Source organism: Dermacentor silvarum, chromosome 3 (assembly GCF_013339745.2).
Source record: "Dermacentor silvarum isolate Dsil-2018 chromosome 3, BIME_Dsil_1.4, whole genome shotgun sequence".
NCBI lineage: Eukaryota > Metazoa > Arthropoda > Arachnida > Ixodida > Ixodidae > Dermacentor > Dermacentor silvarum.
The window spans coordinates 230398564-230614628 of NC_051156.1; the positions used below are offsets into that span (position 1 = coordinate 230398564).

The 216065-nt window shown below is 47.0% G+C and overlaps 2 protein-coding genes across 7 annotated transcripts; both read left to right on the top strand.

The window, feature by feature from the left end:
- The first annotated feature begins 8476 nt into the window (after positions 1 to 8476).
- Positions 8477 to 195082, top strand: LOC119446851 (serine/arginine repetitive matrix protein 2). 6 transcript variants are annotated; one of them, XM_049664951.1, is made up of 16 exons: positions 8477 to 8659; positions 21469 to 21718; positions 30042 to 30152; positions 91513 to 91671; positions 96986 to 97054; positions 97115 to 97159; positions 100188 to 100280; positions 100472 to 100609; positions 122731 to 122857; positions 126441 to 126724; positions 148595 to 148708; positions 148773 to 148898; positions 157207 to 157302; positions 175905 to 175994; positions 180463 to 180570; positions 194734 to 195082. In XM_049664951.1, exons 2-16 carry the CDS (start codon positions 21480 to 21482, stop codon positions 194813 to 194815), a joined length of 1881 nt encoding a protein of 626 aa, XP_049520908.1. In that variant the 5' UTR covers positions 8477 to 8659; positions 21469 to 21479; the 3' UTR covers positions 194816 to 195082. The 6 variants fall into 6 exon arrangements, with proteins under 6 accessions (XP_049520908.1, XP_049520910.1, XP_049520909.1 ...); XM_037711418.2 differs by having other exon boundaries at positions 8478 to 8659; positions 175902 to 175994; XM_049664953.1 differs by lacking the exon at positions 180463 to 180570 and having other exon boundaries at positions 175902 to 175994.
- On the top strand, positions 37457 to 40847 carry LOC125944449 (uncharacterized). Its single transcript, XM_049664958.1, has 2 exons — positions 37457 to 38179; positions 38429 to 40847. The coding sequence occupies exons 1-2, from the start codon at positions 37483 to 37485 to the stop codon at positions 39085 to 39087; spliced, it is 1356 nt and encodes a 451-aa protein (XP_049520915.1). The 5' UTR covers positions 37457 to 37482; the 3' UTR covers positions 39088 to 40847.
- Positions 195083 to 216065: the final 20983 nt, after the last annotated feature.

Consider the following 216065-nt stretch of genomic DNA (forward strand, 5'->3'; position numbering starts at 1 on the left):
CCCAGTCAGGATTTGGTAATGCCTGCCGTTGTGAGGGCTGGGCGTGATGGCTGAGGCGTGAAGGCTGAAGCGAGAATAACAGGGTAACACTTATTTATTAGAAAACATAGTGGCACGCGCCAAAAACCGTGACCGTCCGTGGCGGCGATCGTAGCGAATGGGGAGAGCCCTGCCTCGCTTGGGCTTGGCGTTGAGTCGGCGTAACAGCACTGTAGGTGGCGCTAGTGATGAGATAGGCGGCACATGCGGGCGCTCACATCCCACCCCAGTCTGACTGACCACGTCTCGTGGTCAATTGCTTCTGCACACTGTCACACGCGCGATACCACACAATTCCCGGCATGGCGTTGCGGAACGAGGCTGGGCGCACGGGAGACTAGGCGAGTGATCGCTAAGCCTAGTTGTCGACTAGGGCTAGTCAACATTCACGGGACTCTTCATATGACGGCCGTGCTTTACACAGACGAGCGGTAAAATGGCAGGAGTATCTTCAGGCGTGAGTCTTCGGCGGCGTGAGTGCGTAAGTACAATGACGAATGCAGTTGAGAAGGCTTACTGACCGGCGTTCGACGCTGGCGTTGTTGCTGGCGTTCGACGCTGGCGTTCGAAAGGCGTTCTTGCACTGCCGTGGCTGAATGGCTTGGCTGAGGTTAGGGGTCGACTGCGCCAGATGTGAGGGCTGGGCAGTGATGGCTGAGGCGTGAAGGCTGAAGCGAGAATAACAGGGTAACACTTATTTATTAGAAAACATAGTGGCACGCGCCAAAAACCGTGACCGTCCGTGGCGGCGATCGTAGCGAATGGGGAGAGCCCTGCCTCGCTTGGGCTTGGCGTTGAGTCGGCGTAACAGCACTGTAGGTGGCGCTAGTGATGAGATAGGCGGCACATGCGGGCGCTCACACCGTATGCACTCCAACCCAATTTTATTCTTCTGTAAATTTCTTTCTCGTGATCAGGGTCCCCTGTGAGTAATTGACCTAGATAAATGTACTCCTTTACAGACTCTAGAGGCTGACTGCCGATCCTGAATTCTTGTTCCCTTGCCAGGCTATTGAACATTGTTTTTGTCTTCTGCATATTCATCTTCAACCCAATTCTTACGCTTTCTCGATTAAGGTCCTCAATCATTTGTTGTAATTCGTCTCCATTGTTGCTGAATAGGACAACGTCATCTGCAAACCGAAGGTTGCTGAGATATTCGCCATTGATCCTTACTCCTAAGCCTTCCCAGTCTAAGAGCTTGAATACTTCTTCTAAGCATGCAGTGAATAGCATTGGAGAGATTGTGTCTCCTTGCCTGACCCCTTTCTTGATAGGTAACTTTCTACTTTTCTTGTGGAGAACCAAGGTAGCTGTGGAATCTTTGTAGATGTTTGCTAAGATATTCACGTATGCCTCCTGTACTCCTTGATTACGCAATGCCTCCATGACTGCTGGTATCTCTACTGAATCAAATGCCTTTTCATAATCTATGAAAGCCATGTAGAGAGGTTGATTGTACTCCGCAGATTTCTCGATTACCTGATTTATGACATGGATATGATCCATCGTAGAATATCCCTTCCTGAAGCCAGCCTGTTCTCTTGGTTGGCTGAAGTCAAGTGTTGCCCTGATTCTATTGGAAATTATCTTGGTGAATATTTTATACAATACTGAAAGCAAGCTAATGGGTCTATAATTCTTCAGTTCTTTAACGTCTCCCTTCTTATGGATAAGTATAATGTTGGCGTTCTTCCAGCTCTCAGGTACACTTGAAGTTGTGAGGCATTGCGTATAAAGGGCCGCAAGCTTTTCAAGCATGATATCTCCTCCATCTTTGATTAAATCTACTGTTATTCCATCTTCTCCAGCAGCTTTTCCCCTGGTCATGTCTTTCAAGGCCCTTCTAACTTCAGCGCTAGTTATAGAAGGAGCCTCTGTATCCGGTTCATCACTATTTTGAATGAAAGTAGCTTGGCTGTTTTGGGCACTGTACAGGTCAGTATAGAATTCTTCCGCTGCTTTTACTATGTCATCGAAATTGCTGATGATATTACCATGCTTATCTTTCAGTGCATACATCTTGCCTTGTCCTATGCCAAGCTTTCTTCTTACTGATTTAATGCTGCGTCCATATTTTACGGCTTCCTCAATCTTTCCCACGTTATAATTTCGAATATCCCTTACTTTTTTCTTGTTGATTAGTTTTGACAGTTCAGCGAATTCTATCTGATCTCTTGAGTTGGACATTTTCATCTTCTGTCGTTTCTTTATTAGGTCCTTTGTTTCTTGGGAGAGCTTACCTACTGGTTGCCTTGGTGCCCTACCTCCCACTTCAACTGCTGCTTCTGAAATCAACCTAGTTACAGTTTCATTCATTACCTCTATGTTGTCTTTATCTTCCTTTTCTAAAGCTGCATATTTGTTTGCAAGCACCAGCCTGAATTGGTCTGCTTTTACCCTTACTGCCTCTAGGTTGGCCTGTTTCCTCTTGACTAATTTCACTCTCTCTCTCTTCAAATTGAGAGAAATCCTAGACCTCACTAACTTATGGTCACTGCACTTAACCTTACCTAACACTTCTACATCCTGCACTATGCTTGGATCGGCAGAGAGTATGAAATCTATTTCATTCCTTGTTTCTCCATTAGGGCTTTTCCATGTCCACTTCCTGTTGCTGCGCTTCCTGAAGAAGGTATTCATTATTCGGAGCGTATTCCTTTCTGCGAATTCTACTAACATCTCTCCTCTTGCATTCCTAGAATCGATGCCATAGTTGCCAATTGCTTGCTCGCCAACCTGCGTTTTCCCCACTTTTGCATTGAAGTCGCCCATGACTAAAGTATACTGAGTTTGCACCTTTCTCATTGCTAGTTCAACATCTTCATAAAACTGTTCTATTTCTTCATCATCGTGACTAGAGGTTGGGGCATAGGCTTGTACTACCTTCATTTTGTACCTCCTATTCAGCTTTATTACGACGACTGCTACCCTCTCATTAATGCTGTAGAATTCATCAATGTTGCCCGCTATGTTGTTATGCACTAGAAATCCTACCCCGGATTCTTTCTTATCTGGAAGACCTCTGTAGCAGAGGACGTGGCCGTTAGTCAGCACTGTGTAAGCCTCACCAGTTCTAACCTCACTAAGGCCAATAATATCCCAGGAAATGCCTGATAATTCTTCAAATAGTCCTGCTAAGCTAGCCTCACTCGATAGGGTACGTGTGTTGAACGTTGCCAGGTTCAGTTTCCATTGGCGGCCTGTCTTGACTCAGATATTCTTAGCACCCTCTGCCGCGTAGCAGGTCTGACCGCCGCCTTGGTCAGGTGCTCCGCAGCCACTGGGAACTGAGGGCCATGGGTTAATTGTCGGAGTCATGAGGGAGGTAGTGGCCGAATACTGCACCAGGGAGGCCAATTCCTGTTCTGGTGAGGGAGTGACTTTGATGAAGCTTAGTGGGCCTTCCTAGTTTGGTTGCACCTGAACTAGTATAGCCCTACTAGGTCTCAGCGATATATTTTTTTTCTTGCCGGTGTCAGGCACCACTCCATGCCTGAAAATGTGGTGGACTGGAGTAGGATTCGAACTTACGACCTTCAGATTTGAAGCCGGGTATTCTACCTCTGCTCCACGTGATCCTACATTATTTCCACGTGATTTCTACATTATATTAGGACAAATAAGTAGCTTTTTATATTCAACACCTTTTAAACAGTGCGCAGTAATAGTGACCACAGTATATTAGTGAAAATATAAAAACATTTGCATAATGCAGATCAATAAGTGTTGCCTCTAGGATCACTTAAAATCATGTCAAGAAGCATGGATAACTGTCACTTACTGAGTGCACATAAAAAGCACTTCCAAAAGGTGGGCTCAAATGCTCAAACTTCAGTCACAGGACGCATTCTTGGCGTTCACTAAAATATGGGCCATGACCCTGACACTGCCTACATCAGATTCAGCTTGCAGTTGTGAAGTGGCCTGGGAAGTTCACAAATAGATGTGAAATTATTTTAAACTACATACTATAGTTTGTACCTGCAGTTGTGCCTGCTCATAGCATAACTGGCGCTATCTAGCACACTTGTGATAAAAAGCAGTTCCCCAAAAGGTGCTCCTTTTTGTAAAACTTCCGTGACTGTATATCAGGTCTGATACAGGCACAGGATCACAAAAAGGGTCCACAGGATCACAAAAAGGGTCTGAGAATCCAAGACCCATTTCCTTGAGGCAAAGACCTCAAATTTAGCATAGAGCCAGAAACCAGGAACAGTCAGTCCTACTCACACATGCCTATTTTAATTTTTCTCATTTAGTTTCAGGTTAACCTAAATTATTGCCATCATGATAGCCATCAAATAATATGGTAGCATCAATGTTTGTATTAATCATTTAAGCATTGAAATCTAAAAGCTTGCAGCAGAGTGAAAGGTCAGAAGGACAAGGGAAGAGAGGGGAGGCATCATATTCTAAAATTTCATATTTTTAGTGGGTTGCAGTGTAATGGAAATTGGCAAGCACTAATTGAGCGACAAGGCCACTGGACACAGGAAAAGCAGATTTAGCTGAAACACAGCAGCCTGTAAGAAAGAAAGGCAACAATCATTCTTTGAGATGCTTGGTCTGAATCACTGTTTTACATGCCATCGGTGATCACGAACATGCTGGAGGTAAAGCATATGCTGTGGCTCATTTTGCGTCGCCTGTGCTACTAAAACCATTCTTACCATCTTACTAAAACCATTTGTGAAAAAGCATGCCAACAATAATTCAGAATTGAGCACCATGTGTGTCATGAAGCATCACATCATAGCCACAAGAACGTTGTCGTGTCGCCAGAAGTAACCTGAACAATGAGGACACATCTATAGCGGCTTAACTTTAACAAACTGAATGCCTTGGAAGGAAGATTCACTGAGCTAACACATCTATGGCAACCCAACCAGAAATCTCGAGTACCCTCTGAAGAAGACGCGAAAAGGCACTCAATGTGCACATCACAGGGTTGCAGTGCCCAATGTATCATTTATGCTATGCTGTGTTTGATACCTACAAATTGTGATTTAAACATAAGAAACACAGGAGCCTATAGTCATGTTTCTTTCTATGGTCGATCGAGTTCTCAGTTATGGATAGCTTAGCAAACTAATTACTAATTAATTACTATGTAGCGGCAAAGGCAGGCACCAACAAAGGATGTGAAAGAAGACGGTTGTTGTTGTTCGTGCTCACTCTGCTTGGCCATGGACCAAGCCCCTTTTGTGAATCTTTATTCCTAACATAAATCACGCTTAGAGCTAAATTTGCACACACATTTATTGGGCGTGCTGGTTCTATAGTTCAACCTCGAACTTTGTGTGCGGACTCTACCTGCAGTCTTGGCTATGCCTGACCACAAGGAGCAGCAAGATGCCACCTCACCCCAAGATGTCAAATGATGTGGCGTGTCAAGGCAGCAAGACTGTGTTGTATTCAGCAACACTGACAACCATATTGTGGAGGACCGGCTTTCCTCCTATGTACAACACGGCACATCAGCACAATAAGAACAAGGAAATGCCCCACACATGTGCACGGCGCTAAACTGGATGCACTACCTGCAAGAGAGAATGAGGGAGAGTGAGCTTCACGTCACTCGAGCACCTGCTTACAAATGTTTTTTTCTTTGGGCACAGTATCGAATACAAAGCACAATACAACAAAATACAAATACCAAATACAAACCAAAAGGAATTGCACGCACAACGCGTCACCAAAGCAAACACAACACCTGCTTTATATGTTGCATATGAGCTGAAACGGGTGAATCCCAAACTCTGCGAGTGTCACATAACACCTGAAAGCATTAGCTGCTACGAGAGAACCAGTGCGGTTAATCTGGCGAGCTATGCATGCATCTGTAGCCTAATGGGCAAATAATTGGGCTGCTGCACTAGGGACTCGTGTTCAATACCCACCATCAGGAGCATTACTAATTATTAATGAAGCTACCTGGGCAGGTGTACTAAGAAATTCGAAAATAGATCATGATAATCCTTTGCATTAAGAGACAACTTGCTGCCGGTTGGAGTTTAACCAACATTTTCTGCTTTGCGCTTGCGATGCTCTACCAAGTGAGCTACGTCAGCAGTTGTCCCAATGTCCATTTTCTTGGATAGTTTCACATGTGTACCAAACTTTGTCCTGGAAGTGCTAGACAGCAGAACAAACAGCCATGATGGCAGATGTGAAGTATCCTTTAAACCCCTGACATTAAATACAACATTATATTAAAAGCAGGCAACTGGCCAATGAACACTCGTGTTCTACCTTGAGGCACTAAGGCTGCCAATGTCGAGACATTTGCATTTTATGAGCTACAAAAATCTGGGGAACCACGGAGCTCAATTTCTTGTTAGTAACAAGCACAGACAACGAAGCAACAGTGGCTGCATAGAAAAATGGGCTAGAGCTCACGACAAGCATTGGCAACTCACAATAGAATTCTTTCTCTACAATTCATTGTCTCAAGACACCTCGAAGCAAATTTTGTGGATTATACTGTTAGTACGTCTTTTGCGACTGCAAATTTAAATGCGTGTAATACTTTGTGGCAACTTGGAACATTTTAATGTTTAGCATCTCCATACTTTAAATCTGTGCACGGACAAGCTTTGCCACCATTTTAGAACAATAATTATCTGGTGTCATACACAATGACTCAAACCACTATTAGTTAAAGCAACCTTTAAAGGAGCAGAAGCATGCCCTTAGCAAATAGATATACATACCAGGTTTAGACTGAGCAAACTAAGCAGTACTTGTGGCCACTTGCTTTCAACAAGGCAGAAACAGGTCAGATGTTGACAAAGACAACAAATATAAGGTGCGGCCAAAGGAAATAAGCAGAAGCTGTAAAGACAGCAGCAGCACAGTGAAACAAATTAGACAAATGTGCACACCGCAAGCATTCCTGAGGACAATACACAACGTCACTGCCGCAGTTAGAAGCAAATCCTCCTACAAGAAAAAAAAAATAATATCAAGATTGTTTTGGTGTAAACAGCAAGTGTGTGGAGTTGTTTACATTATAAAAACAGCACAGACAACAATTAAGGCGGACACAGTATTTGTGTCATCTGCCTTCCTGCTGTTTTTACAATGTCGATTACGGTTGCAAAGGTACGCACATGATCTACGAACAACGAAAGCAACGGATGAGTATAGAAAGGTGAGCTGAATTCATATACTCATATATGTTTAATTTTGAAGGTGCCCGTAAAAGCGACAGCAGCAGTAAAGCGGGTTTGGTTAACAGCTTGCTCACAACGTACACATTGCGCGATTTAACTCCACGGCTCTCAAAAGAGTTGCTAAGAAGCTGTAAGTGAAAGAAATACGCTTTCTTTATCTCACTGCAACAAATGAAAGCCTCTGACGCACCTACCGCGGTCAGCGCAAGCAGTGAGCAAGGTAATTGAATTGCATGGGTAAATAAGAGGCGCATAGCGTAGTCATCCCATAGAGATGGAGAAACAAAGACTTACGCACGAGATATATACCAAAGGACGGCATTCACCGATAGAGCTAGTTGAGTGCATGCATTTTCCGGCGCGTGAACGCTTCCGCCGTTCGTTTTACATCGGGGTAACGCGTAGGAACTGTGATAGTACTTGTTGAAGGCACGAACGAATAAATTATCCTGCGATCACTACGAGACCTGCGACAACCGTTTCGTGCTCCTTCGAATTTCGAGATCACATCGGCCACAGCTCAAATGCGCAACCGGTTGTTTTTACAAGTGTCAGCTAGAGAACGGGCAATCGCACGACACTCGCCTTTGCTCCAAATGTGTCGCGGCAGCTGAGCAACAAATGTCATCAAGCCCAACCCTGCAATGTCCGCAATTTCAGCTACTAAGCAAGTGCAAAAAACGAAACTTGAATGCTCACAATGCGCGCGCGAACGAGGCGCGAACCATAGTGTCTGAGTTCGAGAGTAGCTATTTCAAAAAGCAAAAAACAAACAATAATGTGACGTCACATCCGGCAAAGGAGAGTTGTTCTCTTTTCTCACCTTCTCTCAGCTCACGCATGCGCAGCGACATCGGAGCCCTCGGGGGCGACGTTCAGGTCCTTACGACGGCCGCCCGGTGCCTATACCGGATGGATAGATGGATGGATGGATGAGGCTGAACCCTTTAAATCGGGCGGTGGCATACGCCACCTAGCCATGGCTATTAACATAATTTGTACTTTGTGGTGGGTGGGTGAAATTTCACCCCTGCCTTAATTTTATCCACCAATCAGATAACCTCTGTTTGGTTATTTCTACCCGCTTAAAGTCTATTTTGCCTTCACTGTCCCTTCACCGAACAGGTTATAAAAGCGCCACCTGTGGCCACCGGTTGAACGAAAGTGGGCGCAAGCGGCTCCCATAGAAGCCGGATATCTGTGCAGGTCTGGAGTTCCAGTAGGTCTTGATCGAGCGCACCCCTGCCGGGTGAGAAGGTGTCTCGGCGCCCGCGCTCTCTCTGTTGTCAACAACAGGGCGCTTGCTAGGGGTGGCGGTTTGCAAAGTCGGAGGGAAACGCCGCGCTAGCCGCGCACACGCAGGCATTCGTAACCTGCGCAGCCGTATTGGTGTCGTAGCTGCTGCAGCTGTGCCCGTACTGCACGCTGCACTACACACAGCGGTAAGTACCAGCATTTCGTCCTTGCCAGGAGTACGCCTAGACCCTTTACATGGCGGGGCCCTGTGGTGTTACGCAGTACTGGCGACGTTGACAGCAGGAACGCATTTCAGTTGTGAAGCATAGCTGGCTGATCGGTGTAGCACTCAGCTGTGGCGGTGAAGGCCGTCCCATGCAGTTACCATTAGGCTAGAGTTAATGTGACGATGTGACGTTAATATCATTTCGAAACTCGCGTTCAACTTTTTCGATCGAGCGCATTTGACGCTTGTTTGTGCAGTGCTGTTAGCACAGACGGCTACGTTCACGAAGAACAGCGTGTTTTCTGAAAAATACATGCGCTGTATTGCCTCGTTACATTTTTCATTACGTACGCGATGTTTAGCTTGCAGTAACGACTATGGTCCGCGCTCCACGTTTTAAAATGTCTGCCTATGCGATTGTCTCGTTGCCTGTAGGCCGTAGATGTTGACAGGATATTTGGCGCAGTGCACTGATTACAACTTCGTGAGCATTAACTAAGATGACGACACATACATAAACATGTGGACGGGGTACAACACTGCCGTGTATTCGTACGGATGGTCTCATTTGTGCTAGTTGGCTGATCATCAGTGCAAGCAAGCCGCCGTGGTGGTGTAGTGGCTAAAATCCCGGCCGTGTTTCGATGGGGGTGAAATGCGAAAACGCCCGTGTACCGTGCATTGGTGCACGTTAAAGAACCCCATCTGGTCAAAATTAATGCGGCGTGCCTCGCAATCATATTGTGGTTTAGGCACGTAAAACCCCAGACTTTTATGTATGCAAGCTATTTGCGGCAACAGTATGCACACCCCTGCATCGAACTCGGCCGCCACCTGAAATCCACAGCGCTTGATTTGAGAAATAGAGGCTTGGTATGGAGTTAAATGTAGCTCCTGTTTTGACCCATTTACCTTGCTAAATTTGGAAAATCGTTAAAGATTAGATTAGACCAGGACTGTGTTGTGATGGTAGTGCTGTAAAGGATTTCTTCCAGTGACAACCTGTGGCCAGATGTGTCAAAGAGCCTTGGCTCATGTCATTATTTATGTATGAATATTCGAGAAAGAACTGTGTTAGGTTTTGTGATCTCTAACTGACACTTTGTTGGCTGTACACAGTGTGGTACAAAATGATGCTCTCACCCTGCAGCAGCATGGCCACTCTGTTTCAAAAATGCTGCTCATGTGAGGGAGCAGGATAAACAGGAGCGACACATCGTGGAGTTCGATGTGCTAGGAGGGGGGCAGGCAGTCTGAAAATGGCCAAGCACGGTTCCCTGCTCTATTGCTGCTAGATATGTTGTCTCAGTGCTCCAGCACCTGGTTGGAGTGTATATCTTAAGAACTTTAAAGATTCTCTTTTGTGTCACTCTTTTATCTTGGCACCTTTTGTGCAACCCTTTGCATGCAGAAATGCCATACCATGCCAGCATAATAGTGCAGTTTTTCCGCAAGAGATACTTTGGCCATAGGATAAATAGGCTGATTTCATGATGAGTTTCACTTGTTGCCGCAAGGCATGTAGTCCTTGGCGGGCTTAAGGGCAACTATCGCGACAGGCATGTGGTGTTTGTACCATGACAGCAGTTCTTGAAATCAAAAAGCAGGGGGCTGACCATAAAAAGGTTCTACCATAGGAGTTGGGTTAACCCTTTAAGGCTCTTGCAGGACCTGTTTGTTCCTGGTCGAAATGGTTCTTGCTTTTGATAAACTTGTCTCGTCGAATGTATTTTGTAGCTGTTAGCTGTGGAAAATCAGTTCTGCAGAAGCCCGCAAGGTTGAGGAAAGTACATGAAAAGTGTCGTCCACCTGAATTGTAGATACAATTCAGGTGGATGACATTTCTCCCTTTCAAACTGTTAGCCGTGCTTTTCATGAACTTAGCTTGTGGAACAGTTTTGCAGTAACTATTATATGTACGTGGTACACAAGTGGTGGAGAGCACAGGCGAACGAGTCTACTCCCTTGGCCTTGGGAATGTGGAAGCTTGGTGATGAGAGCTGCAATATGACATGAGTACAGCATGATCCCCAGACTGTGTCATAATGATAAAGTGAAAGATAGTAGCGCTGACCTTATGTGTGATTATCATCATCATGTAAACACACTGAAGCAAGCTAGCTCCTGAAAGGGAAAAGAACAGGAAGGAGAGCCCTGTGATTAAAAAGAATTGTAGTACAGCTTTGCAAGCATCTCATCGAGTTGAAGCATGGCCTTTCGGAAATAAGAAATCACTGAGGGGGGGCAGTTTGAGCTTAAATAATGGGCTGTAACTTGCTCAACAGTGCACAGTGACAACTGTTCATGAAGTGAACGTGGCAGTGAAGAAAGCGATTCTGGTGATAACAGCGAACGAGATTCATCAGACAATGTGTTGAGCTGTAATGAGTGCTGCCTAAAGAGTGGAAGGAACATCAGTAAAGAGAAAAGGGTGTGCTCTGAAAGGCCATGTGTGCAGTCCCAAGCCTCAAGCACTATCACACAAATTAAAGGTTGTGTTTGATGTGCAGCAATTTGGAGCAATATCATTCAGGAATGAATAAAGTCACAGACTGTAATTAGTTTGTGACTTGCCAATAGAAATCATGGTGTTTGTAATAGGGCCAATAAAGCTTGTTTTACTGCAGTTACAACATTCCTGGGACATTTTCTAAGCTATGGAAGGCATAGTTTGTATTGCTAGGAGCTCCAAAACTCGAGGGTCATTTTATCGCCATTTTTTGCACAGTAGCTGGGCTTATTAAAGAGATGCCTTGACCTTCCTCTTAATGTTGCCTTGAGCCTGAGTACATCAGGAAAGCAACAGCGGAGACATTCTGATTGCAGATTCATAGATGCTTGTGCACGTGCGTAGCGCAAATGAGCCTTCAGCTAATAAGCCACAAAGGTTTCCACATATTAACTTGCTGCATGACTCAGTGGTTGGGTTGGACACATTTTGATGAAGGCATGGTTGTGGTGTTACAGTGCCTCCTCTGCATGCCTTCTGTCTAAAATGAACCCAACCAAGGAGGTGAAAGACATGGCAGAGCGTGCTACGTCTAGGGTTATGACGAATGCCCATTCGTGACCAGTGTTGCTCTGTCACAGTTCTGACATGTCATGGTCCCCATCAATTTTATAGATTGCACAGTCTCATCAAGGCCATTCATTGTCACTGGTATGTTGAGGACAGTGGCGTAGCCAGAAATCTTTTTCGGGGGGGGGGGCTCACCTTGCAGCGCGGCATCCTCATAGAATTTGTCGAGGGATCAAATACATGAATCATAACTGCATTGCCATTACCAATGTCATTGTATATTAGATGCTGCAAACGAATGATTAAACGCTACGCACTGTCAAGTAAAATTTGTCTTTTTTCATAAAACAATATATTCGTATGTCCCAAAAATTGTGGCAGAAATAATTGATATCAATGCTTCCACGTTATTTTTTTGTCTATTTAATAAGTAATGAAAATATCACACGAACTTTAGAACTATATCAATTCGAAACCAGCAAAGCAGGACATGCAGCTGATATTAAATACGTAAAGGCAATGAGGACAAGTTGAGGACAATCATTTTGATGAATCTTTGTCATTCAAGAACCTTGTTTACATTTTTGGACACGTGCAACGGCCAGGAAAAAATAACCTAGATGACGCTGTCCTTCGTTGCAATCGATTGCGCAGGGGCAGCTGTTGCCCGTTGTGTATTGTAATTACACTGAGATTATTGTCGCAACAGTGAGTACATATGAAAAGCTGGAGTTTTGCAAAATATACATTACAAATGCGAAGATAGAATGGAATATACAAATGCGAAGATAAAACTTGATAAAGGTCAAAAAAGTGCCGCTGGAAACAAAGCTCACTGCTGGTATATATACCAAAAACCTCGCAACAAGATATTTAAATATACGTATAAGTCTCCAATAAATCTACGTATTTAGGCAAACGTCACTGTATATAATGTGTCAAAGAAGACAAATATACATGTTGCGCAGTCACAGACATTAAACTTTAAGCATAGAAAGACACACGATCCAGGCAAGAAGAAAGCTACGATCTCAGAAATCGTGATATGTATTTGGGCCATGCGGCGGTTGCGACAGCACCATATGGGTAGAATAATAGAGGAATAATGCAGAAATCAGTACGAAAATGTGTAATTTAACTGCGTGCAGAGCGGCAACCGATATCCTGCGCACAAAATTAAAGGAGGGTATTGCTTCGGTTCAAAAAAGAAGTAAAAGCAGGTAGTTATAAAGGAAAGAAAAGGCTAAACAAAAGCCACAGATGATGCGGCAAGTTGAACTACCCTATATGCGAGTGTGTTTGTTGGGAAACGCTGCGTGGGCCGGGCTTTCAATGAGCAAGGTCGGTCAAAATTGGTTATTGATGTCCTAGTAATTTTGATCATAATGCTAACTGTTAGAATAAACGGCGAAAATTTCTGCAGTTGTAAAAGCTAATGAACAGTCATACGTTTTCATAATTACGAGTTTATGTACCTGAAGGAGCAGAGCTTTTTACTTGCATTGATTTTTGCTGCTTCGCTATCTAAAGGACAATTACTTCACTCGGCGGGGAAGTTTAACGAAGCGGTCACTAACTTCGGACACGTTGATGCCGACGTCTCTGTTGGCGTATAGAAGCGCCAGCCTAACCATGCGTTCTTCAGACATTGTAGAGCGCAAGTAGTTTTTTAGTAATCTCATGTTAAAAAATATTCTCTCTTCGCTGGCAGTGGTCACTGGAAGGGTGACTAGAATCTGTAGCAGTTTGTAAACATTTACATAGAACCCGCCGTCGCAATGAGAGAGGGCATCTATTCCGGTGCTACTAAATACACTCCTTTGATGTCGTTGCCATCCTTGTTTAGGTACCTTGCACAAACAGTAAGCTGTTCTATTCCAGCAATATCCGTCGTTTCGTCAGCAAGTAGGGAGCAGCAGCCGGCAGCGTTTACTCTCGCATCTAGGCTTTCTTTGATAAATTCACCACAAATTTTTATAATTTGGTTTTGTACATCTGGGCTTAAATACGAGGCATTACTGGGACAACTTTCCAAATGATTCTTCAGATATGTATCTCCACAATCAGCTCGCATGCGAAGAAGCGCTTTGAAAATACCAGTATTTCCAGCCGGGGCTTTGCTTTAATCCTAAGGACCACTGTCCCTATGGCCACGGAGAGCCAGACTTTGCCGCCCGCAAAAAAGAACTGTCTTAATAATAGGCCGCAGCTTTCTTCTGTTTTCTCTTATTTTACTTTGCCTGCCCTGGTCCAGCTGATCGATCACATTGGGCGCGCTTCCTGAAAATGTTTGGAGAAATTTATCAGCTGCCAGCTGACAGTCACGGTGATATTTAGTATTTTCGTGTATGGAAGATTGTGAGCGCGTGCTTCCGTCTCTGGAACGGTGTGAATACGCAGGCTCCAGTGCGCGCTTGTTGGCCCAAGTTTATAAGAAAATAAAACCCGTAATGTTCCAGAGTTGAAAATCTGAAGCACGGCTTTCGAAATGTCATGCAGTGCACTTTTCACGTCAAAAGTTTATGAGAATTTCATACCCACAAAGTTCGGAATTGAAATATATGCGCTCCGTATATTCCACGACCGCTGCGAGATGCCGCGACGCGCCCGCTCGCTATCGAAAAGCCCTTAAAACTTTGTGCTTGGATTTGGCTCCTTGCGTTATGGGACTTCAGGTGCTTGGGCGTTGCCACGAAATCCAGCCCGAGTTGGCAATGTTCGTGCCAAAATGTATTTTCGAGTGTGAAAAATACATTGTAGATAAAATCCAGAATGATTCTCGGCGCCGGTGGTTGTTTTGGTCGACGGTGCATGCCAGCACGAAAAAATTTCGGGGGGGGGGGGGGGGCTGAAGCCCCATCAGCCCCCCCCCCCCCCCTCCCTGGCTACGCGCCTGGTTGAGGATGCTGTGTAGCTGCTGATAGCGCCACAAACAGGGTCCTGCTTTATTGCTATTCCAAACCTATATTTACAAAGCTTGCTCTCTCATGCATGCTTCAATGGACTGTGAACATTTCTAAACTGCGGTGGAAAACAACCCATAGAATGCATCCTTCACAGTTCGGGGAATGACAAAACTTTCCACAGGCAGACGTTAGCACTGCATAAAGAGTCGCTGTCAACCAGCACATGCCACGTAATGGCACGGTAGGTGGTGCCACCTAGCACATTAATCTTTGTTTTGTTTGTTTTTGAAGCTGTTATTGCGACCGAAAGCATTATGTACCAGTTTTTATGGCTTTTTGAAAAAGCTATTAACCTCGCAGAGTTTTTATGGCTTTTTGAAAAAGCTATTAACCTCGCAGAGTTTAAAATTAAAATGAAATTATGGGATTTTACGTGCCAAAACCACAATCTGATTATGAGGCACGCGTAGTGGGGGACTCCGGAATAATTTCGACCACCTGGGGAGATTATACTTTAGGAAAATGTTGAGATTGTTAGGGGCAAGAGGCAGATTTTAAAGTGTGTGGGGCAGTTATGAGTTAAATGAAAATTGATAAGCCCTTGTTTTCGGCCAGTTTAGAAGCGTTAAAAGGTTATGCCACTTTCATGGGACAACCAAAAACATCAGAGATTTTATATTTACAGGAAATGCAGGCCACTATATCTGTACTGGACATTTCAAAAGGGTTCTTATCTGGGCTTGTTCGCTTACGAACGTTATGGCGAAACAGGGGAGACGATGGGACGCGTGTGAAATACGACAGGACAATAAACTTGTCCTCTTTTTCACACGTTCCATCGTCTGCACTATTACGCCATAAGAAAGTTTCAAGTATGTAGGTTTATTAAGTGCTTTCATAATAATTACTGAATACTTGACTTGGGAAATTGTGTGCCCAATACGAGGCATATAGCTGCTTTTTCCCGTTCTTCTCGGTGAAATATGCGACGCACTGTGTTTCAGGCGCGTAGCCAGGGGGGCGGGGCTGATTGGGCTTCAGCCCCCCCCCCCCGAAATTTTTTCGTGCTGACATGCACCGCCGACCAAAACTACCACCGACGCTGGCAATCATTCTGGATTTTGTCTACAATGTCCTTTTCATGCTCGAAAAAACATTTCAGCATGAACATTGCGAACTCGGGCTGGATTTCATGTCAACGCCCTTGCACCTGGAGTCACGTAACGCAAGGAGCCCCATCCGAGCACAAACTTTCAACGGCTTTTCGATAGCGAGCGGGCGCGTTGCGGCATCTTGCAGCGGCCGCGGAATATACGGAGCGCATGGATTTCAATTACGAAACTTTATGGGTATATTCTCATAAATTTTTGACGCGAAAGGTGCGCTGACATTTCCAAAGGCATGCTTTAAAAGATTTTCAAATATGCTCTTGCCAGCCCCCTCCAAACTTACCTGGGAGACCTTACTTATAGGACTGCCGCTGATCTCAGGGAACAACTGAAAATCGTCACTTGGGCCGAGAGAGTCGCCCCCAACAGGGGCCACCCTGAGACCCCACCATGATTTTCAATAAAGATGTTGTAACCACCTCAATTCTAGAACTTTATGGGGTTAATGTTCTTATAAACTTGGACCAACATGCGTGCACTGGAACGCTCGTGTCCAAGCCGTTCTATAAATGGAAGCGCGCGCTCGCAATTTCCCACACACACGAAAATACTAAATATCACCGTGACTGTCAGCTAGCAGCTGATAATTTTCTCTAAACATTTTCAGGAAGCGTGCCCAATGTGAATGATCAGCTGGACCAGGGCAGGCAAACTAAAATATGAGAAAACAGAAGAAAGTGAATGGCCTATTAATGAGGATTTTTTTCTTCTTGCGTGCGACAAGGTCTGGCTTTCCGTGGCTACAGGGACAGGGGCCCTATGGATTTAAGCAATGCCCCTGCTGAAAATACAGGCATTTTCAGAGTGCTTCTTCGCATGCGAGCTGATTGTGGAGATACATATCTGAAGAACCATTTGGAAAGTTGCCCCAGTACTGCCTCGTATTTAAGCCCAGACGCACAAAACCAAATTATAGAAATTTGTGATGACATCAAAGAAAGCTTAGATTCAAAAGCAGGCTGCTTCTCCATACTTCCTGACGAAACGACGGACATCGCTGGAATCGAACAGCCTACTGTTTCTGCAAGGTACCTAAACAAGTATGCCAACGACATCGAGGGAGTGTTTTAGGTTTTAGCACCGGAATAGATGCCCATCTCTCACTGCGACAGCAGGTTCTATGTAAATGTGTAAATACTGCTGCAGCTTCTAGTCACCCTTCCAGTGACCACTGCCAGCGCAGAGAGAATATTTTTTTAACAAGAGTTTACTAAAAAACTACTTGCGCTCTACAATGTCTGTGGAACGCGTGGTTAGGCTGGCGCTTCTATACACCCACAGAGACGTCGGCATCAACGTGTCCGAAGTCATTGACCACTGCGCTCAACTTTCCCGCCGAGAGAAGTTTGTCGTTTAGATAGCGAAGCAGCAAAATAGAAATTTTACTTGCAGCAATGCAAGTAAAAAGCACTGTTCCTTCAGGTCCATAAGTTCTTAATTATGAAAACGTGTGACCGCTCATTAGCTTTTAAAACCGCAGAAATTTTCGCCGTTTATTTTAGCAGTTAGCATCATGATCACAATTATCACGCGAATACAAAAATTACGAGGATACCAATAAACAATTTTGACCGACCTTGCTCATTGAAAGCCCGGCCCACGCGGCGTTCGCCAAAAACACTCGGATATTGGGTAGTTCAACTTACCGCATCCTCTGTGGCCTTCGTTTGTCCTTTTCTTTCCTTTTCAGCTACCTGCTTTTATTTCTTTTTTGAAACGAAGGAATACCCTCCTTTAATTTTGGGTGCAGAATAATTGTTGGCGTTGTGCAGGCAGTTAAATTACACCTTTTCGTACTGATTTATTCATTATTCCTCTATTATTCTACCAACATGGCACTGTCGCGACCGCTTCATGGCCCAAGTTCATATCACGATTTCTGCGATCATAGTTATGTTCTTGCCAGGATCATCTGTCTTTCTGTGCGCAAAGTTTACTATCTGTTACTGGTAGTATGAACATGTTTATTTGTCGTATTTGACGCATTATATACACTGACGTTTGCTTAAATACGTAGATTTATTGGAGACTCATACGTATTTTTAAATATCTTATTGCGAGGTTTTGTGTATACAAGCAGTGAACTTTGTTTCTAGCGACTCTTTTTTCGCCCTTTAGCGAGTTGTATCTTCGCTATTGTATATTCCATTCTATCTTCGCATTTCTAATATATACTTTGCAGAACTCCCACTTTTAACACGAAAGTGTTTTATGCCGGGGTCCACCAAGACTTCACTGACGTATTTCCGTCACGGAAATACGTCAGCTTACAATGTACACGAACATAATACAAAGAAAGAAACCAGAAGAAAAAGTTCCACAAACATGCAAAATTTGGAAATCGAACCCACGACCTCTCGGTCCGCGACGATAGATCGCCGAGCGTTTAACCCATTGCGCCACAAACGCATTTGCAGAGAGCTACACAGACGCGCCTTATATATCTAACACTCCTCCGTGTACCCGCGCTCTTGCTCGGGGCGGTGCCGCCGCCTACGAGCAGAAAAGAGAAGTACTGCATTATGACACTAACGCGCACCGACAGTGAACGCTTCGGTGGTCTCAGCACTACGACGCCTCGATGCCAGCATTCGAAGGGACGCTGGCATCAAGAAGCACTACCAACGCCACCTAGGTGGCGTTCACCGTACTCAGCACAGCGGAGCGTGGCCTCCGCAATTAGCTCTGAAAATGTTTCTGAAGTTGATCGCGAAGGCTGCAATTACGACGCGCTGTACGCGCTGATTTGACTCCGTGACGATTCAGTTACGTGCTTTGTCTTGCGCGTTGTATTAGTGTGTCAGTTACGTGCTTCGTCTTTCGCGTTGTGCTAGCGTGTGCAGCGTAGTGTACCTTCCATATGCACGACGGCTGCTCATGGTCATCGACGTTGGTAGTCGTGATGGAGGAGACGTGCCACCAGGCGTCAGCGTGGGTGCATCAACGCCTAAGGGCGCTTTAGCCACAAAACACCAATAGACATTATATATCAATGTGCAATAAACATTACACTACTTCTGTGAAGACACGTTTCACTTTCGTGTTCTATACCGATTCCTATATAAGAGGGATCAACCACATTTTTTTTATTTGTACTCACTGCTGCGAGTATTATCTCGGTGTAATTACAATACACGACGAATTACAGCTGCTCCTGCGCAATCGATTGCAACGAGGGATAGCGTCATTGAGGTTTCTTCCTGGCCGTTGCATATGTAGAAAAATGTAAACAAGGTTCTTGAATGACAAAGATTCATCAAAATATTTGTCCTCAACTTATTCATTTCATGGCCTTTACGTTTTTCATATAAGCTGCATGCACTGCTTTGCTGGTTTCGAACTGATATTGACCCTTTTCGCGGCAATCCCGTGGGCGCTGCCATATTTGATCACGTGGTGACGCGTCCATTGCTTGCCTCAACTGCCTCCGTTGCCTCCTTGTTTACAATGGAAGTGTATGACGCCGGTGCGGCTTAGAAAACCTCTGTTTTCGGAGATATCGCAGACGGTGACTAGGTGGACGACACGAAGCTTTGATCACAGATTCAGATAACATGCAAAAGCGCTTTTGGAGCTGATTAAGCTTTGTCCAAACGGCACAAGCAGCATATATGGTGCTTGTTCTAAAAGCGGGGCTAAATATATATTCCAAGCAATCCAAGCTTTTCGATTATGAATTCAGTCAGGATTAGTGTGTTTTGCTCTTTGTTCTTTATTCGGCAAATATTTTGAAGCAGTGGCTTGTCAGTTTCTGACTCAGTGAAGTTCCTCGGTGTGGCCACTATCCGATTATTTTCTGCCTAATCGCTCGCGGGTGTGCTCAGTTCCGAATCCGATAGATTTGTTCTTGCTGCGCACAAGGCTTGAAACGTAGCTGTTTTGTACATTGTAATACCTTGTAGCAAATATATATTACAGCTAGTAACTTGCTTACTCTTGTGGACCGTCACGAAACATTCAGCTTCGACCATTGGTGCGCCATAGGTGTAGTCCGTCATTTATTGTGTGTATACAGTGCGCATATATTCAAGTGTGCATCGATTCACTTATTCTTGATATGTCGGCGATAGAGTGGGCGTACGTTTTCCTGCCATTTGGACAGATGTGTATAGATAACGTGCGTGAAACTTACTATGACAGGAAGCGGCGCTACTCCCTTTGTCATTGTTTAACGAGTGGTACTCACTGTTGCCGACGTTCTGGGGATGAAGCCTTTTCTTTGAAGGCTAGCGATACAAGGCTGGCGGATGAGCAAATTTCTGTATCCTCGAGGAAAGCCGCACATCACGAAGTGCCGGTAACACGTTCGGACAGTTTCAGCAGCGGTCTGCGAACTTGGCCATACAGATTCATTCTATTCCTTAACATGTCACTCACTATTTTTGCAGCCACCTACTGCACACGTCTTCAATCCACATGATTCAATCTAGCATGATTGGAGCACAGTGTGTTGGCGAAAACTCAGTTGTATTTCCGACAGCTGATCGCACAGAAGCATGGTAGAATCGGTAATGGTTTCGTATTCGTGCGCGGTCGCTGAGGAGAGGTATGGCGCGCCGCCGTGAGCGCCATCTCGTTTCTCTAAAACAAACTGCTCCGCGAAAAGGGTCAATAGTTCTAACGTTCATGTGATGTTTTCTTTACTTATTAATTAGACAAAAAAAAAACACGGAAGCATTGATATCAGTTATTTCTGCCACAATTTTGGGGACATACGGATATATTCTGTTATGAAAACATACATATTTTAATGGACATTGCATAGCGTTCAATAATTCGTTTGCAGCATCTAATATACAATGAAATTGGCAATGCAGTTATTATTCATGCATTTGATCCCTCGACAAATTCTATAAGGAGGAGGCCGCGCTGCAACCTGAGCCCCCCCCCCGAACAAAATTTCTGGCTACGCCACTGCTGTGTCGTAGTAGGAAGCGTGTTGTGAGTGACGAAAGATACATGTCTAATCTGTGTAGGTTAGTTACAGCCTTTGTAGAGGGTTACTTATTCCAGTGCTCTATCACTAATAAACATGACGTCATTCTGTGAGTTATATGGTCTTTATGTTGTTGTTATCCATGCAACTACCGTTAGAATTGAGGCACTGTTAGCATCACACTTTATCGCCAATGTGGGAATTCTTACACATGCGCATGTTGAAGCAAGCTGTTGTACAATTGGCTCGTGTGAAGGGAGTCGGAAATGGGGAGGATGGTCACCGTTTAATCAGAGCTTGCATGTTGCTGTCTTTTGCTCCTGAAGGACTGCAACACTTTTAGTACACGGTGAGAAAATGCTCTCGATCTGTAGGCTTCACCAGATATTACCCATGCCAGCTCGCTCTCTCGTGCAGCTGTTGAGATGCTCTCTGTTGTGCCCAGCTTGTGACTGCGCATGGACACAAGTCGTTCTTCATAACCATGAGTTACTCCCGAGCGGCTCCATTCTTGTAACAATTGTCAGGCACTTTAGTCAGACGCCAACGTTGAACCATAAGTGCCCCGTGGAAGCAAGTGAGAAAGAAACAGCAGCAACATTGCACTCATTATGTCTCTGTCGTCATTAGGTGTGGGGATGTTTTCATTGAAAGGAACTCCAGTGTATTTCTAAGGAAAGCTGTGGCAGGGCCCCCTTAACCTGTGTGCAGACAGTGTTGTCCAGCTCGTATAACTTGTTTCTGGGAAATGCCTTGCAGGAAGAGTCGGCATGTACAACGGCATTGGGTTGCAGACTGCCCGCGGCAGTGGCACCAACGGCTATGTCCAGCGCAATCTCTCCCTCGTCCAGCGCTCACGGGAGAAGGTCAACTACAAGACGGAAGAGGACATTCAGCGCTTGGATGCACAGCTCATCCGCAAGGCCAACTCAGAGATTCTTGATCATGAGCGCAAGCGCAAGCTCGAGATCAAGTGCCTGGAACTCCAGGAAACCATGGAGGAGCAAGGGTAAGGTGCCTTCTCACATTTAAAGCAATGTCTTTTAGAGCATATCTTTGTGGCTGCTCAAGACTCTAACAACTGTGAAAAAAAAATGAAAAAAAAGTTATACACTGTTGGGGGGGGGGGGGGGGGGATTTTCACACAAATCATAAAACACTCTCTCCACTCTTCCTTTTTGGGCATATTTTATGATATGCGTAAAGGTCCTAGTAGCACAGCAGCTCATTCGTGATTTTTTGCCAACCGACAATAATTACGAAGGCTGCTTCTCACACTGGCTGCCATCGGATCTGGAAAGGGCAGCAGCTGGGCCAGTCAGCATATGTCATTGATCTCCTTGTTGTCATTTTTAATCATGTGTCTTTGAATGCTCGCTTGTCAAGCGCTGTGTAATAACCCTTTGAGGGTCACGTTTTTTTGGGGGGAAGTGCGACCCCCCAGGTTCACATTTTTTATTGCAGATTTAAATTCTTGAGAATGACTTATTTCGAGAAAAAATAACTAGTAAATAAATTTTTACGTTACAATGAAGCAAAAAAATTTTTTTTAATATGGTGCAGATTTATACATGGTTTGTTAAATGGATGGATAAACTAGCTAAATAATTTTTGTACAAATATAATAAAATCTACACAGCCTCGTTTTAGGAGTTTGCTGTTGGGCTAGTTGGTACATGATTCTAAAAACAAAACAGCACAAGGAACTGGGAAAATAATGCACTCTTCCTTGCCCTGTTTTTGTGTTTAGAACCTATTTTTATTGCGATAGTAATTATATGCACACTGCAGGCAAACTTTCGCCATCAGCGTCACTGTTAGATTTTGTATGTACATAGTCCAGTTGTGATAAGACGCATGCTGTGGGTGCGAGGAGGGTCAGCATGGTGCACACCCAATGTCACATGGTACACACGAATGTAGTCGAGCTTGCGTGAATAATCACTGCCTGGTGGGTCTGTGCCCGCCTGCACATTGTGGGTTATATTCAGCGGGGGCAAAGATTGTGCGAGCCAAGATAGCTGGTGGCAGCATGTCTTCGCACACACCTATTGCAGGAGGTCGCATAATCTAAAGTTTCAGAGACACGTTGGAGGGGAGGCAGCATAGCATTCGTGTCGCTATGTTCACCGTGCCACTGTTGCGCCGCATGTGTGCCAGCATGTGTTCGTGGTCATTGTGTGCGAACTGGTCATGCTTCCCTGTGTGCGTGTGACACCATGCTTGCTAGCTTAATTCGTAAGTGAATGTTTTCTGCAACTAAAACTATGCACGTTACTTAGTGTAGTTGTGTAATTCTTTGCCAACGCTATCAGTGCTTCAATTTTCGGGCAGCAAAGACTGGTGGCCTCTGAGCCACGGCCAGACCAATGACCAGGGGTCAAGAGAATGAAAAAAGAAGTGGATCACTGGGGGGGGGGGAGAGAACCTGGGGGGGGGGAGAGAAATAGCAAGGCATGCTATGTGAGCACCCGCAAGTAAATTTAGTGTTGCACACCCGTCATAATAAGCGAGTGAGCAATAGTTTGATGTCTAGACTAGATTTATATCAGTTCTCGCGTGCCTTGCAATAAGATGTGCGGCACTAAAGCCCCAACCACAGGCATGCTTCGCCACGCCCCGGCACGCGCCAATGCGTCAAAAGCGTCAGTCGTGAACGGGGTGACGCGTGCCAACACGCGGAGATTTTGCCAGCTGCCGATGCTAGAAAACCAGCGGCGCGAGCCGACGCGACGCCGGCGTCCACCAATCAGAGACCGCGAAGCCTCTGGCTGCTACGCCTGATGATGGCCGCCGATGCGAAGGCGCCAGCACCAACGATCGTCCGAGTGCTTCGGACGCACGACGCGTGCGACAGTATTTCTTAGACAGTGTTGTGATAGTAGGTCGACACGACCCACGACCGTGGGTGGTGAAAGTGCGACGAGAGTTCATGCCGCGTTCGAACGCCGCTGCCGAACTCAACCTGCCGGCCCGCTGGATTCCGCCGATCTCAGTGCGATCCCGTCTGCTAAAACATCCAACCGAATCACAATTGCAGACGATTGCGGCAACGCTTGTGGTTGTCGTATGTATATTTTCTTGTGCTCGAAACGAATGGAAACTTGCTTTTGATGGGCGAAGTCTGGATGATCAGCACTCGTCTACCGCCGATGTTGTTTACATTACGCGTAGGCCTAGCGCGTTCGTCGAGTTCGACCGGTGGTGAACGAGCCCAGCTGAGAAACTCTGCCGAAGGAAATGAAATTTCAGTTACGTTTTGCGCTGCTGTGATTTGAAATATGGCTCTCCTGACTTCGTGCTGTGTGTGGTGTGGTGTAAATGAACCGTGTGGAACTTCAGGTGGTCTTGGGACTCGAGTTTAACGGGCGAGTTCTGCGCTGTTTGCAGCAGCAAAGATAACTTGCGAAAGCGAAAGACACTAGTAGCCGAACAATGGGAAATACGCGTACATCTTCAGCCATACCATCCGTTTAGTTGAAAGTGCACTCTTCGATTCGGCCTGTGAAATCTAGATCAGTACAAGTTCACAGTACTCCTTCACTCACTTCTTTCAAGTGCAGGCGCCTTATGGGCTAGTTGGGGATAAATCGCTCGTGCAGCGCTCAAGACCGCTGACACACTGAAGGAAACGTGATGCAGCACTGTCATGTTTGAGTCTTTGTGTTCTTGTAGTTGAGCACTTGGGAAAAAAAACAAATTTGTTTGCACTATGTGCACCGTGTGCAATGCATAGGAGGACCTGCGTCATACAAGACTTATGCATGCTGCTGCGTATACCAGGATTGCTTCGATGCCTGCTTGACAAGCAGCACGTACTGAGTCAGTGAAACTGTAATTGGCTTTTGATATATATTTTTTTTTGTTTATGGAAAGAGCAGATGGTGTGAGTGCATGCATTGCAGGGAAGGGGTAAAGGTGTCATCAGTGCTTTGCGCAGTCGGTATGCTTAAGCTGCCCAAATTTCTTCAGCTTGCACTAAAATGCATCTTGCTGTGATACTAAAAACTGTAGTCAGGAAAAAGATTAACTCAAAACCAAGTTCCTAATGCATCTTCGCAGAATGTGTTTACATAACTAGTTAACACTTGCACTGCAACATTATACCAATACACAGCGCAGCATATGCGCTTGAAATAAATACATTTTGTAAAGGTGGACGACTGGGCCTGCAATAACAAACTTTGTGTTAGCACTGAAATAAGTGCTGCCATGCATATGAGCCACACCACAACCTCTGTGCACCCAACCTACTTCCTCGGTGGCACCCCCATGAAGACCGTTCGGGCCCTTCCCACCCTGGGTGTAATATTCAGCCCTTCTCTCGACTTTTCCGCACAAGTCACTAGGCTCGTCGCATTCTGGGATTTGTGACCTGTCTCTCCCTTCCCTGTGGACCTGAGGTTTTCAGAGCACTCTATACTTCTCTCGTACCACCACAGCTTGAGTACTGCTAATCAGTTTAGTCCCCTTACCAAACTCATCTCGCTGACAAACTTGAGCTTGTTCAGCGGCGGGGAAAGCGCGCCCTCTACTCTGTGGGGATCGAGGTGCCTTCCCGCGCCTCGTTCCCCAGCTCGCGCGTGGCGCATAGCTCGATCCCCGGGAACCGCCGCCGTAACGGCAACATGGCGGACACGGCTAGCGCGCCGGACTTACTTTCCCGCGCACTTTCCCGCGCAAACCGTGCTTCTCCTCCACCGGGATTGGACTTGCCCCGCGAGAACACGTCACCGGGACGCGCCCTGATTGGCCTCCCGCGAGCTCTCATGCACCCTCTCCACCCGAGCTCTCGTACGCTGAGCGCTTCCTCGCCGCGGCAGAGGCTCACAGGCTCGCAACGAGGTGGTTACATAAGACCTTTGTTCTCGCGACTCCTCGTTATCGCGCTTGGCGGACCGCTACGGCGCTACCCGGTTGCGTATTTACAATTGCTAGTAGGTACAGCGTTTGACCGCTGAACGGAACCACCTAGAAATGCGGTACGTGCGAGCGGCGCAGCGTGGCGCCAGCGGTCAAACGCTGTACCTGCTAGCAAATGTAGTGTTGCTACCCGGTTAGCCCTAGCGCAGCGGGCGCGCGTACTCGATCGGTCTTGCGGTGAGCCTTGGCCCGTAAGCGCCGTGACTGTAGCACTATGCTGTATCTTGGGTGAATAAACCCGTGTTTGTTGGCGATCTGACTCCGGAGCCTTCTCTGCGCCGTGTCGGAGAGTTGACGAACCCAGTCGTAGCGCCTTTGTGCGTTGCGGAGTGGAGGAGCGTCGTGCCCTTTCCTGACCGTCGCTCGTAGGGTAAGCCTTGTGCAAACCCATCTCCACAACTCCCATCTTTTCGATCGTCGCAAGCTCATGCCAGCCTACAAGGATCACCTCAAAGCCCTTAAGTGGCACACCCTGCAATACCAGCGCAACATTGCACTTGTCCGTCTATTCTGCAGGGCGCTGTGTGGCTCTCTGGAAACACTTATATTTCTTCTTCTGTCCGTCTGAACATCAGGACAGCCTGAGCCCCATCACACCTGTATGGTCCAACACCGTAACTCCATGTTTATACAGAGCTTTCTCACATTAGGGCTCCCCTTCCATGCGACCGTAGTGAACCGGCACTCTCGACTTCCCAGTTGTTGCCCTGTATGTGCTTGTGACGTGTTGTGTGTGTGAGCAAGCGAGCGCGTCATCTAGAGCAAATTCCTGCTCTAGATGGCTGACTATCAGACGCTCTAGCGTACAGGCATGAGCCTTATTTTTTTAGCCTTGCGAGCTGTCTAGAGTGCCATGATGCTACTAAGATTATTATTATTATTATTATTATTATTATTATTATTATTATTATTATTATTATTATTATTGTTATTATTACTATAATGATAATGATCCCTGCAACCACATTGATGGCGTTGAAGCCAGCATGAGGCATAATTCAAAATATTTCTGGTGCTTCGTGCGCTGTCATTCTTCTAAAGAGAGCTCCAAAGAGGTGTCTTCTTGATGAAAATGGTGATGATGTCTTGAACACTGTTGATACCTTTGCAGAACATTTCTGTTGTGTCTGTGGTGTAAAGGATGCTTCAAGTAACCTTCCTTCTCAGCCTGGCACTGTGCTTATGCTATCAGTCAATGAAGACCTTGTTTTCAAGTGTATGAAGTGCCTCAAACCTTCCCTTTCTTGTGGTGTTGATGGTATTCCTCCCCCACTGCTTAAGACGTATAGAAGCGTCCCTGTTGTCCCAAGCATCTTCCATAGTTCTCTAAAGTCTAGCGTATTTTCTAGCACTTGGAAGGTAGCATAGATATTGCCCGTGCACAAATCGGGTGCTACGAGTACAGTTACTAACTACCGGCCTACATCTATCTGCTGCATTGAGTCAAAAGTGTTTGAATCGGTATTGCATTCCCTGCTTTCTGTTAGTGCTAAGAACATTTTAATAGATGGACAGCATGGCTTTGTATGCAGACGACTTAAGGATATTTAAGACTGTCAACAGTGTTCACGACTGCACTGACCTCCAAAAAGACATTTTCTCACTCTCAAGCTGGTGCAGAAACAATAATGGTACGTACTCTTAAATGCTTCCAAAACTATGGTATTAAGTTACATGCGCAAAACACACCATGTACAATTTCCATATGCCCTTCGGGATGCTCCACTGCCCAGGGTCGATGAAATCAAAGATCTTGGTGTGTGCTTTGACAAAACACTAAGCTTCTGTTCACATATTAAATATGCACAACGTGCCCTTCACTCTCTTGGAATTGTACGTCGTATATTGCATGATGACCACTCACCTGGTCTGTTTCTTAAATCGTATGCTGCTGTGTGCCTTCTACTACTAGAGTATGTCTCTGTAGATTGAGGCGCAACCTGCAAATCTAATTCTGACCTCTCTGAATGCGTCCAGAATAAATTGATATGTCTTCAAGCACCACTTTTGCCATTCTGGCGACCATAGTCCAGCACTCTCATATGTACCTCAACTCACACCTCTAGACTCTCTTAAACCTCACCCCTCTGATTAATAAAGTTGTTAGTCACTCATTCAAGACTTTTTAAATCAGACCTTTTTCGTTCCTGTATAAGGTGGTCCATGGCATTATACTTTCCCAAAGCTACGCAATTTTTCATGCTGCAACAGTATACCAGGTAGCATTCTGCATTCGCTGCCTGGCCTTGTTCCATTAAAGACTGTCCTATATATGGCTCGACTGCACAAAACGTAATAAGGATTGTGTCTGCATTGACATATTTCAGAGTTCATTTCCTATGTATTGTATTTATGTAGATAATCATGTTATATGATTAACTGCAGTTTACGCTTCCTTGTTTTTCTTTCCTTATATGTTTCTCGATCTCGCATTGTTTTGTCTTCCACATTTGTGTTCTCTGTACATTTTGTCTCGCATATTGCTTTTTAAGTGCACCAGTCAGAGGCCCTCTAGCTGTTTCTGGGCCCTATAATAAACATTTGATTGATTGGTTATTGTTACTGTAATATGAAATTGATATTTAAATATGTACTAGTATATTAGTTTAGTTTAGTAGCTTTTTTGCAATATTATTATAGTGTGACAGTTTTTTGAAAGCATCTATTTGGTGTAATAAAACACTGTTTGCTTGATCATATGCATTGTGCCATTAATTTCTACTGGGGTTTAATAATTGTTGGATGCCATGGTCCAGTGTTGTGCAATAAAATAATGTGGCACAGCAATTGTTACATGCCTCACAGAACAAATTGAATGTCTTTCTCAATCAAAACATCATTGTAGGCTGAAAACAATAAACAAACTGGTATTTCTTTCTTTTTTTTTTTTTGTGGCAACTTGAAGTGTATAAATTTTAAAAATAACCTGTTTTTTCATATTATGCAAATTAGCTGCCCCATACATTTGAATAAGTGCTTCAAGAGTACAAATAAGTGCTTCAAGGCCTCCCGATGCGGTGTTGATGCTTCAAAACAACCTAGAAAAATTAAATGTTCCATGGGAAAGATTAGACAGAAACAAGAATCAGGAGACAAGCTACGAAACTGGTAAATTTTGGCTGTTCTAAATGTCTCGCGAGTCCCGCGGTTGGCGCATGCCTGCGCATCAACCGCGGTGCGGTACAAGCTCGAGGAAACAATAGACGACAACCACGTGTACACCCGGAAAGCATTTATTACGACTGCAACTAACACTTCGAGCAGGCCAGCTAGCTATAGTTGACATCACTGAGGGTTCCCTCGAAGAGAATAATACACTAGGTAAAGAAGGGCTTCCGACTTACCAACTGGAGAATACGGGGATGGCCGCGGCATTTGCCGCGGCAAGAACGCGGTTGACTAACCACGTGCGGGAATACGGGAGGCCGCGGCGGAGACTTCCGCCATAGCCGCTTGCTGGGGACCAAAGAGGCCCGGGCGATATCAGCGGGATCTCGCGTGACCCACCCGGTGGCGCTGATAGCGCTTGCGATTCCCGCGTGCCGCCCGCGGAAGGAAAGTTCCCCCTCTCCCAACTCTCCCTGGCACGCATGCGCTTGACGCGACGTTCGCTGCCCGTGCGGCGATTATGGGACCCGAGGGTTCCCACAATATATGTTTACAAATCAAATAATAATCCTTTTCCGAACGCTAAGCCAAAGAGCGGTGCCTAGCGCTCGCGTGTGGTCATACTGAGCCGAGCTGCACTTATCGGAGGCCCAAGCCGACTGAGATTGCCCGAGCTCTTGCGAGTGGGTTCATTGGTTATCGCGAGAGCAAGCACAAAGCCGCGAGGACTTTTCCTAGTGGCATGTCCCGGGGAGCCATCCTCCCACAGCGACATGTTTACAAAAGTGTGAGAGGAGCGAGTGTTAGATTTGTAATCTTTGCCCGCCACCCCCTTGATGCTTTTGTTTATCATCAGAAGCTTAGCGAAGTGCTTTTAAAATGATCGCATAAATGAACAGCAACCTCTACCAGCGCCTGTTTCGCTTCTCATATGACGCTGCTGCCGTCGTTATGTCTTGTGCTCGCTGTTTCGTCGGCACTTCTCTGGGTTTCAACCCATTCTCTTCATCGACCCATTCAGCTGCTCCAAGCACAGGCATTTACTGCATTTGGCTTCGAGTCACTGAGTAAACATCGGCTCTCATGGCGATCACAGCACATCCGCCCCTCGGGGCCCGGGGCCCCCCTCCAGCGACACCACTGTGCATGTGGGCTGTGACTGGTTCTGGCAAATAATGGGCTGTTTTCTCAGCGCACTGCATTTGAAATACTTAATTTTGGTAGTGTAGTTGCAGTATTTTTGACATCCATACTTGTGGCTGAAAAAATGGTCAAGTCTAACGGCCATTTGCATCTCGCAGCTATGAAGTGGACGAGATAGCGGCAAAGGTGGATGAGCTGCGTGAACTGCTGCAGCAGCAGGGCCACCTCCTTGACTTCCCGGCTCCCAAAGACGAGGCGGGGCGCTCCATGTAAGCCTTGCTTGGTACTACCACTGCAAATGTCCTAGTAATTATTTCGAGTTTACCGCCAGCTTCTAGCCTTAGGCGAGAGCGGTTACAAAAAAGACAGCAGACTTGCGCGACCTTGCAGCATCACAGCCCAATTTCCAGCAACGCTGTTGTTTCCAAGCAGTTGCATGTAGTTAAACGACACACTCTAAAACGTTGCCTGTGTGTGCCTAACCTGTTCGAAATGTTTGTCGCGTAGATGGCACCACCTTAACGTAACAAAAATTGGGCTGCATAAATAGGTAATCCAGTTTCAGATAATGTTGATGTAGAGCAGCCTCTGTGCAAAATGTTACGTTTCAAGTCTGAGTGGATGTGTCACAAAAAGCTTGCAAATGATACATTTCTAATGCAGAGATGAAAGCAATAAAATGCCATTGCATTACCAGAATGCGCAACTACTTGGCATGACCTCGGGGACTTCACGGTGCCGTCTGAGGCAACAGGCTGGGATTTACACCACTGATCACTAGGGGCATGTGTCGTCTTCTTGGTTGCTATTTAGAGGTGGCTAATATGTAAATTTTTAGCTGTGCAGCTTTGCCAAGATTGGTTCAATACAGTCAAACCTCGATATAACGAAGTTGTACTTGCAGGGGAGAACTTCGTTATATTGAAGTTTCATTTATTCAATGGAACTAAGATGGGGGGAAATAAAAATAGTTTGTTACATCGCGAATTTCGTTAAATCAAGGTTCGTTATATCGAAGTTTGACTGTTTTTTATTTCTTCTAACACAACTGTGCAACCTGAAATTGTAATAACGCATGCCACTTGTCAAAGATAGGTAGTGCCACTTGATTTAAGCCTTTATGCCAAGGCTGCTAAGAAGAAAAAAAAATTTAGCGGCACCTCTAGTCCTTAAACCAGGATGGGAGCGCTGTGCCGATTGTGACAACATGCACAAAAACACTAATGTCGAATGAAGTCGCTAAATTTCGAGGAGTGTGCGTGTTGTGTGGCAACCACACAGCCGTGTGTTGGCTAGCGTTTAGCCCTGAAATCCAAGCCTAAGCAGTGTGTTTCATCATTGAGGTCTTTGGAATGTTGATGTGTTTGGTGGAGCATTGTAACTTCGCCGCAGGAAAATAAAAATAGTTTTGTGCTATACAGTGCGTTACGAATGTTCATGAAAGGAAAAAAAAAAACTTGGAGGACGCTTAAGCTTCGCCTTTAACACTTTCCCTACCGCGCCCATTGGGGACCGTTAACCCGCTATTGATGGTTTGAAACGCCGCTTTCGATATCTTCTACGCCGCTCGTGGACACATTGTGCCATTGAATGTGAAGGAGGAGAACTATATTTTAATTGTCTAAGCAGTTCACTTTTTTCCCGCCAGGTGTTAATTTTTGAACGCGCTCCAAAGTTTCACGATCATCAAAGTAGAAAGCAGAAATGGCTGCCTCCGAGATCGGCGCGCTTTGAAAAATGGCAGATCTCGTTATTCTGTTGCATCTGCGGCTGATTTTATCGATGGATCGAGCAGCAGCGACTCTGAGAATGCTGCCTTTTCGTCGGGCTTTGACTCTGAGAGCGACGATGACGCGAACCAGCCCGGAACATCGGCAGCTGCAGCCTGGCCCGCCCAACTGTACTGCTTGTAGTTAAATTTTTGCAGTGGAATACCTGTTCAACGAAAAATTTAGATATTTTTCTGAGATAGTGCCTATTAGACAGCAATACTTTTTGTGTATCTCACAATTCTTGTCACATTTCTTTTAGGGGTGTGTGAATATTCAAAAAGTTTGGAAATTATTGAATATTACATTTTTAATACAGTAGAACCCCGCTGATACGTTTTTCACGGGACCGTAAAAAAAAAATGTAAGAGCCGGGAAACAGGAAAAATTGAGAAATGGGAGTAGTGTTGAACTGCACACAATTCTTACGGGTGAAAAAAAGTTGTTTCGAAGACAGCCGAAGTATCGATTGCGATAGCAAATTAGTAGACAGCTATAAAAAGTAAGAATAGTAGTTTTATCTTCCGTATAAACTTGTAAACATTCGCTTATTAACTATATTAACAACATGGTGTCAGCGCCCGTAGGCAAACATGAACAAATAACGCTCGATGAGTGCGGACACGCACTGTCAAACGCTAGCGTGAGGAATTTAAGCACCGCTGCAGAAGCGAGCGAGCGAAGTGACCTTCGTGCTGTTGTCTATCGCTTCAACGCAAACTGAGCGCCAAGAACACACAGCACGCACAAAGCAACGAGCCGCCAACGCACGTACACTGCTAGACTCTGACCCCAACGCAGATCGCTTTCAAGATACGGCCCGCGCACCGCCGCGCAGTACGTAGCTGATGCCAGAGCGCAACGCTGCCCGCTATCCCTCCCCTCATCACTCCCTCGTTGGTGCCTCGAGCACTACGAAAGATGGCACGCTTCCTTCCTGCTTTTCTTTCTTTCTTTCCGAGATTTAGACGCGGTCGTCAGCTCCCCTCGCACACATGCACATACGGGGCGTGGCGATGGTGTTTTTGCCCTTCGACTTTATACGCAACATCTATGAGCCAAAACCAATTTTAGGGCCGCAACGCGTAATAGACACCATCTTTACATATAAAATACGGATCTCAAGGGCCATACTTTTGCTGGCGGAAGCTGAAAATTCGTCATCAGTGTTGCCCCCAGCACTTTGGGCGGCCAATGCCATCGTCAAGCAACCAAGCCAAGCGACATGAAAAGTCAAAATGGCCGCTCGGTCCGGCGCGGGGTGCCAGTTCGCAACGTATGATGCAGGGAACGGTCCCACAGTTGCGACGTAGCAGCAGGGTTACCAATACATTGGGTTCTATGGGAGCTGTGCTGGGACCGGCCGTAAACGGCGTAACAGCCGGGAAAATGCAGCACCCGGGAACGTAACAGCGGGGTTCTACTGTATTCGTATTCTGTTCGAAAAAAAATAGATATTCGAAAAGGGGGGGGGGGGGGGGGTTGGAATATTCGGTTGGATACGAATATTTGAATCAAATTGAATATATTGCTGGCCATGTGGGGAGCAAACACGGTTCTTAGCATTTCTTTCTATGTAATCTAAGAATATTGCAGTAATGTTGTGCTGAATTGTGTAATTTCGTGCTGCTCGCAAATTTTTGCCTGTAAAGCATACTTAGCCACTAAACTTTGCGGGAAAGCCAGCCTCTAGTAGCAAGAAGCACAGCGAGGGTACACTTTTACAGCGAAGCTGTTAAGGGCTCACCTTTACATCGTCGCGTCCGGCAATAGAAAAAAACTCTCATTGACCGTATGCTGTATGTGCGCGTGAAAGAGTGCGAGGGCAAGGGACGCGCACTTTCACGGGGAGCGAACGCACGGCGGAGAGAAAATGCGACTTCCCAGTAGAAGGGGAGTGGTGGGCGAGGAGGGCATCGAGGCACCCTAGACTGTGCGTGCCCGCTCTCCCACTGCGGCGCATGCGCGCAGCCCTGCCGGCCTTTGCCGCCAGCTCTCTCAGGGCTCTCGCCCGCCTCTCCTCTAACAGTGTCGACAACAGCGTTTAGCCGTTCGTAACGTAGCCAGCATTTTGACAGCGGTTGCGTGCGGTCACACAAACAACACACACAACTGTTGTCAACGGCGGCAGCGTTGGTGACGTGTTTATGGAGAACGTGCCAACCTTTCCGGTACACCCTATGGTGGTGTACCGTAGCGACCATAAGGCCATGGTCCCTGTGGTCACTAAATAAATAAAAACCACTGGATAATATATATGTCTCATTCTTTAATAGTTCGAATAACCAATTACACCATCACATCTTAATAGTAGTCACAATTGGAAATACATAATTCTCACCATAGTACAGCTTCGCTGGTCTTCCATCTCCACCCCAGTGGAAGGGCTGACAGATTTTTTTTTTTTTTCTTTTTTTCCACCGCCATCCTCAATTCTGAGCTTAATGCTTGACAGCAAGTTCAATGAGTGACGGCTGGCATAGGGTTAGATATCTGCCTTCGAGTTTACGGGCATTTGATGTGTTTTTCTGGTGTATAAACACAACAGGAATCAATGTACACTACGGTCAGTATATCTGTTGTCTGTGTTTTCGAATTTCTGTACAATAATGCTTGTCGTTCTTGCCATCTGCCTTGTAAGGGTTTCCCGGCTTTGTCAAGCTGCTAATCGCAGCTTTTAGCCAGCAAACCTCTCCAGAAATCTGTACAACTTGTGAAAACAGTGGGGGATTTAAAATGCAGGAGTGTTGATGAACCATTTTGTGCGGAGAATAATGCGCTCACATTTACATCTGGTTAAACAGCACTGGAGCACTCCTATGGAACAGCTTGCCATCAGAAGTTGCCATCAGCTTGCCATCAGCTTGTTTTTCTCGAAAAACAAGCCAGAATTTTTTCATTGTCATTGAAATGCCATTATCATTCACTATTGTTATCTCTTTAGTCAGTTGCAGTGTATAGTTCTTAAGTCCAAATTCCTTTTTGTAGGTTTCTCGTAGCTAATGGTAGAAACACCCTGCCTTTTGTTTATAAATGCACATTTATGTACATATTATTTATTTACACTTCACCGTATTGCCGTTGTGATTGTGAATACTAACTAGCATGGATCCTAACTAGCCTTGAGCTAGGGATCCAGATGTTTTGTACAATATTTCATGTGTACTTTTCCTATTTGAATAAACTTGAACTTTGAACTAGTGGGCTCAGTGATAGATCGGCTATCAGCGGCTATCAAAGTTGAGACGTACTGAAGGCAGTCGATAAAGTGTCAACTTCAGGAGAGAATGCATTTCGCGCCGCTGTTACAGCATTTCTTGTACATTGCGGCCGACGCCTAAAACCCAACGCATGTGCCGGGCCAATCGCGAAACACTCATTTTGCGGCACATGGACCGTCGTAATGAAGCGATTTGAATTATCACAATTTCACTGCATATTTATGACAGTCGGCAAGCTTGGCAAGGTTGCGCTTACCGGAAGTTTTATTTTCCAGCGTTTACTGGAAAAGTCGATCAGCCTGGATTTCTTTCCCTTCACGGCAAGCAAAGGCGTTACGCGAGTTTCAGAATCCGTTAAAAGAGCCATCACAATTGTCGTGGGTTCTGATAACTTTTCTGATGAGGCAAAAATGATTCATTACTTTCAAAGCAGTCGCCGGAGTCGGTGTGTCTAGCGGATAGTCATTTTCCCCAGACGACAAGACGTTAGCATCTTTTGAACAACAGCGGCTGCGGCGCGGCCGCTATCTTGAAAGCAATTTGTGACGTGCACAAAGCGAGTGCCCGCGTGGGCCTCATCTTCAAAGCGATCTGCGATGGGGGCAAAGTAGTGCCGGTAGAGTCGTGTGCTTTCGACGTTTAGTTCGCGTTGAAGCGAGAGACGACACGGAGGTCAATTCGTTTGCTGCTATTGTCGCGTCTCACTCCAGCGTGTTGACACGGAGTTTCCGCGGTCATCGAGCGAGATCTGTTCATGTTTATCTGTGCGCGTGTAACACCGTGCCCATTAATTTAGTTAGCGAATGTTTACAAGTTTATACGGCCAATAAAACTACTATCTTTAGTTCATATAGCTGTCTACTAATCTGCTCTCGCAACCGATGCTTTGCCTTGCGGGCGAAACTGCGAGATTTTTCCTTCTGCTTTCTGCCTCGGCGATCGTATGTGCCTTCTCCTTGAGAGAGAGAGAAATTTACGCTTCTTGGTTGGCGTAGCCATTTCGACCGGACACACAACACAGAAAACGGCAGTGATTGCGATGATCCCCTGCAGTGTCGCACAGGCGCGTGGTGATCACGCATGGCTATGGATTGCAGTGGCTTAAACCGGTATTTTGAATTTGATTTCATTCGCGAAAACCTCATTTAAGCGGACATACGATCGTTACAGCTTTGGAAGGGCCTTCCAATTTGACTACTCGGCAGTTTCAATTTCAATTCAGTCCCAGTTTTGTTCTCGTAAAGTTCGTTGAAATACCGAATAAAACGCCTTCATTATGAAGGGACTTTTTTTGTATTACTTTCTATGGGCAGCTAACGGGGAATCGGAAAATCTTGGTTGTGGCGGAAATTTGGTTGTAGCGGCATTCGTTGTAGGGGGATTCGACTGTAAAGCTATTCCCACAGGTGTTCCTCAGGGTAGCATATTAGGGCCACTGCTATTTAACTTAAATATTAATGATATTGTTAACATTAGTGATAAACCTACTTTCGTTATATATGCAGTCGATACGAGCCTATTTTTTAGATGACCATGCGTGTCGGACATTCGAAACCAGGCTGATGATTGTTCATGCTTATTACACGAGTGGTCCCTATGTAATTCGCTCCCCATCAATACTAATAAAACAAAAGCTCTATTGTTTAGACCTCGGAACAAGGTTATTGAATCTCATGCTACTGTTCTTAAAATAGGATCTGACGTTATAAAAACTGTACCTCGTGTAAAGAGCTTCTCTTTGAGGAACACCTACAGCGGAATGATCATGTTGCACTAAATCTTTCAAGAACGGTAGGGACCCTTTCGAAATTCAGAAATTTATTTCCTCAGTGTATCAAAAAGCTATTATGTTATGTTTATTATTATTATGTTATGTTATGTTTATTATTATTATGTTATGTTATGTTTTACTCTGTCATTAACTATTTGTTTTCTGGTATGGGTCACTACTTCTCTTTCCAACAAACTATACACAATCCAAAAACGGGCTGTACGCAACATTGCCAGTGCTGCGTTCGATTCCCCCTCGAAGCCTATTTTTGAAGCACTTAACATAATACCCATAACAGAATTGTACAATAATGTGCTGCTTAAAAGATATAAATTTAGCATTAAGCAAAATGCCTTTCTTGTTAAGCTATCCAATTTAAAACATAAAACATACACATACGAGTGCCGAGCCACTAGTGATTGGTTTATACCAAAAACACGTACGAAATATGGTCGACAAATGATTCCTTATCAGCTACCCTCTCTACTAAATTCATGAAATGCCCTATAGAAGAGTGATTTTTGTTTGCTTTCGCGTGTAAATCAACCTTAGAGAGCAAGTTGTAAGATGCTTTTCTTTCTTTTTTTAGTTCTTTGTTGTTGCTGTATAAAAGGCCACTTTATAGTTATCTATGCTCGTATAAGCCAAGTTTTTTGTAGGGGGCGTAGACCCTTGTCAAGCCTGTGAAATGTTTTTTGTCTAAGTCCCCATCATCATCTTAATGATGTAAATAAAGTTTCTGTCTGTCTGGTCCTACTTGCGAATTTTTTTTTTCAAGAAATAGATTAATTTACAGCATATTGTGGGCATTTCTTAGTGACTTCTTCATTGGCTGCACATGTTCATCATCTCATCGGCTTCGTCGTCTTCATCGCTTGTGGGGACTCATCTTGAGACTGATCTGTGCCTCGAGTGTGATCGGTCCACCGCATCTTCGGGGCGTATTAAAGGCCGTGTTAACGTTACGTCACAAGTGGTGGAAGCCGCTCCTCGGTCCCCCGTCCTCTGCTCGCCCGCTCTACCTCCTGGAGCTTCGCTCAGGTCGCCGTTTGTGCCAGCTGTCCGCCAACATGCCGCAGGACGAGCCATTTGGCACTTTACAATCTCGGCTCCACCTGCCACGGCCTCTCCGTCTTGGATTGTCAGTGGGCCCCAGCGCGACCCCCATCTGTTCGCTGGCTTTCGTGGCGAAGATGTGGAGAATTGGCTTGACAACTACGACCGGGTGAGTTCTGCTAACCACTGGGACGAGGTCATGAAGCTATGCTACGTCTCCTTCTATCTCACGGGCGTAGCGAAGACTTGGTTTTTCAACCACGAGATTGACCTCACCGACTGGAGTAGTTTCAAACAGCAGCTCCGACAAGTTTTTGGTACTCCGGCTGTTCGTTCCGCCATCGCGAAGAAGATACTCGACACTCGCAAACAACAGCTCGGCGAGTCATATACCTCGTATATAGAGGATGTCCTCGCTCTCTGTCGACGCGTCAATGCTTATATGGCCGAATCAGACAGAGTACGCCACATATTCGAAGGTGTAGGAATAAACGTGACGGCGACGAACGAGCCGTGCCGTCGTTCCTACTAAGAAGGCGGCGAGCCGAGCGGAGGATGCGACGACCAGCTTCTCAAGCTCCTGGAACAACACTGCGCGTGCCGAGCTTGCGCTTCGAGCACGCGCTGCGATTCTTTATTGTTTTCTTCCTTGAGAGTCGGCGCCAAGGCACCGGTTGGGAGCGCCGACCAAAGCGCCCCGCGTAGCAGCGTCGGTGGGCGCTACAAAGGCATTGGGCCTCTCTCCTTCAATGTGTTGGCCATCAAGGACCCGGCTACCGTCGCCGATATTGTAGCTACGTGCCAGCGCCTCGACGAACTCGAATCCGTCCGATTACCGCCCCCTGACACCCCTGACAACAACCCTACCACCGATCCCTCGTTGCGCGCAATGGTCCGAGCAATCGTACGAGAAGATCTGCAGTCTCTTGGCTTCTCGGCAGGTCCCATTCCTGCCCACGCCCCCAGTACCACTTTGCGTGACATTGTCAAGGAGGAGTTGGCGTCTATGGCGGGTACTGTGTATATGGACCCTCTAGTCCCTAGGCCCCCACCAGCGTACACGCAGGTAGCCACAGTTGTCCCAGCCCTCGTGCCATCGATGCCTCCGAAACCAACGCAGACGCACTTGGCTTCGATGTCTACCAGCACATCTAACCAACCTTACTTTCCGCCATGGCGTCCAACCCGACCTATAGACCTTTTCACAAACCGACGTTTGAGCAGCGCCATTTGCCGACACGGGCGACGTCTAGCGTCAGAACATGTTATGCCGCCATTTTGGTCTGTGCGCCTTGCGAGAGCAGGCCGGCCGCACATCGGTTTTGTGATCTCCGCCCTGCATTATTTCGATTGTTTTCTTCCGCTTCGCTTGTCTTGTGCCGCTTGACTTGTTACATGTTTCACGTGCTCGCGTGAACGCTCAGTGTAGTGTGCCATGGCCACAGCAAGCCCAGCCAGTGGATGTGGTGTTTTGTCGTCGGTAGCGGCGGCATCCGCGTCTGCTTCGTCAAGACCTAATCAGCGGTATATTTCATTGTTATTGCTGGGCACATAAGACCGTATCGTCAATTGAATCTGATCACCATTATACGTTTCGCGGTTGAGGGTGGCCTGAATTAGCGATAGCAGGCGCATACGTAGCTGTTGGGCAATGCTTAGAACCAGGCGCCGGCAGCCCGACGACGCGTGTCAGTGGTTGATTGATATGCGGTGGTTACTCCATACGCTTCCGACGCAATTGAATAGCTCAATCATGCAAAATTTATTGGATCTGGTGCGGTGCAGGGTGCTTATAACCAAATGTCAAAGCATAAGCGTGGCGATCGAGTAGCGCGGTACCTGCCAGCGCAACTGATACAGCCCATCTTGCGACACCACGGACCCGAGCACACGAGGGTTGGACCCTCCCGCGTCTAACCGTGCGCGGCTTAGCCGTGTCCAGGGAAAGGGGGTTCCTGGGGGTTGAGCCGATGCCGGGTGTTTGGACCTTTATGGCCCCTCGGCGGAGGCAACACACCTCATTGGCCTCTGCTTCACGTAAATGGCACCCCCGGACTGACCCACCCGGGGGAAATCGGTAGTTGCCTTTTCCTGTCCCCCTCTCAAATCTTCGTATTTCTCTCTCGCTTTAAATCTTTCCTGTCTTCTTTTCACTTCCTTTTTCTTCTAATTTCCCAGGCAGCAAGGGTTAACCTGGTGTGTTATAACCTTGGTTATAACATATGTGGTTATAGTAACAATGTACAGTTGGCATGGCAGGGCTTGCTTCACAACAATCTCTGCCATGTCCCCTCGTTGGGCTCGGTGGTGGGTGACTGGCATTGATACCGAAGAAACAACACATTCCATGGGACCCTCGAAACCCTTCTCACCTGATCGTCTCCCGAAAAGGGGGCGCACCAATGCAACCTTTGAATTCTTTCTGAAGAAACCGGACACATTCCCTAAGTATCATGTGATTCACTGTGAAAACGCCGACAAAAAAGCGACAAACATTTCACCTTTCTTGGTATCAAAATGTCTCACGGAGGTCATTGGAATTGGCTACAAAGTCTCCAAGATGGCAAGTGGGGACCTTCTGATTGAAGTAAGAGACAAAATGCAGTACGAGAAACTAACAAACCTAGTGGCATTTGGCGATAAAACCATATCTGTTAGCGCACGTCGAACAATGAACACCGTCAAGGGTGTGGTTTCAGACGACGACCTCATGGATTTTACTGATTAAGAACTCCTGAATGGATGGAAAGAAGAAAACGTTATAAACATACAACGCATAAAAATCAGGCGTGACAACAAAGAACTACCAACCAAACACATAGTACTTACTTTTGACCCTAGCACACTCCCAGATGCAATAGAAACAGGCTACCTCAAACTGCGTGTAAGACCTTACATTCCAAATCCACGATGCTGCTACAAGTGTCAGAGGTTTGGCCATGCCTCTCAAAGCTGCCGAGGACGACTAACTTGTGTGAAATGCACTACAAAAGATCACTCTGCTGACGAATGTACTGCTGAGGCCCATTGTGCGAACTGCGATGGCAGCCACCCTGCATATTCCAGATCTTGCGCAGGCTGGAAAAAAGAAAAAGAGATAATTACTATCAAAGTCAAAGAGAATATCAGTTTCCGGGAAGCACGACAGCGTCTCTCACCTTCATTTTCAATAAAAACTTCTTTGGCCGAAGTGGTGCAACAGGGGGCAGCACCTCGATGGACCCCGGTGGTCGCCCAAGGCACGTGCAGTGTACTGAGGCGACTGCCACCCGCCCCCATGGTGGGAGCAGCTCAGGTTGCCCTGCCCTCCTCAAAATCGACCACACCAGAGGCCTCCACTAGCGCTAGCAGCAGCCATCGCAGCTCAGAGGCTAAGGAGGCTTCATCGGCCTCCGGGCTGGTGAGGCCACAGCCTTCGTCCCTCAAGACGAAGGCTACACGACGTACACATCGCTTGTTAGAGCGAGTGTCCAGCGCTTCACAAGAGACTATGGACACTACTCCAAGCAAGGTGGTGCAGCCAGCACCTAAAGAGCGGCCAAATTCTTTAGACCGCTCTAGAAAAGACAAAACCAAAAATACAGGGCCGCAAACGGCCCTGTAGCCTAAAACACGTTCTTTTTCGTATACACAGCACCAATTTAACTTCATTATGGACACGCAAATTATGCAGTGGAACGTCAGAGGCCTTCTTAGGAATCTCGACGATATCCAAGAACTTCTTTACCAACACAATCCAAAAGTGCTGTGTGTACAGGAAACACACTTAAAATCAAAACATACAAACTTTCTTCATCATGTTATCTTCCATAAAGATCGTGATGATGCCATCGCATCATCTGGTTGTGTAGCCATTATACTCCATAAAGGTATAGCGTGTCAACATCTACAACTTCAAGCGCCCCTAGAGGCAGTGGCCGTTCGAGCTGTGCTTCTAAACAAGCTTATTACCATCTGCTCTTTGTACATACCCCCGCACTATCGGCTCCGTAAACAAGAATTCCAAACATTAATAGATCAGCTACCTGAACCGTATCTTGTGCTTGGAGATTTAAATGCACACAGCAACCTATGGGGCGACTCACGCTGCGATGAGAGAGGTCGCTTGATTGAACAGTTCCTTTTTTCTTCAGGTGCATGTCTTTTGAATGGGAAAGAGCCCACGTATTATAATCTGGCAAACAAAACATACTCCTCAATAGACCTTAGTATTGCATGTCCTACTCTTCTACCCTACTTTAAATGGAAAGTTATTAAAAACCCTTATGGGAGTGACCATTTCCCGGTAGTTCTATGCGCACCAATGTCTAATGAATGTCTTCCAGAATTCCCTCGCTGGAAACCTGACTCAGCTGACTGGGAAAAGTTGAAAAATCTTGCCTCTTTATCGTGGGACGACATGTATGATTTAAGCATAGACGCTGCGGTTAAATATTTTATGGTTTTTCTCCTTGACACCTCTTCCAAATGTATCCCTGTAACAAGTGGATTGTCCACAAAACGCCGTGTTCCGTGGTGGAACAATGAGTGTCGAATAGCGCGTAAGAAGCAGAACAAGGCATGGGGTTTACTTCGGGATTCTCCGACAGCAGAAAATCTAGTTAATTTCAAGCAGGTCAAATCCCAGGGTCGGAGAACGCGGCGACAAGCTAGGAGAGAGAGTTGCAGAAAGTATATATCGGGCATTACACTGATGTAACGAAGGTCTGGAATAGGGTGAAGAGTATAAAGGGTCGACACTCGCTGCCTTTGGTGCAGGGCGACAGCATGGAAGATACTTTCTTGGCGCACACTTCGAACAGATGTCCAGCTTGTCGCACTACTCTCAAACATTCCAAAGGTACAAAAGGGAAATAGAAGGACAACCATTAGAACGGAAAGGCACAAGGTACGAGGCATACAATAGACCTTTTTGCATGGCAGAGCTTCAGGCAGCACTAAACAGCTGCAACAGATCTGCCCCAGGTTCTGACCGCATCCTATATGAAAACACTTGCCGTCTGAAACGCAAAAAACCCTTCTTTGCCTCTACAATTCTATATGGTCTTCCGGCGACATTCCCTCTGCTTGGAAAGCGGCCATTGTAATTCCCATTTTGAAACAGGGTAAGGACCCTTCTTTGGCAAATAGTTATAGGCCTATAACGTTGACAAGCTGCTTATGCAAACTTTTTGAGAAGATGGTAAACAGGCGCCTGGTCCACTATCTAGAAATAAACAAGAAATTAGACCCATATCAATGTGGTATCAGAGAGGGCAGATCGACGACACATTAGCTTGTGCGCATGGAAATGTACATCAGGGATGCCTTTGTCCACAAACAGCTTGTACTATTAGTCTTTCTTGACATGGAGGAGGTGTATGATACTACGTGGCGCTTCGGGATTCTTCGGGATCTTTCTGCAATGGGCAATTCGCGGCAACTTGCTGAGACTAATTGAAAGTCATCTCTCTGACAGGACATTTCGTGTTAGAGTTGGCAACGTGCAGTCTCGACCATTCATACAGGAGACAGGTGTACCGCAGGGCGGAGTACTGAGCTGCACGCTATTTATTTTTAAAATGAACTCCCTACATACTATATTACCTCGCACACTCTTTTACTCCATGTATGTGGACGATGTACAGATAGGGTTCAGGTCGTGCAACCTTAGCATTTGTGAGAGGCAGCTACAGCTTGGTTTGAATAGATTCTCAAAGTGGGCGGGCGAGAATGGTATTAGATTGAGCCCTCAAAAAAGCACATGTGTCCTGTTCTCAAACAAGAGAGGTGTAGTACCAGAACCACATATTAACCTTAATGGAGAAAGACTGTCAGCCTTGAACACAAATTTTTAGGTGTTATCCTGGACACAAAACTTAACTTCATTCCCCACTTAAAATATATTAAAGAAAAGTGCCTGAAGACCATGAACCTCCTCAAGCTGCTCTCTCGAACAACCTGGGGCAGTGACAGAAAGTGTTTGCTTAGCCTGTATAAGAGTCTCGTACAATCACGCCTCGACTACGGAGCCGTGGTGTACCATTCCGCAACTGCGCTAAAGATGCTCGACCCAGTCCACAATCCTCGGTATAAGACTGGCAACAGGTGCCTTTACAATGAGCCCTGTTGAAAGTCTGACTACGGAGCCGTGGTGTACCATTCCGCAACTGCGCTAAAGATGCTTGACCCAGTCCACAACCTCGGTATAAGACTGGCAACAGGTGCCTTTAGAACGAGCCCTGTTGAAAGTCTGTACGTCAAGTCCAACGAATGGTCCTTACATCTACATAGAACATTCTTAAGTTTTTCATACTACACTAAGGTAAAATCAGACACCGAGCATCCATGTCATTCCATCGTTAGCGACCTGTCCGCTGCCAGACTTTATCATAACCGCTCACTTAATAGAACTCCTTTGAGCCTGCGCTTGGAAGCAATGGCAGAAGAAACAGACATCCACCTCCCAGAAAATATTCTAATGCCTCCCACTTGCCTACCACCGCCTTGGGAATGGCAGACCATGGAGTGCGATATCTCTTTTGTCAAAATAACGAAACATGCACCTGAGGCACACATACGATCACATTTCCTCGAACTCCAGGCGAAGTATTGCTGTGCCGAGTTTTATACAGATGCTTCCAAATCATCTGCTGGTGTCGCGTATGCAGCTCTTGGGCCATCTTTATCCACCGCCGGTGCTCTAAATCCTAACACAAGTATTTTCACGGCTGAAGCGTACGCGATACTTTCAGCTCTAAAGCGCATCACACAAAGAAATCTCAACAAGGCCATCATCTTCACAGATTCATTAAGCGTTGCAAGGGCCTTAATGAGTTTTCAAAAACTTAAGAACCCTGTTTTTAATGAACTATACACAGAACTATGCTTAGCCTTAATGTACAACCAAAATATCGTTTATGTTGGGTACCTGGTCATAGGGGCATAGAAGGTATTGTAGCTGCTGACGAAAATGCAACGCTTTTAATGAAACGGATATGAATAAACCCATACCAGCAACAGATCTTAAGCCCTTCTTACGCCATAAACTGAGGAAGTACTGGCAGGACCAATGGGATAATGCAGTAGTGAATAAGCTACACATTATCAAACCAAAATTAGGGAACTGGATATATGAAAAAACAGCAAGACATAAGGAAGTGCTTCTTTGTAGATTAAGAATAGGACATACTTACGCCACTCACTCCTACCTCTTGACAGGAAGCGAACCTCCGACATGTACCAAATGTGGCAACCGGATTCATGTCCTTATCCAATGCACTGAAATAGAGACAGAAAGGAAAAAGTACTTCCCCTCCGCTTATCTCCAACACATACCGTTACACCCAGCATTCTTTCTAAGCAATGAACCGCTTTTTACTTTTCAAACAGTACTAAACTTTTTAACTGAAACTGACACCTTAACTGTAATTTGGCCAGGCTACTTGTAGCACAGCCTCCACCTGGAGGTCGTAGCTGCAATGAGACCATTTTCTAGAGCACGTGCCTCCCAGCCCTTGCCTTCAAGGCCTTTGCTGAGGCACTAGTGCTAGTCACTACATATTTTACTGATCATCCCTATCTCGTGAAACATTGTCATCGTAGACACGATCAATCACTGTCATTTTAATATGTATATACTTGTATTTTACGCACTTTAGAGCGAGTAAATTTGAGGCCTTTTTACAGCCACATTGCACCACATCTATATCTTAAACTTTTCAGCGAATGTTTTTAGGCCTCTATACAGCCGTGTTTTATATACTCCTCGCATTTAACTCGTATATCATTGAGAAACACGGATCATCGACTTGGCGCTCTTTGGCCGGCCCTTGCACCAATAAACCCTACAAATCAATCAACTGATACAGCCCAGGTGCTAGATTTTTATTTTTAGTATTTAGTATTTATTTATACATACTGTCCATCCCAATAGGGATTATAGCAGGACTTGTTATAAAGATATATTTGTTTACATATTTTTTACGTTTGTTTACCTGGGATGGCTTTTCTTTCGAATGTCTGAATTCGGAACAAGCTTCGCTCACGGTGAACCTTAACGTAGATCGTGCGCGAAGTTTGTATTGAAGGTATCGCGTACGGCAAGAATTGTTCATGTGCGCTATCTCTGAAGCGAAATAAGCCAATAATATTGCTGCGTTAGGGCCATCTCTGCTCTTTCTCTTGTTTCCCTTACACCGTCTCACTGTGCTATGTTCATAATAAAGTAATGTCGAGTCTTAACAATTGTCGAATAAATACATATGCATATGACTGTAAACCACTACTGACCATGAGTGAAAAGCGCTTAGTGGTCAGCGAAGCGGTCACTGCACGCACGTAAGTATTTCACTTGATCGACTGTGCGAATAATTTATTTTTCTCGTTACTGTTATTCTTGCAAGCATGATGCTATTGTTCGCGTACCCATGCGAATACCGTTTTTTGCGTTCTTACTTGTGTGGGCTCATTTAGCGCGTTTCTACGCCACGTGCTGGCCTGTAGCCTTTTGATGAGTATATATGCCATTATATACGAGCGTAAGTAATTCGTGACAAAAATAAACGGAAACATCGAAGGAAAGCTACCACTCTGCAATGCAAGCGCAAGGCAAGCCCACAGTCCAGACCGAACAGGCAACACTGACACATATTCTCCACGCCAGACCGTCGGAAGTGCCCTCGTGGAAAGGTCTATATGTTACTACTGTGGATATCGTGGCCACATCGCACGTCACAAGCGGCAGCAAGACGAGCGGCGTGGATTTGGCACTTGCGAACGGGACGACTTTTCTGCTGGGACCTCTTTCCAACGCCGTCCTTATGCTCCGCATTCCGACCGCTCTTCATCGCCACCTGCAACCTGCGCAACGGCTCCTAGCTACCGTCCTGCCAGACGCCACTCGCCGCCACCCCTTCGTCGCTCTACGTCGCCACTTCGACCAGCCTCTCCATTCGCCGACCATCGCTAAATTATGCAGCTTTTGGAGGAAAAGCTGCATTGCTCGACAGGACAGAATTTCTCCAGCGCGTCGCATAATATGCTATCTATTTTCGTAGAAGGAGTACACGTGGGAGCCTTAATAGACACTGGGGCTAGTAGTAGTAGTAAACACTTTATTTAGGTCCTGAGAAGCTAGGCAGGGGGGCCTGCTAGCCGTTGGTTAGTCCCATGTTGGAACAGAGAGGCCGTGCCTTTCCGCTCGTTCACGGGCCCTCTGGACAGCCAGGAGTTGGACGTCTTGTCTGGGATCTGTGATGGCCTTCGTCCAGTCTTCTTCTTGGTTAAAATCCTGTAACACAGGGCACTGCCAGAGCATGTGATTTAATTAGCAAAATTCAGTGCCACAATCTGGGCAGAATGGATCGATGTTGGGGTGAAGTTTGTTCAGAAAGCCCCTAGAGGGGTAGGACCCCGTCTGGAGCATGCAGAGCGTGCTAGGTTGTGATCTGTTGAGCTTACGATGGGGGGAGAGAAAACTCTGCCTATCCCCTCTGTAATGTGATGTGATTTCGTGAAAAGTAACTAGAGGATCACTGTGGAAGAGCTCTCCCGAACTCACCCGAGACACCGTCCCGTCGTGGCATATGAAACCTTGCGCACGGTCGTGGGCTATCTCATTGGGGTTCAGGTGACCCTGTAATACGTCTGATCCCATGTGTGCTGGGAACCAGACTATGTGATGAATAGTGTCTGAGGGGGGTCTGCCGTTGAGAATCCTGGCTGCCTGTTTGGCTATCAATCCCGATGCGAACGCTCTAATTGCCGCTCGGGAGTCCGTGTAAACTGTAGTGCATGTTGTATCAAGTAATGCGAGAGCTATAGCAGCCTGCTCCGCCACGTCGACCAATGAGGTCTTTAGCGAAGCTGCCGAGAGGAGATCTCCCTTGTCATTGACTATAGCTACGAAAAACTTGTCGGAGCTCGTGTGTCGCGCCGTGTCAACAAAGGTCTCCGTTCTGGATAAGTTCTTTAGGAAAGCTCTAGCCCTTGCCAATCTTCGACCTTTATTGTGTTGTGGGTGGACGTTTCTTGGAAAAGGGTCTACAATAAAGGAATTCATTGTTTGATTATCAAGTTGCGTGGTTTCTCCCCGATTAAAACTAGGACGGAGGCCTGCCGCATCCAACAGTCTTCTGCCTGCTTTGGAGTTCAATAATCTAATAATTTGTGCTGATCTTTGCGCTTCAATTAACTGCAAAGTGGTGTTGTGTACTCCCAACTTCATGAGTTTCTCTATGCTAGCCGTGATTGGAACACCAAGCACCTTTTTGACACTTTTGCGCATGAGCGTATCTAATTTATCTTTCTCTGTTTTTGTCCAGTTGAGGGCCGCGACTATGTAAATGACATGGCTCATGAGGAAAGCATGGTGAGCCCTAAGGACTATATCCTCACCTATGCTGCCTTTCTTGTTGGACACTCTCATAATTAATCTGAGAATGTTCTCTGTTTTCGTGGTGAGATGAGCTATACTTTGCGTTGCAGCCCTTCGAGTCTAATAAATGCCCTAGAATTTTGATAGAGTCTACTCTAGGGATGGTATACCCATCCCTGGTACGAACACTAATGGGCACCTGATCGAGTGGGGTGAGTCCCCTAGCACCTCGTCTAGCCTGTCTGTACAGCAGGAGTTCCGACTTTCCAGGCGAGATTGCAAGTCCCATACCGTCCAGGAAAGACTGTAACGTCTAGAGCCTCCTGTAGAGCTTGTTCGACCGTCGCCTCCGATCCTCCGGGACACCAGATTGTAATGTCAGCATATAATGCATGACCAACATTAGGAATTGTTGCTAATGTAAATCTATCGGGCTACCGTTCGGTTAGCCAAAAGGGAGAAAATGGCAGAGGTATCGCCACGTTTGTCAAGAAAGACATCTCTTTTCAAGAGCACGAAGTCAAAATTTGTAACTCGGATAAGAGATCCGGTCTCGAGGCACAATTAATTGAAATCATCCCCAATGGCAAAATCCGGCGTAACATTTTCATTCTCAACTTGTACAGCTCTCCTTCGGCTTATAAGCATAACCTCCGCTCACTCCTAAATAGAGTCGTAACCACCGCGAGATCGCACCCCTTAATAGTGGCTGGAGATTTCAATGCTCCCCACCCGGCTTGGGGTTATGTAGCACGAACAAAGAAAGGGGCCAATCTACGTATTTACTCGAATCTAGGCCGACTCCGATTCTAAGCCGACCCCCCAAAAGTTCGAAGTCCGAAAAAAAAAAAAAAACTTACCTCGAATGTAGGCGAACGAAAAAGCGAGGACAGCATTCGCAAAATGAAACAGCATTTATTAAAGACCGACTCTATACGCACGACGTCGTGGGTCCTTGGCGGAAGCGTGTATACGCACAACGCGACTGACGCGCCACGACACGCCACGCGGCAATTTCAGAAAACGGAAAGCCCTCGCGTACCTCGCTACTGTATCGCTACTCTCGCTGCTCAGGTCACGTGCGTTTTCATGTTTTCATCGAGCGGCCGTGCACAGACGCCTCGCTTTGACGTTCAAGTGGCTGTAGCGTGGTTAACGGCATGCGATTCGAAGTTGGGGCACGATTTAGTTGTTTTAGCGATTTTGATGGCGCCTTTAGACAATTAGCGTTGTTAAAGTCCTCCAGTTCCACTGCAAGCTGGTTTCTCCCAACGAGGACACCTTTTCTTGGCAATGAAGGGAAAGCTACGGGGGCGGAGCTATTGCACATGTACAGCCGCCCAAATCTTTTAACTTTCGTGCGCGAGCGCCGACTTTTTTGTGCGTCAGCGCCGTACGACGGAGCCAAGTTGCAAACAGGGCGAGCATGCCCACGAAGCGCGCTCAGCTGGGCCCATGGTCTGCTTAGCTGTTCCTTCGTGAGAACGTCACCCTGCATTAACTGACTTCAGACCAACAGGCAGCGCGTCGTGCTCGTATCTTATATTCCGGAGATCAGCAAGCAACCGAGAAAATGAAATCCGCAGATACGTCACACGCCCCCGCGCATGAGATGAGCTGATAAATGTGGATCGTTCATTTGTTACCTGGCGACGCAAACGCATTTCTTTTTTTTTTTTTAACTCTTTAGCCTTCGCTTCATTGCCAAGAAAAGTTGGTCCACCCCATTGAAAACTGCTGCTCTTTTGCATGCGAAATTACGTGCAGAGCGATGAGGTGAACAAGGTGCAGCACACGCTCTCGTTTGCATTAAAACATCGTACAGCTGTAAGGCCCGTTACTTTGACGCATGGAGGAAGGAAAAAAACTATTTTTTTTAAATATTTTTTACCTCCATTTTTATTTTTTACCTCTATTGTAATAGGACATACATATTTTATTTTTTACCTCTATTTAAAAAAAAAAGTATTTTTTACCTCCATGCTTGACGACATTACACTCTAGACCTAATCCACTAAACAGTTGTCACACACGCGCGGCGACCGAACAGACACGCGCAGACCACTCAGTAGTCCGATCCGGATGTTTTCAGCAACTGCCGCGTGGCGCGTCAGTCGCGTCGTGCGTATAGAGTCGGTCGTTATTAAATTTGAACATGCCGAGCTCATTCTATGTCACCATCGCTGCTAGCCTCGTCGCTATCTTCCTTACTGCTCACATCTTCAAACAGTGCGCTATATTCAGTACCATACAGCGCATTAGAGATGCTGCATTTTTGGAAGGAGCGCACGTTGCGGCGCACGCAAAAACCATCTCCCGTGGCCCCCTCCAACGACAGACCGATGCCGAAGTTCCGCCCGGTTTGAACGTTTGACGATGCTTCTACGGCTAGCACAACTACCGTATTTACTCGATTCTCACGCTTCCTCGATTGTAACGCGCACCCGTTTTCCGTGAGGAAAAATTTGGAAAAATAGATTTCCTCCCGATGCACTGATGTTGCGATGAATAAAAACAGTCGCAGTTTCGCCCGAAAGACGATGCATCGAATGCGGTAGAAAATTAGTAGACCGCTATTAACAAGCACGGTGTCACGCGCGCTCAAGCAAACATGAACACACCTCGCTCGTTGACCGCGGAAACGAACTGTCAAAACGCTGGAGACGAAGCGCGCCTTCGTGCTAGCATGCCTCTCGCTTCAACGCGGCGAAAACACGGCGCGCGGCGGACTTTACCAGTCGCAGATTGCTTTCAAGATAGGGCCAAGCCTGATCGTATCGCCGGAGTGGATCGTCGCAGATGACGTCCTGCTTCGGTCCACTGAAACCGTTCCGCATTGCTTTGCTGGTGAAAATCCTCTCCTTCTGTTTGCGCCAGTCCCGCTCGCAAGTTTCGGATTCTCCGAACGCCCGTGATGCGGCCCGATTTCCGTCCGTCTCCGCACAGATGATCACTTTCCTTTTAAATGCGGCATCATTATGAACTCGGTACTTCATGCTGATAGATAGAGCAGACGCTGAGAACGTGAAGACAGACGGTAGACTATTGCCTAAGCACGTGTACTGCAGCACACGGAGGAAGCTTCCGCATGCTACGGTAGCTAGGCACGACGCGCGTGCGAGGCGGCCATTTTGAAATGCCGACGCAGATTTAGGGTCGTATTGAAAGCGCGCGTTAGATTCGAGTAAATACAGTATTCGTTTAGAAAGCGGCACTATAGTGGCATCGCCCATTTGGTGCCATTACGATAACGCCACACCGCGCGCCGATGCTGCACCATACCGATACTATTCTAGCCACTGTACCGATACTACCGATACGACGCAGGTCAAAATGGCGACGTCGCTCGTGTACTTCAGCTGGCTACTGGCGCGGCTAGTAGCGGCTGCGATACTGACTTTTCTAGATGGCGCTAACTATGCACCATATTTATCAGTTTCAGTTAAAAACTGGCGCGTTTTTTAAAATCCTCGAATCTAAGCCGGCCCTAGAGTTTCGTATGTGATTATTTGAAAAAAACTATCGGCCTAGATTCGAATAAATACGGTAGTTGCAGCTAGTACAGACCTAAACCTAACGCTAATCTCGGACCCACGTTTCCCAACGCGGCTGGGAAATTCGGTCGCCAGAGACACGACGCCTGATCTCAGCTTCACTAGAAATGCGGAGGCAAAATGGTCCAACTTACAAGAGAACTTGGGGAGCGACCACTACATAATAGAACTCAGGATAGAAATAATAGCACCTCCCCCCAAAACCTACAAATACACAGACTGGGACATCTTTAGGAAAATAAGAGGTGAAGATGAGGCAGTATACGATACCTTCAGTGAACTTTTTGTACAGATCCAGAAGAATGTCGAGAAGGCCATCAAGGAAATAGTCACAGAATTTAATGCCCCAGAGATGGATGCAAGGATAGCGCACCTCCTGGTAGCCAAACGCTCTCTCCTCGAGAGATGGAAAACACAAAGACTCAATCGGAGACTGCGGAAAAAGATCGCCGCGCTCAATAGGCACATTGAGGAGCATTGCTCCGAATCAAATAAGCAATGGAGGGACGCCTGCTCGGCAGCGGACAGGAAAATGCGAAAAGGAGGTAAATGGAGCCTCTTCAAACATCTCCTGGACGATGAACAATCGAAAGGTAATCAGAGACTAGCCATAGACCGACTTATTAATAAGGAGAAGGAGCTAATGGACGGCATCTCAGAAGCCTCGATATTTAGGAAACTAGCAAACAAATACCTTCCACTTGACCAAAGCTCAAGCTCTTCCCACCCTCGATATGAGGGCGCGCCTGCCCCAGAGCTGGACGCTCCCTTCTCGGAAGCTGAGATCAGGAAGTGCTGCATAATCTAAACGGAAGGTCTGCCCCAGGCCCTGATGGAGTCACAAACCAGCTCTTAAGAAATTTGGACGACAAAGCCATTCATTCCTTAGTGAACGAGATAAACAGGGTATGGGAGGAGGGTGTCATACCTGACAGTTGGAAAAAGGCCACAGTGGTCCTAATCCCAAGCCAGGTAAATCACCCAGCTTGGAGAACCTCCGTCCTATCTCCCTTACTTCTTGCATTAGCAAAGTAGTGGAACATGCAGTGCATAACAGGATATCAAGACATATCGAGCGGGATGAGCTATTCCCATACAATATGGTGGGTTTCAGGCCTTCGCTTTCCACGCAGGATGTCGTGCTCCTGCTCAAAACACAGATCATAGACTCTCAAAACAAAGATGTAAAAGGGGTACTCGCACTAGATCTATCCAAGGCCTTCGACACAATTACACATGACTACATCCTTAAGGAGATATCGGCCTTGAACTTAGGAGTTAAATTCTTCTCCTTCGTTGAATCCTTCCTTGAGAGCAGGACAGCGGTCATAAAGTTGAGGCAATCAGTGTCAGAGTCTTTCACACTCGGAAGAAGGGGTACTCCCCAAGGGGCAGTTATCTCACCACTGGGGCTAGTTTGTCAATTATTCACCGTGATTTGTGTTCGCGCCTCAGGAAAGTTACCACTCCTTATGATGGACCTACGCTACTCGCTGCTCAAGTGAACGCAATTCGACCTGCCGTCATGTGCACTGTTCGTGTCTACATTGATGGAATTCTGCATTATGTACAATTCGCAGTGATAAGTTCGTGTACCCAGCAGCTGATATTAGGATGGGATTTTCTTTCTACGGCGTACGCTTCCATCTGCTGTCAGAAACGTGTTCTCCACATAATTGACACCCCCTATTCGCTTCATACAGATGACGCACCGCTTCGTTTGCTTGCTGCAGAAGACACCGAGCTACTTCCTTGCCATCAGAGAATTGTTGCAATTGCGTCGGATGTCATTGACCATGGGGACGTGTTCGTACAACCATCTGCGCACTGTCTCATAAGAGGGATAGTCTTTGCATCAGGGCTGGTCCGGTTTGAGAATGGCTCCGCATTCGTCTGCACTACCCACCCGACATCCCAAGGGCACTACGTTGGCTTGCGTCACTAAATCCGAGCATCTCTTGTTTCTGTTGAAGTGGTTTCCTCTGAAGCTCCTTCTGTTGGACGTTCCGCATCTCTCTCTGCCCTTGAAGCTGCCATCAGTTCCGACCTGACCTCTTCACAGTCACAACAGTTGCTTGCTTTGCTGAAAAAGTATGAAACTTTGTTTGACACGCATGCTACTTCATTGGGACAGACTTCCATCATCACGCATTGAATAGAAACAGATGGTGGGTCCATTGTTCGCCGTCGACCATATCGTGTCTCTCGCCGAGCGGAAAGTCATTGAACAAAAAGTCAACGACATGCTGCAACGGAGGATAATACGCCCCTCCGCTAGTCCTTGGTCATCCCCCGTCGTTCTAGTTCGGAAAAAAGACGGCTCTGTCCGGTTTTGCGTCGATTACCGGGCACTCAACAAGATGTGTACCCTATGCCGCGCATAGACAATGCCTTGGATTCACTGCAGAATGCCGAGTACTTCTTGAGTCTTGATCTGCGTCCAGGCTACTGGCAGATACCTATGCATGAGGACGATAAAGAAAAAACAGCGTTTTCAACACCAGATGGGCTCTACGAGTTCAATGTAATGCCATTCGGCCTCTGCAATGCACCCGCAACATTCGAGCGCATGATTGACACCGTTCTGCGTGGCCTTAAGTGGAAGACTTGCTTGTGTTATCTCGACGATATTGTTTTCTCTAACACCTTCTCTCAACACCTGCAACGACTGGACGAAGTTCTCACGTGCCTTGCCAACGCTGGCCTACAGCTGAACACAAAAAAGTGCCGTTTTGCCAGCAAGACAATTAAGGTCTTAGGTCACATTGTGAGCAAGGACAATTCCTGATCCCGATAAGGTTTCAGCGGTTTTTCACTTCCCTCGCCCTGAACGGACCAAACATTTGCGCAGTTTCCTCGGCCTCGCTTCTTATTTTCGCGGAATGGATGGATGATGCTGAACCCTTTAAACCGGGCAGTGGCGCACGCCGCCTAGCCATGACTATTAACATATTTTGTACTTTGTGGAGGGTGAAATTTCACCCCTGCCTTGATTTTTGCCGCCATTCAGATAACCTCCGTTAGGGTATTTCTAGCCGCTTAAAGTCTATTTTGCCTCCACTGTCCCTAAACCCAATGCTTTGAAAAAATCAGCCCCGTTGTTTTGCACTGTAGGGTTAAGCCCTTTACAGAAAAGTATGAGGTGTTCAGCCGTTTCCTCTTCCTCTCCACACGCACCGCACAACGTGTCTATACCTTGGTACTTGGCTCGGTACATCTTAGTCCGCAATAGTCCCGTCCTAGCTTCAAACAACAAAGAGCTTCCCCTAGAATTATCATAGACATTTTCTTTGACAATTTTTCGCTTGAAAGTTCTGTATGTTCCCAGTGCTGATTTCGTATGCATCCCTGTTTTCCACAGACCCCTCTATGTTTCTTTAACCTTTTTCTTAACCGCTGTTTCCTGGTTTGCACCCCTCCTGCAGTCCAAATATTTGATTGACAGTTTTCTGGTCAGCTTCCTCCATTTTGTATCAACATTCCTCATGTACAAATAACTGAAAACTCTCCTTGCCCACCGCTTTTCTGCCATTTCTCTCAATTGCTCCTCAAATTCTATCTTGCTGCTGGCTTCCCTGCCCTCAAATGACGTCCATCCCATGTCACCCTGTACCCCCTGATTTGGTGTATTTCCCTGTGCACCCAGAGCAAGTCTACCTACCCCTCGCTGCTTAACTTCCAACCTTGCTCGAACCTCTGATCTCATGCACAGGACCGCATTACTGAAAGTCAAACTAGGAACCATCACCCCTTTCCAATTCCCTCTCACCACTTCGTACCTATTGTAATTCCACAGTGCCCTATTTTTCATCACAGCTGCATTTCTGCTACCTTTAGCCGTTACATATTTTTCATGTTCCGTTAGGTACTCAGCCCCATTGTTTATCCACACTCGAAGATATTTGTACTTTCCACTACCTCCAGCGTAACCTCCTGTATCCTATGCTCGCTGCCCTGATTATCATTAAAAATCATGACTGCCTATTTTTCTTTAGTAAACGTCAAACCTAAGCTATCTCCCTCTTTACCACAGATGTACATTATTCCCTGCAAGTCTTCCTTGCTCTCAGCCATAAGTACAATGTCATCTGCATACATCAGTCCTGGTAATGACTGTTTAATCCATTCTCTTTGCTTGAAATAGGAAAGGTTGAAGCCAAGTCCGCTCCTCTATTTTAGATACTTTGAATACATATCTATGTCTCCTGAATTCAATTTTTTCTCCAATCCTTGTAAATACAGCATGAACAACGAAGGTGACAGAGGGCACCCCTGCCTAAGCCCCTGCTGTATCTCTGTAGACTCAGATACCTTGTTTTCCCATTTTATAAGCACCTTGTTACTTTTATAGATATCTTTTAAAAGATTACTTACTCCATCTTCCTCATCCAGAGTGCCCACTATGTCCCACATCCTTTTGGATTACACTGTCATAGGCTCCCTTGATATCCAGAAATGTGAGCCATAGGGGCCTGTGTTCCTTTTCTGCTATTTCAATACACTGCGTCAATGAGAACAGATTATCTTCTAACCTTCTTTGTTTCCGGAACCCATTTTGTAGTTCCCCCAGCACCTCCTCGCCCTCCACCCTATGCCTGCAGTCTGTCCTTTATAATCCGCATCACCACCCTGTAAACCACTGACGTCACTGTTATGGAACGGTAGTTGTTTACGTTGGCTTTGTCTCCCTTTCCCTTGTATATCATGCTCATCCTGCTCAGTCTCCACCTGTCGGGGGCTTTACCTTTCATTATCATTTTGCTCACTTCCTCTCTTAATGCTTTCTTAGATTTTGGGCCCAATGTCTTTATCAACATAATTGGGATGCCATCAGGACCTGTCGACGTGCTACTAGGAACCCTCTTCTCTGCCCTTTCCCACTCGCTTTGTGCCAGTGGAGCCACTGCACTGACTAGTCCATCCTCACCTGATTGAGCACATGCTATGTTTCGTTCTTTAAATTTTTCTGTCATCATTGTTCTTATATGTTCCATTGCCTCATCTCCCTCTAGTTGAACACCTTGAGCTGTAACTATAAACCTCTGCTCTAGGCTAGTCTTATTACTCAAGGAGTTGAGATGTTTCCAAAATTTCTTCGCTGCTTTTCTATCCTTTTTGTTTACTTCTGACAACCATTGGGTCTCTTTTCTTCTAATCTTCTCATTGATGAAATGGGATGCTTCCCTTCTACAGTTTAAGAGGCTATCCCATTTTCTGTCTACATCAGCTTCTGGTTCACCCCTCTGCTTTGAATATCTGTTCCCTGGATGCTTCCTGACGTTTCTCAATGGCCTTCTTAACCTCCTCATCCCACCAGCTCTTGGGTTTATGTCTTCTGTTCCCTTTGGGCCTGACTCGTACCTTAGCAAGCTCTAGCTCAAATAGCCCTGTTAAATTTGCATATGTTCATTCTGTTTTAGTATCCTCTTAAATTACTTCCTTAATTTGTTGGGTTGCTATATCCAACTGCTTTTCCGAGTAAAATATCCCACCTGGTTGTTCATCTTGTCTCCTACCTACATTCATTTCTCTTCCAAAACTCACCTTCCAAGGTGAGTTTCTCTCTCGCAGGCGCGAGGACAAGCGGGTGCGAGAAAGAAACGATGGTATTCCTAAATAAGCGTATCACTGTTTTGATTATCCAAATATAATCTCACTCTCAGGGAGGGAGCAGTCTACCTGACTGGAGCAGTATTTTTTTATTTGCTGGTTGCTACGCTGCGCTGCGCAACACCCCAACGACCGCCGCTTCGCGTCGGCGCCCGGCACCGCGGCTTCCGCCGCGGCCCCGTGGTACAAACGCGAGCACTATCCGCTTGTTTACACTGCCACAGTTCACCGAGATGAGAAGCCGTCATGCCACACCACCACTACTGCAAGGATTTCCGCCACTAGAACAAACGCTACAATAATAAAGCGCGACCGGCGTGGGCCAGACACCGCCAGGCAGTGGCGCACCGACGGGGGGGGGGGGGGGGGGGCGTTGGACTCCCCCCCCCCTCTGAGGCGGACCTAACCCCCCCTTTTGTTTACCCCCTTTTCTTTCCTTGCGCATTTCAGAACTGCAACTAAGATGTAAGACGCGCAATCGTCTGCACACTTGCAAAAAGCGCATTTTTAACAATTTCCCGTGAAGAAATTGAAATTAGTGCTGTTTAGGTGGTATTGGCTAACTGTCAACCCCTCCCCCCCCCCCCCCCCCCCCGGCAGAGATCCTGGGTGCGCTACTGCCGCCAGGCATTCAACGCGCCCTAAACGATTCGCTCCCTACGCACGTAGGAGCTGCGCTCGGCGAGGTCGCTGCGCCCGGTCCCGGAGATAAGAGAACCACGCTCACTAACTAGCAGCCGCCGCGCCGCCGTGCTGACCAGTGCCTCAAAAGTCCCTAAGCGATTATGTCCCTAGGCACCTAGGAGCTCCACGATTGCCATGAAAACACGTGTTAAGCGGAAGTCACATGACCCGCAGTGCCACGCCCCAGCTGTACCTACTAGCAATTGTAAAGTCGCTTCGCGGCGCGCGCGTTTTGCCGCTAGTGTGTACGTTCCATTCAGCCATCAGTCAGCCGAGTCTCGAAACTGTGCCGCAACACGATCGGCGGTGCACGCTTGGTGCATGCAATGCTCATGCAGTTTTGTGCGCAAGACACTCACAGTGAAATTCGTCCTCGATTATCGGAGCCTCTTGACTGTTTTCGATATTCACGCTGAGAGAAACGACAAAGAGGCCGAACTTGCTAAGGTTACAGTTTCGTAAAACGTAAAAAACAACGTGTTCCCTGCGGCGTTCGTTTGGGAGACTGAAGTTGCGGCGGCGCTGAAGGCCCTTTTTAACGAGCGCCTCCTGGGCAGCGCTGGTTTCCTGTAGTCCAACGTTATCGGCGCGCGGGCCAGCGTCGTTTGCGGCCAGTCACTCTACGCCGGTTGCGCTGCGCCAGCCGAGATGACACTTCTCGGCTTGCTTTCGAGACGCGATCGACCAGATAAAGTAGCAGCGGCGCGCTTCCATCGGCCCGGTGGCGTATTTCTATTTGCGCCCACGTACAGCGCGTGGACGGGGGCGAGGACCATAGAGTTTCACACTATAAAACCGTTATAGTGAGAAACTCTATGGCGAGGACTTACGGAGTCGCCATCTGTCGGAAGCGCCTCGCTTGCGCAGTATGAGGGATAACGCGGTGCGGTCCTCATAGGTTTGGCTGTATGCGCTCAATAAAAATACTACGCGGGCGTCCTCCTGGCCATTTCTGCAACTACTCTCCAAACGAGGGAAGTTTCTTACTGTCAAGACAATTATCTTGGGCAAGCAGAAGACACAGAATGGTTTACAGACGCTATCTCCTTACCGAATACTTACAGTGAACGCCCATTGCGTGCGGTGGCCGTGATGGAGTCCCCTGAACCGGCTTCTTGCGTACGCGTCTTGTTGCCTGGTATATCGCTGAGAGCAGACTATGTGAAATATGTTTTATTGCGATAGCAATTATATGGACACTCCAAAGCGGATTTCTGCCGTCGCCGTGAGGTTCCGTATGACGTCAACGGCGATGAAATCGTCGCCGCGCCCCGGACGCGGTATGTGCGAGTGAAAAGGCGCGAGGGACGCGCGCTTTCACGGGGCGCTAACGCACGTCGGCGAGCAAACGCGCGTTCTGCGCCGCGCTGCCAGTCCGCAGCAGTGGGAGGCTGCTTTGTCCAGCACCGAGCCGGATCTCGAACTCTGGCTGGTGACCTGGGCAAAGGACGTCGCGACTAGGCACGGCTTGGACGCCACAACCAGCAGCCTGAAGGCCGCCCACAACGCTGCTTTTAGATGCGAAGCATCTTATGCTCGGTGCTATATGTCCCTCCCTGAATCCGCTGTGTGCCGTCCACACCCGCACTGCGCATGCGCATCCTCCTTCCCTCCTCTCCTTGTCTCATCTCCTCTCCTACACTCCTCTCCGGATTGCGCAACGAAGGGCAACACCTGCGGCTCCGTGCGCGATAATGCGAAGCAGATTAGGTTAGAGGCGCGACGGTAGGCGCCCCAGAGGCACCGTCAACTGTCACCAACGCCGCGCGCGTTCGGTGCGAACGCGGGCAAAACGCCGACGGCGTCGACAACAGTTCTGTGCGTTGCTGGTGCTGCTGCATGTCCAAGTTATACAGCTGATAAAACTACCTTGAGTCGATCGACCCCATGACTGCTTCGCATACTACTCAGGGTTCCCCTACGGGAAGATGGTGTAATTTAAAAAAAATTATTTACTTCTGGCCTTCTCAATAAATGTTTTCCACCATCACCACCACCCTGCAATTCTGGGCCTCTGGTTACAAAGTAACAGCAGAGTAGATCACACCCTACTCTTGCTTAAATCTACAGTACAACAGGTGGCCCGAATGATACACAGGGTAACTTTCCACAGGAAGGGCTTTAAAGAAGACGAAACAATCAGATTGATACAAGCTTTCATAATCAGCAGGGTGACGTACAGCCTACCTTACCAGCACCCTACAAACACTGAAATACGAGCCATCAACATTCTGATACGCACGGCGTACAAAACCGCCCTGGGGCTACCTAAAAATACCGCCACAGATAGACTGGAGGCCCTAGGTTTGCACAACACGTACGAAGAGCACGCATCCGCGGTAATAATATCTCAAAGGGAAAGGCTCAATATCACCGCAACAGGCAGGGCCCTGCTCGAGCGCTTAGGGTATCCCCTATCACCCCAGTACCTAAACGAGGAAACCACCCCAATGCCCCGAGAAATACGGAATCGAATAACAGTTTCTCCAATACCCAAAAACATGAATCCTAAATATCATCAACCTAGAAGGCAGGCAAGGGCTAAGAATCTACAAAAGCGCTTCGGCTCGCACCCCGGAACGATCTACACGGACGTAGCTAAAATACAAAATAACAGATACTGCCTAGCGGCTGTAAGCCAACGATCGACCGTAGCAGCCTCTACCAAAGCAAACTCAGCCAGTACGGCGGAGGCGGTAGCAATCGCCCTAGCCATCAAGGATAAAGACCGGAGAGGAGAGTCAGCCTCGGTACTCACAGACTCCCAAGTAGCCTGCCGCCTCTATTTAACTGGAAACATCCCCAAGGCGGCCTTAAACATTTTGGGACATGGCTTACAAGAATATCATACCATTGTGTGGTGCCCAGCACACACGAGACTGGAGGGAAACGAAAGGGCGGATCGGCTAGCTCGCGTATTTCACATCCGAGCGCCGACGAGTCCTATCGACGAACCTCTAACAAGCTCACGTGACATCTTGGAAAACCAGCGACGTGACCACCACCCTGAAGGGCTGAAGAATTAAGCGTCTCTTTCCTTCTTTACAATCACCATATATAGAGAGCAAACGTGCCACTGCTTCCGTCGGGCGAAAGGCCGTGGGGGGACGGGGGGGAGGCGACGTTTAGCTGCGGCACCAAATGCGTATTTATATAAAAACGTTGCGAGGCGAGAAGGTGGGTAACATTTCTAACGCTGCTCGACGAGTGTCCCATTCTGATCACGTCGAAAACCTCCGAGGAGCCGCCCCCAGAGGCGCCGGCAACAGTCACCAACGCCGCGCGCGTTCGGAGCGAACGCGGGCAAAACCCCGACGGCGTCGACAGCAGTTCTGCGCGTTGCTGGTGCTGCTGCATGTCCAAGTTTATACAGCTGATAAAACTACTATCCTTACTCCGTATAGCTCTCTCCTAATTTGGGGTGAAACTGCGACATTTTTTACTTTCACTGCTGTGTGCTATAGTAAAGTCAAACACCTGGTGCGGCCGTGTATTTGATGCTTTTTGTTAGCGCCATTACTGCAAATGAAATAAACGTTACTCGGTTGTTTCCATGACTCATTTTTTTTTTCGATTTTACGCTAGCAGAAATGATGGCTACATTTTAGCTACAAGCTGCTGATGCCCGACTGCGTGGTTGGCTACTTTTGGGCTATAATATCCGTCTGTTTTGGCTATGTCACTTTGTGCCATCTGGCAACACTGCCGGAGAGCTCGCCTTCGTTCATAGCGTTCGCCGCCAGCGTTTTCCGGTAAACATTACGGTTACATAAGCTGCAGTTGCCGGGAAGCAAGAGAAGCAGTCAGGGATCTCTGTCGCATTCCACTCTTAAAGGCGAAGCTTAAGCGTCCTCCAAGTTTCTTTAATTGTGTTGTCCAGTTTTGGGGGGATTTTCGCTACCATCATGCTGATTATCGTGGTTTTGGTGTTGCGCTGCTAAACCCGAGGTCGCGGTATCAAATCCTGACATCCGTGCATTGGGTGGTCCCGCTACGACGTGCCTCATAATCATATCGTGATTTTGGCACGTAAAACCCAAGAATTGAATTTTTAATTTTAATGTTGATTTTGTACCGTGTATAAAAGTACTAAAGTGGGATGAATGTTTTATTATATCGCTGCTACATGCCGTACTTCGAACGTCAACATTGAACTGTTCTTGTGTTTGCAACATTTCCGAGCGAAAATGTTGCCGTTGTTTTATTGAGTGCACTAAGTCTTCGTTCGACGGGCGTGATTTCATTAATGTTATTTTGTCACTGTCTACGAGCCGTAGCGATGTTGCCGTGCTTTCTTTCATCTTCCGGCTTTAGACTGATATTCTCCTGTGTACGAGTAGCCTTGCGCGTCATTGTAATGTCTTAACAGTAAATGTAGGATAAGGATTATTTGAATCGAATTGCATGAGCTTCATTCATTGTGCAAAAATAAAATCTGCAACACTCTGTCGTGTAATAATTTCGCACTCCGCCCACTGCAATAATCAGTTTAAAATCGCATTTATTATGGCACCAAGATGAGTGCTTACTGATTCTAATAATGGCATTGTGTTTGTTTTCCCCATAATACGCCGAGGACCAGTCTTGTTAATTTAGAGACCTAGCGCAGTAAACTATGGAGATATCTGAAGCTTGGTCGCCCTAGAGTTTTAATTCCTAGAATCGTTTACGAGAGGGAAAACCGATTAGAACAAATAAGGGGGATGACTGTTAACAGAAGTCAACAGTATTTATATTATGGTGAGAGTATTGTGATAACATTAACTCCATAGAAAAAAATTGGCTGTGGCTTAACTCTGTTATGCCTGGGTGTGCGTAGCGAGAGGTACGGTGAATCTAATTGTTTAGCTTGGTTCTCTCTACGGTTACATCTTTATCGTTTAGCTTCGTACGTCTGTGTGTACTCGCCGCGGTTGCTCAGTGGCTATGGTGTTGGGCTGCTGAGGAGCCCGATGGTCGGTGAGGCGGGAGGATAAGGGGTTGTCGTCCAGTGACTTGAACACGTTTCGGGTGCTATCCTCATCTGAATCCACTCGCCTGGCCACTTCGTGCTTAGGACGCTTCTCGAGGCGTGCGGCTCGTTCTTCCTCCGTCTCCTCGGCCCGCTGCCTCCTCTTGGATTCGTTCCGAAGACGAAGCCTGGCTTCTTTCAGTCTCTCCGACTCACTTTCCATATCTGCCGACGAATCGCACCGAGCTGCCCCTTCTATATATACGATGCAACGCCGGCGCCTCCTTTGTTGTTGCAACGCAGTTTCACCGGCTCCTCCTCTGACGTCATGCCAGATGGCGCGGCGCTGTCAGCTGCAGCGGTTCCTAGGCAACGGCTCAGCTCGCGGTGTGGCTACCGGCCACAATGAAACGGCGAGAATACGGCCAATGTAGAAGGAGGGAGGGAGACGATCCTCTCTGGTCTCACTTCAGGCAGCCGACGCCCCCGCCCCCTTTAAATGATTGGCTGGATGTGTAAGTGCAGCTGTTAATTCTTAATAATTCGTGCACGTTGAACGCCGACGTTCCTTTCACCTCAAATAGCAGCTGGGAATAACGAGCCCACACAAGCGGGTCGGCGGTTGCCATTTCTGCAAAATGCGAAGCACTGCGCAGGAGGAAGTCCTTCGCGCTGTTGTAGCTGTGCTGACTGCACGTGTGAATTTAGCCTTTGTCAAAGAAATTAGTTGTTTGTACTTTTTCAACAGAAGCCTGGCTCTTTTTTGGACGCTTTATTTCGTCATAAAGCAGATTCCCATACGCGTCTGAAATTGGGCAGTAACTGACATCAATCGAGAAGGGGGTTTGGATCAGTGCGCTTCTTCCTACTGTCACTGTGTATGTTTATTGGCCAAATTTTATTTAATAAACAGGCTGAAGTAAGCGAAAATCTGCTTTCGGATTTCATTAGTACTTCCGGAAGAAGCTATCGTCTGCTCACGCTCGGCCGCCCGCGTAGGAATCAAATTTTGGCCACCCGGCTTATCGGTGTCGTAGCCATCGGGTCCCTCTAATTTCTGCTAGCTTTGGACGCTCAGCTAACCTCGAACCACGCGAAATTTAATAGTCAGACCACACGCACGGCTTGCCAGCGCGCGCTCACTCCTGGTTAGACTCCTTAGCAGACTTATTGATAGCGCTTCAAAATGCGCAAGTTGGATGTGGCTGCTATCCGTCGGTCAAGCATGGTGCAAGACAAAGCCAGTCCGTAGCACGGCCAGACTGGCGCGAGCACGCACTCAAGCCCTGATCGTGCCCAATGCAGCGTACGGTTGCATCAGTATTTTGTAGCGATGCCTTTTCGCGCTTGGGTCAGTGGACGTTATCAACGGGATCAGCCGGCCGTGAGCGGTGGATGACAAGACTAGTATAGAATAAAGCATAACGCATCGCTACAAAATACCGGCCTAGCTGCGGTCTGCTATAGATACCGCTACGGCAAGTCCACTGGCTGAGCGCACTGCGGCTCGCTGAGGACAACCGCGTGTGGCTGACGTTTGGCGCGTCGTGGGCGCTAAATCCGAAGTAGTGGCATCTTCATCCAAAGTCAAACTTGAACTGCGCGCCACGGTGACGTTCAGTAAGCGGAGCGTTGTGGGCACGCCCCGCTCCTAAAGTCCCTATATATAAGAAAAGTACCGCCATCCTTTGATAAACGCCGCTTCTCTCTCTCCTGTATCTCCGATTGGACGATGATAGCGCGCGCTTTTCATTGCTTTATATTTTCTTTTTTTTTTTCCGCCTCAGAGCCATGTTGAAAGTCCTCTGCGCAGCCGCAGTCGCCGGCGGCGGCGCGCGCCCGACCTGAAAGCTTCAACGTAGACTTTCTAGGTGCGCCACCGTCGACTTTGCTTTCGCAAGCAAAAAGTAAAGAAAAAAAAGCAAGCGCTTTAGGAGAGGAGGCGGCGGAGGAAAGAGTAGATGGCGGTACTTTTCTTATATAGGGACTTTACCCGCTGCTCCTTCGCAGTGCAAGGCATTGAAGCACCGCGAAGGGCGTGTTTGATTGCCAATAACTCCGCTTCTGCTGAACGCATTGACGTACTTTTTGCGGCAGAGTATTTCTGAAATAGCCTATTTGAACTTGAAATGCATTTCTCCACGTCGATAAGAAGTGGTTCAGGGCCCCTTTGAAAACGAAGCAAGAATAAACCGCAGCTGCGACTTGGCTTCCAAGTGAACACCTGCCGACAAGACCACTTTGTCACGGCCATTTAGTCTTCCGAACTATGGCAGCACACACCGCTGCGCAAGAATCTGCGCTCGCAGGTCGCGTAGCCTTGGCCCTGCTGCGAGCAACTACTGAACTAAGTGGTTCGTCTGAAAAAGGAAAGGTTGGCGCTACCTTCTGCAGCCCTTGCTCCAACAACTACTGAACCAGAGTGAGGCAAAGCTTCGCATATGGAGAAAAAGAGAGAGAGAAACGCGCTCGCGGCGACGCTCGCGTGGCATTGATTCGGAGGCCGGAGAGCGCATGCGCCGTGGATGCTGGGCGCCGTGTCGGCTCGCGTGTCTCGGAATTGGCTGTTAGGGTCTCTCCGAGTGGCCTCCCTCCCCCTCCCCGTGCGGTCGGCTTCCCCGCCGGGCCACCATTGCGGCGATGCGGCGTCGCCGCCGCCGAGTGAACCCCCGCTTGTGCCGGCATGACGTGAGCGACCGTCTTCCAGCCGGGCCTGGCACCATGTAGCCGGTCACCGGGCCACTGCAACCAAGTCTTCCAGAACGCCAGTCTTCCATTTTGCATTGTTGTTGTTGTCGTTGTTGTTGTCGTTGTTGTCGTCGCGCGAGGAGGGATGCCCCGTCCCCCCGAGCTGCTGTGCTCGTTCCGCCTGGAGCGAGCGCAGCCTTCGCCGGAGCTGTTCCGCCGGCTGTGGGAGGACGCCGTGCGAGCGGCGCTGACTCAGCCGCGGCCGCGCCGCCACCTATTGCGCAGCGTTGTCAGGTGAGCCACACGTGGCTGTGTGTGTGTGCACGAGCCGCGCGCGCAGAAAGAAAGCATCGTGTGGCTGCTGTTTACGGCGCTGTCGTTGCGGCCCGATTAACATGGCGGGCTTGTGGAGACCGTGGCGCGGACGTGGATATCTGTGCAAGTTATTTTCCGCACCCGGAGGGAGTCCGGGTTCAACGGATAAAAATTTGTTTTCGCTAACGGGGCTCTTATAAACTTTTTTTCTTTCTTTTTTTGCAAGGAAAAGTGTGCGGACTGAAAGGACGATTTCGTCTATATTATACCAGAATTTCATCCGGTCTGAAAGGCTACTTTTTATTTTAATTTTATTTCATGCAATACTGCGGACAAAGGGTTCAAGCAGGAGAGGGCTGTGTACAAATAAACACGGTCGCACATTAGTACGTAAAAAGTGGTTTGTAATGAGTTCCGCTCCGTAATTGTTCGCGGGAAGATCTATGTAGGTTAGTTCTCGCAAATACAGGCTTGATGCAGTGACTGGGATCGTGTTCCCATATTTCCAAAGTAGCAGATGTCCTTCTAGAACCGTAGCATGACCGAGTCGTAACGGACAGCGCGCACCCCAAACAGCACTGGCGTATTCCAAAGACGGTCTAATGAATGTTCTTGTAGCTGAAGGAGAAGAGTCGCCATGTTTTAAAAGGCCTTATTTCGGGCTGTGGGGCGCAGTTTTGTCTATACAGGTCGTCCACTTAATATTGAATGGCAGACCTAGATATTTGCATCCTCTTCAAGGGGGTTGTTATTTATATGGTATGCAAAACAAAGTTTGTCAATCTTATTGGTAATGAACATATGCACAGTTTTTGTGTAGTTAATTACCATTTCCCATTTATTGCACCAATCAGCCAGGTTATTCAAAGTGTTATACAGAGCAGTTTGGTCACTCACAGCATTGACAGGTGTAAAACTTGTGCAATCATCAGCGAATAATTCTGCAGACGATTCCGCCACGTCTACAGTGTTATTAACGTAAATAGGTGTGGTCCCAAAACAGACTCCTGTAGAACAGCTGAGCATACATCGAAAAACCGCGAACAGAATCTGTCGACGTTTGCGGTTAGATAGGTCCCAATTTATTATTTGAGATGCCAAACCGATTGCTTTCATTTTTAATATCAGCATCCTCGCGAGAGTGTAAAGACAGACCCTATAACAAGAGCCACGCAGTGTGTTATTCCAGTTTATAACTGGGAACCCTGCGTGCACGGGGGAGTGTGTTTTGGCACTGCGATACGCCGAGGGTGGTGCGCGGGACGACGCCTGGCATCGAGTCTGGTGCTATAGGAGAGCCAGTGCATCGCCGTGCACGAATCAACGCAGCTGCTGATGCGGCGAACGTTAGTTTGGCATTAAACATGTCGGTGCAGCCGCTTTCGGCACATTCGAGACACTTTGATTGGCGAACTGTCAGCAAGGGGATTTCCCGATTGAAAATACTTGTCGTGGCTGCAGTGTTAGTAATTTGAGGCAATTGCAGCAGTGGACCGCATGCATACAAAGAAATCGTCACATCGAATAGCACTTTAAGAATGTGCAATATTGAATATGCAAGTTACTCGACTTTACCACACAATGTTTGTTCGTCATACGCAATATGTAGCCCGCGGCACCATTGAGACAGCTATTCAAATGCGGTGCATGCAACCGGTGCGAGCAATCAAGAAGAGCCTTTCTGTGATTGCATTTGCCCCCCTCCCCCGATAATCCCGGCTGGATGATCGCGTTTCAATCGCTGTTGTTTCATTTTAGCTGCACCCAATTAACTACCTGTGGCTTTTAATCCTTGATCTCAACTACTCGATGAGGCGGTCATTACTTCCATGAGAAATCAAAACGCCGTATTGAATAATTAACTTTCTAATTTGTTATTTTACGGCACTTTCAATCTACGAATTATAGCCGCTGTGTTCGCACTTGGAACGAATTCTCAGGAGTGAACCAGTTTCGAGATATTAATTTTCAGTGTCCGACGAAATGCATGGGCGTTCCAGTTAACTTTTGCTTCAATGCATAAAACAGCGTTTTCCTTAAAAAAAAATATCGCAGTTTCACCCGAAAGGCGAAGCATAAATTGCGACAGCAAATTATCAGAGAGCTATATGGAGTAAAGATAGTAGTTTTATCAGTTGTATAAACATGCAGCAGCACAAGCAACGCGCATAACTGTTGTCGATGCTGTCGGCGTTTTGCGACTGTTGCCGGCGTCTCTGGGGGCGGCTCGGAGGTTTTCGACTAGATCGGAACGGGACACTTGTCGAGCAGCGTCGGAAGTCTTTACCACCTTCTCGCCTCGCAATGTTTTTATATAAATACGCATTTGGTGCCGCAGCGTCGCCTCCCCTCCCGTCCCGGCCTTTCGCGCGACGGAAGAAGTCGCCTTTGCTCACTGCCGTGCATGCGTTCGCTCCCCGTGAAAGCGCGTCCCTCGCACATAAAGCATACGGGGACGCTTTCATCGCGGTTGGACTCCATACGGAACCTCACGGCGGTGAAATCGGAGTGTCCATATATTTGCTTTCGCAAATAAAAGTTATCTGGAACGCCCATGCATTTCGTCGGACACTTTGAAAATTAATATCTCGAAACTGGTTCAGTCCTGAGAATTCGTTCCAAGCGGATACGCCTTGTGAACTCAGCGGCTATAATTCGTAGATTGAAACATGTGCCGTAGAATAATTAGTTCAAAGGTTAATTAGCGTAATTATAATTATTCAATTAGGCGTTTTGATTTTTCGTGGAAGTAATGGCCGCCTCATCGAGTAGTTTTGATCTGCTACAGGCAATTTTAACGCGACAGCGTTAAGGGCCCCGTGTCGCAGAAAATCCGGCGTCGGCAACCAGCGTGCGATGCGGGTGGCGGATAAAATCATCTCTGACCGCGCAGGCCCTCCACGTGGTGCAAGGTTTTGGTGAACAAAAATTGAATTTCTCACAGTGAAATCCGCCAGGAAAATGGTAAAGTACGACTTTACCATTCGGCGTCGGATTCGCTGTTGTATTGTTTACCAAACGGTGTCGGATTGTAATTCGAATGTAGAAAACCTAATTCTGCTACGAGGAAGCTCAAACACAAACCCCTTTTCCAGCATTTCTACCAGACCTACAGGCGCGCGTTGCGATGCGAACGGGTGGGCCGTCCGCATAACGCGTTCTACTCTTAAATGCGAAGCTCAAGCGCCCTCCAATTGGTGCAGATCAAGTGGAGCACCACCTCCTCCTTCAGTTGCACTTTTAGGTTGGCGTCCGCCATCTCGTGTGGGCACAAGCGGAAAGTGCACCGGCAGAATTTTCGATAGGTGCGCCAGAACGGCTCCGGCAGTGGTCGCAAACAGCGAGCGAACCTCCGAAAAAGAGTGCAGCCGTTCACGCACCGGTCTATCGTAATTTTCGCGCTTATAACGCGGGACTACCAGGCGTTTCCGGCCACTCCCGGCTGCTGTCGGAACGGCCAGGGCGGCTGTGTTTAGAGTGTGCTAGAATACGGTTGAGTGGGCCGAGCGGCTCTAATGCACAAAACAACGGGGCTGATGCGAGCGAACTAGATATAGGCGCGCGCTGCAGCGGGCGGGCATCTCAGTCCCCAGGGCCCGAATAACGTAACACCGAGCTGTTTTTATGCCCACGTGGGCGAGGCCTATCACGAAGGGCTAATGGCAAGTTTGGAATAAAACGTTGCAGTTTCGCCCGAAAGGCGAAGCATTGATTGCGATAGCAAATTAGCTGTACGAAGTAAGCTTGATAGTAGAGGAGGAAAAACATTTATTAAGAAAAAGAAAAAAAACAAAAACAAGCAGGCGTCTTCCTGCTTGTGTTGGGAGGTGCCCTCAGTCCAGGGCTCCTGCGGCTCTTGCTGTCTCCCGGGCTCGCCGCACCAGTTGTTGCTGGTCACGAGGGTCCGAGCTAGTCAGCACGGCCTCCCACTGCTCGGGTGTGGCGTTGGGTATATGCGGGACTACCTGTATTTTGGGGCATGCCCATGTGGTGTGATATAGGGAAGCGTAGTCGTTGCAAAGGGGGCATTTGTACGAGTACAGTGCAGGGTGTATTGCGTGTAATCTGCTTAAATGTGGGTATGTGTTGGTTTGTAATTGTCGCCATGCTACTGCGTCTTCGCGTGAGAGGGTCTTGTGCGGGGGTGGGTATTGTTCAATCTGTGGTTATGGCGTGGTATTGTAAAGGTCCATAGATGCGATCGTATCCCTCTCCTGTGGCGCCCGGGTGGCGGGCTACAGCGTGTGCACGCTGATTTCCACGGAGGGACTCGTGTCCTGGAGTCCATACTATTTCAACGTCGGGTAATTGAGAGGCTTGTTTGAGGAGTTGGGCGGCGATGGAAGATATTCTGCCTCTGGCATAGCTACGGCAAGCTGATTGGGAGTCGGTAATAATTGTAACGTGTTCTTTGGTTTGACTAGAGGTGATGGCTAAGGCGATGGCTGTCTCCTCCGCTTCGAGGGCGTTGGCTGTGCGGACCGTCATCGAGACCACCTCTGGAAGGTTATGGTCGACAACGCTGACTGCCATGGCTGCTTTTCGTGGGTACTGCGCGGCATCTGTGTATAGTATGGTGGGGAGGTTACCGTATCTTGTTTGAAGAGTCTTTGCGCGAGCTTTGCGACGACCGGCTTGATGTTCCGGGTGCATGCTTCTGGGGATGGCGGCGACCTTGATATGCTCCCGGATGTTGGGGGCCAGATAGATTTTTCTTCGCCTCGGCCCTGTGTTGGGTAGCCTAGGCGCGCTAGGAGCTTCTTGCCTGTTGGTGTGAGGGCTAGGCGTTCTCGTTGGCTTGTGAGATGGGCGTCTATGATTTCTCTTACTGTGTTATGGTAGCTTGATAGTAGTTCTATCGGCAGAGTAAACATTCGCTTACCGACTACATATGGTGTCACGCGCGCGCATGCAAGCGTCAACACGCTGGAGGGACCTTCGTGCTGCCTCTAAGCGTCCAAATTACAGTGCACACGAAGCATCGCGCCCAAGATGGGGCCATACGCAGCAGCCGCCATCGTCGGCTCACCCTCGCGCACCCTACAGTGTCACCGATGTTTTTGGCTTTACAGGAAAGCATCCCCTTCCATATTCTACTGCGCGCTTCGTGTAGGTTTATTCTGTGTGTCGTGGTGATTTCCAAGTGCGCTGCCATATTCCATTATTCTAACAAAATTCAGATTGGCGTCCACCAAACTGCTTAAAAATGAAATTTAATCTCCTCCAAGCTGCTCCAAAATGACGTTGGGCAGTCCCATCCCTGCATATCCCATATTGGATAGGGTTGCTTTCCGTCTAAAAACTGGGCAGTGGTAAGGAACGCTTATAATAAATACCGATCATCACTGATCCTCGGAAAGAAACCGTACTTGGGAGGTATTAGTGCGCGCACTGAAAGGCATGATCAACACAGCTAGCTGGGCCAACATTGCGAATGTAAATATTTGACCACTTGGTCTTCAGATTAAACCATGGAGCAGATTAAACCATGGCGTTGAAGGTGTGAGTGCTACGTGTGTTCTGTCCTTTCTTTTGGTGGGTTGCAAAGCTTGTTCCGGAGTTCCTGGCATGTGCTAAATATTTTGTTTAATACGACAAAAACCACTATTGATACAATTAAGGAATATAAGTTCAATGTGTGAGAAATGAATGGGACAGCTTTACCTTGCTCCTTTTCTTGGACCATACTACTCATAACGGCACCAAACAATCATAGGAGCACGTTCAAGAATGGAGTGAATTAGAGCGAATTAGTGACTTGTAGAGCAAGAACTTGGTATTCTTGGGCGCTGATTTTAGCTTTTGACGCACGCTCTAAACAACGGGCGCATTGTAAACGGGAATCTGCCAGTGGCTGCGTGTCGCGTAGACTGTGTTCGAGAAAGCGAATGTATACCTTCCACCCCAGAGGCAAGTTGACATTAAGCGTTCGTAATTTGAGAGGCGTTCATGTTGGTGTGGTTTAGCTTTGGTTAACCCTGTTATGTCTACGAAGACACTGCGGTGATCAGTAAAGTAGTAAGACTTGGTTGCAACTCGCAGCCGGGCCCAACTCTACTCGGGCAACGGCGGCAATGTCACTTTTCAGGGCTCCGTAAAGGCCTAAATATAGTCCGACGTAGCGTGAACGCGCGCACACGTTATGTCACGTTGGCGAGAACAACAGCGGCTATAGTTCTACCGATGGTTCGCCACCAACGTAACCGGACGCGAGGACAATGCGCTCTGACGCGCTCGGCGTCTGATGACGCCCGCCCGCCCGCCCGCCCGCCCGCCCGCGCGCACGCACGCACGCACGCACGCACGCACACACACACACACACCGATAACGTCGGACTATAAACGCGCCTTCATGCTCTCTTGTGGTTTGACCTCTAGCTTTCAACTGTTGAGTCGCCGACGACTGCCCGAGGTAGCGGTTGAACGAGGCTTGTAGTACGTGTTTACGGTGCCCTCGATGAACTACAAAAGGCACGTACATTAATTTATATTTGTTTAAGAGTAGAGGCAGTTTATAGATAATGTGTAAACGAAGTTCGAAGTGCTGCAGATGGGCTTAGCGGTAAATGACGTACACGTGGCGTCAGTGCGTTCTGCGCAACCGGGGTAAGGCAACCACAAACGTTTACGGGATCTCAGAAAGCATAGAAGCAGCCAGTCTAGTCGAGGCCCGAATACCAAGCTGCGCGTTGTGAGGCTGCGGAGATATTCAGCTCAGATTTCATTATGTTGTGGTTGACTGCCTTATCAGGAGCTGCTGGTGTGAGTCAACTGGCGTGTCTCAGTCTGCTCTTAGTGTGCCCTTATAGCTGTATTTTAGGAAGAACGCAGAATGTGACCCGGGTGGAACTGTAAAGTGCAACAAGATTCACATCTAGTGAAAAGGGGGGCAATATTCTGGCCAGTATACTGGCCTAGTAAAATGCGTTTGGATCAATTGCTGCTTTTGTAACATTTCTTTACCAAGAGCCCGGATGGGTTATATGCTGGAAGGGTTCTAAGGACCAGTCACGTGGGGGCCACGTTTTAAAGTGAGGGATTTAATTACGGGCAACTGAAATATTGCAACTGCTCGAAAGAAAGTGCGTCGCCGTAAATTGGGTTCTGATTCGGCAGTTCTGTACGCGGGCCAGTGTTCGCGTGTAGCCGAGGTGGCCAGACGTCGGTGGCGGGCTTCTAAAGGCTCATTCACACCGATTTTGTTCGGCCCACTGTTGTCGACACAGGACGGAAAACGCTGTCGTGTCGACCTAGTGTGCTTCAAGTTCTCCTTAATTGTAGAGAACATCATTGCGGAAGCACCGTGATGGAAAGCTTCTTGCGAATGTTCTGATCACGCAAGAAGCGCTGGCAGTCGGAGATCATTAAACGCTGCTTGTTCTTCGCCCCCATACGAAAGCAACGTCTTCTCTCGTAGGGCGCGTCAACGGCGAAGCTATGTGTGAGGAATTGGCAGTAAACCAGGGAACGCCTCACAAAACGCTGGAAACCTTGACGACTCACACCCAAGAGTTCCTCGAAACCCAAGTGAAATTTTTCTGGTTTCATCGTTAGGCCGGCGGACCGTATTGCTTGTAAAAGCGCCAGCAACCGTCTTGGGTGTTCTTGGAACATTTCTGAAAAACAATGGCGTAGTCGAGGTATACCAGACATGTCCTGAAAGAACCGTATCCACGAAAAGTTTGTGGAGCATAAATAAACCGAAAGGCAGCCTCAGATATCCACTTCGACGAGGCCTGTCGCAGAGAACCGTCGACGTACGTCTTTCTGTGCACCCGGTTCTACGTGTGCCGTCTGTGCCCAGGGCGGCGCTACACGGTGCGGGTTCTCTCCTCCGGTATAATCCGGTGCTTCGTCAGCCGGGGCGTCCTTTCTGGCACCTGCTGCTGCAACCCATCGTAATGTTTTTTGGAAACTTGCGATTATTAACAATATTTATGAAATCAAAGATCCGCTCCCCCCCCCTGGATTCTTACTTTAATGCAATAAGCCTCATCAAAATTAAGAGGAAGCTCAGGGGCTCCTATATGCAAATGCACGGGAAATCGTTTTTCTCGGCACCTAATTTGATAAGGTTTAATAGAAATCTAGTGACTGTAGGATTTTTTATTTAAGCCGTTGGCATTTTACAAAAGTTGCTGAAAATTGCAAAAACGAAACTATCAAGTTTATATATCTGTAACTCGGCAGTGAAAAGTTGTATAACATTACTCTAAACTGCATTTAATAATACATCTAAAGTGAGAAAAGAAATTGATATTTGTGAAATATATCTTAATTTGTAAATGGGCCTTTTGCAAAACTCTTTTAAACATTGCAGCAAATCCACGTAAGCTGTAAATTAATATGCTAAATTTGCCCACTTTGAATTCCCTAGCGGATGCAGTTTACTGAACCGCTCTGTGTTTTTCGTGCAGAGTTAAGGATTTGTAGACGTTATGCTTCTATTTCTTTCTCAGACTTTCCAATTTGTGCAAAATAATTCAGGCCATACACCAAAATTTCGTTTCCTATACAGTCACTAGAATTTAAATTTCTCTCTCCAATGCAACACATTTCGTTAAACCCGGTCCAGGGGCAATCTGAGAAAAGCATTTGTGCGTTTTACGTGCATTTGAATAGGCGGCATCGGAGTTGGGCATGACCTTCCTCTGTATCCATTTGAAAATGGCAGGGAGCTCGCACTACATCAGTTTGGTCCTCGCAACGGAGCAACCGCAGTGGCATAGAAGGCGTTGTTCTGGCAGCAGGCGACAACGTATACCTGCATTTATTCGTGCCTGTTCTTTGTGATGTCCAATGGTTTATACCCCGTCATCCTGATCAAATGCCGGATATACAGGCATAAAGTCTTCGTTGTCCATTGTTTCAGCAGCTAGCCTAACAAGAAAGTCTTCGAAGAGAGCGAGCACGTGACGGTCGTAGGAATTCGAGCTTGGCCGAGACGAGGGCCTCGGTCTTGCTTTTCAGAAACGCGTATGAGCAGGCAGTGTGCACGCTGTCGGCTAGGGCGCGATAGGCCACTCGGAGCCAATATTGTAGGTCGTTTAGAACATGTGCAAGATGTTCTCACACGGGAAGATGTCAGTGGCCATCTGGATGTACAGCTGCCGCGGAAAAAGATTAGCACAAGCATCAAGCGCCGAAAACGTTTTGTACGGCGTCGGTGGTTCGTGCAGCAGACGACGCACGAATAGCGCGTGCAGCCTGTAGCATAGTCGACGAGGTTGCGAACTTGTTATATTGTCGGCGCAGTGCCGACGACGCGATCTTTGCGCGCTGTTTCTGTAGGAGCTTCAGCTGTTCACAACTATATTCGGTTAATGTCCGGTACATCACAATATATGCCGACACGACACCGATGTCTATAAGAAGTCGACCTCACGCCGGCGCCAACATTCGGTCGGCTGTAGTTGACAGACTGTGTCAGCGGGAGGCCTATATTGTCATACCAGTATGACGAAGAAGCGACCGACGAGAGTGAGTCATCGTAATGTGATAGGCTTCCGTGCCGACGACGCCGATAAAACCAGTTGGCTGCTCATCGCCGTGCGAGCGGCCGCCGAGTGAGCACATCGCACCGCCAACACGAATGTCGCGGCGAGTGCATTTATTTACGCTCAAATTGAGTCGACGCGTGCTTCCTAAGCTAAAATTCACCATTTCCAGCCGTCCACATCGAGTTTCAGGCGGTGTCGATCTCGTTCAGTGCTTCATTAGGCCTAAACAGCCTAGGAGATGGTCCGCTACCAGCGGACCTGAAATATAGGATAAGCAAGTACGACGAAGGAAACTGCTTTCCTGACCACACCGTCTTGATGTGAACCACTCGTAGCATAGTGCACACACAAACAGTGGGAAGCGGCGACAGGGCGACGGCGGTACATCACCGTTCTTGATCGAAGGCTGTCGGCGCTTCCATGAACGAACTACGTAGAGATCTGTGTGCATTGTTATGCTAGGTGGTCATAGTCGCCGTTTTCGATGTGCCCACGACGCTCATGCCTTCTCGTCTCAGTGTGATACAACGCTTCTGATATACGCATGAGAAGTGTTCATATATGCAGCATTTCGTCATTATTTCGTGTGATCGAGCAGTGCATGATTTCTACTGCACTTGAAGCGAACAACGAGCCATACACGTGCCGATGTAAACAAATGCGCCGTTCTTGTGTTGCATAAATACCCTACGCGCAGTATCGCCCCTTCAAATGGTCAAGACTGAGCTATAAAAGCAATTTTTATGGTCCTATCGGCGTACGTTCACTGCAGGCTGGCAAATGCATCAACTCGGCTGCTATGATACGGCTATGATCCCAGCTTGAACTTGATGTGGGCGGCTGGCGAGTGTTCGTGCATTTCAACTTCCGAAGCATGTTTGGATTCATATTGCGTACGGCTAAATAGGAATACAAGCGTGGGCGCTGTGGCAATCGCGTTACGGTGCGCTGTATTCGTTCAGAGGCACATCTCACGGTGACTGGTTTTGTCGGCGTAGCTGCACGAAATGTCATCATATTTCGACGACTTGCGGTTGTAAGTCGCGCCAGAGTCGTTGCCGGCCTCGACGCCCTCCAGTCACACAAAACCATTTCAGTTCGCTTCTTGCAGCGTGCCTCTGCGTCCCGCTAGGTGGCACCACAGCGCAATTTCCCTGCTGCGGTCATCGTTTTCCCCTGCGGCTGTACATTGTAAGAAGTGTGGTTGCTGGCCTGAATTCGAAAGTGTTAGCAAGAAATGCAGCAGACCCAACGGGTTTGAATCTGCAGGGTGTTTCACGTAACTTGCACCAAGGATAAAAAAAAATCAAAGCCCCTTTCTTAAAGAAAGATGGTTGAACGCGAAGCTTTCTCCCATACAAACTGAATCAAAGTCCAAAGCCAGCGACCATGCAACGAACCCAAGAAATGCTGAGCGACCCGATGCGATGCGTATGTGATTTGATTGCTAGTTTAGGATTGTATTTTTTAAACGTTGAAGTTGAATGAAGACACATTTCGTTAAGTTGCACAGCCTTTATTTTAGATCACGTAGCCATTGATTACACGCACACACTTTCACGGACTACGCTTGCACAGTGTTGCCTTGTGATCGCTGTGGTAGACGGTCAGAGGCTCTGCCGTTGCCGATACACGTGATCGGCCTTACGTTCGCGTACGGTAGCCTCTTCTGCCGTGCTCTTCACCCGCAGCCTACCCATAGTGACGGCCGGGAATGCATTGCGTGGCGCGCGTAGTGCAATGCAGATATATACAGTTCGTCTGAGTAGCGTGGCGTCCCATTGTTCTTATCGCTACAACTGCGGATGTACGATGTCATGCGCCGTTGTTCTATTGTGTGCGCAGATGGTGTAAGTTGGCTTTCCTGCAGTGCGTTTTCGGCGCTCACGGACGAGACATAGAAAGCTTCACTTTAAAGAAAGTGGTTAACCGCAGCTGAATGAAACCAACGACATATGGTTTGCCGTCATGTGGCGCTGCTTAGTGTATTTTTATATTCTGCTTAAATAGTTATTATCAATTATGCAAAATTTCAAATATTCACTTTAGGGCCAAGTGCGTTTCGTTACGTTGTAGAGGGGTTTTAGAAACGACCGTTGTGGCAACGTACAAGCTGCGTGGCATTTTTCAGCGTTTAAAGAAAGCCCGCGAAAGATGAAATAAAACCACGTGACTGCGCTTCCCGTGAGTAACCCCATACAGCCATTTCTACCTCAGTACATATACCGGTGGATAACCGGTGGACCATTAGGGTTACAGAATGGATACCAAGAGAAGGGAAGCGCAGTCGAGGTCGGCAGAAAACCAGATGGGATTATGAAGTTAGGAAATTTTCAGGCGCAAGTTGGAATACGCTAGCGCAAGACAGGGGTAATTGGAGATCGCAGGGAGAGGCCTTCGTCCTGCAGTGGACGTAAAATATAGGCTGATGATGATGACATATACCGGGGTTTGTACAGCCTTTTATTCGTACTGAGAGACTCGTCAAAGACATGGCGCGACCCACGATGATGATCGAACACACGCGCGATTAAGAGGCAAGACATACGCCTGGTGACAATGAGGACGAAGTGCTTAATAATCAAACGCTATACTGTATGTGTGCGTGCGCAGCGCCTCCCCGCCCAAATATATATGCCGTAAAATTCCGAGCAGCTCATATTGCAGTAACCAAGTATATTCGACTTCGCTGCTGGTGTAAATTTTCGGCAGTGACAGGATTACGCCACTGCCGAAAATTTGCACCAGCAGCGAAGTCGAATACACTTGGTTACTGCAATATGAGCTGTTATTGCTTGTGTGATTCCTGCGCCACCAGGTGGCAGCAGGGCCGCTCACGTTTACGCCTCCGCCCCAACGTCCTGCGTTTACCCGATTACCGGACAAGATAAACCTCTCTATTGTTTTGTTACCGTAGTTGCCGCTTTACCCTCTCCTCGCAATAAGATATTTGCGGCGCCGCCAGCTGCGATGTGAGCATGGCCGAGCCGCGGTTTGCTGTCCGGTAGCCATGCACTGCAGCTGAGCTTGCATCGGAACTCTCGTTAGTGCTAAACGTTTGACCGAATATATATATATATATGGTTTTTAATAAAAGTGAACATTAATCGTCACTTTACTCTAGCGGACATCATTTTGCGTTGATAAAGATGCATAACCAATGTTCCTGTCGCCGGTGCAGCGTCGATGCGCTATCTTTGGCTTAATAAAGTGAATATTAAATAAAATTGTAATTCCATTCCCATGGCGCTTTTTTTTTTCTGGCGGAAAAGTTTCGTCGTCGCCATCTTTAATTTTGGTGCCGGTCAGACATAGCGCCCCCCCCCCCCCCCTAACTTTTCCGGTAATAGACATATCGTCAGAGATTTGTGGCGTGACATCAAGGAGCGAGTTCAGGGTGTCTACCAACCGGGAAAACAGGGAATTCTCAGGGATTTTGCATATTCTGGAAAAACTCAGGGAATTTGTGCCTCTATCAGGGAAAATTACTGTAGGGATGGGCGAATATACGGTATTGTCGAATATTCGATCGAATAATTCTATATTCGTTTCGAATTCAGGTATTCGATATTTTCGAATTATTCGGCGCTCCCGAATAGGCAGCCAAAAGCCACGGACGGTCGGTACACATCTCGGAGGCTATGCTTCACGTCATGGCTGCTCTACATCAACCATAAATCTCGAAGGCCATATGTTTTTGCATTAAAGAGCCTGAAATGTGCGACGCAGAAGAGCAGAAACGGCGCTAGCGCACAACCGAAACGAATCGGTGGAGTCCGCATGGTCATAGTCAGCAGCGGAAATCGTGCGTGAATGACAGCAACGACGCAACGCTGCGTGCCTATTTGTGCCTTTATTGTGTTTACCGCCGCGCATAACAACTCGTTGGCCGCGGGATTTCATAGTCGCCACCCATCATCGCGTCGATAGCTGCCGCGGTTTCTTTCGCAGCGGTTTCGTTTAGTTTCGTTTTGACTCAATACGCACGCCGGCTGCGTGCCTAAAGAGCTGCATAGTGGCCATCCATGATCGCATAGATATATCGACCGCGATTTCGTCTGAAGTTGTTGCAGTGAACGGTAGTTTCGTTCTGACTCGGTGCGTGCGTCGGCCGGGTACGGCCACGCTAGCGGCAAGTTGCCGCGCGTCAGCGCCTTGCCGCGAAGCCCACCGTGGCAATCGCGTCTTGCCGCGCGGCAGCGCGATATGATCTCGCGCGGCAGCGCGATATGATCTCGCGCGCTCTCGGAACGCGGAATCACCGTGAGCGAAAAGGGTGCGATCGGACAGCGTCCAGGAATCCCTCTATAGAACCGCGAGAGACGACGATCGCCGATTGATAACCCGGCGCGGAGCGGCGGAGGTCCGGTTTCCATTGGCTCCGTGACGTCACCCTCGTCGCTCTCGGCACCCTCGGCAAGCCGTAATGCCACGTACTACACACTAGAGTCTAGGTCACTCTAGTACACACTAGCGGCAAAACGCGCGCGGCGCGTTTTTGTTGCCGCGGCATGGATCGCTCCTGGACCGATTTTTTTGCGGTTTGCCGCGTGCCGCGGATGAAGGAGACCAATGAGAGCGGCCCGCTTCCGTGACGTGCGCGCGGGAAATGGTGCCATGCGGACCCGCCCGACCGCTTGTTTCTCGTTTCGCACTATCATCTGCACGCGTCAGCTCCCGGTACACCGTGGCTACAGTGTACTAGAAGGGGGCAGTGGGCTTATGGCACGTACACACTAGCGGCAAAACGCGCGCGGCGCGCCGCCGGCGGCAAAACGCAGCAGCGGCAGGGCGGCCACACCAACCGGCGGCGCGCCGCTGCGGCAATCACGTGACAGACTAGACTCTCTCCCCCCTTCTCGAACTATCCGTCAGCTCGGTCGGGCGGGTCCGCATGTCACCAGTTTCCCGCGCGCACGTCACGGAAGCGGGCCGCTCTCATTGGTCTCCTTCATCCGCGGCACGCGGCAAACCGCAAAAAATCGGTGCAGGAGCGATCCCTGCCGCGGCAAGAAAAACCTGTTTCGCGGCTGCTTTCGCGGCGCGCGTCTTGCCGCCGGCGGCGCGCCGCGCGCGTTTTGCCGCTAGTGTGTACGTGGCACTACTCAGCCGCTCCGCTGACGCAGTCAGCGTCGCATCCAAGAGGTGGCGCCACTGGCAAATTCAATGGAAGCTTTGCTTGCAGAAGCTTTGACTTTCCTTGCGTTTCTGTCGGTTTCAGTTCGAAGCAGTTCACACTCTTATTTGTTTTTAATTTTGACATACTTGAGAGTCTTTACATATCTTTAGCAAGCACTGTATTTGTAATTAGGCCACATTATATTTGCCTTAAAGGGCAACTCCGGCGATTTTTCGGTGTCAACGGATGTCGATGAAATTCGCTGGGTCTGTTCCTCTGAATACCTCCGTCATGCCCTAAAAAAATCAGGCTTGAGAGTTGCACAGATTTTTTACAAATGAATTTAATTTAATGCCTCGAGCATTCTACCTTACCTCCTCCTCAGTTATAGGCCACATTGTGCATGACGTCAGGAATGGTCCACGCAGAGCATGCCGGGATCATGCAGACGACCATGGAGGAAGTAGACGACAGCGACGAGAGCAGTGCAGGAGTCGACGATCGTGAGCTTGGTGTGAGATGTTGCTGTCGCGAGAAGTTGCATTCCCTGTGGACGGGCAAGTGATGCGGGGTGGCAGGTGGTGTTGCGTTGTTGGCTGCACGAACATCAGCCCTCGCCATCTGCAAACACAGTTTGAGCCGATGCCGATCGCGTTCAGCCGAGGTTAAGCCTATCACAGTGGCCGAGTTCGTTAGTCTGCTGCTGGCGGACCAGACCCACTGATATGAAGCTAATTAAGCTATTAAGATGACGAAAGCTGGTTCTGTAGTTCAGTTTTGACCAGACGGATTTGAAATAAACCATTCCTCATTTCGTACAGTGCACACGCAAAAAGCTAGAAGCGACAACACGACGCGCAATCAACATCCGTATACGTTGCCGTTCTCGAATGCCGCCAGTCGCATTCGCCGGCGCTTCCCTAAATGAAATGTGACTACGCAAATCCCTGGGTGTATTATTACCTATTGTTATGCTGACTCATTATTTAGCTTACGAGGTGCACTGTTTGCCTCGTATCCCAAATGGGCAGCAAGAGGAGGCCCCTTCGATACAGCATGCGTAAACAACCGTCTCGTTCAGCTGCCATACTTCGTGACATCGGCGTTTCCGCGAGAAAACTATACATTCTCTAAATGAACGATCATACGCTCAATGTCCTAATCTATGTCTACTTTACGGAACACTAATTTTGCGCATGAAGAGAATACGAAGAATGATAAGCCGGCTGCGCAACGCTTCCCTACTACGGTCTCCCGCTCGCTGTTTCCGAAGGTGTGTGGTCGCACGTATCAGCGCGACACAGAGTGATGTACCGGTGCTTACACGCACAAAATCTACGTGTTTTGATATGTTCTGACATTAATTGATTACGCCGATGAGCGGCTATCTCAAGCGAACGACGTACGAGTGGTCGCTGTACCTGCCGATGTAAACAAATGCACCGGTCGGTGCTTTAAAGCACCGACCGGTCCAATTGGACTGTCAGCGGCGTTCTTGTGGGATACAAATGCGGGAAGTCGGGCTCCACATCTTACAGTGAGCATGCGAAGCGGTTTCCTGAGAGGGGTAAAACACCTTAAATAGCAAGCAGCACGTATATCAGTGGTTAGGCCGGGCTATCCCTTGGTCTTCATGTCGCAGCGCGATATGTTGCACATGGGTGCAGGCTCTAGTGGTGGAGGACGGCGATTCGTGGCTATTGAATTCGTCTGAATCATAACTGTCACTGTTTGACAGATCCGAATAGGTGGTGCAGCTTGCAATGTAGCCCGAAGGTCCCCGAAAGTCCGGCGCGGTCACGAATAAGCTGAGCGTCTGCTCTTCGCCGGTTTCGTCGCCCCGCGGGCGAGACCGGCATGCGTTGCGCGCCTTCCCCGCCGGGGATCCATTCGTGACGTCACACGCAGAGGTTCGCTCGGCTGCTTGCTCAAGTTTTGGTTTCGCACTTTTTTGCTTATTTAAAATTATTTTCGAATTTGCGGAACAATTCTCCTATCAGGTGCGTCACAGGAGGGCCTCGGGAAGTTAAATATTTCATTAGCTCGACATGGTCAAAAAATCGCCGGAGTTGCCCTTGTGGAAAAGGAAGACGACAACCTTTGGGCAATTTGCTGCCTATCCTAACTCAGACCTTTTGTGCAAAGAGGTCGACGCTGACGGATGTTGCTTATGCGGAAGGGGCCTTCGAATTTTCCGAATGATCGGGCAATCGTAAAAAAAATTTGAAAACGGTTTCATGCCGTGTCGACTTAATGTAAAATTTTGTCAGACAGAAAACAGTGCGTGCATACTTCTCAGCTGGACTCAAAAAAAAAAAAAAAAAAACAGGCATGCTAACCAGGTTTGTGCCTTTGCTTAGCCAAAATGAATATGTATATATGGCTTAAATATTTCATTGTTCCACTTTAGTTGCTCCATGCTTCACAGTAGCCTTCTGCGTTTATTATTAACCATCATTATGCGGGCACACATTTGTTAAATCAAATCAGGTTTTTTTTTTTCATAAAGAAATGGAGGGAGGGCTGAACAAAAAGTGAAAACTAGTTCACTTGACAAAGGCTCCGGCCTATGCTTATGTACAGTTATATAAGGGTAAGCAAAGTGAAGTTAACAGGGCTGTTGCTGACACAAATCTTTTATTTGCAAGAAGTACAGCAAGCCATTGTTTCATGCACTTCAACTCATGTGCAAGGGCTCAACTTCAGCTGCTTGGCCCCCTGCCGCTTTCCTGCCTTGTCACAGTTAATTCCTTTCACATAAAAATGCAGACGTGTGAGAATGTAAAAACTAATTATTTTAGCTGTGAGGCTAAGAGCGTGCACATTGCAGCCAACTTCGAGGGAAAGCTTACTTTTAGCAACTTCCAGCATATCCATAACGCTGTCAGAGCGTAGCTCACTCTGAGAGAAGCATTCTGTGAAAAGATCCTCTAGAATTTTCACAAAGCCGTACAGCTGACTGAAGGGATAAAGGAGGCCTCGTCGGTCCAGAAGTTTGTTAGCCGGGAAAGTTGAAAACTTTCGCCTGGTGGCGTCATAGTGAGCAGCTTTATGCATTCTTGGCATTTTGTGCTGGAATTGACAATACACTTCTGCGCAACATAGCCCGCAATGTGGTAAGTGAGCCTCGAGTCGCTTCTGGCCACGTGCTGGTTATGGTCGTTTGAAACCCGCAGGCGCGTGCAATGCTGGGGATACCACGTTTTGTGTGGCCTCTGTGGCGCTAGCAGCAGTTTGACGGCACTCATCACCTGATGCTTCGAGAGAGTCAACTTCCAGTAAGGAGGCCAGTGTACCTTCCTCGCAGTTTCCTTCGCTAACTAGACCATAAAAAGAAAACAATTCACAGTGATCAGGAACTGTGTTCGAGTTGAGCACAAAACGTGGCTCGAAATGGAGCTCGCATACTGCGCTCGTGTCTTCCAGGGGAGGTTCTATGGAGGTTCTTTTCCCACTCTTTCCGCCTATTTTTATCCTTCGGGACGCCAAACAAGGAGAACTTCGGCCCATCCTTCACATAAACATAGCCTGTTTGGCACCCAGGCGCCTAACAGTGGTTTTGTCGATGCCGCAGCATGGCTCAGTTACTGCAAGGCAATCTCTTGCAGGCTATGTGCGAAAAAAACACTGAAGGGAAAAAAAACCACGCGACGACGTCCACAGAAAAAACAACGCAGCTCAACTAATATGATCGGGCACTGGGCAGCTGCGCCGTCGCACCCACGTTACAGTGGGGAAGTGTGTCGAATGCGCCGGCTCGCGGCTCGCGCGTGCCCCTAAACCGCCAGGTGGCGCTGACATACGCTTAAACGTCGCCACCCCGTTTCAAAGGGGATGCCAATAAATCATCATCATCACGTCGGCCGCGACGGCGGCTAGCAGCCGCAGTGCAAACGCGCTGCGTGGAATGCGATCGTCCGCGCGCGCAGCCGAATATGCAATAATAAAAGAACAAAGCTTCGTAATATACATTCTCGCTCGTGCATGACGGCAAATGGCGATAGCCCTTTCGTAATTGAAAGGCGCCAAGGTAACAATCTGATTGAGCACGCGTCGATGGTAGAATGTAGCTTGCTTTAGACGATTTACTCCGGCTGACACCTTATCGAACGCAAAGCAAGAAAATTCCCAGTAGTAACTCGGAAGCAAACATTTTATTTTTTGACGCACTGTTTACGTAAACAACTAATTTTTGAGGAGTGGCTCACAATCCGTTTAAAACAAACCATTCTCCGTCATCGATTATTTTTTGCTACGCGACGCACCTGAGCTGGTGCTTTTTTTCTCACAAGAAAAAAAAATGTTTTAAATTGTTGACAAACAGTTGAAACAGAACGTTTTCAGCCTTATGTTATTCTCTGCTAAGTGACGCGACCGAGCTTCAGGTGCTTCTTCTTTACACGGGAAGGCTCTCTCTTTGTTGAGTGCCTTCATGTAGAAGGGAAAACGGATGACCAAAAACAATTTTGTAACTTGGTTGGTAAGGCTGGGGCCATGCGGTGCACAGCCCAATATGACGTCGTTTTGTGAAGACAGTAGACAAGCTCTTCCAAGCTGTCACTGTGCAGCTCGTTGTAACTGAACCACATCGAAAACAGTGCATGGTTTCAAGAGCGTCTATACGAATGAGAAGAGCTTCTCCGAAGGGTGAATGAGGCCCCGGGGGCATTGACGCAGAACTTGGTGAACATCGCCACCTGTTCGATGGCTCTGCCGGTGGCAACAAGGAGCTCGTCAAAACATTTCTTGCGCACAGACTACTGGGTATTTACCCTGTCATGCAGAAGACTAGCCGCGAGTCGCTCATCTTTTCAGGGTAATCATGGTCGGGTAGCATTGCGGATTCAAAACTACAGACTGGTGGGCTGGTTGGTATGACATTATTTAGACAGTAGCGCAGAAGCACACGGACGGCGAAAGAAACAGATGGGACACAGCGCTAAGAATTAACTGAGTGTTTGTCGCGTTAGGCGCATGTGTCAGTTTAACTTGCCAGGTTGATTTGTTTGTCTTCCTTGTACATTCCTTTTGTGTGTCGATATATATATATATATATATATATATATATATATATATATATATATATATATATCTGCTCTCGTCCAATAAACACTCAGTTGTTAGCGCTGTGTTCCGTCTGTTGCTTTCACCGTCCGTGTGCTTGTGCGCTATATCCTGCGTAAATAAACCATTGTGGACTTCTTTATCATGTGAAAAGCTTCTTCAACCTTCCCAACTATCCAGCAGTGCGTCCAGTTCATGGTCTGCACCCTCAATGCTGAGGAGAAGTGTCAGATCGCCCCCTTCACAGTTGCCACTGCTGGGAGTTTTGAACAAATCGTAGAAACTAAGGCAGTTCACGGCGAGCAAAAATTGGGCAGCAGTACGATAGTAGCATCCAGACACGAAACAATGTTTTTGCACCATTAGTACGCATATAGACATGCTGCAGCACAAAAAGAAACGAACGTAACTTTCCACAGGTCAGGGCGGGCGGCGTCACTGAAGCAACAGAGCCGGCGCGACTCGCACCGGGCGACGTATGCGTCGGCGCGCGCCCCCTCGCGGCTCCCTGCCGGCGGCTTCAATGCGCCTCATAGGCGCTGCCTGCGGCTGGGCACACTTCCCCATTCTAGCCACTGTACCCACGTTCCATTGAAACCGACGCCAGCGCCGCCGCTCGGGCTATCGGAGAAGCTCATATTTGCGACATTCGTGGAGCCGCCGCATCGCATAGCCTCCGCCGGAGAGTAAGCCCACTTAAAGCCCCTCAATGAAGAATTGAGGGGCTTTAAGCCCACTGCCCCCTTCTAGTACACTGTACCGTGGCTCCCGGATAGTTCGAGAAGGGGAGAGGAGTATAGTCTGTCACGTGATTGCCGCAGCGGCGCGTCGCCGGTTCGTGTGGCCGCCCTGCCGTTGCTGCGTTTTGCCGCCGGAGGCGCGCCGCGCGCGTTTTGCCGCTAGTGTGTACGTGCCATTAAACCCCCGATTCCTGCCGCTTTTGCCGCGCGCATCATGATGCGTTGCCGCTCGCGGCATGACGCGGGCGTTTTTGCCGCTATCGTGGCCGTACCCTTAAGCACCGCAAAGTCGCCGTTCATAATCGTGTCGATAGCGGCGGCGGTTGCGACAAGCAGTTGTTTCGGTTTGACTCGGTGCAAAGCTGTCGAGGATGAAGCGCACCGGCAACATCACGATGGACGTGCGATCCGTTGGCGTTCAGCTTACTAGTGCAAAGCGTGTCGCAAATGATGGCGCGCGCCGCGGCCGTGCTGCGAAGGAAGTCGCGAGGCCTCGATCGCCGCTGCGAGAGCCAATTAGTCACGACATAACGAGAATTGCAGCTTCCGCACTGCTTTTGTGCTAAATAGCGAAATGATTTGCTCATCTATTATACTAATAAAATCGTGCTGACGTAGTAAGCATTTGCTTATTGTTTTCTGGATACCCTGATAATTCGGACATTTTTTTTTTCAATCCCGTGAAATTCGAATTAACTAGGTTTTACTGTAATATGTGATATATACTATACTGTTCGAACTATTCGATTCGAAATTATTTGACCAAATCACTATTCGCTTCGAACCTCAAATCCACTATTCGCCCATCCCTAAATTAGCTGTAATTTCATTGAAAGGGAACGAAAGTTGCGGTAATGGAGGGAGGGAGGGGAGGCGACGTTTAGCTGCGGCACCAAATGCGTATTTATATAAAAATGTGGTGAGGCGAGAAGGTGGTAAACGGACGCTGCTCGACGAGTGTCCCGTTCTGATCTCGTCGAAAACTTCCGAGCCGCCCCCAGAGGCATAGGCAACAGTCACCAGCGCCGTGCGCATTCGGTGCGAACGCGGGCAAAACGCCGACGGCGTCGACAACAGTTCGGCGCATTGCTAGTGCTGCTGCATGTCTAAGTTTATACAGCTGATAAAACTGATATCCTTACTCCGTATAGCTCTCTACTAATTTGCTATCGCAATTGATGCTTCGCCTTCCGGGTGAAACTGCGACATTTTTTTTTTTAACATGCTTACTAAAGAGTGACAGCATCAGGCAACATGGTGGCAGCCCATATTGATGTAAAAGAAAGTTCCGTTTCACTCAGGGAATGTGAAAATGTCAACTTGGTAGACACCCTGGGGTTGCTTAGTGCAGCATATTTGAATCGGGGTTGAGTAGATATCACGCTGAAATGCAAGGCTGCACAGAAGACTATTGACCCTTTTCGCGGCGATCACGTGGGCGCTGCCATGATTGCTTGCCTCAACTGCCTCCGTGTTTACAATGGATGTGTATGACGCCGGTGCGGCTTAGCAAACCTCTGTTTCGGGATAGACTGGCTGGACGACACGAAGCTATGGCTCAGAGGACATGCAAAAGCGCTTTCGGAGCTCATTAAGCTACGGCCTTCCTTTATCATTTTTTGACGAGCGGTACTGGGATTAAACCCTTTCTTTCAAGTTTAGCGATACAACGCTGGCGGATGAGCAAATTTCTGTATCCTCGAGGAAAGCCGTACATCTCAAAGTACCACAAACACGTAGGCACAGTTGCAGCAGCGGTCCGCCAACTTGGCCTCACATATTCATTACATTCCTTAATATTCCAGTCACTATTTTTGCAGATAACTACAGCACACGTCTTCAATACACATGATTTAATCCAGCATGATTGGAGCACAATGCGTTAGCGAAAACTCAGCTGCATTTCCGACACCTGATTGCACAGAAGCAAGGTAATGGTTTCGTGCGCGGTCGCTGAGGCGACGTACGGCGCGCCGCCGAAAGCGCCATCTCGTTTCTCTGTAGAACAAACTGCTCCGCGAATAGGGTCGATATAGTACTTTGCCTGCTGCAGGTGTAAGCTAGAAATTTACCTCCAAGTTTTTCTTTCTGGATTGCCCAGTATTTTCGGACTTTGGGAGAGAAGTCGTGTTAAAAAAAATTGATAATGGTGTCCTTGCTTTTTGGTTTGTTTAGTCAAGAGATTTTCGTTGCGTATGTAAGGCGTTGAAAACCTGAGAAATTTTGGGAATTTTGAAAAGAGTGTTTGCTAGACACCCTAAATTCCTTGAACTTTGAAGCAGAATTTCTTGCCCCTATATCTGCACATCGGTACCTAGAATGCTGTTTCAGACAAGGTAACGTTGACCAGCGGCATGGTCTTGAAGCGCGTCAATCTCGTCGGGTCGGTGTCGGAGAAGTGCGGCGATCGACAGCGGTGCCTCGTGCACACGTGGCCCTCGGGCATTTGAACACGCGGCGGCAGACCGAGCGCGAACCCTGGCGGTGTGCGTCGCATGCACAGCAGCCCGCGCCCGGCTGATCTCTTGACGCGGCAGCTGTTTCTCGGACGGCGGCACGTGCCACGTACTCGCCCCGACGACGAAGAAGAACTCGAGCTGAGGCCAACAAGAACGGCATGCTGTCCTTCCCGCCGATGGACGACGAGGAGGAGGAAGGCCTGCTCGTCTCCACGCCCGAGTCGAGCCCCAAGGTGCAGGGCCGTTTCGTGCCCGTCGAGCCGCAGAGGCCCGGCCGCGCCGGTGTCAAGCCCTTCTCCATCTCCAGGAAGACCAGGTAACCGCGAGGCCACGTTGGCGCTCGTCAACGCACTGTCCGGCGTCGTGACGTCACCGCCACTGTTATTGGGAGCCGCGGTCTGCTGAACGCGTTCGTGTCGTCGCCACGCGCGCCGTCTGTGCACCCCGGTGTGACGTCAGCGATCGCCTGCGCAGCCGGCCTTTAGCAGTTTTTGGACTTGGCTGCGTTGCGCACACGACGCCGCACTCGGTGGTGGCCTCGCCAGTGGAGCGGCAAAAGAGCGCGCGGCGCAGCTGCTGGGTAGCGCACTTGTGCGAGCAAGAGTCGTGACTCTTCCGTGTTTGCGCAGCCCCCAGGTGTGAGGCTCCGCTTGAGGCCGGCTCCCGCGCGCGACCGCTTTGCTATGCGCGGCAGCTGCCGGGCTGCGCGAAGCGACGCCCATCGATCGCCCCCCGCCATTGCGGCGATCCCGGCAGGCTGCGCGGCGCCGACCGAGTGGCGGCGACCCGCACAGCAGGTGAGCGTCGGTCCATCTTCGTGTGTGTGCACTGTGCCCGCTGTTCTGGTCGGTACACCTCAACTGGCGCCGTCAACCGCCCTGCTGACCGAAGTGGGTGTCGCAGCGCTACCCGCTGACGAGCGCAGCGCAGATAGTAAGAAAAAAAAAATAAAAACTCTGTGGAAACAAGCATGCCTGAGTGTTGGATTGAGGGCCAACAATAAAATTGGTGCGTAGCTGAGCTCGCGTCAGTTGAGCCGCCGACGTATGGCCCATGTGAACACCTACACTTGCCAGTTAGTAGGGATTGACGGTAATTGTCAAGCGCGCCTCTCTTCCAGGAAAATGCCATGTTATTGGCTTCCACTAATTTACTTATGCTATCTCGTCCGCTGTATGTATTCTCTAATGTTAAATTTTATATGTTACATCTTTTGATTCTTGAATGTTTAGTTTTCTCAATCGGGTCACAAATTTCACAAATGGTGTGTGCTTGATAAGAGGCACGGGCTGTTGTCATTTGCAATATTGCTCGCGTTTGGTGCGCTTCACTTCATGCGTGATGCACTTCATGCGCTTCTGCACTTCATGCGTGATGGAAGAGTGTGCTGTTCTGATAACATTCTTTTCCATGACTTGACACTTTCTAAACAGACTTCTTTTTTCATCAACTTTCACTTTGTTTAGGACTGACTGTTGGACTAGTTGGTGTTACATGTTGATCATTCTACTGAGCTGAAAAATTGTCTAGAAAAGAGAGGCCAGGCGGACAGGACAGACCGTTGGGCTCATAAAAGAGAAACAATTCTTTCTTTTTGTTTGATTGTTTACTCCTTTGTTCTTGTCTTTTTGTTTTTCTATGTGCTATGCACGGTATTTAGCTATCCGAATGACCCTTTCAAACCTGGTAAATAAGAGCTCTTCTGGTTGTAATGTTTCCTGTTGCGTCAGCTTCCTGCTGTTTGTTTTGCACCCATCTCCATGCAACATTGAAGACCTGTCTTGAGGGATTGAGGCCTTGTACTGTAATTATGGAGTCTACAGCAAGCAAAACCACAAAAAAAAAGGCAGGGGACAACACGTCCGTGTCGGTACTCCTTCAACCCTCCTTGCCACTGGTGTTGTGTCCTCAAGATATTTATGGGTCTTGAGGTTCACACGTTGGCACTTATGCCATGTGCTGCTGCGAGGTAGCATCTGATGTTGAGGCGGCTCTCGCGGTCTAGGTTTATAGGACATCTTTTTTTTTTTTTTTTTTTTTAGTAATGATTGCAGTTCATATCTATTGAAAATAATCTAAGATTTTGCAACTTGGTGATGCATTTCTGTTGTAAAACAGCTCTCAAACTGCATTGGTGAATTGCAGCATCGGCCTAATTAGCCAACTGAGAGGTTGTGGAGATGTTGGCAATATTATAGATCTTATTTACAGTCTCTCTACAGCATATGGCAGAGATCTGGACCGCTAACCCAACAGAGTGTGACATTTTTCACAATATTTGTGGAGCATAACAGAAAAAGGCAGTTTCCACTAAACATTTTTCGTAGATCACAGTCGTGATGAACCTATAACATTGAAACGTTCATGTGCTGTAGGCAATTGAAGCTTAAAATATTTTTATAGTTGAGAATATTTTTTCTTTCTATATTATTATTAGCATAACACTGGACACAATTATTATTAGCATAACAGTGGACACTTCCTGTACTTTACAGTAAACTTGGTTTTTACATATTATGCTGCTATTGCATTGTCCTCGAAGCTTATATATTTTGATAACCTCAGACACACACAGCACGATGTGTGTCCTGTCTCTTGTTCAGCTGTTCTAAACTTAATTCAATGCTGTGTATTTATGAACCACATTTTTTTAGCTTTTCTTTTTATATAGAGCGTGTTATTGTAAGAATTATTTAATGAAAAATTATTACACTATGAAAGCCTTCAAGATGAGAAAACCAGAATGAGAGCAGGCGTTGTCTTTGTTTCAGTGTGAAGGAGACTCACCAGATGGCGGAGGCGAACCAGGAGAAGAATGCCAAGCTCAAGGAGGCCCTGGGCATCAGCAGCTTCTTTGTGGAAGGCAGCTCCTTCGACCCAGACCGCAAGAGCCGCGAGGCAGCAGCCGAGGCACAAAAGCAGCTCCACAGGTTTGGCACGACAGTTCTTAGCTGGGCTGGTTGGTTTACGTACGTTATGGCAAAACAGTGCAAACAACGGGACGTGTGCCTGTCCATTTCTCACATCCCGTTGTCTGTGCTTTTTCGCCATAAGGCACCTTTTTAATGTGAAAGCATTGTATGCCCCATTACACGAAAATCCGTTGTCGTCAGTGTGATTGCAAAATGGTACCAAAAATGGCTGATGGCGCAAAGAGTAAGAACGCATCAAGAAATGGTTGGATTGACGTGAAATTTCTCAGGGAGGTTCCTGTAAACAAAGTAAATAAATGGCTTTGGAAAGAAAATTTCATACAGTTTGTTCTGGGTGGGCCTCTGGGGTGTGAGATGAGCACGCTTCGTCGATGCCACAGTGACTCCACGGATCTGGCTGACTAAAGGTGTGCCTAGTGCGTGCGTGATTGCACACGGGACTGTGCAGCCAGGTAGGTGGCGCCACCTCATGAGTGTATAAAATGAGTGCTTCGTGGCGTTCCGAGATCTACAACACTATAATGCTTTCGCATTCCCACCCGTGAGCAGCCTTAAGTGTCTGCTGTGCAGTACACCGAGATGTGAAATTTGAGGCGTACCAATTTTAATTATTTTTATTACTAATTAAACAATACTACTTTTTTAAAATTCATATTTAAGCATATTTAATTTTTCTTCTAAACGCCTGTCACCAACATTGAAAAGAGAACTCCCCCCCAAAAGAATAATTGCCTAGTTTCGTTTGCAGTGATGTTGGAAACATGAAGGCTCATAGAAAGACACGGCAGCAAATAATGTGCAAAGCAGCCTCATTGATTTCCCCTTATTGTATAAAATATTGCCACGACCTTAACACAAATGAACCACCGCTCCGTGCAATTCGGTGCAACATGCTAGGCATGTTGCATTGCTCCCCGAAGAAGACAACGGCGCAGGTGCCAGGACAGCTTCATAAAAGATCTATAGCTTGGACTGAAGTCTTTTGTGGTTTTGTCTGTGACAAACTGGTGGAGTTGCTGGGTACGCGTCTATGTACTCTGACCCCCAGGAACTGGAAGCGGACAACCTACGCAAAAGCCGACGGCTTCAAAGACTGCCTCCGTAATACGGCCTGCAAGATCTGCCGATGATGTCAATCACAACCACGAGCCAGACACAGGAGACATACAGTACGGGACAGCCTCCTGCATCACTGGTTCTCCACACGCCACGCTGGCCGCGGCCGTTCCATGGTGAGCCTTTTGAGGACGTGAAAGACTGGCTCGATGACTTGGATCGTTTGGCCGAGGTTAATGATTGGGATGAACGGAAAAAGCTAAGGAACGTGTACTTCGCCCTAGAGGACTCTGCCCGAACACGGTTCGCTAACCACGTGCCATCCATCACCACCTGGCAAGAATTTCAATGGCAGATACGCGATACGTACAGCAGTCCCGCAAGAAAAGAGCGAGCAGAGCAAGCCCTTCAGAGTAGGGTTCAAAAGCCGAATGAAAGCGTAGCCATGTTCGTAGAGGACATGTCGCGAATTTTCAAGCGTGCTGACCCTAACATGACAGAGGCGAAGAAGGTCCGCCTGCTGATGCGAAGGCCTCCAGCTACAGTAGCTGAGTTCGTCAGTGAGGCGACAATGGAGCGAGCCCTTCAGCAGCGCTCCTCAGTCTACGATCGCCAAATCAGCCTGGGATCTTCTCTCTCGTTGCCCTGTGACACCGATGCGCTTTAAGAGCTTGTGCGTAGTGTCGTGCGTGAGGAGCACTACAGGGAGTGTGATTTCAGCCGACCGTAACATCTCACAGATATTGTCCGCGAAGAAGTCCACCAGGCGGCACAGCCATTCATGCAAACCAGACCTGAAGCTGCCCCCGGTACTGACTTATGCACAAGCAGTGAGGCTACCTGTGCAGCCCGTTAACAACCGTAACCCACCTTCTTCTGAAGAACCGCTGTACCACTTCCAGGGCCAAGCTTCACATACAAATATGTACGAGTCCACGAGCCCCCGAATCAATACACGAAAGTCAGACATGTGGCGCACACCTGACTATCAGCCACTCTGCTTCCACTGTGGCGAAGCGGGCCACTTGTACCGTGCATGCTACTATCGACGAATAGGACTCCAGGGATATCACCCCGGCGCTCGTCGCCCACGTGAGGGAGAGCGCCCGAGAGAAATCCAGCAATATCTGGCCAGCGAACATCCGTCGCCGTACGCACAGTTCCCACCGTTTGAACAGTCCCTGCCAGCAACCCGATCTCCATCTCCGCAGAGGCGCCAGTCACGATCACCACCTCCTCGACGATCGGCGTCCCCTAGTCGTTATATTGCATTCTCTGCTTCCGTGGGCAACCGGCCCACGAGCCCAAGTCGGCGAAACTAAGAACAGTGACCTCCGGGGGTGGGGCCGCTGTCCAACGCACTTCGAAAGATCCTCCGCTGCGACACCCCGTCGACGACAACGATGATACTGATGACGACGACGACGACGACTGCGTACCTTCGGCACCTTACTTTACAAACCGTGAACCTGTTTCAGCTGGCATACTCGTTTTTGTAGACAATACCCGGTAACCGCTCTTGTTGATACTGGTGCCGATTGTTCTGTTATGAACGGACAACTGGCTACTGCACTTCGCACGGTGATGACACCGTGGCTAGGGCCTAAGCTCCATACAGCCGGCAGTCATGTTCTCACGCCGATCGGCAAATGCACTGCGAGGGTACAAATTCGTGACGCCACATTTGTCGGTTTAATCGGGAGTACGGCGCAATCGTAAACCTTCGCGAGTTGCTTGTCATTTTCTCCAGCGAACACGCAACTCATTCGGACGACTATCACCCACAGTCCACGGTGTTACGCGTTTCGGGTGACTGCGCTACTTTACCACCACGGAGTAGTACGTTGATCACCGCGGAAACAAACGGCAATCCTCCCCATCTCGGAATCACTGAAGGCAATCTGTCAGTCTTGTTGGCTCAACAAGTTTGCGTAGCCTGCAGCATCTTGCAGCTGTCGTCACAGACTGCTCAGATTTTAGCGACCAATTTCAGTCGTGAATACCAGCATTTCGCCCCACGAACTGCCATTGCCTATTTGGAGCCAGTCAGTGACTCTCCTGCTTCTTTAACTGTAGGACAGCAGGACTACAGGACAGGTTCGCCTGTCGGACATCCACATCGAGATGCAACTCTTGCTAAGTTCAAACACGGGGATTTACTAAGTTGCGAATATTGTTACGTGTAGCTGATGCCCAAGGCCTTTTACAATTCATTTACGGGGTTGCTAACGAAGGCCAAAATGGCGATGCTATATCAAGCGGGAACACGTCGTCTTCCTTCTCCTCAGTGCAGCCACACTGTGGCGGTTGTTCCGTATCATCACCCCCGGCGGCAGTAGAAGCACCGTCCCGGTGCTCAATCTACACATCCGCGGTGAAAGGTGTGTGGTATGGTTTTAGTCTCTCCACATGAACGATGTCACTTGCAGTTGACGATGAAGCTGAGAGGTCGGCGGGGATGATTTCATACGTGACATCGGTCACTTGTCGCACCACACGGTATGGGCCAGTGTAGCGCGACAGCAGCTTTTCGGAAAGGCCCACACGTCGAATGGGTGACAAGCGAAGCACCAGAGAACACGGAGAAAAGTGCACGTCACGATGGCGGCAATCATAGAGGCGTCTCTGATACTCCTGTGAGGCCTCGAGACGGGTGCGGGCGAGCAGGCGTGCGTGGTCGGCGTGTGCGTTGGCGTCGCGGGCGCATTCAGTGGCCGAACGTGCGGGCGAGGGCAGCAAAGTGTCCAAGGGCAACGCGGGTTCTCTGCCATATAGGAGATAGAATAGTGAATTGCCGGCGGTGTCGTGATGCGATAAATTATATGCGAACGTCACATATGGTAAATGAAGATCCCAGTCGTGGTGGTCGGCCGCAACGTACTTCGAAAGCATGTCGGTGATGGTCCGGTTGAGGCGCTCCGTGAAGCCGTTGGTCTGTGGATGGTAGGACGTGCTGAACTTATGCTTTGTCGAACAGGAGCGGACATTCTGGCCATTTTTTCCCACTCATACTGCAATATTGAATCTGCATTCATTAAACACCTATGTATTGTTTCTTTCGATGCGGTTTCTTGTGCAATAAATTTAATTATATTATTGCACAAGTAACACATATAATAGAACGTTACGTTCTATTCGCCCATCTGCAGTATCCTGACTGTGCATTTGAAGAACGAAGTAGAAAGTTCCATATGTGTTGCACTTGTAATAGATGAGCACCAATGTTGCCGTTAGACATGTTTGGAGTATGTCCGGTGCTCACTGAAAACATTCGTCTAGGAGCATTTCTTTGGATTCTTTTTATCTCCAGATAACGTGCCGCCGGCGATGTTCAAATTCATATAATATACGTAGTTCGATGAGAGTTTTAAATTGCTCACTTTATTTTGCCTCAGGGTTATAGGTCACTATATTTTAATTTTTAAAAATCAAATGTAACGGTCATGTAACGACACGTTCCAATGTTTGAAGTGTAACTGGAATGCGTTCCTTTCGCATTAAATTAACTTGTAACAGGAACTCGTTCTAAGATTGGAAAGGAACTAGCAACAACCTTTGATTCCTGTTTTAGAGGAACTTGTACAACACTGCTCAGAACTGTACTTGCAGTACAGTCTTCCAACTGCTTCCGAATTGCTGGCTAATTACAGAAAATTAAACAGATTTCAAATAAGGATGTGACTTCCAATGGGAAAGCTGTTATATAGCGTCCTAAAACAACCCACTTGTTTTGTTCTTCAGTGTGTTGTGGCCTGTTTAATTATCCCTGCTTGTAGTGCGCAACACACAAAAAGTGTCATGTGACTACGCACTGTGCCCCTAGGTGCTTCAAAAGTAATTTGAAGGCATCAGCTTTGTTGTTGCCTGACTTTGCAACTGCCCCGGTCAACTAAGCTTAGGCTGCAAATGACGTGTGTAACACCATTTATTGTATCGTTGCCAACAAAGTAATGAATGTTCTTTTTATGTTTTCTTAGCAATGTCTGTGGACACACCTCTTTCTATAATCTGGAAGAAAGTTTTTGATAAAGTCACTTTTTGTAAACAGTTTCAGTAAACCCGAGAAGTTTTAGGCAGTTTGTATATAGTATGCAATAGAACCTCGTTACGTAGAATCTGCACATATTTGAGTGCCGTAAGCCGCCACATAATTTCTTTTGCTGGTGTTGTGAAGATGGCTTTGCTGAATAAACGGCCGACTCGCGCACACACACACGAATGGAACATTTGGTGAGAGTGGTTCTTGTTTTCACAGCCTCGTTCCCGATGATTCAGACAGCTCTCCCGAGCAGAAGAGCAAGAAGAAGAAGGCAACGAGCAAAAGGCAAGTGTGCCACTTTCCGATGGTGCATGAGGCTGACGCTCCTCTCCTGGCTGCACGCAGGAGCCCGGTGCCTAAGAAGAAGAAGAGCTCAAGGAAGCGCGCAAGGCAAGTATGGTCTCCCTTGATGATTGAACAGCCTTTGGGCCTTTGTGAAATGGTTCTGCTGCCGTGACAGACCAGTGCGGGGCAAATAATACTTGGCTTCATGCATCAGGCTATACGTCCTGATGAAAAGTGCTCCAAATGGCAAATATTTCTAAGGCACAGAGAAAGAGCACTTGTGGCAAAGTGTTGTCTGAAATCTTGCATGTGCAGTCTGTAGGCAGTTAGTGCTTGCACAGTGCAGCAATGACAGGGGAATGCAGAAGGAAAGCACGCTTGGCAGATTTAATGTTTTGCTGCAGGTGGCGTCTGCGACTGGTGCTGCAGTGGCCGAGGTTCGGTTGTCTTTTCCTTCGTCAGCGAGACGGCCAGTTGTTCATTGCAATGTAGTACACAAGTTTGACACAAACACGTGGGCCACTGTAAAAGTGCCCATGCTGAATGTTTAAAATATTTTTGGTGAACTTTACCCAGCCTATACCGGAGAAATCTCAGTCGCTGTTGTAAGCATTCATTTTGTGTTGTGATATTGAGAAATTATCAAGGCTAGCCATTTTTATTACAATTGTGATATACATATATTTTTATTGTAGGTGCAATAAAACTGGTCATTTTTGGAAATGTTAGAGCAAAGAAATCCTACTTTGGATGCCGCTTTGAGTCCTTGAAAAACCTGTGACAGGTGCTGGAAAGTCCTGGAATATCCTTGAATTTTTGCCTTAGAAACCTGTACGAACCCTGAGTGATCTGTGATGGGGACAAAGTCTAGGTGCGCCAAGATCCAATAGCTTCATGGGCACTGTGTTTTTGCCGCTTTGTTCATGTTCAAGCGAGAGGCAGCACAAAGGTCAATTCGCTTGCTGCTGCCGTGCTTCCTCACTCCAGCGTTTTGACAGTGAGTTTCCGTGGTCATCGAGTGAAATGTGTTCGTTGGCCTTTGCGCACATGACACCGTGTTTATTGATTTAATTAGTAAGCAAATGTTTACAAGTTTATGTGGACAATAAAACTAATATTCTTACTTCATAAAGGTATCTAATCGATGCTTCTTCTTTCAGGTGAAACTGCAATTTTTTATTACATTGAAGAATAATGCATGGCCAAGGCCAGGTGGCTGGTCAAAATTGTCCAATTTTCTGGAATAACAAAGCTCAAATTAATGAGCTTGTACTATATAATGGGTATGTGCAACGGTTAGGCTGTGGTAAACCAGGTTTTCCAGCATAGGATGCTCTGACCATGTCGAGCAGGCATGGTCTGGTCTATGTGTGGTCAAGCAGTGTGGTCCAATCCATGTCTACTTATACTCGGAACGACTGTAAGCTAAGCAAGTTGGTAGAGATCGAAGGCATGTGTGTAAACGGGGACACAACACAAACGATGTGGACAGCACGAATGCTGGATATCAACTGAAAGGGGTTGCTCAGGGTTGTAAAAGAATGCAGACACAAAATTTGGATGTGCATGTGCAGTGCCAACCTGTCAAGCATGGACATGTGCGCAAAAGGTAACTGTTGAGGCACAGCCAAGACATTGAGGGCTTACTCACGTGTGCTACCGCTGTTAGTGATACGCCAAACCTCGGTCACAACGTTTTAAGCGAGGCTTTCTTTGCCTCTTTCCCACTGCTGCTGCTGTCTGGCATCAGGGGGCAGGAGCACGGCAGAGAGGAAAGTCCTCACCTTTGCATCGCGTCAAATGTGTACACTGCCCTCTGGAGCTCCCTGGGCATCACCACAATTCCTTCTTGACAGCTGTAATTATCCTTGACCCTCCCCCCCCCCCCCCACCCCCCCACCTCCCCCCGCAAAAGCATCGCAGAAATTGCAGCGCTTACCTTTCTACTAACGTGCAAGTCCAGAGGGAAGCTAGACAGAATGGTAGAGAGGAGGCATTAAATGGGTAGAACCGACACAGTCACAAAACGAGTGAATAACAGCCTTGCCACTCCATACTGTTCCTATACTGGATGGGGGGGGGGGGGGGGGGGAAGGTAACGTTATTACTGTATATGCGACAGCAGTTGTGGGCAAGCACGATAATTTTAAGCTCAGTGTATGATGCGGCACGTTTCTGCTACTTTTGAAAAATGGACAAAGGGCATGCAGAAGCAGAGACGCATCAAAGCGCATCGTGGGGTCTAGGCGACACTGCGGAAGCGGTCTCACATCAAAGCAACACTTCTGTGCCCGCCGCAGTAGCATTGTGGCTGTGGCATTGCTCGAAGTCGCAGGTTTGATCACGACCACGGCAGCCACATTTCGACGGGGGCGATATTTTAAAAAACCTTCGTGCACTTAGATTTAGGGGCACGGTAAAGAACACCACGGTGTCAAAATTCATCCGGAATCTGCCACTACGGCGCGCCTTATAATCCGATTGGGGTTTTGCCGCATACAGCCCCATAATTCATTTAAAGTTTAATACTTCTGCCTTGATGTTATGTGATGTGCTATGTGAGGCAGTGAATATGCTCAACCCTCTCAAAGGTTATGAAGTATGGCGCACAATAATGCGCTCAAGCAAACACCTCCTCCTGTGTGTTCTGTGTACTACACAGACAAGCAGAAGTGGTGCATGCAAGGTAACGTTTAACATCAACTCGCAACTCTCGTATTGGACTACGCATTGAAGAAATTATACATTTGCCTTCGGCATCACTGCTAATTATTGTAAATCAAAGCAAACAGCACAGAAAGATTCGCTTACATCGATTCCCGCAGTGCTTGTTTCATTCTTATGTCTGGACATACTGTCAGCAAATGTAAAGTTTACTTGCAGTTGTGACAGCGTAGTGAAAAGTTAGTGTTCCACAAGTCAACAAACAGGCTCGATGCAACCATCTGTCCGTCCTACATAAAAGTTACCGTAGCTACAAAAGGAACCGATTGGGCATTCTGCACGACAGTGGATGGGCACAGGCATGTGGGGCGAAGCCTGGAACGCTTGTAAGGGCCGTTTCAGTGCACTCTCTACACACGGTACATTGTGTACAGCATAAACATGCCGCTTTGTGTGTCTGGTGGTGCAGGTCAGAATCCCCTGCGGCGGTGAAGCACCACCGAAAGAGCAAGCCTAAGAAGAAGCAGGCATCATCAAAGTCTAAGCGCAAGTCCCGCAAAAGGTTTGTGAGGTGAACGGTGCTACACTTCTCCAAGTGTACTGCCATTACACATCTATATTGGTGCACATTTAGTTTGCGAGAGATGTCGCTGGCTGTCTTATCAGAGCGCGCTACCCGCTCTGATTACCACTTGGGGGGCACAGACTGTCCAGCAGTGTGTGTGCCTGGCACAATGGCCATGATTTGTGCAGTCCTGTGGCAGAGAGCCGACGCAAGCGTCAACGGCGATCACCATCCGAGTCGAGCAGTTCGGCTGACCAGAGCAGTGACGAGTCGTCCGAATCCTCCTCTGAGGATGAGAGCGAGTTGTCGTCGTCTGAGGAAAGCAGGTGAGGAGGCGATTTCTTTTTTTTCTTTCACATTATCCAGTTGCTGGCGTGCATTCATTGTTTGTGCTCTGTTTGCCATCCTTGAAACACAAATGACAAGACTGCACTAGGAAATGTTGTATGCTGTGATATGTGTTGAGCCGACAGACTGCTTATAAATCAATGTGCACTGCCCTGTAACTGTACCAATTTGGCACTGGAGTGTGGGCACACTTACGCATGTAACTTGTCTTTATACTCTGCCTGTTTTGATATCGGCTACAGCTGGAAGTAATGAAGCATGGTTTGTGCAACCACATCGTGCTTTTATTACAAAAGGGGCACTATATTCTTGTTTTCCATAGCCAGGAATTGCCTTCCACTTGCATCACAAGTTTGCTGCTTGGCACTCAAAAGTAGCTTCAGGTTCTTGTTTTTTTACAATTAAAAGATTTACAATTCAAAAAAAGGCTCTGCTTCGAATGGTGTTTTTCATGGGTCGATCTGGAGCAGGATTTCTTGCTCCATGGCGGCGAATCTGGATTTCATAGGCCAATCTGGAGCAAATTTGCGCTTTCTACTGGTCATTACAGATCAACTCGCTCTGTGCCGGATCGTTCTCACTTGCTTCACTGCCAATGCGCAGATTATGGAGGAAATAGAACGAGAAGCATACGTCACTTCCGCCCACTGTGGGACTGTGACTTTGGCTGCCATGGAAATGTACAGAAAGGAAGTCGGTGCGCATATACTTGGGGTATGATCCACCGCGGAGAATTCTAGATCTCCTCTGGCAGATCCGGATTGGTGAAACCCGAGCACTCACTCCAGCATTTCGGCGGCCGCTCCAGATCGACCCATGGAAGAAACTATTAGCCGCAGCTGGCAACTCCTTATTCGGCTAGAGAAGAATGTGGCGTCACAGCATTGCCTAAACGTAGTGAGGTTGCTGCTTAGTTCAGAGTGTAGTCCAGTGAAGGTCCTGCATGGCACACCAGTCCAGGAAGTATTGCTGCTCAGCAAAAGAAATGCCTGAGCGAAGCAGTGTGGGCCAGCTCTTGCATATTGCTGTGCATGCCTTGCATTTCTCCCAAATTGGGGAATCATGGCTGCATGCTGTTGTGTTACCATACAGCACCGAAAATCTGCCTGTGCAATCCCAAAACTCACTAGGATGTGCTCGTGTAGGCTCTTTGCTGCTGCCAAGCATCCTAGTAGTGCCTGCTAAGCTACCACGTATTTTTTGCTGTCTTGAGGGGCTTTCACGGGTGAAATGTTCTTGATGATGGTTTTGCTGGATGTCATTTATTTTTAAGTCGATACCAACACGCTTCCAGATAGGCACACTCAGTCTTTGCTGCGGTGAGTACTGTTGTATCTAACGAGTCTTGTGTGTTTCCTTGCGGTTCAATGTAGTGTCTGCATGTGGGAAATGGCCATGTGGCAAGCTCAGCCTTTTTTGTTCCCTGCATTAGATTCAAGTGCCACATTAAGAGTTTGATGCCAAGGACCTCAGCATGAAGGTCGCACTATATTAGACCTTGGTGTTTAGCGTAATATTTTCATGGCAAGGTTCATTCTAAGCAAACTTGCTTTTACATTGTTTGTTTATGCATACTACACTTCCACATTGCCTCCTCGTTTGCAAATCACACAATTGCAGGTGGATTGTGGGCTTATGTCCCGTAGGAACTGTGAAACGACAGGAAGGGTTAGGGGGTACCAATTCTGAATGACGAACTGCAGTCTTCTGGAAACCACCTTGTTGAACCACCTTATCGATGTTGTAGGCCCTCTCACGCATGACCACATTTGAGAACCTTTTTTCAAAGCAGCATTGGCAACATTAAATTTACCCGTGCAAAACATTTGCACTCAATAAGGAATCTCACTTTCCTCTTCCAAAAAAAAAAAATAAAAATGAGCAAAAGGCATTGAGGAAGCATGTCAGCATTGGCAGATATTGTGCATGATTTATGACAACTTGCAATCAAATACAAGGGCAGATAAGCTTTTGCATGATGTGGGGTTAAGGCTTGAGCAAGGGCAGAGTTTGCAAAGTGCTATAATGCAATGCTTTACCAATGTGCACAGTCTATAATATGTTACTGGTTGTATAAACTTGGAGATAGTAAAGCTCAGGTAAAAGTGACGGTCCTAAGCTGCATGTCCGCACTTGCATAGAACAAAAGATATGGATAACTGGCACCAGTGATACTTATACGAGTGATGAGTTGGTCCTCATTGTCATTACATTGAACTTGACTGCAAAGCACAGTCATCACCAAACGGTTGTTTATTATCAGTGGACGTTATGTTTACAATGTCATTAATGTTTTACGGGAAGACTGAGGGCGCTGCACTGCAATACATTGGTGTTGCAACGTATTGGGAGAAAAAGAACAAAACAATAGTTGCAGACTCAGCAGCTCCACTGAAGTGTTCACAAGACCTACCAATCCCACTCTGAACCAATGGTCTTCGTGTGAATACAAGTTACATCTATGTTACCAGGCATTTGAGCATGATGTTACATGATACAGTCAAACCCACTTATAACGATCTCAGATATAATGATCTATCAGTTGCAGCAATCACATTTCAGTGCATTTATGATGTTCTGACCCAGCCTATTGAAACTGCTTCCAGCTATAACGAACATTTCTCAAAGGGCCCCTCACCAGGTCTTGCCATTTTGAGCAGACAAGCTGGCATATAATATGCGCTAACGATTGTGTCTGCTTAGTATTATATCACTACGTGCTGCACAAACAGCCGAAACCAAACGCCCTTCTCCTCGCGGGCGCCATGCTCCAAGTCGGAGGGTGTGCGCCTATATCCGTGCTGGGATGGCACTTGTAGTGACGCGTTTCCACCATGAAAACAACGGTCGCTCACGTAGCTGCCACCACACAATGTTGCAATGGATCAGCGGTTGCTAGGCCATTGCTAGAAAGTCACGGTTCGGCAGCGCTTTGATTATGTGGTGACCTTTCGAGCATCGCATTTTTATGAAGTAACATAGACAATATAATTTTATAGCTCTTCTGTGGCTGACATGCAGTCCCCAGACCTTGATGTCCGAGACCTTCGCAGCATGGCGCAGTAGTTTCCAAAGTTAACGCTTCTAGCCAACTAGAACGCTTCGTTCTCTTGTGCCAAATACGATCGTTCCCTGCTGGTAGTAAAATATATCTCAAGCTCTCGAATAAAGAAAGGCGGCTGCACTTAGTTTCAAAATGACAGGTGATCAGAAGCGGGTGCTGTTTTGAAAAAGCTATACGACACCGCATCTCATTCTTTAGATGGGCATTTCTAATGGAAGTTTGCAGTTAGGTGCGAGAATATACCAGGAATGGAAATGCCACTAAAATGTTCTTGTTTTCGGACCAAAGGGCTGCTGAATTGAAACTGTTGATGCCAGCTTCAGTGCATCCTTAAGGGCGAGTCCATTTATAACGAACTACTGATATAATGACCACTTTTCGCGGAACTGTCTAGTTATAAATGGGTTCAACTGTATAGCCTGGTTCCTGTTTTGAAACTCCTTAGCACAGTAAAATCATCATACAGTATTGTTAGTGCATTTCAAGTTAGAGGGTTATGGAAATTTCAATAATACTATATAGTTTCTCCTAGCCATTCCTTTGCAGCATAAAAGCAAAATAAAGTAACACATTTGTGATACCCTACTACAACTGCGTAAAGGCACTTACAACCTAAACAGAGTGAGCTGATTTTACATTTCAGTGAGTGCATTGACATAACAATCGACCTCACCATTAACTGGTTAATTCCAAATACAGTGGAACCTCGATTATACGTCCCCTGGTCATCTGACGACCCGCATTATATGACGAATTGGTTTGGTCCTGGCAAAAGCCCCATAGAAATAATGTATTAATAACCTCGATTATATGACGCAATCTTACGCCAACCCGCATTGTATTACGCCTCTAATACCGTCCGAGAAAAAAAAAAAAAAGTTTACTTACTTACTAAGCAGACGCAGGCTTGCAAGTAAGCACACTGCAGCCGGCTGATAACGAGTGTGCAATACCGTATTTACTCGGATGTAATGCCACCGCAATTGTAACGGGACAACTTCCGAGACGAGTACGGGAGGTTTATCCAGTCACACGAAATAAATAAAACAGCTAATGTAACATGAGATGAACGGAAAAAGAAATATTACCTTTATTCAAGGAATTGCAATTCGGACACATTCTATTCACTCATCATGGTCGTCTGAAGAAGAGAGAGAGCTTTCATTGCGTGGCAGTCTCGGGCAATCACTTTCGTAGATAGTTTACTTTTGCAAAATTCCGCGTGACTCGGTACTGAAAGCGTCCCCGGCAAGTGTTCCTGGGCGCTGTCCTAAGCTCGCAATCAGCGCTAAGGCCGTATATTTCGAGGGGTTTGGTGCCGGGTCGAGCAGAGTCTCGCGAAAGCGAAACCATCTCCAAAAGTGATCGTCCGAGAATCAAGTCATCTTCTGTGCTGTCGACCTTGTTTGAGATTTAAGTACTTCTTACAAGACCGCACAGCCATTTCATTCGGGGTCAGTACCAGGCCACTATAAGTTCCACAGAGCCTTTCCGACTGGCCTCGCATTTAAAGAGGGCCTGCCGCTGGTACCGACATCCGCAAATTGTTGACTTTGAGACACGGAGCCACGGCGGACTTTCCCAGTTCCTCGGCCATCAAAACTGCTCGTCTCTCGAAGCGGCCGTCATACCGAATGCGCTGCATCGCCATAATGTCTCGAATGAACAGAGTCGAAGTGCAAAAGGCCGTAGGGTATCGCAGCATCATAACCAGTCACAAGCAGAGAACGGCGTCGTTTACACCGAAAAACAAGTTCTGACTTCGCTTGTCTTGTTTATGGATTCGATTGAAACAGTTACAGGTTGTCAATGTAACACCAAAAATTGCGGGATTTAGAATACTTGCTTTAAAATGGTGAATTTTGCCATTATTCAAATGTAACACGCGGATCGAGTTCAAGCACCAAAAATTAATTTTTTTAATGTGTTACAATCGAATAAATATGCAAATTTTTTAAATAATTTCATCTACCTTCCTTGGAGTAGTGCAGGTTCGTTCCGCAGGCTTATTCAGGTGGTCTGTATCCTTTTTTGGGCAAGACTGTACGTCATTGCCTGTATTCTTACTTTTTCGATTATATGATGGTTTTGCATGGTCCCCTGAAAGTCTTGTAATCGGGGTTCCACTGTAGACATGCTTGGCAGCTTTGTTATCTACAGCATTTGCCCACTCATTGGCCAAGAAGTTGAAGGAGAAATGTGGGAAAGAAGGTAAAAGAGAAAGACAGGCATTTGGGAAATATTGAAACAGACTACTTCTAAAGAAACTTATAAAGAGGCATGAATCAGAGGGGTCAAGTCTGTTTGTCTTAATATAGCCTTGTTAAAAGCAATTTGAAGGAGAGAGAGGTAATAACCTTTTTCCCCCTTTTTTCAGCGGTATAACAGAAGATGATGCAGTAGGGTCTTCCTTGCTTCAGTAATGTGGAAAGTTGAGCAAATTGGTGACTAATCATCACACCATGTGGGGGAAGCAATGCGCTGAACAGGATAAAGAACACAAGGAAGTATGAACTCGCTGCACTCGCAACTTCTTTCTTCGAGAACAAACACTTGATATTTATGAATTCGCGTGTGTGACGGAAGCCCGTCTGGTTGGGATTAACTTTAAAAGAGGTAGGGATACCAGCCAAAGCAGGATTTTTCACTCCCCCATGGGAGCAGCCTTGGTCACAACACGGCTTCCATTGGGGGAGCCGAAACTTAACAGTGATTTTAAAACCTTCTTTGGTCGGTGTCCCGACCCCCTTCTTTAAAAACTTATATTTATATACCTGTGTACCCTCGGGCATCAGATAGGCAAAACAAGATTAAAATCACTTTTTATATTTATATACCCGCACCCACTTGGGCGTCAAAGGTAGGCAACACAGCATGCTCTAATGGTTGCAACCCTATCATGTTTATTTTTATTATTAATCAAATTATTTAGTCTAGTGCCCTTCCGAAAATTCACCGATCATTACAGTACTCCCTAATGTGAAATTTGGGTGCAGCTGTATATGTGTTTTCATTTCATGATATATTGGCTGGCATGAACAGTCTGTCTCGTGCGGCATGTTGCAAATGGAGCGAAGTGTGCCGCGACTGCCTCGCTAATTGGGAGATTGTGAGAGGCGGCGCGTGGCTGACATGTGGGCACAATTCACAGCAGCGGTAGCCGACGAATCTACCAGGCACTCTTCGGGCACCAACTCGTTGCCTCACGGTTCTGCTGCACCCTCATCTCCGCTTTCCTCCTCGCATCTTTCATCCCCCTGCTGCGCTCTGTGTTAGCTTTCATCTTTCGCTATGCCCAGTTACGCTGCCACTGCTCGCCGCAAGAGCTGTGCTCTAAAAGCTCACCTCACGATGGCTCAGTAGACCAGATGGTTGACTGATACAACACTCTTTTTTTTTTTTTGTTAATGTGGAAAGCTTTTATTATTTCTCTCATCAGCTTATCCTTATGGTAAGAACGAACTCCAGTGCCACTCAAAAGCAGGAAGCACCCACATTGTGAACAACGCCCGTTAACTCTTTACCTACCATGGGGGAAATGGGTGCTTTTTGTAGGTTGTGCCAGATTTTTTTTCTTTTTTATGAAGGAACTACTGCGCTCAATATATTATGTAATACATAATGAAAAAGCAGAAGGAATGCACTTTTCATCCATAAAAGTTTTATTAATGAAATGTATGTCATAAAAAAGATATAAATTGCCAAAATCAAGATTCTGGGATACAATTGAACAAAGTTTGTAAAGACATGCTTGTATGTATTAAGAAAAAGATGTAATAAAATAATGAGGTATACAAGATGCATTGACGTCGAATAGGCACTATCTTGTTCATTGAACAGGTACTCCGCTATAAAAATTTAACTACAAGCACTACGGTTGGGTGTGCTGAGCTGCAGCCGCCGATGTTCCGGGCTGGTTTGCGTCTTCGTCGCTTTCATAGTCGGAGTCCAAAGAAAAAGTAGCATCCTCAGACTCTCTGCTGCTTGATCCATCGATAAAATCAGCCGCAGATGCAACGGAATCACGAGACCTGCGATCTTTCGAAGCGCGCACGCCGCTCTCAGAGGCGGCCATGTTTGCTTTCTGCTTTGACTATCGCGAAACTTCGGAGCGTGTTCAAAAATTACCGCCTGTCGGGGAAAAAGGTAACCTGCTTATAAAACAAAAATACAGTTCTCCTCCTTCACATCCAATGATGCAGTGGGTCTGTGAGCGGCGCGGAAGGTCTTGAAAGTGGCGTTTCAAACCATCGATAGTGAGTGGCCATTATTGCTTTCTACTTTGGCGATCACAAAACTTCGGAGCTCAATCAAAAATCACCGTTTCGCGGGAAAAATGCAAACTGCTTTCAAAACTAAAATATAGTTCTCCTTCATGTGCAATAGCGCAGTGTGTCCGTAAGAAGCACAGCTCTCAAAAGCGGTGTTTAAAACCATCGATAGCGGGTTACGATGCCCAAGGGTTAACGATGCCCAATGGGCATGGTACAGAAAGAGTTAATGTGGGAATGAATGTGTTCCCCCTTCCTGTGACCTTTTGTGTTCAAAGGTCTTGTGTTCACACACCGACCCATTTGATAGATGTATGCTTTTCCACAAGATGGGGGCAAACAGTATATACTTACAACAGACGATCTACACTTGACCAATGCCAATGTATGCTTAACCGTGCGCTTAAATCTATTTTTTTTAACAGCGAAGCTGTTTAGGCCACCCGTAATTTGTGGTTCGTGTCAATAAATAAAAGAAAGTAAACTTTCTTGCCAAGGCGGGATTCGAACCCACGCACCCACGGTCCCAAGGCGAGCGTTGTAACCACTAGGCTCTACAGCCACGCTTGCAGGACATGCATTTATGCGAACCGTATGATTGCGTTCGAGCGTCGTCGTCGTCGTCGTCGTCGTCGTAAAGCTGGCGGCGCGTTCGCATACTCGTGCTCTGCGAGGTGAAGAAAAGGTTTTGCACGCTATGCTAGGGAGAGAGCTAAAGAAAATGAGAGAGAGATGCATTCACGGAGCAGGTCTGCTGGACCGCATTGTCGTCATTGCAACGCGGAGTTGCAAGCTGCGCTATGCAACGCGCAGTGACGGCCGCAAGTCCGAAACACATGAAAAGAAATTATCATCATCATGAGTAATAAAATGAAATGTTCGCGCGCAGTTCCGGAAAATGCTGGGCTACGATCGCCCAGCTTCGCTGTTTCAAGCGTTGTGCGACCCGAGTGCAAGGTTCTTTTTTCTTGATGAAACACTATCCAACCCGGCACATATTTTACCGAGCTTGCTAGGTGCTGAAAAAACTACTAGACCATACCTGCTACCGACATTTTTTAGGTTATGCGCAATCTTGTGCACATACGGTATTGACACAATGTTTTTCCTGCTGTTATTCTGTTTTATTATGCTCCTTTTGAAAGCCATTGCGCAAATAACGAACCAACTTAGAGGCTGATGTGCACAGCACATGTTTTTCTATCCTGTGTTCTTTAGCCTGACAGCTTGTTTGTTGAAACTTTCATTGATCTTTTTCTGGACAAGACTTAGCCAAGGCCACATGCAAACAAGAAAAGGCTATGCCATTTTTTATTACTTTTTAGTGTCCCGAATTGTTGCTAAGCCAAGGCTTTTCTGAGCGCAGACTGTACGACCAGCAAACGTAGTCCAATGTGGGAATTAACTCCACATCCAATAACTGTATCTTGCCATTCTTTGGCAACTCAGTAGTGAAGTCCAGCTCTGCGCTGTTGTCCTTGAACACTTTAACACCTCTACCACTCTTCGGACCAAAGCACCGTGTTCAACTATTGTGAAAATGTCCATATCACGGAAACACCCTTAATGCCAAGACCTTTATAGTTTGAATCAATTGAATTGTCAATTTTACTTCGAAAAAGATGTGCTAAGTACCGGAGCAACCTATACATATACCGGACCTGTACTATGCTGCTCAATATGAGTTGCAACACGGCATACACCCCTCAATTCTTTCAGTAATAAAAATGACAAGTGCCATTTTTCTTGTGAACAGGGTGCTAGTACCACTAATCGGAACTATGTTAAGCAATATTTTTGGGCAAGTGCTGCCATATTAGCACTGTATAGCAGAATGACAGCGCTTGCACAAAAGAAACGGACTTCTGTGTTGCAACTCCTGTTTAGCGCAATAGTGCATAACATTATTCCACTGGACAAAATAGACTCAAGGGGAAAGGTTAATAATTTGAGAAAGGCATCAGCCGATATGCCACATTTGCTGACAAATTCAGTCTCATCGTTGTCTTCCATTATACAATGCTTAACACTCGATAACAAGGGACCACGCGGAATGTTATGATACAAATCCTGTACATCTACACTGAAGAAATTGCATCTTCCAGGGTTAGACGTGCTCAAATACGATACTAACACCTCAGAGTGTCAGGTGGTTTTAGATAGTACGGCGTATAATCAACTACCACGAGACCCTTCCTGGTGCTATTATCTAATACTATTGAAACTAAAACATGGATAGCAGGCACGGTCTAAAAGTAAGTTTTTCGTTGCCAAACAAGCTTGGTAAGATATGTGTTGGGCTGGATCATAGAGTTTCATCAACAAAAAAATGTAAATACATTTGAGTGCATGGTTAAGCATACGCTGGCATTTGTCAAGTGCAGATCCGTTGTATACGGTTTGCCCCCTATCTCTTGTGGAAAAGTATACATTGGCCAAACGGGTCCGTGTGGGAACGCAAGACTTTTGGATCACAACAGGTCATAGGGGAGGAAGCATTCATTCTCACAAAATTCAATGTCATTCCACTCTGTGAAGTTGAATGACCAGCGAAGCTGTGTATGTGGTGATTGGCCGTTGCTCTGGTGATACTTTCCAAGTTTGCGGGATCGGTGCCACATGGACAGTTCACATTTTCCACCTCGCGGTCCTGGCGGGCAGCGTGCTTACGCTTGGCGTTCACGGCCCGCTCATCGTCAGTGGTCTCCTTCCACCGCACGATGTGTGCTAACACACGAAGAACCTGCAGACAATATAGGGGAGACTGTGATGGTTTTGTTTTCTTTAAAGACGGATACGCCAACCGCAGCACGCGTACTAGCGCTGATGCGCTCACGTGGCCACCAGGGTGAGCAACGTCACGTAATGTAGAAGCAAACATAAGTTCCTGCGTAAAGCGCCGTGTGGTGCACAAGTTTTTTACGATCCCGAAGTTTAAAAATGCCGCCATCCCGATGTTCTCATGCAACACGACAAGGTGGCGTGAATGCCGCCATCCAGATGTTTTCATACGATGCGACAAGGTGGCGCGATACGTCTGAAGTTGTTTTACGATCCCAAAGTTGAAAAACACCGCCATCCCGACGTTTTCATATGATGCCACTAGGTGGCGCGAACGCTGCCATCTCGACGTTTTCATACGACGCGACAGGGTGGCGCAATGCGACTGATGTTGTTTTACGATCTCGTAGTTTAAAAATGCCACCATCTCGACGTTTTCATGCAATACCACAAGGTGGCGTGAATGCCGCCATCCCGATGAGTTCATACGATGCGACAAGGTGGCGCGACACGTCTGAAGTTGTTTTACAATCCCAAAGTGGAAAAACACTGCCATCCCAACGTTTTCATACGACGCGACAGGGTAGCACGACACGTCTGATGTTGTTTTACGATTTCGAAGTTTCAACACGCCGCCATCCCGACGTTTTTATATGACGCCACCAGGTGGCACGACTCGTCTGAAATGATCTACTTCCGGTCTATCTACTTCCGTTGTTGGACGCGATCTCCTGGAACCTAGCCTATAACAGCTTCGCTGTAATAAAGGGCATGGTTCACAATGTGGGTGTTTGTCGCTTTTCAATGACACTACAGTTCTTTCTTACCATAAGGATCAGATGACCAGGGAAATAGTGAAATTTCATTACTACGAACTTCACATTAACAAACTTTTCAGAAATCCCCTGCTGACTGCTTATAGTTTCAATGTAAAAGTATTTCAGTACTACGAACTTCAGAATACCGAACTTTTCAGAACAATGATTGTTATTCAGTTTCCGTGTCATGTTAACGCCTCAGTACTATGAACTAATATTGCGAAATCTGGGGATTCTTAGATTTCCATGTATCCACTGCAGCAGCTGGAACAGCACGCTAGTAGATGACGAGGCACAGAAAGCAGAAACGGCGGCGCATGGATTCGGAAAACCCGAGACGACGGCAAAAAAAAAATGCCGCGAGGACTCGCCCCCCCCCCCCCCCCCCCCATTGCAGAGACGACGACGGATTGGGTTTTGTGAGCGCAGGCTCCATGCAGACAAGTGTCACCTAGCAACGGGGGCGCGTTTCTACCTTGTTATACTTATCTTTCTGCACACGCTTCCTTCTTTCTTTCACGTTTCTTTCTGCAGCCATGCCAGCTACGCGCGCGGAGAAGTGTAACCTCTGTGCTCGCGGCAACGCCACACAGTCGTTTACACGCGCTTACACTTCGTAATAGTACAGGTTTCCACCTCGGTGTCCACGGCAAGGATTGTGGAAAACAAACATTACGTTTTATAGGCGACATGGAGCTTCTTCTTTGTCGGTGGCTTTCTCGGCATCGTCTTTTTTGCACGCCACACAATATACAGTCGTGTGGGGTGGCGGAATCTATGGAAAATAGCGACAGTGCGGGCCGAGAGTCAACAGGGACGTTTTCGTAGATAGTTCGTACAGTGACAATTGATAAACTGATGCGTTGATGGGTGAAATGGTTAATTTTAGGGCTTCCACTATAACAACCTTTCAGAATAATGAACAACTCGAACCATCCGAGCCGCCAACGTTGCCTTGCCCATGACCCAAACACTCCCCAAAAACTCCCTTCCCCAGATGGCGCTAGCAGCACGCTGCAAGAACTAGTGCGCTAGGCCCCCTGCCACTCCCTTTTTCGCCTCACCACATCCCGCCACCGCCTTCCCAAAGCAGGCTCTGTAGGTTTTCTCGGGAAGCAACTTGAGTGTGAGCCAACAGCACAACATTACGAGGCAACCAATCCACAAACAAAGAAAGAACCCCAGAGAAAACAAGCAAGCACACATTTCAACTAAACAAGAAGAATGTATGCATGGATTAAAGGCCCAACCGCATGCACGCGATATTCAAGCGACAGCGACAAGCGACGCGACAGGCACACCTTGTCGCGCTGTCGTGTCCCGGCGTGGAGCAACCACATGAACGCGACATCGCGAAAAAGAGTAGCGACAGATGTACATTGTTGTGCGAATAAATTTTATCTTGCGCGCGTAAAGAAATCTCTATTTTATCAAAGGTCAATGTTTTATCTAGACCTAGTTAAAATATGCTATCATCCACAGTGAAAATCCGTCCCATGCGTCCCCAGTGGAACTCTGTCCCATGCCGCCAGCGTAAGGTGCCGTGGCGCCATCTGTTGAGTAAAACTTAAAACGCTTTCTCGGCTCTCGGTGGCGTCTCAGGCCTAACAGGGTCAAAACAAAACAACCGATCTCGATAATAACGACAAGAGAGTGCCGATACTCAGTCTTCAGCTAGCGATGAGGTGAAGCGATGACTGATTGTACTATTTATTTTTTGCTGTCACAGCAGAGAGCAAGTTGCAAGAGCGGATTCAGATCGAAGCGGGCAGACTGATTGCTGCCATGTTATTGTGCAATCGCTGTCCCCAGCGGATGTCGTCGCACTGACTTCTGGGCGACAAGCTATATTTTCTGGCTGGCCAGAAACCGGCGACACGACTAGCGACAGCGACGGATAGCCCTCCGCGACGGCAAAACTTGTCGCTCGTCGCCGTTGCTTGTCGCTGTCGCTCGAAAATCGCGTGCATGCGGTTGGGCCTTAACCAAGGCTAACATTCACAATGACCTTACATTACGTTTTTGGAAGAGCACAAGAATAAATAATATTTTTAATTAGGGATGGGTGAATATGCATGGATTAACCAAGGCTAACATTCACAATGACCTTACATTACCTTTTTGGAAGAGCACAAGAATAAATAATATTGTTAATTAGGGATGGACGAATAGTGAATTTGAGGTTCGAAGCAAATAGTGATTTGGTCGAATAATTTCAAATCAAATAGTTCGTATAGTATATGTCACATATTACAGTAAAACCTAGTTAATTCGAATTTCACGGGACCGAAAAAAAATATCCGAATTAACCGAATGCCGAATTATCAGGGTATCCAGAAAACAATAAGCAAATGCTTACTACGTCAGCACAATTTTTTAGTGCAATGGATGAGCAAATTCTTTTGCTATTTTGCACAAAAGTAGTGTGGAAGCTGCAATTCTCGTCATATCATGACTGATTGGCTCTCGCAGCGGCGATCGAGGCCTCGCGACTTCCTTCGCAGCACGGGCGCGTGCGCGCCATCATTTGCGACACGCTTTGCACTACCGCACGCACATCCCGATTATTTTTTCACCAGTAAACTGACCACCAACAGATCGCACGTCTATCGCGATGTAGCTGGTGCTCTTCATACTCGACAGCTTTGCACCGAGTCAAACTGAAACAACTGTTTGTCGCAACCTAGGCCGCTATCGACGCGATTATGAACGGCGACTCTGCGGTGCTTAAGGCACGCAGCCGACGCATGCACCGAGCCGGAACAAAACTACCGTTCGCTGCAACAAATGCAGATGAAATCGCGGTCGCTATCTATGCGATCATGGATGGCCACTACGCAGCTTTTTAGGCACGCAGCCGACGTGCGTATTGAGTCAAAACGCTACTTTTTGCCGAAACCGCGGCAGCTATCGATGCGATCATGGATGGCGACTTTGAAATCCCGCAGCCAACGCGTTGTTATGCGCGGCGGTAAACGCAATAAAGGCACAAATAGGCATGAAGCATTTGTCATTGCTGTCATTCACATACGATTTCCGCTGATTACTATGGCGATGCGGACTCCGCCGCTTCGTTTCGGCTGTACACTAGCGCCGTCTCTGCTCTTTTGCGTTGCACATTTCCCGGCTCTTTAATGCAAAAACATATAGCCTTCGAGATTTATGGTTGATGTATGGCAGCCATGACGTCAAGCATAGCCTCCAAGATGGGTATCGGCCGTCCGTGACTTCTGGCTGTCTATTCCGGATGCTGCATAATTCGAAAATATCGAATACCTGAATTCGAATCGAAGCGAATAACGAATGTAGAATTATTTGATCAAATATTCGACAATACCGAATATTCGCCCATCCCTATTGTTAATGATAAAAATAAATGTGATAGGGTTGCACCGATTAGAGCACACCGTGTCAGATATGTTACCTATCTTTGACACCCGAGGGTGTGAGGGATATATAAATATGAAGTGTTTGTTCTGGAATAAAGTAGTTGCGAGTGCAGCAAGTTTCCTTGTGTTCTTTCCGCTTTGTCCTGTTCTAGAAGACAAACTTGGGCAAGTTGCTGGGAATTCATGTTTAGAAAAATAACAGCGCAACATAGACAAAGCAAAGAAGAACACTGCACTGGCGCTGACTCACAACCACGGAGGAAGATTATTTGGGAGTAGAAACTCCCGTCAGCGCAGGCGCTCGCGTGCGACCAGATAACGTCACATTACTATGCGCCGACGGGGGCGCATGCAGTGGTCATGCAAGCAGCAGCGGAAAAAAAAAAAAAAGCAGAAGCCCGGCGGGCTGCTCGGGCACGTTCTCTTCAGCGGCGCCCGTGTCTCCCGCTCAAAGCAGACACCAAGCAGACGACACGGCGTTCGGCATTCGCTTCAGCGTGCACGCCGTAACATTGTTTTTGTGGGCCCTTAAGTCAAACAGCAACTGTTCTTGTCGGTGTCTGTTCGAGGGCCGTAATACTAACAGCGCTGATACGTGCAGTGTACCCTTGTTCGGAATTTGCTAGCCTAAGATGGGGACGCAGGAGGGACGCGTGAGTGCCCTCAGTAGAGCTTGTGAGGCGCGCGGCCGCGAATGGGAGCAACACATGTGACCGGTTGCCTTGGCAACCAAGATGGAGATAATTTCTTTCTCGGCCGCCAAGTGCCGCCAGCATGATAGTGGCTCCGCGGGCTTGTGACATTTTCTAGTCGCTGCAACTGGCGGAGTTTCCACTTCTAAAGGTTTCTTGCTCCATGCTCACAACGCAGTTGTGTTGTGAGTCAGCGCCAGTGTCGTGTTCTTCTTTGCCTTGCGCTGTTATTTTCCTAAACACCCTTGTTCAGTGCGCCGCTTCACCCGCTCGGTATAAATAATGGTCCGTTGCTTATGCAGCCCGTTGGGACTTTCAATTTCAGTCACGAAATAAGGAACATCATCTTCTTAAGCTATCCTTAATGCAAAATGATTTTCTAAACTTGTGAAAGAGATCATGGGGTACAGTCTAACCTCAGTACTATAATAAACATGAATAAAATGAAGTACAGGATATAACAAAGTAAATCTAAAAATATTTTTTGGAATATCTGCATGTAACAAATACATGCTTATGATGAATACAATGAAGCCATTTTCGGTTTGAATGCGACTTCGTTATGAGTTTCATTTGTAGTGGTAGTGCAGGCCCATCAAAGCTGTACTGCTCTTGGTTCGAACCCTTATTAATGATTAGCATTCGTTTTCTTATTTGTTTTCTAGGTCTTGAGTGTGATATTATGGGAATATGCTACCTCATTACTACTTGACTTTGTGTTGAAATTCACTTCAGTTCATGCCAGATTTTCTTCACTAAATAACAGATTTCCCAAGATTTTTAAAAAGTTATTATTATTATTATCTGGATAGAAAAATTGCTGCTTAGTTTGAATCCGCATGTCATTCTATATTTTTGGTTGCAGACTGTGTGTTCTTATATGTACGAGTGTGATGCCATATTTTATTCAAAGATTAATGCATTTGTGCTCCAGGACCCATTATTCTCTTTACTATTATTGCAAGTTTTATAGCTTTAGTAAGAACTAGTTACCCACATAGCACAAAATACTAGGTCTTGTTTTCGAACCTCTGTGCCAGCCGCTAAAGCTGTATCTTAATGCCCAACAGGTGTAAAGTTGTTTAGACATGCTCGTATAAAGGGCTAGAGAAAGCTTTCTGGAAGCCGGATACTTAAAGGACTAAATTTCCTTTCTTGCCTTTGCCAAAATGCACCGCCACAACTTCCACCTGTTACTTGGTGTAAGTAGCATGAATATGTAAAGAATCAAAATCTTCATTATCTACACAAGATAGGTGAACATGCGAAATGCTGAATATGCAACCACATTAGCATTTCAGTCTTCTTAAATGGAGTGTGGAAACGGTGAGGTCAAATGGACTGTCTCCGTGTCTCCGCTAATTGGAGGGTTCTGTGGAGGCAGGGCACGAGGAGATGATGCTGCCAGGGTTGCAGCATCATTTCAAAACCAGCCTAGTTCTCCGCAAGCTGATGGTATGAAAGGGATGACATCCTATCTTCTACCATGAAGCTACAAAGGAAAACCATTCTCAGAGGATGAAACTTTCTGCAAAGATTTTTCTCTGAAAAAAGCCGTATGGGTTTTCTTAGTACAGTCGAAGCCACTCATAACGATCTATCGGTTATAACAACATTTCAGTGCATTTACGATTTTTTTACCCTCCCTATAGAAACTGCTCCCAGATATAACGAACATTCTTTAAATCACTACTGCTACAACAAACGCTTCGAACACGGTCACGGTAAAAAGAGGGCACACGCGAAGTGCCAAAGCACTGAAGCACGACCAAACGTGGCGCACGGCAGCGCGCGCCCCGCTCCAGTCTAACCGCGACAATGATACGGCCTTTGAGATGAGTGAGCGAGCGAGTGACTGCCTCGTGCGGATTTCGGACGCCTCGAAGAAGGCCGCGCTAGAGTTATTAGGGAGCCTATACAGCCGCTAAAGGGAGCCTCTACAGTAACTCTAGGTCGCGCGTTTTCAAGGCACGCCTCCAGGGCGGTACAGCATAAACGTAAAGCATGGCGCAGGGCAGGCGCTAGCACGTGTGATATCGGATGCCATGATGGCATCACTCGTTTTTGCACAGTTGTCCATGTACATTACGTCCGATTCAGCGATTTAGAACGACCATCGATGTGCTCAAGCGTTCTTGTCGAGTGGCCCAAGTTGGCGAGAACGCCGCACCATGCGCTGCCGCCACGCAATGTTGCAAAGGGTCAGCAGTTACTACGCTTCGTTTACGTGTTGCCGATAATGGTTCGCGTTGACTTTTTACCTTTCGAATATTGCATTTTTTTTTTTTTTTTTTTCACCCGAAGCGACATAAATTGCGTAACTTTACGGCTCTTGAGTGGCTGATGCGCAGTTGTAATGCCGAGACCATGATGTCGGAGACCTTCGCAGAATGGCGGCATGCTGCAGTAGTTTCCGATTTTCACGCTTCCAGCCAACTAGTAGAACACTTCGCTCTCCTGTGCAGAATAGAGTCATGCCCCGCTGGTTGTAAAATGTATCACAAGCTCTCGAGTAAAAAATGGCAGCTGCGCTTGCAGTTTCGAAATGACAAGGGATCGGAACCGGGCTCCATTTTAAAAGAGCTACACGATGCTGCATTATGTTCTTTAGATGGACGTTTCTAACGCAAGGTGGCAGCTGGGTGCGGGAATGCACCGGGAACAAAAATGACACTGAAAATCTGTTTTTTTGTACCGAGGGGCTGCTGAATCATAACTGCTGATGCCAGCTTTAGCGCGGTTCATTTTTGAGCACTTTTAAGACAGAGTTCATACATAACAAACAACTGATGTAACGACGACCACTTTTCTCGGAACTATCGAGTTCGTTATAAACAGATTCGACTGTAGCTTCATGCTACAAGACGGATGGATGGCGATTTTTATCTTTTTTGTGAACTTTCCTCTGCTTTGCAGGAGTCTGCAGAACTGATTTGCCATATACAGTGGGCTAGTGCTTTGAATTGTCCATTAATTCATCTTCGCTGTGCGATGTGCTAGCCTTCTAAGTAAGCTTTGATGGTAGAAGCCCCAGAAAGCCCTTGGTGTCCCAGGTTCGAATTTCAGACCAGGTCGAAATTTTCTTCAACTGCAAAGCATTCTAAGAGACTCGTACGGATTTATGACGGGTGAATGTCGATTTTTTTGCCTTTCATGAACTTTCCTCCACGCTATGAGCTTCCGCACAACAAATTTGCAATATTTAGAAATGATGGTAGTGGGGCTGCCACTTAACTCCCCCGCCCTGCCACAGAAGAATCAAAGTAAACAGTCAGGAACTAAGGGAGAAGTTACTTATATTCATGAACACAAAAAAAAAGCACAGAACAATATAGCTTTTCATAGAGAGACTTGCAATAGGATCTCAGTTTATGATTATTGTTTAGTTTAACGCTTGGCACTGTGTCAAGAAAAAGCTGCGAATTTATCTTTGTCAGCACCACTCGTGGTGAGCGATACCAAAAACATAGTGGCTTCAGGCATCTGCAGTACGACGAAGCATGGCTTTCAAGAGTTGGTTTAATTTAATTGCTCTGGGGGTGCATCCAAGAAGCGCAGACTGAGGTGAACTTGCAGTTTCTTCTTGAGATACCAGGCACATAACTGTACCAAGTGTTAAATTGAACAAACCAGATCATAAAATGCCATCTCTCTGCAAAATGCAAGCATGAACAGAGTTCCAAATCTTTTTTTCTGTGATTTCGAGGCTAAACATTTTCGTCTCTTGATGCGAGAGTGATTTTAAAGGGCCCCTAAACCACCCAGAGGTCGAAATTTACTTGTGGTGCTGCAATTGTGCACGAGTCTACAACGAACATGTAGCTGCGAGAATTTTTTGAAATGGTGATGTAATAGTGGAGTTACACGCATTTGATGATTGAAACACGGCCCTCGCTCGCTTCACTCTGTCCTTCGCTACTCTCCGTTCGTCGACTGGTCTCCCCTCCTCGCCGAGTGCTCCTCCAAATGTCATGTGACATACGTCATCACCAACGCGCTTCTCAAAAAAAAAACACTGTTCACTTCTGGTTAAGGCACGTCCACGCTAGCAGCAAATATACCGACGGCGAATCGGCCTCCAGTGTCATAGAACGTCTTGTGCGCGAGAGGTGTCCAAAGTAGACGGCAGTTTGGCCGGCGCACCGCCTGCAGCACGATCGATGGGCCAGTTGATGACTGCGAAGCCACACGCCTCAGCCACCGGCAACGAAAACATCGGCTGCAGCTTCTGTTCCAAGCAAAATAATTTCTTCTTGATAAAGCGATGCATAAATTTTACATTTTATGAAAAACGGTATCCACTGTAAAACGTTAAACACGAACGAGAGCTCCAATACTTGTCGAGCTCAGCTGCAGTGCACGGCTACCGACAGCAGACAACCGGCTTGCATCGCAGCCGACGGCACCGCTAATATCAGCGTATTTTCTTTGTGTACAGTTATTGCAAAGACCTGCAACAACGGTAATAATATATTGCGGCGTCTGCTATTCATACCGAAGCACCGCTGCTTTAGCTTTGAAGTGAACCAGAGAAGGCCTAGTGACGATAACGGCGCCGTCGAGCTATCAGCAACGGTCAGGCTGCCGCACAAATGGGTCCCGGTCTCATCCTCTACAGCAAGGAAATCTCACCATTCGCAAGCAAAACCGCCGTCGAGCGGCGGCCCCCGAATGGCAAACAGCGTGCAGCGAGTTCCCGTGCCGGTAATGTGGACGGGTCTTAGCCTTGACTCGGTGCTTCTCGGCTACCCACTGTTGCTGCCGTACCGGCTCGTGTTCATGTGAAGTGTGCTGCTATGAACCCTGTGTTGCGCACACGTCTAGAAAGGCCATCACTGTCGGACTCTGTTCGCGCAGCTAATCAAACCGCTAAGCACAACTGTGTTAGAACGTGACCGATTTGGCACTTGCATTGCGGGCTGTAATTACCGATTCGCAAGTGCGCACAAGCGAGCAACACGACTAAGAAGAGCAGGGAGCGCGCGTACCTGCTAGCAGATTAACCGGAAGTCGTAGGTTCTTGCTCGATCAGTCAACATCGTCGCCCCCGTTGACATCACCAGATGCACCCTAGTGACGTCATGACGACCGCTGGAGGTATACCGAAACGGCTCGGAGAGGAGCACGGCATTGTTTTTATATTTTGTGGTGCGCCCGCGGCACGTAGCACTGCAATGTTTGGCATCGTTGATCATGACGGCATTCTGAAATTGATGCGCGTGTTTACTTGAAATCTTTAAAAATATCGGAGGTGGTTTAGGGGCCCTTTAAAAGTATTGCTTTGGCAAAAGCTGAACAGAAGATACCTGTGGCATTATGTATCTGATGCTGCATGCGTGAACCGTTTTGGTCAACATGAATAATAAAATGTGGCATTGCATTATACACTTAATTCTTCTGTGCTACTTATTTATTTCAATACCTTCAAGGCTGGAAGGCGTTACAGAAGGGAGTAGTCGCATAAAAATAGTAGATAATAGAAAACTGCAAAAGGAGTTATCGAAGAATACAAATAAAACAAGTAGGTGTCGCTAAACCCGCTTTATGTTGTGAAATGGAACGATGGGTAATGGCACTTGTTGCACAGTATGTCCACCATTTTCCGAGCTCTGGCTACCGTTTTCCCACAAAATGATTCAATAATGCGACTAGGTGAGCTTGTTGCTACATGAAGGCAAAATGGCGAGAAAATGTTAAGTGCATCGCTGCTGCTGCTACCAGTGCTAACAATGAAAACACCAGCTGCAAAGCTTCTCTTTTTCATTTTTTTACCTAAATAATGACCCCTAGAACCAAATGATGTTTAAATTGTATCTTTCGTGACAAGTGATTACCACTGTCAAACCTCTAGCCCAATTGGGAACTGTGATACGAGGCAAGTTCAACTTGGAGCCTTTGTCCGGGAAATTGATTTCCTCCTCTCTAGGCAGTCTTTGTCTATTAAGTCTATGTAATTTTCTGAAAAATCTGTTGCACCTGAAATGTGTGCTTGTGGGTGCATACATGCATGCAGAACAATTCAGCAAGAAAGAATTGGTGGAAATAAAAAACATGCATAACGAAAAAAAAAAAATCAACTGAAAACTTTACACTTGAATGCCGAGTACGAACGCTTGAAGGCAAATAATGCAGGGAACCTAATGTGGAGACGAACGAAGGTGTCGGACATTACACACGAGTGATGTAGTTAGCTGACTTGTCCTGCACAATGCATCACGTGTAATGGCTGTCACAAGGTCTTAACATAGGCTCTTTGAACGCACACCATGTGTTTCATGCCACGATTGTCATTAAGCAGTGCATGCCCACTTATAGAAGAAGAGGCGAATTGCCTGGAAAGATGCGTTATTGAGGATTATTTCTTTCTATCTAGCATCACCTAAACTTTTTTCTTTTGTCAAAAATTTGTGTTGTTAGTTATTTTATGTCAGTTTTGTGCTATGTGGGTTAGGTCTACAGGAGTGGGGAAAAGGTGGTGCAGTGCAGCTGTTTTCTACAACCTTTGACGCACAGCCTGCTTGCCGGCCGTGGCGCCATTTCATGCCTTAAGCACAATGATGTCTTGCACTATCTCAGAGATGTGTCTTGGCATTGCTGTACTGCAAGCAGAGCATGTTGGAAGACATGCTTGTACTTGTCATATGTTTGAGTCACCTCCCCTCCCTTCTTTTGTAATTGCAGGTTTTGTTTGAAGCACAGGGTATGTGTGACTGGCTCGTTTTGTTCTTCTTGCTTGACACATTGCACACATGCACACACAAATTGCGGTCCCTTGTTGAGTGAGGGAGCTTTCGCATGATTAGCTGTACACAAGATGGAGCAGGCCATGCATAAGCATGCTGTGACTTATTTACGTTCTTTACAAGCTGGTCCTGACAATGTTGGGGTCAGTTCTGCACAACATAGTTTAAGACCCCACTTAAAATTTCGCTGTTACATTCTTACTATGGCCAGCTGAGTCTAGGTTGTGTGCCTGTTTTTATGAAAGGCCTCGTAAAGCATTCCTGGTTCAAGCCATGCTGTTGACCTCGTGTATGAGTGGCCTTGCCCACAACTAAGCTGGTCTTTTTTGTTGTCCTTGCAGCCCAGAGCGAAGTAGGCAAGACCGCAAGAAGAAGTCGTCTGTAAAAAGGATTCACCGCAAATCGGTCAAAGAGGGCAGCAGTTCAAAGTCTCGCAAGTCTCGCAAGGACCGTCACATTGATGGCAAAGTGAGCCGTGCACATTGTTTGCCTCTTGCACCCCTATGCTGACATGTTCAGAAGCCACCTATACTGTAGGATTTCATTTGCCCCATTATGTCAGGTGGACTTTGTAAAGAGTTGTAGCTGATTATTTTGCATAAGGCTGTAAGAAACCACATAATCTTGAGCTGACTGCATGTTCTCATTCTTGTAGCTTTCATCAATGCCTTGTTCACACGAAATGGTTTGTTGCACTATTGTTGTCCCGGTGCATAGCTTAGCTGTGCCCATTGAATCACCAGCAATTGCTTCTTTCTACCTTCTGGCATTCAGGATGACCACCAGGTAACCGCATTCTTTATGCTGGCGAGGGTCTCTGAACAATTGTGCATGCCCCTTTTTTTGAGCCTCTGATTAAAATGTGGCGCCCTTCTGTCTCGATGTCTTGGTCGCTTACCTGTAGGAGGCTGAGCCAGCGTAAGTACTCTTGTCACTACGGGGAGGCCTTTGCGTGCAGTAGGGTGGGGCACCTGCCTGATTCACCACCTTTGCTCCAGAAGGCGAGATTGGAGCTGCAGACATTTTCTTTCGTTTGATTTTTGGGAGTATGGATTCTCACGCAGGGGCCACATGTGGGTGTGGATTTTTTTTAGTTGCAACATTGACAAACGGGCTGCCAGATATGCCTTCATTTTCAGCATAGATCAGTCATCTTCACCTTCTGTGGAGCTGTAGTTTGGTTCCCCAGAGGTGGGCTTGGTGAGCAAAGGGAAAGAAAATTACGGCAGAACTCATCTCACGATGACTGTCGACGGCAATGTGATTAGCATTCAAGCAATGCAGTGGCACACCATATTCCTGAAGTCACGTTTATTTAACATGTGTGGTGGTAATTTTGAGACTCGCTGCTTCAGTTATATACGACGTGACAACATGATTACAATAGAATGACAAAGAAAGAATGAAGTCGATGGATCGACTAATTTGGTAGGACTGAAATGATGACAATGGTAAAACGACAGCTTGGCGACAATAGTACGACGACTGTGTGACTATAATGGCTCACAATGGTGGCATTACGAAAGTCTGATGTCAAAAGTTAGAATGACAACAAGGGAACAGCCACGACATCATTATGATGGTGGTACGACATCGGCATGAGGACGATGGAATGACAAGTGACATTGGCTTGACGACGACGGTCGGGCAACAGATGCACGATAACAATGGACTAGGGTGGCATAATCACAATTGAGTTGCAATGGGATGACGAAATAGTGCCATCGATGGAACGAGGAAGGGAAGGGATGACAACGGCAGGACGAGAATGGGATGGCGTTACTGAAGTGATGACAATCGTAAAATTGCAACCTGACGATAACGGTATGATGACGGCATGAGTCTGCTGACAAAGCTGAATAACAGCGATCATGATCGCAACAAGACCACGAACACATACTTAGTGGCCCAAGCTATTAGGCCTCTTGGGCCAGTGGGTCGGGATAGAAGGCAACCATGGCATGAAGAGACTCTGATCACACATCTTAAATGACAACGATTGACGGCAACATACCTAGTAGCTCAAGTGCCGAATCAAGTAGACAACTTGAGCCTCTGGGCATGCTTCATAGGCTAGACAGACGGGCTCAAAATGGCTGAAGCAGGCAAAGAATGCTAATCGCATTAAAACAGCACATGCAAATAAGATGCTCGCACAGGCAATGCCGACTTTTCAGGAGAAGGGGAGTTGGATGAATGCACGGAAGGAGCATGCCTCCTCTTTCTGATCAGCGGAGCTACAGTCAGTCTTTGAAAACATGGATGCAGCCCAGTTTTGCACATGTGGCCCTTACATGGGAAGTATGGTATACACTTTGCAACTGGTAACTAGTTACATTGTTCTTGCACATAAGCTACAAACCACTTATAATCATGCCAGGTTTAACAATATATCAGATAGAGCAATGAGCAGCCTGTGCACCCTTAATTTTTGTATGTGTTTCTGTGGTAAAATAGCCCGCTTACTACACTGCTTCCATGCCACATCATCGGTTTTGACAATTAAATCTGGTTACTGGGTGTGTGCACTGCAAAAAATGCAAATTTTCTGAAAGAAAAAGCGAGCCACTTCGCCACACCCGTCCCTTGGGCCCTGCACGGCATGCCTTTGTTGCATCACATCACAGGCCTCCTCTCTCTTCGACCCTCTTGTCTTGGTGGAAGGGAGGTGGGCGACGATGATGTGCCGTGCATGGCACAAGGGCGCGTGGGGTAAAAGTGGCTCACATTCGTTTTAGAATTTTCCTGGATTTCGTGTTTTTCTTCCTGCTGCAGGCCTACCCTGTAGCCAGATTCTGTTGTTAGGGTCAATAATGCAGCACGGAAACATTGTAGTAAGCAGTTTATTTTACCATAGAACACACACAAAAGTTCACTGTGCCAGGCAGCTCATTGTTACAACCAATTAGAGTTGACGTCTAGAATTCGACCCTGATGGGACCAACAACATTGATCGACTCACTGGATAGGTGTCGAATTCAACAAGATGCAGAAAAAAACACCAGGACACGCTGCTGATTCATTTGGCAGTATTTTCCATATTCTAACACGCCTCTAAACAAACGCGCACTCTATTTTTTTAGTAAGAAAAATGGGCAAGTATTATGTGTTGCACACTGGCGGCCAGTTTCCTAAAGTCGGCTTCGCCGCAATACATCCGTGTTATGCGGCAAAGCAAGCAAACGCGGTTTTGTTTTTGTATCTGATTGCACAGGGCAGGCAATTTCCGGCCCAATTTTCTTGGGAAAAAGAGCAAAACGCACATTAGAATCCGGTAAACACCATAGTCCAACATTGGGAGCTATCGTTATTACTTGAAAATCTTCCTATGGCTGGCCGAAAATAGAAGTGTTTGACAGGGGGGGGGGGAGATGATGGAACTCTGCTGAGCCAGTTGCTGACTCTAAAGGGGTCGCAATTGAGGCCATAGTAGGGGTCAGGCGCGTGCATGCTGACTGGTCAAGCTTGAATTGTTTGGCGAAGGCTAATGTTGGGATTGAAATAACGAAAGTTTGGGCCCGTACAAATGCACTGTCACCGGTCTGGATGTTCGATCGGGATGGAATTAACAGAAGTCTACTGTATTTCTAAAACCAATAATTCTATAAGTGGGTTCTACTGTACTTCTTTCTGTCTAATTAAAATGTTTGAATGCTTCTCCTCTCTGCTTTTTTTGTGCAACTTTGTTATGACTGTTATCTGTTATAGCAATGGTAATTTCTTGACACTTGAATACCTTTATGTGCGGGTGCATTCCTTCTTCTGATGTCACATGCACACACGTTAATGTAGTGTGGGGGTTTAAAAACGTGTAGCATATTCTGTGTTAGCATTATGTCCTCCACCAAGCTGTGGATGCACAAGTACAGCTAGTGACCGTACTGACAAGACACAAATCTCTTTTGACACCTAGAGGGTGCGACAGTGGTCTCCACTTTAAATGGCCCAAGTCGTTGTATCTGTGTTTGGCTTAATTGAGCTCGCATGGTCTATGTTGTGAGCCTTTTGGCTGCCCCATGTCTGACCCAGCGGGGATAATGGGGCGCTGCAGAAACGGCATCGCGACGAGGACGAGGAGCGGCACAAGAAGCCACTGACCAGTGGGGACAAGCACCGGCGGGTGGTGGCACGCAGCGACAGCAGCCAGTCGGAGGCGCGTGGCCGCAAGGTGCGCACCACCCGCTCGTCAAGCAGCGACTCTACACCACCCAGCCACCGCAGGAGGCGCACCGCCAAGAAGAAGCGCAAGTCTCGTAGAGAGACCAGCAACGAGTCATCCTCTGAGCAGTTGAGCTCGTCTTCGTCATCTTCCGAGGAGGAGGAGCCACAAAAAAGGTTAGTCTCGCAGGATTTATTCATGCTCAACCACTAGATGCAGGTGACACCAGAATAGTGGCTCTTTGGGCTTGGCGGTTCGACATCAACAAATCGTAGCACTTTAGTATAGCAGCAGGTGGGATCTCTGGCAGTTTCGTGGATGCTGAGGCCTACACCAATGAAACACTGACAGGATGCTGATGGCACAAGAACACAAATGCTGAGGTGCTTGGTATGCCACCCAAGCCAAAAGGCTCCAATGCAGTACCTGGAAAATGTTTGCCTATTTGGGTCCCTCCTAGCTGACCTCCAATGTGGAGCCAGTGAAATGTGACATTAGAAACAAAATTTATGAAGTACAGTCGACTTCTGGAATTCAGTCCTGACAGGACCAGCGAAATTTATTGAGTTATCCAGGGGGTCGAATTAAACAAGATGCCAAAAAAAACTTCAAAAACACACTGCTCATTCATTTGGCAGTATTTGCCCGATCTAGCACGCTCCCAAATTAAATGTGGGCCCGCTTTCTAAGTGTCCAAATTTGAAACATAATGGAGAGATAACATTAAAACTCCTAAACAAAGTAGAAATCTAATAAGCACCCAATTTTTTAGCAAGAAAAATGGCCAATCTCTGCCGAGATACACACTGCCAGTATCGGGGTTTCTCTAAGGGTGGTCACCGTAGGGGTCATGCATGCAAACTTGTCAAGTTCAAATTATCCAGCGAAGGCCAGTTTTAGAACTGATAAAAAAGTGGCAGTTTCGCCCGAAAGGCAAAGCTTGGATTATAATGGCAAATTATTAGACAAGCGTACCAAGTAAGGATAGTGGTTTTATCGATCGTATAAACTTGTAAACATTCGCTTACTAACTAAATTAACAAGCATGGTGCCACGCGCACAGGCAAACATGATCACATGTCACTCGATGACTGCGGACACATGCTGTCAAAATGCTGACGTCGGGAAGAGTGGCAGCAGCAGCGAGCGAATTGACCTTCGTGCAGCCTCTCACTTCTGACAAGCACGATGTGCTTAGATTGACCAGCAAACACTGTCTGTCAAAATGTATTTGAAATGAAATTTGATTTCATGACTTCAACGCAAACTGAGCTGTGAGAACACAACGCCCACGAAGCGCACCTAGACCCCCATCGCAGATCGTTTCAAGACGGGGCCCACGTGGCCGTGCTCAGCCATGCCATACACAGCGGCCGATGGAGTAGAGCGTTGCATGCGATGGAAGACTTCCTCCCCACGTTCCTCCCACTTAACCGTACGGCAAGCGGCCATGATGTTATCGCACTTGGAATTTACACAGAATGTCACGGCGAGAACAGCAGAAATGCTCTTGGAGTGTCCATATAATTGCTATTGCGATAATAGCAATAGTTTTGGCCCATAAAATTGCATGGGTATTGGTTGGGATCAAATTAACTAAAAAAAGTTGTCGCAGTTTCACCTGAAAGGTGAAGCATCAATTGCGATAGCAAATTTGAAGACAGCTATACGGAGTAATGATAGCAGCTTTATCAGCTGTATAAACTTGGACATGCAGCAGCACCGGCAACACGCAGAACTGTTGTCGACGCCGTCGGCGTTTTCCCGCGTTCGCTCAAAATGCTTGCGGCGTTGGTGACTGTTGCCAGAGCCTCTGATATAAATAGGCACTTGGTGCCGCAGTTAAACGTCGCCTCCCTTCCCTCCCCCTCCCCCCCGCGGCCTTTCTTGCATCGGAAGAAGGCACGTTTGCTCTACATATATGGTGATTGTAGAGGAGGAAAGAGACGCCTACTTCTGCAGCCCTTAAGGGAGCACAGAGCAGAACGCGCGTTTGTTCTCCGCGGTGCGTTCACTCCCCGTGAAAGCGCGCGTCCCTCGCGCCCTTTCACTCGCACATACAGCGTTCGGCGCGCGGCGACGATTTCATCTCCATTGACGTCATACGGAACCTCACGGCGACGGCGACGCCGACGCCGACAACAGAAATCTGCTTTTGAGTGTCCATATAATTGCTATCGCAATAAAAAATGTAATTAACTGTAGTCAAATTTACGGAAGTCTACTGTACTATACTGTTTCATGCATCAGGTGCAATGCTGTGGAGGCTGGAGATACTTTTTGCAGTGGCTGTGTTCACGCTTAGAAATAGTTCAGTATTCTATGATTTTTGTGAAAATGTTCTTTATATAAGCTCAGTTCTGAATGAAAAAAAGAATTTACTCTTGGAAACAAACATACTCGTGTTGTTTTGGATCAGTTTGCTCTTCGTTGTTTTTTATTTGCAGCCCGTCGTGGCAGCCTCACGTGCATGCTCGCATGAGCAAACTCCGCTGGCATACATCAAAGCATAAACGGAAAGTGCGGAGTGATAAATTTTGGTGACCGTACTTCTTGCGTAGCTTCCACAGCATTGCACCTAATGTATGAAACGAAGTACAGCCAAGCTTAACACGCAGTTGTCCATTAGAGTACTGTACTGAAAAGTATGTTTCCAAGTAAATTTCGGGCTCTGATGCAGACTGCGTTGCTTTTTATATAACAAAAATGGCTCATGGAAGCCCCCCATGACATGGGGACGTGGGTTCTAAAAACGTTTTCTTTATTTTTGGTTCTATCTGAACTAAACTTTACTGTTTAGATCAATTTTTCACGCTGATTTCAAATGTATAAATAGTTTTTTGATAGCTACTCTGGTTCAGAACATAATAAAGTCTGAAAATAAATTGCATGAATACTTCTTAAGGGGCTTTTTGGCAATTTCTCCTTGCTAAACACATCAAATAAGTGCATGACCTTAATGCCAAGCACTTGCTCTAGGGGATGATGCTATTTTATTTGTTTGAAAGCATCCTAAAGGTTTTTGCAGTTTCTAGAATGTGATGTTGTTTCAAGATGTATTCATAAAAGTTCATGCAGACATTCAGGTTTACTTGGAGATGCACAAGCTCAATGTGCATCCTGTTTCTCTCATCTCTTCATTACTGAGAACACCCTCTCCACGTTGCTGATGGGGATGGAAAAAAGATATTATAAAAGTTTCAAGAGGTTTGGGCTGCTTGGGGAACATTTGAAGAACTTCAAGTCAGCAGGTAACTACTCGCTTGCAAACTTTGCAATCATAGCACAAAGAATGTCGTGGCCTTGACAGCACAGATGAGTTGGTCAAAAGAAAACTCTCACTCGAGCCCCAGCACAGAAATGGCCATCAGTGGGGGGACATATCAAATGGGAACCATTTTTCGAGCTACTCAAGGCTTCGCTGGTACACTCTTGCTGCGTCTGTTGTGAATACACATTGTTCATGGGCTGTCAGTAGCCTGGTGTACCTTGCAGCCATGGAATTTGTCGCTTGCTCGAGTCCCCAAGCTTGTCCTCGTAGAATCCATAATGTCAGTGGAATATGTGGAGTTACTCTCCAGTGTCTTTGTTTTTCAGGACCAGGTGCATGAAATGATGCCAGAAGTGCATGTAGGCACTCTGGAAGAGAGATATCCTCCTCCGAGAGCTCTTGGTTCAGCCTTATCCATCCATCGGTTGCGGCGCGTCATGCCGTAGGTACTTGCGCTAGGCGCCACGACCTGCCCAGTGCTTCTGCAGTATGCCCAGCGGCCTCAGCACGTTAAGAGCTGTCCCTTTTGTCGCCTCACATTATGAGCTGAAAAACTATTCAGGCCTCAGTCTGGTACATATCGCTGTCCCAACATGGGTAAGTCGGGACTCCACATGAAAATGAGGGTCAGTCCCGCACAATCCGGGACTGTTGGTAACCCTAATTGGTGTTGCATTCTTTTGACAAAGACATAGAATAGAAACTGGGCCATTCCATGCCAAACATGCTATACAAGAACTCTACCCTCTCCGATTTGTTTTTTAAAAATTGTGGCCATTTAATAGGTTAGAAGATCTCTCTTCCCAAAATATCTGTGTGTAAAGTCTTTTCTTCTTTTTTTTCCCTGAGTGCCATTTCAATTTTACCTTAAAGATACCCTAAAGGCATATGTTAAGTCTAGCTAAAGTGATGGCATCAATATTATAGCGAACAAAGCCTTGGCAATGGAGAAATTGAGGTAAATGCAGCACGCGATTGGAGTCTCCCCTGGGACATTCAAGTACTTGGCTGATGACAAAACTACTACGCATTTAAATTCTAGTACTAGTACTAGTACTCAGCCACTCGTTATAAAAACATAATTGTATTGCATTATAAGACAAAAGAAAATGCTACTTGTCCAGTTCTATTTAATTTTTAGAGAAAAAGATTTCATTGACATTATCCTTGACAACGACATGGGTTGTCGAAAGGTTTCGTTTTCGCTCGACTTTGCGCCACTCACGCTTTCGCATTTCGGTAGTTTTGTTGTCGCGTAGTGCTGCGCCTGTTTTGCTGGCTCGCAAAAATCGCACAAACTAAGTATTCCACGTCGATGTGATATAGTGCGATGCCCGTGCACTTTGCCAAAAGCAGCTGCAACAGCGAATCCACCGCTCTTTCTTGGCTCCATGGCGGCATGCTTGCATTTTGTGCAAAAAAACTTACGGCTGTCTGTCAGGCGCCCTCACCGACGGCAGCAAATGGCAGTGATGGCGTATGCAGCGTCACCACTCCCCGGTTGGATGGCTGGAGATTTTAATTGTGATCAAGGACCCCTCGGATGCAATTTTCTCGTAAACTAAGTCTTTTCTTGGCAGGACACTAGCGACATAGTATTTGATTTGCCTTTAGTGTCCCTTTTAAAGGAAAACATTGTGCAAAAGAAAAAAAACATCTAAGAAAATGAAGTTTACTGTCAGAAAAGAAGAAAATTTTGTCTCTATAAGCTAATTGTGTTTTACTATGCACTCTCATTCGTCGGCCCCAACTTTATTTTTAGCTGTTTAGTACGGTTTAAATCGTTAATAGCCGACATTTTAAGCAGCTTATGTTAGTTCTCGTCGCTCAGTGACTTGTCACTACATCACACACCACAGTGATTGTGACCCTTTGTGTTCGGCCTTCTCACATCAAGCCTATGTTTTGGAGGAGGGGGTAATGCCACGTGGTGTGGCAGAGCAAGGGACTGAGCAAGAGGAGAGCAAGGTTCATCTTGGCACCGCGCGTCGACGCTGACGCTTAGTAAAGGGCTAACGCCTGGTGTATTTCAATGGGGTACACGCGACAATATTTATAATGGTGGCAAAAAGGCCAATTTGGGGTGCCTTTTATTTATTTATTTTATTTATTTATACATACTGCAGCCAAACTTTGGCTATATCAGGAGTAGGAAAAGAACAATGAATTATACATATACATTACAACTGTGAAATGGCAGTGAGAAATTCATCTAAAGGGCATTCACATACATTTCCAAGCAAAGCATTCCAGCACTGAATCGTGTGAGGAAAAAAAACTGTACAAAAACAAGTCTGAACGAGAACGATACGAAACAATATTTAGTGCATGATATTGTCGAGTATTCGAGGGGGCTCAAAATGAAATGTAGTCTTGAGAAGAACAATGTGGTGAATTTACATAACTGTGAAAAAACTTTAAAAAATCAAAGTGGCGACGTTTCTGGAGTGAGATTAGATTCAGGTCAGGAAGAGGGTGAAAAATATCTATAACAACGACAGATGAACCTAACAGCTTTTTTCTGTACTGACTCTAAAGCCTTAACTACTTTTTTATGATGGGGATTCCATATGATTGAGGCGTACTCCAATATCGGACGTATTAATGTTATATAGGTTATCAGCCTAGTGTGTTTTGGTGCTGAACGGAGCATGCGCTGCAAATAACCAAGGCGTTGAAGGGCTTTTTTGCATGTTATTTCAATATGTGGAGACCAAGACATATAATGCGAGAAAAGAACTTGCAAATATTTATATTGGTTAACTCTGTTTAGGGATTGATTGTTAAAGGAGTATATGAAATGAGATATAGAATGATGCCTTGAAAATGATAAAAGGACAGTTTTACTGAAGTTGATCGTCATCTGCCACTGTTTGCACCAGCTACAAAACCTTTGAAAACAAGTGTTAAGAGCGACATGATCAGATTCACATTTAATGTCACGATATATGACACAATCATCAGCATATAAGCAAATTTTTGAGGAAATAATAGAAGGGAGATCATTTATATAAAGCAAGAAGAGGAGAGGGCCGAGCACGGAGCCTTGAGGTACGCCTGACGATACACCTACTGTCGGGGACTTTAGTACTAGAGTTAACAAGTACATACTGTGACCGTTCGGAGAGAAAGCTGGATAACCAGTTTACAATACTGGAGTTATTTAAAATGCTTTGAAGTTTATACAAGAGTTTGGTGTGAACTACTGTATCAAAGGCTTTTGAGAAATCGATAAATAATGTGTCAATTTGATCACTGATATGAGAGACTGACCTACGTCATGGGCAAATTCTACGAGCTGAGAGACTGTGCTGAGGCCTCTTCTGAAACCATGTTGAGAAGCAGACAAGATGTTGTTAGACTCAAGAAACCCAGCTATATGTTTATAGACGATATGCTCTAGTAACTCGCTACATTGGGACGTTAATGAAATTGGTCTATAATTTGTTAAAATGTGCTTATCACCAGATTTGTATAGTGGGAGAACCTTAGCGACCTTCCATGAATTTGGGACTACACAAGTTGACAAGAATTTTTTAAAGATAATGGTAAGGTTCTTGCAAGTCCATAAGGAGTAACGTAAAAGAAATGCGTTTGGAATGTCATCCGGGCCTGTGCTCTTTCTTGAATCAAGATTTAGAATAAGATTTAAAACACCTTCCTCGCTCCCTTCGACGTCATCTATGCAAGTATCTGTAATGTGATCAAAAGGGGGAACCTCAAGATTATCTGTAGTAAAAACTGATTTGAAATAACTGTTAAATGTCTGAAATTTCAAGTGGATCAGTAATATTTTGACCATTAAATGTAAATGAATTGGACAAGAAACCAGGAGGTGAAATGGAGGACCAGAACTTACGCGGGTTAGTTTTAAGTAAATTCGGCAAGGTGTGTTTGTAGTAAAAATCCCGGGCTGCCACCGTCGAAGTTCCGCTTTAAGTGATTGAAATTTCCGAAATGGTATCACCACTTCTCTTTACACTTCGAAGTAGGGCGACACGGCGAGAAAGATGCAGAATTTATCCAGGGCAATTGTCTTTTTTGTTTTACGAAGTATGAAGCGATCAATACAGGTCTTAACAGTATCCTCAAAAAAAGTTACTACATCAGGAAAAACGCTAAGTTCTTCAAAAGTAGAAAATGAATGAGCTTAGTAGTTTATGAGGGAGGCATCGTCAGCCTGGGCAAAATCATGAAATGTGGAGTAAATAAAGCTTCGTTTAGGGACGTTTATATGAACAGAGACACAAACTGCTTTATGATCCGATATACCCTCAATAATTTCGCACGTGTAGCCGATTTCAGACAAATACTCACTGAGAAAAACCAAATCTAACAAAGATGTGCCTCTAGTATTGCTATTGACTATTTGCTTTAAATTACATGATAAGGATAAGTTTACTAGTTCCCTACATATCGAAGATTCGTGACCAGAAACTGTGAGGGATGACCACCCAATTCCTGGCAAGTTGAAATCACCAAGTATTATTAGATTGGAGGAACTGAGACTCTGTTCGTGGATAAAAGTGCTTAAAATGTGCAAATGATTAAGTGGCGATTCAGGAGGACGGTAAACAGTGCCAATGTGTACAGAATCATTTCCCAAGTACACTTTACACCATACAGATTCTATATCAACGGGGCTTTTAATAACTGAAAAGTGAAGGTCAGAGCGAATAAATATAGCTGCACCACCTCCTCTACCATTGGTGCGGTCAGACCTAAGGACGGTAAAACCCGGTGGCGTTACTTTGACATCACATGTATCACCACTTAGCCAAGTTTCTGTTACACCAACAATTTGGGGAGAATATGATGAAATTAAGGAAAGAAACTCGGGATGCTTATTTACTAGCCTTCTTGTATCAGCATTTAAAAATGTTAGGTTATTGCATGGGCCCTGTGGCCTTCACCAAGAGCTCGTAGTAGTGGTTCGCGACAAGCAATTAGATCTGCGAGATGCTTCGACAAGGGAGTTAGTATGGTTATTCCAGTTATACCGGACGTTATTGATGAAAGCATGGTCAAATCTTAAATGAACAGCATGACCGTTTGAACGGAAAAGGCCGTAGCGTCCCAAATCTTTTTGCAGATAGAACGAACATGAGCTAAGAAGTTTTCACTTATCCGGAAACCAGACTCGGTCAACTTGGATTTGTTTTGCAAGATCTGAACTTTATCGCGATAATCAAGCAGTTTTATAACAGGACGGGCTCTGTCCGTTCGAGGTTTTCCAAGCCTGTGACATCTTTCAATATTTGGACAGTCAAGTTGCAGTTGATCAGAGAAAAAAAAATGTCGCAGTTTCACCCGAAAGGCGAAGCATCAATTGGTTACATAGCTGCACCACCTCCTCTACCATTGGTGCGGTCAGACCTAAGGACGGTAAAACCCGGTGGCGTTACTTTGACATCACATGTATCACCACTTAGCCAAGTTTCTGTTACACCAACAATTTGGGGAGAATATGATGAAATTAAGGAAAGAAACTCGGGATGCTTATTTACTAGCCTTCTTGTATCAGCATTTAAAAATGTTAGGTTATTGCATGGGCCCTGTGGCCTTCACCGAGAGCTCGTAGTAGTGGTTCGCGACAAGCAATTAGATCTGCGAGATGCTTCGACAAGGGAGTTAGTATGGTTATTCCAGTTATACCGGACGTTATTGATGAAAGCATGGTCAAATCTTAAATGAACAGCATGACCGTTTGAACGGAAAAGGCCGTAGCGTCCCAAATCTTTTTGCAGATAGAACGAACATGAGCCAAGAAGTTTTCACTTATCCGGAAACCAGACTCGGTCAACTTGGATTTGTTTTGCAAGATCTGAACTTTATCGCGATAATCAAGCAGTTTTATAACAGGACGGGCTCTGTCCGTTCGAGGTTTTCCAAGCCTGTGACATCTTTCAATATTTGGACAGTCAAGTTGCAGTTGATCAGAGAAAAAAAAATGTCGCAGTTTCACCCGAAAGGCGAAGCATCAATTGGTTACAAATTAGTGTAGAGCTATACGGAGTAAGGATAGTATATTTATCAGCTGCATAAACTTGGACATGCAGCAGCACCAGCAACGCGCAGAACTGTTGTCGACGCCGTCGGCGTTTTGCCCGCGTTTGCACCGAACGCGCGCGGCGTTTTTATATAAATACGTATTTGGTGCCACAGCTAAACGTCGCCTCTCCTCCCTCCCTCCCGTCCCCCCACAGCCTTTCGCGCGACGGAAAAAAGTTGCGTTTGCTCTCTATATATGGAAAGGAGGAAAGACGCTTAATTCTGCAGCCCTTCAGGGAGCACGGCGCAGAACGCGCGTTTGCTCTCCGGCCTGCGTTCGCTACCCGTGAAAGCGCACGTCCCTTTCACTCACACATACAGCGTCCGGAGCGTGGCGACGATTTCATCGCCGTTGACGTCATACGGAACCTCACGGCGACGACGACGGCAGAAATCTGCTTTGGAGTGTCCATATAATTGCTATCGCAATAAAAGCACGAAACACTGTACAATAATACTTCATTGCTTTCGTCTGCAGGTTCACTAAGTCCGTACAAAACAAGGTTATTTCGACGTACACGATTTTCGAAGTCTTCGTTTCTTGAGTTAAGCAGATTGACTGTTTTTCTGAGAGAGCTGATCTCGGAAAAAATTCTATCTTGGTTGTCAACTTGTCTGTCAGAATCTTTAGAAAGTGATTCAAGATTGGTCACTCTAGTCTCAAGACGAGGAAGGCATCGAGGCACCCTAGACTGTGCGTGTGTGTGCCCGCTCTCCCACTGCGGCGCATGCGTGCAGCCCTGCCAGCCTCTGCCGCATGCCACAAACGCAAGCAAGCAGGAGCCGCGTCTGTCTCGGGCAAAGCGAGCGCGCACCTGCGCCAGCGGGCACTAGGCAACGCGAGCAGCGTCGGCAGCAACTCTGCGCATTGACTCGTTGGTGCTGCTACAATTTCTTTCTCTATCTCGCTCTATTTTCTCTTTTCCTCTCCCAAGCATTGCGGGTGCCGCGCGCATGCTCTCCTTAACGCGTGGCGCCCGCAATGCTTGGGAGAGGCTATATAAGTTACAGCATGCCAGTGCTCTCGAACATGAGACCCAGCTGTGTGCGGACGTTAAGAGCATACAAGCTCAAGGATTGCACACGTGCTTGGGCCTACTACGCTGCACCTCAACCAATGGAACCATCGTGCAGGCTCGGGCTTGTCCCATCAACGTATATATGCTCTGCGAACCTCTTCGAGTGCACCTACACTTGTTGACCCAACACAGGCAACATCCCCTATCAGCACTCCTTGCCACACACCCAAACTGCAGTTTTTCAAGAACTATATTGTGTCATGAGAACATTCTGCCATTTAGATTCTCTTCCCCATGCATTCCTAGAGCACCTCCGTGGGTCCTGCCTACACCGCTTGTTAAACTTCAAATCCCTGGGATTACGAGTAAGTCCTGTGTTTCATCCATTGGCCTTAAGCAACTTACCCTATCGCACATTTTTACAGCATACAGTGGTACTTCACACATGTATACCGATGGCTCTGTTACCCCATGTTCCTCCGCCGCAGCCTTTGTCATCCCACAAATGTCCATCGCTCGTTGGTTTAAATTAGACCACAAGTCCACTTCAATTGCCACAGAACTTGTTGCTATCCGCGAGGCAATACAATTCCTTGCAAGAGAGCCTCCTCGCATATGAACTTTATTTTGCGACGGCAAACCCGCTCTTCAAGCCATTGAGTGCGTTATGAGACAAGGCCCTTATTATATTTTAGCTCTAGAAATTGCAGAGCTTCTCGACATTGCGACCAAAAGCGGCCACCATGTCACCTTTCAGTGGATACCTGCACACTGCGATGTGATAGGAAATGAACAAGCAGACGCTGAAGCTAAAATAGCTGTAAATAAAGCGCCAGAAGTAAGCATTGCGTTCTCACGAACAGACACGAAAGCCCTACTTCGGTGCGTTATGCGGAACTCTACACTTGAGCACTAGACCAATCCAGATCGACGACACGGGCGACTGCACAAATGGGACGCAGAAATGAAGTTCCGCATGCCTCATAAACTGAACAGGAGCATAACAAGTATGTTGCACCGGATTCGTCTTGGTGTTGCACTCACGTGGGGTTATAGGCTGCAGTGATACTGGTCCCAACTGCGATCACTGCCCAGTGCCAGAAACACTTGAGCACGAATTTTGCTCATGCCCAGCGTACGCACGAGAACGGCAGAGCCTCATTTCTACTATTCAACGAGTGACTAAAAGACCAATATCTGACGAGATTGTATTAGGTCCTTGGCCTGACGCCAACAGCGCAGCTGTGGTCATCGAAGCGACTATAGCCTTCCTTCAAGCCACTGGACTCGATGCATGACTCTAGTATGACCTCAACGGGATGAACATGTATATATGTACGCACCTCCTAATCTTTATCACCATCATTCATCGCTCTTTCTATCCCCCCCCCCCCTCCTCCCTTCCCCAGTGTACAGTAGCAGGCCAGAGCAAACTAACGCTCAAGCCGACCTCTCTGCCTTTCTTCAAATAAACCTCTCTATCTCTCTCTGCTCTCCTTAATGTCCCATGTCAAGGCAACATGTGCATGGCACGGAGAGGAGGCGAGGCGCACGCAGCTCTGCGAGGTGGTTGCTAGGCAATGCAGTGATTTCATAGCTAGGCGAGGTTTTGCGACAGCAGGCGCCTCTTTTTACAGTTAGTTAGAACAGCTTCGCTGTTTAAGAACTATTCCAGAAACTTCTCTTTTGCTTTGGTTAAAAGGATTCTTTCCAAATGGCAGCGCATGGCCACTAACTCACTGCTGAACTTCAGTTTGTGTCGATGTCTTTGCTACTGAGAAAAGAATTATGCAACAGACTGTCGGCCTCGCCGTTAACAGGACTGCATTTCCCAAGTATGCAGTCTTCCTTCTCTACTAGGTGACAGACAACACACTATCGAGCAATCCCTTTGTTCCTGCTCTTAACCCTGTGTCATCAACTTGAACTTTGGATGTTGCATGCACACAAGAGCTGTGTGCATTGCATTTACTCCAGCCAACAAGCAATGCAGAGACCACAGACTTGCGAATGTCACACCTCAGAAAAGAATGCCTTTTTCCATTCTTCAGTCAGCTCTTTTAATTTCGTTAACAGAATAATCCCGGCCACGGCGGCCGCATTTCGATGGGGGCGAAATGCGAAAACACCTGTGTACTTAGATTTAGGTGCACGTTAAAGAACACCAGGTGGTCCAAATTTCCAGAGTCCCCCACTACGGCGTGCCTCATAATCAGATTGTGGTTTTAGCACGTAAAACTCCATAATTTAATTTTATTGCGATTGCAATTATATGGACACTTCAACCGGATTTCTGCCGTCGCCATGAGGTTCTGTATAGATTCCGAGGGCGATAAAATCGTCGCCGCGCACCATATGCACGAGCGAAAGCGCGCGGGGGACGTGCGCGCTATCACGGAGAGCGAACGCACGGACGAAAGCAAACGCGACCGTCGCGCGAAAGGCCGTGGGAGTATGGGAGGGAAGGATGCAGGGCAACACTGTGCTCCGGCACCAAAGGCGTATCTTGCAATTGGGCGTAAGGGGAACTTGCCACTCAATCTCCCACGCGAAAGCAAGAAATCGGGAAGGCAGGGAGGGAGGGGGGGAGCGCAGCTTCTACTCTGCCAACAACTCCGTTCGTACTTTGCCCGGCTGTGGCCGTCGCCCGCACGGTCTCTTATCTCCACACGGCTCTGACCTTTGTATCCGCTGTGCATGCGCAGCTCAGTTTCCTTTGAAGCAATACACCGCACGAACCTTGCCCGCTGCGGCGGCTGCGATTGCTGCCAGCGTTTTGACAGTCGTTGTCTGCGGTCATTCAGTGTGATCTATTCATGTTTCCTTGTGCACGCTGACACCACGCTTGTTAATTCAATTAATAGACAGTTTTAGTTTAACGTTAGCGTAATAGCGGGGTTAACGGAAATAGCGTTACCATTCCGCAAACCAGGGTTCGCACAGCCCCTTGAAATCCTTGAATATCCTTGATATTGACAGTATAAGTTCAAGGGCCCTTGAAACTACTTGAATACCCGTGGGCTCCTTGTAATCCTTGAAAATCCCGTGGGATTTGTTTCCGCTAGAGGAAATTAACGACAACCTCCGCAAGTCATGCTGATATTTAAGGCCCTTTCGCTTACGAATGCCCATGAAAACAAGCTGTGTTGACTAAAGGGCAACATCGGGAAGTTTCGGTTTTAAATCTCGCAGCCCCTACGTCGTCTGGCAACTAATATGCATTGGAAATCCCATCCAATCCAATGCGAGACATATCGCTCGCTCGGCTTGCGTATAGTGCCTAGAATATACTCTAATGTGCCGTCCACCGAGAGTCTCCAACGCGGGACGGTGGCGCGAGCAGTGATGCCTGCCGCCGCGGGCCACCAGACGGCGATGCCTGTCGGCACCATGCTAAATCCTGCGGTGTTCGGCTCGCGTTCGTTTGCGATGCGTTGATTGCTACGCGTCGATTGCAATGCTTAGTTCATTTCTCGCCTTGCTGCCGCTTTCGTTGCAGTCTTTTCTTATTGTGAGTGGGTTTTTTGCATCTATGTGTGCACTCGTCTGTCTAAAGAAACTTTGAACAGGTCGCGAAACCGCGATTTCCCAGAGACGCGGAAAGAAACGGCTCATCTCATTACCCAGCGCGTCCGCAGACCCCGAACGTATTGCGGATTGGGACAAGAACATAAGAGGCAGATCGCCGGGCAAATGGGGAGACTCGCGTCGTGTCTTGCCTGAAGTCCGCCCATGTCTCAGCATGGTCCGGCACAGTCTCGAAGTGCAGCGCACCAAGCGGCCGGCGGCGGCAGGCATCACACTCGGTGCCACCGCGACACCCGCTCTCGGCACACTAGTATGTGTCTTTTAGGTACTATAGTCGGGCCGTTTGTCGGCCTCGTGCGCGCCATTTCAGTGAAGTTCGCGTTTGCGTTGTGTGTTTACTTTGACAAGATGCCAGGCGGGAAGTGCAAGTTTCAGCCTGCGTGGCTGCAACATACGGACTATCGTCACTGGGTGAGACCGGAACCAAGCGATCCTTATCGAGCAATGTGCGCATTATGTCAGAAGACGGTCGACATTGCAACGATGGGGGAATCTGCCTTGAAGAGCCACCAGAAAGGCGAAAGGCGACGGAGTTTCCGTCGAACAGCCAAAGAAAAAGAAGCGGAGATAACAGCTCTTGAAAGAGAAATTAATGCGAAAATAGGGCTCCTTTCCTAAGTCATGTGAGGAAATAAAATTACGCTAACACTCCTTGAATTCTGCCTTTTTGCATCCTTGAAATCCTTGAAATGTCCTTGAATTTCCAGCCAATTATTGTGTACGAACCCTGCCGCAAACAAACTTTGCAGAAAGAGAGGTTTAGTATAGCGTGATAGCGTAGTTTACGTGCGGGACGCTATTCCATTACGCTTGGAATTTCGCATACATAGGGCACCTAAGTCTATGTGTGTGTGCGTCCGGAAAGTGCGAGAGGCAGCGCAATGGAAGCCAGGAACGCGTTGTATTTTTACTTGCCATGTCCGCCGATCTGCAGCGAAACAGACAAGCAGTACAAGCTGTCTACCATAGCCTCCGAAATGTTCCCATCTCAGAGGCCATATGCCGTCGTCGCGCCTATCTCCCAACTTTACCGACAGGTGGCGCTCGCATCTCAGCGAAAATTTCTCTCGTTAGGCTTAGGCGCGTTCGAAACAAGAAGCGATCTCGAAAATTCCTCAAGATTAGCCATAACACTCTCTCGTCGAAGCAGCATGAGACTAAGCAAAAGCCGTTTACGCAGTCATTTGCTACGAACGAAGTGAATTCTACAAAAACAACGCCAAATTCAGTTCAAAGCGGGCGACCGGGACCGCCGCCATGTTTTGAGTACACTACGTAAACATACTAACACGGTAACGTTAACTCTGAGAAATAGCGTGCGTACGGTAAATGGTATGGGTGGTTTAGCGGTTCTGCGCATGCGCATTTTGATCCCACTATTCCGGTACGCCCGCTATTCCGGTAACCACGCTAAACTAAAACTGTCTAGTAAGCGAATTTGTCCAAGTTTATGCAGCCGATAAAACTACTATCCCTACTCCGAATAGCTCTCTACTAATTTGCTATCGCAATTGATGCTTCACCTTTCGGGTGAAACTGCGACTTTTTTTTTTTTTTTAACAGAAGCCGTTTTTGCTGGCTGTGCAGCGTGTCTTTCTTTCCTGGTAAACAGTGTGAAAAAGCATCATCTTCATAAAACCTTCTCACAGAATTTTTCAATTCCTCACCAATTGGGTGTCCCGACTTCCATAGAGGTGTACCGAAGATTTTACACTAAGACCTAATTTTTACGCAAAACATCATAATTTGTTTCAGAGTCCATGACATCGGCACCCGTCAGCAGCCATATTTTTAACAGCGAAGCTCTTTAAGCCAGCCGTAATTTGTAGTTTGTATCAAGAAACTATGAAGAAATTTACAAAAAAATAAACTTTCTTGCCTAGGCGGGATTCGAACTTGCGCACCCCCGGTCCCAAGGCGAGCGTCGTAACCACTAACTAGGCTTGCAGAAAATGCATTCATGCGTACCATATGATTGCATTCGAGCGTCGTAGTCTTCATCCACAGCTGGCACGTTCGCACGCTCGTGCTCTGCGAAGTGAAGAGGTTTTGCGCGCTATGAGAGTGAGAGAGAAACACATTCACGGAGCGGGTCTGTTGGAACGCATTGTCGGCATTGCAACGCGGTGTCGGTGTTGCAAGCTGCGCTGTGCAACGGCCAGTGACGGCTCTAAGTCCAAGACGCACTAAAAGAAATTATCGTCATCATGAATGATAAGATGAAAAGTTCCCACGCACTTCCGGAAAATGCTGGGCTATGATCGCCCAGCTTCGCTATTTCAACCGTTGCGCAGCTGAGTGTAAAGCTAAGCGTTTTTTTTTTTTTTTTTTCTCAGTTCCTCTCATGTTCAAACTCGTCTTTTATAGTGGTCATCAGTGATATGTAGTCACTGAGAACATAGTTATCGCCAGCTTCTGTGGAAGTACATGATTGAGAGGTCACCGGCAAGTCATTATTTCTTCCTTCAGCAGACTCGTGTGAGCCACAGGCCTTTTGTACATAGGAACAATTTTCTCTTCGGAGTTCATTGCCGCAGGACCTTCGTCAATTCCTCTGACCTCACTGTCGTCAGACAGGATGCTCGCCACCAATGGTAGCATTGTCTCTCGCAGCACTGGGCATCCATGGCAATTCTAGGTATTCCTGTAAAATGGACCTGAATACGATTAAGGTGCCATCAGCACACCTCTCAGTGGTGGCGGCAAATAGATGTTCAGCACCCTTGGATCGTACTGCCAGAAAGTGACGGTCTGCATTTGGGAAAATCGGGATTTCTCGTTTAAGATGGTGCCACCAAACAGACTTTCTGAAATAGATATGTGAAATAAAAAATAGATACAGTCGAACCCGACTATATCGAACATTTTTGAACACCGTAATGTTACAATGAGAGAGAGAGAGAAATACGTTTATTCAGTCATAAAAAAAATAGAAAATTGTACTTGTATGAAAAGGCAACCCCAGTGGTCTTTCCGGTGAGGTGCCTAGATTAAGTTAATGGTTTCGCTTCTTATAAGGTAGGTGAGCAAGCTGTCATATATAGCTTTGCGGTGTTGAGGGGTCCCTCTAGGAAGGATCCAGTCATTGAGAGTGGCGACTGAGCTCTGCAGCCCAGCAAGGCAGATTCTTCGCAGTGATGACAGGCCAGGACATGTCCATAGCAAGTGGTGTGCTGTGGCTGGCGCACCCGTGGTGCAAGTTCCGCAGGTGGGGTCAAGCGACTTGTCAATGTATTGGGCTTTGAACGCAGGCGTGACTGCCGTGCCGGTGCGTAGACGGCGGAGTGCCACGCGTTCCCGGCGTGGAAGCCCAGGAGGGAGGGGGTCATGGCCTTCGGGCAGAAGCGCTTGTAGAGCGCTTCTGCCCGAAGGCCATGACCCCCTCCCTCCTGGGCTTCAATGAAAATATATAGCAAAAATTACGGCTACATCGAACAAAAATAGCAGCCGCTATCGATATATCAAACTTCAAGCAGCGCAAAACTACCCCAGAAGTTGGCTTTCCCGCTGCTTTCGCTCTGTAAGAGATGGCTGCCATGAAACGGCAGAACCTTCCAATATCCGCAAAGCTGGAAATCATCAGAAGAGTTGAACGTGGAGAAAAGAAGTCGGATGTCGCCACAGCATACAGCATCCCAAGAAGTACGCTGAGTACGATACTGAAAAATAAGGCCGACGTTAGGGCTAAGGCGGACAAGAGACCAGCTGCTACCGGCGCTTAACGAGTCGCACGGCTGCATATGAATACGGGGAGGCAGCAGTGTATAAGTGGTTCATGGATGTTAGGTCGCGAAACATCCCAATTTCTGGCCCCATAATTGGACAGAAAGCAAAGGATTTCGCTTTCCTTCTGAACAGACCCGACTTCAAAGGCTGCTCAAGTTGGCTGCAGCGTTTTAAAGAGCGTCACAGCATTGTTGGCCGGGCTGTCACCGGTGAAAGCCGCGCAGTGGACGTCAGCAACATGCAGAAGTGGATTGAAGAGAATTGGAGTGACATCACAACAAGGTACCATCCCCGTGACATATTTAATGCCAATGAGACTGCTTTGTTCTAGCAAATGCTGCTGAACAAAACGCTGGCGTGTCGCGATGACAAGTCCCACGACAGGAAAGTTAACAAAGCCAGAATATCGGTGTTGCTCGCCGCCAACGTCGATGGATCGACCAAGCTTCGACCAGTCGTGATCGGAAAGAGCAAATCGCCGCGGTGCCTAAAGAATGCACTTTCTGTTCCAGTGATCTACAGTTCCAACGGGAAAGCTTGGATGACAAGCGAACTTTTTGGCAACTGGCTTAAGTTCTGGGACGAGGACCTGGTAAGCGAAGGCAGAAAAATCTGCTTACTCATTGATAATTGCTCTGCGCATAATTGTAAGGTAAGCGTCAGCAATATCAAGCTTCGTTTCCTGCCGCCGAACACAACCTCAGTGCTGCAGCCATTAGACTAAGGCGTCATTCATGCACTGAAGGCAGGCTATAGAAAGTGCTTTGTGCAACGGCTTTTGCTAAACCTTCGCACTGGTTGGGAGTTGAAAATTGGCCGCCTGGGCGCAATAACGATGCTGAATGCATCATGGAATGATGTCAAAAAAGAAAATTAAGAATTGCTTCCGTCATTGTGGACTGTGTTTCCGGCGAGGCTGGCGCAAGCTCATCTGAAAATTGCGATGAACCTGTTGAGGAACTTGATGATTTGTTTAGCCAGCTGTCTGAGTTGGGTGCCGTTTGTGATGGGACTGCAGCGATAGACTTTGTCACCGTCGACGACCATGTTGCGACCACCGGAGAGCTCGCTGACGGAAGACATCATTGCCAATCTGGCTAGGGATCTTGCCGGCGACAGTAACTGTGAGGACCCCACCAGTTCCGACCCGCCCACGTGTTCCGATGCACTTCATGCACTGAGCGTTGTTCGCTGCCACTGCGCGTCCATAGAAGGCTGTGGGCTCGGCTTTTCCGAGTCACTCGACAATGTTGAAAAGTGTATGCTCAACAATGCTTTAAAAATGAAAAAGCAGAAGCAGATCAGCGACTATTTCTCGCGCTAATATGCCCGTCGCACATGTATTTAGGAAATAGAGAACACTTTTTTAATGAGGTGCATTTTGTACATTGTCACATTCTTTAAATGTTCTATATCGAATTACTCGATATATTGAACTAATTCCAGTTTTTTTTTTTTTTTTTTCTAGTTCCATATATGTGGGTTTGACTGTATGAAACAGATATCGAGCTGGTTCGGCCTAAGCGACCCTAGTCGTACTTTGTAATTTTTTGCGGAGTGTTTTAAGATTGCAACACGAAATGTAAACGAAACCGAGCTGGTGGGAGCATCACCCCGAAATGCGATGCCACTAGAGCAATACATGACACTCCCTTTGTGCCGCCTGCAGCAGGTGGTGCTTTTGGGTTACCTATTAAAAGCATGCAGTATACTTACAATGGAGTGATGGGAAAGCTGCTACAATTGCTTCAAGCTGCTACATTGCGCTAAAGCTGCTATATCCATGCTACAAATGAGCGAAACTGCTCCAAAGCTGCTTCAAGGTGTGGCCTCTGAGATTGCCTGGCACTGCGCCGTGCAGTCTCGGAGCGCCGCGTAATCTCGGAGGCCACAGCCGAGTAGGCTTGTTGCCGACACCAGGAGGCAGTTACCACTACCCCTATGCGCAGATTGCCTTCGTCTCTCCTACCATTCAAAAAACTAGCTAAGTCAATACAATCCAGTGCACGGGTTGTGCCAGGCAGGGTTGCCAGGTCTGATGACTTCTCCCCAAATTGACTACTTTTAGAGGCTCTTCGCGATCGAAAATCGTGGTTGGCGACTTTTGGCGGTGGTAATTCGTATAGGTAGGGCCCAAATCAATCGCATTCCTTTCAATGGCTCCCTCAATGCGAGAACCCCAAAAGCCAGATCTCCAAGTCCATGGTTTTGTGTTTTTCAAGCGCCGGAAGCAAATCCAGAAGCTGAAACATGTCACAGCCACCAACGGGCCTCTACGACTTGTCGTCCCGGTCTAGGACTGCCAGAGGCACTTCACACGCAATGCGCATTGGCTGAAATCACTGCCTCGGGCAGTCTGCAACTGTCAGGGATGGATAATTTAATCTCTTCTTGACGAAATAATGGTGCTTAGCTTGGAACAGTTAGCTGCAGGTTCTGATATGCCACCCGACAGATACCGGCATCGAGTTTTCATAAAGGATGCTCAAGGTGGACCGAAATATCCACTTCTGTCAAAGCTAGTCAAGGCACTTCTATCACTTCCATGTGGTAAAGCTGATGTCGTGCGTGGGTTTAGTGAAAATTCAAGAGTCCTGCAAGACAGGTCAAATATTTCTGTGTCAAGCATAAATGGCATGCTTCACATCATGTCATATGCAAAGAGGTTTGACAGCAATACGTGCCAGTTTTCAGTTAATGCAGAGGTCATCAGGGCTGTCAAAGGGGCATCAAAACGATATGCAGAGGGCCTTGCAGTTTAACAGAGAGCACCAAAGCGCCTTTGTACAGCTGCAGAACAAAACTCAACCAATGCAGATGTGAGCAAGCTATGAAGGAAGTGGCAGCACAAATGTTTAAAAATTCCCAATTGTTGACTCAAGAACTTCTCAGACATTGAGTGGCCAAGCAAAACTTGCTCAAGCAAGACAAAAATTTGAGTGAAAGTATTTCTCACTTGGATGCTGCAGATGAGTGGAAGAAAGCGTAGATATGTTTCATGCAACTGACATTCATGTTTTATGTTTTTGGTCCCATCATGTTTCATACTTTGGTGAAAGCTTGCAATAATTATGCCGTCAGTGAACTCGTGTCGCACTGTATTTAGCACTTCATTTCATTAAAGGCATGTATGATACGTTTATTAGGCAACCATGTAATAAAAGCAACAAATATTGTTTTTGGCCTGTTTTTCTTCTTTTTCGCAACCTGCTACAAAACTGAGGGCAGCTGCAACAAATCGTCATTTTTCCTGCTGCAAAACACTTTTGGCCATTCCCATCACTGACAATGGTACTAAGGCCCACGCGCTGTGCAAGAGATAAGTGAAGTTGCTTATCGCACTAGGATTGACAGCGATAGCTGTGAATTTGGCGTGCAACGACCTGGGAGGAGATTTGCTGGGATGAGGAACTTGGTGCGCACCAGCGTTTTCAGGCGAGATGGCCGGGCGAGTATTGCGGGGAAGCTGCTGTGGTGGGTGGCTCCTGTTCTCGATTGCGCCGCCTCGCGTCTTTTCTTCTTTACATGGGATCTAGAGGCCGGAAAACGTGTCACACAATCGCAGTTTGGTGATCTACTGAAACATTGCATTTTCTGGGAACGTATGAGCCAGTAAAAAATAAGCGCAACTGTATTGGGTCATTTTTTTGTGTTCTCGATCGTGAACTTTTGTGCCAGGAAATCATACGTAACACAACAAGGTACAACTGTATATCAGAACTAAAGTTGGAGCCGACAAATGAGAGTGCATTGTTAAAGCACATTTCTTATTAGAGACGAAATTCTCACTTTACATCTCGCTTAATTTTCTTTTTCCGATTTTATTTCTTTCACAATGTTTTAAGGGTAAAACTAAAATGGCACTCGGGCAAATTTTTTTATTCATTTGGGAAGACTTTTCTTTTAACCTACTAAATGCCCACAATTTTTTTAAAACAATTTGTAGAGGGTAGAGTTTTTGGATAGCACATTTGGCTTGGAATAACCCAGCTATAATGAATGTGTATTCAAATGAGAATAGGCACCACTCAACAAATTACAGGAGAAACTAGTCTCTTACAGGCAATTTTCCTTTGAGCACCAGTGGGTCAAACGGCTCGAGTACTTGGTGAGCTTCGTCATCACTGAGCACTGTCATTGAATATGAAATGAAAAAACATGAAAAGCACTTTTCTGAATAAAAACTTGGTAGAGTGATTCTGCACTGTGGCATAACTGTCCGCCAAAAATGGTGCTGTCCTCAAACGGTGTGCAGGTTAAAATTATGCTCGCATTACACGAAGTGACAAAATGAGAAATCTAGGCATCATATCTATGCCCTACTGGTTCGTGTGGTCCTCAAGAACGTGACCGTGGGCACATGAGCCAATCTACACATTGTTTGCTCACAGGCCCAGCAAATCGGCCCGCAGTGGTCGCCCCAAGGAAGCAGTCAAGGCCAAGCCGAGTAAGCCTAACAAGGAGAAGACCAGCAAGGAGCACAGCAGTGACCAGCCTCGTGACAGGCAAGGGTTTCTTGGTGCCTCTCTGAAAGCAAGCGCAGCGTGCGAAGGTTGTTTCGATGCGCAGCCCCCCGAGGCCCCCTGCGTCGAGTAAGCCTCCCAAGGAACGCCCTCAGGAGGAGGCTGCCCCACCATCTCCACCCAAGCAGCCCAACGGGCACACTTCTCGACCTCAACTGGCTTCCCGCTCCAGGTAAGCCCTCACAGTTTGTGATGTGTGCTGACCTGTTACGAATGGAGCTCTTCGGTATGGAGTGGCAGGCTGACTTTCCCACATTGTCATTACCATTCCTTCTCGTCCCCAAAAGCAAAGGCCAGCACAGCAGTCACCATTGCCGGATTGCAGCCAGATGAATCCTATCAATCAAACATTCAGTACGGTCAATCTCAGATATATTAAACCTAGCCAAATCAAATTATTGCTTGCATCAAACAGTTGTGTAACGTCCCCTAGAAAATTGCCATGTAAAGGTACACAGTCAAACCTCGTTAATGCGTAGTCGGCCGGGAACAATGTTTAGATACCCACTAAAAAATGTACGAATTAACCGCTAATGCCAGTTTAGCGGCTACTTACCGGCCAGAAAATAACTATGTCACAATGCTCTCAAACACGCACATTCAGACAGGCTTTATTTGTGGGTAGGCAGCAAAAAATGGGTGATCTTCACTTGCTGTCATGGTGGCCTTGCCGCGACAACGGCATCTTCGAACTCTGTAAGGCCGCAAGCCACTTTTGTCCATGAGGCAACCGCGTCTCTGCGAAAGCTCGCATGACACTCGAAGCACGTGCCGCGTCAGATAATGAAGGGCCGTCGTCCACATTGTCGTCGTCGTCATCACTTCTGCTTGAAGCTGGGCGAGGTGCGATGGCGGCAACATTGTCGCTATCCAAGAACTCCAAGGATCTAACAACGTCTACGTCTCGGAAAGTGTCAAAATTCACTTGCTCTGCAGCATCACCTTGCCGATCTAGTACCTCCACAAGGAGCCTCTCGCAGTCTTCGGTGCCCTCCTTCCTCACGCACGATGAATTTTGCTCGCATAAACAGACAACAACACCACGACCACAAGCACAGTGGCGGAAGAAATTTTTTTTTTTATGTCGCTGTTTCACTCGATAGGAGAAGCATCGATTATTAGTAGACAACTATAAGAACTAAGGATAGTAATTTTATCGGCTGTACAAGCTTTTAAACATTCGCTTACTAACTAAATTAACAAGCACGGTGTAAAGCGTGCACAGGTAAACATGAACACTTCTCGCTCGATGACCTCAAAAACTCGCTGTCAAAACTCTGGAGTGAGGAGGCGCAAATTGACCGTTGTGCCCTCTCTCGCTTCAACGTGAATAAATGTCGAAAGCACAGTGCATACAAAGCTACGCAGATTGCTTTGAAAATGAGGCCCACGCGGCCGCCGCCGAAACGGGCTAAAGTAAACCCTCCCCTGTCGTGCCTCGCACGCTTCCGCCCTGCCTTTGTCCCTCCTGCGAGCGAGATTGAGCCGGAATCGTCGGCTTACGCTCGGAAGCTTTCACTCGTGTATACAGCATACGGCGTGCAGCGACGATGTCACGTGTTTGGACTTTATACGAAACCTGAAATGTACGGACTTTCTAAGGAACCACGGCGACGGCAGAAATGCGCTTGGAGTGTCTATATAATTGCTGTTGCAATAAAGTGTGCTTCTGCATGGTTACCACTTGAATTGGATTGGATTGGATGGTGGCAGCAAATTCGCACCCCCTACCGGCAGCTTCTTCGCGTTACCAGAACCTAATCTCGAAGGCCATGCTTTTGTGCGCTGCAATCGGCAACAGCTGTATGAGCAACAAATACGTAATGGTGGCCATGTTTTGAGGTCACTATCGCTGGCGACTTGTCTGGGCGTCTCAACTCGAACATCTGCACACATGAGATTTTGCCGATTTTGTGCCTGTGCGTGTAGAACAAGAAAGGAAATAGTACGCACTAACCATTTCGTGGGCAATGAGCGACTACAGCTTAAGCAGTCAGCCAATACATGGGGTTCAATAGGGGCTGGGTGGGGGAAGCTTCGACTACGTTTAAACCGCAATTACACATTAAGAGAGTACATATTAACGAGGTTTGACTGTAGCGCTGTAATACGTGTGTATTGAACTCCCATTTACTCCCACATTCGATATACAGTTAAACCTCAATATAACGAACTGCAATATAAGGAAATTCTTGATATAACGAATATTTAACTTTTAACTTTTCATAACCATTTAAATGTCCATAGAGCACCATATATTTAGAATCTGAATATAACAAAGTTTGGTTATACGCGATTTCAATATAACGCAATTTTCCCGCTGCCGCAGCAAAGGAATACCGAGACAATAAATGGAAGCTTGCACGGACAGATGCAGATGGCCAAATAATTGAATTACAAGCGGCTGCTTGCGAACATGCCTCGCATGACAAGAGCGACAGGTGAAGTTTCGTAAAGTCCAAGTGCGATAAAATCCTGTCGCACCCCACGCATTGTGTGCGTTAGGTGCCAGTGAAAGCATGCAAAGGTTAGACAAGAAAGATAGTGGCTTCACGAGTGCCGCCTTTTCGTGCTAGCAGAGGCAAAGAGGGGAGCAAGCTCCAGGTAATGCGAGGGGGAAGCGGGGTCTCAGCTGTGGCTGCTGTAAGCGCAACTGGGCGCATACGCAGCTGGGCACTCTGCTTTATCTGCTGCGTCTGCAACGAGTGGGCGTGCCAAGACTGCGTGGGATCATGTAAGCTTTTTAGTATTGGAGGTTACCTAATCTCGAGTTTCGGAGACCCGTTGTAGCAAGAGGGCTCCCCGCTGCCGGCGCTTTTCATGATAGTGTCGTCCTAGTGATTCTATCACTAGTCCGGTGATGCTATCAGCCACGGCGGCAGAGTGGACGCAAAAGTGTGGCTGGCTTCGCTTAATGCGTATCGTCGATGTGAAGATATTGTCGACATTGCATGAAACCATGTCATTCGTCACCGACTTCCACATTTAACAAAATTGTTTTCTCATTCAAATTTGCTTTTTTTGATTACAGGCCCCTTTCCGTGTAAGAAAAATCGATCGGCTACTATACTTATTTGCATGAAAGGTCAAATTTCAAAACAATGAAATTTCTATATAAGAAGCAAATTGCAGATTTTATCAACTTCCTTACATTGAGGTTTAACTACGCCACACCCCTGCAGGTGCGCTTCTGTTACAGGGCCACGATCACTTCTTGCGCCTAATGTTTGTATAGATACCCACACCATGGGAAATTTAGTGCCAACAAAACGACACTGCACTTGAACCTCGGAGTCGAATATGAACACTGTAGGATTAAACAAGGCAGAAGAAACACCGAAACACAGCGCTGATTCATTTGGCAGTATTTGCCCCGATTCTCACCCGAATAAAATGTGCGCCCACTTTTTATGGGTTCAAAGTAGAAAAGTAACATAAAATTCACAATTGAACGTGCACCTCATATTTTAGCAAGAAATATGCAGCGTACTTCCGATTCTGGCAATAAGAAAAAGATGGAACCAGCATACTTTACCTTCAAAGAATGGACATTTACTTAATTAGTCCATCATCATCACTCTCAGATAGCACTTTATGACTGCCTATGAATAATAAAAGTAGCTGTGGAATCTACAAGGATTCCACAGCCACCTTGGTTCTCAACAAGAAAAGTAGAACGTTGCCTATCAAGAAAGGGGTCAGGCAAGGAAACACAATCTTTCCAATGCTATTCACTGCATGCTTAAAAGAAGTATTAAAGCTCTTAGACTGGGAAGACTTAGGAGTGAGGATGTCATCTGCAACCTTTGGTTGCAGATGACATTGTCCTATTCAGCAACAATGGGGACGAATTGAATTGAAATGATTGAGGACCTCAACCGAGAAAGTGTAAGAGTGGGGTTAAAGATTAATATGCAGAAGAAAAACATAATGTTCAATAGCTTGACAAGGGAACAAGAATTTAGGATCGCCAGTCAGCCTCTAGAGTATGTAAAGGAGTACGTTTATCTAGGTCAATTACTCACAGGCGACCCTGATCATGAGAAGGAAATTTACAGAAGAATAAAATTGGGCTGGAGTGCATACGGCTGGCATTGCGAAATCCTGACTGGGAGCTTCACTGTCATTGAAAAGAAAAGTGTACAATCATTGCATTCTACCAATGCTAACATATGGGGCAGAAACTTGGAGGTTAACAAAGAAGCTCGAGAACAATTTTAGGACCGCATGAAGAGCGATGGAACGAAAAATGTTAGGCCTAACATTAAGAGACTGGAAGAGAGCGGTGTGGATCTAAGAGCAAACAACGTGGATAGCCGATATTATGATTGACATTAAGAGGGAAAAATGGAGCTGGGCAGGCCATGTAATGCATAGGAAGGATAACTGGTGGACCATTAGAGTTACAGAACGGGGGTGCCAGTAGAAGGGAAGCGCAGTCGAGGACGGCAGAAAACTAGGTGGGGTGATCAAGTTAGAAAATTTGCAGGGACAAGTTGGAATCAGCTTGGGCAAGACAGGGGTAATTGGAGATCACAGGGAGAGGCCTTTGTCCTGCATTGGACATAAATATAGGCTGATGATGATAAAGAATCATATATATCTATATCATATATCTTTTTTCCCACGAACGCTGTCTGAATGGAATTCTTTGCCCCGAAAGGTTTTTGAATCCGCCGATTTTATGAATGAACTCAAGTCTCACATTGTAAGCTTCGATGGTTGAACATTGTTACGGTCTTTGTGTTCTCTTGATTTTTGTTGTTTGTCTTCGCTACATTGTATGTATCCTTTCTAGCCCCTCCTGCTAGGGCCAAATTACTGGCCTGCAGTATTGTGTAAATAAAATAAATAAATATGTTGTCCTCCGTAGTGTCATAATGCATTTGATATTGTGCATTTATCAAATGACTCCGCAACACTCGCGAATGGAATTGTGGCCCACGTCTAGACTAAACACTTCGCTAGTTCGTCCTGTGACGCATACAATTCTCAAGTACGCCAAGTAGACGTGGTGCAACTTGTTGGCTTGATATGTAAAATAATATTTCATTTAAATGCGCTTTTGTAAACGGACCGAAAGTGGCACATCGTTGTTGTCACGCCATGTGAGAACTCGTTCTGTCACCGCCATCCATGGTTGGCTCCTTTGTGGTGCTCGCTAGGCTGGCTCTGATGTTAGGCTGTCGCGAATGCAGTTTCGGTTTTAGTTTCATATCTGATTGCATCACCAGAGCAATTTTCGGATTTTTTTTTTCTTTTCTTGGGGGGGGGGAGCATTAGGCAAGCATTCGGCAAGCATTAGAATCGGGTTAATACTGTAATAATTCATTGGGAGTTACCATTTTAGCTTGAAACTCTTCCTGGGGCAGGCCGTAAATAGGCATTTTCAGAAGATGTTCAACACATTCACTGTACCCTGAGCGCTGGCAAGACCTGCGTTGCCACTATTGGAGCCACTGGGGTCAAGCACATGTGTTATGTCGAGTCAAGTTCAAATTATCCTGTGAAGGCTTATTTTAGGATCAAAATAACAAACGTTTTGTCCCATAGAAATGTGTATGGGCACTGGCTGAAGCTTTTGGTCAAGATCGAACTAAATTTTAAAAAATTAACTGGAGTCGAATTAATGGAAGTGTACTCTGCAATGAATTATCGGATATGACGAAGTAAATGTAAGATTTGGTTGGTCACGTTTTATTTCGATGGAGTATTTTCCTGCTATTATGAAATCTAAAAATATGATATCCGACACGGTATCAGTTATAGTGAAGGAAATTTTCGTTTGCACGTGCCTCGAGGTATATACAGTCAAACCCACTGTAACGATACCGGTTTTAATAACATATAACAATATATCGGTTATAACAATGAAAAGCTGCTGCACCGTCAACTTTGGTATGTTTTGTATGGTGAAATAACCCGCTTACTACAATGCCCCCAGGATGCATTATCGGTTATAACGATGAAATCTGGCCACTGGGTGTGCGTACTGAAAGGTAATGGAATGTGAAATCCTTGAAAAGATAAAAGGGAAAAAAGAATTTCGAGCCGCCGCACAACCCTCCGAGACACGAATGGACCACGTCAACTGCACTGATAGCCTGATAGCACTGCGCGCTGCTCTGAGATGGCCCCTCATTCCGCGCAGTTCTGCCATCGGTTTAAGGTGCTCAGGCTCGTCTGCGTTGTTTGCGTGGAAATCGTTCCCACGTGGCTTCTTGGCCTCGTTTGACTCGCCGCCGAAACGGAAGACGGCCGATCTGCCCGTCGATCATCGGCAATGCACGACGTTGCCGGTGAAAAGAAAGTGCACTGCTATAGATTTGGAAACCAAGTGCTTCTAACCGATGAGGCAATCGTCGCGAACATGCTTGCATCGAATAGCGACGATTGCAGCGATGACGTGGTAGGACATGCTGCCTCAAAGTTGTCCTCGCAAGAGGCCCTGCGGAAGATTCAGTCCCTCTGGGGCTTCGTTCTCACGAGGGACCTTCCGCTGCACTACGTGGAGCACTGGGATGCATCGGCAAGCTTCGCGTAAAGGAAGCAAAGCTAACGGACATAGTCATTAGAGAGCTTTAGAATTGGGGCCCCAAGAAAATAGCGGGCCACAACTGAGCATGCGCAAAACGCAAGGCAGCCTTGGGTCATTGCGTTCTGGTCGACCAAAGACGCTAAACTCAAGAAAGAGCGTGGGTTCCCAAGCCGCCTTGGGTGGCTCGTGCGGGCGACGAGCAGTCGCGTGATAGCCAAGAGAGACGTACGAGTCACAGCCATCCAGAGCTCGGATCGCTCAATCAAGTTGGTTGCAGAGAAAACTTGCCGTGTTTTGGGTGATTTTTCAGTGTACTTATACGCAAGAGACTCGGGGCGATGCAAGAAGACACTAGCTGCGCTCGGATTGGCGTCTTTTGACCCGCACCCCCTCCCTTTGGCTTAAAAATGGCAGAAAAAGGTCGCACAAATAACAACAGTGATTACTTTTATTGCAAACATTTCCAAGCATTTTTTTTTTTAATTAAAGATGCATTCCTTTAGGTTTCACCTGCAAAAAGACTGTTTTTCGCTTTCAAGTGCCTTCTATTTCCACCACTGCGGCGTCCCCAGCGTGCAACCCAACACTGCTCTTGTCCTAATTCTAAAACTAAATCTCCTCCATTCCCAAGAGCAAACAATGCAACACGGCTTGGGGCCAGAATTCTAAAACTCTCTATTGTGAAGTATGCAGAGAGATGCTTGTGGCGATCTCGCCCCAGCGTTTCCTCTGGACTTCTCGAGCTGAGGGGCAGCCGCGGCAACTTTCCCGGATGTTTTAAAAGGCCCCTTTTGAGGCCACCAAGGGATGCCTTGGCGGAGCTCGCATGTCACTTGCCGCCCGTGACCCTGCTTTGCAGTTGTTATAGCTGTTCCATTCATGAACAGTTAGACGAGTCAACGCAATCGGATGGAGAAAGTTGGTGGGGAGGGGCACTGGCCTCCCTGCCAATTATAGTCTTCTCACAACAGCTATGCCATCCCTTCATTTTTTCATGCAACCCAGTTATAACAATTATTCGTTATAACAATTAAATTTTTGTGGCACTTGAATGTTGTTATAAGTGGGTTCAACTGTATTCCAGTAGTGAAATGGTCAAATACAGTCACTGACTGATTTTTCGGATGGCTTATTTACTAGAACTGCACAATTCCTGCGGCATTGCACCCTACTCCTAGCACCAGTGTGTAACAAAACCTAAAAATTTGGTCAACACTTAATGTTTTAGGCATGAACACTCGTAGATCTTATCGACGATCGAGAGTGAGATCAGACACATGGGCTAGACTAGCGACCATAGTAGTGGAGTATGGATACAGTTATAGTCCCTCTGTCATAGAAAAGTCTGTCGGAAGTGTGTGCGTTTTTGCCGACAAGCCAACTCTTGCTGAACTCCAAGTCTCCGTACCACGCATGCACTGCAGAATTATTCAGATAAAATCTGTGTATGATTACGCACTCTGCCGTTCTTTTAAGCTCAGGGCTAATTAATAAGGACAGCTCATTATCAAGGCTGGTGCAATTAAGAGAAAACTGCCCAGCGTACTGTACTCGACATCCTGAACCACGATTAGCAAAAAAAAACTAAGAAACTATGGATATCAAATGTTGAATCGTATCTTGCCTTCAATACTAAACAGATTAAGCCATGAACAAAACACTGATGTCTGTAGACTTATGCTGGACGAGATAAGAAATCATTTCTATAGTTGCTCAGCACATATGTTTTTGTTAATGCTCTTTATATTTTGCAGCATCGCCCATTTCACACTTTTCTCATTTGAATTTACCTTGTCTGTAAACTACTGCTGTCGTTGCCTCATGTGTATATGAGGAGGCCCCTGAAGCTGTATGTACAGCCTGTTCCTTTCTCACAACAATTTTGTTTCACAATTGCCCCGTCTACGCCTGTCAGGTGCAGCTGTGCTCTCCCTCTCCACAGGTCCCGAAGCAAGGGCCGTCCGAGGCACTCCCCCTGGAATTCACCACACCGCCGCCACAGGGACTCTCGCTCCCCATCCTACAACTCGTACCGCAAGTGAGTTTGCGTATTGTGGCACACAGCTCTTGAAAAGGAGGAAGCTCGGGGCCAACTGTCTGATGAAAGCACAATTTTAATTTAGGAACTCTCGCTCCCCATCCTACAACTCGTACCGCAAGTGAGTTTGCGTATTGTGGCACACAGCTCTTGAAAAGGAGGAAGCTCGGGGCCAACTGTCTGATGAAAGCACAATTTTAATTTAGGAACTCTCGCTCCCCATCCTACAACTCGTACCGCAAGTGAGTTTGCGTATTGTGGCACACAGCTCTTGAAAAGGAGGAAGCTCGGGGCCAACTGTCTGATGAAAGCACAATTTAATTTAGGAACTCTCGCTCCCCATCCTACAACTCGTACCGCAAGTGAGTTTGCGTATTGTGGCACACAGCTCTTGAAAAGGAGGAAGCTCGGGGCCAACTGTCTGATGAAAGCACAATTTTAATTTAGGAGCTCTCGCTCCCCATCCTACAACTCGTACCGCAAGTGAGTTTGCGTATTGTGGCACACAGCTCTTGAAAAGGAGGAAGCTCGGGGCCAACTGTCTGATGAAAGCACAATTTTAATTTAGGAACTCTCGCTCCCCATCCTACAACTCGTACCGCAAGTGAGTTTGCGTATTGTGGCACACAGCTCTTGAAAAGGAGGAAGCTCGGGGCCAACTGTCTGATGAAAGCACAATTTTAATTTAGGAGCTCTCGCTCCCCATCCTACAACTCGTACCGCAAGTGAGTTTGCGTATTGTGGCACACAGCTCTTGAAAAGGAGGAAGCTCGGGGCCAACTGTCTGATGAAAGCACAATTTTAATTTAGGAACTCTCGCTCCCCATCCTACAACTCGTACCGCAAGTGAGTTTGCGTATTGTGGCACACAGCTCTTGAAAAGGAGGAAGCTCGGGGCCAACTGTCTGATGAAAGCACAATTTTAATTTAGGAACTCTCGCTCCCCATCCTACAACTCGTACCGCAAGTGAGTTTGCGTATTGTGGCACACAGCTCTTGAAAAGGAGGAAGCTCGGGGCCAACTGTCTGATGAAAGCACAATTTTAATTTAGGAACTCTCGCTCCCCATCCTACAACTCGTACCGCAAGTGAGTTTGCGTATTGTGGCACACAGCTCTTGAAAAGGAGGAAGCTCGGGGCCAACTGTCTGATGAAAGCACAATTTTAATTTAGGAACTCTCGCTCCCCATCCTACAACTCGTACCGCAAGTGAGTTTGCGTATTGTGGCACACAGCTCTTGAAAAGGAGGAAGCTCGGGGCCAACTGTCTGATGAAAGCACAATTTTAATTTAGGAACTCTCGCTCCCCATCCTACAACTCGTACCGCAAGTGAGTTTGCGTATTGTGGCACACAGCTCTTGAAAAGGAGGAAGCTCGGGGCCAACTGTCTGATGAAAGCACAATTTTAATTTAGGAACTCTCGCTCCCCATCCTACAACTCGTACCGCAAGTGAGTTTGCGTATTGTGGCACACAGCTCTTGAAAAGGAGGAAGCTCGGGGCCAACTGTCTGATGAAAGCACAATTTTAATTTAGGAACTCTCGCTCCCCATCCTACAACTCGTACCGCAAGTGAGTTTGCGTATTGTGGCACACAGCTCTTGAAAAGGAGGAAGCTCGGGGCCAACTGTCTGATGAAAGCACAATTTTAATTTAGGAACTCTCGCTCCCCATCCTACAACTCGTACCGCAAGTGAGTTTGCGTATTGTGGCACACAGCTCTTGAAAAGGAGGAAGCTCGGGGCCAACTGTCTGATGAAAGCACAATTTTAATTTAGGAACTCTCGCTCCCCATCCTACAACTCGTACCGCAAGTGAGTTTGCGTATTGTGGCACACAGCTCTTGAAAAGGAGGAAGCTCGGGGCCAACTGTCTGATGAAAGCACAATTTTAATTTAGGAACTCTCGCTCCCCATCCTACAACTCGTACCGCAAGTGAGTTTGCGTATTGTGGCACACAGCTCTTGAAAAGGAGGAAGCTCGGGGCCAACTGTCTGATGAAAGCACAATTTTAATTTAGGAACTCTCGCTCCCCATCCTACAACTCGTACCGCAAGTGAGTTTGCGTATTGTGGCACACAGCTCTTGAAAAGGAGGAAGCTCGGGGCCAACTGTCTGATGAAAGCACAATTTTAATTTAGGAACTCTCGCTCCCCATCCTACAACTCGTACCGCAAGTGAGTTTGCGTATTGTGGCACACAGCTCTTGAAAAGGAGGAAGCTCGGGGCCAACTGTCTGATGAAAGCACAATTTTAATTTAGGAGCTCTCGCTCCCCATCCTACAACTCGTACCGCAAGTGAGTTTGCGTATTGTGGCACACAGCTCTTGAAAAGGAGGAAGCTCGGGGCCAACTGTCTGATGAAAGCACAATTTTAATTTAGGAACTCTCGCTCCCCATCCTACAACTCGTACCGCAAGTGAGTTTGCGTATTGTGGCACACAGCTCTTGAAAAGGAGGAAGCTCGGGGCCAACTGTCTGATGAAAGCACAATTTTAATTTAGGAGCTCTCGCTCCCCATCCTACAACTCGTACCGCAAGTGAGTTTGCGTATTGTGGCACACAGCTCTTGAAAAGGAGGAAGCTCGGGGCCAACTGTCTGATGAAAGCACAATTTTAATTTAGGAACTCTCGCTCCCCATCCTACAACTCGTACCGCAAGTGAGTTTGCGTATTGTGGCACACAGCTCTTGAAAAGGAGGAAGCTCGGGGCCAACTGTCTGATGAAAGCACAATTTTAATTTAGGAACTCTCGCTCCCCATCCTACAACTCGTACCGCAAGTGAGTTTGCGTATTGTGGCACACAGCTCTTGAAAAGGAGGAAGCTCGGGGCCAACTGTCTGATGAAAGCACAATTTTAATTTAGGAACTCTCGCTCCCCATCCTACAACTCGTACCGCAAGTGAGTTTGCGTATTGTGGCACACAGCTCTTGAAAAGGAGGAAGCTCGGGGCCAACTGTCTGATGAAAGCACAATTTTAATTTAGGAGCTCTCGCTCCCCATCCTACAACTCGTACCGCAAGTGAGTTTGCGTATTGTGGCACACAGCTCTTGAAAAGGAGGAAGCTCGGGGCCAACTGTCTGATGAAAGCACAATTTTAATTTAGGAACTCTCGCTCCCCATCCTACAACTCGTACCGCAAGTGAGTTTGCGTATTGTGGCACACAGCTCTTGAAAAGGAGGAAGCTCGGGGCCAACTGTCTGATGAAAGCACAATTTTAATTTAGGAGCTCTCGCTCCCCATCCTACAACTCGTACCGCAAGTGAGTTTGCGTATTGTGGCACACAGCTCTTGAAAAGGAGGAAGCTCGGGGCCAACTGTCTGATGAAAGCACAATTTTAATTTAGGAACTCTCGCTCCCCATCCTACAACTCGTACCGCAAGTGAGTTTGCGTATTGTGGCACACAGCTCTTGAAAAGGAGGAAGCTCGGGGCCAACTGTCTGATGAAAGCACAATTTTAATTTAGGAGCTCTCGCTCCCCATCCTACAACTCGTACCGCAAGTGAGTTTGCGTATTGTGGCACACAGCTCTTGAAAAGGAGGAAGCTCGGGGCCAACTGTCTGATGAAAGCACAATTTTAATTTAGGAACTCTCGCTCCCCATCCTACAACTCGTACCGCAAGTGAGTTTGCGTATTGTGGCACACAGCTCTTGAAAAGGAGGAAGCTCGGGGCCAACTGTCTGATGAAAGCACAATTTTAATTTAGGAACTCTCGCTCCCCATCCTACAACTCGTACCGCAAGTGAGTTTGCGTATTGTGGCACACAGCTCTTGAAAAGGAGGAAGCTCGGGGCCAACTGTCTGATGAAAGCACAATTTTAATTTAGGAACTCTCGCTCCCCATCCTACAACTCGTACCGCAAGTGAGTTTGCGTATTGTGGCACACAGCTCTTGAAAAGGAGGAAGCTCGGGGCCAACTGTCTGATGAAAGCACAATTTTAATTTAGGAGCTCTCGCTCCCCATCCTACAACTCGTACCGCAAGTGAGTTTGCGTATTGTGGCACACAGCTCTTGAAAAGGAGGAAGCTCGGGGCCAACTGTCTGATGAAAGCACAATTTTAATTTAGGAACTCTCGCTCCCCATCCTACAACTCGTACCGCAAGTGAGTTTGCGTATTGTGGCACACAGCTCTTGAAAAGGAGGAAGCTCGGGGCCAACTGTCTGATGAAAGCACAATTTTAATTTAGGAGCTCTCGCTCCCCATCCTACAACTCGTACCGCAAGTGAGTTTGCGTATTGTGGCACACAGCTCTTGAAAAGGAGGAAGCTCGGGGCCAACTGTCTGATGAAAGCACAATTTTAATTTAGGAACTCTCGCTCCCCATCCTACAACTCGTACCGCAAGTGAGTTTGCGTATTGTGGCACACAGCTCTTGAAAAGGAGGAAGCTCGGGGCCAACTGTCTGATGAAAGCACAATTTTAATTTAGGAGCTCTCGCTCCCCATCCTACAACTCGTACCGCAAGTGAGTTTGCGTATTGTGGCACACAGCTCTTGAAAAGGAGGAAGCTCGGGGCCAACTGTCTGATGAAAGCACAATTTTAATTTAGGAACTCTCGCTCCCCATCCTACAACTCGTACCGCAAGTGAGTTTGCGTATTGTGGCACACAGCTCTTGAAAAGGAGGAAGCTCGGGGCCAACTGTCTGATGAAAGCACAATTTTAATTTAGGAACTCTCGCTCCCCATCCTACAACTCGTACCGCAAGTGAGTTTGCGTATTGTGGCACACAGCTCTTGAAAAGGAGGAAGCTCGGGGCCAACTGTCTGATGAAAGCACAATTTTAATTTAGGAACTCTCGCTCCCCATCCTACAACTCGTACCGCAAGTGAGTTTGCGTATTGTGGCACACAGCTCTTGAAAAGGAGGAAGCTCGGGGCCAACTGTCTGATGAAAGCACAATTTTAATTTAGGAACTCTCGCTCCCCATCCTACAACTCGTACCGCAAGTGAGTTTGCGTATTGTGGCACACAGCTCTTGAAAAGGAGGAAGCTCGGGGCCAACTGTCTGATGAAAGCACAATTTTAATTTAGGAACTCTCGCTCCCCATCCTACAACTCGTACCGCAAGTGAGTTTGCGTATTGTGGCACACAGCTCTTGAAAAGGAGGAAGCTCGGGGCCAACTGTCTGATGAAAGCACAATTTTAATTTAGGAACTCTCGCTCCCCATCCTACAACTCGTACCGCAAGTGAGTTTGCGTATTGTGGCACACAGCTCTTGAAAAGGAGGAAGCTCGGGGCCAACTGTCTGATGAAAGCACAATTTTAATTTAGGAGCTCTCGCTCCCCATCCTACAACTCGTACCGCAAGTGAGTTTGCGTATTGTGGCACACAGCTCTTGAAAAGGAGGAAGCTCGGGGCCAACTGTCTGATGAAAGCACAATTTTAATTTAGGAACTCTCGCTCCCCATCCTACAACTCGTACCGCAAGTGAGTTTGCGTATTGTGGCACACAGCTCTTGAAAAGGAGGAAGCTCGGGGCCAACTGTCTGATGAAAGCACAATTTTAATTTAGGAGCTCTCGCTCCCCATCCTACAACTCGTACCGCAAGTGAGTTTGCGTATTGTGGCACACAGCTCTTGAAAAGGAGGAAGCTCGGGGCCAACTGTCTGATGAAAGCACAATTTTAATTTAGGAAGCTCTCGCTCCCCATCCTACAACTCGTACCGCAAGTGAGTTTGCGTATTGTGGCACACAGCTCTTGAAAAGGAGGAAGCTCGGGGCCAACTGTCTGATGAAAGCACAATTTTAATTTAGGAACTCTCGCTCCCCATCCTACAACTCGTACCGCAAGTGAGTTTGCGTATTGTGGCACACAGCTCTTGAAAAGGAGGAAGCTCGGGGCCAACTGTCTGATGAAAGCACAATTTTAATTTAGGAACTCTCGCTCCCCATCCTACAACTCGTACCGCAAGTGAGTTTGCGTATTGTGGCACACAGCTCTTGAAAAGGAGGAAGCTCGGGGCCAACTGTCTGATGAAAGCACAATTTTAATTTAGGAGCTCTCGCTCCCCATCCTACAACTCGTACCGCAAGTGAGTTTGCGTATTGTGGCACACAGCTCTTGAAAAGGAGGAAGCTCGGGGCCAACTGTCTGATGAAAGCACAATTTTAATTTAGGAACTCTCGCTCCCCATCCTACAACTCGTACCGCAAGTGAGTTTGCGTATTGTGGCACACAGCTCTTGAAAAGGAGGAAGCTCGGGGCCAACTGTCTGATGAAAGCACAATTTTAATTTAGGAACTCTCGCTCCCCATCCTACAACTCGTACCGCAAGTGAGTTTGCGTATTGTGGCACACAGCTCTTGAAAAGGAGGAAGCTCGGGGCCAACTGTCTGATGAAAGCACAATTTTAATTTAGGAACTCTCGCTCCCCATCCTACAACTCGTACCGCAAGTGAGTTTGCGTATTGTGGCACACAGCTCTTGAAAAGGAGGAAGCTCGGGGCCAACTGTCTGATGAAAGCACAATTTTAATTTAGGAAGCTCTCGCTCCCCATCCTACAACTCGTACCGCAAGTGAGTTTGCGTATTGTGGCACACAGCTCTTGAAAAGGAGGAAGCTCGGGGCCAACTGTCTGATGAAAGCACAATTTTAATTTAGGAGCTCTCGCTCCCCATCCTACAACTCGTACCGCAAGTGAGTTTGCGTATTGTGGCACACAGCTCTTGAAAAGGAGGAAGCTCGGGGCCAACTGTCTGATGAAAGCACAATTTTAATTTAGGAACTCTCGCTCCCCATCCTACAACTCGTACCGCAAGTGAGTTTGCGTATTGTGGCACACAGCTCTTGAAAAGGAGGAAGCTCGGGGCCAACTGTCTGATGAAAGCACAATTTTAATTTAGGAGCTCTCGCTCCCCATCCTACAACTCGTACCGCAAGTGAGTTTGCGTATTGTGGCACACAGCTCTTGAAAAGGAGGAAGCTCGGGGCCAACTGTCTGATGAAAGCACAATTTTAATTTAGGAACTCTCGCTCCCCATCCTACAACTCGTACCGCAAGTGAGTTTGCGTATTGTGGCACACAGCTCTTGAAAAGGAGGAAGCTCGGGGCCAACTGTCTGATGAAAGCACAATTTTAATTTAGGAAGCTCTCGCTCCCCATCCTACAACTCGTACCGCAAGTGAGTTTGCGTATTGTGGCACACAGCTCTTGAAAAGGAGGAAGCTCGGGGCCAACTGTCTGATGAAAGCACAATTTTAATTTAGGAACTCTCGCTCCCCATCCTACAACTCGTACCGCAAGTGAGTTTGCGTATTGTGGCACACAGCTCTTGAAAAGGAGGAAGCTCGGGGCCAACTGTCTGATGAAAGCACAATTTTAATTTAGGAACTCTCGCTCCCCATCCTACAACTCGTACCGCAAGTGAGTTTGCGTATTGTGGCACACAGCTCTTGAAAAGGAGGAAGCTCGGGGCCTAACTGTCTGATGAAAGCACAATTTTAATTTAGGAACTCTCGCTCCCCATCCTACAACTCGTACCGCAAGTGAGTTTGCGTATTGTGGCACACAGCTCTTGAAAAGGAGGAAGCTCGGGGCCAACTGTCTGATGAAAGCACAATTTTAATTTAGGAACTCTCGCTCCCCATCCTACAACTCGTACCGCAAGTGAGTTTGCGTATTGTGGCACACAGCTCTTGAAAAGGAGGAAGCTCGGGGCCAACTGTCTGATGAAAGCACAATTTTAATTTAGGAGCTCTCGCTCCCCATCCTACAACTCGTACCGCAAGTGAGTTTGCGTATTGTGGCACACAGCTCTTGAAAAGGAGGAAGCTCGGGGCCAACTGTCTGATGAAAGCACAATTTTAATTTAGGAACTCTCGCTCCCCATCCTACAACTCGTACCGCAAGTGAGTTTGCGTATTGTGGCACACAGCTCTTGAAAAGGAGGAAGCTCGGGGCCAACTGTCTGATGAAAGCACAATTTTAATTTAGGAGCTCTCGCTCCCCATCCTACAACTCGTACCGCAAGTGAGTTTGCGTATTGTGGCACACAGCTCTTGAAAAGGAGGAAGCTCGGGGCCAACTGTCTGATGAAAGCACAATTTTAATTTAGGAACTCTCGCTCCCCATCCTACAACTCGTACCGCAAGTGAGTTTGCGTATTGTGGCACACAGCTCTTGAAAAGGAGGAAGCTCGGGGCCAACTGTCTGATGAAAGCACAATTTTAATTTAGGAACTCTCGCTCCCCATCCTACAACTCGTACCGCAAGTGAGTTTGCGTATTGTGGCACACAGCTCTTGAAAAGGAGGAAGCTCGGGGCCAACTGTCTGATGAAAGCACAATTTTAATTTAGGAACTCTCGCTCCCCATCCTACAACTCGTACCGCAAGTGAGTTTGCGTATTGTGGCACACAGCTCTTGAAAGGAGGAAGCTCGGGGCCAACTGTCTGATGAAAGCACAATTTTAATTTAGGAAGCTCTCGCTCCCCATCCTACAACTCGTACCGCAAGTGAGTTTGCGTATTGTGGCACACAGCTCTTGAAAAGGAGGAAGCTCGGGGCCAACTGTCTGATGAAAGCACAATTTTAATTTAGGAGCTCTCGCTCCCCATCCTACAACTCGTACCGCAAGTGAGTTTGCGTATTGTGGCACACAGCTCTTGAAAAGGAGGAAGCTCGGGGCCAACTGTCTGATGAAAGCACAATTTTAATTTAGGAACTCTCGCTCCCCATCCTACAACTCGTACCGCAAGTGAGTTTGCGTATTGTGGCACACAGCTCTTGAAAAGGAGGAAGCTCGGGGCTAACTGTCTGATGAAAGCACAATTTTAATTTAGGAACTCTCGCTCCCCATCCTACAACTCGTACCGCAAGTGAGTTTGCGTATTGTGGCACACAGCTCTTGAAAAGGAGGAAGCTCGGGGCCAACTGTCTGATGAAAGCACAATTTTAATTTAGGAGCTCTCGCTCCCCATCCTACAACTCGTACCGCAAGTGAGTTTGCGTATTGTGGCACACAGCTCTTGAAAAGGAGGAAGCTCGGGGCCAACTGTCTGATGAAAGCACAATTTTAATTTAGGAGCTCTCGCTCCCCATCCTACAACTCGTACCGCAAGTGAGTTTGCGTATTGTGGCACACAGCTCTTGAAAAGGAGGAAGCTCGGGGCCAACTGTCTGATGAAAGCACAATTTTAATTTAGGAACTCTCGCTCCCCATCCTACAACTCGTACCGCAAGTGAGTTTGCGTATTGTGGCACACAGCTCTTGAAAAGGAGGAAGCTCGGGGCCAACTGTCTGATGAAAGCACAATTTTAATTTAGGAACTCTCGCTCCCCATCCTACAACTCGTACCGCAAGTGAGTTTGCGTATTGTGGCACACAGCTCTTGAAAAGGAGGAAGCTCGGGGCTAACTGTCTGATGAAAGCACAATTTTAATTTAGGAACTCTCGCTCCCCATCCTACAACTCGTACCGCAAGTGAGTTTGCGTATTGTGGCACACAGCTCTTGAAAAGGAGGAAGCTCGGGGCCAACTGTCTGATGAAAGCACAATTTTAATTTAGGAGCTCTCGCTCCCCATCCTACAACTCGTACCGCAAGTGAGTTTGCGTATTGTGGCACACAGCTCTTGAAAAGGAGGAAGCTCGGGGCCAACTGTCTGATGAAAGCACAATTTTAATTTAGGAACTCTCGCTCCCCATCCTACAACTCGTACCGCAAGTGAGTTTGCGTATTGTGGCACACAGCTCTTGAAAAGGAGGAAGCTCGGGGCCAACTGTCTGATGAAAGCACAATTTTAATTTAGGAGCTCTCGCTCCCCATCCTACAACTCGTACCGCAAGTGAGTTTGCGTATTGTGGCACACAGCTCTTGAAAAGGAGGAAGCTCGGGGCCAACTGTCTGATGAAAGCACAATTTTAATTTAGGAACTCTCGCTCCCCATCCTACAACTCGTACCGCAAGTGAGTTTGCGTATTGTGGCACACAGCTCTTGAAAAGGAGGAAGCTCGGGGCCAACTGTCTGATGAAAGCACAATTTTAATTTAGGAGCTCTCGCTCCCCATCCTACAACTCGTACCGCAAGTGAGTTTGCGTATTGTGGCACACAGCTCTTGAAAAGGAGGAAGCTCGGGGCCAACTGTCTGATGAAAGCACAATTTTAATTTAGGAACTCGCATTTCTTTTGTAAAAGTTCCTGAAAATTGCCTTGGTAACTTCACAACTTTACACCAAAAACTGATATAATTCTGTGATCTTTTAGAGCGTTTGAAGCAGGCAAATATGATGTACACTTGAACCTCGTTGCAACGAAGTTGAAGGGAAGCCGAAATTACTTGGTTATATTCATTACTTTGTTTAGAACGACTAATGCCATTTAGTGTAGTACAGTAACTTATAACATTATTCAAGTACCACGAAAATTCTGTTGTTATAACCAATCATTCTTATAAGCGGGTTGCATGAAAAATATAGAGGGATGGCAGAGCTGTTGTGCAGAAGCCCTCCCCAGCACCTTCCTCCGGCCGGCTGCTGATTGTGTTGACTGTTTAACTCCGCTTGCTCCGATCACGTGTAACAAGCCACGGCTGTCGACGTTCAAAAATGGCTCTGCTATAACAACTGCAAAGAGGAGTCACAGGCGGCAAGTGACATCCAAGCTCCGCCGAGGCATCGCTTTGGTGGCCTCATAAGGTGCCTTTTAAAAAATGAGATGGTTGCCGCGGCAGCCTTTCAGCTTGAGAAATCCAGAACACTGGGGTGAGATCGCCGCAAGTATCTCGCCACGTACTTCTCACTGGCTTGCACAAGAAAACCTCATGTCCGTCAGCCTTGCTTGCTTTACGCGAGGCTTGCCCAAGGTATCCAGGTGCTCCACGTAGTGCAGCGTCGCGAGATCAAAGCCCCGGAGGGACTGAATCATCTGCAGGGCCACCAGTGAGGACAACGTACCGCATCATCACTGCCATCGTCGCTGTTGCTGTTGCTATTCGCGTTCGTGAAGATCGCCTCATCGGTTAGAAGTTCTGATGTTTCTGATGTGTCATCCAGAGGTAGAAACTCTTCGAGGCCTGAAGCGTCTTTTTTGACTATGGACCTAATTTCAGGCATCACTTCGTCGGTGGGAGCTTCACAGGCTTCGTGCAAGTCACTGCTGCCTCAGACAAAGCACGCTTTCCTAATACAGTTCTGCACTGTAGAAGCGCTTGCTTCGAACCACGCACCAAGGATAAATTGTACAGCCATCAATAGATTGATCTTCAAGTCTGGTTGCTCCCTGCTTGTCCGCGTGGCCATGTCCATCAATTCCATTCAGGACTTGTTCAGGATGCGGCAACGATACACGACCTTAAAATTGGCGATCACGCCAGTGTCCATGGGCTGCAAGCCTGCCGTGGGTTCGGCAGCAGGAGAAAACTTCCACACTCGAGAGCTCGGGCATGGAGTGGTGGGCACTACAATTATCTAGGATGAACGCCACCTTCCTCTTAGATTGGACGACACGATGAAACTCCAAGAGCCACTCACAAAAAAGTTCTCGCGTTGTCCATGCCTTGCTGTTGTAACGGTAGCATACCAGTATCCTGACAGCACCGCAGAAGCAGCGGGAAGCTTTTGATATCCCAATGACAAATGTGGCACGCTTGTTGCTCCCGTCCATGTTGGTGCACAAAATCACAGTGAGGCAGAGCTTGCTGTTTTTGCCGCCCTTGCACGTGTCTCCTTTGAGTGCATGCGTCTTGGACGGCAACATCTGGAAGAGCAGTCCTGTTTCGTCACCATTAAATACATCGGTGTCAACGTAGTTGTCAAGGATGATATCCTCCACCCACTTCTGCTTTGCCTCCATGTCAAGTGTAGCTCCCTCACTGGTGACGGCTTTGTAAACAGTGCCGCGCCTCTCTTTGAAGCGCTGTACCCAGCCGCCACCTGGCTGGAAGTCCACATTGTTGATTAGTAGGGTAAACTGCTTTGCCTTTGGGGAATTAGCACTGTGACGGGCAAGTTCATGACATGGGCACTGAGAAACCACACGTAGAGGGCCTCTTCCACTTCCTTATAGGCACCTGGTCAAACGCGTTTGCACCCGTTGTTTACCAAGCGCATTTCTTTGTCGAACTTCTCTGCCGAGCAGATGATTGTCGACACTGTCGGTTGCGATAGTCCATACTTCTTCACCAAGTCACACACTTTTTTACCATCTTTGTAGTCCTTCACGGTACTGCACTTCGTTTCCAAATCTATAGCAGTGCGCTTTCTGTTCACTGGCAACGTCATGCATTGCCGATGATCAGTGGTCGGATCAGCCATCTTCCGTTTCGGCGGCGAGTCTAACGAGACGGAGAAACCACGTGGCCAGGAACAACTTTGACGCACCCAACAAAGACGAGCACGAGCAACTTACCGTAAAATACTGTAAAAGCGCCCAGTTTCTCATAAGTGCCCTGTATTAACATTTCCAAAACTTCAGAATTCTGAAAATTATATGTTAAGCGCCCACCCCCTCCAAGGCGCCAGCACCAACCGAAATATTCACCCCGCCGCGGTCGCTCTAGGTGCCATGATGGACATATTCGCTTCCCTGCAGTGTAAAGGGAAAGACCAATGGGGGTGAAGATAATGTAGAGTGACAATGAACAGTTCTTGAAAGAAAGCCCAGTGGTCGCAGAGGTTTTGTGAGACACATTTTGATAAAGCGTTGTGTGTCTGGGCTGAGTTCATGAGGAAGGGATAGAAGACTCCTAAAGGGAACTTCCGGAAGCCTTCACGCCAAGACATGCTAAACTTTGTGTCTACAGCTTGGGCTGCTGTGTCTGAAGAAATGGTCACGCAATCCTTCAAGGTGTGTGAGAGTGTCACATTATATACTATCAGTGGTACTATCAGAATAGGATCAGTGGTACTTGCATAACGGACTTGCAGGCACCGGAGAGCCCGTGGCCTGTTCAAGTCATGCGAGTGTCAGTGACGAATGCATTGACCTCCTATTCTGCACCCCCACTTGAAAGAGTCGTTCGCTGGGTTCAGTGACGATGAGTAGCCACTAGTGTACCCCATCATTTACCATTTGAAAATCAACCTGCTTTCTCCGATTCCGTAGCCACCGTAGTCCTGCCTCGGCATGCGTCAGTGTCTCGGGCTGCAACAGCTCGCGCAATGCTTTGCCTTTCGTAGATGTTAACTACAGTTCAGTTTAATAAGTATTTTGATACGTTTTGCCGGTTAGTATGTTTTTTCTTGCATTTTTTCCCCATGACATATGAATGAGGCTGCACTGTATACTATATCATTGATAATTTGCTTGACATGGATGAAAGTGTGGTTATTGATTTCAAGGACAGCACAGAATCGGATGCCGAAGCTTCAAAAGATGACGATGCTAACTTTCAGCCACTGTAATTAGCAGCACAGGCTACTTATGTATCTGTGAGCAGTAGCATGGTGTCACTTGTAATAAACAGAACAGTCGTGGAGAAAATCTCCTCCTCAGTTGGAAGTATTAAACCAGGTGTTATGTGAAACGCAGCCGTGACAAGTTACACCACAGTGCTTGCTATTCGCTTGTGCAATGACACAAGGTAAGAAAACCATGAGGCAAACAGTTTTGGAATGTTAGTTAGGGTAAATAAAAAAATCTGCACCTTTGGCTGATGTGGCGAAGATTTATGTAGCACTGATGTGACTGTTAGTTTGAAAATGTGTCAAAAAGCATTGACTGGATGCGAAGGTATCTCTTCAGCTACAGTAAAAGCTCGTTAATTCAAATTTCTCGGGGACGCCCAATGAGTTCGAATTAAACCGAAATTCGAACTAACGAAATTCATTGAAAAAACAGCAGGAATTGAGACCGGGTTGTTGAAAAATCACTCAAAATATTTACTTGCGAAAATAATCCGTGATCACTGTCTGTTTCTCTTCTTTGAATGCGATCGCCATAGCCTTGTTTTCCAACGCGCGAACGTGGCAGAAAGCATCCTCTGCGTCTTCCTCGAAGCTGAAGAATAGATGCGCGACACGCATAGCCTCCATTAGTTCCAAAGCTGAGGGCCGCGTGGGTGCATCATCCTCTTCGTCATCCGCACCTACATCGACGACGGGCGCTTCTCCACCAGTCACCTGCGCGATGATATCATCGTCGGTGATTGTGCCGCAGACCGCTGCACAGCGATCTGCATCGACATAGTCGTCGAAGGTCACGTCCTCCAGCGCATCCCGCAATCCGGCAGGAATGACCACGGCCTCGCGCTCGTCGGGCTCGCAAGCTGTGCCCTCATTGGTCACACAAAAGCCACTGTGGCGGAAGCAATTGGCAACAGTTGTTGCCGTGACCTGATCTCAGGCCCGCACCAACATATGCAAGGCCATGAGCAGCGTCACATCGTAGCGACACGGCACCGAACGACTTCGTAGCTCTGACGTACACGAGGCCTAGCGACTGAATGTGCGGCACACAAAGGACACGGAGACTACGCAGACACATCTGGCACGAACCACCACACGATGCGAAGAGCGAGCGCAATGACGACAGTGACGCCGCTGCGCTCGCGTCATCTATCGTTGAGCCTTGAAAGCTTGCGGCGGCAGTATAAAATACCACCACGCAGCGGCGCGCAGTTCGAATTATCGATAGAGGAGCCAATGCGCGCGTGAACTAACGAGTTGGTTAACCCATAGACGCCTATATATTGTGGCCGGACCATGAGCATCAGTTCGAATTAATGAGGTGCGAATTAACGAGCTTTCACTGTACCTCACATTTAATCGGTCTAGATGAGGGTAAAGTTTGCCTTCAGCAGAGCAGTTTCACGCTGGGTTACTGTTTTAGAGAAAAGACAACTGTCCATGGCAGAGGAACACGGTGCTTTCGCATGATCGCGCTCCTATTGCCTGATACTCGCCGTTGCCACCACCACTTTGCTGCCAACATATTGTGAGACAGATTGTACTGTCGAACCCATTAATAACATTATTCAAGTGGCAAGAAAATCAAATTGTTGTAACCAGGTTGCACGAAAAAAGCAGGGAGAACAAACATTCAACATTTAGACAGGAAGAAGTACAGTCACTTATAGCATTAACCATGAACTTTTCTATGTGTTCTATGGTAAAATAAACCACTTACTACAATGTTCCCATGCCAGATTAGTGTCTGTAACAATTAAATCTGGATACTGGCTATCTGTGTCAAAAAGAAAAGCAATCCAGGAAAAAAAAGAAATGCAAGCCACTTCGCCATGGCAGCTTTTGTGTTGCGCATCCCGCATGGCACGTCTTCCTTCCTTCCCTCCGATGTTGCGAGAGAGGGTGGAAGGAGCGAAAGTGGCTCCCTTTTTCTCTAGGCGATGCAAAGGTGACGCCGTGCGAGATGCACAACACAAAGGTGGGTGTGACAAACCAACTTATGTTTTCGTGAATGTTGCGTTCCTTTTGGCTCACACGCTCAGTAGCCGATAATGCGGAATGGGAGCATTATAGTAAGCGGTTTATTTTACCATAGAACACATGCAAAAGTTGACGGTGCATCGACTCTTTATTGCTATAGGTGACATGTTAAAACTGGTATCGTTATAGGTGGGTTCAACTGTGGTTCACAGCATACCCGAAGTGTAACTGAAGCTGTTAATGTTTTGCACAAGTCCTTTTCACAAATTAGTGGTATACAGTTGTCGAAAAGCCACTAGAGTTCTTTTGGTAGGTGCAAATTTCTTTAAAGTACCCACTGATATTGAAGAAAAGAAATTCAAGATCACACCTACATGAGAGAAGCAAGTGACACGGAGTGTGTATTTGCATTGCAAGCCACCTAGCATGAGCAGTATTGTCAGTCGCTTTTGGGAATACAGTGTAGTCCACTTATAACGATACTGCATATAACGGGTCGACTTATGCATTAGGGCTATGAGAAAATAACCCATATATAACAATAGGTTATTCACTGCATATCGGATATAACAATCGAAATTTTGCTTCTGGGCAGCGTTTTTCATGCAGAATAATAGTGAAATTTACGTTCAAAGGTTGCCCTTAATTGAGACAGGGCGAAAGTTTGCCTACGCGAGTTCATATCTGCCGCCATTACCGCCCAGCGCATCCCACCCACGCGCAGATTGCATAGAGTTTCTCACTATATTACCTAGAGGGAAATCTGGCGTTGCTGTGCTGTGGTATGCATGGGAATGCCGGTATATTGTGACTTCAGATTGCCATCGTTCTTGGAGAGCCAGACGCTTTAAAGACACGCCTGGCTAGCTGCGTTACGTCTGTCACTATGATTCATTTCATGCTGAAACAGCACGTATAAAGCTCCTTTAGCTTTATTATTACACAAAAGCATGTTTTGTTTAATTTGAAGGACTTACTATTGGATGTACAATTATATGAAACGTAAAAGGTATCAGCTGGCCGCTAAAGTTTAAGGGCAGACGACAAGATTCTCACTCGCTTTAGAACAACTTGCCGTCTGTTGTTGCTTTTCCTCACTTGATTCTGCATTGTTGAGAGATGTTGAGAGAACTTTATTGAGAGATGTAATATGGGGGAATTAAAGCCTTTTATGCAGATTTTATTTTAAGAATGCGTTATTTGTGTAGCCATATATCCACGTTTTATTTTATGAAGCCTCGCGCAACACCAGCCAACGCAGGCCTCGCAGACACATATCCCGTCATTCCCATGACGGCACAGCACCCTTTAACAAACTCGCATAGACGGTGGCGCCAGATTACCCTCTAGGTGTTATAGTGAGAAACTCTATGGCCGATTGCGACCGAAAGCCACGGAGAGCATCGCGAGTTGGTGCAGCGTGCACAAGATGGCGCCAGCTGCTTCGCGTCCGCGTCCGCGTCGCCGGCGGTCGTGCGAGCGTTTAGAGAAGAGGGGGAAGAAAGTGATAAGCAAGCGGTGCCTGCGATCTCCAATCTTCCTTTCTCTCTCAGCAAGCGCGGAAATGCGCCGCGAAAGCAGCGGGAGGTGCGCCGGCAAAGCGCAAAGCTGTGTCTCTCGAGACGAAGGCGCAAATTTTGCAGGACTTGAAAAAGTACGAGCTTGCACAGTCGATGATATCGACGATTATGAAAACCAGGAGCGCCACGATCATGAAAGCTAGAAGCAGTCCATGCCGATCAACGGAAAAGGTGGGCTTTGTGCGCCAGGACCAAACCCCCATGGGTGAAACTGACATGGTTGAAGCCGCTGACATTATCAAACTCTGGGAGCACGTGGCTACCGACGATGAAATAGGTGGTACTTCGATGGAGGAGTGTCTGATTGCAGATAGTGCTGCCTTGTTGTGCGACGGAGGCAGTGACGACGAGATTGACAATGGCCCTCTTTGACACCAACCCCGATGTTCAACCACAGTGCAATGTCGTCGACCGAGTCGCTTATGGATTTCGTGCACGGTAAATTCTAGCCACTAGTGTTCACGCAGCAGCTCGATGCAATGCACACAGTGGTTGTGAATCCAAAACTTTTTCGAAAGCAAGTGCAGATTTCTGACTATTTCAGCGCGCCTATAACGATTGAGACGCTCTTTAGAGGTATAAATAAACATCTTATTATTCACAGCCTACTTTCTACAATGTCGATTTTTTTATCCCAAGTTCCAAATATTTGGTTAAGAAACTGCAAGGTTTTCTTTTTTTTTTTTTTTTCTTTTTTTGTAAGGGCAGTCCAGAAATAGCGTTGATCGATTAGAACGATCAAATTTTTCGTTCTTGATATCGTTATAAAGTGGACTGCGCTGTACAATCATTTTCGCATGACTAGCAACTGATGCAACAAGGTGTACAACAACCCTCGTGACTTTTGCATGTGCGCCCGTGCTGTGCAGGGCAAGGAGTGTGCAAAGTGCCAGCACAAAAACGATTTTTTGGATGTTGTGAGGACACGTGGTCATTCCATCACTGTAAATAAGTAAGACACATTGCTTGAGAAGAATCGAGTGTGGTGCTTTTCATTCAAGCTGAGATGATCACAGCCCAGATTTTGACATCTGAAGCCATGGTCATTTCAGGAAACTTGTTGGGCTAGTTTTAGACGCAACACACCAAGGAAAAGACAGGCGAAAAAAAAGAGCGTCCTTTCCTTTCGCCTGTCTTTTCCTTGGTGTGTTGCGTCTTTTTGGTGTATGGAGTCATTTCAGGAGCAGCATTATTGCCAGCCAGCCTGTGTTCCTGAGAGTCATTGTCTTTATTTTTTCAGGTATCCCACATTGTTTTCTTGAAAAGTGCCTAGCTGTCACTTGTTTGAGGTGTGGTGAAACAGCGTAAGCAGGGATGTGTGCTTGACCAAGGAACACCCATTGACGAGGTCCCGTACTTGGGAGCCTGCAGTGAAAAGTGCATTGTGCAACCATGCATGGTGTTTCAGACGCGTTCTTGTAGTGGGGGGTACTCAGTACGAAGAGCTTGCACTGGAGTTGCAGGGTCTTATGCTTACTCTGGCATAATTTTCACTCGAAACACTATTCGTGCACAGTTGTCTGATAGTGGCTGGGAAAGCTCATACATGTACATAAATGGTGAGCGTGTGCAGTGCTTCCCGTGCACCACTAGGCAACTCTGAGTGGGTGTTAATTTTGATTGGCCTCTTGCCCTTTTCCCCCACCCGATCGCACATTTCCTTCTGAACAATCAGCAGATCCCCGAGCCCGGAGCACAGGCAGACACGGTCTCGCGAGCGGAGTCGCTCGCGGGACCACTCCTACAGCAGCCGGAGTTACAGCTCGAGGTGAGCTCAGGCTCTTTTTCAGTGCAGGACTAGCTGCGGTGCACAGCGATATAAAAAAACAGCAAAGTGTACATGAACAAACAAAACTTTGGCAGTCTTGAACACATAGGTTACAGGGGCAACAGGGTTCCAGTCTGTGCTTGTAACAGAGTATATCAACTTCGTATGTTGGTGCTACTCGTGCACACATCAACCTCGAAGTGATACGTACCATGGATTAAAAAAAAGTTGACATGTAAACACTGGATAATTGCAGAGCAGTAAATTTGACAAAAATATACGATTACAACAGCTATGATAATAAACCAAAACAAAAACAGTTTTCAGCAGAAGTAAATATACATTCAAGATTCATGACGTAATAGTTCAGCGGAAATCCGCTAGGTGGAGCAATTGCTACATTTGGGTGGATGTCTCAGTAATTCAAGATTCATGGTGAATATTAAAGGCAAGAAATTCATGTCATGTTACAAAGAACAAATACATAATAATAAACCGAAACGAACATACTATTCAGGAATGTAGTGCTAGGCATGCTTTCAAGGTGTACGTGATGTACCTGTTCAGGAGTGAGGAATTTATGCAAAGTGAATATTGGGGAATTTTTTGCGGTCTGTGCATGGAACTATGTGATCGGCAAGGGCATTATACAGCACTGTTGTGCTGTATAATGAAGTGTTCGTAGATGACCGTTTACAACAGCTGTTGTTTGGCTATGGCGAGGAGATACTCTAGATTTAACAGCACATGGCATGATAGTAAATAGAATGAAGCAGGCAGAGGTGTCAGATGGTATGTCGCCATCTTTCACTTGATGAATGCTAGCAGCACGAAAATGTAGTTGCACAAGACAAAGCAGGTCAAACGGTGTGTCCCCCTCTACTAGACAGAGTTTACATGGGTGTGATGTATTTTTCTTATCAAGTGTCTCATTTTTCTTTTTTTTTTCTTGCAATCTTTAAGAGAAATTAATGGGTTTAACAAAAGAAAATATTCTCATAGCACTTAGTAGACGTAAACTTGCCTCACTAAGATTTGTTGACTGAATGCTCAAAAAAATTTTCTTCATACCCATGGTATGAAGCATTCCAACACAAAGGGGTCTGAAAATTCATTTGAATTAAATTGGGCTCGAAATAAAGCCCACTGAATGGAGGACTTGGGCACAGTACAGCATGATGCAATACACATGCACCGTGTTAAAATACACGAGACATGTTGCACACATTTACGCTCACCAATTAATTTTTCAGGTATGGTTGAGGGCACAAAATGTCAAAATATTCTGGTAGTCCAAAAAGCTCTTGACAGTAAAATCGATTGTTTTTCACAACTGCAGCAGCATGGAAAATTCTTTTACAGTATTTTGCTCTACGCTCTACTTCATTGGAAGAATAGTGCCTACTTGCTCTTGATATTCACTGCAGTTTATATACAGGGTGTCCCAGCTATCACACAGCATGATTTAAAGAAAAAGAGGAAAGGCGTTATGCGAAGCCAACCTAGTGCGTATTGTTTCCAGTACAGTGGAGTAGCCACCAGTAATTTTTTGTTACTGAGCTTAAATTAGGTAATTGTAATTAATTATCTAACTCAAGAATTACTGTCCTAATTATCAAAGTGTCAATGAGAAAATTGTAGAGCAACATGAAAAACTCGCGATACAGCTTTCTGTTGCTCAATACGTGCTACATAAATGTGTTTTTCATAGTGTGAAAGGAGCCCGCGAATACACGTAGAATTGCCGTGCGACTGGCCGCTCGAGGCATTTTGCATGTACAGTGGAATCTCGATGATACGATCACGGATAATACGAATTTTTCTATGGTCCCGGCCGAGCCCCATTACTTTGCAACGTGCTAGAGAACGGTTGTTACGAAGCGATTTTTGACCCGTGTCAGTTGATACGAATAAACGCCGCCCCGCTGACGGCCACGAAAGAGAACAGCGCGCAGTCACACGCTTTCTCTTTTGGTACGAAGGCGCGGACGCGGCGCTGGACAGCACAGAGCCTGCGACTGGGCGCGAAGAGTTTGAAGCGTTGGCGCTTTTGTTGCTTTTCCTTTTGTGCTTTTAAGCGCGGCCGCCGCAGCGAGCGAACTGAGCGGCGTAAGAACAGCGCATACAAAGGTCAGAGCCGTGTAGAGAGTGCTTTCAAAATACGGTGTGCGCGATAACACCGACAGCCGGCACAGGCGCAAAGTACAAGAACGCATTTGTTGGCAGATTAGAAGCAGTCCCCCCTCTCTCCCTCCCGCCTTCCCGCTTTGCTCCTTTCGCGTGGGAGATTGCGTCGCCAGTTACCCTTGCGCCCGGTTGCAAGTGGTAAGTGCAAGATACGCACAGCGTCACCCCCCCTTCCCTCCCATACCCCCACGGCCTTTCACGCGACGGAAGTCGCATTTGCTCTTGGCTGTGCGTTCGCTCTCCGTAAAGGCACGTGCCCTCCGCGCGCTTTCAGTCGCACATACGGCACGCGGCGACGATTTTATCGCCCTTGGACTCATGCTCCACGTCTCCGCACCGCCCTCGTTGATCTCCTCTCCCATCGTTGGGCGTACCTCGTTGAGAAGCGTGCTCGCTGCCACCCTTGTCAGCGAGATTTTCCCGCGGAAGCCAGATTATAACCACTATTTCGTCTCACGCGGCTGCACTCTAAGCAGTATGCGTATACATGGAGTTCTATTGGAGGGTAAACGAGAGTTGGAAAAGGCCACGTTGTAGCCAGTTCTGCACTATAAACGGTTACGTTATAAGTGGTCTGTACTCTAAATGCTCTTTACGTGCGTGTGCCTGAGTGAGTTCACCTCTGACTCTTTAATTTAGCTAGATTTAATTGTGTTTCGATGATAACAAATTTCGGCTAATACGAATATTTTTCGTGACCCCGTGAGATTCGTACCATAGAGATTCCACTGTATTTGCAGGCTTCTTTCACGCTCGGAAAAACACCTTTGCAGGTATTTAGCAACAGAAAGCTGTATCGGGTGTTTTTTATGTTGCTCTACAATCTTCTAATTGACACTTTGATAATTAGGAGAGTGCTTCTTCAGTTAGGTAATTACTTACAATTACCTAATTAAATCTCAGTAACAAAAAAATTACTGGCGGCTACTCCACTGCATTGGAAACAATACGCACTAGGTTTGCTTCCCGTAACGCCGTTCCTCTTTTTTTTAATTGTGCTGTGTGATAGCTGGGACACTCTGTATATGGGCAACGTGTGACGGTGGTTGAGGCCGCGGATGCACTTCGCGTTCATCTGTCGCGTGACTCGATGTGATGTGCATTGTTACGAAGTGCAGATATCACGCCTTGACCCCAAAAGTTAATTGGTGACTACCTTGTTCTTGTCCGCTATTCTTTAACTTAGCGCTTATGGATCAGTCTGAAAAAAAGAGCAAGACCCCGTATGGTGTCCGAAGTTCCTTTCGCCATTAAACATTTATTCTATTTGACGAAGATTGAATTATCAAGCAGGTGCAAAAACTTTTTCAGAGACTATTTTTGTGCTCGCAATCTTTGAACAGTGGTCAGCGCACTGCTGGGTCTGCCAGCCATGTGGTCTGGTGCACTGCTGGCAGAAGTGTCATCGGGGTGGTCTACTAGCAAAAAGGAGTTTTAATTACCCGATGTTTTCATACATGACAATACACATGATGGAGACGGGACCATGGCACCATGTTAGACCATGTTGGCCTTTGGCATTCCCCTTGACCCAGTCCCTTGTTCATTTTTTGCGCTAAGCGACCGTATGGTCAACAGTAGGATTATGGCAACAGTTCGAATTGGCTGGAAGTTTTAAATAATGCGACTGCGCTGTATTTAGACATGATTTGGCTCCTCTTTCACCTTTGCTATAGCAAGATTTTACTGTACAACAAACCACACATGGCGCAAGTCATGAGCCCAATCATGATCGGCTGTGTCCTGCAAAGAGAGTATTGAGAGTCAAGGTGAGAAGCAATGCAGACATGGCACATTGCAACAGCAGTGCTGCCCACTCACCTCACCTCGAACAGTGTATAGCTTGCTTTGTCATCACCAGTCACCCTCCTCAGGTGACATGGCCACATGCTTTCTAGGGCACCAATGGCATAGCAAGGTGCTTTGGAGCCTTGCCCTATGGAGGAGAACACAATGCCTGCAACTGTCTTTTGTGTGTAACTGTCCTTTCTTCTGCAATCTAACCGGCTATGTCTAGAATAACTTTGGCTGCTGGAATGTATGCCCATGCTTCTCTTCTGTGCATTGACTTTCTTACTAATACCTTACTAACTAGTATAACATCTAGCTGCTAGTACAGTGGCTACTTTTGCAAACCTATCCTGTAATAGCATGAGTAGTGAACAGCAAGATGTCCCTTCAATGAGGGACAGAAATGTCACTGCAACTGTTTCTTGCTTTCTAACGAGCAGCATTAATGAGCAATGGGGGCCTCCCATGATGCAAGCCTTTTCACCTGCAGGTCTTGCTCGAGGTCTGCGTCGTCTCGCTCGAGGTCATACGCACGTAGTCCCTCCATTCCGCGCCGCAAAGGGTCCCCAAGCTTTCTAGATAAGAGGCGCATAACCAGGTAAATGAATTGAAAATGCACGTGTGTGGGCAGGACTTGCTTTCCCAGGGAGACTAACAAGTGTTGTGCTTGCCGCTGTTGGTCTTGGCCCACATTGGCAGTCTGAGTTCACTGTGCGCAACTGTGGCTGACGACATGTTTGGCAAATGAGAATTTCTGGTATACTTCTTTTTGTTCAATATTACGAAGGTGCAGCCCTTCGTACACTGGGTGACATTTTTATTTTCAAACACAGCAGCGGGCATAGAAAAAGGTGTGAAAAGACTCGAAAAGATGGAGGGGAACAGTTGCAACGATGTGGTGCATTCATAGTGAAACAAAAATCAAGCAAGCAGAATGGAAACAGAATTTTCAGAAGTAAGGTTTAACTGATGCGAAGATGCTTTCTCCACTACTCGTCCCTTCAGCACTCTAGGTGGGCAAATGACTGTTGCAGTCTGCTTGCAAAGTCAATTTTAAAAATGTGCTCTTTAATTACTAGTTCCTTTTTGCTGTGGCAGTATTGTAGCAGGGCACCACGGTAGGCCACAGCAAAATACCACCTTTTCTTCTTTCTTTTTTTTCTCGGATTCCTAAATGGGGCAGCACTGGAAGCGCTGCCCATGTTAATTCTGATGCTGTCGTGATGTAGAGCAATGTTCACTTTGATGAGGCATCATGACTTGTCATCATGCTCTAGTGTCAGTCACGGACACGTGAGCTTCATGAGCTGCGCCAGGGCCCTTTGATGACCAAAGGAGTCGGGAAATGTAACATGGGCAGTCATCCAGTTTCGGAATCAAAGCAGAAAAAAGGGTCAATTTTTGACAAGTATTTTTTATGAATAGCACTTTTAAAATCTTGTTAGATTGTGTTTGCCTCCCTGCTGCGGTAGTACTGCCATTGCAAATCGGTAACCAGTAATTAAAAAGCTAATCAATCTTAGTTCTCACTCATCTAGTGAAGAAAGCACCCTCTCACCTGTTTTGTGAAAAAAAAGAAAAACGTAGCTAGTAAGCATGCTCTCGCAGCTTGTGGTTGCAATGGAGGGGACACGCAGTGCACATGGTGTGGAAATGAGCAGGTAGCCTTAACCAGTGTTGCCATTTTACTAGGTCCCTCTAGATCCATGCGATCTTGGTGGGCAGTGGATGTGGTATTTTGAATAATTTTTAGTACATAACAGTGCTGACAGCAAAATATGAACAGCGATTGCTCCACAAGTTTTAAATGGTTCTTAGCAGACACTTTAACCAGAATGCTCTTAGTAGAGTACTTCCATAAATGCAATCGGTAAGCTTTCACCAGGATACCCTCGGACAGTGTTTGCTGATGTCTGCATGTACACCAGTCTTGATAGCAAACTGAATTCAAGTTCCAAGTCGTGCTAGGAGTTTAGAAGGCTGATTTTTATTCTTTCAAAGTGGTGTAATGATGGATACACAATTGCAACAATCGTCACCACCTGTTTGGCAGCATCCCCATGAAAATTCTGGGCTCTCAGCGACTTAGTTTTGAGGTCTTATTTGCAACAAATTGGAATGTGTACACACTTGTCTACATTTACTTCCTAGTCAGAGGAATATGCATGCTGTGTGAAAATTTCGGAGACTTCTCCGTCTCATCGAGAGGACTGGCAACAGCATTTTTTCATGTTATCACTCTCTGAATAGGCAGAACCACTTGCGATCTAACAAAAGAAGATTTCTTGTCTTTTGAGCTCTGGCGATTCTCCATAATGAAATTGTGCAAAGTTGCATGTTACAAGGTTTCCTGGCTGGGTTCAGAAATGCCTTTTTCTGGTTATGTGGCACTTTTGCCACATAATTTTGAGTTCTCTTTATTCTTGTGGTGCGGCATTTCAAGTGATCATTGCTCCATTCAATTCGCATGCCCACCATGTGAAGCAGTTCAAGAGATGCTGCACTTGTATCAAGAGGGCGCCTATCATTTTTCTGCACCTTCCTTCTACCAGCAGTGCAAGTGACTTTAATGCAGGTGCCAAGCAGTCTACGCAATGCTCAATGTACAGGCATACCCTAGTGTGTTGTGTAATTGCCATAGGCTCAACTCTCCATTGGCTATCAAACCAGGGTGGATTAAACAATATGCTGGTGGTGCACTTGTTTCTATTGCCCTGTAAAACTGAGAAGAGAAAACAATTAAAAGCAATGCATGTTCACCAGCAAAGGCACAAGTTCGGTCTACTAGCATTCTAAGGCACATGCTTTCTTTCTTTTTTTTTTTTTCAGTAGCATAAGAACGGTTTTTTATTTACTAAACACATAGCATGTATTTACTGCTACTTCAGTCATCAGCGGAAGCGACCATGTAGTTCGAAGCCTCGAATACCTCGAGTAGTGCCACAGCTTGCACAACGCAAGCACAGGTGCTGCCATCTCTCGTTCACTTCGCTGCTTACTCACACTGTGTGATGAAACTTCAAGGCCCTGCCTTGCGTACATTTTTGTTTTAAAGGAAAAAGCCGCCGTGGTCATAACCTGTGATGATGATGTAAAAGGTGATGCAGCAGTGAAGAGTCCAACAAGTCCAAGAAGGTTTGTAAATCTCAACCAATATTTCAAATGAACGCTTTAAAAAAAGATCATGTCCTAAAACACAAGTGCCAGCACCACACGAGAACAACGCAAATGCTATGAGCACAAATTATGAAAGAAAGATTGCTCCAAGCAACAGGGTAATTACAGCGATGCAACTCCTCCCTCCCGGCCACCATTGCATATAGCCACTCATTAGCACATTTCTCACTGCACGTCGCACCACAAATTTTGGCAGAAAATCTGAAATGGAGGCCCAGCGCAACATCATATTGACATTCACAAAACGGCCCTTCCTAACATGCTACTCACGTGATATTTCTTCAGCCAATCAACAAGCTGACATGATGGCTATCTGCAAACTCCACCACGAATTCACGAAATTGCAGATGCATTCCAGGGCCTTCTGTGCACAACTGTTCACCATATTTTCTAGGTGCAAGCATCGCAATACAGTCGAAACCAGCTATGACAAAATCGCTGGTAAAAGTGACGCTTTTGTAGGAATTTCGTTGGCACGAGAATGAGACAAAGAAGACAGGAAAATAGCTTGCAAGACAAAAATTTATTGCCAAAGTCTGTAAGCTTACTTTGCCAAGCCTTGGCTTGCAGCAACTTGACAGCTTCCTTCACACTACAAGCGTGGTCCATTGCCACGTTGTCGTGCTCACTGAAAAACGAACGTATCTGAGGCTTCTAACATATCTTGCAATTTCATCTTCTTGATGTTTTTATCCTTGGTGGCCCTCAGCGTCGTCAGCTTCGCAAACGTTACTTATTATGGCTTCGTTGGTCATCACCTCGTGCACAACGTCTTCATCCACACAGACGAACTCGTCGGCGCTGAAGCCATATGGAACTTTCTTTTCTACAGCACAAAGTTCGCCCTGTGCGTCGATCACCGATGGCGGCACTGTGCCTTCGGGAAAATCTTTCTTCGGTGCCGCTCGATCAGTGTATTATGCCTGCTGAGTGGAAATGAAGCCGGCGTGCTTAAAACAATTTGCGATCACGGAGGGACACGTCGGAACCTATGCAGTAGGCACCATCTCCATTGCCGTGAACAAGTCCAGTGGAGGTTCAGCAGCAGACACTGAAACAGCCTCTCTCTGTAGGCGCACTTGAAGGTTCTTTGCATTTGCACCATTTCTGAGCGCGCCAAGAATGGAGCTCTTGTTTTTCAAAATTGTAGACGGTGAGCTGCAAGCAGTTCCAAATTTGTCGGTGATCTCCATCGTCTTCCTGCCCTCTTCAACCTGGGCTATAATTGCAGCCTTATCATGTAACGTTCCACTTTTGGATCTTGGCAGGCTGGCAAAGCAGACGGTCTGATTGCCACAGCTGACGTGCCCTAGCAGCAACCGCACACACACACTGGGCACACACGATCATGTGTCAAGTACACAGAGCACAAAGTGTCATCTACACGTGTGGATGTGGCTAATCGGCGATTATGGATCAACATGCCACACAGGTGTTCCGCTCCACGTTAGCTCATGCTGTGATGGCACACAGGATATAAAGGTGCCAACTGCGAGGCTGCCTCCTCTTTTTTTATATTATAATTTGTATTACATTTCTGGTCACAAAACTGTGCTGTACTCATCCAGTAGTAGAGGATCATCATTACCATTGCTGTCACCTGTTGCTAAGCGCAACTGTTGCACTGCTTGCAAGCACGCTGTGGCGGTAGTGTATGCAATTTAAGGGCCCAATGCATATGAGCACATTTCGGACTCTGTCAGCATTACGCGAATAGATAATATGCGGACTGCTGTTTCAGAAAATTTCGTTAATGCAGGATCATCAGCAGCAGCAGCCTATATTTATGTCCACTGCAGGACAAAGGCCTCTCCCTGTGATCTCCAATTACCCCTGTCTTGCACTGATTCCAACTTGAGCCTGCAAATTTCATAACTTCATCACCCCACCTAGTTTTCTGCCGTCCTTGACTGCGCTTCCCTTCTCTTGGCACCCATCCTGTACCTCTAATGGTCCACCTGTTGTCTATCCTTCGCATTACATGGCCTGCCCAGCTCAATTTCTTTCTCTTAATGTCAAGTAGAATATCGGCTATCCCCTTTGCCCTCTGATCCACACCGCTCTCTTCCCGTCTCTTAACGTTAGGCCTAACATTTTTCGTTGCATCGCTCTTTCTGCGGTCCTTAACTTGTTCTCGAGCTTCTTTGTTAACCTCCAAGTTTCTGCCTCATATATTATCACCGGTAGAATACAGTGATTGTAAACTTTTCTTTTCAATGACAGTGGTAATGCAGGATTCACAATGCACACAGACGGTCGTGCCGTGTAGTGGCCAGCGAGAGAAATATTTCGAAGAGTATCCGCACAGTCAATGGCACAGTGTTACCGTGTCACTCTCTATGTGCGGGCGCATTTGTTTTGCTAACAGCTTCTACCTACACCATGGAAGAAAAAGAAAGTGTTGTGTGCCTCAGTGCACCAACCGAGCTGCGAAAGTTGAGATAAACCTTCATTTGTTTCCGCTGGACGCATATCTTAAAAAGAAGTCGGCGGTGAAGCTCCGGGTCGTCAAGCCTGTGACTCCGCGAATGAAAGTTTGTAGCACACACTTCGTCGCCGAAGACTTCTTCTGGAGCAACATAGGTTAGCAGAATGCTAATCATTGAAATTGTTCATGAAAACATAAACTTTACACTTTTATGATGTGGTAGTTGTAGCTTACGTGAATGGCACGTTCAATGCGGCACGAAAAGACAAGCTAACAAGTTCGCGCCTATGTCTTACGACGTCCGAACGCTACCGCTACAGCTGAATATTTGTAGATAAGGTTGGCCAAACGTCCCGCTACAGTTGATTATTTGTAAAGCTGTTAGGCAGCTGGTGTCTGGTTTTCGAGCGTAACTAGGTGCGCAGCTTCACGCTGATCGCTAGCTCTGTGGCATATTTGCTTGCACTGACCCTTTATTGAAACCGAATTTGAAAACAAGATCGGTGTACTATTTCTGGCTTAAACCAAAATTGCGATACTCTAGCCATAGCGTTCCTTCTAGATATGCTTCGCGTCGCATACATCCTTCACTAAGATTAAGGGCGTCATTCACCATAAAATAACAAGCATGCACGCACTTCTGGTTATGCAGCGGCATTCCGCAGCCGGTAAGAGAATAAACTCTGAAAAATAAGAATACACTTGGCGTACTACCACACGGACGCACAGTCGCCTATTCTGATACTCTCTCAGTCCGCTATCATGGATCGCCTCGTGCGCCACCTATAGTCCGCGTGCATTGCGAATAGCGGTCAAAAAAAAAGTTTCTTTGTCGCAAGATATGAAATGCATTGACTCCTATGGGCAGTCGTTCGCCGGGGAACCGAAAATATTTTGTTGCCTCAAGAGTTCATTGTCGCGGGTTTCAACTGTATAGCTGTCATGGAGCAGAAAGAATTTTATTTCAAAAGCAATGTATAACTCCACATCATGTTGATGAAAGTGCTGAAACACGTATTGCAAAACTTCTGCTTCCCGGCGCCAATTTCAAATAACGTGACCTCTCAGCAGCCAATCGGAAAGCCAGCACGGCATATAATGGCGGCCATGCAGAATAGAACCCTTGGAAGATTTTGTATCCTCATCAAGGAGTACGAAAACAAACGTCTCTGCACGATGCTCCGTCGTTTTACACAGACAGTCAATGAAAGCATTGTCTACACGAGAAACAAATGCTTCACAACAACGTCTGTTCAAGACAGTAGTCCTAGCTATCTGACCGCAGCAGTCTCTGCCAATGGCACTTGCTTGCCAGAACTCACCATAGTGCACTTATTTTATCAACATCATTAACGTAGGCTTAAATAAGTTAGTTTTCTTGAAGTCATTGATGCAAATAGCAAACATACTACAGTCGAGCCCATTTATAGCGACCATCACGGTCACGCAGAATGCGTTCGTTATAGCCGGTCATTCGTATTAAGTGAGCAACCAAGAATATGGTTACAAAATGACAAGAACCTTTATTGTTTTCTAAAGAAGTTGGTAAGCTTGCTTTGCTTCGTCAATGCTGAACCAGGTTTTGAGAGTGTTCAAAGCAGCAAAGTGCGCGTCACCGAGAGCTTGGCTGCAGACCAGGTGTTTCGGTGAGGTAATGTACTCGACTCGGTCGGTGTGTCCTTTAAGAAGAAACCGGCCAACCTAGACTCAGTAAGGGTAAAAGTGGACCAATTCAGGCTGGTCCACTTAGAATGGAAAGATGAAGATAACATAGAGATAACGAATGAAACCGTAACTAGGTTGATCTCAGAAGCAGCAATGGAAGTGGTAGGTAAGGCACCAAGGCAACCAGTAGGTAAGCTCTCCCAAGTAACAAAGGACTTAATAAAGAAACGACAAAGCATGAAAGTGTCAAACTCGAAAGACCAAATAGAATTCACTGAACTGTCGAAACTGATCAACAAGAAGAAAGTAAGGCAACCAGTAGGTATAGCTCTCCCATGGAACAAAGGACCTAATAAAGAAACGGCAAAACATGAAAGTGTCAAACTCGAGAGGTCAGATAGAATTCGCTGAACTGTCGAAACTGATCAAGAAGTAAGGGATATCCGAAATTGTAACGTGGAAAAGACTGAGGAAGCAGTAAAATATGGATGCAGCATGAAATCAGTGAGAAGAAAACTAGGCATAGGACAAGGCAAAATGTATGCACTGGAAGATAAGCAGGGTAATATCATCAGTAATTTAGATGACATAGTAAAAGCAGCGGAAGAATTCTATACTGAGCTGTATCCCCAGAGCAGCCAAGCTACTTTCATTCGAAATAGCGATGAATCGGATACAGAGGCTCCTTCTATAACTAGCGATGAAGTTAGGATGGCCTTGAAAGAGATGACAAGGGGAAGAGCTGCTGGAGAAGATGGAATAACAGTCAATTTAATCAAAGATGGAAGAGATATCATGCTTGAAAAGCTTGCGGCCCTTTATACGCAATGCCTCAACACTTCAAGTGTACCAGAGAGCTGGGAAGAACGCCAAAATTATACTAATCCATAAGAAGGGAGACGTTAAAGAATTGAAGAATTATAGACCCATTAGCTTGCTTTCACTATTGTATAAAATATTCACCAATGTAATTTCAAATAGAATCAGGACAACACTTGACTTCAGCCAACCAAGAGAACAGGCTGGCTTCAGGAAGGGATATTCTACGATGGACCATATCCATGCCATCAATCAGGTAATCGAGAAATCTGCGGAATACAATCAACCTCTCTATATGGCTTTCATAGATTATGAAAAGGCATTCGATTCAGTAGAGATACCAGCAGTCACAGAGGCATTGCGTAATCAAGGAGTAGAGGAGGCATACGTGAATATCTTAGCAAATATCTACAAGGATTCCACAGCTACCTTGGTTCTCCACAAGAAAAGTAGAAAGATACCTATCAAGAAAGAGGTCAGGCAAGGAGACACAATCTCTCCAATGCTATTAACTGCATGCTCAGAAGAAGTATTCAGGCTCTTAGACTGGGAAGGGTTAGGAGTGACGATCAACGGCGAATATCTTGGCAACCTACGGTTTGCAGATGACATTGTCCTCATCAGCATCAGTGGGGATGAATTAGAACAAATGATTGAGGACCTTAACTGAGGAAGTGTAAGAGCGGGGTGGAAGATATCCAGAAGACAAAGATAATGCTCAATAGCCTGGCAAGGGAACAAGAATTCAGGATCGCCAGCCAGCCTCTAGAGTCTGTAGAGGAGTATGTTTATCTAGGTCAATTACTCACAGGGGACCCTGATCATGAAAAGGAAATTTGCAGAATAAAATTGGGTTGGAGTGCATACGGCAGGCATTGCCGAATCCTGACTGGGAGCTTACCACTGTCGTTGAAAAGAAAAGTGTACAATCATTGCATTCTACCAGTGCTAACATATGGGGCAGAAACTTGGAAAGTTAAGGACCGCACAACGAGTGATAGAACAAAAAATGGTGGGCCTAACGTTAAGACACAGGAAAAGAGTAAACAGGGATAGCCGATATTCTAATTGACATTAAAGGGCCCCTGAAACGGTTCGGATAAATTTTGTAGGTGCGTAATGTACAGTTACAGTGAAACATTAGCGTCACAATTTAAGTGAAGCGTCTCATATTAAGAGAGCTACGGACGATTACAAGTTAACCCTCCTCCCTAGCCATGCATTTTCTTATCAACTCGTTCGCAGAGTGATCGGGGCTAAGCTCCGCCTTTGCTGGCTCTACGTCATGTTGCGACGTTTTGTCGTCTACTTCCGGTTGTCTTGGAGCCAGCGCGCGAAGGCTCTCCAGCCGTCGATCCCCAGCGAGAGCAGTCAAGCAGCATGCATTGCGAGCGTTCTGTCGCAGCGCCGAGCGTGTCCGGTATTCTGGTAATCACAGGCGAGCTGGGTGTTTTGACAGATAGGTAGAGGCGTAAACTAAAGCCCCTCCATACCGCTGTGATGAAGGAGCTTCGTAGATGTACGTGAGCAGCCTGATCGGCATGCACAGTCCGGTGGTGCAGAGCTTAACCAGCCAAATACAGAGCTAATATTCCTGTAACCAAGTGTAAAACATTTTAAACGTATAAAAAGACAACGTGTTCAAGATTACGCTCCTGCCGAAAATTTGAGCTAGCAGCGAAGTAGAAAAGCTTTGTTACTGCTATAGTAGCTGTGTGTTTGAAATCAGTTGAGCTTTGTGCCGCCAGGTGGCTGCACCGTGCAAGCAGTTCACGTTTGCGCCTCTGTTATCACGTAAAACGTGGTAAAACGGCCAGTACACTTGCGCTTGCGTTTACCTGAATACCGGACACGCTAAACTCTATTCTGGCAATCCTTCGACGTGAAGTGACGGCCGCAAACGCGTTGATGCTGGCGCCGTTTGGATACCAACAGTCCAATGCGCTGCAGCCACTCCGGTCGTCTGCTGCCTTCCAGCGGGGCACGATGTCGCAGCTTGGCATGTCACCGATCGCTATGTTTGCAGCCCACAACGCAACAAGGGCGAACCATGGTGCTCGTGAAAAGAATGAACAAGACCAACACTGACCGCGCAGCTCTCGTCAACACGGAGCACGTTTTAACACAAGCAGACGACACTTGCTGTGGGCCGGAAGTGCTTTTAGTGTAGTGATACATGTCCTTCTGCATTCTCTTTCTGTTACTTTCTCTTAATGGAAACAAATTAACTAACATCTAAACTATTACGAACAACCTTATAATAAATTAGACGCTTTACGTGGAGCGCTTAGATATGTCAATTAATGATCAGAAGGACTTACTCTAATGACTCAGTACGTTTGTACAAAGTCGTCAAAATCGTTTCAGGGTCCCTTTAAGAGAAAGAAATGGAGCTGGGCAGGCCATGTAATGTGTACGATGGATAACCGGTATGGTATGGTATGAAGAACTTTATTTGGGTCCTGAGGAATCAGTCTGGGACTGATGCGGGCCGCTCCCACGTCGGGACAGAGAGGTCGAGCCCCTCTGCCGCCACACGGGCCCTCTGGACAGCCCCGAGTTGGTCCGCCAGCACTTCACTGTGCAGCATCCGCTGGGCCATTAGAATTACAGAATGGATACCAAGAGAAGGAAAGAGCAGTCGAGGATGGCAGAAAGCTAGGTGGGTTGATGAATTTAGAAAATTTGCAGGCGCAAGTTGGAATTGGAGATCGCAGGGAGAGGCCTTCATCCTGCAGTGGACATAAATACAGGCTGATGACATCCACACTGCAATTAACGCAGCTGTGACCATGTGGCCGTCTGCGTTTGTGAAAGTGTGTTAGGCTATCTACACTGCTAATGTGGCATGCATTAAGTGCATGTGCTTGCTCCACATACATTCAAGGCTAATCTTAATCTAGAGAGTGCCGTAAGAAATTGTAATGATATGCTATTAACGATCTTAAACACCTTTGTCGGGTAATGCACGCCATGCGAACTGTCACGAAATGTTATGTGCATGTCCACCTGTTACCGCGGTGGCCCATTTTCTTGCGGCAATTTTCACAGGCGGGAACCTATAGAAACTCAAGCCTCCTTCTCTTTTGCAATCGCAACTGCAGCTCATCTGCATGGTGCATTTCCTAATTTGCAAAACTGAACTGCACATGCACCAGCAAAAACCCAGCAGCAACTGAAGTAGGCGTGCCAGCTCAGCGGCGGAGTGCTTACCATGCGAATCCCACTCCCGACAACAGCACCACCGCATCGTCATGACGTAGTGCTGTGATGAAGGTCTATGGGCACTAGTAGTTTTACAAATTTTTTATTTGCCTGCAGCTTAGGGCAAAGTCTATTTCAAAAAATGCGCATACAATCGTCAACCAATTTTGAGAGACTGATTTTGTGATCACACTGGATTATTTGGACGGATACCCTCAGCAGCGCCTCCCACTCCACTGAACCCCAAATAATGCCCAAAAATATCACTACATCAAGCAAAACTGTAAAAAAGTGTCCACATTTATTTCTGGCCATGTAGAGTACATTAGCACACAAAAACTAAAATCTTATATGAGTAACAACTTAAAGTTGTTATTAACTTAAAGAGTAACAACTTAAAGTTGTTGCAATTGGTTAGTTGGAACTATCCACACATGAAACTTGACTCCACCCTATCTAAAATGGTAACATGGGCATGCGGTAAGTTTTCTGTGCTTAAATCATCATATTGAGGCATTACAGGTTTAACAACAACCATATTTTGGGCACTGTTATGTGAACATTTCATAAATTTCACCAATATTTCCATCTGTGAGGCAGATGATTCTATCTGTGAATATAAACCAGTGTGCCTGTTTACAGCATTCCTACAGAACATAAGCTGTGAATTATTTTAACAAATGATTTAACAAATGATCCGCATCTTGAGTACTAAAGCAATTTTTAGTAGTATTTTTCCGACCTTTAAAGTCGGCAGGTCTGGTTATTTTTGCTTCCGGCACAAATAGGATGTTGTTTCCTGCTGTTCTTGGGCAACTCAGAACGCAGCCATACCCGGGCCCCATCACAGTGCTGCTTCCCAAACTTAAAGGGACACTAAAGGCAAATAAATGTGGAATGTTAAAATACGATCACACAAACCTTGAAACAGTTGTTTTGTGCCAAGAAAGTACTTATTTTATGAGAAAATTGCGTCTGAGGCGTCTGCGTACCTCTAGCACCGTTCAAATCGCCCGCCCTCCCGAGCGAGGAGTGGTGATGTCATGCGTCTTATAGTCACGTTATGCCGCCGGTGAGTAAAACTATCTAGTCAAACGCCACCCGCAGACGGCGCTACAGCTTTTTTTGCGGAAATCGCAGACTCGTGGCCAGAAACGGAGCAGACGGCAGTGCGAAAGCGGAAGGAAAAGCGTGCGCCGAATTGTAAACATGATGATCGTCGACACTCATTGCAATGCACCTTGTTGACGACACTGACAACGGCACATTGGCTTGCGATGCTGGGCTCAATTTCAGCTATTGAAGCTCCTATGAGCGTGACATGCTGCTGAGGGCTCGCGCTGTCGGCATCGTTGCGTACTACTATGACGGCGGCCTCGACACCGGCTTTTCCGAGCGCAAAAGCAGCGAGGACTCGTGTACTGCGACGTCGGGCGACGAAGCTGGTCACCGTCTGGATGTTCCGTCGCGCGGACCGTTCGCGCATCCAGCGACATCACATGGACGTGCATTCTGTGCTTCTTGCAATTTCAAGTGTGAGTTTAGCGAGCCAGTAACACCCGCGCAGCAGTACACGATAATGGAACTACTGAAACTCAGAAGCGCGCGGCACAGAGTCGAGTGAAAACGAAACCACATTGGCTTGCGATGCTGGGCTCAATTTCGGCTATTGAAGCTCCTATGAGCGTGACATGCTGCTGAGGGCTCGCGCTGCCGGCGTCGTTGCGTACTACTACGACGGCGGCCTCGACACCGGCTTTTCCGAGCGCAAAAGCAGCGAGGAGTCATGTACCACCCATGTCGTTATCAAGAGTAACGCCAAAAAGTAATTTTCTTTTAAGAATCTAATAGAAGTAGGAAAGTAGCATTTTCTTTCATCTTACAATCCAACAAAATGATCTTTTTAATCCAAGTGGTTGAGTACTAGTGACCTAATTTTTTTGAGGAGTGCCTTCGTCATCGGGTAAGTACCTGAATGTCCCTGGGGAGTCTCTTATCGTGTCCTGCATTTACCTCAATTTCTCGATTACTAAAGCTCTATTCCCGATTATATTGACGCCTTAGACGTTCTAGAGCATTGCTCTATCACTTTAGCTTGATTTTTATTTGCCTTTAGTGTCCCTTTAAGCAGACCATTAGGTTGACAGGCATAAAGCGCCTGCACCACATCTGCACTTCGGCATCGTCTGCACCGCTCAACTACACTTCTCATGCGTCGCCATGGACTGGTTCACAGTGGTGCAGGCGAATCAGCCTGGAACCTAAAAATGCATGCTTTCTGCTTGTAACACTTTTTCGTTGGGGAACACTTACTGGGTCCTAACACATTTCAGGTGTTGTTTTAGTGTAATGTACCTAAATAGTAGCAACACGGCCTGTAGGTCTTTGAAAGTGCGTGTTTCCCTAAAAAACTGGCAACACTGGATATAACCTTCTCTATGCTTTCCACATCATAGCATTGCCACAATATCTATCAGTTTTGGTCAGACTGGGCAGCAATCACACATATGCATAATTATGCCATTCTGTGCTAGCCGTCGTAAGCAATAAATAAAGGTATCATTTAACCCTGACGGATACACATTTTTATAACAATGCCACGCAAAGTGTAACAAAAAGTGACCTTTTTGTGAAAATACTGTCCAGACTATGATGAAAATTGCTAAACCTACTCCAATTTCACAAAGACTGTTAAAGGTGCTGTTCAGACATTTTAGCAGTCGTCAATCTTTTGTCTTTATGCAGTTGTAAAAGTCAGTTAGTGATGGACTGATATATAGCCATTTTTGCTTGCACATCTACAGCCTTGTGATTGCTTCTTATAGATTCTCCATTCCACTCTGATTGTAGCACCTAGAAGGACACACTAAATTCTCAATAGATTTGTGTGCATATAAACTGCTGATGGTATTGGCAGAGCTAAAAAAGTCATAGATACGCAGTGACATTTCATGGCAAAATAGAATGTATTACCAACAGTGGCAACATTTAATTTGACCTCATAATATGGCCAGCAAATGGGCTCCCAAGATGGCTCCTCCTCTGTTGGCGACCCGCTTGCATCACTGGTGTTGGTTGCACGCCTTCCTCCCCCTTTTGGTTTGCTGACCTGAGCGCTTTACATTCTTGTATATTATCTTTTGGCAACAGTCTTTCTTTGTAGCAGGCCTTTCAAGACTGAATGTCAACAGTACATGATTGCAGTACATTGTAATGAAAGCACCTTGTGCAGCATTAATTAAAAAAAAGAGGTGTCATTCAGCAGTAATCATTAGTGTAGATGTGGGCATCATTGGTAGGTTGCCACGGTTATGGCCTCCATAAGCGTAAAGCCTGGGGGTTGATCTAGGATTGTGTGCATTTAGGCAGTAGTTTCATGTTTCATGGTCTTACCGGTGGCACAGCTCTTGGGGTCTTGTCCCTGTTCTTTTGAATTTGTGTTTTCACTTGTGCTTGGTTTGGGTCCAGGGCTCCCGATGCTAAAGTGAGGTACAGCAGCAGCAGAAGTCGCAGCAGCTCCCGGCATGGCCATCGTCGCCGAAGGCGGTGACCCGCCATTTTTCTGCCTTTGTTGCCCGTTTCTTTTTTTGTTTCTTTTTTTTTCCCTTTTAAATCTCTCTCCTCGCACTTCTTACAGAGGAACTGGAAGACTCCTGCCAAGATCTCATTGTTGCATATATTCATGGCCTCTGGAAGGACGAGGAGAGAGATTTTACATTTTATGTTGACAGCAAAGCATAGTAGCACCATACATAGGCTTATGGTGGACTTTCCATCCAAAAAAGCTGCAAATAAAGTCATGGTTTCATGTGTGTTCTGTTTGGCTTCTGTTTGGCTTATGTTGGCAATTCATTATGTGGTTTCATTTCATACTGCGAGCGATGTAATATTTGCCCTCAGCAAAGCAGTGTTACATGTACTGCTTTAGAACTGGTTGTCCAAACAGTTTCTGTATGCACATAACATGCAAGTCTTAAATGTTTTTGGCACTTTAACATGTGCACTAATATGCTGCACTATCAGTTTTCATTATTGTGGACGCAATGCCTGAAAACTTTGTTTTGCATTACTAGTCCTTGGTTGTACACTAGCAGTGTATTTCTTTGCTGCTTTTTGCCCTGCTAGTTACAAAACGATTGCAGTAAGCAGTGATGTTGAAGGTAACGCTCCGTGTCTTCCCCCTGACCGTGGGTAACCCTTGGCGTACCCTTTTTTGTTTGCAAGCAAGTCCCACGGAATGCAGAGGATGGACACAGGTGCTGCCCTTTTGTTTTGTGCCATTCCTAAAGTGTGCCTGGCACCATGAGCCAGTATTTCAGGTGCATGCTCTCGCTACAAAGCTGAAATGTGCATGTGTACGTTAATCATAGGTTGGAATACATGCCAGCTTTTGTTGCATGTGTATGGTTGCCGGTGGTGCCACACATTGAGTGAAGCTGCACCCACAAGAAAGCATTTGTGCACAGCGAGAACCTGTGCACTGTACTGCAAAGGAAGGAAAGCTGCTTTGAGGAACAACATGGCTGACGAGAGCTTTATTTCAGGAAAGACTGCGTGAAGCGCTGGTGATCATTTAAGTAGAGGTGAAGAGGTTCATACGAAGTGGCCAGCCTGCCCGCAAGTTAAAAATGACAGAACGCAGAGTTAAGGAGACATGCATGATCTCAGTCTCATGGTAGAGTCGGTTGGACCACGATGTATTAACAGGTAGTTCATCCGTGTGCCCTGCTCGGAAAATTTGGAGGGACCAATAATGAACCGAGATTGAAGCTTTTCAGAAACTGGGCATTTGAACAGGTGTCCAAAGCAGCACATTGTCACTAGGGCAGTAAAAATGACTCCTGTGATCTCCTTGGCTCTCCTCGTTGTTTGTGCAAGCATGCTGGTGACATGGGCTAATCTGTTGTGCTGACAACTCACAGTGGCAACTTCCAATGACAGATTCATTTCCAGTTTTCACAGCTGTACTTGTACTACACAAAACATAGGGTGTGTACATTGCTAGGTAAGCACAAACAAAAGCACAGATACTGCAGGCACACACCCTTAAGGCCACACTGATTACTATTCAATGTTTCCATTTAATACATGTGAGGATGTTCAAGTTCTTTCATCGGTAATGATATTGGAGGTTTACCAAAGCATATGTATCTAGCCCACGGAGTAAGACAAACAGGAGCGCCGACTCCGCCGCCGCGCAACGCATTCGCTCGGGACAAACCGTGCAACGCAAATTATACATCGCGTAGCGCCATCTGTCGAGGCGCGTGGAAAACACTCAACAGCTTCCATGTGCGCATGCGCCGAGTGGCGGAGACCGACGGCGGCGCAGAACGGGCAGCGCGGCACCTGCAGAGCGTGTCGTCTGCTACAAACGTGGACCCTCGGCCGCCTCAATTTGACAGCAATCAAACACAAAAAATATATGCGCACAAATAATAAAAGCGCAAATAAACACGCGCTAGCGCTTTTATGCACGCATACGAAACATTTTTAGATGTCTTTAGAGGAAACTGACTATAAATTATGCTGTACAAAAAGACACAACAGAAGTACTTGTTTTTCACTCCTCTACGTCTGCGCGGAAGCGAAGGTGCGAAATTTTCGTCTTCCTCGCTTTGTTTACCATGTCTGCAGTATGTTTATTCATGCCTGACGGAACAAGGTATCTTGATACTTGTGCGTGAAGAGACTGAGCAACAGGACAGTGTTTTGTTCCTGGCTGTAAATCTGGTTATGGCAAAGGACGCGAGAAGTTTTCGCTCTTCGGTTCGCCATCTGATCTTCAACTACTTCACCAGTGGCGTCAAAAAATTCCTGAAAGTAAGCGAGCGCTTAAAGCAATGGACAAAATATGTGAGCGACACTTCGAGAAGCAGCTTATTTTTTATAGTTACTTCAGCCAAGGCAAAGGCGATGTCCTACTAGATGTAAAGAAAGTGCCTCGACTTCGAAGTGGAGCCGTTCCTTCAATTTGTTTAGGGAAGCCTGGCGTAGCTAAATGATGCTGAATGCCAGGAGGAACCAGAAGACGCCAATGCGGAAGGACGAGAGGAACCCAATTTAAATTTGTCTACAACTACACACAGTGCAGGTGCCTTTCCTTGTCCAGAGACATGCCGTAATTTAGAGATAGAAAGGGAAAGAAAGACAAGCAGGTTAGCCGGTGTAAATACCGGCTGGCTACCCTGTAAATTCTTAGCCTTGCCTTTGAGATGATTCCCCCAGTTATGCAGACACACAATCAGAGCTTCTCTTGTGAAATAATGAGCAGGAAACACTGGCATGAATTCCTAATTATTATGTTTAATGAGAATGTGGCGATTCTGCTCGCAAGAGAACCGGGCGACACGAAAAGCACCGCGAGGAACAAAGAAGCAAGCGAAGAATCTTGGCACTTGATGCGTGCTCAGATAAAAAAAAGAGTGATAAACGTCAGCTTTTCCATAAAAACTTCTTTTCGTTGTCGTCTGTCATTGCTTGAGACCACCCGAACTGCCGTTATATCGCCTTACCATTTGCTATAGCTTTTCTTTCCGTCTTAGTTTCCGTAATTTGTTTATGGTCTGTTCCTGTGCCTTGTAAAGTTCCGTGTAGACCACCTGACAAATGCCCTGCATTTGGCCTGTATAAACAAAAATGTCACAGTTTCGCCCTAAGGGCGAAGCAATGAATGCGATAGCAACACAGCAATGTCATACGAAGTAAGGTGAGCGGCTTTGGTAGCAATATGAATTGTAGTAAACATGAGCTGATTAAGTAAGCAGGTGTACTGCGGCGTAAGTAGACCGACATGAAGAGAGAGACTCGATGACCACGAGAAGGCGCGTGTGAAACGGTGGTGTTGATGAGAAGCGCGTGCGAAGGGACACACCTGTGAGCGGAGGAAGCTGGCAGAAAGGTTGAAAAACGTTTAATTGGCGAAATTACAAACTGCGTTCATTGTCTGAGGCTGAGAAAACTCCGGCTCCCCGCTCTTCTCTCGCAAATCGTCCAACTCTCAAGGTTGCTTGACCTTGTCTCTGAATAAAGCTATGTTTAGTGCTGAAGCTCACATCCCACCCCACTTAGATGTCCAAGTCCACTTGGAAAAGAAAAGCTACTGTTGCATTGACGTGATCGGGTGGGCAGTCTGGGCTGTCTGACTGGGCACTGATCGTTCAGCGGCAAAGCAGATGCAGTTCCTGCACTACGTGACACCGGGCGAGAAGTCTTCAAAGGTGGATGGTGCATTCTTCAACCCGAAAGGCATTCGCGTCCATTTGAAAGTACCCTGGTGTGTGATGAATGTAGTTTTCTCCTGGTCTTCCTCTTTCACTCTGATTTGCCAGTATGCACAGCACAAATCCAAGACCGCGAACAGGGAGCTGCCAGCAAGGTCATCAAAAATGTCGTCAGCCCGGGGAAGTGGCTGCAGAACATTCACTGTCATATGGTTCAGAGGTATGTAATTCACACACAGCCTCTTTTTGTTGTTTTGCGTCACTACCACCGCTGGAAAGCCCCATGGGCCATAGGATGGTCGGATGATGTCACTCTCAAGCAGAGTCGCTGTCTGACGCTCGAGAAATTGTCTATCACTGGCTGTGTAACGGTACGGCTGTCGACCGTAGGGCTTGGCGTCAGGCACCAGCTTGATCTCATATTCGATGCCTTCATAGAGACCGATGTCTTCAGGGCTTCTGCTGAAAAGACCAGCATGACGTTGTACAATGCGCTTTACGGCTGCTTGTTCTTCGTGATTGAGCTGAGCTCCAAGGCAGATGTCATTCAGGGGATCGTCAGGGACGTTATATATATAGCAAGTGGGTCTGAAGGCAATGGGCTGGAAGAGCTTGTCTGGAGTGGGCTTGTGGGGCATGTTGTTTCCAGTTGAACTAGGGCCGCCTTGTTGAAGCTGGCTCCACAAGGGTTCATTCTCGTCTGGCTCGTACTCGAATTGAAGTGGCTCTGCCGTGGGCTGTGAGGGATCAAAACGTGACAGTGCAGATGTTGTCAAAATTACTGCATTTGACATTCTTGGCAATAGTTTCTCTTTGCATTGCACGACAATGTTGGTAGATGGCTGGCAGATCACAGGCAGCTTCGGAGGTTTGAAGTGGAGTTCAGCTTGAGCTGCATAAAACCAATCCTCTCCCAGAATGAGGGGAAGGGCGTTCCGTTCAAGGATGGCTGCTTCGACAACTGCGGATAGAGGCCCAATAGTGATCCTCAAAAAGACATCCTTCCGGCATGACGGAGCTTCCGCCGACGACAAGCAAAGGTGGCTTGGTCCACGGTTCGATGTTGAGGTTTGATGCTAAGCTCGCTGCAAGAATGGTGACATTTGAACCGCTGTCTGGGAAAGCACTGATCTCTCCCAGTCCTTTGACGTGAGCAGTAGCGACGGCACATCTGAACTTGGATCCATACAGGGTGTCATCGACACGGCCAACACAGGCTGTTGGTGCTTTGGGAACTGTCAGCTTGTTGTCACCCGAAGGTTGCTTTGGTGTAGTACATTTACTTGCTAGGTGACCCTTCTCTTGACAGTTGTAGCACACCGCATCTTTCAAGTCTTGTCCTTTTCTGTATGCTGGGGCACCATACTTAGCTGAAATGGCTTCGTACCTCGACTCTTGGTCCGCAGGTGGTAAGCTGTTAATACAAGGAGGCAGTGTCATGCGTGTGGTGTGCTGGAACGTAGATGGTCGAGCAGTCTGTGAAGAGTTCACAACACTGTCAGTTCTGGCAGTAGCACTCTGGAGCTGGGGGCGTCTTGGCTGTCTTGCGAATTGCTCTGCTGGTTGTGGAGATCGGATCAGGCGGGCGTGGTCCACTGCTCTATCCACTTCGGATACAATGCTGAGGAAGTCGTCCACGGTACGGGGACGCTGAACAGCGATGGATGTGGCTACCTGGTCGTCACGAATGCCTTGAACGAGGTATTCGATGCATTCCTTGTCAGTAATGGGAACTGGACAACGTGACATCGCCTTGAGCTTTGCAAAGGACCAGTGGCGCACCGACGGGGGGGGATTCGGGGGTTGGAACCCCCCCCCCCTGAGGCCGACTTAACCCCCCCTTTTGTTTAACCCCCTTTTTTTTCTTAAGCATTTGAGTATTGCAACTAAGATGTAAGACGCGCAATCGTCTGCACACTCGCAAAAAGCGCATTTTTTTGACAATTTCCCGTGAAGAAATCGAAATTAGTGCTGTTTAGATGGTACTGGCAAACTGTCAACCCCCCCCCCCCCCCCCCCCTGGCAGAGATCCTGGGTGCGCTACTGGCAAAGGTGTACTGCTGCAGGCTCTCTCCGGCTTTTTGTGTGAGGGCTGTGACATTCTGTTGCCACTGTATCATGGAAAGTTGCTCGCCAAATTGTTCTTGGAGTCCGACCTTCCAGATGGTTCATGTGGTAAGCTGTCGCCCTGTTGAGGCATGCCAGTCTGCTGCGACTCCACGTAGCTTTCCTTGTGCAATGGCGAGGAGAGTTGGGTCTTCCCATCGTGCAAGTCGTTGAATGCGCTCGAGCTCTTCGATCCAGTGCTTGAAAGTAGGGGTGCCACTTCCGTTGAAGGTAGGCAGCGAAGCTGAGAGGTCTGGTAGCGTTGTCACGTGCACTGGGTTCGCGTGACTTGCTATCGTGGTCATCATAATGGCCATGTTTTGGTGAAGAAAAGCTGCCATGCGCTGCATGTTCTCTGCTGGGTCTGACGTGAAAACTGGCATGGCTGGGAATGACGTCGTAGGCACTGGTATGATCGGGAACGACGTTGAAATCTCGGGCACGCATGGCACGGGTTCGTGGTTTGGCGGTGGGTCTTTCGCGGTATCAACCAAAAGTCGGTCGATTAGTTCCTCCTTGTTGCCGGTTGTGGAGAGGTTTCGGCGTTGCAGCTCAGTTTTAATCAATTGTGCATTCAACGTGGCGAGGTCTTCTGCGGTGGCAACACGCCAGTTGATGAACGACATCGTTGTTGACACGCCGGGCTGGGTAGGCTTAGGAATGGTTTGGCGTTCAACAGCGCTCAGTCGAGGGCACGGCGGCTTACTTGGCGGGCGAAGTGGCTGTGGCAGGTTGCGGATGTCGACTGCGCCATGTGTGAGCGGAGGAAGCGGGCAGAAAGGTTGAAAAACGTTTAATTGGCGAAATTACAAACTGTGTTCATTGTATGAGGCTGAAAAAACTCCGGCTCCCCACTCTTCTCTCGCAAATCGTCCAACTCTCAAGGTTGCTTGACCTTGTCTCTGAATAAAGCTATGTTTAGTGCTGAAGCTCACACACCTGTAGCGCTGCACTGCCGATCCGGGCAGCATTACATGTGTAGCGTGCGTTGGAAAATGTGGCCCGACTATTAACTGAATGAACAAGCGTGGTGTGAGCGCGCACAAACAAACATGAATAGATCACACTGAATGACTGCAGACGACTGTCAAAACGCTGGCAGCAAGCGCATACGCCGCAGCGGGCGAAGGTACTTGCGGTCTATCGCTTTAACAGAAACTGAGCGGCGAATGCACAGCGCATAAAGGTCAGAGCCGTGTGTAGATAAGAGACGGTGCGGGCGAGCGACGAGCGCGGTTGTCGGCAGAGTAGAAGTGCTCCCCCCCTCCCCCCCCCCCCCCCGCTCCCTCCGGCGCTGGCTTCCCGCTTCCTTGCTTGCGCGTGGGAAATTGAGTGCGTTCGCTCTCCGTGATAGCGCGCGTCCCCGCACGCTTCCGCTCGGACATACGGCGCGCGGCGAAGATTTTATATATACGGTACCTCACGGCGACGAAGACGCCGACGGCAGAAATCCGGTTGAAGTGTCCATATAATTGCTATCGCAATAATAAATAAAATGATACATGACTTGTTTCTCCTGCTAACGTCACTCCGTGAACCGCAAGAGCTAGGCGCGGTACAGGCGTCAGGGCGTGCGCGGAGCAGCTGACAAGCAGGTGCCGCGAGCGACTCCCCGAGCCTTTGCTCCTCTCCGCTGCAGAGTTGGATGGATGGATGGATGGATGGATGGATGGATGGATGGATGGATGGATGGATGGATGGATGGATGGATGGATGAGGCTGAACCCTTTAAACCGGGCGGTGGCATACGCCACCTAGCCATGACTATTAACATATTTTGTACTTTGTGGTGGGTGAAATTTCACCCCTGCCTTGATTTTATCCACCAATCAGATAACCTCTGTTTGGTTATTTCTACCCGCTTAAAGTCTATTTTGCCTTCACTGTTCCTAAACCCCAATGCTTTGAAAAAATCAGCCCCGTTGCCTTGCACTGTAGGGTTAAGCCCTTTACAGAAAAGTATGAGGTGTTCAGCCGTCTCCTCTTCTTCTCCACACGCACAGCACAACGTGTCTATACCTTGGTACTTGACTCGGTACATCTTGTCTTTGTCTTCATTCGTAGCGCCGTCTGGCGAACACGCTGTGAAGCAGGAGCCGGCGTTGCAGAATGTGTCCCTTCCAGACGAGCGGAGTCGACGCTCCTGTCTTATCTTACTCCGTGGTCTAGCCTTCATAACTGGTCCTTTGTATGTGGGTTGGCAGTTGCTGGTATTGGAGGGCCAGGACACTGTCGGATGCTACATTCTTTACCTTGGTAATATGCTGTAGTAATTTATCATTTATCTACTGGTTTGCCGTATACAATGGGTGTGGTTCATTCAATTAATTTTTACAGCGAAGCTGTTAAGGGTTTAGTCTCCAATGGCCGTGTCTGCATGTAGAAAAAAACTCATTAGCTCGAGCATTTTTGTTTTACTCTTTTAATATTTCAGTCTGAGAAGATTTAACATAAAAGGCATGCGCTGCCGATGTTTTGTTTCATGACATTTGTTTGTGGGCTGTCATTCTTAAAATTCTGAGGAGCTGTATAAACTAGCAGCGCCAGCAACGCGCAGAACCGTTGTCGACTGCGGCGGCGTTTTGCCCGCGTTCGCACCGAACGCGCGCGGCGTTGGTGACGTATTTATGAATGTGCCTAACTTTGCCGTACACCCTATGGCAGTGTACCGTAGCAACCATAAAGCCATGGTCTCTGTGGTCACTAAATAAATGAAAACCACCGGATCATATATATTTCTCATTCTTTAATAGCTCAAATAACCAATTACACCATCATATGTTAAGTTATAATTGGAAATAATTCCCGCCATAGTACAGCTTTGCTGGTCTTCCATCTCCACCCCAGTGGAAGGGCTGACTGTTTTTTTTTTCTTGTATTTTTCTTCCCACTTGTACAAAAAGAAAAAGACATCGGTCAAAACGGTAGTTTCCCAAGTGATAGTTACAAGCGCACATGTACAGGGTCCTTCATATTTCGCTGCACATGTTCTAAAAAAAAAGGTTTTGCACTCACCGCTGCACTGTTTTTGTTCAAATTTTGCTGAAAGACGGCATTTTAACGACTACGTCGTTTAGTATAACACTTGCCACATTTAGTTGCCTAGATTTTAAGAAAACTGCAAATTTAACTTCACTCATGAGGATGCAAGCTGCTGCTGAAACTAGCCACTGTACTGAAACGTCGCAAGCATAAAACTGTGTCGCCGCCTGCCGGCAGCTGCAGAAAGCAGCCGGTCAGGGAGGTTTGCCGCGTGTTCGAGCGTTGGGGACGCTACCCACGGCCGCTGGATAAAAAAAAAAAAAAAAAAAAAAAAAAAAAAAAAAAAAGAAAAGGTGCGGCCTGCCGCGTGCATCGAAAACGGTGTGATCCGCCGCGGCGCCACACGCCGGGGTCTGTTGTCTGGCATCAGCATAGCAAATGCGTCAGGAACGCGCTTGGAACGCCGACGCGCGTGCAAGCTGACGCGTTCCAACCCCGTCAGCTAGCGCCGTTCGGCCCAGCCAAGCGGCCGACAATGCAACTACGGCCATCACGTTCACTCCCATAGCAGCGCGCCCGAAGCGGCAGGCCGTTTTTATCCAGCGGCCGTGCGCTACCGATCTCACTTGGCGACAGGTCCACTCGTTGACGGTACGGCTCACCAAGGCCGTTGCCTTGGAGAACGCGGTTGCCATCAAACGCGGTTGCCATCATTGGTAAGGCTCATGCCCACTTTAACAGCAAAGTGTAAGTTCAACGCCCTTTTCACATTGTGATTTCAATGCCGCCTTCACTGTAAACGTGCCCGGTAGAGTTCGGCCTATTCTTAGGCCTTGGCCACTCAATGTAATACAGTCATCATAGGGCCACCATCGCAAGTCGACGCACCCTTAGCGTGGAAATTGACGTTCGGAAAAGCAAAGCCGCGCAAAGGAAACCAGCGTCTCTAGTGTTGACCAGCCGCAAGCGAAACTCGCCCCGCACACAGCCGAGACGCAGGCAGCCAGCGCCAGAGACACCTCGTACGCATCCGAGACACAGGCAGCAATTAACAGAACAGTGCTTGGACAGAAAGACCCCGGACGCAGCCGAGATGCAGGCAGCCCAATGCCGCCACCCAGTGGCAAACTGTACCAGGCAAGCAACAGGTTATTAAAGAGCGAAGGGCAGAAAACTACCCTAAAGAACTACCATACCACATAGTAGTCATTAGACCTACGGAGAGGCGTGACATTTCATTTCTACGCGCCACCCTAGCCACTGCACTGAACAAACTGTGGGTGACGCGCACTTGGCTAGGCTAGTGGTCTACAAACCTGACAGCAGAAGCAATACGATCACGGCTATTGTGAAAGATCAGCAGCATGCTGTGAACATTTCGAGGCAAATCAAGACCCCATCCGATCCGAAGTGGGGTACTGTCAATGTCACTAGCTACATGGCACCCCCAAAGAACACCGTGCAGTTTGTAATATACACAGGTTGAGCCTGGTAGTACCAACCGGAATTTCATAGAAAACATATTCTCCCCACATGGTACAGTCCTTGCAGCGAAGATGTTTGGCAAAACCAGTGGAGTGTGACCCTCGTCACGTTGGAAGCACTCTTCATTTCCCAGAGGGTCTATTATAACTGCCCACTCGAGACCCATCCATTCAAGAACCGGCAAGTATTATGCCTTGTCACAAAAGCGGCCACGTGCAAGCATTTTGTCCAAACCAACCGATGTGTTGCCAGTGTGGAGTCGACCCTGACCAAGACACCCATCGCGGAGCACCCTTCTGTGTGAGATGCTAAGAAGGCCATATGACAACAAGCCCCATGTGTCGATCTGTACAGCGCATCCCAGACACCCTCCCCTCCATCAGTACGGTCAAGAAGCCCAACACGACGACATGGTGCCATTTTTAGACGTAATAACAAAAGGTCAATCAACCCAAGCACTCATCCTCACAAGACACTGAGTAGGCAACGCAGTCTGTCAAGTCAACTGAAGCAACCTAACCAGTCACTATCCAAGCTTGACCAAGCTATATCCAAAGCGTAAGCCGATCTAGTGAATGCTCGGTCCTTGATGCTTACGACGCAACGTACTTTCAATGATTTACTAGGAGAAAAACAAGTAGAAAGTGCAGAGAAGCTTCAGAAGGCATCAGCTAGGTTCTGGTCCCACAACCCCCTGACCAGCTCTTCTACTCCTCCAGCGCCTGATAAGGCAACCTCTGCTCCCCCAAACCCATCACCACAAAAAACATGCCCGCCACCAACATCGCAGTCGGTATCCGAAAAACCCGATATGCTTGCGGACAAAAAGATCACGGCAGCTTTGGCGGATATCACGAAAAGGCGACGCTTAAGAGGAGAAGCAAGCCAAACAGATCAACATAACTACGCAACTGGCCACAATCATGACTAAGTTGTGTGCCCTGGGCATGATTACAAACCAGCTCAGACAAGTTCATGTAGAACAGCAGAGGTTACGCCTAGAGATATATTTCATTTTACAGCGCCGGACGCCCTAGAACACAAGTTACCACCCCCAACAAAGTACAGCTCCGCCAGAAAGCAAAGGTCGGCCCCCTATTAACAACATAAATATGGCGGAAATTTCGCCCGAAGATACACCGGACATCTATAGTGAAATTGTCGAGGTCTTCAAACCTGTGCATCAGAACTGCATGAATCTTCTATTCGGGCGTACAGGTTATCCCACCATTCTGCTTCTGCAAGAGACCAAGGGAACGTCTCCGGGTCTTCATCACTACAAAGCTGTTTTTTCCTAGCATCACGCATCATGAACAGGACAGGAAAAAATACAAGCACAAGCCGCCATTTTTGTGCACAAAGACACACCGCATGCGCAGCTGGACACGCCACCTTCTCTGCACGCCACATCAAGAAATTGCAGCAGCGAGGCTAAGTTACAACAAAAGGCATATAGTCATCGCTAGCGCATACTACAGACCATCGGCAAAATCACAGGACACAAATTATGATTGGTTATGGCAGCTGAAAAGTCTGGCAGTTGAAAAGAAAAGTCTACAATCATTGCATTCTACCGGTGCTAACATATGGGGCCGAAACGTGGAGGTTAACAAAGGAGCTCGAGAACAAGTTAAGGACCGCACAAAGAGCAATGGAACGAAAAATGTTAGGCCTAACGTTAAGAGACAGGAAGAGAGCAGCGTGGATCAGAGAGCAAACGGTGATAGCCGATAATCTAGTTAACATTAAGAGGAAAAAATGGAACTGGGCAGGCCATGTAATGCGTAGGATGGATAACCGGTGGACCATTAGAGTTACACAATGGATACCAAGAGAAGGTAAGTGCAGTCGAGGACGGCAGAAAACTAGGTGGGCTGATGAAGTCAGGAAATTCGCAGGCCCAAGTTGGAATCAGCTAGCGCAAGACAGGGGTAATTGGAGATCACAGGGAGAGGCCTTCGTCCTGCAGTGGACATAAATATAGGCTGATGATGATGATGGCAGCTGGAACATGCCTACCGAAGAGATGCCATTCTGGTATGTGGGGACTTCAATGCGCTGCATGAAGCATGGGACGGCCGAAACTCGAGCTCAAAAGGAGTAAGACTTCTCACTGCAGCCAGTGAAAAGGTGGGGCTTTTATTGGCCAATGATCTCGACTATCCTACACTACGCGGTATGCAACCTGGACAATGTGACAAGATTCCAGACCTGACCTGGTACATTGGCAACATCATTAAGGATTGGCGTTGCGCTCACGAGACGATGCATGGTATTGACCATTACCCAATTTAGATTGGGCTGAACTCAACTTTAAGAAAACTAAGACACACTACTTAGTTAACTGGCAAAAGTTCAGAGAGGTACTCAATGGACATCTAGAACTTTCTGTTGAGGACTTCCTGCGAAGGGCCAGTGAACAAGCCGCCACTACCGCACTGGTGACAACAGATGTCCCCACACCAGATACCCACCTCTTCAACCTCTGGGAGAGCAGGAAGCAGGCAGAGCATGAATACTTATTATCAACAAAGGATTATATGAAATTGTTGACGTTGCGCAAAAGAACAGCAGAAGCGACAAGATATGCTAAGCAGCTCAGCCGGGAGAGATGGCTTGACTTATGTAGCACTCTGTCACACCGTTCCGGTTCAGGGTGCTTGTGGCGCACCTTCCGAGCTATGAATGGCCAAAAGAAGACTAGGAATAACGTGGAGAACATCCTTATCCGCACCGGCCAGACCGTTGAGGAACTAGAGCATGAGGCAGCATACACCTTTTTCCCACAGCCTGTTCATCTGCCACAGCTCGATATCTACACCCCACTGCCGTCTGATAACTCGGACGGCATCAGTGCACAATTCAGCCTGTTTGAGTTAGAGCTAGCATTTTCGCAAGTAAAGCGGAACAGTGCCCCAGGACAAGACTGGATCACCTGGAGCATGCTCCCCAACGCAGACACAGCTACTAAGCACGAGCCCGTAGAGTTGATCAAGAAGCATTGGCGAGACGGCTCCCTTCCTAAGCACTGGAAGTATACCGTTGTCATACCTATACCGAAACCTGGCACGCAACTCTGAAATATACGACCAGTCTATACGATGGTTACTATACGTACGTTTCTCCCATCATCTCGAGGAGTGTGGGTACTTCCACCCTTTCCAGAACGGATTCCGGCCGCAGTTGGGCACACAGGATAGCCTCTACTGCATACCACCACCAACCGCGAAAGGAAATTTTGCAGAGAACGACCAGACATTCTAGTAGCAGTTGACTTGAAAGCTTTTGACACCATTGACCATCCTGCTATTATCAAAGCAGTCGAAAGCACCCAAGCAGGCACCAGAATGGTCAACTTCAAGACATTCTTATAGGACAGGACATGAATTTCAGCTACCTCGCGGTCATTTAGCCAGGCATTTCAACTCTGTAGGAGTCCCGCAGGAGTCATTCATCTCCCCTACACTCTTTGTTGTCGTCATGGCAAAGATCGCATGGAAGTGAAAACCTTTGGTGCCTATAGGCAGCTGAACAGCTGAACAAGTAACAGCACTGCAGAACGCACTGGACATAATTGATCAGAAGCTGAAGACAACACGCAAGAGGCCCTCGTCGGAGAAGACTCACTACATCACAATACATGACAAGCATGGATGCTCCGACATAATCCTTCAACGGACACCAAATTCGCCAACCGGAAGAGGCATACCTCAGAATATTGGGCATCCCAACCAACAAGAATGGCACGGCAAGCACATGGCTGCAACAGTTGAAGCAGCAATGGAAACCAGTGGTGCACCTTATCAAGAGGCTAACCCACCACGGCGGAGGGGCAGGAACATAGGTTGCACGATGGCTTACGGTAGCTGTTCTCGTCGCCAAGATAAGGTACGGAGCCCCAAAGTGCGACCTGACGGTTGCCAACTACAAGCAACTTGACAAGCTACACAACATAGCTATGAGGGCAATCACCGGCCTACCAATACACGCAAGATCGGAAGAGCTGCACAGATATTCCTGCCTCCCGATGGTAGAAGCACTGGTTAAAATCTACAATGATAACAACGAATCAAGGCTGAAGAACACGTAGAATGGTCAGCAACTGATGTCTACACTGCATGGCACGAACCTGCACCTGCCAGAGCTGGACCACCTCCTTCCACCCTGGGATTGAAATAAGGTTTACGAAACCCAGACCAATCCCCACCAAAGGTGAAGGCAGGGCACACCGACAATAAAGAGTATGAGACGCATAAGAAAAGCACCGGCAAATCACTGCTCCGCACTTCCCCAGCTTTCACGTTGAGTGGAACTGCATTACCGCAGAGTTTGCCAGTGGCGCACCGACGGAGGGGGGATTCGGGGGTTGTACCCCCCCCCCCCTCTTTTGTTTAACCCCTTTTCTTTCCTTACGCATTTGAGTACTGCAACTAAGATGTAAGACGTGCAATCGTCTGCACACTAGCAAAAAGCGCATTTTGTTGTCAATTTCCCGTGAAGAAATCGAAATTAGTGCTGTTTAGATGGTATTGGCAAACAACCCCCCCCCCCCCCCCCCCCGCCCCGGCAGAGATCCTGGGTGCGCTACTGGAGTTTGCTACTACATTTTACAGCGGAGCTGTTAAAGCTTTTCGTAAGTCCGTTTAGTGCCGACAGACAACTCGGCCCAGCTGCGCGTAACCGAGCCACGCAACCTCCACGCATCACACGTGCGTAGGGCGGAGTCTCGCCGCGGCATGCGTGCGCTTCGCCTTCCCTCTCCCCAGCCGAGGAGAAGCAAGTGAAGTCACTGATATACTAGAAAGCTCTAAACAGCCGGCGCGCCGACAAACGTGTCGCCTCTCTCGCCTAGTGAACACGCGTGCACCATGGGGTATGTGGGGCAAGACTCCCGAGGAAAAAGCCGCCTACAAGGAAGCGCGGCACAGCGGGACTACGATCGACGAAGGAGAGCCGATCCTGCCCATCGTGCCGAGGATCCCGAGTTTCGGGCCAGAGACAACGAACGCTGCCGACTGAATGCTCGGCGCCGCCGGGAATCTGTTCCGGGTCTGCGCGTCACCGAGGACTTCCAACGGCAAGCCCGCAAATCCATGGGTGGTGTCAAACCGGAACTAGCTCCACTGTTACCCAGCCTTGCACCACAAATTGCCCGGTTACAGCGGAGCTGTTTAAGCCGAGTCGGTAACGTTCGAACAGAAAATGTGGGCCGATCCTGGCGGCAGTGCAGAAATGGTCCAAGCGCAATGGCACATACCCCTGTGACCTAGATAAGCTGAGCTTGGCTAAGTCTAGCCAACGCCTCCTTAAATACTATGCCTGGAACGTCGCTGTTTTTCCCATAGAAAGCTCCCTGCCGCGTGTTGTGACTAGAGTGTACTAGAATATGTCTAGTACACTCTACCAAAACGCGTACTAGAATATGGTCGAGTGGGACGAGCGGCTGGGGCGGCGCATGATTTGCAATGAGGCGCCCGACGTGGAAAAATACTTGGGCAGCGCTGCGGTCGAAGTGGATTGGGCCGCATCAAGGTCGCGCCGTTGGAAACTGCTGGTGATACTGCTCGGCAGGGTCATTCGTACTACTTAGCGCGCTGGTATTTGCGTTCAGACCGACCAAATGGGGTTCATAATTGCATATGACATGTATTTATGCCTTAAGAATAAATAGCTTTTCTTTCTCTTATTTATTTTTTATTATTTTCTAACGCCACTCGGTGATTGTGCATGCATTGCGGCCGCAGTGTCGGCTTTCATTCTACTTTGTTATTGTACGGTTCCCTTCGGAGAAAAAATATTTTTCTCGTTCTTCAAGCAGCATGTATCTCTCATGTGTATTATTGCGCATAAAGTTTTGCATCAGTAGGTCCTGCGAAACGCAGAAGGAGAAACATATGTAACCTTCCTGCTTGCCGCTTCAAACAAATAAAACATAGCTGCCCATCCGGCGCCTTGTCCTCAGATTTACGGGAAGTATATAGAAAAAAAAAAAAAAAAAAAGCTGCAGCGCAACATTCCATTCAAATTTCCGCCTTTCTCGCGTAACAGAATGCGGAGTAATTGGTACGGGGTCATTTATTGCAGTCGGACCTCGAGCGCCGAAAACGGTTTTAGTTAATTAAATCAAATCAAAGGGGAATTTTATTAGACAATAATAAAAAAATGTGATATTTGCTCCCATAGCCTAAAGCGGCCATTCTATATGCTAATCTTTGGCCGTAAGCCGTACGTGGACTTTTTTTTCCAGTCGATACTTCAAAAAAAAAAAAAAGAAAAAAGAAAAGAAAAGAAAGCCTGCGCGGTAGCCTAATTAGTGGCTATATAGTGGATGCGGTCTTGAGCTCGCGGGTTCAATCCAGGTCGTGGAATTCGATGGGAACGAAATGGAAAAAGACTCGTGTAGTTCTATTTAGGTGCAGGTTAAAGAACCCCAGGTGGCAAAAACTATATAAACCGGGTGCCTTAATCATATCGTGGTTTTGCACGTAAAACCGAAATATTTGCTTATATTAAAAAAAGAAAAAAAGCAGGTGGCTGCGTTCTTCGGCTTATTTCTGGGGGTGTCAGCAACATAAATTATTCTCGATCGAGTCTGATTTCTGAGAAAAACATGTTACGCTTATCCTACATTTCATGCATAAATGTAATGCCGTTCCCAAATGTATGACCGCTCAACTCAGAAGCTTGTATATTATAAACGGCTGCTTTCAGTTATTCGGTGCACTATCATAACGACCATAATGAAACAATTAAAGGAACGGCATGTCTCACATACACGTAGAGATATGTGCTGTTGCGTTCGTTGAAGATAAGTGTGGTACCACACGGGGCACTCAGTTTTAATGGGTTGAAAACATGGTGAGACTCAAACATCCTTCTCTGAATCAAGTTAGCAGATTTACAGGCTGCCTCAAAATGGGGCGTTTATACTGATTGAGAGCTAGGAACTTGTTAAGCAGGACGTATTACCACCCGTCCGTTAATTCTCTCAGGAACTGCGCCTCTGCGCAACAGCCACGACTCTCCGGCAGCACAATCATTCGGAATAACAGTCCTCACTTGCATGCAATCACTCACTATTGAGACTTCAATAGTGCTGTTATGCGTTACATTCGAACGGAAACGACTATTCAGCGTCGTGCACACTTGCTCACACACACACACACACACACACACACACACACACACACACACACACACACACACACACACACACACACACACACACACACACACACACACACACACACACACACACACACACACACACACACATATATATATATATATATATATATATATATATATATATATATATATATATATACGATGGCTTTGCCTGCTACGAGTATAATTTCTGCGAATGCGAGTTTTATTTGCAGTATTCACAGGTGTGTTTGTTACTGCAAACACGTGCGCTTGTTCGGTCGGGAGCTCTCACTTTTTCAATTATTGCATTTCGAAGATTTGTTATTTTTTCCCTTACATATATATCGTGAATATGTATGTCTATGTACCCATTGATTTAATTACCTAGAAACACATTGGTCATTCTTCGGGCCACGCAGTTAATAAACCTGGTTTATTTCACTCTAATATTATTTTCTTCGATCATTGTCCCTGATCAATATCCATCAATACTTCTTTTTGGGTGAGTTGGTACATCTTGAAACTTTGGGTAACAGCGCGAACAGACGTCTTGTGGTCGTCTTCTTGTGGTAGTCTGTTTGCGCTGTTACCAAAAGTTTCATGATCAATATCCAGCAACAATAAGCGCGCGTAAAATGACAAGTTATCAATAATAAAATTATTACCAGTTAAATAATAAAATTATTACCAGGATATACCAGTTACTTTTAGAGGACAGTGGTAAAAACAGCAGTTCACCTGGCTAAAACTACACTTGGTACCGGCCGTCAAGAGTCATGGGCATACCGAAGGAACTAAAACATAAAAAAAAGTGTACTGCACAGAGGTTCTGCGAGGAAAACTGGGCGTCCCGCGCTCGCTAGCAGACGACGCGCTTGACAACGACACCAAAATTGAAGACGTCGCGTTGTATAATCCATGCCTCAAATATATATGTTTGGCAAAATGGTGTAAACATAAATTTGCAGTTGAAATAAAGCACTATTTTAAGAGCGTACTATGCGCAATCGGCCTCGGCGCCCGCAGCGAAAGTACGTTGAATATGCCGCGGAGCGCGTCTTCGCCCCAATCCAGTTAGGGTGCATAGATGCCGGCGCTGGGCATCGAGGCGCCCTAAATCCAGTTCGCTCGCAGCGCCCTCGCACTATTTTTCCACACGCGGCGCCTCAGCGGCAGAGCGCCGTTCGGCCCACTCGACCATTGTCTAGTACACTCTACCAAAACTATAGAGTCAACGCCTCCTCTTTCTAGAGGAGGCGTTGCTAGAGTGTACTAGAATATGGTCCATTGTCTAGTACATTCTACCAAAACTAGCTTTTTCATGTACCCAGAATGGAGGCCGAAATTACCTAGTCAAGTCGACCAGTTGAACAGGCGAACTGAAACTCGCTGTGCATATTTTTTCGCTGCTGCCCATATGATTAATGATGGACCCGCCTATGCGCATTGTTCTGTTTATAATATTTTTCTGTATTTGTTTGTTGTTTTAGCCAGTATTGCGTTATCTCGCGAGCGCTCACATGAATTCACGGGGAGATTGTTAGGACTGTGAACATCATCTTCGGCAATGCCTTATGGTCTTGTGTGGCATGTGCGATCATTTGGATGAATCGTATTGGTGGCGACGATTAATTGTTGACCCTTTTTTGTGTATGTAAGTGGTCGATTGTGCGCGATAAGGAATCGGTTATTCGCATTAACCTGTGTGTGTGTTTATTTGACAAGAAATTTAGTTCGCTCCGCGGTCAACCTTCAGGCTGCTTCTGTGCTCTCAAATTGCGCAATTTGTTCACATCTGTGCACCCACTAACCTCATGATTCCAAAAAGTCACGTTAGAAACATGATCTTTTCGTTTTCTTGAACCAGTGAGCTGTTGCCGGTTAGAGCTACGGGAAGTCCGCGTGGTAGGTCGAAGAAGTAAGGCGACTGTTGCAATGCACCTGTAGATCGTCAGCGCGTTTGTCAACGCTGGTTAGGCTAACTTTATTTGAACTTGTGAATCGATAAGTCGCGCGGTGTGTGCTGCTATGAGATGCGGAATATGCAAAGGCACAAATGGAACCGAGATAGAGTTTTCTCAGACGAGCATAATTTTTACAATAATCGGTTCAGGTCAGCCTGCTAGCTGGAACCATGCAGTGCTGATAACACGCTGATTGCAAAATAAACTGCACCAACATAAGTTTAGCAACTGCCTTGCGGAATAGATAGCATTACATTTGCTAAATGTGTTGAGCATCGACAAGATCAAAAGACCTACAGAACGCTGATTCGCGCACGGCAAGATATATGTCAAGGACGGGTGTGCTGGGCCAGGGAAGCTAAGAAACCGCCACAACAAACGGGAGGCGTATTTCTAGATACAGCGCTCGACCGCTGGCGCCACGCTGCGCCGCTCGCGCGTACCGTGTTTCTAGCCGCCGCCGTTGGAACGGAGGAGGCGTTAACGGAGAAAACGCTGGGCTGGTGGTGACTAGCCTGCTGTTGGGATCGGTGGTATTATAAATGCATCACTGTTTTGATGATCCAAATATAATCTCACTATCAGGGAGGGAGCAGTCTACCTGACTGGAGCAGTATTTTTTTATTTGGGGTGTTGCTACGCTGCGCGCCGCAACACCCCAACGACCGCCGCTTCGCGTCGGCGCCCGGCACCACGGCTGCCGCCGTGGCACCGGGGTTCAAGCGACCGCGCTGGCAAACAGAGAGGAATAAAAAAAGGAAAAGATATTAAGAAAAATAAATTCTAGCCAGGGCGGGATTCGAACCCGCGTACGCATAATCCCGAAGCGAGGGCCGTAACCACTCAGCCATACAGCCACTTTGTTTTTCTTTATTTCCGGACATTCGGCAAAAACAATAATACAAACTACTGCATCAGCTGACAATATTCACTTTCCCACCGCTGATGTTTCACTGGCGGTTGAGATTACAAAACTTTCATTTTGACAAGAGCATCCATCAAGAACAATAGTTCATCTTCATAACCTAATTTCTTAAACACTTCACGAAGTTTACTCACATTTTCAGTAAAGTAAGAGTTTACTGTTCTCGGATTAATGTCACAATTCCTTACAGCCATGCGGTTTCTCCAGATGTTGTGAAGGCCGAGGAGAAAGAACGTGTCATAAGGTATACTGTCGTGCCCTGTAGTTAAGTATCGAATACCATGGGGTGTTAACGGTAATTCTTTTTATTGCGATAGCAATTATATGGACACTCAAAAGCAGATTTCTGCCGTCGGCGTCGCCGTCGCCGTCGGCGTCGCCGTCGCCGTGAGGTTCCGTATGACGTCAATGGAGATGAAATCGTGGCCGCGCGCCGCCGAACGCTGTATGTGCGAGTGAAAGCGCGCGAGGGACGCGCTCTTTCACGGGGAGTGAACGCACGGCGGAGAACAAACGCGCGTTCTGCGCCGTGCTTCCTTAAGGGCTGCAGAAGTAGGCGTCTCTTTCCTCCTTTACAATCACCATATATGTAGAGCAAACGCGCCTTCTTCCGATGCGCGAGAGGCCGTGGGGGAGGGGGGGAAGGGGGAGGGAAGGGAGGCGACGTTTAGCTGCGGCACCAAGTGCCTATTTATATCAGAGGCTCCGGCAACAGTCACCAACGCCGCACGCATTTTGAGCGAACGCGGGCAAAATGCCGACGGCGTCGATAATAGTTCTTTGCATAATGTCCCAGAAGAAGACCGCACTGCAACAATCTAGGAACACGTGTTCTATAGATTCTGGTTTCTTGCAAATTAAACAGTTAGTACCCCATGGTAAATAATGCCCTTTTTCTTTTAGCCATGTTTTTACAGGCAAGGTATTAGTATGTAGTTTAAAAAAGTTGTCGCAGTTTCACCCGAA

Excerpts from the sequence above, each read along its gene's own strand:
- LOC119446851 (XM_037711418.2), top strand. The coding sequence starts at position 21,480 with ATGTACAACGGCATTGGGTTGCAGACTGCCCGCGGCAGTGGCACCAAC. Across the intron at positions 122,858-126,440 it reads ACCGTCACATTGATGGCAAA|AAACGGCATCGCGACGAGGA; the intron begins GTGAGCCGTGCA and ends GGGGCGCTGCAG. Across the intron at positions 148,709-148,772 it reads AGTGACCAGCCTCGTGACAG|CCCCCCGAGGCCCCCTGCGT; the intron begins GCAAGGGTTTCT and ends TTCGATGCGCAG.
- LOC125944449 (XM_049664958.1), top strand. The coding sequence starts at position 37,483 with ATGTTCATCATCTCATCGGCTTCGTCGTCTTCATCGCTTGTGGGGACT. Across the intron at positions 38,180-38,428 it reads AGTACGCCACATATTCGAAG|GCATTGGGCCTCTCTCCTTC; the intron begins GTGTAGGAATAA and ends GGCGCTACAAAG.